This window comes from Anolis sagrei, chromosome 1, assembly GCF_037176765.1.
Source record: "Anolis sagrei isolate rAnoSag1 chromosome 1, rAnoSag1.mat, whole genome shotgun sequence".
NCBI lineage: Eukaryota > Metazoa > Chordata > Lepidosauria > Squamata > Dactyloidae > Anolis > Anolis sagrei.
In genome coordinates this window covers 129,525,897-129,814,254 of record NC_090021.1, presented here as the reverse complement: position 1 = coordinate 129,814,254, position 288,358 = coordinate 129,525,897, and the positions used below count along the sequence as shown (strand labels likewise).

Sequence of the window (288,358 nt, the reverse complement as noted above, 5' to 3'; positions counted from 1 at the left end):
AATTCAGCAAAATAGTATTAGAAAGTCCAAAAATCAGAGGTACTCAACAAAAAACAAGGTACATGAATAGCATCCAAAAACCATGAATACAAGAGCAGAATAAATCTAAAACATGACATTCAGAACAATCCTCAACGCATGGAAACAGGAACAAACAGAAAAACATGAGCCTAGCACTAGAAAATCCCTTGATTTGACAGGAGTTCCAGAGAAAAGTGTGCCTTTTTTCCCTTGGGAAACTGATGCAGACTTCCTTGCTAACAAGAGATTTGACCTTTGGACTTTAAAAAAAAAGACCTTCAGACTTTTTAATGTGAAAGTCTATGTTGACAAAACATAAATCTTCTATCTAACTGCTCATTAGTCTGATCACCTGGACTTTCATTATCATCCTCTTCTGTTGGAATGTGGTCTTCAGCTAGAGAGCGCTCATTTTCAATCTCAAAAATCTCTTGCTACTCCTGCTGATTTTTCTGCAGGAGAATCCCCTGTGTCAACAGGCTGACTAAGAGGCGCAGAATCCCTTGCGTCAACAGATTGACTAACAGGCACAGAAACCCCAGTATCCGCAGAGAGATCAGGTGCAGGCACAATCAAATGCTGAACTACAACAATTGAGGGACTCCGAGGTTTACTCCTCCTCCGCACTGCCAGGGATTGAATGAATGAATGAATGTGGGCCTGGAAAGAAAGGCATTGCGCAAAGGGAGGGAGGCCCTGCAGAGACAGAAGAGACACTTGACCATTTTTCTACTTCAATCCACTTCAATCTGCAGAATTCTGGGGCTTGTAGTTTAGGGAGGGGCATACCTAAATTGCTCATCAATTGAAGCCCTGGGCCTCCCCAAACAGAATTCTGTATCAGGCAGTCACAGCCTTTAAAGTGGATTGAAGTGGGAAAATGCTCAAATGGCTCTTCTGTCTTCTTCTCTCAGTCTCTTTGGCGAGGCCTCCTTCCTGCTAGCAGCTGTTGGGGCAACAGTATTGTCCTCCTGGGGCACAGATCCTTTCTCCCGTGTCCCCTTGCCATATAGAGCTTTTCTCTGCACCTCCTCACCATCCAGACTCTTTCCTCTGTGCCTTCCCTGCTTCCAGTACCTTTTGTTACTCCCACCACTCGGGGATACTTTGTGCTTTTACTAGAGGACGATGGGTTGTCCACCCCTAATGCAAATGAGTATACAGTTGGTCAAGATTCTTCATTAAAGGACCTCAGAAATCCTCTTATTTCATAGTTCTTGAATGTGAAAATGTCTGGTTCCCTAGATACTACCTACATTCTAATCCTATTCCTGTTAGGGTTTTAAAAAAATCTCACAAGAACTGTCAGACATTTTTATAAAGGCAAAAAGGTAGACAGTGGGCCCTGGCACCACAAAAACTGCAAGAAAAGGCTAAAAATATGTGGAACTGTTTCAGAGTCTTTGCAAGTTGCAACAACCACTCAAACCTTGGATATTGTTGCAAGCTGGTACTCTGGTGGGTAAGCTGGAGATTTGCATACTGTTCTTTCCACTTGCATGGAGGCCAGCCTAGCTAAATTGGAGGATCGGTATTCTTGTCTCTTGCCTTGAGATGGCCCATGAAAAATGGAGACTTGGGACCAGGCTCTGACACCTGGCAACCCTAATCATTATAGGATCTCTGTTTGTACATTTAGAGATATGTCAGGAATGGTATGTCTTTCTGGATGGCATGTCTTAACTGGATGGTATGTCTGGATGGTATGTCAGGGATGGTATGTCTTAACTCACACCCTGAGCCAAAATTATTCTACCTACTGCTGCCTCTGCAAGCAATCAAAAGAATATTGCCAGTCATAAGGATTTAGTAAAAACAACACTAAATGTTCCTCCATGTTTTGGCTCATTCATTCATCCATTCATTCATTCATTTAACACAGGTACATCCGAATGCAAAGCAAGGAGCACCAACTGGAAACCAGCCAAGGCCCTATGAGGGGAGTTTGGGCAGGAGGAAGTGTCAATGTAATGGGAAAACTTGCCTTCTGAGAATATTTTATTTTTATCTCTGGTTTGCAGGTTGGCTCTCACTTCCTAGTTACTGTTTCATGTTAATTACTCTGGTTCCCTGGAAATGCTCTTTAATTAAACTGGATGAGGCCTGAGGATTTGTACAGTTCAGAAGAATTCAGAAGGCCCTCTCTAGAATGTAGTTTTTAAAATTGTAATTGAAGTTTCAGAGAGAAAGACTTTGCACAATCTCAAATAAAGCTAAAGCAAGATTAGCGCATGCATACAGATTAGTGTGTGTGTGTGTCAGGAGCAACTTGAGAAATTGCAAGTTGCTTCTGGTGTGAGAGAATTGGCCATCTGCAAGGACATTGCCCAGGGGATGCCTGTATGGGTTACCATCCTGTGGGAGGCTTCTCTCATGTCCCCGCATGGGAAGCTGGAGCTGACAGATGGGATACAAAGAGTGCAGGGGGGAGCAATTGTGGTATGATTTGTGGAGTGCAATTCTCACAGTCCCTCAGAGTGTCAGTTGTCATTTCTTCGACATTCATTTTGTTGAAATATAAACTTCTTTCCAACCCACCAGTGAAGAAATTTGTGGAGTTTCTTAGCTTTACAGCAAACATGAATGAGAGAAGGTTTTGAGCCATCTGCACTAGCCAACCTCACCACATAGGATCTTTAATGGCACTAAAAATGAGAAGTATGCTTGCAAATATAGATTCAAATCTGCCAAAGAAATCCACAAAAGGCATTTTATACTCTTCTACATTTCACATAAGAAAGCCAGGATACATATGGGCAGGCCACATCAGAATGTGATCATGGTGGCAGAAGTAAATAATGAGGGAGGAAAAAGACAAGCTTGGAAATGCTGCAGAGGTTTTTGCCTGAGCCTATTGGGAAGGGCAAGATTTCACCTCTCTTCTCCTTCTCTGCCCCCATTGAGCTAACTGAGTGCAAACTACTCTTGAACTCAGTTTGCCACCATTGAGTTCAAGATGAAGCAGAAGTAAGCTGGAGACAAAGGGGGAAAGTGGAAGGTGGAGACTGAGACTGGGACATTTAAAAAGCAATTGAAATATGTTTACTCGAGCCATGTCTATGTACGCTGGCTAATCCGAGTCTAGTTCAAAGCAGAAATGTGCTAGTCTGGCTCCAGAGGTGGCCTCCTGAACCTGGTGGCAGATCAGAGTCCAGCTGGGCCAATACCGCATTGGCCCAGTTGGATTGTCACTTTGAGCACAAGTATTGCAGTGGAACAGTAGACAGTACACTGGTCTGAAGCTGCAGGACTACTCTGGAGTTTCAGGCAAACTCTAGAACAGTGTTTCTCAACCTGGGGGTTGGGAACCCTGGGCGGGGGGGTCGTGAGGAGTTTCAGAGGGGTCGCCACAGAGCATCAGAAAACACATATTTCTGATTATCTTAGGAAGACTGAAGATCTCTCCTCTGTCCTCTTTTTTTCCAAAACAGACGGTGAATACTCTCACCAAAAGCCCTCCTCCTGCATTGATTGGCTGGACTCTCAGTTGGCCTCTCAGCCAAGGGGACTCCAAGTGGGGAGGGGAAAGCAGCCGTGCCCCTAAATCACTGTCAGTTCCTCCTAAATCCCTCCAGCATTTTTTGTTGGTAATGGGGGTTCAGTGTGGGAAGTTTACCCCAATTCCATCATTGGTGGGGTTCAAGGGGCTCCTTTATTGTAGGTGAACTATAAATCCCAGCAGCTACAACTCTCAAATATCAAGGTCTATTTTCCCGAATTTTCCCGGTATATTGAGTATTCATGCCAAGTTTGGCCAAACTCCATCATTGTTTGAGTCTACAGTACTCTCTGGATGTAAGTGAACTACAACTCCAAAACTCAAGATCAATGCCCACCAAACCCTTCCAGCATTTTCTATTGGTCATGGGGGTTCTGTGTGACAAGATTGGTTCAATTCTATTGTTGATGGAGTTCAGAATGCCCTTTGATTGTAGGTTAACTATAAATCCCAGCAACTACAACTCCCAAATTACAAAACCAATGCAGGTTTTGTTTTTGCATCCATGCATATGTGTGTGTGTTTATATGTGTACTTTATACAATGATACCACAATTCATAGCTAAATATCATTGTAAACAGCTGGCATTTTCAGATGAAATAGCATGTGCTAGTTTATGAAATGTAAGCTATATGTCTTCTGCTTTTTGTTGTTGTTGTTGTTTGGTTTATGGGATTATTTATAGGACCATGGCATAATTAATTATTTGGTTCACAGCATCCCACAAGTGACAGTAATTATCTGGCAGTTTCTGCCTCAGCTTTTTCTTTTATATCTATTATCAAAGCGCAGTAGGGAGTCTCCTGTACGACAAAAATGATGGGTGCGTGGGCACAGTGTGACTTGAAGGTGTTTTGTTTTGTTTTGGGGTCTCTGGTTTATTGGCATTGGAGAGTTTGCAAAGGAAACGGGCGGATGAAAATATATAAACAGAAGGAACTAGAAGCAGCGGCAACAGCAGCTAAAGTATTTAAACTATAAAATGATTTGCATCATGTGACCTAAAGCTAAATTGCTGGACTTGAGGAATCCAGGTTAGAGTATCAAGCGAACCATGTCATTCACTGAGTGATCTTGGGCTTGATCTACCTCATGAGGTTATTGTGGGGATTACGCGGGTAAGAGGGAAGTCATATGTGGTATGTGCTATCCTGAGCTGATCAGAGGAAAGGTGAGATATAAATGTAACTACATGGAGAAGTGGTTTTTTTTTTGTCTTGTCAGGAGCGACTTGAGAAACTGCAAGTCACTTCTGGTGTGAGAGAATTGGCCGTCTGCAAGGACGTTGCCCAGGGGACGCCTGAATGATTTGATGTTTTATCATCCTTGTGGGAGGCTTCTGTCATGTCCCTGCATGAAGAGCTGGAGCTGATAGAGGAAGCTCATCTGCCTCTCCCCGGATTCGAACCTGCGACCTGTCGGTCTTCAGTCCTGCCGGTACAAGGGTTTAATCCACTGCGCCACCGGGGGCTCATGGAGTAGTGGTTTTAGCATTGGATTATTACTCTGGAGACAAGTGTTTAGATTCCTGACTTGGCCATGGAAACCCAGTTGGGCAAGACACACACTCTCAGCCCAGGAAAGCCCCGTGAAAGGTACCCCTTTGGGTGGGGCTATTGATTAGAAATACAGTGATACTTCGACTTAAGAATTTAATTCATTCTGTGACTGTGTTTTTAAGTCAAAACGTTCTTATCTCAAAGTGAATTTTCCCATTGAAATGCACTGAAATGCTACTAACCTGTTCCGGCTCCCTGGAAACCTTCCCAATTTTGTTTGTTATTTGTTTTTAAATAAGAAAATGTACTTTTAAAATCATAAATAATGTAGAAAACGTTCATAAATAGGCAGTGCTTGGTTCTATCTAGCCACTGTATTAAGGAAGCACATTTGAGACAATAAAATGTGTTGGGGCAGTGCACAGCAAGGCAAAACAGAAACATTTTCTTCTTATTGTAATTCCAGCCTCCCTCCCTCTCTCTCTTTTCTGGAAGCGAAACATATAGTACTAAAAAGCACACAACTGAACTAACTCCACACTTTGGACTCTCAGGAACAATGCCCGAAATAAACCACAATCACCTAACAATGCCCCCACACACGTAACAATGGAACAAACTATAAGTTACAGAAGATGTCTAATGCTCTCTTTTGTCTTATTCCTGGGAACCTGCCTCATCTATAGCACATATCTGAACCCCATCTGTGAATCCTTCATTGTATGTAACTGTGTCTTTTCTCCATTGGCCAGCACCTCCATTTTCTAGTTGGCATTGAGCCATCATGATTCCTCAACCACTCCTCCTGCTGTCAGGCTGCGGATCCTTGCCAGCACCCTCCAAGACCAATAGGAAGCAGCACAGCCATTTTCAGTTGTTCTGTACTACTATAAATAACCCATGTGTTCACAGTTATGGTATGTCAGTACTTTGAGCACTAGCTCTGCTGATAACCCCTTTGGTTATTGAGAAATGAAGACTTCTGTTCCGTGCTTCTTTTGACCTTCTGGCTGCTTTCCAGGCTTTTGAATCCATATTTTAGTGGAGCTGAAATCACACAACACTTTGAAGATCAGTGTCATAAAGCTACTGACATTGCCATTTTCCCACTCAGGCATTCAAAACAGCCAGGAAAGGCACTATGTGGGAGGAAATCTGGGATGTCCATGCTTCTTTTAGATGCTCTTGGGACAGACTTGGCTCCTGTGTTTTGCCACTCTACTCAGAACAAGGGAGTTGAACCTTTTTAAATAAGAGTTAACACTGACTCATGGATATGTTGAGTCCGTTTTAGGTGATTATTTCTTAACTAAAAATTCTAGATTTATACATGTATATGTGAAATTTGGTGGGTTTTTAAAAATGAAATTGTATACTAATTGTAACTGTGATTGGTGTTCAATGACATCACCAGGGTCTACTCCCTTTAACATCATTCTTGTAGGATTGGCAGGATCTGTCTCTTGTGACATCAGAAAGGGTCATCTTCATGTCTCAGGGTGAAATTTCAGCAACCGGGATAATTCTGACTTGGAAGCAGTGTTGTTGTTTTTTTCCATGTCAGAAGCGACTGCAGAAACTGCAGGTTGCTTCTGGTGTAAGAGAATTGGCCATCTGTAAGGATGTTGTCCAGGGAACGCCCAAATGTTTAACCATTCTGTGGGAAGCATCTCTCATGTGCCCGCATGAAAAGCTGGAGCTAACAGACGGCAGCTCACCCCGCTCCCTGGATTTCAACTGCCAACCTTCAAGTCAGCAGTTCAGCTGGCACAAGGGTTTAACCCATTGCACCACCGCAGCTCCATTCATATACATGTGAAGTTTTATCTTATTACAGTCCAAGCAGTCCCCAAGTTATTTAACAAGACAGGTTCTTTAGGTTTATTCTTAAGTTAAATTTGTATGTAAGTCAGAACAGGTATAACTCCAACCATATTATATATATATATATATATATATATATATATATATATATGTAATGTTCATTTGTGAGATTAACATAATGGGTGATGATGGATGATTTAACTGCTGACTGTAAAACATTTATTCCTGTTGTTGCTCCCTTAGCTGGTCACGGAAAAACAAGCTTTGTGTTTTAGCAAAACAGGCTTATTAACACACAAAAGCAACAAATAAAACCCATGGGAAAGGATTATGAGTCTCTTATGTGCCCTGCATGAAATAACTTGGAAAGCACTATTAAAAGGGGGGTGGGGGTGGAGATGTGACCTGCGTAAAGAAATAAATTTCGAAAAATGTATGTGGGGCTGCCTTTGAAGATGGTTCAGAAACTTCAACTAGTCCAACAGGCGGCAGCCAGATTACGAACTGGGGTGACATACAGGGAGCATACCACCCCCCTGCTATGCCAGCTCCACTGGCTACCGGTCCATCTCCGAGCCCAATTCAAAGTGCTGGTTTTGACCTATAAAGCTATACATTTCTAGCCCAGCTTACTTGTCCGAACGCATCCACCCCTACGTCCCACCTCGTAATCTAATATCATTCGGGGAGGCCCTGTTCTCGCTCCCGTAAACAGCACAAATGTGTCTGGCGGGGACAAGAGACAAGGCCTTCTTGGATGTGGACCCCCACCTATGGAACACACTCCCAAATGAGGTAAGATCCGCTCCCGCCCTCCTGGCTTTTAGAAAAAAATTAAAATCATGGTTCTGCCTTCAGACAGTAGATGTATGTAGCATTTTAGAGGGACATTGACTGGAATGGCAATTCGAATGACAAGACTATTTTATTGTTTTAATGCTGGTTGATGTATTGTTTTAATTGTGATTTATGTTTAATTGTGGTTTTACTATTGTTTGTATTGGCATTGTATTGGTGCCCATCGTAAGGCTTTGAATCTTGCCATTATTTATGTGTAAACCACTTTGTGTTCCCCCAGGGGAGAGAAAGGCGGCATATAAATACTGTAAATAAATAAATAAATAAATAAATAAATATTCTAAAGCTGATCCTGTTATTATATTGCATCATCACGGCAACTGTCACTTATCACCTGGAGTGGCAGAGTACGAGCTATGAGCTGGGTTTTTTTGTGAGTGTAGACAGTTCCTCTGAAATTTCTCTTTCAGACCCATGTGCATTGGCTTGGTGGAGATCCTCTTTCTCAAGATGGCAATATATTAGATTATGATTATGAGTCTCTAATGTGCCCTGCATGAAATAATTTGAAAAGCACTGTAAAAAGGGGGTTGACCAAAGGGGGTTCCCCTTACCCTAACATTGTAACAAATCCTCTAATAAAATGTCTTCTAATTGTAACTTTTCCCTCTCTAGAGTGATACATTGTGTCCATTTACTGCCTCTAACACTCTCTAGCATGAACTTTCCCTGCCAGCTCAACCGGGATGCTTTTTCGGCATCCCAGGGAGGCTGAAACTGCGTTCCTCTGAACCACAGATACGGAAACCCATTGGGTCTCCGCATCCGCGGGTCAACGGATCACTTCCAAATTGGTGTCATATTCTTCCTAGACTAATGGTGGAGTTTGGAGAAAATAGGCCTTGACATTTAGGAGTTGTAGTTGCTGGGATTTATAGTTCACCTACAATCAAAGAGCATTCTGAAATTGGGCCAAACTTCCTACACAGAAAACCCTTGCCATGAAGGGACTCGCTGGCGTGGGCCTCCCTCCAGCCTCACGCGCTCTCCTTTCACCCTCACATGCGCACCATGCTGCCATGTGCCGAACACGCCTGCTCTCCCCTCCCTGCTTGGAGTCAAAGAAACAGACCTCTCCTTGGCTGAGAGGCCAGCTGAGAGGCCAGCCAATCACTGTGAAGGAGGGCTTTTGGTGGGAGCCTTCATCGTCTGTTTCCAGAAAGGAAGAGAAGGACAGGCGGAGAAATCTTCAGCCTTCTTTGCCAAAGATGTTCCTAAGACCATCAGAAAAATGTTTTTTCTGATGGTCTTTGGCAATCTCTCTGAAACCCCTGTGACCCCCCCCCCCCCCCGTGGTCCCAACCCCCTGTTTGAGAAACACTGCTTTAGCACATTATCTCTGTTGCTTCTTCCCTTGCATTTCACTTTGGATGTTCAGAATGAAGAGGATTTACAGAGAAAAACACACCGAATGTGCTTAGAGATGTATCTGTTATTTCATTCCTCACAACTACTACCAGTGATGCTTTTCCTGCATTTCACCAGAAGAGGGTAGAGTTTGAAAAGCACTTGACGTCACCCTGGAATTCCTATTGTGCTTAAAAACAGCAAGGGGAAAACAAGATCAACTTTCGCCTTGGTATACTAGTATCCCTTGCTTGAAGGAGACAGTGAGGAGTTCAGAAAAAAAGCCCTGCATATCAGAAGAAACCCAACAGATTTCTCCCCTTGTGAAGCCAAAGCACAGCAACTGCTGCCTATGGGACATACATCTCTGTCACAACTGGCTGTGAGTTCACTCTTCTTCTTCTTCAGGTATAAGGCATTTGTTGACAGGCAAGATTCTCTGATGACAGACCAATGCCACTTCAGAAAAAAGGAAAAACCCAAAACACTCTCCAGCACCGGGTGAGTTTCCTTAAGTGTATCTTCTGCTACTATTTGTCTGAATCTTTTGGAGCAAAAGCTGTTTTTCACACAACTGTGGTCTCGAACAGAAGCAGCTGGAGAACTTCTCTTTACTGCAGCTTGTTGCATTCTTTGCAAGGTTTCGTAGGATGCAGATGTGCTGCTGTAACATTTTCTAGCCTTGGTCAAAAACTGTGCTGTTCAGGTTTTGCTTACACACACCTCACTGTCTCAGATTTCTTACAAAGCTACTTTGGTATATATTTGTAGAGAAGACGAGACTGCAATAACATTTAAAATGACAGATGACATCAGTTTTCAAGAGCTGGACAGTGATGGGTCAGAAAGCAGTGAAGAAATGGAAATCATCGTCAATGTTGGCGGAGTGAGGCAGGTGTTGTATGGAGACCATTTGAACCAGTATCCAGATACCAGACTAGCAAAGCTTATAAACTGCTTGCCAGGAGGATATGACACTATTTTCTCCCTTTGCGACGACTATGATCCTGGAAAAAGAGAGTTTTATTTTGACAGAGACCCAGATGCTTTTAAATGCATTATTGATTTCTACTATTTTGGGGAGGTGCACATGAAGAAAGGAATATGTCCCATTTGCTTCAAGAATGAAATGGAATTCTGGAAAGTGGACTTGAAATACCTGGATGACTGCTGCAAAACTCTGCTCAGTGAAAAGAAGGAGGAACTCGAAGAGATCGCTCGTAGGGTCCAGTTGATCTTGGATGATTTGGGCTTGGATTCTACTGAAAGCAGCTGGAAAAAGTGCCAAAAATTTATTTGGAAATTTCTGGAGAAGCCAGAATCTTCCTATCCAGCTAGAGTAGTAGCAGTCGTGTCTTTTCTGCTTATTCTTCTCTCATCGGTAGTGATGTGTGTGGGGACTATCCCAGAACTGCAGGTGTTGGATGAGGAGAGAAAACCGGTGGAGCACCCAGCTCTGGATAAGATTGAGACAGCTTGCATTGTCTGGTTTACCCTTGAATATGTCCTTAGGCTCATCTCCTCTCCAAACAAGTTGAACTTCGCTTTGTCTTTCATGAACATCATTGACATTTTTGCAATACTTCCATTCTACATCAGCCTGATATTGACTCACTTGGGAACCAAATTGATGGAGTTAACCAATGTGCAGCAAGCTATCCAGGCACTGCGGATCATGAGGATCGCAAGGATTTTCAAACTGGCACGTCACTCATCCGGTCTACAGACTCTGACCTATGCTCTTAAGAGGAGCTTCAAGGAACTGGGGCTTCTGCTGATGTATTTGGCTGTGGGGATTTTTGTGTTTTCTGCTCTTGGTTACACAGTGGAGCAAAGTCACCCCGAAACACTCTTTAAGAGCATCCCTCAGTCCTTTTGGTGGGCTATCATAACCATGACCACCGTGGGTTATGGGGACATCTATCCAAAGACAACACTGGGGAAGCTCAATGCTGCCATCAGTTTCCTGTGTGGGGTCATAGCCATTGCATTGCCCATCCATCCCATCATTAATAACTTTGTCAGATATTACAACAAACAAAGGGTTTTGGAAACAGCAGCCAAACATGAGCTGGAATTGATGGAGCTGTATGCAGACGAGAAGAAGAAGGGAAGTCACCAAGATGATGAATTAGGTTGTCACTTGGACAAAGAAAAGGGTGATTCCCAGTGGAGCAGCCGACCCAAATTCTCCTACAGTGATACTTTCCTTCACCTCCTTTTAGATGAACATCGCCACCCAAATAGGCTTCAGAGCTGTAAGTAGACTGTAAGTTGGTTTCCATTCAGCAGATGGACAATCTCACAGAAAAGGAAGCAAAGGAACCTCCTCTTTCCCACTCACAATTCCATCTCAATTTGGTAAGCTAAAACACAAAAAACAGTATGTCCAAATACGACATATCCAATTTCTTTGTAATCATTTCGGAAGGGAGAACAACTGTGGCAATCATGCTTGGTAAACATATCATGTGGTTGTGAAGCCTTTAATTGTAAAGTAATTAAATGGTGTACAATAATAAACAAAGAATAGCAAAAGAGCATGTGGTGTACGCTTTGTCAGTTTCCTCTCCAGTTGACAGGGGCTGTTTGCAAGTAGAAATGCACTCCTAGATCAGGTGCATTTCTAGCAAAATATTTCCAGGTGATCTTTCCCTTTACAGTCCCCACAGCCATTCAATGGTATGTCAGTGGTGCACCAGATCTGATACCATATCACTTTTAACACTCAAATCACTTTGTGATCTTTGTAATAGTTTTGTACCTCTGTTTGGATTGTTTGGCTGAAAGTAGGGTGTTGGACGCTGCCATTTGTGAAGGATTTGGACACATTTGGGATAATTTGGGGGTAAAACATAAACAAAAATTATTTTAAATTTCCCAAAATAAAAATGATTTTTTTTATTGTTCTAGCTACTTGAAAATTGTGCTGGAAAGTGGTGGTGGTGGGGGGTTTCATAGGATGCCAAGATGAGATTCAAGGGCCTCATCTAGATGCCAGGCTGCAATATTCCCACTTCCGATTTAAAGGGATGATGCTCTGAGAGATGAACCAGAAGTTAGTTAGTGTTTGGGCTGTAATGTCTAGCAAGTTCCCATTTTCTTTGAGAAAAATATTGATTGCTCCAGAGAGATCTTCTAAAAGTAAAAGGATGCAACAGAAATATGATGCCAATGAGGAAGGCCATGAACCAAGTGTCATGGGGTTTATTTTCCTAAACGATTAACCTTTCTGATATTAATCAATTTATTAATGCTCCGGCCAATGGATAGGGAAATTACATACAACTAAAAGACCCAAGATTTTTCAAAACCTCCTTCCACATTTTTTAATTTTAGAGAGGATTAAAGGTTGCTGATTTCTATCCAAAACCAATTTATTTAGTGTTTTTGTAAAGTTTGTGCTTCATGTACATAATCTGGGTGATTAATGAAACAAGATGTTTGGATCTAGTCTTTCCATTCTTACAGTCAAATAAAACATCTTATAAAATAAACAGGATTAAACACTGCCAGAACCATCCTGGTTTAGAGCAAGATTATTTTATGCTGCTCAGAATTTGCACCTTTTCAATGAAAATGGATTGTTAACCTTTGTGAATGTGGATGCAAGGTATTTGGTGCCCTGGTAATAAATAGCATAGGCATTTACAAAATCCTTAAAATGTGCTCTTAGTATTTTTATACTAAGCTTCACACACCTACAGTTTATTGTAATTGTACTGATATTAGTAACCCGATAAGCTTTAGCACTCAGCTTTCAAGTTGTAGTGGATCATGGTTTTATTCTTTCCGAGAACGAGCTCAGCATTTGGATATTTTGTTTTCGAAAGAACAGTGGAGAAAACATTTCATTCTTAGTTATTTCCAAAACCATTTATTTACTGACCTCATTTATAGTATTTTCCTTCAAAGAACACAACATGGTATATACATTTTTTCCAGAACAACCCAGTGAGATCTCCTAGGCTGGAGAATGGCCCAAAGTTGCCCAGCAAACTTCATGGCTAAATAAGGAATTGAATCTGGGGGTGCACCTACACTGTAGAATTGATGAAGTTTGACACCACTTTAACTGCCACAGCTCAATGCTCTGGAGTCCTGGGATCTGTAGTTTGGTGGGGCACCAGTTCTCCCTGGCAGACAAGGCTATAGTAGTTCTATAGTTCTATACAGTAGTTATGCAATAGTGTAGTTGTGGTAGTTCAGTGGTTTCCAACCTGTGGTCCATGGACCACCAGTGGTCTCCGAGAACGAAAACATGGTTCATGGCCTCAACATTACTACACCATTGCCTTGAAACTATGCAACAACGAGAGCAACTGGTCTTGTGAAACCCTCTTATAGCGCCAAGGCAATGAGGACACTGGGATGAGGAAGGCTGACTACCCACGAAAGATTACTACTATCACATCAGCTCTAGATTATTAAATATGGTTTTCTGTTGGCGAACAGACGGTGACTACTGCATGGCATATGTTCTGTATCAAAAACTAGAGCAGGTGCGGTCTATCCAATGCAGTTTTCTGAATCGGCACCCCAAATAACCAAACCAAATCTAAAGTTGACTAAAAACTGATTCGTAACCCTTTTGGTACTAATGTTGGAGAGTAGTCCCTGGTCAAAGTGGTCCCTGATCAAGTTGTCCCTGGTCAAGTGGTCCCTGGTTAAAAAAAAGGTTGGGAACCACTGTGGTAGTTTCTTAGTTCTGTCGTTCTGGAGTTGTATAGTTCTTAGTTCCACAAGTCTGTAGTTCCTTAGTCTGTCATTCATTAGCTTTGTGGTGCTGTAGTTATGCAATTGTGTGGTTCTGTAGTTGTCCAGTTCTGTAGTTGCATGATGTGATGCTCGTTTTGATTGGGTATGTGTTGCTGAAAAAAATGCTATTAAAGTAGAAATTGCCCATACCCCCCTCAGGGTGGAGTTGTTTCTCAGTGAGACATTTCCACTCACAAAGGCTTGTAGAATTTGAAAGAACCATGTAATTATTAGGGAAGAAGACCTTGATCTTGTCTACATTTTTTACCCCCACCCCCTAAAAAGCAAAACAGATAGGGGACTGGCTGTCCTCATGATGCACAGTAGCTTCCAGTAGGCATTGTAGAGTTTTTTGCTTTTGCTGAAAGAAACACACACAAACACACACACATTGATAACGAGTAAGAAAATCCCAGTTTGGGTATTTAGAATAAATTTCCAGATTAAGAATTCTTTTGATTCTTCAAATTCTAAGTGTACTCCATTGGCACCAGATCCAGTCGATGGACTTTAATGTTACTATTAAAAAAATCAAAGTAGACATTGCAAACCTGCTTGCCTCCTATAGCAATGTGTGCCTTCAATTCCTTATGGAGATCTCATGGTCCCATAGAATTTTTTTATGCAAAGAATACCCAGAAGTGGATTTGCCAGTCCCTTCCTCTGAAATAGAACCTGGGATTCTGGGCTTGGAAACAGCCTTCTTTTTCATCCCCTGCTTTGCAGAACTGGGAATAGTTTCTTTGTGAACTGCAGTTCCCTCTATTCTCCAAATAGTCATGTTAAAGGGGATGATGGGAGTTGTAGCCCAAAGGAAGGTGCCTAAACATCTATGTTTTCTCCTTTCCAGTAGGGAAAAATTTGGGAGTCCATTTCTCCAGCCCCTCACCCCCATAGTTTTGCACTATCTCTTACCATCCCGCCTTCCCGATGTTTTTCATCCAGCCCCAAAGGAGACACTTACTCTCTCCTTCCCTCCCTCCCTCATATTTCTCTCTCTTTTTGTTGTTGTTGTTGTTGTTGTTGTTGTTGATTGCTACAGCCTGAGTGGCAGTACAGAATGCAGGCAAAAGATAACAAAGCTTTCTATGGGAAATATTTTTTTAAAATTAGAACCTCGGAGAAAACTATGCCTACTTCATAGTCAAAAAGCTATTTGAAAGAAGATGCTGGGCACAGGTGACCTCATATTAATATATTTTCACTTTTTCTCTTTGACAGATCCATTATTTGCTTTTGTGGAACAAAATATATTAATTTTGCCCAGGGCTGTAAAATTAATTTGTACAAGCAGGTGGAAACCTAAGTAGATGGAATTTCAGGGTCTGTGTCCAATATGAATCCATTCAGACCAATGCCAAAGATGTATGGTGCATAATTTTCAGAATCTGGAAAGGGTTTTTATTAATATTATAATTCTCAGAATGCCTCAACTAATATTGCCAATGTCTTTGCTGGTTGGAGGATTTGGGAAGTTTTACAATGGTCAATAAAAGACATGTAATGCTGAGCCAATCTAATTCTGAATTAATGTGGTATATGTATGTTTCAGTATTATCATGGGACTAGTACCTACAGTTTTATTTATCTATGTGTGGCAAAATATATCCTCTTCTGTGTATTTTCTAGGTCCCCCAGTGCAGTACTACAGTATTCTTGGGCTTTTTTTTTTTTTTGTCGTGTCAGGAGTGACTCCTGGTGTGAGAGAATTGGCCGTCTGCAAGGACGTTGCCCAGGGGACGCCTGGATGATTTTGATGTTTTTATCATCCTTGTGGGAGGCTTCTCTCATGTCCCCGCATGAGGAGCTGGAGCTGATAGAGGGAGCTCATCCGCCTCTCCCCGAATTCGAACCTGCGACCTGTCGGTCTTCAGTCTTGCCGGCACAGGGGTTTAACCCACTCTGCCACCGGGGGCTCCATGGGCTGAAAACCCTTTAATTTAATAGCATTTGCTATTATCCATGGTTTTGCTTATGCAAGCAAAGTCCAGGAACGTATCTCCCATGGATCAGGGGTTATATCGTACTAAGATTGTGAGAAACCGAGTTAAAACCTTTCACTTAGCCATAGAAATTCACCAAATGTACAAATTATACTCTCAGTCAACCACAGAGGAAATCAAAGGCAATCCCCCTGAACAAACTTACCAAGAAAACTCTCATAAAGTGAATAGATATTGAATCTGCTGTAGACTTTAATACAAAATTTAAAGGAGTGGAACCCTATCCATCAAAACAGGGTTGCCATGTTTGACAGCTCTTTTAAAACTTGGACTCTATTACTTGTGAAGGGAAAAATGAGATGGCTCCCAAGGAAATTGATGGATGGATGTGAAAAAATATTGTTTATCTATTTATTTTTATTTACAGTATTTTTACCCCACCCTTCTCACTCCAAAGAGCAGCTTTACAGAACACACATATGGCAAACATTTAATGCCGATTATACAATTAACAAGGACAGGCAACACAAACAGAGGTAAAGGTAGCTTTTTCCATCTTATTTCTGGCATCTTGATTTTCTCAAGGGTGCCTTTATTACCTCCCTGCTAAAAATGGTACTGATCTTATCTACTCACATTTCTGATTTTGACCTGCTAGGTAGGCAGGTGAGCTGGGCCTAACGATGGGTGCTCACCCCGATCTGGGCTCAAACTCTTGACCTTCCAATCAGCAGGATTTTTCTACAGTACAGTGATTTAGCCTGCTGTGCTAAGCCAGGCTCCTTAGCAGTGTTTCTCAACCTGTGGGTCCCCATGTATTTTGGCCTCGTGGGCCATCCAGTCCAACCCTCTTTCAAGAAGCAGGAAAATTGCATTCAAAGCACTCTTGACAGATGGCCATCCAGCTTCTGATTAAAAATAACTCAAAGACATACAACAACAGGCTATTCTGAATGCTGGAAAAATCTGTCCATGGAGCAGCCTTGACATTGCACAGGTTGACTGTGTGTCTTTCATCTATCTTTGATAAAGTAGTTCACTTAAAAAAGTGAATTGATTTTTATAAAAGAATAAAAGAAGTTATATGTGGTATTTAATTGCACCACAGGCTTTTTGTACAAGAGGTAAAAGGCTACAAATGATACTTAATTGCATCACTAGAATTGTAGTTTAAGTCTTCCTACCTGAAATGTGACAATGAATGAATACAGAGAGAGAGAGAAATGAGATGGTGCCCATTGTTCCTTGCTACTCGTATATGCTACAAGATACACTTACTACAACCCATTATTCAATTCAAAGCATTGAAGTAACATAAGTAACAACACTACCAGCAAGGCATTGCTTTTGATTTAGCAGTACAGAGAGATAAATGAAAAATACACCTCATGAATGTCGGGAATCCAAGCCAAAGAGATTACCAGACTGATGTGAATAGTTCTAGTTTGGAATCTATTCTATACAAAGTGTTTTCTCAAATTCTGAGGAAACCATACAAAGAGAAAGCTAAACTGACAACAATCATTACTGCTTGAGACATATTTCTGCATTATGTACATTATTTTAAATACAGAAAACTGATTTTCTGCATAGGAAAAAATACTGTCTGCATTTGGTATTATAGTTGTCCATTTGTAGGCTATTGTTATTGCTGCATAACTGCCCTGTATTAAGTAAAACTAAGTAGTGTTACTGGAAACTAAGGCTTCTTAAACCTTTACCACTCATGACCCCTTCTTGCCTGAGAAATGTTTTCACGAGCCTGTGAATATAGGTAAACAAAATAGGTAAAATATCGAACTTCTATGGATAATAAGTCAGCATTTTGAAGTCTTGCTATACAGGCTGATTTTCCTTTTTGTGAAGTACAGTTGAAGCATTTTCTGCAGAGACCACTGCAAACACTACATGTGCGTGTTGTTGTTAACAAATGTATGTAATGTCAAAAACAGTCACTAGGTGGCGTTCAGAAAACTTTTACTGTCTCATTTTTTTGCAACCTGAGCATTGAGCTAAGGCAGTGTTTCTCAACCTGTGGGTCCCCAGATGCTTTGGCCTTCAACTCCCAGAAATTCTAACAGCTGGTAAACTGGCTGGGATTTCTGGGAGTTGTAGGCCAAAACACCTGGGGACCCACAGGCTGAGAACCACTGAGCTAAAGGGATCCCATTTGGGGTCGGGACCCACCGTTTAAGAAGCAGTGCTACAAACTATATACATGTTTCCCTAGTCACCTTAACAGCTAGCAGCTGGATAAGCCTAGTAGATCTATTCAGCAAGTGATAGAGATGCTGGGAGGAGAATGACCTCCCACCAAGAGCAATTAGAACCAGAATATCTGTCACAAGTCCTTGTTGCAGCCTCACAATTTGGTTGATGATAGTTTCAGGCCAGGTGACACTTTGTGACTAAGTTAGACAGTGTACAATATTGGCAAATAAGTTTTGTGCAGAACATGTGCAGTAGAACACATGGTAATTTTGTATACCGTAAATCCCCAACTACAGAATATTCTGCACAGGAAAATATATCCTTTTTTCCAAAAATATATTTCTGTGCAGAAAATTTCAGGTAAAGAAAATGTACAGAAGGGCAAACTTTGTGTAGAAGCCTTCAAAATTTCGATAGATTTGAAACATTTTCTCACAATGGCTACCAGTATTTAAAAAACTCTAAAATTCTAATAGGAAATAAAGAACAAGATTCAAATACAGGGGAACTCCAGAGAAAAAACAATCAGGAACAGCTAATCATCTCTCAACAAAGGATTCCCCCAGGCAGTCACATAGTCACTGGCCAAAGGTCTAAAATTGAGGTCTTTTACAAAACTGCAGGTCTTCAGTGCAATGAAAGCAGCTTCCTTGCCTGCAGAAAAACATAATGGAAAAGCAACAGATTGCTCAAAGGAATTCAGCTTTACATGCAGAGGAGGCCTTATGGATATTTCCCATTTGAGAAAGGAGGAGTGCAATCTGTCTTCTAGTTTCATTAAAGGGCATTGATTATCATATTCATATTACTGTGCGCTGAGTGTGCAATTCACCTCATCCCTTTGATTTGTCTTCTTTCATTAAAAGGAAATCCGATGCCGTACATTGTACTTAAGCAATCAGTGTGACATTTTTATGGAAATGGATTAAAATCTGAGATGAGTTCAGAATTTATGGGGGGAAAAAAGAGTGCTAAATCATGGAGGAACAGTCCGACTATACTAAGATAGAGAAAAGAAAAAGGAAAGAGAAAAACCTACAGCGCAAACCCTGTGTGCGTTTGCTCAGAAGTTGCATCCACCTTATATATATCCAATAAGTGAGTATGCAGTATTGGACTGTTGACCAGTCCAACACTTGTCTTCATTCATTTCAATAAGGTAATGAGAAACCTATGACCCACAAATCTAATATATCACAAAGAGGTCCCATCTCAGGCCCTGCACCTTTTCCCCACTGCTAGAAGATACATGTTGTGCACCACACCACTTGGGACAGCAGTTGGCAATCAATGTGTCAGCATGCAAAAGAACTACCAGCATAGTAATAATAATGTAATATACTTTATTTATGTTCTGGTCTATCTCCCCAAGGGGACTCAGGGCAGATTACAGGACACATATATGGAAAACATTCAATGCCATTATACAATTGACAAGGACAGAGAGTGCATAAACAGAAGTATAGACCTTTCCTATTTTCATCCATCTCTGGAATCTGGAGACTGTGCTTAACTCAGGCCACAGGAGGGGTGGGGGTGCTATCGCTCCATCTTCCATGCCGAGAAGCTTTTTCTTGTCCATAGATGACCTCCAGATCGAACAGTTGGTATGTCCTTATCGGCACCTTTTATTACCTCCCCACTTAAAGCGGTATCTATTTATCTACTCACCTTACTGTTTTCAATCTGCTAGGTGGGCAGAAGCTGAGCTGATGGCTGGGAGCTCACCCTAACCCAAGCTTGAACTGTCAACCTTTTGATTGGCAAGATTTTCTGCAGCTGGCAGTTAACCCGCTATGCTAGAGTCCCTTTCTCCATCTAGAAGAGGACACAGAGCTCTGGCCTTTTGAAAACAGTGTCTATTAGCCATTTATATGGGAGAAAGGAACTCTTTCCAGGAGAATACCACATCAAACCTACAGTTGGAGAAGTGGAGTGCACAACGTTTGAATGAGCTGTGGCTCTAGGTGCCTTCCTGTTCCTTTCTAGACATTCATATACCTCCAGAAAGGGAAATATGGATCATGATAGTCTTGCAAAATGTGTTCAGATAATATCCAACAACAGCAATGGCAGATTCCAGGGAAAACATAATCAGCCTCCAGGTCTTTAAATCTCCTCTTGTACTATGACAGAGATATTCCTGTGACATCCTTAAGACATCTAGCTTCAAACTACTGGGGGGAAAAATCTGATCGAAACATAGGAAAAACCTCCTGACATGAGATATTCAACAATGAAATATGCTGCCTTGGAGTGTGTGGTGTCTTCTCCAGAATTTTTGAAATAGAGGCTAGATGGCCATCTGTTGAGAGTGTTTGCTTGTGTTTTCTTGAATACCAGGAACCTGGACTGCGGCCCCTTCCACACAGCTGAATAAAATCCCACATTATCTGCTTTGAACTGGAATACATGGCAGTGTGGACTCAGATAACCCAGTTCAAAGCAGATATTGTGGGATTTTCTGCCTTGATATTCTGGGATATAAGTCTTAGGTGTCTTTTGTGGTTTCTTCCATTCTATGACAACAAACAGATTTATTTAAGCAAAAACCTTGTGGATTACAATCCACTTTCTCAAATGCATTGATGGCATGCAGTAGGAATCTCATTTCACTCTGGTTCATCTCCTGCCCCCATAACTATGGGCCCTTTCACACTGCAAAAATATCAAGGCAGAAAATCCCACAATATCTGCTTTGAACTGGGTTATCTGAACCCACACTAACATAATGTGGGATTTTCTGCCTTGATATTCTGGGATATAGTGCTGTGTGGAAGGGCCCTATGTGACTACATATATACCTGAGGACTGGATATTGTATATCCTCTATCAGTGTGTCTGAAGATGTGCATTGCGATCCACAAAAGTCATGCCAAAATAAGGATTAGTCTTAAAGGTACCTCAATGCTCCTCCACTTCTATTTCATACAGAAAAAGACTAACCTGGCTTTTACTTTTTTTAAAAGGTCTTTTTTCCCTCCCACCTCTTAATCATTGGGTTATGAAAAGGAATGTGGACAGTGGTCGCACATATAGATTTCCTTGAATTGTCTAAATGTACTGTTCTGCAGCAACCAGCTCTCACTTACCTTGGTATTTCCACCCACTTTCCTATTGTCCGAGGCCTGAGTCACAGGGTGCTGATTTTTCAGGGAGTGAAGTCAGCATATGGTTTCTTTATTATTTCACTTTCATGAAGAAAAGCAATTATGTGGGGGGAAATCCCACCTCAACCATGAAAAGAATTCAGATATGAAACTATGCTGATAAAGTAACTGCTTCTAGACTTTGGCTGGTGTGAAACAATGTAGGTTTTAATAATCTTGCAGGCAGTATAATACATGTATCATTACCCATAGCATACACTTTCATTTCTTTTGTTCTTCTGTCGCTGGAGAAATTACACTGTTTAGCCGGTATTGGACCACCTGACATCCATCGGGAAGTAGCAACCAATAGTGAAAGGACCAAGGCAGTGACATCTACGGCCCATCCCCTGTTTGGATATCAGCCAGTACACCAATGCCTTAAATCAAGAAATAGTTTGCTAAGATCTACAGAGACACTCGCTGGAATACCCCAGCAAGCGAGAGTCCAAAAGTGGCAGGCTCAAACCCAGAACCTCAATCACTGATTGATATCAAATGAGAGACTTCCTCCTGGGCACACAGAAAACTGGGCAATTTGGAAGGTACTGAACAGACTGCGCTTTGGCACCACGAGATGCAGAGCCAACCTTAAGAAATGGGGCTACAAAGTGGTATCCACAACATGTGAGTGTGGAGAAGAGCAAACCACAGACCACCTATTACAATGTAGTTTGAGCCCTGCCACATGCATAATGGAGGACATTCTTATAGCAACACCAGAGGTACTCAAAGTGGCATTTAATAGAATGCCAAGTTTGTAAACTTTGTGTGTGTGTGTTTTAAATACTATACAACTGTTTGGTTTGCTCCTGATACGATAAATAAATAAATGCTAAGACCAAAGACAAAATCAGATTTGATGTTTAAATTGTTTAATCCTTTCTCTAACAAATGTGAAGCTTCCATGCAGTGGGATAATAGGGCCCTTTCACAGCACACAATTATCCCACTATCGTTCTATTTTAGTTGCCATGGTTACATCCTGAGGAATCCTGGGATTTGCCTTTTAGGAAGGGGCACTTTGACTTCTTACCAAGTGTATCTTTTGCCTCTCCAAATTACAAGTCACAGGACGCCATAAGATGCAGTCATGGCAAATAAAGTGGAATCATAGTGCTACAACTTCATCTTGATTTGCCTGGGGCAATCCCAATTAATTTTCTGTCATCCCACATTTTCAGCTACTTTTAAGAATGTCAGTTTCTTTCTTTGCCTCCCACTTCACCTCTTCCCACTTTACATCTTCCTTTCCTCTAGCCTTACTTACATTCCTAATTCTGGATCCAGTCCTATAGAACAGGCCTAAAGCCACATAATGGATTGGACTTCAGCACAGCTGGTTAATCGCCAGCAGCAATAGATCACACCCATCAAAAGGTTGGCAGTTCAAAGCCCAGGTCAGGGTGAGCACCCGTCCTTCTGCCCAGCTCACTGTCCACCTAAGCAGTTCAAAACAGTCTTGAGCTGTGAGTAGGGAAATTAGGCACCCCTTAAATGGGGAGATATTTTATGACACCATAAAAAGGAAACAACAGAAAATGCCAGCAATCAAAGAAAGGAGGAAATCTGTGATCAAGGGCTCTTGGTCATAGAGGATGGAGCGACAGCACCCCCTGTGCTGGAATCGAGCACAATCTCCAGAACGCCAAGGTTGGGGAAAAATCTAACATATACCTCTATCTGTTGTCTGTCCTGTCTAACGGCATCGAATGTTTGCCTGTATGTGTTCTGTGATCTGCCCTGAGTCCCCTTTGGGGCAAGAAGGGCGGAATATAAATGCTGCAAATAAATAAATAAATAAATAAATAAATAAATTCTCCCTTCCCATAATTTCTAAAATGATATTGCATTCATTTCCATGCTCCCCCCTCCCCTTTTATCCCCTTTGTATTATCAACAGTTGCTGACAATATTGACTTGGGAGCTTTAAAAATGCATCAAATGTCTTTGCTATAAACTTTCAAATTCAATGGCTATAATCCTGTTAGGTACTTATGAATGCATACTAAGGTATGTGCTTGTGACTGTTCCATTGCCATAGTCCCTATGTAGCCTCTAGTTTAGGAAATATATACGGACGGTGAAACCCCCCATTCCAACTTACTAGGAAGCAGCCGCTGCAATCAATAGGGGTCTGTTCCCCTGTTATCTAGGATGGTCCCACTCCTCAGCCCCCCATGAGGATATGATTACCAATGTCTACTAATCAGGAAGCTAATACTTTGGACAAAAAAAGGGGGATCTAAAACCCCAGAATTCTAGGGATCACTGTACCAAAAAATTTAATAACAACAATAAAAAACCTCCTATTTCAGAGGTAATTATATGGCAATGTTGCACTTTTCTGGTACAGCCAGAGTAGGAATCATGTGGCTCTGCAGATGATTCAAGACTTTAATTCCCAGCAACCCCAGCCAGCATAGTCAGCAGTGAGAAATGTTTAGAGTTGGGTCTCACAATGTCTGGAGGACCATGTTGTCCACATTATCTTTATGCTAGAAGTTTTCCACGACTTCATATAGTCATGATGCCATAGGTCATGTTGTTGTTACATGATACTAGGTCTGCTGTTGTAAGAATAGAAACCTCAGAAGCACATTTTTAAACCATGGATGCAGGCTTTACAATCAACAATTGCATTAGAAAAGGAGAGAAGCCAGTGGAAGAAGAATGGGTGACTCTGTCCTGTTAATATGCATTGTTTCTGTTTTGGAGTTGAAGCTACTCATCTCTTCCCTGCTGCTGCTGTCTACTTATTTGCAAAGCTTGAAAGCCCCAAATAATTCTGATGCCCAAAGGCCCAATGAGACTTTGCACTGTCTTCAGCTGGGCTTTTTGAGAAGAGCGGTGACTTTGATAGCTCAGGCTCCAGAGGCTAACACAGCAGGTGGCATGTTTAACAAGGCATTTATGATCTCTTTATGAGGAGTTAGCTAGCCCTTTCATCTTGGGTCTCTTCATATTGTAACTGTCTGCCTGGTTTATCATGGTGGCTTAATTTTTATGAATCCAATAGAGCATCAAGCGGGCTCATTTTGCACTTGCGATTTATCCCAGAGCTGAGAGACCAGCCATTTGTTGTGAGCTGAAGAAGGAAGCTCAGCTATTCTCTTGTGAAAGCATCTTGAGAGGTGGCTGGAAGCTCACACCAAGAAAGTGAGGGTTCACCAGGCAAGGACAAATGAATGACGCTTCCAGGAGCAACAATTTACCTTTCAAATAGTTTGGAAATCCTATCAGTTTTGTTTAACTTTAAAACACTACACCAATATTTTGGAAGCAGAGGTGGACTTCTAACCACTTCATTGTATTCATTTTTGATAGTTGAGATTATTTTCGGTTTGTCTTGGGGAATAAAAGTAGCTGCACTCATCCACCTCTATTCTTGGGCAAAAGGCCCTGGTGCTTTGCAGATACTTCTTGGGAATCAGGCCACTTCCAGACAGCACTAAATCCTGGGTTTTCAACAGGGGCAAAAATCCTGGGACTCCAGAAGAGATCCACATAGGATGTCTGCCTCTGTTGTCCAGACATGATTCTTTTTTGCAAGATTTAGATGCTCCCAAGATGGCCACTGCAGGGCTTCCACCGGGAACTTCTGTGGATATGTGGAAATTCGGAGAAACACTGCAGCTAATCACTGCAAAAGTTCCATTCTTTGTCCTGGTCAGGGAAACTGTGCCCTCCAGATGTTTCATGAAGGATCTGCCACACAAAGTGTATGGGGTATTTATTTATTTATTTATTTATTAACTTTATTTGTACCCCGCTAGCATCTCCCGGAGGACTCGATGCGGCTTACACAGGCCGAAGCCTCAAACACAATACAATAGAAAGTATAACATCACAACAACAAGGCAAATCAAACAATAAGCAAAATAACATAACACCACAATACTAAGTAAATCAAACAATAAGCAAAATAACAACAAAGACAGTACATCAGGACATTATTAAAAACTGGTTCGGCCGGCGCACTGGGGTACAAGGGTTAAAAGTGCTGAATGGTAGGAGGCACGTAGGATTAAAAGTGCGATGTGCAGTGACAATTTGTTATGCTAAGGTGCTACTAGGACTTGGGGTGGGGATTCCTAGTCTGGGAAGGCACAACGGAACAGCCAAGTTTTTAGGTTCCTTCTGAAGACGGCTAGAGTGGGGGCTTGTCTGAGCTCTTTTGGGAGGGCGTTCCAAAGTCGGGGGGCCGCCACAGAGAAGGCCCTGTCACGTGTCCCCACCAAGCGCGCTTGCGACGTGGGTGGGATCACGAGCAGGGCCTCCCCAGATGACCGGAGCGAGCGTGTGGGTTCGTAGATGGAGATGCGGTCACGCAGGTAGGGTGGTCCCAAACCGTTCAGGGCTTTGTAGGTGAGCACCTGCACCTTGAATTGGGCTCGGAAAATAAATGGCAGCCAGTGGAGCTCCTTGAACAAGAGGGTTGACCTCTCTTGACAATGAGCTCCAGTTAGCATCCTGGCTGCTGCCCGCTGGACCAATTGTAGTTTCCGAGCCGTCTTCAAGGGCAGCCCCACGTAGAGCGCATTGCAGTAATCCATTCTAGAGGTGACCAAGGCGTGGACCACCCCGGCCAGATCCGCCTTCACGAGGTACGGTCGCAGCTGGCGCACAAGTCTCAGTTGCGCAAAGGCCCTCCCGGATACTGCCGACACCTGGGCCTCAAGTGTAAGCGAAGAATCCAGGAGAACACCCAAACTGCGGACCTGTGGCTTCAGGGGGAGTGTAACCCCATCCAACACAGGTGACCACCCTATACCCCGATCTGGTTTGCGATCGACCAGGAGGACCTCTGTCTTATCGGGATTGATCTTCAGCTTGTTCTTCCTCATCCAGATCGACACAGCGGCCAGGCACTCGTCTAGGACCCGAGAAGCCTCCTTGGAGTTAGGTGGAAAAGAGTAGTAGAGTTGTGTGTCATCCGCGTAGAGATGGCACCCAACTCCAAAACTCCGGATGACCTCTCCCAGCGGTTTCATGTAGATGTTAAAAAGCATGGGCGACAGAATAGAGCCTTGCGGGACCCCACAGGTCAAAGGCCAGGGGTCAGAGCAGGCGTCTCCCAGCTTCACCATCTGAGTTCGTCCCTCCAGGAAGGACTGGAGCCACGACAGAACCGTGCCCCCAAGGCCCATCCCGGAGAGACGACCCAGAAGGATACCATGATCGATGGTATCGAAAGCCGCTGAGATGTCCAAGAGAACCAGCAGAGTCACACTCCCCCTGTCCAGCTCTCTGCGGAGGTCATCCACCAAGGCGACCAAGGCTGTCTCGGTGCCGTGACCAGGCCTGAAACCAGACTGTGACTGATCTAGGTAGTTGGTATCGTCCAGGAAACCCTGAAGCTGAGAGGCGACCACCCTCTCCAGCACCCTACCCAAAAAGGGGAGGTTGGAGATCGGCCAAAAAGGGGAGGTTGGAGATGGGGTAGGACAACTTCTGCCCAAGTCAACACTGCACTATCAAACAGGAACACATATTTTCAAGCCAGGAACAGAACTTTGTCATTATTGACACTTTTTAGACCCTGGCTGCCTGGCCATCTGTCCAGACAGATTTGGTTGTGTACTTGTGGCATCAAACAACAGGGTGCTGTTCCTGGGTTAGACATGGTTGTTCCTGATTGCTCTTCTTGTTTCACATTCAACTCAACTGTCACTTTCCTTTTAGAAACTGACTAATCAGGAACAAATAAGAAAACCCAGGAACAAACCTAGATTTTAAAATCCTGTGATTTCCAATTGCAGAGGCATACAGACATTCGAAGATGTGGATATTCGGCTCAAAATTGCAATATTCCCACATTGCTTCCATGTTTATAGGGAATGGTGTTTGTCCCCCTCCTGTTTGCTGCAGAAGCTCCTGGGATAAAGCTTCTGTCTGGATGGGCCCTTAGAGGAAAAAAAAAACATTCTGAATGTAGTGGAGGCTGTGAAGAAAGGGTGGAGAAAGCCTGACTCTCCAGATATTGATGGACTATAGTTCCCATTGGTCATCACCACTGGTTTATGCTGACTAGAGTTGATGAGATTGCCATTAGAAACCACCTGAAGGGGTGCATATTCCCCCTCCTTGTTATAGAGCTTGGGAGAATAATATTTCCTGGAGCTTCTCAAGTCTCATTTACATCTATGCTATGCTAGCCATTAGCTTTTCCTATTAAAGCATGCTTTTCATTATCTGATTAAATTTGTAATTTAAGAAATAGCACTGGACAGGAGCAAGCAAGAACATTAATATAGAAAGCCCAATAGCAAACAGTGTTCAGCTTTCACTGATGCAGGTAATTTAACTTCAAGTCGCTCAGTCAAGACTTGAGGAAAATTACCTTGAAATCCTTCTTTGTGTAGTGGTCTTAACTTCTACTAACTTTCATTTATTTATACCTTGATGACTCAGCTCAAGGAACAGAAGGAACAGCCTATTGGATCAAGGGCTCAAGCTACGGTTCACTTTAGGTGAAAACAATGGATGAGTAATGAGTTTCATGGTCTTCCTTCAACCAGCTATGATTCATTTTTTGACTTTTGCTATCACTTTAAGAACTATTTCACAGTCTAATCAACAGTAGTGTTTACCATAGCTGATCCCCCAAAACTGAACATCATAAAAACTGAGGACTCATATCAAGAAACGACTATTGGCAGTAATAACTGCAGCATAAAGTGATGAAACAGATATGCATCTGATGGAGTGGATCCTGCATCACTAACATGGTGGACCCTGGCCACAGGCTAGTGCATAAATTGGTGTTGTGGACTGGAAGAATTATTCAGCACTGTAATATGTCCATGAATTTGTAGATGAGAGGGGTTAGGGCCCATGAGGTGATTAGAGGGACCCATCTGAGGGGAAGTTCTCCCAGTATACATATACAATCTGACTTATGTGTAATTATTAGTTTTGTTAGCAATATTGAACTCTGTGAGGCAGATGAGAAATAAGCATGGATACTTATATTTGGGGACGACAACAACACACTTGCTATCTGGGATTCTGAGAGCTGTAATTCCCCCCAAAATAACTTTTATAAGTTCTGGATAAAAGTACACAATGACTCCTGCATCTGCAGGGAATATGTTCCAAGACTCTTCTTGGATACCTGAAACCACGTATAATATGTAGTTAACCTATCAAGGGGAGGCTGACAAGATGGTGAATGATGGAGACAGCTTGTAATGATAACCAACTCCAGTAGCAACTGGTAACGATGTTATCAGTTGCAGTCTGAACTTTTCAAAGGGCTATCCAAGGTGCTGAACCTGAAACAAAGCAAGAAGACAGACAGACAGACAGCAAACAATAACTTTGACCAAAGGATATACCAAACCCCAGCATTGCTTTTAGTCCAGTCCAATTTATTTTAACTGTCAATATGTTAGAGAACTTCAGAGTTGTGGAAACAATGACAATGTGTACATGAGCAATATTTTATGCATATGTGCCATTCCTTATCTGAGATATGTGTGACTAACACAGAATTTATCTAGAAGTTGTTTACTGTTTAAGAGGATATTTTCAAGAGTCTAGAGCTGTATGTAGCCACCATCTTTAGCTGTTGCCCTTGGGCTCATAGTATTGAAGTTACAAATTTCTAGTGTAACGACAGAGCTTAGAAAACAATACAGACCATGGGGAGATGTCAGCTTTGTCAAAATAGAGTTTGTCAGGTTCTCTAAAACAGATCAACATACAGTGAAATCTTTGATCCTTATTTTATGGCAATAGTGCCACATGCATCTCAATTACAAGGGAGTTCTAGATTTGGGCCTAGCCACAGAAAGGCTCTTTTCTGGCAGGTAGATCAACCAGAGAGGGATCTCCAGTGGTGGTTTTGATTGCCAAGCAGTGCCAGAATAAGGCACTGTCCACTCTCTTTCAGTCTGTCCAGGTTTCAGAGACAGCCATATCATTTTGCTGGTTGTGAAAAAAAATCGTTTCCACTTCCCTAGAGAAGCAGACCGTGTTTGGCATTTAAATAGAAGACATAACTTCAAAACAGTCTCCATATCAAAAGGTACATAACTCACTGTTCTTAAAAGCTTTTCACTCTTTCCTCATATTTCCATGTTTACCTTCACAAACATACCTTTAATACCTGCAGAATTTGGCTTATTTTTATCCTGAACGTGGGCAACTCTTCAATCCCAAGAGCTGCAGGTGAAACATCTGTGTACCATTTCAAGAGCGCGAGAGGGAATTTGCACCCAGGAGGTTTCTCTTTCAGAACACCCATACACTAGGGAGCCGACTTGATGCTTACTTATCTCATGGCTCATCTCTGACTACATTGATCTGCTTCAGAACACAGCATGCTGACTGATGGAGAATTAAAACTTAGTTTTGTTTTTTCAAAAAAATAAATAAATTCCAGCCTCAAGTACCAAGCTAATCTACAATGTTTTTAATTACTCTCTTTCACTCCTCCCTGCTGGCAGACTACTCTTGTATCCCAGTGCTTATGTTTGGCTTGTGTTCCTGGAGACGTGCGGCAAATCTACATAAAGCTGCTTATCCCAGTGACTCTGCAGGTCATAAATCAGGTCTGCTAATCATTATATGCTTCCCCCTATCCCCACACCCACAACTTTCTACTGCTGTCAGCAAGTAGCATTTATTTATTTCGGTGTTGCTTAGTGTTATTCTGCCAAGTTCTGCATTCCTTCTCTAAAAAAGCTGGCTTTTACAGGCACACAAACCTTGCTACCCTTTGTAAGTTTATATAAGGAATTGCCTAAATCTCCTCAGGGCATTAGATCTTGTCTGTACTTATCAAATTTTGAAAACTAACAGGGTTAGCCCTGGTGGTTAGGACTTGAATGGGAGACTGCCATAAATGCCAGGTGATGCAGGCTATATTTCAGAGGAAGGATCAGGCAAAATCACCTCTGGGGATTCCTCCTCCTCCTTCTTCCCCATTTTTTATCAGAATTGGGACCCAAAACAAGTAAGAAAATTCTATGAAAGGCACATACAGAGGGATGTGGGCTATTGTGTATTGCTGGGCAAAAGGAGTAGGAAACCAAACACTTAACATGATGGAAGAATAATGGAATGCAATACTCAGTATTTTCCCTAGTCTCATGGGAGGAAGATGCTGCAATGTCCAGGACAGCCAACATTTGTTATGATGTCTGAACAGATGTTCTCTGTACACTTGTTATCTGAAACCCAGAGCCCCAAGTTCGCAAACCAAGGCTCAGAAAAATGACCTCTTGATATCTTGCTGATGCAGGAAATACGTCCTGCTGGACAGCTCTACCTGACTTCTCTTCTTTGCACCACCACATAATAATAGGCACAAGTTATCAGTAATTTCCTTCTCACCAAGTCCTGGGCTCAATATGGAATGTAGATTAGAGAGCCTACCGATCATACAGGGATATCATAGATTCTACCCAGAGGAGATCCAAGCCCATCATCATAGCCCTGTTCCTCATTTTTCTTTCAAGGTAATCTCATTATCCCAGGACCACTGCTTTCAATAGTGATCATTGACCATTATCTCTAGCAACACCCAATTTCCCTTCTGGAAAGCCTCCGTCAGTGGAGTAGGGGGCAGACTCCAACACAGATGGATTCAAACTTCCAATGAAAACTTTATTAAGTTTCCCATCATACACTTAACACCAAATACGGGCTGTCAAACGTTTCAGCAATGAATGTACTTTGACTCAATAAGACAGCCGATTGTAATTTGTACCAACCATAGCAATGTCTATAAAATGTCAATGTCTGTAAGCAGAGAGCATGTCGGATCCAGGATTCTTCCCAACATCCTTCTTTGGTCAATGAAGTAATAAACCTCTGATTCTGCCCTCATCGCTGCACACCTTGATCAGAACTGATCGGAGCTGGCATGTCGGGAATGGACCCCTGTGATTCTGGACCACACGGTCAATTTCTTTCTTCTACATGAAGGTCTCTCTTCAAGCCATTGTGATATACACTAGGAGGTTAGAAGAAGCAGTTGCCCCCATTTCCCTTAGAACAGGAGTTCTTAATCTTTTGTGCCCAGGGAAGCTTATGGACCCGTTTTGAAATAATGTTACTAAGCTCTGAATTATGCTAAATTTCAGCTGGGTAGGGAAGGGAAAATAAAATATACTTTTTTTTGCACAAACATTCAGGGACCCCTTGATATCTATCCATAGTTGTTGTTGTTGTTGTTGTTGTTGTTGTGTGCCTTCAAGATGTTTCCAACTTATGGCAATCCTGCCACAGGATTTTATGGGATGGGAGTGTGTGAGCCACTCAGGGTGAATTGAACTCTGGTCTTGAGTTGTAGACCAACATTCAAACCATTACATCAGGGCCAGGTTAAAAACTCTGTAGAAGATGTTCATGAAAAATGAAGCTAAAGAAGCATCATCATGATGAACCAGTTTGCAATGTTACTTTTCACTGGCTGTCCTCAGATTCTGACTAAGACCCAAGGCAAGACAGAAATATTTAGTCCAGCTGTTTTTCAGGTTGTAGAAACTCTGTGCAAATCCAGGGTATAAACATCCAATTGGAAGAGACAATAAAGCTTTTTTTGGAGGGACATGTAGAGACCCATCATGGTGTAGTACTTTGAGCATTTGATTACTACACCAGGGTTCAACCATGGAAACCACTGTGTGACACTGATTAACAGAGGTTCACAGCCTTTGAGGAAGGCCATTGTACACACACCCCGAACTAATCTTGCATATACATATATATTGAGAGAGAGAGAGAGAGAGAGAGAGACTGATACATCCAATTCTTCTTTTTCAAAGGGGTTTTCTTGCCACATTTCAAGTTTTAAGTTCTTCCTCGAGAACTGTTGTAAAATAAGAAATTAGAAAATATGAAATGCCTCAAAAAACCTTTTTAAACTTCACCCTTCTACCCTAAAAGTTTAAAGGTGAAAATTCTCTCCGTAGTTTAACTTTCACCTATATCTCCTTGGAAAAAAGAAGGCTCGAATACATAAGAAGTGATGGAGAATGTAAGAACAAGTTGGGAAAAATGTTGTGTAAAGAAGTATTAGAAACCTCATTGTGCAATATTGGGGATTATAGCTAAACTTTATGCAACTCCTTAGTGAAACTAACATTAATCAGCAAAAAGATCCAGCCATTAATGGCAATGCATGAGACTACTTGCAATTATATAATGAATTACTTGAAATAACAAAATTACTTCTTTCAAATCTTTGGCATGTTTTGTGGGTGCTGTGTGCAAACAACAAAAGTGCATCTCATGTGATAAATAAATGTATCAGCCAGGCATATAAATCTTTGCCGTGGTTCTTTCCTGCTACAGAACTGTTTGTATAAGTATAATTCACAACTCAAGACCACATTTTGGGTGTGAAATAGTTGACATCTGAAAAAACATTTTGGCTGCTAGAATCCATATTTATGATCACTCCACAGCATGCAGAGAAACAGAAATGGAAAGCAAAACAAATGGTAGGCAGCATTGCAAATAATTCATAAGGGGGGGGGGGGGGGGCTAAACGGAAAGCACTGGCTCCCATCTGTCCTCATGTGAAATATATGAGAAGAAATGCTCTTAACTAAGACCAGCACACACACTGACAGAGTCACTTTTAACCAGACACATTTTTGAAAGTGCTTCAGCTAATTTCAACGTACTCTAAGGGGAGAAAAAAAATATTATTATTATTTGTGGAACTGTGCCATCCTCAGATAGGATATTTTGGAGTGGATAATGGTAAACATTGGTGAAAAGAACGATGTGCCATGCTCTTCATGAATTAGCCTTCAGAGTAGGAAACATTGCTCAGTCTACCAATATTGAAATGTCCCTTCAGTTCTCAAATTTTAGATGTTAAGGAATTTGAGTCATTGATAATCCTTCACATCTAGATCTTTTTCTACTTTCTGTGTTTGCATTCCTTTGGTCATTTTCCATGCCTCCTTTTTAATTTGGATGTCTAAAATGTCTTTCTAATTATCAATTAAGGGTGTATATACACTGTAAAATTAATACAGTTCTTCACCACATTCACTGACATGGTGTAATACTGTGGAGTATTGGAGCATCTGATAGATCTCGTTGGGGGAAAGTCAGCAGGAAAAAAGAGATCATTTTGATCTTTGCAATTAAACTCGAAGACAGCTTTCATTGGCTTCTGCTCTTGGCTGGAAAATTCCCCTGTTGGCACATATTACCGTGACAAAACAACAACCGTGATTGTCCAGCTGACAGGCTGGTTCTGGATGAGTGGTCCATATTGCATTTGTTTGCCAGGCAGGTCATGCTTATTCTGGATATGTATGAACATATGAGTGTTGCATTGTTTACTTATAACCAGCTCCCTTTAAAAAAAAGGCGGCGGCGGGGGGGGGGGGAGGTCCCATGCCAATTTTCAACAGGGGCCTTCCTGATGCTAATCTGCAACAAGGATCAAACAGGAGGAAGTAATTGCAGGTAATTGTATACTTGTGAGTTGATCTAGTTGAGATCAAGGGGCCTTACTTCCAGATAAGTACGGGCAGTTCCCGAGTTACATACATTCAATTTACAAATGATTCACAGATAAGAATGGGAGTGAGATCACAGGAAGGGAAATCCACTCCTGAAAGAGTTATCATGGGGAAAAGTAGTCTCTACTAAAGCTTTCTTATCAATCCTTGTTTCCACAGCAAGCCACATTTTCAAAATCTAATTATCACAGGAACAGAAAGTCAAGTGAAATCTTCTGAACCGGGGCATCAAAAGCAAAACAAATATCACAAGGGTGTTAACTTTTCCCTATGCTGTCCAAAGCGAATATATAAGCCTATGAAACCTATCTTGTTTGTAACTTGGGGACTGCCTGTAGGTAGAGGAACCAAATCTTACAAATCATAAGTTTTATTATGGAGCCTCCACTGGCACAATGGGTTAAACCCTTGTGCCAGCTGAACTGCTGACCAAAAGATCAGTGGTTCGAATCCGGGGAGCGGGGTGAGCTCCAGTCTGTCAGCTCCAACTCCCCATGTGGGGACATAAGAGAAGCCTCCCACAGGATGGTAAAACATCTGTGCATCTCCTGGGCAACGTCCTTGCAGGTGGCCAGTTCTCTCACACCAGAAGCAACTTGCAATTTCTCAAGTTGCTCCTGGCACATTTTTTTTATTATGAGTTAATGTTTGGTGGACATTAGCCCACTTTATCAGATGTGTGAAATGTAGCCAGTGTGACAACTAAATACAAATTAATATTTACTAGATGCATCAATATGCATGTATTATCTTATCCTATCTATCTATCTATCTATCTATCTATCTATCTATCTATCTATCTATCTATCTATCTATCCATCCATCCATCCATCCATCTATCTATCTATCTATCAACTCTTGTTTTTTTTAAAATCCCAAGCTATTAAATCATATTACTTGAATTGCCCCAGCAGGGTTGCTTTTTTTGTTTCACCATTTGTTTTAGTTTTAATATGGTCTTTTGAGATGGGGAAAGCCTTTACCTCTGTTTATGTATCGTCTGTCATTGTTAATTGTTTAACGACATTAAATGTTTGCTGTATATGTGCTCTGTATGTGCAGTGGGTTAAAGCGCTGAGCTGCTCAGTTTGTTGACCGAAAGGTCACAGTTTGAATCCGGGGAGCGGCGTGAGCTTCCGCTGTCAGCCCCAGCTTCTGCCAACCTAGCAGTTCGAAAACATGCAAATGTGAGTAGATCAATAGGTACTGCTCTGGTGGGAAGGTAACGGTGCTCCTTGTAGTCATGCAAACCACATTACCTTGGGGGTGTCTACGGACAACATCAGCTCTTCAGCTTAGAAATGGAGATGAGCACCAACCCTCAGAGTAGGACATGACTGGACTTAATGTCAGGGGAAAACCTTTACCTTTACCTTAATCCACCCTGAGTGCCCTTGAGGATATAGAGTAGAATATAAATAAAGTATATTATTATTATTATTATTATTATTATTATTATTATTATTAATTTTAGTGACTCTGCCCTGCTTAGAATTGATTTTGTATGTACAATAATTCTTCCAAATTCTTTTGAGGGATATGGTTGCAGGAACCCTGTGAAGGTGGAAAAACTGTGAATATAAATAAAGCCACAAACTCTATCTTATTTTACCTGAATGAGCACTTCTCTGGTCATCTGTAGGTCCTCCAAGACATTTTATGGTCAGTGTCCAAGACTCTACAAGTTCAGAGGCAGTGGTTAAATATAGGATTAAATCCAGGAATGCTTAACCTGCCAATGTAGAGGTCTAAATTTTGGAGGAAGACTGGGATCAATGTGTATGAAGTAAAATTACACATTCAGTGAGACAGGTGATAAAAGCATCATCTCCCAAAATGTCTGGATTACGCCAGCAATAAACACATAAAACTGTGGGTTGTTTTTCTTTTATTTAAAAAAAATGAACATCATGCTTACTTATGACTAATCTAGGATCTAGTTTGACAGATGGAGCCCCGCATTACACTACTCTCTTTTTCACTCCTAGAAACATAACAGCTGATAACTATCACTGCTTTTGGCAGAGGTGCTATAAAACAAAGCCATTCTGAAGTGCGTAATTTCCACAAAAGTCTGTTTAAAATGAGAAGAATGCTATAAATGAAATATTCGTCTGGCTGCATTTTAAAACATGAGTTGAGATCTTGCGTCATGGTAATCTAGTCCAGAATTTCTGCATGCTGAACTATACTATGCCTCCCCTCCCATCCCTCCACCCACATTTTAGCAGCTGGAGCCCACCCTCCATGGTTATTCATCTCTGGATGTCCTCCATAAGTTTGCACAGATGACAACATTATTATTCATCTGGCTACAGGGACACTGATAGACAGGCTCGTAGCCAGGATTTCGTTTCAGGGGTGGGCCTAATTTTTTTTCAAGGGGGGGGGGGGTTGGGGGGGCTGAGTTTCGGGGGGGGGGCTGAGTCTGAATGAAAGAGGGTCTACCCTAGCAAACCTTTTGTATCATTACCCCAATACCCCCATGCATATGGGATATATTGAGTATGGTGATCAGATCATGATATGAATAAACATAACAGATTAAATAATGCACCAGTAAGGCCTTTTCGCGAACCACCATGAGAATTTGGGGGGGGGGCTGAAGCCCCCCAAGGCCCCCCCCCCCCCCCGGCTACATGCCTGCTGATAGATGTCTCTCCAATGCCCCTGTTCTTCAAAAGCCAATAAATAATTGTGGAGGTTAAGCAGAGGAGAGGGGGTACAACTAATGGGTGGGTTCTGTATATATTTCAGATTTCAATATTAATGTCAAAAATACGTAGTATGATTTTACATAGGATTTGTGCTACATCAGAACAGTAAAGACAAATATTACTTAAGTAAAACAGACATTAAATATTAAATAACCAGAAAAATAAAATAAGGTGTAAACTCTAAACTAATCTGGGAATCTGCTATTGCAACACATCCAGTGAAGTGGTTTAAAACCAGTATATAAAAAAGATTAGGACTAAGTACATTCCAGTCAGTTTTAAATACACAAAGCTCATTCCAGAAGCGTGTTTAAGAACTGGTCCAAGAGTCCAGAAGAGCCTTGACTCCCAATGTGACCATCACTGCACTTTCTTTGCTAGTTAACTTGTACTAGCAAAAGGAATCATTGTTTGAAATTAATAGATAATTCTGTAATAGTATCTTAAGTTACTATGGAGGTTTCTAAATACTTTGAAATGGCAGATGTTGTTGTTCATTCATTCAGTAGTTTCTGACTCTTCGTGACCTCATGGATCAGCCCACAACAGAGCTCCCTGTCGGCCGTCACCACCCCCAGCTCCTTAAAGGTCAAGCCAGTCACTTCAAGGATACCTTCCATCCATCTTGCCCTTGGTCAGTCCTTGGCAGATGTACTTTTCATTATGTATGCATTGTATGATTCCATCCAAAACTGGACTTGTCCCGGATTGGGGTCCATTCCCAGCATGCCACCTTAATCAAGACAAGCAGAGATGAGGGCAGAATCAGACATTTATTTTTTCGCTTCATTGAATAAGGAAGAATGCCAGAGAAGAGAGAAAATCCTAGATGTAACATCCCTTTTATCTGCAGCTATCAGTATTTTATGGCCTTTCAAATAAAATGGGTTGTTTTAATATGGTCTTTTCTCATTGGTTTTTGTGTACAATCTGTCAGGATTTGTAAGTTACTCAACATTCATCATTGTTTTGTTTTGCAGCTGTGATTGGTGGGTTGTGTGTGGTGGGAGCATTGTTGTTGTTTATTCGTTCAGTCACTTCTGACTCTTCGTGACCTCCTGGACCAGCCCATGCCAGAACTCCCTGTCGGCCGTAGCCACCCTCAGTTCCTTCAAGGTCAAGTCAGTCACTTCAAGGATACCATCCATCCATCTTGTCCTTGGTTGGCCCCTCTTCCATTTTCCTTCCATTTTCCCCATCATCATTGTCTTCTCCAAGTGTTCCTGTCTTCTCATTATGTGGCCAAAGTACTTCATCTTTGCCTCTAATATCCTTCCCTCCAGTGAGCAGTCGGGCTTTATTTCCTGAAGTATTGACTGGTTGGATCTTCTTGTTGTCCAAGGCACTCTCAGAATTTTCCTCCAACACCACAGTTCAAAGGCATCTATCTTCCTTGGCTCAGCCTTCCTTATGGTCCAGCTCTCACATTCATAGGTTGCTACAGGAATACCATTGCTTTAACTATGCGGATCTTCTTTTCCAGTGTGATGTCTCTACTCTTCACTATTTTATTGAGATTGGTCATTGCTCTCCTCCCAAGAAGTAAACATCTTCTGATCTCCTGCCTACTGTCTGCATCTGCAGTAATCTTTGTGCCTAGAAATATAAAGTCTGTCACTGCCTCCATGTTTTCTCCCTCTGTTGTTCAGTTATCAATCAGTCTTGTTGCTATAATGTTTCTTCCAGCAATTTTAACTCCAGCCTTGGATTTGTCAAGCTTTCCTACCCCACTCCCCCACTGGACAATGGGGAACTGATCTATGTTGATGAGCTTTCAGATAATTTTAGATGAGATTTATTATAACCCTGAATAATCGGCTGCTGGTTGACATTTCAATCAAATGTGCTCAGTTCCAATGGAGGAAATGCTCATACCCTACTGGTGACCTGTGCCCATTGTGGTGTTAGTGAAAGGGAGAAAAACCAGGCAATGCTTCCCAGCAGGGTTTTCCTATTTCTGATGTCAGGTGGGAGATCATCCATCTGAACCCCACTTTGAGGAACTCCTATGAGCTATATGAATAGAGTAAGTCATAATGAAAAATGGAATCCTGTAGTTGCTTGTTATTGATGGTTGATTAGGAAGGAACCAACTTCTTTTGGTCCAACTCTTTTGGTCCAGCTAAACCAAACTAGTGAACAGAGCTTGAAAAGTTTGCTCACTAGTTCGTGATGTACATGTTGAATCTGTCAAACTAGGGTTGTTTTTTGGATTGTTTGGATAGTATGCCCATAAATTGTCAGGGAGCCATCTCTGTCCACTATCAGCTCATTAAGTATCCCTATGAAACTTCTCTGGAAATGAATCTCTTTGAATACAGAGAGATTTACTGCTGAGAAAACCTGGAAGGGACAAAGCTTCATACAATGCAAATAAAGCTGTCTTTGAGGCATGAAATGTCTTGATATCATCCATGAGTGTTCTTTAGGAAATAAAACTTCCCCATTACTGTTTTGCTTACAAACCCAGCAGGGAGTCTCTCTACAGCTTTTGAGGCACACAGATAATTATAGTGTGTCGGTCTAAGAAAGAACAGCATGACGTGCAAAGCAACAGCAACTTAACATGTATGAGATGCTACCGCACTTTGATCTCAGTTTACAAAGGTTAAAAAAGAGAGTTTTATACATTTAAAGAACGGATGTTGCCTTCTGACCAACTGAAGAGCACATAAAGGAGGTCATCAAGCATTGCTTCTCCTGAAATATATTTTTAGGATTTCAAAACCTTGGTTTAGGCCCTTATTGGCCATAACGTTCTATGCACTATATAGCTAAGTAACCACTGTAGGTCCACAGCAATGCAGTGAATCCTAAACTCACACTCTCAGTTTCCACTTATTGGTCTGCAGCCTCTGCTATTGACAGATGTCGGTTCCCCGTCACTCTGGAAGCAGCTGGCTGATATTCCCATCTCTGATCAAAAATTATCTCTGTTTTGACAGATAGGGTCTCTGGAACTCACTTTCCAAGGACATCAGACATGCCCCAACTCTGGCAGCCTTTAGGAGGAGCCTGAAAATGTGGTTATTCCAGTGTGCCTTCCCAGAATAAGGAAACCCCTCAGCAATATGCCCTCAAAATGCACTTTACCATTGATTTAGGACTGACTACATTCCTTCATCTCTCCTTGAAAATTCTATCCCAGTTATATCCTACCTTGTTCATGTCCAGCATTATTTTTAATTTTAATCTATTACATTTGGACCGGCCATTGGTTTTAAATGTTTGTATGTTACTGTTGATTTATTGTTATTTTTTGTTTATTTATTTATTTATTTATTTGATGCATTTATTAACCGCCATTCTCAGCCCTTTAGGGCGACTCATGGCGGTGTACACACATATAAAGACAATTTACAAAGAGGCAATTACAACAACCTATAAACTACACAACAATTACAAAACTACACTAAAAATCCGCTTCGTCTCATAGTGGAATCGTAGCCAATCTCATATTCCTTGTTCCATTCCAGTCATCTTTACCACATTGTTATAGCACTTAATTAAATGCCCTCTCGAACAGCCATGTCTTGAGGCTTTTTCGGAAGGACATGAGGGAGGGCGCCTGTCTGATGTCTGCAGGGAGAGTGTTCCACAGCCGGGGGGCCACCACCGAGAAGGCCCTCTCCCTCGTCCCCGCCAGACGTGCCTGTGAGGCAGGCGGGATCGAGAGAAGGGCCTCCCCAGACGATCTCAAGGTCCTCGTGGGCTCGTAGGCCAAGATGCGGTCCGAAAGGTATTTTGGGCCGGAACCGTTTAGGGCTTTGTAGGCCAAAACCAGCACCTTAAATTGGGTCCGGTAGCAAATCGGCAGCCAATGGAGCTGGGACAACAAGGGCGTTGTGTGCTCCCTGCTACCCGCTCCAGTTAGTAGCATGGCTGCCGCACGCTGGACCAGCTGAAGCTTCCGGGCCGTCTTCAAGGGCAGCCCCACGTAGAGAGCGTTGCAGTAGTCAAGGCGGGATGTGACCAGAGCGTGTACCACCGTGGCCAAGTCAGACTTCCCGAGATACGGGCGCAGCTGGCGCACGAGCCTGAGCTGTGCAAATGCTCCCCTGGTCACCGCTGACACCTGGGGATCCAGGCTCAACGATGAGTCCAGGGTCACACCCAAGCTGCGAACCTGCGCCTTCAAGGGGAGTGCGACCCCATCCAGCACAGGCTGTAACCCTATACCTCGTTCGGCCTTGCGACTGACCAGGAGTACCTCTGTCTTGTCTGGATTTAATTTCAGTTTGTTCGCCCTCATCCAGACTGTTACAGCGGCCAGGCACCGGTTCAGGACCTCGACAGCCTCCTTAGTAGCAGGTGGGAAGGAGTGACAGAGTTGGACATCATCTGCGTACAGATGACACCGCACCCCGAAACTCCGGATGATCTCACCCAGCGGCTTCATGTAGATATTAAACAGCATGGGGGACAGTATGGAACCCTGTGGAACCCCACAAGTCAAAGGTTGTGGTGTAGAACAGGAGTCCCCCAATACCACCTTCTGGGTGCGGCCCTCCAGGAATGACTGGAGCCACTGCAAAGCAGTGCCCCCAAGGCCCATTTCCGCAAGGCGCCCCAGAAGGATACCGTGGTCGGCGGTATCGAAGGCCACTGAGAGGTCCAGGAGCACCAATTGGTGTAACCAGGTGAGCGGACCCTCTGGACTGAAGGTGGTGCTGTTGAACGCCAGATCTGTCAACGGAAAAACGACCTGGATCCAGGACCTAATCCTGGACGAGCGGGCAGATCTGGCGTGCATCACGGAGACCTGGCTGGATGAAGCTGGAGGAGTAAATCTGACCCAGCTTTGTCCTCCAGGCTTCTCCGTGCAGCACCAACCGAGATCCGGAGGGCGGGGAGGCGGGGTCGCAGTGGTCTATAGGGATTCCATCCATCTGACCAGGTGCCCCATCCCGCAGACCACAAATTTTGAATGCGTCTACCTGAGGGTGGGTGACCGGGACAGAATAGGGATTCTGCTAGTGTACCGTCCACCTCGCTGCACTACAGTCTCCCTACCTGAGCTAGCGGGAGTGGTCTCGAGCCTGGCGTTGGAGTCTCAACAGCTCCTTGTGCTGGGAGACTTCAATATCCATGCCGAGGCGACCCTCACAGGTGCGGCTCAGGACTTCATGTCTGCCATGGCAACCATGGGGCTGTCCCAACAAATATCTGGCCCCACCCACTGTGCTGGACACACATTGGACTTGGTTTTCTGCCAGGGATGGGAACAGGGTGGCGGTGTGGAGGAGTTGTCCATCTCTCCGTTGCCATGGACCGACCACTTCCTGATCAGATTTAGGCTCACTGCGCCCCCTAACCTCTGCAAAGGTGGAGGACCCATTAAGATGGTCCGCCCCAGGAGACTGATGGATCCGAATGGATTCCTGACGGCTCTTGGGGATTTTCCCGCCACCTCGGTAGGTGACCATGTCGAAGCCTTGGTCGCTCTCTGGAATGGGGAGATGGCCAGGGCTATTGACATGATTGCTCCGGAACGTCCCCTCTCAAGTAGCTGAGCTAAACCAGCCCCTTGGTTTACTGAGTAGCTGGCAGTGATGAAGCGAAGGAAGAGGGAACTAGAGAGCGTGTGGCGCTCGGATCCGAGCGAGTCAAATCGAACACGGTTTGTGTCCTTTCTTAGGGCATATGCCGCGGCAATAAAGGCCGCTAAGAAAACCTTCTTTGCGGCCACTATTGCGTCTGCAAAGAACCGTCCGGCGGAGTTGTTTCGGATTGTCAGAGGTCTTTTAACTCCCGCCACTTCAGGCGGGAGCCCTGACAATTCGGTCACGCGCTGTGAAGCATTTGCTCGGTTCTTTGCAGACAAAGTCGCCTTGATCCGTTCTGAGCTGGACACCATGTTAAATGCAGTCTCCGAGGATGTAACAAGAGCACCTGCTTGTCCTATTTTGATGGATTCTTTTCAGTTTGTGAAACCCGAGGATGTGGACAAGATACTTGGAGGAATGAGGCCCACCACGTCCATCCTAGACCCCTGCCCATCCTGGCTTCTGAGGGAGGCCAGAGGGGGATTGGCTGAGTGGGTAACAGTGGTGGTGAATGCCTCCCTTCGGGAAGGCAAGATTCCAGCGAGCCTAAAACAGGCTATTATAAAGCCGCTGTTGAAGAAACCATCACTGGACCCCACTAAATTGGACAACTTTCGGCCTGTTTCCAATCTCCCCTTCTTGGGCAAAGTCATGGAAAGCGTGGTGGCCTCACAACTCCAGGTATTCTTGAGAGACACGGATTATCTGGATCCGGCACAGTCTGGTTTCAGACCGGGACATGGTACCGAGACGGTCTTGGTCGCCTTAGTGGATGATCTGCGCCGGGAGCTAGACAGGGGGAGTGTGTCCCTGTTGGTGCTCCTGGACCTCTCAGCGGCCTTGTTATGTGATTTATATTAAATGTATTGCTTTGATTGTTTTGTTATTGCTTTTGTTTATTGTGCCTGTGGCGTCTCCTTAGGGTGGGGAGGGGTGGGGGGTGGTGGTGTTTGGATGTGGTGTCTGTTGACCCCAAGATTTTTCTCTACAGAAGCAGTTGCCATTATACTGCTAGCGAAAGACCTCTGGAAAAGCTATGAACTACTTGATGTTTTCCTCTTCTAGTTTTCTTGTTCCTTTCTTTTTTTGTATTGAAACTGTACGATTCTTCAGTTTCTTCACACCAAGAGACCACTATGTTTCTAAAATCATGGCAAAGCAGGGAAGGTAGGGTGCTAATCGGCAGCTTAGTATAAAAAAAACTTCAAAACTGCGAAGCTGTGCTTCTTGTGTCTGCATTTGTTTGAGCATATTGGCATCTGTTTCAAGCTTCACTGTGCACAAAAAGGCAGAAAATCATCTATAGAATATAGCATTTATCTTTCTTTTTTTCTTTTTTCGTTTTGTGAGCTGTTCCATATATGTTGCTCCTTGGAAAACTTGCTAAATGGTCTAGTGCTGTGTGCGTGCGTGTGCATGTGTGTGTGACAGAAGGTGACAAGGAGCAACAGAGGGAAGTATAGAACAGATCGGCTGCCATGTGATGAGTTGAATCACAGTATTTCTGAAAGGTATGGAGAGAACAGAAAAGGGTTTGATGGGCCCATGTTTGCATCCCATATGCATTCAGCTGTCATAAACTATGGGTTGCATACAGAAGTGCAGAAGTACCATTTCATGCTTGGTGAATGATGAAATCTCCTTTCAGCATCCTTGGAAAGACCACTTTTGTTCAATGTAGCTGTCGACTGTAAAGGTGGCCTTGGGGGTTGGACCGAGACTTCTCAGTTATTATAAAATCACTGGGTGACTTTGGGCAAGTCACATGCTCACAACCTCAGAAAAAAGCAATGACAACCCCTCTCTGGGCAAATCTTACCAAGGAAACCTCATGATGGAGGCACCTTAGGGTCATGATAAGTCAAAAATTACTTGCATTCCTAAAATCCCTCATCCATATTTACAAGCTTGCTGGGTGTTGCGGTCAAGATCTGCTCTATCTATATGCACAGAGCAGGCTCAGCAGATATGACCTTATTTCAGATCATCTTGGTGTTTCTAATTCATCCATCATCTGAACATGCCAAAATACACTATACTTTGAAAAGTGACATAAATTCACAAGCTTTGTTACTCCAGGACTTATATGACTAAACCACAAACCAGTATCCTTTAGCCACTTATATCACATAAACTAACATTCTGTGGGTGTAAAATCAGGAGAAAAGAGATGAGGAGTAGGTTTTACATGAATTTTCTGTCCTGGATTTTAATTTTCTAGAGGCTTATTGCCAGCTTTCCAGACTAGAAGGAACTGCTAAAAATGTCAGCAGTTCACACATTTCTGCTGCTGTTGCTACTGCTGCTGCCAAAGGGAATATAACACTTTTTTTTAATAAAAAGGGTTGAAAAACTGTTTGCTGGGATGCAGAATGGAAGTAAACAACCTCATGATATTCACTCTAGCTCCACATCAAATGTGTTTCACTGCAGAGCCATATACATGACAGCTCAAGTTTGAGAAATACATGCTGAAAGTGGCATGTACATGTAAAGGAAGGTGCGAGAAAGCACCCTTTACTATATAACTTTGCTCACTGTAGATTGGATGGCACAGCATTTTCATTAGAAGACAAATTTAACATGTTTTTTCAAGATCTACCAAGATCTATTGCGTGTTTTGTTTGCCAGGGGGAGTCATTTTTGTGCATGCGCTGCAGCTTCTTTTTGCTTTTTGGGCTTTTTAAGTCCCTTCTCTTGTGGTTATCAGTGTTTTCATGAGTGATGTCACTCGTTGGCCTCATAGGTGTCTTGTGTCCAAATTTTGGTATCAATTCATTCAGTGGTTTTTGAGTTATGTTAATCCCACAAACGAACATTATATTTTTATTTATAAAGATAGATTGTCACCTTGTCTTCTTGAGTCTTTCACCCCTTGTTTCAATTGAACTGAACACTTAGGTTAATCAAGGAATCATCTGCATGCCCATGTCATCATTTCCCCCGGTTTGTGCCCTCCTAGTGGGTGTCTCTGCAATGGACTGGACCTTTAAACTATCCAACCACCAGCTTTTCTTCTTCCTAACACAGAGATCACTTTCCTCTGCCTGTGAGATCAGAGAAACCTCTAGCCAATCCCTGTGCAAAACCAAGCCAGTCCTGCTTTTCAACCAATCATGGGAGGGTGCAGAAAGTCTCAATAGTTGTCAAAGCTGCACAAAATGTCATATATTTTCCTGTGAATTTGAAGTGTATTGCTAGTACTTGCATTTTATTTGGCCAAATTATAATAAACCTCTGTAGCTTTGCCTTCAACTGATCTGGTTTGCTGAATCTCATCAGGCGTGGACTTCCTCATCTGCTATCCTAGCTGAAATATCTACATATGATTACATTAAGTGTTGACACTTGACAAATTCATTGCAGTTCTTGATTGTAACACAACAAAATGTGGAAAACTCCAAGAATAAGTGGAAGATCCAAAGGTGTATGAATACTTGTGCAAGGCATTGTACTCTGACCGAGCTTATCATTACAGTTATCCTTTTGGACTCCAAATCCCGGAATTCTGCAACTAGTAGGCATAATGAAGGCAATTTTGAGAGTTGTAGTCCAAAAGGAAAAAAAAAAAAACAGCCCTGAACCAGTATTCTCCAGTGGAGTATTTTTACCAACCCTACTGTGCTACATTCACAGTTTTCTTTCCATCATTGCAAATCTTTATCTTTTTTATTGAATCTTTCTCATCTCTCGCTATCTGTACTACCAATTCAATCTCTGTATCAATCACTGCCAAAAGATCCACCCACCTCCAAACCTCCTTCTCCCATTTAACACAGAATAAGAGCAAATGTATGGTGACAAAAGGAGAATATCTCCTTTGGATATGACATTTCTGATATGAAATAAATGGTTGGTGATTTTCAGAATGGATGATATAAATAAAACTACTCATTTGAGTTCGTCCCCCCCTCCCCCGCTGTTAAATAGACCCATAAGAGACCAATAAAACAAATGATATAATAGGTTAAATTAGATATTATTTAATCAGATTCACATTTCTTAGTGAGGTAATTTGAGCAACCTGCAAACACAGCTAATTAACCATCTGCAAGACCTTACTGGCATCATTTTGGTACCTCTCGCTCATTCTGCTGCTGGATAAAACACAATTAAGCAATCAGGCCATTCATGTTGATTGGAATGGTTACAAATGCTATATTTATTACTAGAGGTATGGGAGCTTCAAATGATTCTAATAGCTACCAAGACAGGCTTGGAGAATCAATTGCTTTATAATTTTAAATGCAATTCACATTATTAGCTGTACAGAGGACTTTTTATATGTACAGTATCAACATTTTTGTTAGATAGTTGCTTGGAAAAGTTAATCCTGTAGTCCAATAATATCTGGATGACCACATCTTCTGCATCTCCAACTTAAGGGAAATGGCCTGTGTGTTGTAGCTCTAACTAGTTCAGTGGCTCTCAACCTTCCTAATGCCACGACTCCTTAATACAGTTCCTCATGTTGTGGTGGCCCCTCAACCATAACATTATTTTTGTTGCTACTTCATAACTGTAGTTTTTCTACTATTATGAATTGTAATATAGATACTTATTTACTTAGGCAATCCCTCATTGGACGAGTAGGATAGTCTTCCAGGATCAGTATTGCTGTGGATCCGTAGGTGACTGTGGAGCCCTATTCTTGCTCTGCATCTTCTCTCACAGTGAGGGCATCGGTTTCCAGGTGGAAGGCGGTCTCGGTCGGGGCTGGCTTGACGCATCTTTCTCTTGGCACGTTTCTCTCTTTTGTCCTCCATTCATACCTCTTCAAATTCTGCAGCACTGCTGGTCGCAGCTGACCTTCAGCTGGAGCACTCAAGGATTAGGGATTTCCAGTTCTCAGTGTCTATGCCAGAGTTTTTAAGGTTGGCTTTGAGCCCATCTTTAAATCTCTTTTCCTGTCCTCCAACATTCCGCTTTCCATTCTTGAGTTCGGAGTAGAGCAACTGCTTTGGAAGACGGTGGTCAGGCATCCGGACAACATGGCCGGTCCAGCAGAGTTGATGGCAGAGGACCATCGCTTCAATGCTGGTGGTCTTTGCTTCTTCCAGCACGCTGACATTTGTCTTCCCAAAAGATTTGCAGGATTTTCCGGAGGCAACGCTGATGGAATCGTTCCAGGAATTGCATATGGCGTCTGTAGACAGTCCACGTTTTGCAGGCATATAGCACAGTTGGGAGGATAATAGCTTTATAAACAAGCACCTTGGTACCCCTAATATAGATAACTGATATGCAGGATGTATTTTTAATCACTGGACCAAATTTGGCACAAATACCTGATACACCCAAATCTGAATACTGGTGGGGTGTGGGGATTGATTTTGTCATTTGGGAGTTGTAGTTGCTGGGATTTATAGTTCACCTACAATCAAAGTGCATTCTGAATGCCACCAACGATAGAACTGGTCCAAACTTCACACATAGAAAACCCATGATCAACAGAAAATACTGTGTTTCCTGATGGCCATTGGTGACCTCTCTGACACCCCCTCAGCACCCCCCAGGGGCCCCAACCCCAGGTTGAGAAATGTTGGTGTAGTGGTTAGCAATATTGTTTGAATAGAGGCGTGCTTTCCCTTTGATATTAGCTTTCTGTTTAAGTAATCCAAAACATTTCAAAACTTTACATTTGGCTAACAGTGTCCAAAACAACAGGGTACGCATCAAAAGGGGCAGAGTATATTATGATGCTGGCAGCCTCACAGGGAAATGGCACAGAAGGAGGCAAGGCATTGAAATGAGCTTTCTTGGATGGAGATCTCAAATGACTTGACGTCATCCCTTTTATGGAATGTATTTGGTTCACTACTTGCCTCCTGAATGCCTGCGGCCAAGCCACTTAAGGTGAAACATTAAGCAGGATGCAGGGAGACTGAATAAAGAGAGTCACAAAAGAGCCTTACATGAGGCATTCCATAGGGCTAAATGTCAGCAAGTAACACATCTCTCACAGTGATTTGCTAGCTGTAGTGGCTGAGGGAGAACATTCGATTTAATCTCTTCAAAGTATATTTATATACCGCAACCAGATGCCCAAAATGAGTGAATTTATAATTATGCCTACATTTTTAATTCTAAAAGTTTGACAGTTAAAATACGTATTTGTGCTTATTTTCAATGTAGACTCTGAAGAAGGCCAAATCGTTTATGTATTTATGTATTTATTTATTTACTTTATTTGTATACCGCTCTTCTCAGCGCTTAGGCGACTCAGAGCGGTTTACAACAATTTAGGTATACACAATACAAAATCATTAAGCATTTAAAAGCAATAGCATCACAAATAATTAAACATCAATATCAATACATCACTACATCAATATAACAAATCCATCAGGTCTCATCAATGAAATCAGAATCCAAACTCGTTATCCGATATTTCGTGTTTCGATAGTTAGTCAATCAGTCACACTGCTTAGTCGAATGCCTGTTCAAACAGCCAGGTCTTTACTTTCCTCCGGAATGCCAGCAAGGAGGGGGTCGATCTAATATCTGCAGGAACGGCGTTCCAGAGCCAAGGGGCCACCACTGAGAAGGCCCTGTCTCTCGTCCCCGCCAGGCGTGCTTGTGAAGCCGGCGGGATCGAGAGCAGGGCCTCCCCAGACGATCTTAATGTCCATTTATTTCCAGTATTTCTACCCCGTCCTTCTCAACCCCCGAAGGGTGACTCAGGATGGCTTACATTTGGCACAATTTGATGCCATTAAATATAACAAAGCAATATAACATTAATTAATGAGCAATAAATAGCACATTAGTTAAAACAATAAAAGCAGTATTAACCACAGTATCACCATTTCAGTCAAATTCCATATCCAACGTGCTATTTATGCCTGCTGTCCAAAAGCCTGGTCCCAAAACTACAACTTCAATTTCTTCCTAAAAGACAGGAGGGATGAAGCCAATCTTACCTCGTTGGGAAGTGAGTTCCACAGGCAGGGTGCTACAGCTGAGAAGGCCCTTTCTCTCATCCCTGCCAGACGTATTTGCAACGCTGGCGGGAGCAAGAGCAGGGTCTCCTAGATGATCTTAAACAGCAAGGTGGGACGTAGAGGGAGATGCATTCAGACAAGTAAGCTGGGCCAAAACAGTATAGAGCTTTATAGGTCAAAACCAGCACTTTGAATTGAGTTCTGAAGTGGATTGGCAGCCAGTGGAGCTGACACAACACGGGAGTGTACAATTTAAGTACAACCTGGAACACTTTTTAAGAAGAAATTCTGCCTTGTGTGAGAAACTCCTGAGTCTGACCCAATTATCCTGCTTCAGATCATCTACAAGCACAAGGAGACCAGTCTCCTTTTTCTACTGATTAATAGGATGTGCTTATCAATATCTACTCTTGATCACAGTTACACATGGTTGCTTTATGCCACCTCCACCCATTTCATCACACTAGAGAAAAAATCCACTTAAAATCCGGTTTCAGCTTCCTGCAGAATTCTGGGGTTTTGTCACGTTGCCAGGGCTCTGCTCAGTTTTGTCAAATAGTTTAATTAAAACAGCACTTACTTGTTGGCTGTTCTTATAGTCCAAAATATAAAACACAAAGATAGCACTGAGCTACAGAATAAACAAAAACTGATAGCAAAAATAACTTTGTAGTCAAAAGAGTCCAATCCAATGGTCAAATGCCGAGAGTTCAATAAACAAAGTCCAGGGATCCAGAGTCTATGCCATAGTCAAAAGCCAGTCCAAAGTTTCAAGGTTCCAGGATTCCAAGATTACAGGAGACAGGTCAAGATATCAAAAAATCCAACAGATCGAGGGGGGGGGGGGGACCAGCAGCATCCACCACCAAAATACAACAGATACGTTTTCTCCCAAAGATCTGTCCCAAGGTTAGCTCCTTAAATTCAGTAACACCCAGCTGCAAGCTATCCCCTGCATGCCTCCACCCTTAATTGCTTTACCTGTAAACTGTTACTTACAAACTACTCAGCCCTTTAGAACCAAGACTTACATTAACTCTTTCATCTCCAACTGCCAGGTCTACCACCACCAACCACCATCAACTATGGAACATATGACAGGTTTGTAGTTTAGTGAGGCTGTTAAAGTCTCCTCCCTAAACTACAAACTCCAGAATTCTTCAGGAGGCAGAAACCAGATTTTAAGTGGATTTTTTCTCTAGTGTGATGTAAACTCTCGTAGAATATCAACCTTGTGCAGCCAATTTCATGTTGAACATTGATTCACAATGCAGAACCATGCAAACAAGCACAATGAAGTGCAATGATGCCACATGTGATTCCAAACGTGGCAGGCTATAACACCGCACCTCAATCTATAACTGATACCAAATGAGAGACTCCTTCTTAGGCACACAGAAGACTGGGTGACTTGGAAGGTGCTGAACAGATTGCGCTGTGGCACCACGAGATGCAGAGCCAACCTTAAGAAATGAGGCCACAAAGTGGAGTCCACAACATGTGAATGTGGAGAGGAGCAAACCACACAGACCACCTGTTACAATGCAGCCTGAGCCCTGCCACGTGCACAATGGAGGATCTTCTTATAGCAACACCAGAGGCACTCCAAGTGGCCAGCTTCTGGTCAAAGGACATTTGAACTGGATTATATGGCAGTGTTGACTCATATAGTCCAGTTCCAAGAAGATAATCTGGATTATATGGCGGTGCAGATCCAACCTGAGATAAAACAGAATATTGGGTTTTTGCCCAGTTCAGGAAGGCTTCTTCTTACTTGTTTTAGCAAGAATAGTGAGTAGGGGTTACAAGGCCAGCCACACACAATATACTGATTGGCAGGGTACAGCAAATAATGTTTATCCAATGGGTCAGTTGTGAGAAGAACCAGAGACCATGCTTACTTTCCTGCCTCCTTCTCTCTCATTTAGAAAGAAAAATAGTTAATGCATCTGGTTTTTATATAGCCCATTTCATACTTGGGCCTGCAGCCAACCTGAGCGCTGAAAGGTCCCTAACTTTGCAGTGAAGGAGAGAGAGTGGTGTGGGCACAAGCACCTAACATTTATAATTCATAGGAGTCGTTGTTCATACCAAATAAAGTATTTAGAGCAGAGAAATGAGACATGGACCTAATAACAATTCATCTAAAAGACAACCGCCTCTCCCTCTGTATACTAATTCTCTTTTTCTTGCAGAGGCTATTTCACGGCAACTGTTGGGAATAAAACATATCTTCCATGGCTTGAAAGGCAAGTGAAAACCTGAATTAGTATGTCAAAAACAACCTAGAAGAAACTGGCAACTTTTTCCAAATTACCTTAACAGAATTCTTTCATTTTTGTTTTTTTGACTTTGAACTCAAACATGCTAACTATTTATGTTCTGAAACTGGCAAAATATTTATTTATTTATTTATTTATTTACTATTCTTGTATACCGCTGTATCTCAAGCCCGAGGGCGACTCACAGCGGTTTCCAGACAGTAAACAACAAAGACAGTAAAAACAGCAGCAATCAATATACCATAACAGTTAAACTACACAATTCCATTACTAGCAATAAACAAACATCAATACACAGCTATCACAAAAACCCATCCCCGATCGCCTCATCATCCAAGCGTGATCCAAATTCGTCGTCCATTGTTCCGTTCCTATGTTCAAATTACCAGAATTGCACTGAATTACTCAAACGCCTGCACAAACATCCAGGAGTCAAAATATGACTCCCTTGCTCCACCAAAGACTGGAAGTTGTTTTCCAGAGACTTGAATATTGTTTAAATGCAGAAATGCTGTTCTTGGTCTATATTTTCAACTTACCTTTGCTTCTGAACATATAGGTTTGTATAGAACAGTGATTCCCAACCTTTTTTTGACCAGGGACCACTTTACCAGGGACCACTCTCCAACATTAGTACCAAAAGGGTTACGAATCAATTTTTGGTCAACTTTAGATTCAGTTTGGTTATTTGAGGTGCTGATTCAGAAAATTGCATTGGATAGACCACATCAGCTCTATTTTCTGATACAGAACATGTCTCATTCAGTAGTCATCATCTGCTCACCCACAGAAAACCATAATCTAGAGCTGATGTGGGAGTCTTTCATGGGTAGTTTGCCTCTCCCCTTCTGACATCCCCATTGGCACTATAAGATGCTTTCGTGAGACCAGTCACTCTCGTTGCCATGTGGTTTCAAGGCAACGGTGTAGTAATGGTGAGGCTGCAGACCATATTTTTTGTTCTTGTGGACCACTGGTGGTCCACACACCACAGGTTCGGAATCACTTGTATAGAAGATGTACCAAACAAGACTAGTGTAGCAGAGTTCAGGTACTATTTGGAACACTATGAGGATGTTTTTCCCAGGCTCCTTCCATCAGTGAGTGAAATTATGAAAATCAAAGCAGGGTCCCTTTCTCAATTCCTTGTGACAACATGTTTGTTGATAGGAGGGGACCAGAGACATCATCCGCCTTGAACCCCAAGGTGGCCAATTGCAACATTCACACTTGCCCCAAACAGACAAGAGTTCTTTCTCCCACCCTGGACATTTCACAGATATATAAACCTCACTTGCCTAGTTTCCAACAGACTTCACAACCTTTGAGGGTGCCTGCCATAGATGTGGGTGAAACATCAGGAGAGAATGCTCCTGAAATATGGCCATACAGCTCGGAAAACTCACAGTAACCCAATGATTCCGGCCATGAAAGCCTTTGATAATTACTGCAGTTTTACATTACTTGCACTGCCGTGCGTTTTACCTTTTGCCTTCTCTGCGAATATGTGCTGGTGCCTCAACAAGCTACAAATCCCAGTATTCCATAGCACTGAGCCATAGTGGCCGAAGTGGTGTCAAACTGCAAGAATTCCACAGTCTAGATTCACTGTAAGTAGATGATGTAGAATACTGGTGAGAGTAGTCTTAAGAGTGAGTGCCCCCTAAGTTATCTAGGGACATAGAAATGCATCTTGTACAAATTATTCTTATCATTTTATCATTCAAGACCATTAGCAAAAAAATGATGGCACTCATTTGTTGATTATAATTAAAAGGCATACCCTGGGTGACCCCGCTGTATTTTTATCTCATTACTTCAAACATATTGCCCAAGATCCCAATCTCCCCTTAAGGGAAAACATACAAATTAATGGAAATAATAGGGAAAGGGGAAGAGATTGAGAGCCTGAATTAAAAATCTATATGTAATGACCCCTAACAAAATGTTAAACATCTTCTGCATTACAAATTGACTATACCAAATCCTTATCCTGTGTGTGTACCTTTTCTATTTGGTTTTGTTTCTTCAACATTTAGATTGAATTAAATAGATGAATATGGTTTATAATCTAGGGATGTTTGTAATGGAGGGTTTTAGTGCTTAAAGTAAATAGCTTATGGGCCAAGGAGATTTATTACCTGAATAAGCCAACAGCCTAGAGAAAGAGATAATTATTTAAAGAGGTGAGAAGACACACTGGAAAAGTAAAGGAACAGCTCCAGTTCTGCCACATCCTATGTTATCCATTCAATAAATTAAAAAATATTTTGTCCCTTCAGTAAATGAGTTTTGTTCTCAGTGTGAAAAGCAAAACAGCTTGGTTTATTAGCATTGCTAATACCACAAAGCTACCATTCAAAGGCAGCCACCCAGTCACAAAGCATAAATCATTAGAAAAATATTCAAAACATCATAAAAGGGTTTCATGGGGTTTTGCTTCTGGCCTGACCAGCACCTGAGTTGAACTCCAGGATGTAAAACTTTGAATGGCAAGGGGTGGGGGTGGTGGTGGTCTACAACTTTCCACAGCCAACATGTCTAATGGAGCTAGAATTGTAGCAGAATAAAGTAGACTTTTTCATTTCAAGGAGTTGTGGGATACAGCCCTGATTCTACAGTGGATATAAAGCACATCTGCTTTAGTTTCCCTTGTTTATAGATTTTCCCAATAGTGTAAATAACTTCCTTTGTATTAGTTTTTGGGTGGAGTATAAAAACCTCCTAGAGGCCAGCCTTAGTTGGTCTAGTCCATTTGCCTGTATAGAGCTCTTTTGCTGGGCTCCTCCCCGTTTTTGCAGCAGAGCTACAGTGAATAGAGGCTTGGGCATTGTCTGGAAATCCTAGGCCCAAGCAATCAAAAAACAGACAGTCTTAACACCTGCATTCAGCAGTATTCTTATACCATCAGTCCCAGAGACAACAGAAGCTTTTGACCAGCTTAAGTTTCACAAGGAAGAAGATTGAGACAGCTTATAAGCAACATCTTGTAATCCATCACTTTGCACCAGAGGCAGAAGACTCCAGAGAGATGACTGTAGCCAGTAATTTCTCCTTTTGTAATGTATTGTTTTAAGTTACCTTATAATAGTTCTGGGTAGACCCTTTATTCATCTTGTTTTCAGTAAACTCATTTGGTTATCTTTCTACCTTGCCTAAAGTGCCTCTGTGTGTAAAGGGTCTTAATCTTAACAGAAGGTATACAAATAGCCCCCGAGTAAAGCCAGACACTATAGTTTTTCCCAAAGACTCAGGCGTGCCATCACAACACCTGAAATAGTACAAAATCCATAGCCACCACAACCTCAAGACTTTTTACACCACTAGTGGGAAAATTTGTAATTGGTGCAGATATTATTTCGTACAAAGTCAAGTCTCCAATATAAGTGGTAGTTCACATTTTAAGATTTTAGGCTGAGACTTTTTTTGTCATCAGAGACAAATTTCCAATCCAAGTAACTCTGGAACTAGGATTGCCAGGTCCGCAGCATCCTATTCCCTGAAATTTTAAGGGAAAACTCTGACATTGGGGTCCTCATGATGTCACAGGGGAAGGTTGTGATGTCATAAAGACAGCCCAAAGGACTGGAACTACATATGTGTCAGATAATTATGGAGATGGACATAAGGATGCTTTAGATCAGAGTTTCTCAAACTGTGCTCCATGGAGCACTTGGTGCTCCATGAAACAATTCCTAATGCTCCGCAAAAAGGTAAGGATTTTTAAAAATCACAATTACTATTATTATTATTGAAATATCAATAATAAAGACAAAATCTCACTATAGTGATCTTTTGTGCCCATGAACGGCATGTAGAAAAATATCAAGTAGAGTGGAAAATATCTTTAACATCTTCCATGTGAAACACAAACTATACACTGGCAAACTATATATAGTTTGCCAGTTAGTTCCTGAAAACCAAGATATTGGTCAGATACACAATGCATATAGACAATAATCCCACTGCCAGGCAGACACAGAGGCTAGACTCATTGTCTTCAATGAGTGCCTTTCTCAGTGAATGTTTCCACTTTTCCACAAATCAGAAACAATTAGAAGATTCAACACCTTTCAAGAATTATCTGAAAAAGGTTTCTGGAAAAAGTTTCATTGCATATGAAACTGCTGTTTGTGACTGAAATAGTGTGAGAACCTCTGCTTTAGATAAACAGATGTATAATTGTTTCTGACATCCTTAACTTAAGGAATTACTATGTAAACATGTCCTGTTTACCCCAGAAGTTCCCAGAAACTTCTGTTCAGCAATTTCCTCAATCAGCATTATTCTTCATCTCCTTGCTTTCCCCTTAATGCAGTTTTCAAGGTTCCAAATTTCTTAAGATGGTATCTTCAGCCTTGGCAAGCCTTGATAGGCCTTCACCAGACCTCAGTCATACAATTTCATGCAATCCACTCACCACACTCAGACATTTGAAACCTGACATGCTAGTGTGATTTATATCCTACTCTTTTAAAACTTAAGCACGTACTACATTTCGTGGGCAGTTCAAGCACTGAGCACTTGCCTGGTATCTTAAGTTTAGGCACTCCCAGACTGATTTTGGACCACATCAGATAAGAGGTTTTCCACCTGTTTCTACACATCATCTCTGCAGCAAATAGAAATGTTTGGATTTGAAAGATGGACAGGAATTGACTCCACTCTTCTCCCTATATGTGAAACCCTTAAAAAATGATATTTTTCCTTGGGATGGGAAGTTGTGGATTTGTCTGTTTACACTCCATTTTGAGATATTTCAGTGTGGATGTTCATGTGGTGTGATGGCACGACTGGCTCCACCTATGTATAGAAATGTTAGTTGCAAGATTTAAACTGTTGTATCATGCTTAATCCTGCCCCTTTTACCCTGCTTATGTATAGTTGTATGGATTGGTTACTTATAGCTGTCAATCAGTACTGTTTGGCTCCACCTCTTCCTGCAGGAGGGGAGTGCTTCCTTCCTTTTCATTCTGCCATCAGAGTTCTTACCATATGGACGTGAGTAAGAGACTTGACTCTAAAAGACCCTGATTTAAGTTACCTCTTAGCACCAGTTCTGAGGTTTTTTACCCTTGATACTTGTGCTTCATGTTCAGACCAACCTGAACAACGTTGGAAGTCTCAAGCACCTTCAAACCGGTTCTTTTGGCACCAAAGGAAGATCCTAAGTCTTCAAAACATAGGCCATCTGAACTGGGGTTGTGGTTTGCTCCGGCATTCACAGCCATTGAGGAAAGAGGAAATTTAGTGAGGCTTCTCAGCTTCAAACACCTTGGACCCAGGACTAATTGAGACTGTAACGTATATTTTCCTTCACCCCTCTGAAGTTTCCAGCTTATTGCTTTAAAGAAATAACTCTTTGTGATCAATAAAACTTATTTTGAGTTATTTACAGCATTTTGGGTTTTTGAGAGTTCCAGTTTCCTATAGGAGGGCAAGAAGCAATCCCCTGGGGGAAAGATGCCACATCCATCCTTCCTTTATCAAGAATAATAGCCCTCAGGCACGATGGCACATATGGGCTATCAGCTAATACTCCTTGATGTTTCTTCTGGAGGCATCAATAATTTAAAAACAGTGTGGGTCCCATTGAGAGAAGCATTTTAAAAGTGTGCCAATCTTGAGAGAAGGGATTCAAAGAAGATGGGCAGATCCCATTGAAAGAAATTGTTCCAAAGTACTCTGCAGTTCAGATTGTTTTAAAAGTGCTGGTCTCCTTGAAATGGGAGGAGACCTCGCCCACCTGTGTGATGGGAAATAAAGTGGATGATTGAGTTAAACAGGTGATCCTGTGTGATGGGTGTGAGTAAATTGCCACTCTCACTATATGATTATATTTATTTCAGCTTCACTCAAATAACCTAAGGAGCAGAATCTTTGCCCCTGTTAGAGAAGGCATCAGATAGAAATTCTTAGCAGCACAGCTGAATATTTACCATGGGCAAAAATCTTTTAATATAGAACTATAATTAATTTAGTTCTTGTCATGTTGTTTTCACTGATTTCTCAGATGTATATCTATAATTTTTTTTACCATTTTAGGAAGAACCAATTGAGACACTATTACTGATAGGTGGCTAATTCACAGGAAAAATGAGTACCATAGCTTCAACTACCCAGAGGCCAAAACAAATGTTATCACTGCAAAGATTTACATATTAAAGATTGCATGAGCATACACAGTTTGTACCAAGCTGATTATTTTGGAGCCCAAATCAAAGCTTGCTTTAAAGCCAAGACAGTCGTTCCAAAGTACTCTGCAGTTCAGATTGGAAGGGAGAGACATTAGGCACTGAGGAAAAATCAATCCCTTTTGGGACCAACAAGATATCCCTTCAAATTTTCTCAAATGGCCACATTACCTTCCCAATGGCATCATGATTTCCCTAAATCTATACAAGTTTCCCTAGTGGCAGGTCATTTAGTTCACTCTGGGGCTTTTTCTGATTCTCTCTCTCTCTTTCTGTGTGTGTGTGTGTATGTATCTAATTCTATATATCTGTATCTCATCTATCTCTAAAATCTTCCCCTTTTAAATCCATATGCTGGAACCCTGATGCAATGGGTTAAACCCTTGTACTGGCAGGACTGTTGAATGAAAGGCTGGCGGTTCAAATCCAGGGAGCGGGATGAGCTCCCATTTGTCAGCTCCAGCTTCTTATGTGGGGACATGGGAGAAACCTCCCTCAGGATAGTAAAACATCCGGGCATCCCCTGGGCAATGTCCTTGCAGACGGCCAATTCTCTCACACCAGAAGCAACTTGTAGTTTCTCAAGTCACTCCTGACACGAAAAAAAATCCATATGCTCCTCAATCTGCCTAATCTTAAAGCTGACCCTGCCCCCCTTCTACACATACACATCGAAAACGGAATAAGAGAGGATTTGAAATAGAAAACAGCCACACTCCTTTCTGAGAGACATCTCTTCATTCATACAATTAAGACTTCCTTGCCAAAGAAATACCAAGAATAAATGTCTGCACATTTTCAGTAATGCAGTCTTGCTGTCAGTCTGTTTATTTTCTCTCGTACACTATCTTGTACACTATCTAATTTGATGACAGCTATTCATAGAGTGGAGGATTTCTCAGGTAATACCAGCATATGGCAGAAGATTACATTGGCATAAATAAGTAATTCTTATATTGTATGGTCATAAAACTGCAGACATTCCTCCTGCAGCTATCAAGATTTATGCTGAGTCTCTCTTTTATTGGGATTTTATTAGGACATCTTTCTTACAGCTAATTTGTCCACCCCTGTTAATACAAGTTCATCCAAACATTTGTTCTCATTTTTCCCCATATGAAATGGAGATGGGAAAAGCCTGAACTGGACTACCGTTTCCATCATCCCTTGTGACTATGTCAGCCAGCTTGTTATCGGGCCTTTATAGCCTGATAGGAGTTGCAGTCCTACAGCACAGAGTGCCACATTTTCCCTATCTATATAAATAAAAATTGTAATGTTTGTTTGTGGGATTAACATAACTCAAAAACCACTGGGCGAATTGATACCAAATTTGGACACAAGACACCTATCAGACCAACGAGTGACCATCACTCATAAAAACACTGAAAAACACAGCAGAAGAGACTTTAAAAGCCAAAAAACAAAAATTACATTACACAAACACACATCTATACATATACACACACAAAACACATATACACAGACTGGGTCACAGCAACGCGTGGCAGGGGACGGCTAGTTTCTATTAAAATTATATACTTTGTGCTTGGAGGGGAAGCCTATAGGTAGCTTTTTTTTTACTGTAAGCAATTAATTTGGGGTCAGTGCATGAAGAGCAAATGCTTATGTGGTTTTTAAAAATCACAATGTCTGCTAGATGGCTGATGTGGGATTATGCGACTAATAATGGTTGGTATTTAGTATTTCAGTTATGGATTCACAACTTAGAATTACTAATTCATAACCAATATATATGAGGAGCCCCCAGTGGCGCAGTGGGTTAAAGTGCTGAACTTGCTGATCGAAAGGTCGCAGGTTTGAATGCAGGGAGCGGTGTGAGCTCTCGCTCTTAGCCCCAGCTTCTGCCAACCTAGCAGTTCGAAAACATGGTGCTCCGTGCAGTCATGCTAGCCACATGACCTTGCAGGTGTCTATAGACAATCCCAGCTTTTCGGCTTAGAAATGGAGATGAGCACCAACTCCCAGAGTCAGACATGACTGGACTTAATGTCAGGGGATAACAAACTGATACACACACACACACACACACAATCAGGACTTTATTGCACGAAGATATTATCTCACAATATACTGTCTTCATGCAATATAGCAGCAATATATTGGGAGGAGCAGCCTTGCTATCACACCATGTTGTATCCATGTGACTGTACCAATTTAGCAATCTGAGGCAGCATAACGGCACAGAAGCTTAATAAGGTAGTTGATGGGAACATGGTGCAATCTGTGGTTATTGACAGGTTCCCCATCAATAGTGGGGGACAATTATGGGGAGCAGGCGGGCTGCTAATGGGAAACACACAGCATCCAATTCTGGCTTGCGTCCTCCATCTTGTGCCATCATAAAAGCCAGTGGCCGGATTGCACAAAGAAGATCTGTCCAGCTTCCAGTCAGATCATAAAAACGATGTTTCTGCTTGTGAAAATCAGTAGACATTTATGCAACAAAAAGTTTGCTTTAGGCTCTTTGAAGTGCAGTACACAATTCTTACCCTTCTGTTGGTCTGTTTTGCTCAAGAAGAGCTGTCTAAACATTAATTTACATTTCAGAAGATAAGATTGTCAGCTCTTTTGATTTGTAAACAGAAAACCGAAGCTTTCAAAAGAACGGGAGCTGGCATCCAACTTTATTAAAACTGTCTATGGGGGCTATTTTCCCTTCTCATGTGCTTTGGTTAGATAAGCCACATTTAAATATAAATCACCTCTACATCAAACAAGTATTTGAAAGGCATTTGCTTTGCTGTGTCTACTTTTCTACACTTTAGTGCAATCAATTAAATAATAAGCCCCACCAAAAGTGAAGGTTAGAACTAAGGGAAGGAGCATGAATGAATGGTTGTTGTTGTTGTTGTTGTTATGTGTCATAAGCTATATCCAACTTTTTGTAGATGAGATTGATCATGTCCATCTGGTAGTGAAGCAGACATGGTGTTGTGGTTTGAGCATTGGACTATGACTGAAGACCATGGGTTTGATTCCTCGCTCAGCCACAGAAACCCTCTGGGTGATCTTGGACAAGCTGCACATTCTCAACTCAAGAACGTTAGGTGTAGCCCTAATCTGTCTCTCAAATCAATCTCACTTTTCTAAAAAGTAAAGGATAATTGTCTTGAAAAGGCAATAAAAGCAGGATTAAAGTTTGCTGCAAGGATACATTCTTTGTAAGAGCTTAGCATTCAAACATTGTGTGCATATAATTTTATTGGCTCACAACATCCCTGAGTTGCATCTTTCATGGTATATTAGTAATTGGCTAAGGATTCAAAATATTACATTTTTATTTCATGTCAGAAGCATTGCATACATAAGTATAAAACTGATAAAAATAGAAGGAGCACAAGTGGCTAAATATTTTTTGACCTAAACAGGGCAACAGCGACTGCATTGTTGGTAGCTTTAAACAATTCTTCCTCTGTACACGAGGCAGGGCATTATGGGCAAGCATACAGGTGCAGAGTTGTTTGTTCTGCTCCACAGTCACACATGGTGGGAGATTCTTCTACATAGTGTCATTTGCCAGGTTGTCTTTTGATCTGCCCACTTCACTTCTGAGTCTGTTCAGGGACTTCTGAGTTGCCCATTCTTGGTTTGCCCCTTGGAAGCAAACTCTCATGGGAGGCCATCTATAAAGAATTAAAGACTTATCGAGGCAGGGTGGACACCACAGATCCCACCTCTACCCTTAGAATTAGCGTGGAACAAAAGGCTGAGCCTGAGTGACCGATGCACTTGATAGTAGTAGCCGCCACCACCTCAGTAATATGGCCTGAGGAACCAAACAGGGTGTGAATATATACGAGGTAAATTTGGCTTGAGTATATTATAACTATGATGAGAGAATTAATTCTAAAAGAGGCGAAAGGATTGAGGTCCACTCTAATTAGCGATGGAACAATTAAGAGTTTATTTTGTATTAAAAATGAACAACTACTCGATGTAATGAGTGGTACAGTATCTTGTAGTAATCATAAAACTTTGGTTGCTGGAATCAAACACTTCACTCTGACATAAAAACTTTTATATCTGAGAATCTCTTTAAACCACTGTTCTACTATTAGACACAGTATTCCCTGGGATACAGACCCAAGACAAAATGGCAATAAGGTATCTGTGAAACCTTTACAAGGCTCACTAAGGCACAGCCTTCCTATACTAGTTCTTCTAACTCAGTAAAGCCCTGGCTTCATGCCTTCCCCTTATTCTAAAACCTTAGAGATTCCCTAAAAGTTCTCTCACTTCTGTCAGCCCCTGCAGTAACTTCCACTTTCTAAAAATCCAACTCTCTCTGTCTAACTCTCAGACTCTTCTCCTCTCTGTCAGATAAGACAGTTCCATTCCCTCCTTTCAGCTGACTCCACCCCTGATTGTTACATCCAATCAGGAGTCAGGCTGACTCCTCCTCCTTCTCTGTTCAACATCAAGGAGGCCAGCCACTGCCATAAAGGCTTCGGCCTAGCCAGCTAAAAGGTAGTTTTATTACACCATCCAATTGGGATTTCCTGGTTTAGCTGCCCAGAGGGATGCTCTTGCTGTTGCTGTGGGAACATTAAGAGGAGTGGTGGTTCTCATGAAACTTTTCCTTGATTTGAGTCTACTGGGAGGAGGCTGATAGCCATGCAGTGAGTAGCTTTCACAGTGTTCAACCTTATTTCTGACTCTTTGAAGAGGCTATTTCTGTGGGGGACACGAAAAGAGCCTCCTTGAAGACCAAGTAAATACAGTTGGGCATCCCCTGGGAAACGTTTCTTGTAAACAGCTAATATTTCCAAACCCAAAGCATTGCTTTTTACATCACTCTTATCACTCTTATGAACACCAGTTCAATTGAGAAAATGACAGTTCATAGCTCCTTGACTTCCTGTACTCTCCTCCCTTATCTTTCCAGATGTCCATTCCCACAAAAATATGCAATTGCCTACTCTAATTTTCATCTACAAGTTTAGCATGGAAAGTGCACGAGTTTATAGTAATACATTGTGGGCCAAAGATACATATCACAATCAAGGTATACAGTTCCAAATGACACATTTAATTATATGGCAAGTCCTATATAAGGATCCAGATGCAGTAAACCCCATGATAGAATGATTCTATGGTTGCCATAAGTCAGATATTGCTTGAAGGTACACAACAAGCTTCATCAAGTGGGGAGTATATTGGAACTAATTTTCCTACCTTTCAGTGCCAAAGGATCAAGGGTGGGTTTATTTTTGTTCAGTCCTAATAGATGCCTGACCTCACAACCTCTGAGGATTCCTGCCATAGATGCAGGAGAAACGTCAGGAGAGAATGCTTCTGGAACATGGCCATACAGCCTGAAAAACTTACAGCATCCCAGATGTCTGTTTTATAACCTCTATTTGTTCTGCTTCTATCTTGTTTTAAATTTGTTTATGATGGCAACATCATTAGTTGGTTTCAAGGTGATGACCTATTAATACTCAGCAAGATCTTTTAAGAAATTTCATTGATTTATCTACTGAGAAAAAAGTATCTTTTTGGGGGGGGGGGTTCGTTTGCATAGTCTTTGTAGCTCAAACTAATAATTGCTCTGGCATACTCATTTTGTCTTCAGGATATATGTCCAAGTCATCATTTTCACATAAATAGAAAGAAACAGCACTAAAATAGCTTTTCTTAAATGTTTTATCAAACATCTGGTCTTGCCAGCCAACACCTGTTTTCAAAATCCTGATGACACATCTTTTTTTTTCGCTCTATGATTTTCTCTGTAGTCCTTCAGAAGAGAAGCCTAAAGGATTGAAAAGAGAAAAACTAAAGTATCAGAAAAGCCCAATGTGTGAATCTCTGGACTCAAGAGCATGTGCCATGAGTGGTGTCAAGTGTCAATACCAGCATCAGTGATCAACATGGTCACTGTTGATCAACCCTGACACCAGCAGAAACCCATAGACAGGGTTGCTTGCACTCTACAGTTTCTCTTTTCTCTTTCAGACTGCTCATTCCCTTATCTCTCATGCTGACCCAACGAACAGTAGAGGTGGGATAGAGGAGCAGTAGATGTTACCACCTGCTTTTTGGGTGGCTCTCTGCAAGTGGGAGGAAGGATGATAACTAGCAGCAGCAGAAACTGGTGGCAGCTAAGGTTCCCAGCTCTCAAGGCCTGGACCTTCTTTCAGAGTGAAAGTACTACTTTCAAAAATATGCATGTTTATGTTTACATCTGGCCCTTCACATTTGCAGATTTGATTTTTGTGGATTTTTAAAAATTTTGTTAATATGTTCTCTCTCTAGGAATCTCTTGGTCCTCCAGTATAATCAGTGTCACTGGAAGTTGACCTACTGGAGGATCTAGCAATTCCTAGAAAAAAAAATACTTATCTAGGAAAGCATAGGTTCTCCAGCATGATTCTATGAGCATGATTCCAGCGGAAACAGTACTTCACTGAACTGACATCCCACAACTGTGAATACAGAACATATATATTAGACAGCTGTTCAAGATACTCACACTTGCTTCTGATTGGTTCAGAAAGTATCCAACTAGGATCTGCTTTGTGATTGGTATGGGATTCTCTCTGATATCATTGCTGGTTGATCTCCACAGGAACCATAAATACATTTTTATTTGATCATTTTGAAGTTTGTGTCAATTTATTGATCTGGCTCCGAGTGGGGTATGATCAGGGAGGAATTCAAAGGGGCAAGTGATAATGGACTAAAATGGGTCTTAATATTCTAGCTCTTATAAATATAATTATATCCATCCAAATAAACTAAAAGGTGCCTGGGAAATTGGTTTGAGGAGAGACGGATCCTGTGTAGACGTCCAGGACCCCACATTTGCAAAACATTATAGTTCTCCATAATGATTTTTTTTGGCTGAAGATCGCTTCTAATTATGTTTTATGTTTCTCTGAAATATTGCTTTCCACCCATATTGCAAAATAGCAAAAAAAAAAGTCACTTTCACATGTGACTTGAAGTGACTAAAATATGTCTGTTGTTTCCTGGGAATTAAAATAGTGAATGCATAAGTAAGTTAATTTTGTGTCACCTATTTAACTAGGAGCCCCCGGTTGCGCAGTGGGTTAAACCCCTGTGCCGGCAGGACTGAAGACCAACAGGTCGCAGGTTCGAATCTGGGGAGAGGCGGATGAGCTCCCTCTATCAACTCCAGCTCCTCATGTAGGGACATGAGAGAAGTCTCCCACAAGGATGATAAAAAAAACCCATCAAATCATCCGGGCGTCCCTGGGCAACATCCTTGCAGACGGCCAATTCTCTCATACCAGAAGCGACTTGCAGTCTCTCAAGTCGCTCCTGACACGATAAAAAAAAACCTATTTAACTATGGAGCCACATTACTTACATAGCTCCCAAACTTATTCCTTTCCCCATCCTTGCTCTACTTGGCATCAGTTAGGAGTCTTTCCCCCTATCAACCAGCAGCTAACTAGTTTTCACTCCTTCCATGAGCCATTTCTCATGGAAGGAGTGACAGGGTCCCTGTTGTAATTCTTTTTCATGGCAGAGATCACTTGCATGTGGATGGGAACATCAGTCATATGCTTCTCAATTAACAGAGAAATAGATCCCTGTTGCTTGCAGCAGCTGCGTCTTGGTAAGTAAAGATTGGAGAGCTTTCTCAGTCACTACATATTCCTTAAAGTAAGGAATATGTAGGATCATGAATACTGATCAGTCATGAATACATAACTTTAGGATACCCATTCGTAACTGCCTTACTGAATTCCAGCTCAGTACTTTGTATTTTTTCTCTCTTTAACCACTACACAGGTGCCATTAGGAAATGTGTTTTGTTCCATGCTGAACAATGTCAGGTATATATTTAAACTGTCAGAAGTTGCCCTCCTACCTCTTGCATACCTTTTAAGGCCACTGTGGAGCAAGCCTGCACAGCAGCAAGAAACAAAGTCATTTGACTTATTTTTGGCACCCATTGTTATCTTCTGTAACGTATTTATGATTTTATTTTATTTTGTTCTGCTTTGTGGGTGCACCAAGACATGGATGAGATTATAACTAATTAATCTTGCCAACATGTCTTTAAAACGTGGGATAGAAAATGTTATACAAGCTTTTATTAGTATTTAGCACAACCTCCAGGGTAGTTATTTCAGGCTCATTAATTTGTGGTCTAATCTGAAATTTCTGGACAATTTGAAAAAGTATCACAGTAACCCTCTGTTTTTTGGAAACAAAGAACCAAGGACAAAGCAAGATGATTAAAACATTAACACTGCAGCGTAGAAGAAAATCCAACTGTGAAACAGATAACATTGCTTTTGACAAAAGCAATTTGAAACAAAAAGAGATTAAGAGCAGGCATTAAATAGTTTACATGAAATCTAGCGGCATTCAAACAATTCTACTGATTCAAGGCACTGGTGCATTAGTTCAATTATTCGTAATTTCTCAAATAGGACTTCAGCAGCATGATTGCAAACAGAACAGAAAGGGTTTTTTTTCAGGGGGTTAAAGGTGATACAGTTCATTTGTTGTTGTCCATATTCTGAATACCGAATATTCTGAAAGCTTCTGCCCCTCCAGAGGAACAGTGGACACGATCTTCACTACAAGACAGCGCCAAGAAAACTGCAGGGAACAAAATCAACCTCTGTACATGGCATTCATTGACCTTGCAAAAGCATTCAACACATTCAATCACAGTGTTCTCTGGATCACCCTCCAGAAAATCAGATGCCCTAACAAATTTGTGAACATCCTGCGGCTCCTCCATAATGACATGATGGCAACAGTCTTGGACAGCAATGGCTCCCAAAGTGACCTGATTGCAAGGTGAAATCAGGTATCAAACAGGAATGTGTTATTGCCCCAACCTTATTTTCCATCTTCATTGCTATGATACTTCATCTTGTTGATGAGAAGCTTCGCACTGGAATGGAAATAATCTATCGGACAGATGGCAAGCTATTTAACCTCAGCAGACTGAAAACCAAAACCAAGGTCACAACAACATCTGTTATAGAATTCCAATATGTTGATGATAATGTAGTCTGTGTGCATTCAGAAGAAGACCTACAAGTCACTCTAAACATCTTTGTAGAAGCATATGAGAAGCTCAGTCTCTCATTGATCATTGAGAAAATCAAAGTGCTCTTCCAGCAGTCACCAGCCAATCCCTCTCCAGTGCTAGAAATACAGCTTAATGGTGTAACATTAGAAAATGTTGACCATTTCCACTACCTTGGCAGCCACCTCTCCACAAAAGTCAACATTGACATCAAAACACAACACCACCTGAGCTCTGCGAGTGGAGCATTTCTCCAAATGAAGCAGAGAGTGCTTGAGGACCGGAACATCCATAGGGATACTAAGGTGCTGGTTTATAAAGCTATTGTCCTCCCAACCCTGCTATACGCCTGCGAAACATGGACTGTCTACAGACGTCACACTCAACTCCTGGAACGATTCCATCAGTGTTGCCTCCGAAAAATCCTGCAAATCTCTTGGGAAGACAGGTGGACAAATGTCAGTGTGCTGGAAGAAGCAAAGACCACCAGCATTGAAGCGATGCTCCTACGCCATCAACTCCGCTGGACTGAATGCAACGTTATCCAAATGCCCAATCACCATCTCCCGAAGCAGTTACTATACTCCCAACTCAAGAATGGAAAACAGAATGTCAGTGGACAAAAAAGAGACTTAAGGATAGGATTAAAGCCAACCTTAAAAGGTGTGGCATAGACACCGAGAACTGTGAAGCCCTGGCCCTTGAGCGCTCTAACTGGAGATCAGCTGTGACTAGCAGTACTGCAGAATTCAAAGAGGCATGCATGGAGGGTGAAACGGAGAAATGTGCCAAGAGGAAGGCACGTTAAGCCAACCCTGACTGGAACCACCTTCAACCTGGAAACCTATGTCTGCACTGTGAAAGAACATGTGGACCAAGAATAGGGTTCCACGGTCACCTATGTATCTACTGCCAAGAAAATACACTTAGAAAGACATCATACTCGGACAACGAGGGATCACATAAGTACTAATCCTGAATGTGTGTGTAGTACCTTCAAGTTGCCTAAATCAGACCAATATTGGAAAGCACATATTGGAATTCACGGGCAAAAGAAGAAATATGGTTATTGATGGTTGCATTTTATTATTTAAAGAGGTTTTTGTCTATCCTATTTTATAAAAAGGCCAACACAGTCAAGTTGAAACCTCTATTTCAGCCTGTGCTAATGGATCCTATCACAACTCTTCATGGTGTGCTGAATCAGTCATACAGCATAATATTGAAATAGAGGAGACGGAGGGATTTTGATGGAACAGAGAATGCCATTTGGACATTTTATCAAGGGAGACTGACAGTCTTTCTGACTCACAAGGAGGAATTGTTTGAACATTAGCTCTGTGACAGGCACCATGGCTGCGTCAAGTGACAAGGAGAAAAGTTAAAAGCTTCTGTTAGAAGAGAAGCTATTGCTGCTGTCAGGACAGAGCAGGGCACGAAGCTCATTCAACTGATAATCCATGTCAACATTCTCTGAAGGCTGAGTGCATACATTTAATACACAAAGATGACATCCTGCAGGTAATGTATGGATGCCAGCGCATACACACAAGTGCAACACATACATATAATTAGCATGTCCATCACTACATTGCTTCAACTGGCTTGTTGGTTTGTTTATCTGCAGTGTTTGATGCAAACTGGGCAGCAGGGGAAAATGGCAAGTCTTCTATCTTTAGGGACTACATAGGTAACTGTTGAAGTCAAAAGGATCCAAGAAATGTGTTGTCGAAGGATTTCATGGCCAGAATCACTGGGTTGCTGTGAGTTCTCTGGCCTGTATAGCCATGTTCCAGAAGCATTCTCTCCTGATGTTTTGTCCATGTCTATGGCAGACCTCACAACCTCTGAGGATGCCTGTTGTAGATGTGGGTAAAATGTCAGGAGAGAATGCTTCTGGAACATGGCCATACAGCCTGGAAAACTCACAGAAACCCAGTGATCCACGAAAGTATAGCTGTAGCTTAAGACTGCACACCGTGTTATATTGATATAGTTCTCACAATTCCTTCCTGTTTAAATGCATGCATAGCTAACATGGGTAAGCAGCCTACTCAAGACTAATGTCCTATCATGCAAAAAAGAAGAAGACGAAGATGAAGACGAGGAAGAAGAAATCGTCTTGTGATAGAAGCAGAACTGGAAGCTAGTGTACTCTCTAGCTTAGCCAATCCCAGCCCTTGGAAGATTGACCAAAATGGTTGCTGGAGAAATGAAAACAAGAGCGGACAGTTTAACATTTAGGGCCCTTCCATACACAGCCATTTATTCCAGAATATCAAGGCAGAAAATCCCACAATATCCACAATATCCACTGGATTATCTGAGTCCACGCTCCAATAATGTGGGATTTTCTGCCTTGATATTCTTGGATATAGGGCTGTGTGGAAGGGCCCATAGAAGCTGTTCTGAAATTTGAACTGGAGGTGTGATGTCTGGAAGAGAGGGAGAGGAAAGGAGGGAGGGGGGTTGAAATTCAAGAAGACTTTGAAATTGATGCAAGGTATTTTAAAATTAATGCAAGGTATAGCACTGACCAAAAGTAGTCTGTTACTTGTTACTAGGCAAATCCTAAACTGTAACAGTGCCTGATGGTATATTCTATTCACATGATGCACACATAACATAAAATGATCAGTAGCCTTTCCTGTGTCATGATACAAATGTCTAAATATATTGAATAATGTTTTAAAATATATTATCATTATTTTGTTGGACCCAATAATGAAGCACAAAATCTGAAAATGTGAGAATATGAAAGATCACTCCATCCAAGTCCATATATTAATACACTCTGTTCACATCCCAAAGACTTGATTTTACACACATCTTCCTTTCTTTCCTTGTGATTCCTCCATGCTTATGATTGCAGCATTGTTGTTTTTTTTTCAGGGGATTCTTAACACATCTTTACTCATTCATTCAGGTTGGCAGCATGATTCTTGAATAGGTAGAGAGTGGAAAGATCAATACAGCTTAAATTCATGATCAAGCTAAGCTTATGGGGGGTGGGGAGATACTACAACCTCACAACCTCTGAGGATGTTTGCCATAAATGCAGGCGAAACGTCAGGAGAGAATGCTTCTAGAACATGGCCATATAACCTGAAAAACCTACAACAACCCAGTGATTCTGGCCATGAAAGCCTTCAACAATACATTGATACTACAACCCTTTGGGCTGCATATCCCAACCACAGAAAATGTGTTGAGTCCATGAGATTTGCAGAAATGTGTTTACTTTGGATGGCTCTAGTAATAAAATTCAGACCTAAGTGAGCTATTGAGGCAGCTTTATTGTTGTGGAAATGGGAATAAGGGATATGCTGCCAAATAAGGAAGGTGAGGGGAGGGGGTCTCGTGTGCAAAAGTTGATTGCAGGGCTTTGTGCAAAAAGTTGAGTGCGGGGTGCAGCCCCTGAAGGGACCACCTGATTTCCTGGAAATCAGGTGATTTAAAGGAAATGAAATACTTTCGTTTTTCCAAACATATATAAAGAGTTCAGCCCAGTAGATGGGGGTCTTCCTAAGAAATGCGCCGTGTTGCGCTGGGAGGGGACCTAAGCAGCTGCTTATTTCAGTAAAATGCTTTCCTGGAAGAGAACACGTTGTCTGTCCCATTGATTCTATCGCGCTCGCATTTTGACCTTGGTTTGGAGTCCCAAATGGGACTGGAGATCTGCTACACTATCTGTGTGTAAAGAGGAATTGCTTCAGTTATATGTGCACAGAATAACTCTGCATGTGTGTTCACTTGCTCCTGCTGAAATCAGAGGGGCATCTTAACTGGATTACGATATATTATGCTAATGGGTACATTTTGTATTTTGCTTTGCAGGCATTACAGGCTAAAATAGAAAAACAAGCCAAAACTTCCCAACTAATTACATTTTACAGGTTCTAAATGTGGACAGCATAAATTAAACACGAAGAGATCTGAAAGTCTTTACCTTTCCTGCAATGATAGATCAGAGACCTCATGAAGTCCAAAAATATCTTATTTGCAATGCTCCTTACAAGCAACACAGTGAAATGCTTCCTTCTTGAACTGTACATCATTTATTTTACGGACCCAATTCAAGGTGCAGGTTCTTACCTACAAAGCCCTGAACAGTTTGGGACCCGCCTACCTTCGTGACCGCATTTCTGTGTACGAATCCACACGATCTCTTCGATCATCTGGAGAGGCCCTGCTCGCACTCCCACTTGCATCGCAAGCGCGATTGGTGGGGATGAGAGAGAGGGCCTTCTTGATAGTGGCCTCTCGACTCTGGAACTCACTCCCTAAGGACATCAGGCAGGCACCAACTCTGGCAGTCTTCAGGAGGAGTTTGAAAACGTGGTTGCTCCAGTGTGCCTTCCCAGAATAATGAATCCTCGGCACTTTGTCCTCTAAAGCACTTTATATCGATCTAGGTCTGTTCGTATGTCTTCACGATGCCCCACTTCCTTATCTCATCCATGACCAGCATCATTTTAAATTTTTAATTACATTTGGCCCAGCCATAGATTTTAAAGTGTTTTGTACTATTGTCAGTGCTTATGTTATTGTCTATGTGATTTATTTTTAAATGCATGTATTGTTATTGTTATTGCTTGTATTGTTGTATTGTGGGCTCGGCCTCATGTAAGCCGTACCTAGTCCCTTGGGGAGATTATTATTTTAAAATATTTGTTTGTTTACTTCTTTGTGTGTGTGTTTATCTCACTCAATCGCCATCACTGTTCATGATGCTTTACCAATAAAGGAACAGCAAAACAGTTCCCTGCCCTCAGGCTAACAACCCTATTAAAACATGCCACAAAAGGAAAAGGAGATGGCAGTGCAGCCGGGAAATAAGTCCAGCAGATTTAAATTATTTTTCTCTCTGAGGTCAGGGCAGTGACAGTTGGGATGGTAAAAGGGTGTTTCATCTGCTTCTGGGCTCAGACATGATGGAGCTCTACCTGCTTCTTCTCCACAGCACGTCATCATGCATTAGAAATATAGAAATGTACTAAATAAATAAATAAAATAAACAATTACCTGTTGCCAGTCCACAACCATAGGGATGGGTTTAGAGTAGGCATGGGCAATCCATGATTCTAAATCAGTGATGGACAACCTTTTGAGCTTGGTGTGTCAAAATTTACCAAAAACCTGAGCATAACTTGGGTGGAGTGTCACTTTGAGAAAAAAAAACCCATAATTTTGCAATATTTATAGTTTAAATAAGAAAAATGTATAATCCATGCTGAGTTATGGAGTGAACAATGCTCAAACGTGCAGATATTAAATTTGTAGAGCCTTTTGCAAATTTAAGGATGGAATTAGACTGGTTCTTATAAGGTGTATTTCTCTGTATGTGGCCGCATGTGTCTGCGTGTCATCAAAAATAGCCATGTGTGTCAGTGCTGACACGCGTGTCATAAGTTCACCATCACGGTTCTAAATGGTTCTAAAGTACTTACAAAACTATAGAGCACTGGTGCTTTCCTTCTAAAGTGTTGCTAAAGTTCTGGTGGTGAACATTTCAGAACTCTAACAAAACTTTCAAAATTTCATTATTAATTCGTTATTGGTGATGTTTATGACAGAACCACTTAAGAACTGCCATTTATAACAAAAGTTTGAAAGTTTCATTACAGTTCTGAATTTTTCACCATCAGAACTTTAGCAACACTTCAGTAGCACCAGCACCAGCACCCTCTAGTTTTGTAAGTACTGTAGAACCATTTTGAACCATGAATTGCCCATGCCTAGAGTTGCTATCCAAAGCTTGTGTGTGTGTGTGTGTGTGTCTGAAATTGCACTTAAACATGTGCCTGTTTCAAATTTCATACGAATTCAACTTAAGAACAAACCTACTGAACCTATCTTGTTCATAACTTGGATACTGCCAAAAAAAATCCTTCTCCATATCTTATTCCATTCTTTTCGCAAAAGATGAGCAAACAGGCCAGAGGATGGGATTGAAGTGGGAATAATGAGAAGGTAATGCTGCTGTAGCTGTTCTGTTCCTCTCAGTGTGGAGAGCTGTAGGCACATCTCCTGAAGCCAGTGGCAGTCCTTCAGAAAATGCATGTTCAAGGAACGAGAGCAGGCAAAACACTGGCTATTATTATCTCTGGGTAACAGTCAATCTAGTTTTGGCCGATTGAGGTAGAGGTCGCCCAAGTGTCAGGGTGGATTATATGGGAGAATGAGAAGTTGTATGTAACCTGAACCCAAATCATGTAGGCTTTGAAAGGGAACAACTCACACTTTGTACTTTGCCAGAATGAGGCCAGAACATCACCCATATCAGAAGGGATCAAAAGTAGTCCATGTTCACAATTCCAGTCAACTCACCCCCTCTAAAGGAGCAACTGCAGTTGAAACTAATCAGAATTTTTGCTATATTCAAAAAGGAAAAGATTTTGATATTTGACCAGGTGCAGTATAGCTAGGAAATTATAATAAAGCAATGGATGTATTTTAATACAAATAAGAGGCAAATGCCATCATCAACTGATATAATAATCTATATAAATAAAAATGTAATGTTTGTTTGTGGGATTAACATAACTCAAAAACCACTGGACCAGTTGACACCAAATTTGGACATAATACACCTCTCAGGCCAACGAGTGACTTTCACTTATAAAAACACTGCAAAACACAGCAGAAGAGACTTAAAAAGCAAAAAAAAAATTACATTACAATGCATGTGCAAAACCACACACACCCATATACGTATATGCAAACACACATATATACACATATACACAAATATATACACACAGAAAACACATCTACACAGACAGCAACACGTGGCAGGGGACAGCTAGTAGTGGTAGTAGTAATAATAGTAGTAATAGTAATAGTAATAATACTTTATTTATACCATGCTATCTCCCCTAGGGGACTCAGGACGGTTACCACAAGCAAACATAAAACACACAGAGTAGTCATTAAAATATAAACAACTTATAAACACAATCTCATGTACTGACACAACCATTCCACATTATTCCATTGTGCAAAGGAGTAACCAATGACCCTACCTGCACGTGGGCTAGACAGTTTGAAGGGCTGGTTGGGGCTCATGTAGTAATAATATAGGCCGGGGAATAGATGAAGTGCAGGAAGTGGACCTATGTAATGGCCAGGATAGAGCCTGGGGCTACTTATTTTCAGGACCTCCTGGCAATTTTGAGGAAAGGTCTGGGCCAGGGCCAATACCACGAAATGGAGGAAGAGCAGGGAACAGGTAAGGTGTTTGGGCCCTAACTGATGGCCAGAGGTCTTGGGCCTAAGACTGATCATTATCAAAGGACTGATGAAACCACCAGGTCTTCAAATCCCTACAAAAAGAGGACAGTGATGGGGCATGCCTTAATTCTCTGGGGAGAGTGTTCCAGAGGCGGAGGGCCACCATTGAAATTTAAACCTTCTGTAACAGTGAGACACACTTGACTTCACCAATCAACATCCATCACTGGAAAGGAACATCAGGTACCCTAGTGACCTTGAGTCATTGCTCTAGGTTTTATACTGCTGAAAACCAAACGGGATTGGACACAGGGTCCAAGACTATTGGAGATAAATGCCAGAAAAGAGAGAGAGAAGGGAGTGCAACCTTCTGTGTCTCTTCCTATTTCTTCCAGTTCCTGAATTCACTGATACAATCAGCACAGACGTTAATTGGGGCTTCTGTCGTTCAGCACAATGCCAGCTGAAATGGAAAGGTTTTTAGTTCAAAATGTCTGAGTTCCCAAAGTCTTTGAAGGTGACCAAGGGTGCATCTACACTGTAGAGTTGTAGTTCTGTAAGGCACCACAACTCTTTGACAAAGGAGGCTAAACATCTTGTAAAAATACAATTTCCACAGTTCCATAGCATTGAATGATGGCAGTTAAAGTGGTGTCAAAGTGTATTCATTCTACAGTGTAGATACTCCCTAAGTCTACAGGAGTATAACTGTTTGACATCACATTAACTGCCATGGCTCTATATTGTGGTATTTTGTGATTTGTAGTTTTGTGAGATATAAAAAGCAGGAGGTCATGAGTGCATCTACACTCTAGAACTAATGCAGCTTGACACCACTTTAACTGTCATGGCTCAATGCTATAAAATCATAAACATCGTGATTTGGTGAGGCACCAGTGCTGTCAAACTACATTCATCCTTAGAGATCATCCACACTGCAGAATTATAATATTTTAATAGCACTTTATCTGCCATAGCTCCATTCTATGGAATCCTGGGATTTGTAGTTTGTTGTAGCACCAGAGCTCTCTAACAAAGAATGGTAAATATACAGACTACACTGTAGAATGAATGCAGTTTGATACTATTTTGGCTGCTGTGGTGCAATACTGTGGAATCCTGGGAGTTGTAGTTTTACAAAGTTTTTGGCATTCTCTGTCAAATAGTTTCGGAGCCATCAAATTGCAGTTCCCCTGATTTCATAGCATTTAGCCATGGCTGTTGAAGTGGTTTCAAGCTGCATTCATTCTATAATTAATGGTCTCCTAAATTTTTTTGGCACAGACAGATTAAACAGTAGAAGGGATAGGAAGTCTGTGTATATTTCTATGCATTCCTCAGACTGATGAGCATCATTGCGTGATTTCCGCACGTCTTTCTGTGTGCATTTTCTAGAAGTTCAGTATCTTCATATATTGCTGGACTTTCCCTCTAATCAGAACAAGCCACCATGGCTAATTCCACAAGATTCAAAGGGACACAGGTGTCACACCTCTGCCCTAGAGAAAGCAAGGAAAGGGTTAGGTACAGACAGATTGAACAGTTAGGGCTAGGGTTAGGGTTAAGTTTAAGGTTAGGGTTAGGGTTAAGTACAGACAGATTGAACAGGGTAAGGGTTAGGTTCGGGTTAGGGTTATGTTTAGGGTTAGGGTTAGGGTTATAGTTAGGGTTAAGTTTAAGGTTAGTGTTAGGGTTAGGGTGAGGTACAGACACATTGAATAGTTAGGGTCAGAGTTGGGGTTAGGGTTAGGGCTAGGGTTAGGGCTAGGGTTAGGGTTAGGGTTAGGGTTAGGGTTAGGTTTACTTTTAGGGTTATGATTAGGGTTAGGTACAGTCAGATTAAATAGGGTTAGAGTTAGGGTTAGGGTTAGTTACAGACAGATTGAACAGTTATGGTTAGGGTTAGGGCTCAGTTTAGGGTTAGGATTAGAGTTAGGATTAGGGTTAACATTAGCGTTAGGTACACACAGATTGAATAGTTAGGGTTAGAGTTCAGGTTAGGGTTAGGCACAGACAGATTAAACAATAGGAGGGATAGGAAGTCTGCGTATATTTGTTTGCATTCCTCAGACTGATCAGCATCATTGCAGGAATTATGTACATCTTTCTATGTGCCTTTTCTAGGAGTGCAAGGAGTGCAATCAGATATTCCTGGACTTTCCCTCTAATCAGCATCAGCCACCATGGCTGATGATCAAGAATGATGGGAATTGTAATTCCACAAGAGTCAAAGGGACGCAGGTGTCACACTTTGACCTAAAAGAAGCAAGGAAAGCAAGGAAATATGGGCATGTATGGATGCCAAATTTTGTCTTTGCAAGAGCTTTTGTAATCTCCAATAATGTGGAATAGCCACTCACACAGTCTGCCACTTTTGTTCTAAGCCTCTATGCCATAAATGAATGAATCAAAATAAAGAATAGCTGTAAGAACCTCCAAATAAAATGTAACATTTCAAATAATCACAAAGAGCCACACTGCTGTGAAGCACATAAGTACCTCTGGCACAAGAAAGGAGCAGAAATGCTTCAAAAATCAATAAAAGAGATGTTGGAAGCCTAAATGGCATTGAAAGAAAATTACTTACAGCACTGAGTTCACAATTATTTTTTTTAAATGAGGGGAATAATTACCTAAACACTTGACTCCTTGGAAGGACAAAAAGAGACATGAGTTAATTCACAGTATAGCTATTCAAGAAGAATTGGGCCCTCCTTCATTCAGGATCATTAGGAAGCTATGAAATGAACAGCTCATGGACAATAAGCATGTATTTGAAGTTGCCAGTGATGCGGAGCATCTTCCCCCCCCCCCCCCAAGTATTTGTAGTTCGCCAAGGGCCAGACAATGGATTCTGTTGCTTCCTGACCCAGCACACATAACTGAGTTCCTGTTTCCTCTTTGTGAATTCTCTGGCTTGTGCACTGGACTATGGACTCTGCTACTACCCAACCCAGATCCCCCTTCAGCTCCAGCTCCTGTTCCTAGAAGGAGCCGATCTTCTGTTGACCAACCCGGACCTTGGGCTGATCTCCACCTCCAAGCCCCTTTCGCCCGGACTTTGGGATTTCCAGTTTTCCTTTTTATGAAATGAATACGATATTTCCCTCCTTTTTATATGAAATAAAATAAACATGTTTTCCTACTGTAATGAACTGGGGTTGGGATAGGGTTGCGGGTTGGGATACTATGAAATGCCTGTATATTGGTGATGCCTGTGGTTTATGAATATGAAATATGTAACCCTTATGAACTCCCCTGTATCTTCTCCTCTTGACCCTTACCCCAAAAACTGGCGTGACCAGGAACTGCCTGGGGAAAGAGCCCAAGCCTCTTTCCCCCAAATCACCCATTGATTGACTCATTTTGCATGGACAATGCTGCTGGCCCCCCAATTTCGTCATCGGAGCAAGGCCTACGAAAGAGGGTCAGCAGAGCCTCGGAAGAAAAGACTGATTAATTCAACCAGATATTGTTGATCCTCCGGGTGGTCCGATATCGATCTAGCCCATTCAAAACACCCGCCAGACCCATCAAGGACAGGAAAGCCTTTGTTTACCAAGTATCACCTTTTTCCCCCCGAGACAAAGCCTGCATTCCAGCAGGCAGGAAATTTAAATCCCATCATCTTTCCCCATTGTCTGCGGCCGTCCCGCCCTCCTCGCTCCTGATTGGTCCAGACTCAGAAGCGAGCAGAGGGCGCCCATTGGTCCTCCCGAGGCTAGGAAACGCTCCCATTGGCTCCTGACGGAGGCGGGCTGCCAAACCCCCTCCCAGCTGTTCCAGCCTCAGCCAATCAGCGTGGAGCTGGCTGCCAGGGGGCGGGCGGGATTTTCAAACTGTTTTTCCTTTGTTCTGACTGTATAAAAATGCCGGAAAATCTTTATGCTGTATGCTTGCAGTGGAACGATTCCTGTAACGCATCCATTCAGCTGAATCGCAAATAAACGCCTCGGTCCTGGTCTCCTTTCGCCTCTGGTGAGCTTATTTGATTTTAAATATTCTTGGCGCTCTTGGATTGGCTTCCGGAAAAATCTCACCAAGGTATCCAGGACCCTTTTTGGTGCGGTCCTTGGGCTTTCCTCCCTGGAGGGGGCCCCCCAAAAGAGCTCGATATCACCAGGACTTTGTGTTGAATAGGACTTACCATAGAAGGATAGTTGTCATCGGAAAGTGTTATGTGATTTCAGCTCCACTAAATCATGGGTTTGGGGCCTGGCATATCTGGCTCCCCAAGAAATTGAATGAAACACGGATGGGTCCAAGGCAACAGTAGAGGGGTTTATTTACCTTGACCAATGTGGATATCGGCAGAGTCTGCTCTTCAAAGACTGACGTAGTCACAATTGTGAACACATGGATTTATTTAACAGCAGTACGAAACAATATGACTTTGCCGTACTGGTCTTCCATAAGCTCCAGTGGTTGCTGGATAGGATCCGTTGTCTCATTGGAGGGGACGCATGTCTGTTGCCACCTCTGGTTGTCTTCCAGGAGATGTGGGAAATGTAACGAACTGTCATTGGTTTATTTGAAGGCATGCGTCGGTTTATTGACCTGCCTAGAGAAAGGATGAGTGCGGGACGGAAAGCAGCTCGGCAAGAGTTAATGGGTAGCACCATAAACATATTATTTCAAGTCTGGAAAAAGTCAATGGTACAAGAACTCCAATGTTTTCCGTTTGGAAAAGATGCGCCTTTAGACTAATTCACACATTTATTTAAGTATTCATGTACCGTAAATAGCTAGTGTGGTGCAGTTCTTTGGATAGTACGCTAATAACCAGAGAAATCAGGGTATGAATTTCTACTTGGTCATGGAAAGACATTGAGTGACCTTGGGCAATTCACACTGTCTCAGCCTCAGAGGAAGCTAATGGCAACTCTTCTCTGACTAAATCTTGCCATAAAGCCTCATGATAAATTCACCTTAGGGCCAGTTTATGTTAGAAACAAGCTGAAGACCTACCACCACAAAAACCATGTACAAATATAGAGGGTGAATAGGATGTAAATGCAGGGTCAGCTTTAGCACAGCAGTTTAAACCCCAGCTGTAGCCAATCTTGTCAATGGTTTGAAAATGTGATTAGATAAATAGGTATTAAAAAGTGGGGGAGATATTCTGAGGCACCCAGAAGGAATGCCGGCGATTCAATCCAAAAGGAAGAAGTTACAAATTAGCTCTGCGACAGGGAGATGGAGCAACAGCTCCTCCTGTGGCCGGAATCAAGTACAACACCTACCAAGATGCCAAAAGATGGGGAAAGCTGATATATATACCTCTTATCTATGTAAAATTGTCTGTCCAGTTATGTATAAAATGGCATTGAATGTTCGCCGCATGTGTGTGTTCTGTGATTCGCCTTGAATTCACTTCGGAGTGAGAAGGGTAGAATATAAATACTGTAAATACTATAATAAATAAATAAATAAATGTCAAGGTACTTTATGAGTACAGCTCCCTAGCTTGGTATAAACATGGGATGCATATCACACAGTAATATGAATGCAGTTTGACACTAGTTTAACTGCCATGGCTCAATGCCATGGAATAATGAGAGATATAGAATATTCACAGAACAGACTGATTTACTGGTGAAGATAAGGTTTTAGTGGACTGCAATGGACTGATTTGGATGACAATTTGAACCAGCCAACTGTTTTAATGTATATTTATAACTGTTTTTAATGTATGCTAATTGTATTTTATGTTATGTTATTATACTGTGTCGGCTTTGAATAGCTGCCTGTTGGAAGCCGTCTTGAGTCCCGCTTTGGAGGTTGAGAAGGACGGGGTATAAATGTTTTAAATAAATAAATAAAAATAAATATAGCACTGAGCCACAGCAGTTCAAGTGCTATCAAACTGAATTCATTCAAGAATATAGATGCACCCTTAGTGGGCAACCAAAGTTTGCATCTGTACATGGTGTTAAATAAGTCTTCCTTTTACTGGTTGCAAAGAGTGCTCCAGGCACATCATTTTGTTACTATTTCAGAGGTGTTTTCATCAAGAAAATGGATGTGGGCATTAGAAGGGCTCAATTTGAATATCGCTTCCCTTTCATTCTTCACAAGGGTGGCATTTTGAAGGACAGCTTGGCAAACACCAATTAGGCAGCTCAGCATTTGTGAGTACATGATAAGATTCAGAAATCGCCATTCTTTCCTAACTTATTGTAATTTTGTGTGCATTTCCTCTTAGACAGTGACAGGCTAACAGTAGTTTCTCCCTGCCTCTTGCAAATAAATGGATCCTCTTATCTTAAAAAGGGCAATAAATTCTCAAGCCTGGGAGGCATGCAGAGAGAAATATTAGATTTTTGGAAACTCTTCGTGCTCTTAGTCAGTGGGGTGGAATAAGCCGCAATTTATTTACTGAAGAAGAAAATGCTTGCTTCGAACACCTGATCAAAATGCTTTAGGGGGTAACCAATGTTGGGATGATCTGGAGAGGGGCCAATTTGGACAAAAGGCAGTTTTGGGTAAAATCTTGCTATCTCTATGGTGGTCCAACGTTTTTCCATGACAAAAAAAACCAAAACAAAACAAAACAAAACAATGCAACAGGCAAGTTGGATATTTCTTTGCTTAGATAAAAATGGTTCTGCTTTTTAAAAGATTCTGTTATGAAGCTTTCAAAAATCTCATTTGAATCCAAAACATCTATGGGCCCTTCCAGACAGGCCTTATATCCCAGGATCTGATCCCAGGTTTTCTGTTTATCAAAGATTATTTATTTATTTACTGTATTTATATTCCGCCCTTCTCACCCCGCAGGGGACTCAGGGTGGATTACAATGTACACATATATGGCAAACATTCAATGCCAAAGACACACAACACATATAGACAGACACAGTCAGAGGCTATTTAACTTTTCTGGTCACCAGGGGAGCTGTCGCTTTCATCGTCCATTTCCGACACTGATAAATTACTTCCGCATTCCCTGCATGCTTTGCTGGAGTCTTTTTTTTTAATGGCCTCGTAAATCAGTTAAATTAGCCTCCCCACACATAGGTGGTACCTAATTTTCCTACTTGACAGATGCAACTGTCTTTCGAGTTGCAAAGGTCAACAACAAGCTACACAATTGGTCGGAAGCTCACTCTGACCTGGCTTCGAACTTATGACCTTTCGGTCAGAAGTGATCTTAATGCAGCTGACACTCAGCTAGCTGCGCCACAGTCCTGGTGCACATTATCTGGTTGTGCAAACTCATAACCCAGTTTAAAGGAGAAAACCTGTGATCATATCCTGGGATATAGGGCCTGTCTGACTGATCTGCTGCTACCCATATTTTCTATTCCTTGAACTCTGATCCTGAACTCTGCAGTCTGAGACCCCTTCCACATGGCTGTATAAAATCCTCATTGAACTGGATTATATGGCAACGTGGACTCAGATAATCCAGTTCAAAGCAGACATTGTGGATTATCTGCCTTGATATTCTGGGTTATATGACTGTGTGGAAGGACCCTGGGGGTACATCTACATGTGGAATTGATATAGATTGAAACAAATATGACGGTTATGGTATCATAGGGATTGCAATTTTGCAAAGTCTTTAGCCTTCTCTGTCAAAGAGTACTGGTGCCTCACTAAACTACAAACACCCTGATCACATAGCATTGAACCATGGAAATTAAAATGGTGTCAAACTGCATTAATTCTACAGTGTAGATGTGCCCCGAAAATCTTTTGGATAAACATTTGTTTTATTTTTCTCTTGCCACATAGTTCTTTGTACCTTGAAACTTGCCATTCTGAATTTATTAGGGCTCTTCCACACAGCCCCATATCCCAGAATATCAAGGCAGAAAATCCCACATTATCTGAGTGTGGACTCAGATAACCCAGTTCAAAGCAGACATTGTGGGACTTTCTGCCTTGATATTCTGGGATATAGGGCTGTGTGGAAGGGCCCTTAGAATATCAAGGCAGAAAATCCCACAATATATACTTTGAGCTGGGTTATCTGAGTCCACACTGCTATATATTCCAGTTCAAAGCAGATGATGTTGGATTTTATTCAGCCGTGTGGAAGGGGCCTTAGATGTGTTCATGTATGGCTTCAGGGCTTCCTTAACCTTGAATTCACAAAGTGTTTTCTTAAACTACTGCTTGAAAAATTCAGCAGAAGCTGCTGTGCATAGCAACAGCATATTGTGTTTTGTTTTCACTCCCTAGAATGTCTGCAATGTAAATGGAAACAATGGGCTTTCCAGATGGGAAGAGTGTGATTGTGATGTTATGTCTTCAAATTATCATATGACATAAGAGCTACAAGGATAAATCTGGAACAGGGTTGGTTACATATTCAGAATTGATTGCTATTTCCTGTTGTCACATACATGGGGTAGAAGGCCAGGGATTAATTCACACCTTACAATTATAGCACAATGATCTCACTTTAACAGCCATGGCAAGATCCCATGGGAGGAGCATTTAAGATTCTCAAGCAGATAATAAAAAATATTATTGTTGTTGTAGTTGTTATTATTATTTACACAACCAGATTGGTTCACAACAAATAAGATCGCTATGCTGGCTTTTGTATTCAATCACATGTTGATGCGGAGCATCTTCCCCCCCCCCCCCAAAGTATTTGTAGTTCGCCAAGAGCCGGACAATGGATTCTGCTGCTTCCTGACCCAGCACACATAACTGGGTTCCTGTCTCCTCTTTGTGAACTCTCTGACTTATGCACTGGACTATGGACTCCGCTACTACCCAACCCAGCGCCCATCACTGGGCTCCTGCCTTTTTATTGACTCTCTGCTTCTTGAAATGAACTGTTTGCCACATCCCTGGCTTAGGAACTTCCTTCTGGTGCTTGCCTTGAAATGCAAGCAGCCTCAGTTTCACCTTTGCCAAAGGGCTATGAGATCTCCAGTTTGCGTTATGATAAAGATCCAATATTGTAATAAACTTTCGCTGGGGATAGGGTTGTGATATATGAAATGCCTGTACATTGGTGATGCCTGTGGTTTATGAATATGAAATATGTAACCCTTATGAACTCCCCTGCATCTTCTCCTCTTGACCCTTACCCCAAACAAACTGGCGTGGCCAGGAACTGCCTGGGGAAAGAGCCCGAGCCTCTTTTCCCCAAATCACCCATTGATTAACTCATTTTGCATGGACAATGCTGCTGGCCCCCCAATTTCGTCATCGGAGCAAGGCCAACGAAAGAGGAAGGGTCAACAGAGCCCCGGAAAGAAAGAACTGATTGAATCAACCAGATGCTGTCGATCCCTCGGGCGGTCCGGCATCGATCCAGCTATTCAAATTCCCTGCCAGACTCATCAAGGACAGGGAAGTCCTTTGTTTGCCAAACATCACCCTCTTCCCGCCCTGGACAATAGCCCGCATTCCAGCGGGCAGGAAAGCCCAAAATCCCATCACCTTTCCCCCATTGTCCGCGGCCGTCATGCCTCCTCGCTCCTGATTGGCCAGGACCCAGGAAGCGAGCGGAGGGCGCCCATTGGTCCTCCCAAGGCGAGGAAACGCTCCCATTGGCTCCTGACGGAGGCGGGCGGCCAGACCTCCTCCCAGCTGTTCCAGCCTCAGCCAATCAGCGTGAAGCCGGCTGCCAGGGGGCGGGCGGGATTTTCAAACTGTTTTTCCTTTGTTCTGACTGTATAAAAATGCCGGAAAATCTTTACGCTGCATGCTTGCAGTGGAACGATTCCTGTAACGCATCCATTCAGCTGAATCGCAAATAAACGCCTTGATCGCTGGACTCCTTTCGCCTCTGGTGAGCTTATTTGATTTTAAATGTTTTTGGCGCTCTTGGATTGGCTTCCGGAAAAATCTCACCAAGGTAACCAGGACCCTTTTTGGTGCAGTCCTTGGGCTCTCCTCCCAGGAGGGGCCCCCTAAAAGAGCTCGATATCATTGTCGGACACTTCCCAAGTGTCTAGGACTATGTGATGTATTGGCAAATAATGCCTGCAGATCCTAGTAGGGTGGTCTTTTGTAGCTAACATAAGGCGATTTTGTCAATGCCAACTGTTTTTAAGTGCAGGCCAAGGTCTTTGGGCACCCAGTGTGCCAGTCACTCTGGGACCACTTGACTGGTTTGTGCCAGAGTCTTTGCAGTTCAATCTTTAAATCCTCATATCCTCTCAGCTTTTCCAGTTGTTTTTCTTCAATCCTGATGTCGCCTGGGATTGCAACAACGACAGTCCACACTCTGTTTTTTAACACGATCGTGAGGTCAGGAGTATTGTGCTCCAAAATTTTGTCAGTCTGAATTCTGAAGTCCCAGAGTAATTTGACCTGTTCATTTTCTGTAACTTTTTCAGGCTTGTAATCCCACCAGTTATTTTGTTGCAGGCAGATTGTATTTGTGTCACAAGTTCCAGTGGATGATCTGAGCAACAGTATTATTCCTCTGCTTGTAGTCCATCTGTATGATCTTCTTGAAGCAGCTTAGTATGTGATCCATTGTTTTGTCTGTTTCCTTGCAGAGTCTACACTTGGAATCTGTAGTCAACATTTCAATTCTGGCTTTGAAGACATCTGTTCTAATTGCTTGTTCTTGGGCTGCAAGAACCAGGCCCTCCATCTCCTTTATTATTATTATTACATTATTTATTTAGTATTTATATTCCACCCTTCTTACCCCGCAGGGGACTCAGGGCGCATTACAATGCACATTGACATAGCAAACATTCAATGTCATTTAGACATACAACATATATAGACAGACATAGAGGCAATTTAACATTCCAGCTTTTCCAGCTTCATGAGGGTATGCTTGGTACTGGCCACAGGGGGAGCTGCTGCTTCACCATCCACTTGTGACCTCGGGTCCTTTGGTGGAGTACTTCCTCGTTCTTCTGCACACTGCTGGAAGGTTTTATGGTGTCGTAAATTAGTTAATAATATGGCAGAAGGGAATTTTGAAGTGCTACCTATCCTTTGGAGCCCCTGGTGGTGCAGTGGTTTAAAGCACTGAGCTGCTGAGCTTGTTGATCGAAAGGTCGCAGGTTTGATTCCGGGGAGCGGCTTGAGCTTCCGCTGTCAGCCCTAGCTTCTGCCAACCTAGCAGTTCGAAAACATGCAAATGTAAGTAGATCAATAGGTACCGCTTCGGCGGGAAGGTAAGGGCGCTCCATGCAGTCATGCCGGCCACATCCTTTCCTTTTTTTTCACCTTAATGTGATTTAAACTGTTCTTAACCACATGCTTTTTAAAAAGAATTATTCGCTCATTTTTTTAAAAACTCTTGCACAAGAAGATGTTGGGCCCTGTGGTTGGAGGAAAATAGAAGGAAAACAAGAAAGAAATGAAGATGACAGGAATGAATATATGATTTTAAATGTGTGTAAACATGCTTTCTGCCTTCTTTGGCTGCTGATAAAAAGAGGAAATGCATTCAAGTTAGCAGTTTTAAATACTCTGTTGTCAATATGCTTAAATGGAGGATGGTGTTAGTATTATCTTTTTGGTTAAGACCTTGCAGTGTTAAGGTCTCAAGTCTGGGATCCAGGAATTCTTCTTTAAATCCCAAATGCTTGAAAGACATGGCATCCTCAGTTCCAACACAGATAAGGCAGAGCAGCATTTTGAGTTAAGCTGTTGCTCATGCTTTTGAGTCAGAATTGCAAACTTGTGATTCCTGAAGCATGTGCCCAGTTTGGTGACTGTCTTCACTTTGTACCAAAATTGGAATTCTTCATTCAATCACCGCAATAAGACTGTAGGATCAGTAGGTGAACTTTTCTTAAATATAGAAGAATTTGCCAATTACTGTGCTTGTCCAAGATACACACTGTCTTCCTGAAATTACTTTCCTAAGATACAGGCACAGACACGGATTGTATTCATATCTATGAATATGTATTGCAATATCCAATATTACTTTTGTTACCCTAGCATCAATCTCTTGTTTTGGTGGCTTGATAGCAGGCCAACAATTGAATATAAATCGGAAAATTCCGGGCTTAAGAGAAAGTTGTTTTTTTTCTCATTTGCCTAAACTTTCCTCCCTTCCTTTCTCTACAGTTGGCTCCACTCCTAGCATGTATAGCAAGCGAGACTCCATTTGAATCCAAAACTGTAAAGCCGTGTTATCTATGTGTGGGTGTGTAACACATTGCTTTCAGTCAGAAATGAAATTATTGTTCAAAATCCTGTGAGTTACGGGCATGATGCAATTATAGAACTGTGTTCCACTTTAACTTTTATGGCAACACCCACTACAATCATGAGATTGGCAGTTTGGCCAGAGGCTTTGGAGCTCTCTGGAGAATTAAATACCCATCCCTAAACTCCATATCCCATGATTCAGTAGGACCAAACTGTGGCAGTTAAAGTGGAATCAGAACAGTATAATTGCACTATGAATGGAGCCATCTTATCTCAGCAATACAGGGTTGAGATAAGGAGACATGCCTAGACAAAGACAATGATGTTACTTGAGAGATTTATTGTATTTCCAGTCGGGAGGTACAAGGCGGTCATCAAACAATATGACTCATTTCTTTTTCTCCCCTGATAGTTACAACCTATCTATTTTCTGTAGCTTTTTTCTCCTTTTCAGAAGGAACTTGCATAGGTAGGAGATGTAGCGATGCATAATATGGATGATTTGAGATGGTTTTAAACAGTTCATTTTAATGTGAAAATAACTGATTTTAGTGTTTACTAGCTGTATCCACCATGCGTTGTTGTGGCCAACCTTCCCTCCCTCTTTCTCTCCTTCTTTCTTTCTCTACTTCCTTCCCTCCATCTTTCCTTCCTTCCCCCTTTTCTTTTCTCCTCTCCTTCCTTCCTTCCTTCTCTTCCTCATCCTTTCCTTCTCCCCTTTCCTTTCCCTTCCTCTTTCTCCCCTTTCTTCCTTCTCTACCTTTTCTTGGACTGCAACTCCCAGCAGTCCTCCTGATAGATCTCTCTACCTACCTACCTACCTACTTACCTATCTCTATCTAATCTATCTAACTTATCTATCTGGAGGGTTGCTGGAAGTTGCAGTCCAGGAATAGGAAATTGTAAATATGCAGAAACTGGGATGCTCTCAAAGAAATACAAGGAGAAGAAAGCTTGCAGCTTGGAAGCAGAGCATTTGGATCATTCTTCTCTCCTAAAGGGCCTGGTCTAGGGTTGGGCTGGTAGCACAACTGATTAATCAATAAATCACTGCCGACCGAAAGGTGGCAAGTTCAAAGCCCAAGTCGGGGTTGAGCGCCCGACTGTTAATAGCTGTTTTAAAAAAATTCCCAGCTCACTGTCGACCCAAGCAGTTAAAAAACAGCCGTGAGTAGAGGAATTAGGGACCACTTAAAGTGGGGAGGCTAATTTATGACACCATAAAAATGACGGAGAGCAAGAAAGAAATACTACGATCTAAAAGACTCGACGTCATAGTGGATGAATCGAGCAACCTCCAGGATCTGAAATGGAAGAACTGCTGAATGGCGTCTATCTGTCTGTATGTCTTGTATGTCAAAAATGGCATTTCATGTTTGCATGTATATGTACATTGTGATCTGCCCTGCGTCCCCTTCGGGGTGAAAAGGGTGGAATATAAATACTGTAAAATAAATAAATAAATAAAATGCTGGGAACTGTAGTCTGGAAGAGAGTGTGGATATGCTATTGTGGATATGCTATTTGTTTGCCAGGGGGAGTTGTTTTGCGCATGCACTGTAGCGTTTTTCCTTTTTTGGCTTTTTAACTCCCTTCTGCTGTGTTTTTTGGGTCTTTAATAAATAATGTTCACTCATTGGTCTAATAAGTGTATTGTGTCCAAATTTGGTGTCAATTCATCCCGTGGTTTTTGAGTTATGTTAATCCCACAAATGAACATTACGTTTTTATTTATATAGATATATGTTTATAGTTTGTTTTTGTGCTGGCATTCAATGTTTGTCATTTATATGTTGTACTCTGCCCTTAGAAGGGAAGAATATACATGTTTTAAATAAATAAATAAGTGATAGGAGATGTAGCAATTCCTCAAATCAAGGAAAATTTCCATGAGAACCACCACTCCTCTTAACGTTCCCCCAGCAAACTCAGCAACAGAAAGAGTAAAGTATGAAATCCCAATTGGATGACCCCCCCCCCCCATGAGGGTATGTTTCCAAGGGGCAAACCAAGAATGGGCAACTTGGAAGTCCCTGAACAGACTCAGAAGTGGAGTGGGCAGATCAACAGACAACCTGGCAAAATTGCACTACCTAAAAGAATCCTCCACCTTGTGTGACTGTGGAGCAGACTACTCTGCATCTGTATGCTTGTCCGCAATGTCCTGCCTCATGTAAAGAGGAAGAATTATTTGAGGCTACCGACAATGCGGTCGCTGTTGCCCGTTTTTGGTCAAAAGATATTTTGCCGCTTGTGCTCCTTCTATTTTTATCAGTTTTGCAATGCTTTTGATACAAAATATATAAAATAAGAAGATGTAGCTGGATGAGAAGAAATGAAGTGGAGGAAAAATAAAATCTCCCTACTAAGGTCAGAAAAGCAATGGCCCTTGCATTTTTGCTCCACTCAGCTTTTCCTTTAGATAATGGAGATAGGGTTTATGGATAATTGGAAACATGATTAAATAATGACTTCATCCTCCGCCGAGATCCTGAGGCTAATCAAATGCATTTATATTCGTATGGGGCACAGCTACTGATTCCTTACTGATGTCTGCCTGCTGATGGCTCTACTCACTGCAATGCTCCTATTTCACCCTGAGTTTTTAACATTTTATCTTCTACACGTGGCCCACCCATTGTCATTGTGATTTGAATTATTTTGTTGTATTATTTTATATTGTCTATTGTATTTCTGTGTTTTATTTACTTTATTGTGTTGTTGTCTTGTGCTTTGGTTAATCCATGGTGTCTTTTCGTATATTGAAAGCATGTGAGATCAACTTCTGGGTAAAAACACTTGAAATTGGACAGCTGATCACAGGATCTAGATGGGCAAGTGGCAGGCTTTGACTTCTATCAGCTGGGTCTCACCCACCTTCTCAGTAGAGCATCAGTATAGATGTAACCTTTGCCTGAAATGGTTAGGGAGCAATGATTCAGAGGTGTGTGGGAATGTGATATCCCTGTTGCACATATGCTAAATACACACACAGATGAACACTCTATCTATCTTGTACATAAATACATTTTTATGATGAGGTAAATAGGGCTGCAGGATAGATCCTGTTTCAAAAATGAGATTTAGAGACTTGAACAAATCAGTGGTTGGTCGTTAGTACAAGTTGAATATCCCTTATCCAAAATGCTCAGGGCCAGAAGTGTTTTGGATTTGGGATTTTTTTTTCAAATTTTAGAATACCTGTATTTGTATGTCCATACACAAATCTCCATGATCTTTCTCTCTCTGAGATGGGACCTAAGTCTAACTTCAAAATTTATGTATGTTTCATACACAACTAATAAACATAGCCTGAAGGTGATTTCATACAATTTTGTGCATGAAACCAAATTTGTATCCCAGTATCCCAGCCATCCATGTGGGCAATTTGGAATTTTGGAGTATTTCAGATTTCAAAATTTTGGATAAGGGATGCTCAGTCTGTATCCAAAGATACCTAGAATTTTGGAACAAATATATAGTGGTCGATTACCAACCATAAATGTATAAGAACTGGACTGCCAAAGAGAAGATGAACATTTGAATTTCTGTAAGTATTTGCAGTGCCTTCGCTGTCATCTCCTTTGACTCTTCCACATTTTGATGTGCTACAACCTGAAAGTGAAAGAGATGTAATGGGTATTGTGACACTGTGCTTATAACAATGTACTTAAGATGTCTAGTATGACTAATCTAGCTATCATCTATTTATCTATATAATACAAAATTTCACAGACACAAACGGGCATTCATTAGTTGCATAAGTATTCTCCCCCTTGGCTGTGATTTGTGTCAATAAACTCTGCTTCTAGACATTGCAGAAGCAATGTTACTAAGAAAGGATAATCATAAGTCAGAAACAACATATAGGTTGTTGTAGGTTTTTCAGGCTGTATGGCCATGTTCTAGAAGCATTCTCTCCTGACATTTCACCTGCATCTATGGCAGGCATCCTCAGAGATTGTGAAGTCCCACCCTGGACATTCCACAGATATATAAACCTCATCTTCCTAGTTTCCAACAGACCTCAAAGCCTCTGAGGATGCCTGCCATAGATGCAGGTGAAACGTCAGGAGAGGATGCCTCTGGAACATGGCCATACAGCCCACAACAACCCAGTGATTCCGGCCATGAAAGCCTTCAACAATACTTTCATAGCTTTTTCTTATTTCTTACTTATTTAGAACATTTATACCGCATCCTTTTCAACCTCTGAGGAGGGACTCAGGACGGCTTCTACAGGCAACAGGCAACTATTAGATGCTGACACAATATAATAATATAACATAAAATACAATTCGCATACATTAAAAACAGTTATACTGTAAATATATATTAAAACAGTTTGCCAGTTCAAATTGTCATCCAAATCAGTCCATTGCAGTCCACTAAAACCTTATCTTCACCATAAATCAGTCTATTCTGCAAACTCAAATCCTGATCCTGCACAGCCAGGATTTGAGTTTCTTCTGGAAGGTCAGGAGGGATGGGGCAGATCTTATCTCATTAGGGAGGGCGATCCACAGCCAAAGGGCCAGTACAGAGAAGGCCCTGTCATTGTCCCCACCAAAAGCGATTGCGATGGTGGTGGGACTGAGAGCAGGGTCTCACCAGATGATCTTAAGGTCCTTTGTGGTTTGTAGAGGGACATATGTTTGGACAGGTAAACTGAACAAGCCATATAGCCCGAAAAATCTACAGCAACCCAACATTTTTGGCTCCTTGCTGGGGAATTCTGGGAGTTATAGCCCAAAGAATAACCTTTCTCGTTTCTACTCATTCTCCTTTCCTACAGTTGAAATCATGTGAGGCTCTGAGTGCTTATATAATGTCTTTTTCTGAGACTTATGATATCCTGCTTGGAAAGAGCCCCCAGAGAATATCCCTGTCTGGCACCAAATAACACAGCCATATCTCCTCCCAACCTCAAGACAATCCGCTTGCTATCTTTGAGGTGATAGCTTGCTCCCATTGCTTTGAAACGAAAGAGCATTGGCTTCTAGAAAAAGGTGATCACTGACTTCCCAGATGGGTTCTTAAAATGCTAGCAGTGAAAGCCATTTTAACTACATACTGCCAAATTTAAAAACTCAACAGAGCAAAGCATGATTCCCATTAAGTTGTTTTAATCAAATATGATACACCATCCTGCTTTTTATTGCCATTTCACTATGAGAGAGAAGTAGGATGCACTCATCTTGATAGCTAGAGTGTGGGTGAAAAGGTAAATTGGCATTTGAGATAATTGCTGTGCAATCCTGCTAAAACAAATTTCATGTCTATTGCTTTCACCTTAGGTTCTTGCTTTATAGTTCAGCTGCAATTTGCAGTATTTTTCCTGTTAGTGCCACACCAACTCCAGTTGTATGGATAGCCATACATTCAAACCCAAATTCAAATCATTACAAAAGACCTGTGTCTTTTTATTCTCCCCAGCATGTATAAATAGGTTTTACAAGTTCTTTAGCGCCTACTTCAAAAGAGTGTTGGCGCCTCACCAAGCTACTTCTCTCATTTTTTTTATCGTGTCAGAAGCAAATTGAGACAAGTCACTTCTGGTGTGAGAGAATTGGCCGCATGTAAGGACGTTGCCCAAGGGACACCGGATGCATTATCATCCTGTGGGAGGCTTCTCTCATGTTCCTGCATGGGAAGCTGGGGCTGACAGACAGGAGCTCACCCTGCTCCCCGGATTTGAACCACTGGCCTTCAAGTCTTCAGGTGAACAATTCAGCCAGCACAAGGGTTTAATCAATTGCATCACCGCAGCTCCTACTTCTCTTATGACTCCACAGCATTGAGCTAAGTTAGTTAGTAGTATCACACTATATTAATTCTGCAGCATAGATGGGCCCTCAGTTCTAGGTGGGAATTAATTATCTTATCTCATTCCTGCAAGGCAAAGAATTTTGAAAGCCGAAGAAAAAAAAGTATTAAGCATAGAAGGAATGTTATTAAGTTAACAAATCCCTGGACCCTTATTCCCAATGTGGGGGAAATCGAAAATGAGTTATTAATAGTGAATATTTTGCATTTCTTATGGTTCTAGGGACCTCATATATGGTATATAAATATATATTGTGACCTATACATTTTAAAAATTAAAATCAGAAAGCACACGGTGGTCAGTTGGTGACAACAGATGGGGAGAAAGCCTGCTAGTAGAGAGGTGTGGTGAAAATATTGGCCTTTGATTTGAAAGAAAGATTTTCCATTTTTTTTTAAAAAAAAAATCATTTTCCAATATGGGTGATGTAGCCAATACCTGGTGCATCTGCCTGATGTTTCAATGCAGTACCAGAATAACTCTCAGAAATACAAAATGACAAGTCAGTTAAAATTTTATTAAATATAAAAGGAGTGGTGACGTGGCTTTGTGATGAGACAGAAATGCGAGGACTTGAGATTGCAACTGGCTAAATTGGTGCGTAGCATAAAAGCTCTCTGCAGCAGGCATGAAGGTAAACTCAAATAGTATTTTGCTTTTGTTAGGTACCTTTATTTTATTTTATTTTATTTTATTTTATAGTATTTGAAATTATCAAAGTATTAAAGAAAAAGCTTCCATTAAAATTATTCTATATTTATGCATTTCAGTTCTCTATTATGTTTTGCAAAACTCTTGGGAAGACAGGCGCATAAATGTCAGCTTGCTGGAAGAAGCAAAGACCACCAGCATTAAAGCGATGCTCTTGTGCCATCAACTCCACTGGACTGGCCACACTGTATTTTGAGCCACCATGGGCACCCAGTTCTCAGATTAACCCTACTGTAATTAATCTGAGAGTTGGAGTCACAGCTATTGGATGCAGTATAACTTTGACTGGAAGCTCAGTCTGGACTCAGGACCAATATGTTAAGAATTAGCTAATAAAAATAAATATAATACTATGTTAGAAATTGTCTCAAGAAAAGAGGCAAAAGAATCAAATGTTTGATTTGTGGTGTGCTTTTATAATAAATAAATAAATAAATAAATAAATAAATAAATAAATCTTAATTTGTATACCACTCTATCTCCCCGAGGGGGAGTCAGGGCAGTTTCCAAGTAACATCACCGAAACATACGAAGTAAACAACATAACATAAAATTAAAAAAACAACATAAGCATAAAATTATCACAATAACACATGTATATTAAAAATAATCCTGCCAATTCAGAGCAATTAAAAAGCCGGGCCAAGGCTAGTGCAAACTCAAAATATGAGGGGGCTGGGAATTAAGTACAGTGCTTTAAGCATCAACATAACTGCAGTTGTTAAGTAATTAAATGAATAAGAAGTCAATACCTTTCCCAGTTGATTCTTTAATGCAAATACATATAGTGATCCTTGTGGGGTTTTCTCCAAGGATTAGAATTTGATAGTAAATTCCAAGCAGTAGTCTTTTTTCCTATATACAACATCAAGCTTTGTCCAGAATCCTATTGCTTGGTTATGAATGTATGATCTCCACTGTTATGCAGCAATGCAGTGAATTCTGGTCTACCTCTCCTTCCCATCCCCACGTACCCGGAAGTAGCTGCTGTGATAAATGATGGTCTGTTCCCCTATTACTTGGAAAGCAAGTGATTGACTTTTCCATCCCATCTTGTGGGTGATCTTTGTTGTGACAAGTAGAAGCAGGGTCTCTGTCATGACACCTCCTCATGCCAGAGATTACTTATGTGAGAAGAATGGGAACATCTGCTAACTGCAATAGGGTAACAAATCCCATCAATTGCATTGGCTGCTTCCTGGTAACTGGGGATTGGGAGACTCCTACAGCCCCTGAGTGACCCTAAACTAGGGCGAAGTGAGAGTCACTGTGGTGTAGTGGTCTGAATGCTGGATCACAGGTCTGGGGATTAAGGATCAATTTCCCACTCAGTTATGGGAACTTACTGTGTGACCTTTAGCAAGTCAAACACACTCAGCTCCAGGAAAACCCATTACAGAGTCTCCATAAGTTGGAAATTATTTAAAGGCACACATCATCATCATCATCATCATCATCATCAAGAACAACAACCGAGATCATGAATACTACTCATTTCTCACTTCCCAACTGTATTCTAGCTAGAGTCTTCTTATCCATCCTGAAAACCTTAATTTTGAAGTTCTTAATTATGGCAATTCACTGAGCTCCAACTAGGAACTGGTAAATCTAAAAATGGAGAGGAAAAAGAGATAAGATTATAGAGAAAAGTGAGGAGAGAGAGAGCAAGGAAATGGTCTTTGGTGCATTGGATTGAAAGTGGTATTTAAAATTTTTATGTAGCTGTTACTTTCTTCCCAAAGCTCAAAAGAGGGATGGAAACATAAATTATGGATCGTTTTTTGGAGTTTCAGTCTGGTAAAAGTTTTAACACAACCATCTACCTTAAATTTAAGCAGAAATTTGTAATTGCCTTAATAATTCCATATGCACATTAACATCAATGTGTTCATATTATATTTTTAGTTTTTAAGCCAGACAGCAAGCATGCTGTACCGACTGCAGTACCAGAGCAAGACACTGAGGAACCAGGGTTTGAATCTACAATTGGTCATGGAAACCCACTGGGGGATCTCAGGCAAATAACACTCACTCAACATTGTAGGAAAACAAAGCAAAAAAACCCTGAACTAATTCTTCCAAGAAAACCTTGTGATTCAGTTGCTTTTGCAGTGGTTCCCAACCTTTGGGCCTCCAGGTGTTTTGGACTTCAGCTCCCACAATTTCTAACAGCTGGTAAGCTGGCTGGGATTTCTGGGAGTTGAAGTCCAAAACACCTGGAGGCCCAAAGGTTGGGAACCACTGCGAGAGGCACCAAAAGTCAGAAATGACTTTTAGGCACACAACAACAAACCCACAAACCCTTTTGTACCAATGCTCTTATTGTTATCCAGGACTGACTATTTTGGCATGCCCGAACCTTTGGGGAAACTATAGTGTCTGGCTTTACTCGGGGGCTAGATGTATACCTTCTGTTAATATTAAGACCCTTAGCAGACAGAGGCACTTTAGGCAAGGTGAAAAGATAACCAAATGAGTTTAGATCAAACAAGATGAATACAGGGTTAATTCCACCCAGGATTATCATAAGGTAACTTAAAACAATACATTACAAAAGGAGACTTTGCTGGTCGCAGCCATCTCTCTGGAGTCTCTGCCTCTGGTTCAAAGCGATGGTTATAAACTGTTGCTTATAAGCTGTCTCAATCTTCTTTCTTGCGAAGCTTAAGCTGGTCAAAAGCTTCTGTTGTCCTTTGACTGATGGTATATGAATACTGCTGAATGCAGGTGCTAAGAATGTCTGTTTTTAGATTTCTTCAGCCTAGGATTTCCAGACAATGTCCCAAAACTCTAGTAACTATAGAAAAAGGAGGAGTCCAGCAAGAGAGCTCTATACAGGGAAATGGAATAGACCAACTAAGGTTGGCCTCTCGGGGGTGTTATGTTCCACCCAAAAACTAATACAAAGGAAAGTATCAACACTATTGGGAAAACCTATAAACAGGGGGAACTAAAGCAAAAAAGAGGAAAAGCTTAGAGCCAAGACTTCACACTGATCATCATCCAATCAGCTATCCCCAACTACTCCCCCCTGCCTCCACGGCAGTTGGGGAGATAGATCTGGAAACCATCCTGGGGCAAATCCAGCACTTAGATAAGGAATCAGTGTAGATCTGTCAACTGTCTTGGTTTCCTTACATTTCTTTCATATAAGTGTATAAGGAATCTAGAAGTCTGAAAAGGTATTTTAATAGATTCTCAGGCTGAGGAGCCATATGGAGGCATATGTGTGTGAAGGGTTTTGATGAGCTGGTGCTGAAAATACCAAACACTGTTTGCTATTTTGTCCTGTGCTTATGATAACAAATAAAATATTCACAGATTTTGCTTAGTGCAGTGCTGGTGGAGAACAAAATCTCATTGCATTTTTTTTCGTGTGTGACAAATAATGTTTTCTCTTTGGTTTTTTAATCTGGCAGAAATTAAACTTGCCTCTGAACTAATTACTAACAGAAATGTAATTATCAAAAACAAATGAATTGTGAAATGTCTCCTCAAATTGCACTGAGTATTTTTAAAAACTCCAACTGGTGTATAAAGGCAGGTCTGGTTGTTAATTTGAACCATGCCAACATGCCTGGAATAATAATAATGAATGTTTGATTGGTGTATGTATGCTGGATTCTTCCTCTCATTAATTTAGAGTTGCTATAAAACAAACACCACATTTCCCATAATGGAACAACTACTTGAGTAGATGTTTGTAGATAAGTGAAAGTTTGGCATTAGGTTGGGGTATGGCATTAATAATGAACTGCCTTTTAAACTGATACTACTGTGGCTGGGAACTGTAATACGCTCCCCTGGTCTTTGCCCAAGAGGACAGGAGATGAGAAGTGGTAGTAAGTAGAAGCAAGGGAGTCAGATGCCTGCAAGAATTATTCAGCTACTAATAAGTCATACCAGTGATTAAGCAGAGTCCATTGAAAGAGCAAACAAGATACTTTTAGCCTAAATTTCAGAAGAGGAGGAGGAGGTCTTTTGAACTACACCTCAGGATAGCTACAACTAATAGTGGTTTCAACACATTGGCTGTAAAGCAATGCTCCCAGTAGACTCAAATCAAGGAAAAGCTTCATGGGAACCACCACTCCTCTTAATGTTTCCCCAGCAACAGCAAGAGCATCCCTCTGGGCAGCTAAACCAGGAAATCCCAACTGGATGGCCCTCCATGAGGGTCTTCCTCCAAGGGCAAACCAAGAATGTGCAACTTGGAAGTCCCTGAACAGACTCAGAAGTGGAGTTGACAGATCAAAAGACAACCTGGCAAAATGGCCCTACCGAGAAGAATCTTCCATGTATGACTGTAGAGCAGAACAAACAACTCTGCATCTTTATGCTTGCCCACAGTGCTCTGCCTCATTCACAAAGGAAGAATTGCTTAAAGCTACAGACAATGCGGTTGCTGTTGCCTGTTTTTGGTCTGGGGTCGTTTAGCCACTTGTGCTCCCTCTATTTTACCAGTTTTATACTTGTTTTATCTGTGCAATGCTTTTGACATGAAATAAAATAGAAATAAACACATTGGCTTTCCAGATGTTTTAGATTTCAGTTCCCAGAAATCCTGCCTGTTGGCCAAAGTAGCTCTGGAAGACAAACATTTGGGAATCATTGAACTAAAAGGTGATAATATCTGCTCCCCTTAGCCCTGGAAGTGAAGTGGGGAGATTGCGTAATAGCCTTGTAATCCATTATAAAACGAATGGCTGTATTTTTCCTCCTTTCACTGTATCATCATTGGTAGCAACAAGGAAGAAGAGGAATTGCATTTCAATTCGAGGTAATGAATTGAATTTAAGAGAGATACAAGCCTTGATGGTGCCCTCTACTGCTATCAAGCAACATTTATTTTCATGGACTGAACAAAATATAAATAATGGTTTAAATTAGGCTTACCACTGCACTTTGGCTCAGCCAACTTTAGAAGAACATCTTTCTGTTTAAAAGGCAGCAATAACCCACATCAAAGAATGCTGGATTTGGAAGGGATTCACAATGCTGAAAAAGTATGGTGCACTTTTGGCTGTAGGCATTTAAAGGACATAAATAGAAACACTCTATGTCCAGAAGTAGCTGGTGGGTTCCATGTCAGTGAATCTGTTCTGGGTTTTAGTTTGAATGTCAAGGGAGCTGTCCAACATGCTGCTCAAGGAGAGGGTTTAGGATCTTGAATAGCCAACTCAATGTTTCGATTTCCTCAGAGCAGACTTGTAGCCAGCCCGACAGATGTGGAAGCCACTAGCACAACTGACTGGATCTAGTCACCACATTGGCTAGTGGTAATACCAGAAAAAGGGAATCTGGAAGTTGTTGTCCAAAAATACCATCTTTTCTCATCTCTGCTGACATTCTAGCCACTATATTGTGGTACGAGGGTTATCCAGAAAGTAAGGTTACAATTTTTTTAAATACAAAGAATGAATATATTTTAATAAAACTTGCATGGATTGTAGCATAGGTATTACATTATGTTTCCACATAATCATTATTCAGTTCAATACATGTTGTCATCTGTGGGATGAGTTTTTGATGCCTGTGAGATAGAAGTTTCCCTCTGCCTTTTTCAGTCAGTTTATCACTGTGATTTTCACCTTGTTGTCATCAGAAAAGTGTTTTTCACACAGGCGTTCCTTCCGTTTAGTGAACAGATGATAGTCACTGGGTGCGAGATCAGGGCTGTGAGAGGGGTGGCTTAAAACATCCCAACCAAATGAAGTCAACAACTCTTGGGTTGCATGGGTGGTGTGCAGATGCACATTGTCATGAAGGAGACAGACTCCTGCCATCAGCATCCCACATTTGTTCTGGATGGCTCTGCAAAGCCATCCAGAACATTATATTCTGTACCCATTTTTTCACATGCTGTCTTGACATTACGTCCTCTCCATGAACTGAAATGATTTCATGATGAATCGCAGCAGCTTTCATGCCCTTAGCATATAGGTGGCATATTACAGCAAGAACTTCACATTTGGAGGGGAGCGGAATGAGGACGCTCATCTCTAACCTTCACCACAACACCAGTTGATGAGCTACTGACAACTGGACTGCTCATTAGCTTCTGCTGGCTTCCCTCTATACAGTAATGATACCAACTCCCCCTGAGAAAATTCCCCACGAGAGCTACATGCCTTGTAACCTTACTTTCCGGATAATCCTTGTAATTCCATATATGCTACCCTGAGGTTCTTGGAGGTATGGCAAAGCATAAGTATTTCAAGTAAGTGCATCAGTTTAGGCAGAAATGAAGAAAATTGGCTGACATATCACATTTTTCCAAATATTTGGGCTACTTCTGAAATCAGGGGGGAAAGAATAGAATAAGTGCCAAAACATCTACTAATATGCGAATATATGACTGGCTTTATTTTACATTAAATGGTTGGCATCAACAGTCATTCATTACCATAAAAGGTACTACTGTAAAGCCATAGCACAGTTCATTCTTTCCCATTGTTTCCTTTTCCAGATTTTATCACTTTGAGATTTTATTACTTTAATGGTCTGAATGTACTCATATTCTGATGATGCCTCAGTGCATCTAGTTCTTGCAGAATATGAATACTAATGGCTTCCACCCACAAGGATGGTCTACTGAAGCCCACACAGATCACGTAGCTTAGTGTAGAGCCAGCATGAATGATGCTGTCCTCATCGTATTAGGAAAGGAAGAACTTTTTGACAAATTATGCTTTACTCACACAAAGATCATATTTCTAAGGGTATAAATAGAGCACTGAAAAGTTACTTTTTTGAATGAAAACCTGCCAGCAATGCTGGGTTTGGAGTTGGAGGAAGGAAGAAAACACCCCCTCTGCATTGACCAAGATGAGGCATACACAACCATATGTTGGACTTAAACTTACCTCTGAGCCCCCTAAATTTGGACATCCTCTCAAGATCAATGCCAAAGTTTTCAGCATTTTACAGCTCACCCTTGTGTCTCATTGCACTGCCCAAAACTATTTGGTTAAGAGATCAAATTGTGGTTTCAACTTAATATGCAAAATCCAGGATTGTCCTTTTTGAGTCTTTTCCTCCCTTGGTTGACAGAATAGCTCAGCAGCCATTGGGTATTGCACGCCTTGTCCTGGGTTAATATTATTTGCTGTTCTGCCCCAGGAAGAAAAATGTCTTCACCTACTCTGCCAATGGCACTCAGGTAAGGAGTCTTTGTTTGCTCTTCCTCCCACTGTTTCCCCAGTTTAAATCTGACACGGCAAGAGAAAACATGCAGACAATCAGAAACACAACCCTGAACTGTCTCCTTTCTGCATGATATTGCCAGCTGGTAGCAAAACTCTTCTGTGAAAAGAGAGATACTTCCTTGAAAAACATGTATACAACCATTTGTTCTTAGAGCAATTTTAAAAAGCTCCTTGTGAAGCTTGAGCATGTCCTTCCTCCAATGGTCATGTGTTTGAACTGCAAACAGAAGCCGGAGTTGCCATGGTGTAGCCTTTTGTCAACAGGCCCATTTGATTTTGCTGGGAAAACAACACATATGGTAGCTCACGCTGCAAAGTCCAAAACAGAAGAGCAAAAGGGCTGCATGCATCCAGATGGCTTTTCAAAGTCCTTTTTCCAAGACCAAAGGCTTGGACCTCCAAGCTCAACAAAGGAGGTACGTTCAATGGTGGATTCAGCTCAGCTGATGATGGCTTTTCCATGAAATGTTATGGGGTGCCATTTCGGGGCATAACGTAAAGTTCTTACTCCACTGAAGTGTTTTTAAGTTATGCAAATGTGATTGAAGGAAGATAACACTGAAAACTTTGAAGGACTCAAATGGCTGACCACTGAAATTCCGCTTGCGAAACAGAACACAGAGAAGTTACTGCTTCTCACAAACTAGTTTTCAAAAGGGGAACTCTCTCCCAAGGGCAATTCATAGAAATCTTATTGCAAGGGATCTTTGCTGTCTTCTGAGATGGCTTCATTTCCACATTGATGTTCTTGGTGGTTATTAGAAAGGATATGGAGATTCTCCATAGTAAAAAGGCTTATCTTTCCATTTGTCCAGCATATGAAGATGCCATAATTTCATTTTCTCTTATATAGTATAACCTCCATATTTGCAGGAACAATATTTGCAGATTCATTTATCTGTGTCCAAGAAAATGTGTCCTCTCTAGGCACTTTCCAGGTTCTCCAGCACCACTCGATGTGTTCTTGGGCCAAAGGTCTTTCATTTCAATAGGGTTCTCTATTACACTATGTAACACGAATTTTGTTCCTGGGTTATAAATATCATTTCCTAATTGGGTCTATCAGAAAAACATGGACAAAGTTTATTAAACTGCAAAAACTTTGTTTTTGCGGGACATCCCACATCACATTTTGTTATAATTTTTCAGTGTGTATCTCATAGAGCAGGGATCCTCAAACTTTTGAAGCCAAGGGCCAGTTCACGGTCCCACGGAATATTGGGGGACCGGACTGAAAAAAAAAAAGAACAAATCCATATGCATTCTGTGCATATCTTATTTGTAGTGCAAAAAATTTGAAAGAACAATACAATATTTAAAACAAAGAACAATTTTCCCAACATAAACTTGCCAGTTTTTTTTATTAGGAAGCGTGGGTCTGCTTTTGGCAGATGAGATAGTCAAGTTAATTAGGACTGTTATTGCTGTGTGCTTTAAAATCATTTCAGACTCAGAGCAACCCTAAGTCTTGGGAAGGGGTCAGGTAAATGACCTTGGAGGGCCACATCTGGCCCCCAGGCCTTAGTTTGAGGACCCTTGTCATAGAGACTCAGTCAATTCGACATAGTTTGTGGCAGCCACAAAAATGAAGTTTTTGGAGTATAGCAACTACTTTAAAAGTAAGTACCGCATAATTAAACAGGAAATAACACTTTGAAACCAGAAACAGATTGGGGGTTTTTTTCCCCAAATTTTGTTGCATGGTGAATTATCCATGGTTTTACAAATCTACATGAAGTCCAGGAACATGTCCCCCATGGATAAAGAGGTCAGGTTGTGTACTAAATTCCCTGTTTTCGGTTTTCACACAAAATAATGTCCACATAAACTAAATATTATGGAACGCTCTGGGTGAGGGGTCCTGAAGGCAATAAAGCAAACGCAGCTGAGCTCATTGAAGGTGATCCAGGCTGATATGAAGTAATGGGGTTTTTTTTCTTGAAGTGAATGAGCAAACAGGTTTTTACTTAAGATCTGCTCAGCAGACTTTGGAATGAAAAAAGAAATTTGTGTAAGCCTTCCAATATTAAAGCTCTGTCTTCTGAGCCTCCAAGCATATCTGTTTGCCTCTCCAGCTTCAAAGATCAAATCTTTTCCATATGAGAGAAACCATTTCTCTCTTAATTTTTTTTCCATTTTGATACAACTTCCTGCTGATGCCATTTTCCTTGTATGGCGTGTGGTTTTAGCAGTGTTTACATGCTGCCAAGTTCTCCAGTGACTAACAATAACAATTTTAAAAAAAATTAAAATACCGTTGTAAACCAGAAGAACAGGAATATATAATGAGGCACAATGAATTTCAGCAACGGAAAATAAAAGCAGTGTTAAAACTTCCGATTAAAAAAAAACATTTAAGGTTAGGGTAAAGGTTTCCTCTGACATTAAGCCTAGTCATATCTGACTCTTGGGGGTGGTGCTAATCTCCATTTCTAAGCCGAAGAGCCAGCGTTGTCTGTAGACTCCTCCAAGGTCATGTGGCCGGCATGACAGCATGGACCACCATTACCTCCCCTCTGGAGCAGTACCCATTGATCTACTCACATTTGCATGTTGTTGAACTGCTAGGTTGGCAGAAGCTGGGGCCAAAACAGGGAGCTCACCCCGCTCCCCAGATTCAAACCGCCAGCCTTTCGGTCAGCAAATTCAGCAGCTCAGCAATTTAACTCGCTGTGCCACCAGGGGGCTCTAAAATAACATTTATTTTAAATGTTCTTCTAAAACCAATAATATTTTAAAATCCCACTTCACCTGATATTAAAGAAATCGCAAAGAAGATTCCCTGATGTGTTTTCTGAGAAAACTATTCCAAAAAAGGATGCCAATAATGAAAATACAGTCTTCCCCAGTAACTATTCACCACTTTGTGGTGTCATCCATAGACACAGGAAAAGAACAGTGTCCCCCCCTAAAAGAATCAAAAGGATAATCCGATTTCCACATGATGTATCAGAAGGACAGTTTCCATAACACCTTTTAAAGGCATGAAATAGTTTAAGACGGCACGCTCAAGTGATGCTATGATCTTGTGAGGTAAACGGCACAGCTGATTGCTCTAATCAAGGATAGGGAAGGTATGGCCTCCGGATATAGCTGTACTCCAATCCCATTGTCCATTACTATTGGCTATACTGGATAGGGCCGATGGGAACTGCACTGTAGTAACATATGGAGGGCCATGTACTCCCCAATCCTACTTTTATTTTGCTTTAGACATACTTTATTCACATGCAATTTGATAATAATGCCTATTAAGGGCATTAAATATTTATACAATAATATATATGGGTTCCTGAGTGAAATGTATATAACAAAAATACCACTTGTATAACATAAACAATGATATAATTCAACAACAGTATATAAACATGCTGCACTGTTAACCTCACAGTGACAACAAACAGTATGGTGCAAACTTTTAGTACAGTCGTATTTTCTTATAAGTAGCTTGAGTAACAGCCTACCACAATTCAACAACAATATATATACATGCTGCACTGTTAACCCCACAGCTACAACAAACAATGTGGTGCAAACTTTTAGTACAGTCGTGTCGTCTTATAAGTAGCTTGTGGGACAGCCGACCACGACCGGTTTCGGCCTACCTCAGGCCTTCCTCTGGTGGAAAAATTTTGCACATGAAAGTATGTTCTCCACGGGAGATACAAATCTTTTTGGGTTGGTATGAGATACTCTGCTTTGAGTTTAGTTCTGGCTGCGAGTATGCCAGAACTAAACTCAAAGCAGAGTATCTCAGTCTACTGGGAGGAGGCTGATAGCCATACAGTGGGTAGCTTTCACAATGTTTAACCTTATTTCTCTTGCAATTGGCAGCAACTTCCCATTGTACATGGGGGTGGGGGGGGGGATGCCAGCTAGATTATAGAGTCTATCAATAGGTGTAATCCTGTGATTATTCTACATGTTTCATAACAGTGACAAATGTAAGATACAACCATGACAAATACAAGATACTCCACTTAGGCAGAAAAAACAAAATGCAAAGATACAGAATGGGGGACGCGTGGATCGGGAGCAGTACACGTGAAAAAGATCTTGGAGTCCTTGTGGACAACAAGTTAAACATGAGCCAACAATGTAACACTGCAGCTAAAAAAGCCAATGGGATTTTGGCCTGCATAAATAGGAGTATAGTGTCTAGAGCAGGGGTCCTCAAACTAAGGCCCGGAGGCCGGATGCAGCCCTCCAAGGTCATTTACCCGGCCCTTGCTCAGGGTCAATCTAAGTCTGAAACAACTTGAAAGAACATAACAACAACAACAATCCTATCTCATCAGCCAAAAGCAGGCCCACATTTCCCATTGAAATACTAATAAGTTTATATTTATTAACATTGATCCTCATTTTAATTATTGTATTGTTTTAAAGTGTTTATTACACTACAAATAAGATATGTGCAGCGTGCACAGGAATTCATGTTTTATTTTTCAAATTATAATCCGGCCCTCCAACAGTTTGAGGCACTGTGACCTGGCCCTCTGCTTAAAAAGTTTGTGGACCCCTGGTCTAGATCCAGGGAAGTCATGCTACCCCTCTATTTTGCCATGGTCAGACCACACCTGAAATACTGTGTCCAATTATGGGCACCACAATTGAAGAGAGATATTGACAAGCTGGAATGTGTCCAGAGGAGGGTGACTAAAATGATCAAGCGTCTGGAGAACAAGCCTTATTAGGAGCAGTTTAAAGAGCTGGGCATGTTTAGCTTGCAGAAGAGAAGACTGAGAGGAGATATGATAGCCATGTATAAATATGTGAGAGGAAGTCATAGGGAGGAGGGAGCAAGCCTGTTTTCTGCTGCTCTGGAGAATAGGACGAGGAACAATGGCTTCAAACTACAAGAAAGGAGGTTTCACCTGAACCTCCTGACTGAGAGGTGTTCAGCAGTGGAACTCTCTACCCCGGAGTTTGGTGGAGACTTTTAAACAGAGGCTGGATGGCAATTTTCCTGCTTCTTGGTAGAAGGTTGGACTGGATGGCTCACGGGGTCTCTTCCAACTCTATGATTCTATGTTCTGTGAATAATTCAGTGCTATATTCACCTGCTTTGCGTTGGCAGATTCATACCAGACGGGGCAGGCATACTCAGCAATTGAGTAAGACAAGGCCAGGGCTGATGTTCCTATTAATTTTGGGTCTGCACCCCATGCGCTATCAGTAAGTTTCCTCAGGATGTTATTGTGTGCAGCTACTTTGTGTTCTCATAATGTGTCTTGAATGTTAGTGTTCCAACTAAGTAGACACCAAGATATTTAGGGTGGGAATGAGGGTGAGACAACAGAAAGAGAGAAATCTACCCTCGGAAGGAAAATTCACTCCTGAAGGACTTATTATGGGGGAAAAGGTTTCTCCACTGAAGCTTTAGCATAAATAATTGTTTCTACAACATGCCAAATTTTTCAAAATCCAATTTTCACAGGGAAAGAAAGTGAGGCAAAATCCTCTGAAGAGGAGCATAGATAGCAAAACTAACACCATAGGGGTGCTAACCCTTCCTTAAGCTATCTAGAGCTAAAAGACATATATATTTGGCTGGAGTTACACTTAAAATGTACCTGTTCCAACTTACATACAAATACAACTTATGTAGAAACCTACAGAACCAATCTTGTTCTTAACTTGGGGACTGCCTGTATCTTTGAATTGCATACTTTGCCTTATAGTACCCCCTCGTGGCTAAGATCTGCTTAGTGGGTAAAATAAAAGAAACCAACATTTACCGATATTTCCATTTTGCTTAGGTGTTCCTTTTCATTGATCTTCTGAGAAACGGAGCATGTACTACAAGTGTTTCCATTTTATATGGTAGTTCACTGTATTGAGTGAAAAGGTTTTAACTGTTTACTTAAAGTAATTGCAAACAAACTCCAAAAACATTTTCTGATTCTGCTATTCATCACCGTTCATGTACCATTTTATGCATTAGACACATGTCATGTGTTCTCTTTCTAACAAACTTAACTACAAAATTGTTGTCATTATTTGGTTAACTTGACTTCGAATTATGGTGACATTATGATTGAGAGATATTTAAGACATCCTGTCATGTGCTCAGGTCTTGCAAATTTAGGGATGTGGCTTCCTTGATTGATTGAATGAATGAATGAATCTATCAGTAATGTTGTCTTCTTGTTTCCTACCCCTTTCCACTTTATGGAACATAATTGTCCTTTTAAAAAAATCGACATAGATGAGATCCAATAAATTTTTGACCTGCTTTGTTTCAGTGCCTTTGGCAAGTACTGGTCAAATAAATTTAGTAAAGTGAGCCTTAAAAAGAACATATTATAAAAATCAGAATACAAAACTAATGTGCTATAATCTCCCTTCTATATTATAAAATGAAGATGAAAGTACAGCTCTGTTTCAAGCCTCCGGTCCAAAATAGGCAACACAAAGTCTGAAGGCTGCCCCGACCTGATTAGCAATCGTCGCCGCCTTTTCTACTGCCAAATATTTATTTATTTATTTATTTCCAACATTTGTACCTCGTCCTTCTCAAGACCCGAAGGGGGACTCAGGGTGGCTTACAACGGCAAAAATTCGATGCCCACACATACAGAATACATACACAATATATCACAACATTACACATTAAATACAACCATTAAGTTAAAATCAATTTAAAAACATTATTAACAACTATGTAGCCAAATCCAAGCCAATTCAGCGTCCCAAGACTTTGTCAGAGCCTGTCCATTGTCAGTTCACATAAACATTGCAATCGCTATCAAGCCTGCTCCACAAATGCCTGGCCCCAGAACCATGATTTAAGCTTCTTCCTGAAGGAGAGGAGGGATGGAGCTGACCTGATCTCCCTGGGGAAGGTGTTCCAGAGGTGGGAGGGCCACCACTGAGAAGGCTCTGTCTCTCGTCTCACCAAACACATTTGCGAAGAAGGTGGGACCGAGAGCAGAGCTTCCCTGGACGATCTTGAAGTCTGAGGCAGGGCGTAGAGGGAGATTCGTTCAGACAAGTAAGCTGAGCCAGAACCATATAGGGCTTTATAGGTCAAGACCAGCACTTTGAATTGTGTTCGGAAATGGACCGGCAGCCAGTGGAGCTGACACAACAGGGGGGGTGGTATGCTCCTTGTATGTCACTCCAGTTAGTAATCTGGCTGCCGCCTGTTGGACTAGTTGGAGTTTCTGAACAGTCTTTAAAGGCAACCCCACATAGAAAGGGCCAAGGCAGTGACATCTCCGGCCTATCCCTGTTCGGATATCAGCCAGCACACCAATGCCTTAAATTAAGAAATACCTTTCTAAGATCTCAGGAAATACTCGCAGGAATACTCAGCAAGCGAGAGCCCAAAAGTGGCAGGCTAAAACCCAGAACCTCAATCCATGGCTGATACGAAATGGGAAAGCCCTCCTGGACAAACAGAAGACTGGGTGACTTGGAAGGTTGTGAACAGATTGTGCTCTGGCACCACAAGATGCAGAACCAACCTTAAGAAATGGAGCCACAAAGTGGAGTCCACAACATGCAAGACCACCTGTTACAATGCAGCCTGAGCCCTGCCACGTGCACAATGGAGAACTTCTTATAGCAACACCAGAGGCACTCCAAGTGGCCAGCTACTGGTCAAAGGATATTTAATATGCCAAGTTTTTTAAAAACTCTGTGGTTTTTGAAATACATTACAACTGTACCCTTAGTTCGCTCCTGATAGGATAAATAAATAGTTCAAATCCCCACAGGGTCACGGAAGCCCATAGATGACCTTGGCCAATTCACACTCAACTTCAGAGGGAAGCAAAGACAAACTCCTTCGGATAAATTTTACCAAGAAATTTTGTAATATGTTAGCCTTAGGGTCTCCATAAGTTGGAAACTATGTGAATTCACACAACAAAAACAACATCTATTTTTAAAAATCCCAACACACTCAAAGCCTAGCCTCCAGCAGCTGTGTTTCTCGGGTACATCCTACCTTCTGTCTGTGATGAATATTCATGACAAAGCCTGTCTGGTTTCCAATGGAGACAGTAAACACACACCAGGAAAGCCTGAACTCTCTTGAGTGTTTTGTTTCAGCTCCGCAAGCAGAAGGAAAGCCGGCTGTAGTACTACCTACAACAACAGACTCTTGTTACACTTGCAGTGGGTAGACTGGGAACTCCTATAGCGATGTTGCCATTAGAAAGCACACATCTTTGTAGCATGTCTTTCAGAGACTGAAGTGCAAAACACAATAAAAAAACTGCTAACTTAAGCCTTTCAAAATAACTTTCTGGCTTAAATAGACACATACTCAATTTACTACCCTATAACTTACCTCCATGCATTGTACAAACTCATTCACCTAACAAAATAATGTTGGGCTAACCAATTTTGCATGTGACCCAAACTTATGCAAGAAATTGCTAGATCTTATCATGTGGTTGGTAGAAATATTGCTTATTGGATACTGGGGCTTTCTTTATACTTCTTGAACAAGATTTCTGTATGTAATCAACAACCTTAGAGAAAATGTTGGGCAAGACCACTGTGAATTTTTAGAGTCTTGCTAGCTCCTAATAGTGGAGAAAACACATAGAAGATGGGGAGTAGAGCAAATGGACTCAGGAGAAGTACATCAGCAGGGCACCGATCTCCAGCTACCAGCCCTGGGAGGGTTTTAACGTCATCTTCATCTCCTTCACTGAACAGCAACCAGTCTGGAAATACTCTTCTTGCCACCACACAGAGCTCGGGGAAACCATCCAGCAAAAGCCAGGGAGAAGAGAAAGGTCCTCTGGATCAGGTTCGACAAGACAAGGTTTGGAGAGAGTTTGTGGAGGCTGAAAGAAGGACAACCAAATATTGGTGAGTAACTCAGCACTATTTTTAAATTCTGCATTTTAGCACAAGAGTATTTCAATAACTGATTTAGTCACACATGTGCCGTGGTAATCTACAAGCTGTGACATCTATTTGTCGTCTTAATTCATAGACATTTCTCTTATGTTATCTTGTTCCTATGTTAACACTATCTCCATGTAGAAGGGGGCAATGATCTTACACAGATGGAGACAGAAGATAGATCTGAATTGTGTGCCAGGAGATCATTTGCAGATTAACAGTGATTTCGGATTCCCACTTATCCAACAACAACAAAAAATCATCTCCCTGTCCATACAATAAAACCTCTGTATCAACAGGGAATACATTCCCAGACTTTGTGTGGATATGTATGAGACAATGGATAATGGTGAATCGAATTGAAATGAAGGACCACCAGCCCAAGATCACAGAGGAAACAGAAAATGTCTAGAGATGACATATTTTGTCAGATGTGCATAAAGGAAATTGAGAATACTGAGAATACTGTGAGATCATATTATATATCATATTATGGAGGTCATACTGTATATCAGATTAGGCTGTGCAAAACATTGTTGTATTATTGTAAATGCATACTTCAAGTGCCAGTCAGCTCATGTAATAATAATAATAATAATAATAATAATAATAATAATAATAATAAGGCGGCTCTGGCATAAGCCAGTACAGGTGGTCCCAGTGGTGATCGGCACACTGGGTGCTGTGCCAAAAGACCTCAGCTGGCATTTGGAAACAATAAACATTGAGAAAATCGCGATCTGTCAACTGCAAAAGGCCACCTTACTTGGATCTGGCCACATCATTCGAAAATACTTCACACAGTCCTAGACACTTGGGAAGTGTTCGACTTGTGATTTTGTGATACGAAATCCAGCATATAGATCTCATTTGCTGTGACATGCTGTGGTTTTGTGTCAGTAAAATAATAATAATAATAATAATAATAATAATAATAATAATAATAATACTTTATTTATATTCCATCCTATCTCCCCAAGGGGAGTCAGGGTGGATTCCAATGACAAAAAGGCAAAACATTCAACAATAAATACAAAACAATACCGGCTATCCAGGAACCAGCATGGACAAACCCACATGTGCCAAATTAAACTCACATATAGACCAAATTATAGCATACAGTCTAAACTTAATTAAATTATATCTAGCATATGGCTTATGGGTTGTAGTAAGTAAATTACTCTACCGACTTCTGATTCCTCTCCCAGCTACCACATTGACCCTATTGTTTTGTACCTGGCTTTGGTCAGCAGATGTTGGAAACATGATAGAATCATAGAATCATAGAATCAAAGAGTTGGAAGAGACCTCATGGGCCATCCAGTCCAACCCCCTGCCAAGAAGCAGGAATATTGCATTCAAATCACCCCTGACAGGTGGCCATCCAGCCTCTGTTTAAAAGCTTCCAAAGAAGGAGCCTCCATCACACTCTGGGGCAGAGAGTTCCACTGCTGAACGGCTCTCACAGTCAGGAAGTTCTTCCTCTTGTTCAGATGGAATCTCCTCTCTTGTAGTTTGAAGCCATTGTTCCGCGTCCTAGTCTCCAAGGAAGCAGAAAACAAGCTTGCTCCCTCCTCCCTGTGGCTTCGCCTCACATATTTATACATGGGTATCATATCTCCTCTCAGCCTTCTCTTCTTCAGGCTAAACATGCCCAGCTCCTTAAGCCGCTCCTCATAGGGCTTGTTCTCCAGACCTTTGACCATTTTAGTCGCCCTTCTCTGGACACATTCCAGCTTGTCAATATCTCTCTTGAATTGTGGTGCCCAGAATTGGACACAATATTCCAGGTGTGGCCTAACCAAAGTGGAATAGAGGGGTAGCATTACTTCCCTAGATCTAGACACTATGCTCTCGGTGCAGAACATAGTCTTGATTCTTGCAGGGCAATAGTGAAGTCTTGCTGTGACCTCTGGAAACAAGTGTTGGAAAATACTTCAGTGTCTTTTGTCACTATTAAACACATTGATGGCAAATGCCCTGCGCTATACTCCCTTCTCAGTTATGATGTGAGAGCACCTATGCCAGGCATATAGCCTTCATCTGCAGGAGACTCTCTACATTCATGAAGAACTGCACTCTCTATCAAATTAGATGGAAAATCATTTGTGGGTGTGAATTATTTCCACACCTGCTGGGTCACCAAGGCATTTCTACATTGCATTCAGTGGGACTTACTCTCAAATAAGGGTAAACAGTATTTGTAGTCTCCGTTGCTCATTCTGTGGTGTATGGTAATGACAGCAGAAGTTGACTTTAAACATACGTATTTATTTGTTTTGGATACTTTAAAGGCCACTTTAATTTCTGCATGTTTCATACCAACTTAAGATGCTTTTTTTTATCCTGAAGGTATCAGAACTGGAGTTTTCTAAAGGATTATGATCCAATGGTAAGTTATAGATTTGCTTGTTAGAAAACACTGATTGAACATCTCCAATCTGGAATTCCAAAACACTCCAAAATCTGAAATTGTCCAACTAAGTGGCTGAGACAGGGACACTTTTATTTTCTGATAATTCTATGCACACAAACTTTGTTTCATGCACAGAATTATTCAAATATTGTGTATACCTTCAAGCTATGTGTGTCAGGTGCACATGAAACATCAATAATTTTCTATTTAATCCCATTTCCAAGATATCTCATAATATACAGGGTTAGTCAAAATGCATAGGCCAATAAGCCATTCAATTGAATGGCTTATTGGCCTATGCATTTTGACTAACCCTGTATATACATATATTTGGCCTACCCCCTGGAAATCAATTTTTCTAGATCTTCTCTTCTTTCTTTTATGCTTTCACCGCCACCTTACAGTTATTCATTGCCCCAAAATGCACCTGTGGCCATTACCATGCCACCCCGATCGCTGCAGTGCCCAACAGCAGGCGGTAACGCCCACTTTGGGAATCACTGTTCTATTTTATTATTTAAAGATACTGTTTTCCTAATTGCTAGTTGCCTGAAGCAAACAACAGCACATAATTGCCACCATTTGTGTGAATTTCTAAGGGTTCACCTACACTGTTGAATGAATGCAGTTTGACACTACTTTAATTGCAGAGATTTAATGCTGAGGCTAAAGAATGCTGTGCCTCATCAAACCACAAATCCCACTCTACAGTGTAGGTGCCTCCATCTGGTCACTGCTAAATACGAAATCCTGTTGAATTCCTCAAGGTTTGAGAATGTTACTAGCCATGTTGACTGAAACGTTCTAGGAATACTGCCATATAAAATCCAGATTATCTGCTTTGAACTGGATTATATGGCTGTGTAGACTTATATAATCTAGTTCAAAGCAGATAATATGGATTATTTTCTTGATAATCTGGATTATATAGCAGTGTAGAAGGGATCATAATTTCCACCCCCACCCCAATTAGTTCTAGAGCTAGATATCTAGATAACTTGTCATTTCTCTTTTTTTCCAGGGCAGGAAAAAGGAGCCTGAACCACTCCCTGAATATGTGTCAGTATTTTCAGACAAAATTCCTAACACCACCAGCCATATGGTTGGCAGCAGAATGAATACTGATCTTGGTAAAACATTGGTTAAAATGGATTTCTTCCTCAGCTATGGAAGAAGGAAAAAGAAACTTGAACAGGAACTCCAGGCTTCCTAGAATTAAAAAGCAACATTTTTGTTTTGAAAAGAATATACTGCTCACTTTGCAAATGATAAAATATGACAATATTGGCAAAATTACATTGTTTTCCTTCAAATGCCAAATTTATTGACACTGGCCAATAAAAGTACAAGGTTTCTAGTAATCAAAAACTTACTCCAAACTTAGCTAATATGATCCTGGGAAGACGAGTATGAGAGCCCGTCCAGACAGTACCTTTATCCCAGGAGCTTCCGCAGCAAACAGGAGGGCAGCCGGATGTGGTTCCCTATAAACACTGAAGCAATCACTACAAAAGGCAAAAAACGCGAGATTTCCCGGTGCAGGAGTATTGTGGTTTTGAGCCAAATATGCAGATTTTCTCATGTCTGTATGTCCTTGCATTCAGTAATTCCAGGATTTTTTATATGGGTTTGTTCCCAGGTTTTAGATGTTTGTTTCTGATTGGTCAGTTCCTAAAAAAGAAGACTCTTGAGTAGAAGGCAAAAACTTTGTTTGTGTGACAGATACTTCACGAAATGTCTGGAGGGCCCAGTTTCTCTGGCCAGGACAAAGGGCAGAACTTTTGCAGTGATTTCCTCCTGTGATTCTCCGCATATCCGCATCCATATCCGCATTTAAAGAAAAAATGCTGAAGTTTCTGGTGAAAGTCCTATGGCAGCCTCTCACAATGAAGCATCAAGTCTGGATAATGGAGACAGAAATCCCGGGACCAACTGGTCTGTATGTGGACCTTTTCTGAAGTCTCGGGATCTTTTGCCCCTGTTTAAAAGCCATGATTTAGGGCTGTCTGGAAGTGCTGTGAGTCAGATCTTAAACAGAAGTTCTGATGTGTAGATGCAAATGTAGAATTACCTACCTTGGTTTATATAGAAACTTAATAGATCTCATCTATAAGGGGAAAGACTGTGTTTGGGCGATTTGTTTATGGCTAACTTTCCCATTTAGGTGCTAGTAATGGTCAAGAAGAAATCCTTGCTCATGCTCCATTTTTGTGGTTTTGATCTTTAAACCAGATTCAGGACTTTTATCACACAAGACTGATAAAATTGAAATTACACGTGATAATGTATGTTTGCCTTGTATTTATCAAACAAAATTTTGTCTAAGCATGTCTTTTCATTGATGGGGGAAAACAAATTGATGGCTTCCGTTATTGATGGGGAGAGAAGGAAAGAATAGAGGAAAAAGAGGAAAAATGCTGTTGTCTTCTTTATCACATGTTCCCATTAAGCTCCACACATTGGTCTATTGATAATTGATCATTGGGGTTACAGCTAATTTGACCCGAACACTCCCCCCCCCCCCCCCATGTATCTATTATTCACATTTGTTTTGCTTTGTGTGAACATGATGATGGCCTTTGTTTCCTATCTTTTGCTTCCTGTCTGCTTTGAGGGTACTATTCAGGACAACTTGTACCTTTCTGGTCTTGTGCAATAAATTAATTGATTTGGTTGGAGAGTAAACACGTTCCTTTTATTGGGAGGTGTTAGCTGCCCCTGATTGATTCATGTCTGGAATTCCCCTGCTTTTTGAGTGGTGCTCTTTATTTACTCTCCTGATTTTAGTTTTTTAAAATACTGGTTGCCAGATTTTGTTCATTTTCATTGTTTCCTCCTTTCTGTTGAAATTGTCCACATGCTTATGGATTCAATAGCTTCTCTGTGTAGTCTGACATGGTAGTTGTCAGCATTTTTGTGTTCTCAAATAATATGCTGTGTCCAAGTTGGTTCATCAGGTGCTCTGCTATGGTTGACTTCTCAGGTAAATTTACGGCAGACAATATGACTGGCGAGACTGTTTTTATTATTTATTGTTTTAATGATTGCTTATGAACTGTCTAATTATGATTTATGCTTAATTGTCGTTTTATTATTGTGGTTGTTATGGATTGGCATTGTGTCAGTGTCCAATGTATGGCATTGAAGTTTTTCCAGTTATGTGTAAACCGCTTTGAGTCCCCTTAGGAGTGAGAAAAGCGGTATAGAAATACTGTAAATAAATAAATAAATAAATTTATCTGCAGTGCCTTTCATATTCCTTGATTTGTGTTTGGGCAAGGCTGCTTTTGGGGGTCCCTATGTAGACTTGTCCACAGCTGCATGGTATCTGGTAGACTCCTGCAGAGGTGAGAGGATCCCTCCTGTCCTTTGCTGAACGTAGCATTTGTTAGATTTTCTTAGTGGGTCTGTAGAGATAGTTTATAGGTTGTGTTCTCAGATCACTTTTCCAAGCTTCAAGAGGACCAAATGCTACCAAATCAAGTTATATTGTGCAGTAGATGTCAATTTAGTTGATTAATGATTTTTAAAATATCTGATCAACCTGGAATATAAAACGTGTTTTGCACTAAAGAAGTATAAATTCTCTCCCATGCATACCACAGATATATTAATCTCTTCTTTCCAATTTTTGGACTTCCTCCTATGGTCAAAGAAGCCACTAATGTTTGCTGCACTGATCTTGAAGATATATAGAAGCCTCTGAAGCAGACAGGCTCTCTGGAGGGAGCTCTGGATCGCACAATTTCAAAGTTGCATTGAATCCATAATAAACAAATGTATTCTGAACAGCTCAATGCTTCCAACAACATCACTCTATCTGACTGTACAACACTATTTAGGGGACAAAGCATCTTTCTTTAAGGACATTTATTTTTTTTAAAAAACAAACAAACAAAACAATGACGGTAAAGTAAATAGTAATCCCCTCCCCATGGTCCCCAATATATACAGTGTTCACTCCATTTATTGTAATGGAATGATGGCATCATAGAGTCTTTGTGCTGCTAACTCCACCATTTCCCGAAGAGTTTCATCGTCATCTTCACATCCTGGTTCATGATCAACAGTCTAACAAAAGAGAAAAAGAAAGAAAGACAGACAGAGAGTGTTTTAATTTCTCACATTCATGCTGCTTAAAAACAGAAAGCTTAAAACTCATTTAAAATTGGATGGGAAACCAACCATTTCCCTGGATCTGCCCCCCATTTTATTGTTATGTGCCTTCAAGTTGTATATTGGCCCCATGAATTTCCTGAGGTACAGAATAAGAGATGTTTTTCTAGTTCTATCCTTTGAAATTTAGCTTACGGCACCTGGTAGTTGTTTGCAGTCACCCATCTGAATACTAACCAGGGCTGATCGTGCTTAACTTCCAAGATCAAACTGCATTTCATACTTTGAAGGCATTTAGCTCTTTAAGAAAATACACAAAAAACAGTGAGGATGTCACTTTTGCCATGTTTTTGGTTGCCTGCAGGCCATTAAGCTCAAGAAGTATAGTTACATCTTGGTATAAGTAAGGCCTAAAGCCGGCCAGAATGGAAAACATAGCAAAAGTGTCACTTTCCCAAATCTCCATATTGGGCAGAGAGACATTTTGAGTGAAGAAATCCCCCATCCAAGAAGTTGCTATCACAAGTCCTATGAGTCCTACCCCTCTCCCACCCCTTTGATGCAATTTTGAAGTTAAAGCAGTTTGCAAAATTACATGACAATTGTGTTTTTCGGGCTATATGGCCATGTTCTAGAAGAATTCTCTCCTAGGAGGAGAGAATGCTTCTAGAACATGGCCATACAGCCCGAAAAACCTACAACAACCCAGTGACTCCAACCATGAAAGCCTTCAACAACAAATTGTGTTTTGTTTAACAAAATAACCTCTGTGATGCTCAAGGCTTTTTGCACAAACATACAGTCCTTTCTGGCACATTTGTGGTGCTGCAGTCTGATATTTTGAGATTATAATATAACACAGGACCATCCTGGTCGCCAATTAATCATGGTTGTTACTTTGGATAGGGAATTGCAGCTGGGTTCCATACCATGATACAATTTCAGTGATGGAGCCCTATTCAATAATGCAATCCTCTGCAACAGAAGGATTTCTAAATACACAACAGTGACCATCAGCTACTACTAGACTTCAGGGAGAGGGTTGGAGACATCATCATTCTGCTCTGTGTTGCTGAAAAGGGTGGGTTTTTTTGGGGGGGGGGGTTTGCCATGGGCACTTTCACAATTGCTACAAGGTTGTAATGTCTATAGATATGAAATCCTAAACTCGTTTTTGTTGTTGTGAGCCTTCAAGTTGTTCTACACGTATGGCAACCCTAAGGCAAACAGATCATGGGGGTTTCTTGGTGAAATTTCTTGAGTGTGACTTGCTCAAGTTCATCCAGCGGGTTTTCATGCCCAAGTGAGAATCTGAATCCTGGTCTCATCATAATCCCAACACTGAAACCACTCTGGCTCTCTTGTGATGTGACAAACACTAAAGCAAATACCAATCTAGATTTCTTTGTATTTTTTTCATAAGCAAATGATCAGATTCATCCTTTTTTTTTTGTTCAAGTTTTGCCTTTCATGTAAACATCCAGATTGTGAGGTCCATTAGAAGCTTTGAGTAACATAAACAATGCTAAACCAATTGAATTATTCTTGGATGAGCATGTCAGAGCTATATGAGACTGCTAAAAAAAACCCAAGTCAAACCAGTATCAAATTTAGCTGGAAATACCCGTGTATCCAATGAAAGATTGGCTGTTTTTCCATCCACAGTGATGCTCAGTATGTTATCCTTCTTTGCGCTTACACAGTCTTCTCCAAATATGTCCCTGCAAATAAATGAAGAATAGCAAGATACAGATTCATATACTTACAGCATTTTCTGTTTAGGTAACCTAATATTACATGGAGCCCCCAGTGGCACAATGGGTTAAACCCTTATGCTGGCAGGATTGCTGACCGAGAGGTCAGCCGTTCGAATCTGGAAAGAGAGGGTTGAGCTCCCTCTGTCAGCTCCCGCCCCCCATGCAGGGACATGAGAGAAGTCAAAACCACAAATGTGGAGGGACAACTGTATCACAATACAATCAATCAATCAAAACTTTATTACAGTTCAAAGACTCAATTTCCTCAGCTTTATTAAGTATTTTAAAATACTCAAAAAGATGGCATAATGCTGGTTAGTCCCAATTAGAGTAGACCGCTCATTCTATTGGCCAGTAGCGAGTTAACACAGAGATAAATCTCATGGATATAATGAATCTCCAATACAAAAAAAATGAAAAGAAAATTTAATTCAAAAAGTGTTGATTGTTAGTGCAATCTCATATCTGCAGGTGAAGCTTGTGGCAAGGTTTGCTGTGCTTCTACAGAAAAAAGTGATTTCATATCCTGGATGGCTTTAAAGAACGAAGTGAAAAGGGTAAACCTAGGAAAAGGGATGCAGTTAAGTATTTTAGGACTCATGATTTAATAGGAAAGGGCCAAATGTATTGGCTCCTCTTCACTCAGCAAAATGTGAGTTGGGAATACTAGCACAATGTGTGTCATTATTCTGAAAGGAAGTCTTATTAGACATTGCTAGAAAATCCATACTGAAAATAATACTCCTCCGCCTTCTGCTGCCACTTTGTTTCTGTGTGGCAATGATTTCTGCAAAGAGTTTTCCGGGATGCATGGCCCTGTTCCAGAAGCATTATCTCCTGATGTTTTGCCCACATCTATGGCAGGCAACCTCAGAGGTTGAGGGATCTGTTGGAAACTAGGAAAGTGTGTTTTATATATCTCTGGAATGTCTAGGGTGTGGAAAGAACTCTTGTATGATGGAGGCAAATGTGAATGTTGCAATTGGCCATCTTGATTAGCATTTAATGGCCTTGCAGCTTCAAAGCCTAGCTGATTCCTGCCTGGGGGAATCCTTTGTTGGGAAGTGATTAGCTGGGCTTGATGGCTTCTTGTCTGGAATGTGGACAATTTCAACAGAAAGAAGGAAACCATGAAAATGAACAAAATCTGGCTACCAGGATTAAAAAAGCACTTAAATCAAGATAACACTCAAAAAACAGGAGAATTCTAGACAAGAATCAATCAGGCCGATCTAACACCTCCGAACAAAGGATTCCCCTGGGCAGCAATCAGCCAGGCTTTGAAGATGCAAGGCCATTCAATGGTAGTCAAGCTGGCCAACTGCAACATTCACACTTGCCTCAGCAGACAAGAGTACTTTCTCCAGTCCTGGACATTATTCCACAGATATATCAACCTCTCTTGCCTAGTTTCCAACAGACCTCACAACCTCTGAGGATCCCTGCCACAAATGTGGGCGAGCGTCAAGAGAGAATGCTTCTAGAACATGGCCATGCAGCCCAGAAAACTCACAGCAACCCAGTGATTCCGGCCATGAAAGCCTTCAACAACACATCGATTTCTGCAACTCTGTCCCTTTCTTCAAAAGGCAACAGAATCCCACTGTTTTGCTTCTTCTGTACACCATTCAGAGAAGCCAAGACCACAGACTTTTTTGTATTGGTTTTGTGGGTTGTGAGATGGATCACTTAAGCTACACATTCATATCGACAGCCTTTTCACTCAGATAATATAGTACCAAAACTTACTGAAGCATGATCTCCATTTTCTTGTGATAAGCTTCTGTTTCTTCTTTTTTAGGAATTTTGTGTATCACAGCTGAAAATACACATTTAACATTTTTATTCCACGGTTATTTGGGAGTATGCAGCTGGTATCAGATCTTAAATATCAAGAAAAATAAGGGTGTATTTCCCAGAGTTCCTGTAAATCTTCCCATATGTGATTGAATGAAGTAAATATCAGTAGCAGTAAATTGTCAGTTCAGACTTATGCTTTAATTCATTAATTTTTTTTAAAGTAGGTTGATTTTAAGATCACCGTAGTTTTGGCAAGACACAGAGTGAGCTGCTAGCACTGTAGAGCTCTCTAATTTTAAAGAAAAAGTGAATTTACTTTAAATGGGAGTTTAAAAGCAGAACAATTAAAACTGTAGCAATCACTAATACTTCATTAGGTATTAAGCATATGTATACAAACTTCCACCTTCTTTTCTGTTATGAAGATTAAGTTCTTGGAATTTTACACCCTGAACAATTCCGATATATACAGAATCTGGATTAATAACATTTTCTTAGACTGAAATGATCTAAAATCAGTGAACGTTCAAGTGTATCAACTAATATGCAAGCCTTGCAAAACTTGACATTTGTATCACTGTGCCTCAGGATTCAGATTTCTGAGCAACACAATATTACATATAGTTCTGGGCCCCATAGTTTCACAACACTGCACACACAAACTGTATTCCCTATAAACAAAAAGGCAAATACCTTTATGAATTTTGGGATTTGATTGTATTTCCAGTATCACTGTGGTTACGGTGTCTGCATACATATCGTTAGCAGGATTTGCTACCCACTGAAAGGGTTAAAATTCAAGGACAAAAAAGTGTTAAATTCTGGATTACAGGGAAATCCTCATTTAAAACTGCCTCTGAACTAGTGGACACTGCTCCACTGAAAAGCTTCCTTTGTTCTTTTTGGCCTTTCCACAAAAAGTGAGCACATGTCCCTCTTGAATAGTTTATTCTAATTATATCCTATCATTCTGGTCTTGCATTCTGTCCCTCTCATTCTTCAGTCCTGTTACTCATCATATTTTATAATGTTTCTATCATATGTGATGGAGCCTGTGGTGGTGCAGCGGGTTAACACGTTGAGCTACTGAACTTGCTGACCGAAAGGTCACCGGTTCGAATCTGGGGAGCAGGATGAGCTCCCACTGGTAGCCCCATCTTCTGCCAACCTAGCAGCTCAAAAACATGCAAATATGAGTGGATCAATAGGTACTGCTTCTGGGGGAAGGCAACGGCACTCCATGCAGTCATGCTGGCCACATGACCTTAGAGGTGTCTATGGACTTTGGCTTAGACATGAAGATGAGCACCACCACGAGAGTCGGGCACAACTGGACTTAATTTCAAGGGGAAACCATTACCTTTTTATTATATGTGACTTGCTGTCACATATTTTATGGGCTGGTTCTTAAAGGCCCTGTATAATTGTTTTGAAATAATAATAATAATAATAATAATAATAATTTAATACAATTTTATTTATATTTCTCCTTATCTCCCCAGAAGGACTCGGGGTGGATTCCAAACATAAAAGGCAAACATTCAATGCCTGAACACAACAACAATACACCCATAATAATGAAAATTGACAACCCAACATGTAAAAACAAATTATGTCTTAACAAATAAAATTAAATAAAAATGCAACCTGTTATATAAAATAAATAAATAGCTCCGGCTGTGTGTCTTCCAAATGAAAGTGATCCCAAGGTAAACCAACCATGGGGTTTTCTTGGCAAGATTTGTCCAGAAGGGGGCTGCCTTTGCCTTCTTCTGAGGCTAAGAAAGTGTTACTTGCCCAAGGGCCACTAAGTTGCATTTCTCTAACACAGATTTTTGAACATCACAGCCCTATTCCAACGCTCAAACCACAACACACACTGGCTCTCTATAGATAACTAACCATTCCTAATTTAATTCTCTATCAAAGCCACTCCCAAGATATTTGAATCATGAAAAAGGAACTGTTATTCCATCCTCACCTCAAGCACCACCATGCCAGGCTCCTGGATGACAGTGATGTTTTTAAAAACTTTCAGGGCTGACTTTTCCTGAACTTCTATTTCTTTTATGTCACCTTAAAATAGCAAAATATTATCAAGTCAAATGTAAAGAATACTTTGTGTTCAAAAACATTTTTAAAGTAAATATCACTCTAAAACTTTTTTATGCCTGAAAGTATATGTTCTGGAACTGTATAAGTCCCAAGTCCTTTTGTCACCCACAGTTTTAGAGTAGTCACTTTTATGTTAATTTATGAGGGTGGAGTTTAAGGAAACCCTTTCGGGTCTGCATCAGTAAAGTTTGCCCACCCCTTTGCCATAGGAAAGGGAGCCATTTAGATCAGAGTTATTACCACCAGGGAATCCTGAATGCAAGACATGTCTACAGTTGCTCCCTGCGAGATCCAGGCTTGGATAAGCTATTTCAAATCAATTTCAACCAATAATTAGTTAACCAATAACTAATTAACATCTTGGGCATTGTGTGCTCCAGAGGCCCCTATACCAGAGACAGTGAGCAAGGAAAACTTCTCAGTAATCATCCACGACTGGCAGCTTCAGTTACGCTTCAAATTTTAAGTATGGACTTTGCTGTGGGGAAATCAAGTTAGTGCTTGGGTGGAGATAGGCCCAAGACCAGTTAATAAATTGTTACCATTTCATGAAAGCAATAGCGTGGACATTGATTCTGTGGGGTTCTTTGCTCAAACACGAAGGGAATCAAGTATCCCCCAAGCTGACAGAAAGTTAGGACGCATTAATGCTAAAGAGGCATTTAAAGTAGTTTGGGTGCGACTGCACAGTGCACAATGCCATTGTATCATGCCTAAAACAGCCCATTTTCCTAGAATTTGAAAGCTATGTTGCATCTAAGCTGGTTAGTACTTCAATGGAAGACTACTAGCAGATACAATGAGTTTCCAGAGAAGAATAGGACATCCTGGAAAGATGCTGCTGACAGAGTCAATAATATTGGCCTATACAGACCTATGAATGCCCTGACTCTGTATAAAGCATATTTCAATGACCTTGCTACAACTTCCTAGAACAGATCCAGAACATCTCTGAGTCACCGAGTGGTTGAGAAAGGCGGTATACAAATACAGTACATAAATAAATAATAATAATATATCTATGTATTGTCGAAGGCTTTCATGGCCGGAATCACTCAGTTCTTGTGGGTTTTTTCGGGCTATATGGCCATGTTCTAGAGGCATTTCTCCTGACGTTTCGCCTGCATCTATGGCAAGCAGGGAAATCCTCATGCAAATATGAGTGGATCAATATGACCACTGAGGTCAAATATGACCTCTGAGGATGCTTGCCATAGATGCAGGCGAAACGTCAGGAGAAATGCCTCTAGAACATGGCCATATAGCCCGAAAAAACCCACAAGAACTGAATAATATATCTTCCTTTAGTTGTTTTGATACGAAAGGCAAAACCATGCTATTATGTTATAACTTGATGAGTGAGGAAGGTGGAAACACTTCAAGGAATTTCAAGTATTTCTTTTCAGGTACATACCTGTTAATTTTTGTAGGTGGTAATAAAGAAGACTGAATGAGCCTGTATATGGGACAGCTTGCGTCTGTGTCACAGTGCTCATGGCAAGATCTGTGTAACCTGCGGACAATGAGAAACAAAATGCAGAATCTGGTGCAGAAATGTGGCTAATTATGAATTTATTTTCCGTACCTTTCATTTTTTAAATATGTGTGTGTGTGTGTATTCATTCATTATTTTATTTATGTATTGTTCCAAGGACACCATCGATACTAATTGTAGAATTCTCTCTCAAAATGGGATGGAATATTAATTAATTTGTTTTTAAAAATCATTTTTTAAAAATTTCATGCTAGTATGAGCCATCCCCCCTTGTCTCTGCAAGAAGTATGTTTTGCAAAATTCAAAATGGAATAAAAAAACCCTCAACTTTCAAATGGCCGATCCAGCCTTCCCTTTGTAATGTTTCCCTGTTTTCCCCTAAATATTGCAAGCTCAGTACAGAGTATTTTGTGTACCTTATATTTCTGTACTATTTAAGAAAGGGGGCCTGAAGACAAGGGCTTTACACTGTCTGCGGCCATGTTGCCATTCCATATATTCTTTATATATATACCAATTATCAATTTATAAATTACTTTATCAGGGATATTTTTAATAAAGCAAAAGTTCCATAGGAAGACAATAATAATAATAATAATAATACACTTTGTTTATATTCTGCTTTATCTCCCTGAAGGAACTCAAGAGCGGATTACAGAACACATACAAGGCAAACATTCAATGTCTTTTTACATGAACAATGACATACAATACACAGATAAGGTAATGGCCTTCCCCTTTTTCCATCTCTGGCATCTGGAGGTGATGCTCAACTTCCAGTTACGGGAAGGTGCTCGTTTCATTTTCCATGCCAAAGGAGTCTGCTGTCCATAGACATATCCAATCTTTTTGCCGGCATGTCTGCATGGGGCGCCATTTTACTTTCCCATTGAGGCAGTACCTATTGAACTACTCGCTTTGCATGCTTTCGAACTGCTAGGTTGGCAGAAGCTAGGACTGACAGTTGGGAGCTCACCTCAACTCGCGGCTTTGAACTGTTGACCCTCCAGTCAGCAGATAGCAGCTTTAACCGCTGTGCTACTGCAGCCCCTTTTAGACTATATTAAACCAGCTTTGGAGGGTCACAGAACATTGAGTCCCCCTTGCGGGGGAGAAGGGCGGGGGAGAAATGCATGAAATAAATAAATAAATAAATAAATTCAACTGATCAAAAAATCTGAGCATTCAGATCTGGCCAGAACACCGATCCTTAACAATTCTTATAATACTCTTAGGGTTTTTTTTTACTTACTGGAAAGATCACACGGAGAAAGTATGTGATAGTTAAAATTTCTTTTAACTAGTATTCCTGAAACTCTCTCCCCTTGTTCTGGTTTCTTATCTGCTAGAGAACCCATAACCTGCGAAAAAGAAAAACCAAAACACAAGTGAAAAGATTTCAGGAAGGCAGAAGGAATAAAAATGAAACTGTAGAAGTCAAATGATTCAATGATTCAAGCATCTCAACTAGGTAAACACACTAACTTTTTCCAAGTGAAGGCACACAGTAACCTGAAAAGATGACATACATGTACTTGTGAACTACCCAGCACTATTTGAAAGTGCATTCCATTTTCCTTTCTCACTCAAAATCACAATTTTTAAAGTGGATGTTTCACTGTCAACCTCAGGTGATAATATTTTACTAGTGGTCCCTCTATTCTCCTTAACATTTTCAAAATCGCTAATTCCCATTCCCTCCCTATTATGGCTAAGAGCACTCACAGGAAGGCATATACTTTGTTGACTGAGTTATAACGGCACTGTAAATGTTTGTTGTGATTTTTTATGCATAAAAAGCAATGCTTTGGGGTTGGAAAGATTAGCCATTTACAAGAAACGTTGCCCAGGGGATGCCCAATTGTATATACTCAGTCTTCGTGCAGGCTCTTTCTTTGTGGATGTATATATGCTTATGTATTTTTAGGTATTTGTTATGTACATATGCATGTATACATGAGGGTGGAAGTTCATTTTAAAAAGAAGATTAAAACAGTTGTTCCTCTGCCCTATCTAAAGGGACACTCTGAAACATTTTGAGACCTGTCTCTTAGCTATACTATTTTTCCTAGCCACAAGATGATTGCATTGTATTAATTGCACAATAGTTTTTCTATTTCCCATTGACAAAAGGTTTATAAAATTGTTTTAATGATATATTTTGTGGGCAAAAGAAGATTGTGCCATGAGGCAAATGTGGTATACTTTCCATAGTAGGGAAAAAGTTTGTTTTTACCTTGGCCAGCTTTTCTCCTCTGAAGTTTAATGTCACAGCCTCAGTATTTCTAGGATTATGGACCTCTATATGAACTTCATCATTATCCTCATATTCACGTATCAGTGCAGCTTTCAACCTGGCCATTTCGTTCTGCTCACCATGCACCAAAATCTAAAAAAAATGATACAGGTTGAGCATCCTGAATCCAAAATATTCCAAAAATTGTCTGCATGTGTCACTGAGATAAAGTCATCTTTGCTTTAGGATAGTTCTATTTACACAAACTCTGTTTCATACACAAAATTATTTAAAATGTTACCCAAAATTATGTTCAGGCTGTGTGTATAAGGAGTATATGAAATATAGGTTCATTTTCTTTTTAGACTTGGGTCCTAGCTCCAAGATATCCCATGCTGAATGAATACGCAAAAGACAAGTATCCCAAAAATCCTAAATCCAAAACCTCTCTAGTCCTAAACATTTGGGATAAGAGATATTAAATCTGTACTGATTATGAGGACAGCAAAGATGGGATATGAAGAAGAAAGGAAACAGAAGAAAGGGGTCTTTTTGCTCTCCACAGCATTAAATATATTATTTCCTGCTGTAGACTGTGTCCTCATCTGCCACTAGTTTTCTACTCTTTTAGCTACTCATTTCCCTTTTCAAGTTTTAATAATCAGTAATATTCAGGCACTCCTCCAACCTCATGTTTTACATTTATTATTCTGAGTGCAATACTTCTTAGGGGGTGAAACCCAGACATACACACCACATGTGGAGGTTTCAATGCCCGAATAAACTCGCTGGTTTGCTGGTAATCTGTATGAGCAGAGAAAGAAATGTAGTCCACGGACATCTTCAGTGGGAGCTTCTGCCCAGACATAGTGGTAATTTCTTCTGGTTCAGACATAATGTGCTGCAACATTGCCACAAAAACACCAATTTCAATAATACATCATTATTGGGTGGGGGAATACAAAAATGAGGGAATGCACACACAAATATGACATACCAATCCTTTCTCATTTGATGGCAACCCAACCTATAAGCCAAATCTTAATAACTGAGTGAAAGGATATGGGAAATGCTTATATTTTGTATTCTGTTAGCAACTAGGAAAGTCTAGCTACTTTCTATGTCTGATATATATGAAAACAATATTTGAATAACTGATAAGCATATAGAAAAAACATTCGAAGCTGTTTAACAGGAGAACAGATTGATCCAGATTATGGTCAAGTCTCATAAAATCACCAATTAACTCAGTACTGTATATACTCGAGTATAAGTCGAGTTTTAAATATTCAAAAACATTTAATCTACTGATGCCTCAATGTAATTTTATGGGTATCTATTTTTATTTTGAAATTTACCAGTAACTGCTGCATTTCCCACCTTTGGCTTATACTCGAGTCAATACATTTTCCCAATTTTGTGTGATAAAATTAGGTGTCTCTGCTTATATTTGGATCGGCTTATACTTGATATACCGGTATCTGAAGCAGCCCGTCTTTTACCTTAAAATCTCAGAGCAGTAAAAGAAGACCTCACCTTGGCAAGTGTTCCTTCCACACAATATCCAGCTATGATGACCCCATTTCTCTTGTCAGTGCACCAGCTTTCAAACAGTTCCCTGGACAAACCGCTCTGCATCATCCCAGGGGAAGCCATTACAACACTGGGGCCAATGTCATCAAAATGATCCATACTCTAGAAAGCAGAGAGCACAAATATTTATAATGTCAGCATTAAAGTCAAATGCTTCTGCATGGATCATTATGCCAGCTCTGATAGACCAAAAGGCTGCAGCCATCTTTGTTTATAAAAGACTTATAAAAGACATAGTCCCAAATATTTCTGCAGGGTTCTGACATCAAGACGGAAGGTCAGATGGGAACATTGAAAGGATGCTTAGGGCTATTCTCTGGAAAACAGAGGATGGGCTGCTGGAAAATCAGTAAATTGCTGATGTCAATAAACTCAAAATTAGAGGGAATTTGACTGACAGCCAATAGATTGATTTTGTAATACCCCTCATCCATATGAAACAACAACAACAACCAGGCCTATTACTCTGTGTAAAGTGATTGAAAGGCAGTTAATACATATGCTTTTGAGATGGAACAGCCTCAGCTGAAAATGGGACTGCCTTGAGACATGTGTGATCTTACAGCAAAGGCAGTGTTTGCATTTCTTTCTCATGTACCATGCTTACTGCAAATTGATTGTGAAATAAAATAGCACCCCTTTTTTCTCTTGGGTGGTGCTTGCTGGAAAGGATACAATTCAGAATTCCTTAAAAGTGGCAGCTATCACCCCAACACAATCTCAACACTCCTCAGTTGTGAGGAAGGGGTTATACACACACACACACTTTCTGCCACCTCCAGTTCTCTTTCAGCAAAAGAAAGTAACCTTCAAGCACTGTGGTGCTTATGAATAAACGGATAAGGGCAGAATTCAAAGACAATTTTTGTCTGTTGCTTCTAGTATAATGAATAAGAAAGAAGAGATATTCTGAGAATGGATGTGCATTATCACGTACAGTCTAATTTCATTAGAAACTGAATGTTGCTGAAAAAGTTAAATGTCTAGTTTTAAAATTAGAATGTATTATCGTCTTAAACAGCATGATATTAACATATCCTTTATTTACACACACCTTCAGATTACTAATGTGCTTGAATACAAATGGGTTGTTGATGTTGATTTGTTTGCGGATTTTATCATTCATGGCATTGACATATGTCTGGTAAACGGCCATACATTTCTTTGCCAGAGAGGAGGCGTAGTAGATTGGTATTTCGTGTAGCTCAGGGTGATTTTGCCAGTATTCATCTAGATAAGAAATGTTTAAAAACGAGAATTAATATGTGCAAGCTTGTAGGTAAACAGTATAAAGAAACAAATAACCTTAGTTCTGAAAAGTATTCTGTAGGAAACATCAATGTTTTATAATATAGGAAGTCACAGCTCAAGACGGGGCACAACAAAGTTGAAACACATAATCAGAAATACATACAATAAAAAGCATATATTAAAACACATTTCTATAAATATACAAATAGTGACAACATGTCTACAAAAAGTATAACTATCATGTTAATTTAAAAAGCAGTGTTGGACAACATACCTAATATCAAAAGCAATTCTTGAGCTCTTCCCAAGGCAAATACAGGAATAAGACCTCTGCCTCCTCTGTTTACAATATCATGCACAGTGTTACAGAATCGTGCCTCTCTCTCTTCCCGTTTCTCATGGATGTGTGTCCCATAGGTGGATTCCTAAGGAAACAATTCACACAATTAAAAGAAGTGAGGGACGAAGAAGGTTGTGCTCTTTTGATTCTACTACAGAGCAGTATTACACGGTAAGTATGATTATTTCTTTAAGATTAAACATGATCTACCAGTATGAAAGCAAATCCTGCCCCACAAGTTTCAAAGAATCATAGAATCATAGAATCAAAGAGTTGGAAGAGACCTCAAGGGCCATCCAGTCCAACCCCCTGCCAAGAAGCAGGAATATTGCATTCAAATCACCCCTGACAAATGGCCATCCAGCCTCTGCTTAAAAGCTTCCAAAGAAGGAGCCTCCACCACACTCCGGGGCAGAGAGTTCCACTGCTGAACGGCTCTCACAGTCAGGAAGTTCTTCCTAATGTTCAGATGGAATCTCCTCTCTTGTAGTTTGAAGCCATTGCTCCGCGTCCTAGTCTCCAAGGAAGCAGAAAACAAGCTTGCTCCCTCCTCCCTGTGGCTTCCTCTCACATATTTATACATGGCTATCATATCTCCTCTCAGCCTTCTCTTCTTCAGGCTAAACATGCCCAGTTCCCTAAGCCGCTCCTCATAGGGCTTGTTCTCCAGACCCTTGATCATTTTAGTTGCCCTCCTCTGGACACATTCCAGCTTGTCAATATCTCTCTTGAATTGTGGTGCCCAGAATTGGACACAATATTCCAGATGTGGTCTAACCAAAGCAGAATAGAGGGGTAGCATTACTTCCTTAGATCTAGACACTATGCTCCTATTGATGCAGGCCAAAATCCCATTGGCTTTTTTTGCCGCCACATCACATTGTTGGCTCATGTTTAACTTGTTGTCCACGAGGACTCCAAGATCTTTTTCACACATACTGCTCTCGAGCCAGGCGTCCCCCATTCTGTATCTTTGCATTTCATTTTTTCTGCCAAAGTGGAGTATCTTGCATTTGTCACTGTTGAACTTCATTTTGTTAGTTTTGGCCCATCTCTCTAATCTGTCAAGATCGTTTTGAATTCTGCTCCTGTCCTCTGGACTATTGGCTATCCCTCCCAATTTGGTGTCGTCTGCAAACTTGATGATCATGCCTTCTAGCCCTTCATCTAAGTCTTTAATAAAGATGTTGAACAGGACCGGGCCCAGGAGGGAACCCTGCTTGTGGCACTCCGCTTGTCACTTCTTTCCAAGATGAAGAGGAAGCATTAGTGAGCACTCTCTGTGTTCGTCCACTTAACCAATTACAGATCCACCTCACCGTAGTTTTGCCTAGCCAGAAGGTCATGGGGGACCTTGTCGAAGGCCTTACTGAAATCCAGGTACGCTACATCCACAGCATTCCCCGCATCTACCCAGCTTGTAGCTCTATCGAAGAAAGAGATCAGATTAGTCTGGCATGACTTGTTTTTGATAAATCCATGTTGACTATTAGCGATGACTGCATTTGTTTCTAAGTGTTTGCAGACCGCTTCCTTAACAATCTTTTCCAGAATCTTGCCCGGTATCGACGTGAGGCTGACCAGACGGTAGTTGTTTGGGTCGTCCTTTTTTCCCTTCTTGAAGATTGGGACCACATTGGCCCTCCTCCAATCTGCTGGAACTTCTCCCGTTCTCCAAGAACTCTCAAAGATGGTTGCCAATGGTTCCGAAATGACTTCCGCTAGTTCCTTCAATACTCTTGGGTGTAGTTGATCTGGCCGTGGGGACTTGAACTCATTAAGAGCGGCCAGGTATTCCTGGACGACTTCTTTCCCAATTTGGGGTTGGATGTCCTCCAATCCCTCATCCACTCCATCTTGCTGAGGTTGAAGACTCTCTTTTTGTGAGAAGACCGAGGCAAAGAAGGCATTAAGTAGTTCTGCCTTTTCCCTATCCCCTGTCAGCATTGCCCCATCTTCTCCTCGAAGAGGTCCTATCGCCTCCTTGTTTTTCCTTTTTCTACTGACATAAGAATAGAAGCCCTTTTTATTGTTTTTAATGTCTCTGGCAAGTCTGAGCTCGTTTTTTGCTTTAGCCTTGCGGACCTTTTCCCTACAGGTGTTGGCTATTTGTTTGAATTCTTCTTTGGTGATTTCTCCCTTTTTCCACTTCTTGTGCATGTCCCTTTTGTGTCTTAGCACAGTTAGAAGTTCTTTGGACATCCATTCTGGCTTCTTTGCACTTGTCCTATTTTTTCTCTTTGTTGGCACGGTTTGCAATTGCGCCTTGAATATTTCACTCTTGAGAAATTCCCATCCATCCGTAGCTCCCTTGTCTTTTAGTATCTGTGTCCACGGAATGCTGCTCAGCGTTTCCTTCATTTTTTGGAAATCAGCTCTCCTAAAGTCCAAAATGCGGGTTTGACTTGTCTTAGTTTCGGCCTTCCTTTGTACCTCAAATTGCAGGAGCACATGGTCACTTGCCCCTAAGGATCCTACCACTTCGACCGCATCGATCAGGTCCTCCGCATTTGTTAGGATGAGATCAAGAGTAGCCAATCCCCTTGTTGCCTCTTCTACCTTCTGGACCATGAAATTGTCTGCAAGGCAAGCGAGGAATTTGTTGGACCTTGTACTCTTGGCCGAGTTTGTTTTCCAGCAAATATCGGGATAGTTGAAATCGCCCATGACTACTACATCTCTTTTCTGTGCCTGTTTGGTCAACTGTTGGCAGAAGACTTCATCAAGATCTTCCTCCTGGCTTGGGGATCTGTAGTAGACGCCTACAACGACATCTTTTTGAGTCCCAGTTCCCTTGATTCTTATCCAGATGATTTCAAGCTGGTTTCTCAGATTGCTGTCTTGAATTTCTTCTGCAGCATAAGAGTTTTTGACATATAAGGCTACTCCGCCTCCTCTCCCCTTTGTTCGGTTTCTGTGAAAGAGGTTATACCCCTCGATATCTACATTCCAGCGATAGGAGTCATCCCACCAGGTTTCAGTGATGGCTATGATATCATATTTGTGGTGTTGTGCTAGAAGTTGGAGTTCGTCTTGTTTATTTCCCATGCTCTGTGCATTAGTGTAAAGACACTAGGAAAATTTTCCCTAGGAAAATTCTTGTAATTTGTTTTCACCACATAGCATTTCATTCTGATGATAACCATGACATTTCTGCATACAATATGTGTAATATCTATCATAAAGCAAGAAAAGATTGTGAATGGGGTAGTATGGCACATGCTGTTGTTCAGGCAAACTTTAGAAAATTGTGAAGTTTACATTCGACTGAAGTATAACAGACATTAAACAGCATTCACCTGACAACTATAAATATATGGTATATGCCCTGTTTATTTATTTTATTTATTTACCCTATTTATACGCTGGCTTTCTCAACCCTGAAGGGGGCTCAAGGCAGGTTACATATAGGAAATTATTCAATGCCTTAGAGCAACATACAATTCCAATAAACATTCAATTAAAATTAAAATTAATACATATTAAACATTTAAAAGTAGCCCTCTTTTTGCTGATTTTTAGGAGGATTTATTTATTTTCATTTATTCTAGCCAAGATTTGATAATTTTGGTATACTTTAACACTCTTTACATAAATTATGTATATTAGGCCCTTGGCATCTGCTGGGACTTGGTTTCGGAACCATCTGCAGATACAAAATTCTATAGGTGCTCAAATTCCATCATATACAACGAAGTAATAAAATGGTGTCTTTTATATAAACTGGCAAAATCAAGTGTTGCTTTTGGGAATAAAAAAATCAAGCACTGGATGGTTAAATTGGTGAATGCTGTATCTGTGACTATGGAGAACTATCTGGGTCTATTATTTATTTGATTATTTAATAGTCTGAATTTTTTTTTCTTGTAATCTACTTTAAGCCATTCAAAAGAGGGATATACATGAACATTATAACAATACATTTTACAGTATGTAAAAGAGATGATTGAAGTGACAAGGAATGCACATAATTTATGCATTATATTAATTTCAAATTATAGCAAGAAAAGAAACTTACAATGATAAGAATGTCAGGTTTAATATTAGGAATCTCAGCTGCCATCAAATGCCTGTCTTCTTGTCGTGAGAAATCACCTGTGTATAAAAGCTTTGACAAAGAAAACAAAGAATTCACACTGTAATTTGACAGAAAAAGCAAATTAGAAAATGGCAGATTACTAATTTTTTGTTGGTATCTCTTGGTTCATACAAAGATCTTGTCAGATCAATAAATAAGTGCTGAATATGAAACCTACATCACAAAACACAACAGCAAGCTGTCATTTCAAACAAGTGACTCCAGTACTGGAGGTAATGCCCACTACCTTTCACAGCCAATGACAATAACATATGCCATCTCGATGGGATGATGCAGTACAAATTAGGATAGAAATGAATTGTCCTTATTTTTTCCATAGAAGTGGCAGATTAATACCAAAAACTTCTTGAAAATAAGTTTATTTGAGCTTCTTTACTGTATTAATGCAAGTACCTTCACTCCAGCGATTTCAATCATAAACATAGCTGCTCCCAAAACATGTCCTGCGTGGTAACACCAGAACTTGATTCCTGCCACTTCTTTTACTTCATGGAAGTTGATCGTCTCAATTTTGTCCATGCTTTCTTCCAAATCTGTCTCTGTATACAGCATGTCATCCGCAGAGATGTTGCTATACAAAACAGTAAAAAGCACGTTATCCTCCTGCTCACCAGTTTCTCACATCACTTGGAAGACAGTGCAAAACATGGAAGACTATTGCACAAATTGTGCTTGAGATGATAGTATAACAATGCAAGTGATGAAACTTTAAAGGTTCAGCATTCTAATTACCACTCCCAAATCGTTTTTTCCCCAAATTTAAGAAGGCCGGCTTACCTAACTTTGACATAATCTGATAGAAGCCATCTATAAATTGCTTTTGTAGCATGGGTCATAAACGTTCTTCCTTTGAAACTTGTCTTTTGTAGAAACCAAGGCAATGCTCCACAGTGATCTAAGTGGAAACTAAAAAGAACAGATATTAGATTTTAGACACATATCACAACATATAGTTAGAACATTTGACATCTTCATAAACGTTAATGTAAATGCATTCAACCACCTAACATCTCTGCAAATTTAGAGCTGTTGCACATCCTGAAATTTTTAAAGTGCAAACATTACCAATGAACAATCTGCTGCAGCATTAAAAATAATCCCATAATGTTTACTAGTCCACAGGAAGATTCCTAGTCTTCAGGATGGCAAAGGAGGGCTTCCTTCATCCTCCAGTTTTCCACTGTATTGCTATGCTTTATTGAAAAAAGCAATTTCATTCTCTGCCAGTCCATTTGCTTTAAATGTTTATAGCAAAGGAGGAAAGATACACTTCTCTGCCAGCTCACTTTTTTGTGTGTCAGGAGCGATTTGAGAAACTGTCAAGTTGCTTCCAGTGTGAGAGAACTGGCCATCTGCAAGGACGTTGCCCAGGGGACTCCCAGATATTTTGATGTTTTACCATCCTTGTGGGAGGATTCTCTCATGTCCCCGCATGAGGAGCTGGAGCTGACAGAGGGAGATCATCCACGCTCTCCCCGGATTCAAACCTCCAACCTGTTGGTCTTTAGTCCTGCAAGCACAAGGGTTTAACCCATTGTGCCACCGGTGGCTCCGTCAGTTCACTCACTTTCCACCATACAACTCCATGCTAACTATGGCTGCTAGGCAAATAAATGCTTACAAATAGTTGGCTACTTCATGTGGGAAGGCATGTTACTTACTGGCTAATCAAGAGGAGATCGATCTCAGCAGGATCTATCAGATCAATGTAAGGAAGTGCATCCATTCCTTCGAGGCCAGGGTGGATTCCACAATCGAGCTGAAAAATGCATCAAGCAATCAAAATATGTGTCAATTATTATATTTTGTATAATTATGAGAGGGTAACATGCAGTTATTGTACTCTATTTTGATTACTATCAAACCAGGAAAGTGTAAGTCATATATTTATCACTTTATAGGTATGTACGTTATACCTCAATTTAGAGGATTTGTGTAGAGTACACAAGGCACATCACTTTGGAAATATCTTCATTATATGCTGAGCGGCACCAAAACTTTCCATGCTAACTCTGACCAACACTTAAAGCACTGAAATAGATGCCTTCTATGAAATTGGGGAAATTCAAGAAGAAAATGGCTGTACAATGCTAAAAAGGCTGCTGTTCTTTTCATATTATTCAGATAGATGAGCATGTTTACTATAACATCGCAACTCCATCCAACGTATTATGCTCTTTCCAAAATCAACTCCTATAATCTCAACTGTTTTAATATTAATACCGTAGTATTGATCATGTAGAAAAACAAAAACACAATATAGTTATATAGCACACATGCCAAAACTAATACAGTTCATAAATAATGTAGTACAGTGCTTACCATTATCTTCCTTCCTTTGAATTCCAGGATAATGCATGATCTCCCTACTTCTTGCCCAGCACCTCTGTTAAGGCAAGTGACATGAGTTAGAGAAACAATCACTAACCATTGAATATAGAACTGAGTTAAGATAAATCTTTAATTGAACTCTACGGCCTCATTTGAATATAATACAGCATTATACAAATGAATCTCTGCAAGCCTTGGATATGCATCCTCTTCCCCACACCAGGTTAACAAGGAGATTAGATTTCATTTTAACCGTTCAGTGTTGCTTCTAAACCTAGTGTTGAAGGGTACATCTGAAGCTTTCCATTCTAAGCACAGATTGCATTATGGAACAAACACAGTTCAGGGCTTAGATTCCAATCCCCTCCTCTTCACATACTAAAGAGTGGACTGGAAAGCCCAAGGCTCATTGGCTTAACAGGAGTTCATTGACACATATGAAAAGTGCCTGTGGTCTGAAATGGATCAGAAGGGTATGCACTGAATAGGGCTGTTAAGTTCAACTGGTCTCCATATCCACAGATTCTGCATCCAGTGATTCAACCATCCATGACTTAAAAACATTTTTGAAAATCCAAAAAGCAGAGCTTAATGTTAACATTTCATATAAGGAACACCATTCTACTATGCTATTGTAAATAGTGGGACTTGAGCCTCCAGGGATTTTGGTACCCACAGGGGATACCAAACCCCAGTGGATACCAAGGTACCTGTACCACTGTAGAGTACAGTGCCTCTGTTCACTTTCTGTCCTGTGATAATTTGAAAAATTGGCTTGTTATGGAAGAAAGGATTGGAGGGTCCTTCCAAACAGCCATATATTCCAGTTCAAAGCAGAAAATGTGAGATTTTATCCAGCTGTGTGGAAGGGGCTGGAGATAACTCATCAGTGGAGACCCCTTTTCCCCTTAAGAAGTCTTTCAGGAGTAAATTTCCCTTTCTCTTGCTTCTCATGTCTCACTTCTGTTCTTAACTATGAGTTCTTTGTAAGATGAATGTTTCCAACTTGGGAACTGCATGTACTGCTAAAAATAATTTAAAATCAACTCAACACACCATCAACAAGCAGCTATAGATTAAAACCAGCTTGGGGGAGGGGAAGTTCTGGATGTCACGGTCTTTAGACCAAAACAGACTTGAGACATACAATATGAAATGGAGTCCTTCATTTCAAATAAACCACACAGTCATCAACATCCACAGGTAAACGTATGTCAGCCATTTTCTCTTATTTTTACAGCCTAAACAAAAACAAGCAAGGCCCCTTCCACACAGCTGAATAAAATCCAACATTGGATTGTTGTAGGTTTTTTCAGGCTATATGGCCATGTTCTAGAGGCATTTCTCCTGACGTTTCGCCTGCATCTATGGCAAGCATCCTCAGAGGTAGTGAGGTCAGGTACCTCTGAGAATGCTTGCCATAGATGCAGGCAAAATGTCAGGAGAAATGCCTCTAGAACATGGCCATATAGCCCGAAAAAACCTACAACAACCCAGTGATTCCGGCCATGAAACCCTTTGACAATACAAAATCCAACATTATTTGCTTTGAACTGGAATATATGGCAGTGTGGACTGAGATATCCCAGTTCAAAGGAGATATGGTGGGTTTTTCTGCCTTGATATTCTGGGTTATATGGCTGTATGGAAGGGCCCTAAGGTCCCTTTGGTCCCTTCCACACAGCCCTATATCCCAGAATATCAAGGCAGAAAAACCCACCATATTTGCTTTCAATTGGTTATCCGAGTCCACACTCAGATAATGTGGGATTTTCTGCCTTGATATTTTGGGATATAGGGCTGTGTGGAAGGGCTCTTCCATGCAGCTGAATAAAATCCCACATTTTCTGCTTTGAACTGGGATATATCATCATCATCATCATCATCACTTTATTTCTTAATTAGTCGCTCTCCACCAAGGTGCTCCGAGCGACTTACAATTTAAAACAGTTTATACACAATATAAAACATATATATATGGCAACGTGGACTCAGATATCCCAATTCAAAGCAGATATTCTGTGTTATATGACTGTGTGGAAGGGCCCTAAGTCTCCTTCTACACTGCCATATAATACAGATTATTAAATCAGATCATTCATATTATCTGCTTTGAAGTGGATTATGTGAGTCTACACTGCCCTATAACCCAGATCAAAGCAGATAACGTGGATTTTATATGGTAGTGTGGAAGAGACCGAAGTCTTTCTATTTATTATTTTCTGCTGACAGTAATTGACTCATGATCTTCAGTCTTTTGAGGCAATAGGTATTCATGAGCTGGAGGTTTAAAACAAAACAAAAAAGATGTATTTCTGTTATACTGCAGCAGTAATAGACATTTTGGACCCTTCCACACAGCCATATAATAACAAGGCAGATCATTCACAATATCTGGTTTGAACTGTTTGATCTGAGTCCACACTGCTATATAACCCAGTTCAGTGTGGATTTCCCTTCCACACAGCCATATAATAACAAGGCAAATGATTCACAATATCTGGTTTGAACTGTTTGATCTGAGTCCACACTGCCATATAACCCAGTTCAGTGTGAATTTCATTCAGCTGTGTGGAAGGGGCCTAGGAAGCAGAGGATCAGGGCGGCATTGGAGGTGAACGGTTCTGTTTGAGCAAGGTCTGTTTGCCCTGTGGAGGTTTCTTGCAGGAAAGGGATGACAGGGGAAACACGAAGCCTGGCCTCTCCCCCTCGAAGCCACTCACAGGGGACGGATCAGGAGCTGGTCGCTCTCCTCCGCCGGTACGAAGGCCTCCGCACGCCGCCTCACCGCCATCCCTGCTGCGGGGAAGCAGTACAACTGCGCACACGGCTACGAATGTCCTTCCTCGGCACCCGTACTGCGTGCCCTCCCGCGAGGAAGAACCGGAAAGCGGCCTCTCCTGCCTTCACTTCCGCCTTGGGCTGAGAGGGAAGAAGGAGCGGAAGTGGGAGGCGGGAGTAGGGCACGAAGCCGGCGGAGTAACACTGTGTGGTTTCCGTGCCTTCCCATTTCTGGGGAACTTCGAGGAGCGGCCTGCGAGGGAGGAAACAAGGTGCTTGGGCTTACCTGAAGGGTTTGCGGCCTTTTTTGCTCTGGAGTTTGACCAGGCCTTTAGCCTTCTCTGCCAAATAAGGTTGGTGCCTCGCAAACTTCAACACTCAAAGGCATTCCAAGGCAGTTACAATGATGTCAAACAGCATCATTCCTACAGTGTAGAGCAGGCCTGGGCAAACTTGGGCCCTCCAGGTGTTTTGGACTCCAACTCCCACCATTCCTAACAGCCTCAGGCCCTTTCCTTTTCCCCCTCAGCCGCTTAAGGAAGGGGCCTGAGGCTGTTAGGAATTGTGGGAGTTGGAGTCCAAAACACCTGGAGGGCCCAAGTTTGCCCAGGCCTGATGTAGAGGCACCCATAATGTTATCTTTCTGTTCTTCCTGCTGCCCAGCCCTAGTGCTGACATATAAGTAAGCATTTCTTTGGCTCCTTCCACACAGCTGAATAAAATCCCACATTATCTGCTTTGGACTGGAATATATGGCAGTATGGACTCAGATGACCCAGTTCAAAGCAGATATTGTGGGATGTTCTGCCTTGATATTCAGGGTCATATGGCTGTGTGGAAGGACCCTTTGTTTCTACGTTCAAGACCCAGAGGCTAAACACTGAAACACTTTTAGGCTCTTTCTACACTGCCAAGTAAAATCCAGATTATCTGCTTTGCACAGGATTATATGGCAGTGTAGAAGCTTTGGATCCAACCCGTCTTTGGGACCACATCTCTTTCTATGAACCGGAGCAGGCTCTGAGATGGACAGGGAGGCCCTTCTCTCAGTCCCACCACCGTCTCAAGCATGGTTATTGGGGACAAGAATAATAGAATCAAAGAGTTGGAAGAGATCTCATGGGCCATCCAGTCCAACCCCCTGCCAAGAAGCAGGAATATTGCATTCAAATCACCCCTGACAGATGGCCATCCAGCCTCTGTTTAAAAGCTTCCAAAGAAGGAGCCTCCACTACACTCCAGGGCAGAGAGTTCCACTGGTGAACAGCTCTCACAGTCAGGAAGTTCTTCCTCGTGTTCAGATGGAATCTCCTTTCTTGTAGTTTGAAGCCATTGTTCCTTGTCCTAATCTCCATGGAAGCAGCAAACTAGCTTGCTCCCTCCTCCCTGTGGCTTCCTCTCACATATTTATACATGGCTATCATATCTCCTCTCATCCTTCTCTTCTTCAGGCTAAATAGAGAGAGGGCCTTCTCTGTGGTGCCCCCCCGCCCCCCCCCCCCCCAGACTCTGGAATACCCTCCCAAAAGAGATTAGATTAGCCCCCACCCTTCAATCTTTCTGTTCCAACCTGAAAACATGGATGTTCACGCAGGCCTTTGACCCTGAGTAGGCTGAATGGGCCCATATGAAGCTGACACTTGGCACCTTGTGAATTGATGGCAGTTAGTTTTATCTACTGTTTTAAAATTGTATTATTTTGATTTCATGCTACATGTGTGAACAGGTGTTGCTGTTATAATTTTTTGTGACTTTTTTATACTTTTGTAGTGTTTTAACATGTGGTATTTTATATATACACCCTGGAGTGTCTTGTAAACCACCCTAAGTCCCTTTGGGGAGATGGTGGCAGGATATAAATAAAGTTTATTATCATTATTAGTAGTTTTCAGTTAGGAATAGATTTTGAGTAGGATATTTGAGTCTCCATCTTAAACATATTGGTACTGTTATTTTATTTTGTGGGTTTATGTGCATTTTTAAGGCGTTCTGTTGCCATAACGTGGTAAACAATACTTGTTCTCTCTTTACAGGATTCACTTTGCTCTTCTCTCTTGACAGAAGATGTTCAGGAAAGGGAAGAAGCGGCACAGCAGTAGTAGCTCCCAGAGCAGCGAGATCAGCACTAAAAGCAAAGTAAGGCCAACGTGGTATTGGGCTGATGTATACAATAATAATGCTTTCATATTACAGGTGATCCTCTGTTTCCATGGGTTCTGCATTCACAGATTCAGCTGTGACTTGAAAATATTTTGAAAAATTCCCTAAAACCAACTTTTGTTGGTTGACCAATTGATTTGAGTAAGTTACATTCCTTTGAGTGGCACCATCACTGGTGGATCTGTTTGTAATTCACTGAAACTGAATAATAAATAATGAGTGATACTCTGAGTGGTACTGTTCCATTATCTGGGTGGAGCCCAAAAGGACACTTAGAGAAATATAGACCATTTTATGGGGTGGAGGGTGAGTTGAAGGAGTTAAATCATTTTCCTCTGGTTTCCTGTTATCCCCCCCCCACCCACCCACCCATGTTGCCACCATTGAAACGACTGTGGTTTGTGACTGGGGGGTGGAGGGAGGGGGGGGGGAATAACCAGCGAAAACAGGGGGGAAATGGTTTAACTCCTTCAACTCCCCCTCTCCCTGATAAAATGGATAAAATTCTCTGTCTAGGCCCCTTTTGGAGTTTGCTCAGATAATGAAACAGTACCCACTGATGATTTGATGAAATACTGTGCTCATTTTTCAAAATACCAGCATGATTTTGTGCCCATTTTCCCTTCAAGACACAATGTGCATTTACATTGTAAAATCAATGCAATTTGATGCCACTTTAACTGTATATTCTCTGGGATCTTGTGGTTGTGAAATGGAAACTCCCATAAATCCATAGCACTGAGGCACAGCAGTTAAAGTGGTGTCACTCTGCTTTAATTTTACAGTGTAGCTGTACCAACACAGAAAGAGTTACAAAGAAATGAATTTTTGAGACTGCATGTATTCTTTTCAATTGGAAATCCCAGTGGGTGCAAAGTGTGGGTTCACACTTTCATATAGAAGTGTCCAATACCCAAAAAATGTCTTTACTGTTTAGAACTATTAAAATGTGAATTATTTAGCATGTTGAAGAAAAAAATGTATTTCTTTGTTGGGTTGTTGTAGGTTTTTTCGGGCTATTTCTTTGTTATCCATTTATGTAAAAAATTGAATACAAGTCCAAAGATCTGTTAAACCTGCATAGATTTAGTGCATCTTTTATTTAAACTTCAGAAAACTGAGAAAATAAATCATAGGGAAGCAAAAACTTCATAACTTTGTTCTATTTGTCTTACCTAGTCAGTGGACTCCAGTCTTGGAGGACTTTCAAGATCTAGCACTGTTGCCAGTCTAGATACAGACTCCACAAAAAGTTCAGGTATGAATCTGATGTACTGAACGGACTATAATTGGTAAATTGTGTAGATGAGAGCTAAAAATGTTAGCCGCTTTGAGTCTCCTTATAGAGGGAAAAAACTGGATATAAATAAACATAAGAAGAAGAAATCTGAATTTTGTCCAGTGCTGTCATTAACAGGAATAGAATTGTCTTAAACAGACAATAACTCAGAAGTTTGTGCTCTCTATAAACCTGTGAAGGAAAGTATGCATGCTTCTGCATAAAAAATTCTTTATATGTAGATTCTTGTGTGATAACTTTCCTCTCTAGTTTTTGCAATATTGACTGTTTTTAGTGGTTTACATTCAGTAATCTTGGGCGGGGAAGAGGCAAAGCCTTAGACTGGAGACTGCATAATCTAAACAGACATGTTAGTTCATACCATTAATGTGAATTTCAGAAAATGTTACAGATATTTGCACCTCTTTCCATGTTTTCATCCTATTATCACACCCCACCAAATAGCTTCTAAGTGAAACATTAGATGGTAAAGTTAATGCAGCCAACTGGAAACAAATCATCCAGGCCCCAAGATACATAAAACAGTGCTCATTCAGCTCCTTTGGCTCTATCCTTCAGCTTTTGCATTAATGTTAGTTGTGTGCTATCAAAGGATTCTTCTGTCATGTGGATCCTTCTAGAACAGGCATGGGCAAACTTTGACCCTCCAGGTGTTTTGGACTTAAACAGCTGGTAGGCTGTTAGGAATTGTGGGAGTTGGTTCAAAACACCTGTAGGGCTGAAGATTGCCCATGCCTGTTCTAGAATGAAGCAGTTCTGAAATCTTGGGAGGATAATGTGGGGTGCAATCCAATAATAGATGCTTTCACTACTCTTGGTGTTCATGCTGCTAAAGCTGAGCCCAGATGCGTGGGATGGATCTTGAGGGGTGTGAGTTAACTTTCATGGTTGGATTCTTGTTTGAATATGTGCTTCTCTATAGGTCAGAGCAATAGCAATTCAGATACTTGTGCAGAATTTAGAGTGAAATATGTTGGTGCCATTGAGAAGTTGAAGCTCGATGAAAGCAAGACTTTGGAAGGGCCGCTGGACTTGATCAACTACATAGATGTGGCACAGGTAAAGACAATGGCCAGTGTCGTATATATTTTAGTATAGCATGGATATGCACCAGTGTAGTTACTCAGGACAATTATTCTGTACTTTCATCAAACATATTAGTTCTAAATTAAGTAGAAATATCTCACCCTAGGTATTTTTATAGGGCAACTATGACACCGGAGTCCCTGGTGGCACAGTGGGTTACTCCACTGAGTTGCTGAACTTGCTGACTGAAAAGTTGGCAGTTCAAATTTGAAGAACGGGGTGAGCTCCCACTGTTAGCCCCAGCTTCTGCCAACCTAGCAGTTTGAAAACATGCAAATGTGAGTAGATCAATAGGTACCGCTCCAGCAGGAAGGTAATGGCACTCCATGCAGTCATGCTGGCCACATAACCTTGGAGTAGTCTGTGGATATTGCCGGCTCTTCGGCTTAGAAATAGAGATGAGCACCACCCTCCAGAGTCAAACAGAACTAGATTTAATCTCAAGGGTAAACCTTTGCCTTTTATGACACCCAACTATTTCTGTTTTTATGTATTGGCTTGCAGCTCTACTGAAGTTCTGATTTACCCCATTTCACCAGTACTGGAATCAGGTTGGGAGGTTGGAGCTACTTGTTTAAATAAACATTAATGCACAAAGTGTATCTGCTGTAGCTTCCAAACAGTTCTGGTTGACCTCAGGTTGTCAGCTTTGGCCAAATAGGTCTCCTGTGTCTTCGTTAAATGGTAGAAATGTATGATGAAGATTGGTCACAATACAACATACATTTAAATATAAATCTGATCAACATATTTGAAGAAGAAATGACATTTCTCATTTTTAATCATGAAACACATTTCTTTCTATTGTTGAAGGCTTCCATTGCTGGAATCACTGGATTGCTGGGAGTTTTCCTGGCTGTATGGCCATGTTCCAGAAGCATTCTCTCCTAACTTTTCACCTGCATCTAAGGCAGGCATCTCACAACCTCTGAGACACAGCCTGGAAAACTCACAGAAACACATTTCTTTCTCACTGTTGTGTTTATGGATTGTTCAACAAAATAGAAATAGCAAAGTTCTTTCCATGACCTGTTTTGATTAAAGCCTAGCCTTTAGTAAATAGTGTCTTAAATGTAGACATTCTAGCAAAACTCAACTTAATTTGAAAAAAAACCCCTATAGTAATCTGTTCATAGTTCACATACTGCTATAATTGCCACCAAACTTTTATTGAGCTTTGATGCTTGTGTATCTTTAATAAGGTTTGCAAGTTACTTGTCTCTTCCAATACTTCTTTCAGGAGTGAATGCTGAGTAACATAACAGTAGTACTGACATGTAAATACAATATTTCTTTCTGTTTTTTTCCAAAGCAAGATGGAAAACTACCCTTTGTTCCAGGGGATGAAGAATTTGTTATGGGAGTGTCCAAGTATGGCATTAAAGTCACAACTTTGGACCAGTATGTAAGTGATAGTTCTGAAATATATTAGTTGTTAACGTTTCTTAGATGTATTTCAAAATAGGGTTAATGCAACTAAGTCCTTGAATCTGACACCTCACACATATAAAGAGGTTGAGATAGGGAAATATTTATGCAACTCCCATTCCAATTTGCAATTACTTAAATGCCTTTCTTTCAAAATGAGTCAAGGAATTGAAATAGTGAGAGGTGGCTCCCACTGAAAGATTGTACTACATGGTTATTCTATTTATGGAATAGCAATCACATATTTTATGGAATACTATGAATATAATTATCCTCTAATTTTGGCCTTCATGCCACTTAAAAGAAAGGCCAATGGAGGTCTCTCATAACAGGTTCCAAACCGTTAGTTTCAGGTAATAGTTTAAGCCCCTGCTACACTGCCATATAATCCAGATTATCAAAGCAGATAATCCACATCTGCTTTGAACTGGATTATATAAGTCTACACTGCCATATAATTCAGTTCAAAGCAGGTAGTCTGGATTTTATATGGCAGTGTAGAAGGGACACAAGCTAATAGTACTCAGAAATATCAGCCTTCCCAGATAAAATAATATTGCCTTGTTCACAGTTTCTCACTTCAGTGCAATGTGTAATCTGTGCCAAAGGGATGAAACAAAAGTGGTGTAAAAGCTTTCTGCAATAAATCCCAGGTTTTTTTTAATCTAGTCCCCAAATGAAGAACTGTAAGGAGTTTGTGCTAAGCTCTTTGAACTTTGATTGACCTTATATGGTATTACAAAAGGTAGCAAGTTTTTACCAAGTTGGAGCCAGTCCTATTAACAGCCTGTTTGTGAGGCTTATGGGACAAAGTAGATTTGAGAAATGAACTCACAAAAGAGAAACTTTGCACAGAATTCTTGAGACAGTTAAGATTTTTTTTTGTGCCCTGACAAATGTAAAGTTTAATCCTTATCTTATTAGTAAAGGAGATAATAATTTCTCTAACTCACAAATAGGATTTCTGCAAGGTATTTTTTTTTGTAAATAAACCATAGATCACTCATTCCCAAATACATAAGGCAACATCTTAGAAGTTTTGTACTTATGAAGTGAACTAGTATCTATTTTACTCCTGTACTAAATTAACTTGGACAACTTTCAGGATGTTCTGCATAGACATGCGCTCTACCTAATTGTTCGCATGGTCTGCTATGATGATGGCCTTGGCGCAGGCAAGAGTTTGCTGGCTTTGAAAACAACCGATATGAACTATGAAGAATACAGCCTTTGGATATACCAGTGTAATAGTTTGGTGAGGTGATTTTTTTTATTTTTAAAGGCCACATATACAATGGGATCTAAAGATTGACAGAAATTTAATGTGTACCATACTAATAGTATGCATTCCCAGTACCTTTACTTAGCCAAAACTGTGATGAAGGGTTTTAACAGGAGGAGGAGCAGAAGCTTGGGACACACTTGGAAGAACAGTGTGGTCGCCAAACCTCTTACTATCTAAGTAACATTTATATAATATATTTTAACAAACTTCGCTGGATTGCTGTGAGTTTTCCGGACTGTATGGCCATGTTCTAGAAGCATTTTCTCCTGACATTCTGGCCACATTTATGGCAAGCATCCTCAGAGGTTGTGAGGTCTTTTGGAAACTAGGCACGGGAGGTTTATATATCTGTGGAATGTCCAGCGTGGGAGAAAGAACTCGTCTGCTTGAGGCAGGTGAGAATTTTGCATTTTGCCAATTTGATATTTAATGGCCTTGTAGCTTCAAAGCCTGGCTGATTGCTGCCTGGGAAAAACCTTTGTTGGGAGGTGTGTATCTGGCCCTGATTGTTTCTTGTCTGGAATTCCTGTTTTCTGAGTGTTGCTTTTTATTTACTGTCCTGATTTTAGAATTTTGTAATACTGGTAAACTTTACTGGCTCACTTATATTGCAATGTAAGAGCAGACCTTTACTGGATATGAGCATTAGAGAACTGCAAAATCCCAATTCCTGCAGATGAAAGTCCATTCATGAAGACATATGTCCCCAACGGGGTTCAGGGCATTATGCTATGAACACAAACATAGATGTTGTGCATTTTTCAGCTGGATTTATCAGTTTTAGTGATCAGTGAACAATCATGAGATACTTCATTCAAATCATTAAATTGGTGCTTGCTCTTGGTGATAAAAAGCAATTTTTGGTATTGAGCACCTGTTCAGTCTTATTTTATTTCACACCCTTCTTTCAATGTGGTTGGAGAGTCCTGGTGGAATTAATGTTTAAGTACTCCATACTATAATAGTCAGTGACAAAACATCATTCCCTTTTTCTCCTCTAGTTTCTGTTTTTCTTATATGAGGGCCCTTGTAGAAATGTATTACAGGCATACTAGCTATGACCTTCCAAACTGAAATGGCTAGGAAGTCTTTATAAATATTCATATTTGTCTGCTTCAGAGGCATGACACTTCATTCTCCCAAATCTGTCTGAGTTTCTCCTAATTTGGTCTTGTATTTGAAATTCATCTGAACCTGAAGCACGTCTATCATGTCATAGAGCAGGAATAGAGAACATGTGGCTTTCTAGATATTGAACTATAATTCTTATGAGGCTCCTTTATTGGCTAGAACAGATATGGATTAAAACTGTTTTGGACTTCAACTCCCATAATTCGTAACGGCCTACTGTTAGGAATTGTGGGAATTGAAGTCCAAAATACCTGGAGTGCCCAAGTTTGCTCATGCCTAGGCTAGAAGGTAGTTATAATTCAACGAAGTCTGGAAGACCACACATTTCCGTACCATGTCATCAGAGAAACAAGGCATGCCTTGAGATGAGTTCTGCAAGATTGAATTGTACTGTAAACTAGTGGAAATGATTTTTTTAATGACTTCTTATTTCCTAAACTTATAGGAACAAGCACAAGCCATTTGTAAGATGCTCTCCACGGCCTTTGACTCAGTTTTAACATCTGAGAAGCCCTGAATTTCAGTAGCTCCACTTCATACCGAGAGGAAGTACTACTTGCTGCAGCTGCAGGAATTGTAGGCCAAACAAGCACTTTGGTACAGATGAACTGGATTTTTATTTGTAAAGAACTGCTTCACCTCTTCAAAGGAAAAGCGGCTGTTTTTTGTAAATGTTTGTTTTTAAACTATATGACCAAGAGCCTAATCAAGACTGAATAATATAAGCTAGCTTATGTGAAGGAACTTGTAGAGCAGGAGTGGGCACAGTGCAGCCTACAAGCCACATTGTGGCCCCCGGGACCCCCCTCAAGGATCAACCATTTTTGTTGTTTTGGTTTTTTTGCAAAAATCAAAATCAAATACTTCTCCAAAAGGTTCAAAGGTTTGCTCTAGAAGTTGTTGAAGGTATTTCCACATGGTATCAAAGTGGTATTTTGCAAAACATCCCCCTCCCTAAATGTCTTCTGTTCCACAGAAGGCATTTGGTGGCAAAAATAAATCCCTCTAAGGCAGAGCTTTCCAAACTGTGTGTCGCGGCACGTTAAGTGTGTTGGCTACAGTGTGTCGCATTAATGTAATGAGAACCCCTGGGTCTATGTAAAATAAACAACAAATCCTATATTTAAATGAAAGGTTTTCATGGGATATGTTGTATCCCCCATACATTCCATCGTCATAATTCATGCAGGTTTCTGTACCTTTTATCAGGGGCTAGTTTACCCTCATTTACTAGTAAAACACCCTGAGTCCCCCCTGGGAGAGAGGGCAGGATTATTATTATTATTATTATTATTATTATTATTATTATGTCAGGAAATCAAGAATGTGTAAAAAGCGAGTCCCCAACATGAAATGTCTGAAAGGCTCTGCTCTAAGATCTCTTGGAGGGCAGATGTGGCCTCTTAGTCTTTCCTGCTATAGACTGATATTTTCATATGAATTCAAAATAAACTTTGCTTCTCTGAGCTCCTTTTTTTTACAACTTGAATAAAAAAAGTTAATTGAAAACCTACCTTGGTAAGAATTGTTAGATTACTTCGACCACAGCTTTGTAAACTTTTTCCATTTGTGCCCCCCCCCCCTTCCATCTGAGAAAAAAAATGGCACCCCTTTCTGCTTGAAATATTTTACATGATCTTGGGTATATAGATATATAAAATAGGTATAAAAACCAAACATTTACTGATAACAAATCAACGTGTGCAAAGATTGCTAAACAGGATGATTTTCCTTTTTTGTGGAGTACAGCTGAAGCATTTTCTTCTGAGTCTATTATAAACACTGCACGCAGTTGCTAACAGATTTGGGTAAATGTCTAGATGACATTCAGAAACCATTTATTGTTGTCAATTTTTTGGGACCCCGACATTGAGCTCGGGAAAACTCCCATTTGGGATTGGAGCCCACTTAACTACAGCCTTTGCTGTCTGCAGAAATTTGGTTTCAGGACCCCCATGGATACAAAACCCATGAATGCTGTAGTTCCACAATGTTGTAGTAAAACTGTGTCTTTTATAAAATAGTGTCCTTTGGAACCCCCAATGCCACAGCAGGTTAAACTGCTGAGCTACTGAAGTTGCCGACCGAAAGGTTGGCAGTTTGAATCCAAGGAGTAGATCAATAGGTACCCCTCCGTCGGAACGGTAATGGCGCTCCCTGCAGTCATGCTGACCACATGACATTGGAGGTGTCTACGGGCTTAGAAATGGAGATGAGCACCACCCCCAGAATCAAACTCGACTAGACTTAATGTCAGAGGAAACCTTTACCTTATATAAAACAGCAAAATCAAGGTTTGCTTTCATTAAAAAAAATTTCAAGCCATGAATAGATAGAGGCAATTATACTTAACACCCACAAATATTCAAGCACATACACCAGGGTATGCTTTACTTCACCATTTGTCTCTAAAGAATGAAAGAGGGATTCGGTTTTAAAATTAAAATTAAGACAATCTGCTCATAATATACAGTGATACATGTGGACATGGTTGGATTTATAGTTATTCTTGTAACAATGCCACACAGTTCGTAACAAAGTCAATAAGAGGCTTAAAAGTAGTTTATTTTTCCAGTTAAGTGACTGGTTTAACAAAAGTAAAATTAATCATGCTCGAATTATAAATCAATGTATCCAGACACAAAAAAAAATTGATTTCGGTTATACAATGTATACAGTTGCTCTGCAACTAAACAATCAAAACCATCACACTTAAAATTATACATCTCAAGTAGCATTCTGAGCTGCGTCGTAAGTGTCATATGCTCCTTTTAAAAATAGTCAAACACAGTAATTGTGTGCTCACTAACAGTTTGCTGAATATCATCTGTTTTTGTGAAGGATCACATGACCTGATTGACTTGGAAAAAAATATTCAAATACTTGACGGATAGTTATGAAGTGTGTCAAACAGTGCCAAAAACCCAAAGTGAACTTTTAAAATAGACGCCTTTATTCCAAGCCCAGAGTCATCACATTGTAGTTTGAGAAACACTTTTAAACTGAACCTGATTTAAGTATTTGCAGGACACCTGAAAAGAGTGTAAACAAAGGTTGGCTCCATGCATTTACTTCAGCTGAGCTCAGACCATTCCAGGCATATTCAGTGACATTTGACTTCTCCCTCCTTTGATTGACATATTATTATTCTCTTTTGAGAGTTTCCTGGGTTTCAAAAGAGGCTTGTGAGGAGACAGCAGAGGTGTTCATGTGAAAACCTTTTCAGGATCCTAGTTGATGTGATATTTAAGGGCTAAAAAAAAACCACTTCCCAATGCTGCTTTGCACATATTATTTGTAAGCTTCTGTGTTAAAAATACTGTACATAAGTGAATCGTGCAAAATAATGTGCCAATTTATTTTCTAGCATTTATCAGGCATAGAAGCATAAAAAATAGTGTTAAAAGCCGAATGGAACCGACCAGGCTCTGAATGAATGTGTAGTGGCAAACTATTATTCTAATATACATATATGTTTTAGCAGGAACTTTGAATATGCAGACTTGGCTTTAAAAACCCGCAACAAAACTATCCTGAAACATTCCAGTTTTCCCCCCATAAACACTGCAACAGCCTGTATCAAAGTGGTTTTTTCTTTTTTTATATATATATAAGCCAATGGATTTGCAGCCAAACATTGGACAAGTTGTCTTAAATGTACCATTTTAAGCAAGGCAGCAATAAAAGGGTGAGACTGGGCATCCCCTCTCCAAATATAAATATACCAATTGGCCTTTCTCCCCATCTGTTCCAATCTATTCTAGCTGATATATACATAATTTCTGAGTCAGAAATTCAAAGTTCTCTTGATAAATCTAGAGATACAATAGTCACAAAACTTGTGATCAAAGCCAATGTGACCTGGACATTTGATATTCTAATCCTATGCTACCGCTGCACCTTTCGGGTAGCATATATGCAAAATAAAAACCTGTTACGATATCACAATATACAAACATTAAAAGGACATTGCTATGTTCTGTAATAGATTATTATTATTCATTTGGAATTATGAAATCTATTCACAATTATTAACAGTGTTAACTACCATGTTTCAGAGTACATTTGAAGTATACAGTGTGAATCTGCAAATAGACATTGAACCAATCGCAGGGCAGTGACCTATGCCATAATACATGGAGCACTGCTTCACCACAATGTGCTTTCAAAACAAAAAGGTTAGATGCTATAAATTATGTTGTGTGTATATAAAAAGTGAGTAAATTAATCCACAGCTATGTTTATTTGCCAATCGTTGGTATCTGACATGGGTTTATTCATATTACCTTAAAGATGGCTGAAGAATGAAATAAGGTTTAAGCCATATTTAGTATAGAAAAGTATGACCTCATGTCTATAAAGTATGAGGTGATCAGATTCAGCGTCAAAACCAAATATCTACATCAAATTATTAAAATATTTCTTTTGCAAAACCGGTCTTTCTAGCACAATTTTTAATAAATAAATATGCAGTTACTTTTTTATTTCTTGTAGATCCCATACAAGTATATGTTTCCAGCATTCATACACTGTGGGGGGGAAGAAAAGATATTCCCAGCTAGAGGTTATGGCCACACATCTCAGGTGGCAGAAATGTTCCCCTTTTCACCAGCTTTGGGGGGAAAGTATTGGCTGGTTATGTGGCAAGTTTTACTTAGAAACATTCCTTGATGTTAGAAGGCTGTGGTTTTGCACCCCAGTCTTAAGGCTTCTTCTTTGCATTATGGGAGAGATAGGCAGGGTTTTGCAAAGCCACCTTCCTGTCCGGTCCCTATAATAAAGCAACAGGGATGGGGAATTTTTGGCTTTTCCACTGTTTTGAGCTACAACTCCCAGGAGCCTCAGCAAGCACATCCAATAATAGTGGATGATGATGAGAGCTGTGGACTACAATATCTAGGCTAGGGGAGCCTCCCATCCCGGCTGTAAATACATCTCATCCCTTCCTCTGTATTACAAGGTGGACAGGACATTAGAGCTTTTCAGCAGCTCATTCGGTGTTAGATCCCTATTTAATGGTAGTATAACAATAGCAGGAAAAATACAAGTGGTTTAATCACTGGTTTGTTAAGGTTATGTTAGATGTGAAACAACTTGTTCCTTGTGTAACAAAAGTTTGCCCCTTGGACTCAATTTTGCAAGATGGCAGAGATCTATCACACTTAAGGGGTGGAGACAGTCTATTCAGTGCATCATGTAATCATTGCAAATTTTCAGATTTCAGGCTTCTGTGATCATTTTGCTGATTGTCCTGCAAGAGCCTGATGCTATGTGGATATGTATCCTCCTATTCATACATACCTTTTTTTCCTCTGTTTTTTTTTTTTACTATACAATATGTCTATGAGAAACACATACCATGTTTAAGGTACTCACATACACCATATGTATTGGTTTGGGTGTGTTATTGGGGCTTAGACACATTTTTAACTCTCAGTCCTCTCTACCCACACATTGGCATAGATTTCTAATGAGTATTGTGGATTTATCAATTCCAAGCGCACCTGAGTGGAGAAGAATATCTCCATTTGTAATTGCTTTTCAATAAATGGAAGCACTAGGACCTTGGTGGGACATCTGTGTGTTTCTACAAAGGAGTCCAGTCCCCAGGAAACTTCACCTGAACCCACTTGTGTCAAACTCAGGGTTCACAGGCCGACATGTCATTTCATGTGGCACTCCAGATGCTGACTACAACTGTATTTCTCCTCATTTAAGGGCATGACTAGGGCTGATGGGAGTTGGGATACAGTAACATCTGGTAGGCTGCAGTTCTGTTCAGTCAGGATAGCTGGGTTTCAATTTAGACACAAGGCTTGTAGACAGGTTGTCTGACATTAAAATGTCCTTTAACTTTTCCCCAAACTTATGAGTCACAAGTGCTATTGGGCTGCAATTCCCATTCTCCCAGTCCGCATGGCAGATCATCAGAAGTGATAAGAGTTGTCAATATCATCTGGGCTCCCAAATTGGGTAACAACTTAAAGAGCACCAACCATGATGTAAAAAAATATAGTTGGCTCTCTGTATCCATGTTTTCTCCATGTATGGATTCAGTGGCCCTCTGAAGGCAGCCATAAGAGCCTCGATGAAAATGAGCTTGACACCCCTGAACCAATGGATGAAAGCAAAGGTAATAAGAAATTGGATACCAGCTATCGTTTGTCGCTCGATTTGTGTACTATATAAAAGCAGAAGAAACTGCCACTCTTAAAACTGAAGTTTTCAGTGCAGCTGCACTGTCCTGAGATAAGTCTCAAGACACTGAGTGCAAAGATGAGATTTGCATGACAGGCACTGAAATGTCATACAGTAACGCAGTCAAGTCATTAATCTCTTGGCTCAGACTGTCGGTCCATTTCCACACTTCATGAACCACAGAGTCAGGAATGTTTTTGCTCACTGAAGTGAGAAAGGAGAGTGCCTAGTGCACTAAAATGTATGAAAATAGATGTTTTTCATGGAATAGGTATAGGTATCTTGTGTTCTTGGGGCTTTCCAATGAAAACATTTGGTTTATAGTATAAAGTAAACCCTCCCATGTGTAAATAATAATAATAAAAAAACTTAAGTTACATCATGAGGATGTCCATAATGTTGGTGTATAGGTCATAAAATATCCTGGTGAAACATCTGAATACGAGGCAGGGAGCCGCCGTGAAATCTAGAAATGAAATGTCTCTCCATCTATTCAATCAACAATAAAGTGCACAAACGATACAGGAAAAGCGCCTTTCCGGGTGGGATCGCCATCAATATGTCCAATCTGGAAAAGACAAAACACTTTTTAAAGTAACAAAAGTTGAGGTGCCTCTAGAAAGGAGTCTTCCATTATTTAAGTTGTTATAACCATGTATAATTGCTCAAAAAGAATGAACCCCCAGCTATCAAACACAGATATCTACACAAAAAACAACACTACTTGGTTTTCATTTCTTACTAGTTGCCTGCCGGCTAAAGCAAAGTTATTAAGAGAATAGTCCTATTTTTTTTAAAAAAAAAAGAGGTTGAAGGAGGGACATTTAGTTCCTCTCAAAACAGTTTTATTAATTTTTAAGATCCTAATTTTCCACCCAAATTCCCAAACTGACTCATAAAATGTCTGTTCTGTACCTAAAAATGATTTAGGTAAATAAAAAATAAAAATTTTCTAAGATCTACAGAGACACTCGCTGGAACACCTCAGCAAGTGAGAGTCCAAAAGTGGCAGGCTCAAACCCAGAACCTCAACCAATGGCTGATACCAAATGAGAGACTCCCCCCTGGGCACACAGAGGACTGGGCGACTTGGAAGGCGCTGAACAGACTGCGCTCTGGCACCACGAGATGCAGGGGCAACTTCAAGAAATGGGGCTACAAAGTGGAATCCTCAACATGCGAGTGCGGAGAAGAGCAAACCACTGACCACCTGCTGCAATGCAACCTGAGCCCAGCCACATGCACAAGGGAGGACCTTCTTGCAGCAACACTAGAAGCACTCCAAGTGGCCAGCTACTGGTCAAAGGACATTTAATCAACTACCAAATTCACACATTTTGTATTTTCTCTGTTTGTTTGCTTTGTTCTGTTAGAAATGTAATATAATTGACTGGCTGCACTGACACGAGAAATAAATAACCTAAAAGTGAAAAATCAATATTCCTTTAAGAGCAAAAATGATTTTTTTTTCCTTCAAATTTTCATTCATACTATCCAAAATCTGCTCATTTTTTTTCAATGGGCTGCTCCACTAATACACAGAAGAAGAAAATACATGTGTGCAGGCATATTCCTCTTCTCATGTGGATAGTTTCCTCAATAGCTGAGGGAGGCCAAGATTGAAAATGAAAGTATTCAATCTGTCCTTCCCATAATTCCACAATGGAGTTAATGCAGAACACATGGATTCACTCTGCCTTACTAGCTGGCTATATTTGGCTGATGAACAGACTTCTAGGTTGGTTAACAAAGCTGGGGCAAGGGCACTTTATTTCACATATAGCTGACTAAGGTGGTGAACTGGTTTCCTACTTAGCTGTTTCCTGAAGTGGAAGAGGGGGATTGTGGGAGAAAGTGCTCTTAATCCCACCCTTATCCCCCCCCCCCATCTTATAAAGATATTGTCAGAAATATAAAAAAATTAACTAGGTATTTTTAATTACAAAGTGTGAGTCAAGCACCAAAATGGTTAAATGGATGCAGTTCAATATAAGTAGGTGTTCCTGTAGCTTAGTACTCAGTGTTAGTTGCCCTCCGTATGAAGAGGCTTCAGTCTGAGAGAGGCCTCAGTGTAAGGTAGGCCTCAGAGTTAAGAGAGGCCTGGCGTGAGAAGGCTTCAGTAAGAGAAGCCCCAGGTTGAAGGCCACGTGTATCAAGCTCCAGTGGGAAGGCCGCTGTGTGTAAAAGGCTACTGTGTAAAGCTCCTGTGTAACTTCGGTATGAGAAGAGGCTCTGTGAGAGTGTTTATCTGCATGAGAAAGAAGCAAAGAAGAAAGTATAAAGAACTTTGTGTTATGGAAACCTTGTTCTTAAAAATAGTACAGCCATATTATTTAGATATAAAGAAAAGCTTCCTATGGAAGAGATAACATTGGTCTGTGTGTTTTTGTTCTTTTTATCACTTTGGGCTATTGGCGATGGGTCGCACACTGCTGCTGATAAGTTACTCTGTTGTACATGTATGAGAAGGGTCTTTTGTTAATAAGCCCACTCACCCAACAGATATAAGCTACAGTAAAGCAAGAGATTTTTTCTTAGAAATCTCTGGCTTAAGGCCCTCAAGTAGCTGAAAGGCCAGGCTTCCTTTTACCTTTCCATTTTTCCTCATATTACTTCTTGAAAAGTAATACGAAAGTTTGTCATACCTTTTGGTTTATAGAATATACACCAACATGCCCTAAAGCCTTCGACATACTTACCCACCACTCCTGATCTTCCTCGCCATCAACTATGATGATATCACCCTCTGAAAAGGTTAGTTCATCTGGATTATCTGCCACACAGTTATAAATTGCTTTTACTCTCTTGGGTTTTGTTTTTGACTGAAAGAGAAGCAAAAACAAGATCAGATGAATAATATGCAGAAAACAGAAGCATGGTTGAGAGAAGTAGAGCACTTCGCATTCACGTTGTTGGAGCAGGAGTTGCCTTCACTTAGTTATATCATTATGGTCCCTCATAACAAATAGTGAGCTGTAGTTCCACATCTAGATGGCTGATTGATGCCCACTCTTGGCCTATAATGACTGGTAGCAAAGGGTTACTCCTGTGCAAAAAAGAGTGGGAACTGGGAAGGAATTAATACCTTCTTCACCAATTACAGATACCACATTTAATAAATACAACAATTTCACTTTTATCCTGCTTTTTTTTAATTACCTTACCTCTGAAACAGGAGAGGGGTGATCCAGGCACAAACAAACCAATCTCTTTCTGTTTGCTTTTTTAAAAAATTGCTTTGCTTCTGAGAAAGGAAAGAGGAGGGAAGATTCCTCCTTCCTTTCTTCCTTCTTCTCCAAAGGTAAAGCAGTCTATAAAATCTGAAATGGAGCTCACTGGAGAAAAGAGGAAGGAGGGACAATCTGAGTTCTAGAGTCACCCATTTCAGCTTTCTTAAACTGCCTTGGAAGGAAGGGAGGGGTGAATCAGTCCCAAACAGCAGTACAACTATTATGCGAAGAACACAAAAATACCAATTTTGCCACCCCCAAATGGGCATGCGAATATTGCACGGTGACGACTACTGTGTGAAATACAGTATATAAAAATTATTGTGCCAATGCAAATTAGTTCCCAAAATTTAGAGACCGTCTACACCAACCACTCTTAATTTCAATTTTCAAGCTGCTGGCTGCCAGAAATTCTTTAGCAGGCCACATGTTGTGCAGGTCTAATACAAAACAACATAAGGTAAAGGTAAAGGCTTCCCCTGACATTAAGTCTAGTATCTGACTCTGGGGGGTGGTGTCTCCATTTCTAAGCCGAAGAGCCGGTGTTGTTCATAGACAACTCCTAGGTCATGAGGCCAGCATGACTGCATGGAGCACCTTACCTTCCCGCAAAAGTGGTAACTATTGATCTGCTCACACTTGCATGTTTTCAAACTGCTAGGTTGGCAGAAGTGGGGCTAACAGTGGGAGCTCAACCCGCTCCCTGGATTCAAACCGCCAACTTTTCGGTCAGCAAGTTCAGCAGCTCAGTGGTTTAACCTGCTGCACCACCGGTTGAACACAATTGAACACAATTTCTTCTAATACATTAATTCCAAGCTTTGTTTCTATACTTTGTTAGACACCTTTCCAGACTGTTAAAAATTCTACAGTACAGATCTACAGAACAAAATGCTAGATATTTATAGTTATGACCGAAAGGTTCATTCACCCCTCCTATAAAAAAAATCTAATTGAATAACCAATTTCCATCCCCAGATCTGCCATCTTTAATCTAAACTGGAGACACTGCTTCAGTATCAAGACCACCTTGTGAAAGGAACGGAAACAGTGGAGTTGCTCAGCTGACACTTCATTTAGCTAATGTCCTCTCAATCCAAAGCTTCTAAGATGATTTACTTAGAACCTTTTACTAAACGTAAGCTATTTAGCTTGCTGTATATTTTGTTTCCCTGCCCACCCCATTCATACTATTAACTAGATTACTGAAACGGGTCCAACATTCAAGTAGCTAAAAGCAATTGCGTAGGCTAGATTTTCACAGCTTTTCTAACAAACACTGGCTGTGATTTATAGCTACAAAACACCCACAATCACTCAACACGGTTTTCTGGAAATTGTCCCAGATATACATGTGATTTCTGTGAAAATGAGCAATGCCATAAGGCCCATCCTATTTTCATTTTAGTTTTATTTTTTCATTTCTTTGTTATAATCCAACCTCATATTCAACAGCAGGCAATGAAGACCAAAAGTGGACCAAGAGAATCAGAGTCCCCCTCATCCTTAGTTCAGAATCATCATACTTTACATGATTGGGAAAGGGAAGAGCTGCCAAATACAACTTTATAAAAAACTGGTGTCAATTATTTCACTACTTACTATCTGAGACTTCCTTGGCATTGGAGCTGGAGGTTGGACGGCTCCTGACAAGTTTGCAGAAGGGCCAATTTGTGATCCGGCAATTTCAGATGCTGATGAAGATTCCCCTGATATTGAAAATAAAACAATGTCTGACAAAACTGAAAATGAAAGAAATTGCATCTATTTTAGGAAACACTCTCTTGCACTCCAAGACACTTTCTGTATCTCTCCCAAAGCAATTACAGTCATCCCTCTATATCAGCAGATTTGACTTTTGCGGATTTGATTAATCACAGATTGGATAAAAATATCTAGATCAGCGGTTCTCAACCTGTGGGTCTCCAGATGTTTTGGCCTTTAACTCCCAGAAATCCTAACAAGCTGGTAAACTGGTAAGTTGTAGGTCAAAACACCTGGAGACCCACAGGTTGAGAACCACTGGTCTAGATCCTCCAGTGAGAAACTATAGACAATTTTCACCAGAAGTTCACCATAATATCATACTGGAAGACCTAGACATTTCTAGCTAGGTGTTCTTTTAAGTAAAAGAAAGTAGGAACTTCTTCATTTAGCTTTTCACTTCATGCGGGTCATGTGCCCCTAACTCCAGCGAATGCAAAGGGTTGACTCTACTAGCTTCTCCTAGTTCCTGGAATGAATGGGGCTTACACTTTATACTCTTCTGTCTTAAGGAATTAGACCATCTTTTTATGTCTGTCTGTGTTTTTTATGTTCCATTACAGCCCAGAACATTTTAAAATAATTGGTTACTCCCCCCCGCACCCCCGACAAACAATTTCTTCAGGGGGTTAAAATAGTCAACTACCGTATATACTCGACTATAAGCCAGCCCAAATATAAGCCAAGGCACCTAATTTTACCATAAAAAACAAGGAAAATTTATTGACTCAAGTATAAGCCGAGGGTGGGAAATGCAGCAGCTACTGGTAAATTTCCAAATAAAAATAGATACCTATACAATTACAAAAGGGCTGAAAAACTTTGCTTATACCCAAGTATATACAGTATTTCCTAAAGTGTATCTGGTACAAACCCAACAATGTATGCAGGCTTTACTGTGGATGCAAACGCATGCAAATTTTATGATACAGGTCCACAAGAAAAATGTCAATTGGCTCCAATTTGCTGTTTAAAAACTAAGAAACTAAATTTATCATGAGAAAATGGTTACCGCTGGATTGCTGCAGAGACCCAGGGCCCTTGTTCTTGTTAGTTAAAGTGGATGATTTGTCGGTCCTGTTCAGGAGAGAAACAGCCATTACAACAAGTCTGTCTCTTCTGTAGTTTGCCACTTACTTTTCCACCCATGAATTTTGAGCTCACAAAACTACCCTACCTGCATTGAGTAATGTTCAATTAAAGGCCTTCTATTTCTCCTTTAGATCAGAGTATTTCAGCATTGTTGGTGTTTTAAGTGTGTATCTCTATTGACAGTTATAGGGATTCTTGCTAAACTTGGGGAGTTCGCTCTCTGTCCCCAGATCCTGCAGGCTCCGCTCTTAAGCTTTTATATCCAAATATGGCACCAGGTAGCTTCTATCATTTTTCTATATTTTCCTATCATTTAAAGGTGGAGTATCCATGCAGCCAGTCAAAGGAATCAGTCAACTAACAGTCTCTCCTCTCCAACGTAACCTCATTTCCATTTTAGAAGTAGAACATACTAGAAACTTTGGACAAAGAAAAATGTATTTGGGGACCCCCTTATATTGAAACATGTCACATTAACCTAAAGAATAAAGGTCCTTCAGTGGATACTAGCCATTACAACACCACACAACCTGGAGAGCCGAAGTTTGTACATCCCTGCTCTATAACCATATTGCGTATGGATACAAATATAACTGCTATATCCTATAAGATCACACATTCAGTAAAAATGTCTGCAACATGTGATGTGTGCTAGCTTCCTGGAATCTTTTTCAGCTTTTATCATAGTCACTGACAGTGTGCAAACAATAAATAGGACGACCCATCGTTGTTGAAAATTGTTTGCAATTCCACAAATTGCTGCTGTCATTTTTAAATCGCATTCATTATAATAAGTGGGAGCAGGTAATAGTCTTTTCCTAAAAGAGTCATTTGATAACAATTGCTGGCATTCATAACTACAGTTACTGATTTGCAACCTATAGTCATGGTTCCTCAACGGCCCTATATGCCTGAATACCAAGCAAAAGGTGGGTGCCAGAAACAATATCACACGAAAGCTGACTGGCACAACCTGGGGATCACAACCAGATATAGTGAAGACGTCTGCCCTTGCGCTTTGCTACTCTGCTGCCCAGTGTGGAACACATCTCACCATGCCAAAACAATGGATGTGGCTCTTAATGAGACAAGTCACAGTATCAGAGGATGTCTACGCCCTACACCACTAGAGAAATTACACTGTTTAGCTGGTATTGCACCACCTGACATCTGTCAGGAAGTAGCAGCTAATAGTAAAAGGACCACGGTAGTGACATCTCCAGCCCACCTCCTGTTTGGATATCAGCCAGCACACCAAGAAATGGTTTTCTAATATCGACAGAGATACTCAGCAAGCAGGAGTCCAAAAGTGGTAGGCTAAAACCTGTAACCTCAATCCATGGCTGACACCAAATGAGAGACTCCCTCTTGGGCACACAGAAGACTGGGCAACTTGGAAGGCACTGAACAGGCTGCTCTGGCACCATGAGATGCAGAGCCAACCTTAAGAAATGGGGCCACAAAGTGGAATCCACGAGATGCGAGTGTGGAGAAGAGCAAACCACAGACCACCTGTTACAAATCACAGACAACCTGAGCCCTGCCACATGCACAATGGAGGACCTTCTTATAGCAACACCAGAGACACTCCAAGTGGCCAGCTCCTGGTCAAAGGACATTTAATATAATGCCAATTTTTTTTAAACTTTGTGCCTTTTAACACAAAGTTTAAAAATGTGTACCCTTTGTTCACTCCTGATATGATAGATAAATAAATAAATAAATAAATGGCTCTATGGTCCATAAAACTATATAAATGCTACTCCAGCCCACCTGAAGAGCCAGAGCTTGGATCAGCTTCCAAATGGGGCACAAAGAAAAGGATGTTTCTACCTGCTCCCACCAGTGAACTAGATTGCAACAATCAGAAGTATGGCCCCTGTTGCATATCTGTATAATAGCCTTGCTCATTGGCAAGAGAGAGATGGAAACACCTGCATTCCTGAATGGGAAGATGATGGGACCTCCTTCATCCCATCTGGTGGTTGGCTGTTAAGGTTGGCTTCAGATGGGGAGTTCTGGCTAGGAGACGCTACTGAATTACTTATATGTAATGAATCAATTGGTGTAGAATACTAGTGAATCTGTGGGAAAACATGCATCAACTACCTGATGATGTTCCTAGAAGGTCTGCCCCACGTCTCATCTTCCGCTTGAGAAAATGAAACACATATCCAGCGAAAGAAGTAATTCATGTGTGTGCAGAGTATGAAGGAATAAATGCTGTAAATTACCCAGGCACAGGCTTCTTCTGAGAAATTCTACTTGGAGGTTGTGGAGGAAGTGGTGGCGGCGTAGGTTTCGACTGTGGCACAGCTGGCTGTTTCGGCTGCTGGTTCAAAGCTTCAAGGATGCTGGATGCCTTTCCAACTGGAGGTGGGGCTGAAGAGAGTATATCTATAGATGTTACCATAGAATAACGTATCAGTGACAAATGCTGGAATGCTTGGAATCACTCCAAATAATAACTGGCAGGACTGCAACCTCGAGTTATGCATTCATCATGGGTTCATATTCATGATACCTTTGCATTCACAGTTTAAGGGACTGAGAAGGTCCACCAATCCCCACTGACAGACCAGCAGCTGCTGCGAGAGACAGAAATCTATTCTCCTGTCAATTGAGAAGGAGCTGAGTGATACCCCCATCTCTCTTTATGTGGGCATTCTCCCGTTTGAGGGGGGATTGTAACATGGCCCCTACTTTTGCCTGTCATAATGGAGATCACACACAAGAAAGGTTGAGAATGTCGGTCATCTGCTTCCTGATTGACAAGAGACAGATATCCATCACCCATAGAAGCTTCTACCTGGTATGGGAGGATGAGTGGAGGGTAAGGTCAGGAGATGCCACATAGTTTCAAAACTGATAGAGAATTCCAGCTATTTATGTTCACATATACTTTTTTTCTCTGGGGAAAAGGAAATACTGAAATATAAATCATTTTTACTGTGTATTAAAAACTAAGGACAAGACACCATTGTACAAGCTTTTTTAAAAATCGTGTTAGAAGCGACTTGAATAGCTTCTGGTGTGAGAGAATTGGCTGTCTGCAGAGACGTTGCCCAGGGGATGACCGGATGTGTTACCATCCTGTGGGAGGCTTCTGTCATGTCCCTGCATGGGAAGCTGGAGCTGACAAGAGGGGGTTCACCGCGTCTCGTGGATTCAAATCGCCAACCTTCAGGTCTGCAGTTCAGCTGGCACAAGGGTTTAAGCCATTTTGCCATTGCGGCTGCATCGTACAAACTACAATCCTATAATACTTTTATATGTGTCAACACCACTAAACTTAGAGAGAATACTTTCTGCATACACACATACAGAACTGCACTGCACGTGCTTGTCCATAAATGGCCCTGGCATAGAGATGATGCCTCCAAGCTGTCATCCTCTATCAAGAGAAATATTTGCTATCTCTCTTAGAATAAATTCATCCCTTATTTATTTAAGGCTTATTTATACATTCTAGTCATTACAAAAAGGGAATGGATCGTATTGTTATGGGTGATCACACAAAGCCTATTCCTGAATGTAGAGTGTACATGTCAGGACTATGCGTAAATTCCACCTTCATTTTCCTAGAAACAGGAAATTAATTTTCTAAGTGTGTCAAGCTTTAAGCCTGGTTTTCAGATATTCTCATTTCCTCTTCCTGCCGATCTAGGGAATGCAATCCCATTTATAGAAATAACTAAATATTTTGAAACCTGTAATCCTTAGATTTCAGTAATATTTATTCCATTAATATCTTGCTTTTCTTCTCTGATGGAACTTCTACCCAGACACTGAATAGACGTATCCTTGTTCAGCTTCAACAACCTTGTTGCATCATGTCCTTTCAGATCTCAGACATTAAGTAAAAGCTTACTCAAATTCAAAAGGCTCTTTTAGAACAATAACTTTCTAGTTCTTTCGCTATTTCTGGCTAATGAGAGCAAATACTGATCATTTTATACTTTTATATTTTTTATTGAGGTTTCAGTAAATAATCAGTGTGAATATTGACATAATTTTCAGATGTGTACCATAGCATTTGCTGCTTAAAACGTATTTATAGTTCGTCTCTTGTTAACCTTGCATATTTTGTACACTTATGGAGCAATAAAGGCCTTTGGTCCATAATAAAACAGTTGTTTGTTTGTTTGTTTGTTTAGTTCATCTCAATCCAATGAAATAAGAACAATTCAGAAGCGAAATATTTTCTCTACAAAGATTCTTACAACCCATTTTTTTTTCTAATATCCACCTACAAAATCCACCAAGTGAGCATATGGACTCTTTCAGGAAGACGTCTGAGTTAACCTACTGATTTTATTACTGCAAGAGAAACCCTGCCAAAAAGCAAGATTATTCTGGGGAGGAAAAATCAACGGTTAATTGAGACATCATCCTGAACAATGGACCAATGGTGCTAGATAAATATTTGGTGTTAACTCTATTCAGAACACGGGCCTTCATGAAGGGTGGCTTAATACCACCACTTACTGTTTTAGGGAGGAGGGAGCAGGCTTGTTTTCTGCTGCCCTGGAGACTAGGAAGCGGCACAATGGCTTCAAATTACAGAAAAGGAGATTCCATCTGAACATTAGGAAGAACTTCCTAACTGACAGAGCTGTTCAGCAGTGGAACTCTCTGCCCCAGAGTGTGGTGGAGGCTCCTTCTTTGGAGGCTTTTAAACAGAGGCTGAATGGCCATCTGTCAGGGGTGCTTTAGATGCAATTTTCCTGCTTCTTGGCAGGGGGTTGGACTGGATGGCCCATGAGGTCTCTTCCAACTCTATGATCCTTATCATGTGTTTTCATGAAGAAGAAAAAAAAGAATTAGCCATAGTATAAAAGCAGAAGTATCCCAGTATCCATACAAGAATAGTCAGGAACTCTAACTGACCATAATTTCATATGATTAAAAACAACTTTCTAAAATGATGGGGCAATCTGAGTCCCTGCTAAGTGGCCTTGAGATGCCCATTTCCCAGAACTGTGCTGGAATAAGCCATTTATACTCAAATAGCAAGATGGTAAAGCAGCAGGTTCAAAACTACATCCACCAGAAAAAGAAGAATCATGAATTGTGGAATGGAAAGTTGAGGCCAACCACAGGTAGATGCCGAGAAATAAAAAGAAAGGAAAGGAAAGAAAAAAAAGAAAGCCAGCAGTGGAAAAGTGCAAACATACTTGTAGATGTTACACGCAATGGTGGAACAGGGGGATGGACAGTTGGTGGATCAGATGAAGACCTTTGCCTGCTTATGCTTTCCATTCCTAAAGAATTTGTCTTCCACAGTGTGTTCGATGAAGGAGTTGTCTGAACAGCACTGCCAAGAAATGAAGACTGAACTAAAAAGAAAGGAAAACACTTGCATTATTATTATAATTACTGCCGGCTGTGAAATGAGGACAAAGCAGCACTTTTCCTTTGGCGGATCGGCTGTGATTTAGAGGCACATATATGACAAATCTGCTCAAGAACTAGGTTATTTTAATGTCTCTAGTTCATTTGCACCTCTTTATGCTCACTGTATGAAGGCTGCAGAGCATGAAGTCATCAAGAGAGAAGCGCATATGAATGGGCCACCACAGGTCATGCAGTGGATTGCACAGCTTTCCAAATCACATTCCCCAGAAAAAAAAAAACTTGATGCCACTTCAAAACAATATTGTTCGGTGGAACACAACATCAAACATGGCATTCATCAAGGGCTTTCCTTTGACAATGATTTGCTACTGCCATGTACAGCACATATATCCATAGATTCTGTATCCACAGATTCAACCATCCAAAAATAGAAAAGGAAAAACTTGTTTTACCACTTCATATAAAGGATACCATTTCACCATGCCACCTGTATACAATGGGATTTGTCCATAAAAATAAATTGGTACCCAGCTTACCTGTCTGAACGTATCTCCCTCTATGACCCACCTTGGAAGTTAAGATCATCTGGAGAAGCCCTGCTCTTGATCCCACCATTTTCACAAGCGCGATTGGTGGGGACGTGAGACAGAGCCTTCTCTGTGGTGGCCCCTTGTCTATAGAAATCCCTCCCCAATGAAATCAGGTCAGCTCCCTCCCTCCTGTCTCTCAGGAAGAAGCTTAAGACCTGGCTGTGGGGTCAAGCATTCAACCAGTAAATAGTACAATACGGATAATGAACTAATGGAATTGACAATTGGACAGGCCTTGGACTATGTTCTGGATTACATGATTTTAATTGATGTTTTAATAATTAATGTTTAATTGTATGGTTTTAATTGTTTTTCTATTTATATGGCACTGAATCACTGCCTGCTGTAAGGCCGCCCTGAGTCCCCTTTTAGGGTGAGAAGGGCAGGATACAAATACAGTAGAGTCTCGCTTATCCAAAATAAACGGATTGGCAGAATGCTGGAAAAGCGAAAATGTTGGATAAGAAGGAGGAATTAAGGAAAATCTTATCAAACATCAAATTACGTTATGATTTTACAAATTAATCACCAAAACATCATGTTTTATAACAAATAGACAGAAAAAGCAGTTCAATACACAGTAATGTTATGTAGTAATTACTGCATTTACAAATTTAGCACCAAAACAGAAAACGGTTCTTTTTTCCCCCACCCTGGACATTATTCCAGGCAGGAGGCAGATTGTGTTGGATAATTCAGAACGTTGGATAAGAAAGACTCTACCGTATGTGAAATAAATATATAAATAATATCCATGAGGGGTCCTGAAAGCAAACTTCAGTGGATATCAAGGGCCTACTAAAACTCTAAGCCACATATGTAATTATAATTTGTTTACTTGCAAAAGTTGAGCAAACAGGATAATTGTGTGAGATAGAAATTACAAATGGCTTCCTCCTAAGCAAGCCAGTTGGCTGAGACTGGATCAATACTGCCCTATCTCCCAGGATCTGATCCCAGATTATCTGCCAATATAGACTCATAGAATCCAGTTCAAAGCAGATAATATGGAATCAGATCCTGGGATATAGAGTACTGTAGGTCCAGCCCAAAGCCATATAATCCAGTTCAAAGTAAATAACCTGGATTTTATATGGCTGTGTAGATGGTGCTGGAGACCTTTATCTCTCTGATTACAATGCCAGCTTTGGCACATACAAAGTTCACGTCTATTTCTGCTTGTTCACCTTCTCCCTTCTTCCACTGGCCCTTCAATTTTCCTTGTTGTATCAAATACGGTGTACAACAAAGTAGGCCAGGAAAGAGATAAATGGCAGAAAGATAGGTAAATACCATTCAAGTGCCTATTAATGTAATATTTTCTGACAACTGAACAATGTTCTACCATGATTCAAGGGATGAACGGAAGTGAAATAACAGTTTATAAAAAGATGTAACAGCAGCAAGAAAGACTGGACCGTTTGTTATTGAATGAAGAGGCAAGAATAAAGTTTCGCTCAGAAGAACGTTAAGTAAGAGCACAATCTATGCAAATTGCAGAGTTAAATAAAATATTAATCTTAACAATAACATCTTTCACTGGGTATTTGGTTCTTTCCAATATAATTATTTCAACTTTTAGTTACTTGCCCCCAACGGAATATTTAATATGGATTTTTGTTCCTGCACATCTTTTTCTGTGACTTGCAAACCTTCTCTCACAGAGCCACATGTTCTGCCCTGCCAAGTTCTCACCAATGGTGGCATAACACTTTACAGAAACAGGGAGAAAACAAAAAATTAAGTGAGGTGTGTTTTTCTATTTTGAAATTCCATCTGTGAAAGGAAATTTGTTGTCTCGTGATGGGTGAAACAATTATCTACCCACGTTACGCAGAAGATGGAGGAGACATGCTCTGCAAGACCAGAATAGTTGTCCCAAAACATCAGATCAGCACTGGCTCTTCAGGCATTTCAGACTATTATTTGCCCCTTTGATCTCATTGGGAGGAAGGGAGGAAGGAAATACCAATCTCCACAGACATACAAAGTAGCAAGGTTACATCTATACATGTCACTAAAAGGATGCCAGCCAATGTCTGTGTCACTTCCCTGAAAGCATGAAAGCCAGTACACTCACAGTGACAGGATCAAACACCCCTTTGCATCACAACACATTCAATATAAAGAATATGCCTCATTGCTACTTACTATTGGTTTAGTGGCACAGGGATTAACAATTACACTATAGAAGAAAATGCCAAGACGCACAGCATTATAGCACTGTAGACTCTGCTAGCTTAGAGCAGGATCTGAACTAGGTCTCAGCAAGGTCCTGAAAGGCCCCTTCTACACTGCCATATAAAATCCAGATTTTATGCTTTGAACTGGATTATATTGCAGCGTAGATGCTAATAATCCAGTTCAAATCAGATAATGTGGATTATCTGATTTGATAACCTGGATTATATGACAATGCAGAAGGGGCCAAAGATGCTCTGAATACTATACTGGCACCCACAATTGTCACCTTGCAGCCTCAGAAAACTAATAGGAGAAGGAGGACAAGTTTTCAGAAATATTTAAAATTAACTAGATATTTTTCATTACAAAAATGTGAGTCAAGGACTGAAAGGGTTAAATGGATACAATGACTCAGCAAAAGCTATAGTTCTATATAAGCAGGTGTGCCTGTAGCTTAGTAGGCTTCAGTGTTAGTTCGTCTCTGTCTGAGAGAGCCCTCAGTGTGAGAAGACCCCAGTGTGTGAAGGCTGCTATGTAAAAAGTTACTTTGTGAGGCCCCTGTGTAAGTTCAGTGTGAGAAGAACCTCTGTGAGAGTGAAGTTGCTTATTTGCATGAGAAAGAAGCCCAGCGTGGAAGCAAAGAAGGAAGCATAAAAGCTTGTGTTATGTAAACCTTGTTCTTGTAAATAGTGCAACCGTATTATTTTAGTACAAAGAAAAGCCTCCTATGGAAGATAGATGTTTTTGTTCTTTTTATCACTTTTAGCTACTGGTGCTGGATCACGCTAATAAGTTATACATTCTATACATTCAAGGGGAAGGTCTTTTGTTAATAAGCCCACTCGTCCAACACAAGCCAATACTGCCGGCCACTGAAATCATATCTAAGCTCCTGGGGAAGGGATGGCACTTGGAGAAAGTCATGGTGGAGAAGGAAAAGGGAACCTTGTGGCACCTTTAATATTTTTGCATAGATTTATGTTGACCACAGCCACATATCTTCAGATGCATGGTGTACACAAACATTTTTGAAGGCTCCAACACAACTTTATAGGTTTATAGTCTTTTTCTGAAACATTGGGCCAAGGAAAGGCAGCAGCCATAATCTTTCCTCCAAATTTCAAACCACATTCTTGGCCGTTGAGGGCTCCATGGGATGAGGGTCTGGCAATCTTCCTTTAGTTCTGAGCCCTCAAAATTCATTTTTAAAAAACAATGAAGCCATACCATTAGTAGTCATGGTGTGCTTCCTGAAGGCTAGGTAGATCCCAGATTATTAGCTTTAAAATGGATTATGAGTCTCCACTACCACATAATCTGGGATAAGGAGACAATCTGGGATCAGATCCTGGGTTATAGAGCAGTGTAGATCCAGCCCTTGTTTCCCATCAGACAGATCTCCCTTCTGCTGTGCACCGAGCTCTGAATGTGTAGATCTAAACTTCATGCAAAGTGTCTTATTATCCAAACAATGCATCCTACATTTCATTGCAGTGGTTGGGCTGTTGGTGCAGGGAGGTCATTTTTAATCCCCACCCCTAGTTCCTTTCTAATGAGGGAGGAAACTTCCCCCAATTACTTCTAAGACTGAAAATATAAAATTACACAATGGATAGGCAAGCTTAGTGTTGACTTGCAGGAGTGTAGAATAAAACACTGCTCGCTCACTCTCTGTGCTGCTCACATCCTCCTTATGACTCCACACTGTTTCAGTCATTCTAACACATTGGGTGTCTGCCAGTCTGACTGTCATGACGGTGGTGCATGACAGACATTGCACGACTGACAGTACAGCTTTTGACAAATCCCATCATCACAATACCGGTAATTCCAGTGCAAGATTAGACCTTGATGCAAGGTACTTTAAATAGTTTCTCAGGAAATCAGTCTATCAAATGATCACGTTTGGCAATAGAAAAGCCCTTCCAGTTTATATTTGGTATATCATGTAGTATTTCTGTTAAAATTTAGTGTCTTTTAAAAATCATAGGTAGCCGTGTGGTCTGATCAACATTGCTGTATGTTAGGTTGAAATCACAACTTAACCTTGGACTTTCAGAATAGCCTTGACCAAATAAATATACCCGTATATACTTCAGTATAAGCTGAGTTTTTCAGCCCTTTCTTTAAACTGAAAAAGCCCCCCTCGGCTTATACTCCAGTCAAAGTTATTCATTATTTTACTCCGTTATTATCATTTTTATTACATTTATTATTTTACTCTTTATTATTATTATTACATTTCCATTATTTTACTCTATTATTTTATTACATTTATTATTTTACTATTTATTATTATTATTACATGTATTGTTTTACTCTATTATTATTTAATTATTTTACTCTATAATTACTGTTATTATTACATTTCCATTATTTTACTCTATTAATTTTTTTACATTTATGATTTTACTCTTTTCATTATTATTGAAAGGATACCTAAGCACATTGACCATGAAGAAGGCTAGAAAAATGTTTAATTAGCGTTAGACAGTCTTATCCTAAATTTTAGTTTAATGTAAATATCCAAAAACATTAAACCTACTGATGCCTCAATTAATGTAATTTTATTGGCATCTATTTTTATTTTGGAATTTACCAATATTTGCTGTATTTCCCACCCTCGGCTTATACGTGGGTCAGCTTATACTCGAATATATGCAGTAACTCCAGGTGCATATTTGCGAATGACAGGAATAATTCCTCATAAGAAGTTGTGAAAATAAAAAGGAGCTAAAATGATAACACCCATGAAAATCATGTGCATTCATTTAATTTTAGCTCAAGAGTGCCAGTATACTTTGTAATCAATGAAGTGGGGCTTTGTTGATTACAGCCATGGAAGCCTAATTTTCACATTGGATTGCTAATGAAGTTTAGATCTGCTTGATTTATGTGTATTTGGTAGTTCAGGTTATAGTCTTACCACATCAGAAACCATTGGAAGGAGGGATCTCCAATCTCTATTGCCTTCAGCAAAAGCTCCAACCTCAGAGAGGGAGACCAAATAATGGCTGCAGTTGGACTTTTCGCCTCAATGCAGAATGAGGTGAAATTTCGACCCCAAAGAAGGCAAAAAAGGCATTTGAGAACTGGAGCTTTGCTGTTGGTGAGGAATGTGAGGACCCACATTTGATGGTTTCATAGCCTTCTCAGCCACCAGTCATGTCCCTCACATAAAGATAAGCATCCAATCCCCTCCTAGTGCTTATAAAGTAAGGTCTCTTAGTATAGGACAGAAAGAAACAAGCAACAAAAGAGGATGGGAGAAAGAGCTAGAAAATAGCCCATATTTTGCCATTTTTGGAGTATTTTTTATTCTTGTTAAATCAAACTATACCATTCTGAACACAAGGTGGCAGGAAAGGTATAACAAATGCATATACAATGACTCCACTAAGGCAGAAAAATCCAGTAGTTCGAAGACCACTGTGAAGTTATTGCATGAATTACAATAGAGTTTTTACTGGGACCAATAGTTAAGGCCATTTTTCTTTTTTTTTTCTAATTGTTACAAGGAAACTGTAGCCCTTTTTGAAGCTTCATCCCTGCCAAAGAAATGGTGGGAATGTGTCAGGGCCACCAAGACTGAGTTCTTTGTGCTTACAAAACTAATTATATGAAGTGCTTAACTATTCAGTTTTGATGCTAAGCATAGCACCTTTTTTCCAAAACGACTTCCTGTGTGTCACATTCGGCATTTAATTCCTACTCAGATTGTTTCCCTTCATTTATCCTTTCAAAAACACAACTGCAGATTCTGTCTAAGCTAATGAAAACTCTAGTGCAACAGGCATGTTCTAACAGCTACTGGGAGACACTAAATAGCATTACCGAAACAAATGTGCCACATTTCAATTCCATTTCCCAGTGTCATTAAGTACCTTTTCCGATATTCCTGGGGGGTAACGGAGGTGCATTTGTCACTGGTGCTGCAGGCTGGGTGGGAGGTGGGCTGCTGCTGAGTATGGCTCCATAGGTCTCGTTCTGTAACAGGCTTGGCATAAAGCCTCGTTGCTTGTCCTTGGCTATATTGGCAGCATCCCTTGCCAAGGATGCCACGTTAGGCTGGAGCTGACTGGATCCTAGCTGATAAAAACTCACAGGCCTGTCCTCCCTTCGATTGGGGCTTGGTTGCTTTAAGAAAAACACAAGGAAAGTAGCCGGATTAGCAAGTATTTCAAGTCCTGAAAGAAATATATGAATATAAACTGAAAAGCAACAGAGATCTTGTTGGAAATAGCAACCTTCTCAAGTCTCCACTAGTTATTTGTTGTCTATATAGTTCATATTGCTTACTGTATTGTATATGTGTGTATTGGTATGTAATTTCACTTTTTGTTGTGGGAAGGGCTGCAGACTATGTGATCAGAACTGGGCATGTTCAGGACTCAGACTCCATTTTAGAATTATTATGCCTTTAGAAGACTGCAGGAACAGTATGCTTTAGATTTCAGTAGGAACTGTATGCTTAGAGACTAGACAGAGACTCTATTAGACTCTCAGAACAGAGAGATGCATTGGGTTATGGACTATTGATTCTAAGAAAGATGCCCTGTGTTACCTACACAGAGAAACTATTTCAAACCCTATCATAACTGGATTCATATGCAAAGTGCCTGTATGCTGAATACACAAAGTTTGCAAGTAAACTAACTATGTTACTTTTAAAGAAGTCTGTTTATTTGTTGTCTCTTAAGAGCATGATTTAAAGACAAATATATTTCAAGGGAGAGTTGATGTTTTGGGGCAACTAAAAGGAACACTTCTGAAACTCTGCTGTATATATTATATATGAATACTGGTGAATGCCATTTTCCCAAAAGGTTATGACTCTAACAGGTCATACTTTTACCAAGAGGTTATGGCATCATTTATTAAAAGGTTGCAACTTCTAACATGGTCATGCCTTTCCAAAGATCATACAATCTCCAAAAACGTTCTGGGGTGTTCCATTTTCCAAAAGGTCATGTGACCAGTGGTTTTCCAAAAGATCTACCATCTGTTTGTCAAGCTACAAGGAGAGACAGGTAAAAAAAATAACATTTGCTGGTCCTCCAGTATGAATCTATGGTCAAAGTCTACTAGAAAATTATCAAGAATCACACTGGAGGACTAGAGAAAACATTTCTATATGCAACTTTAAGTCCTCCAGCATGACGGTATAGTTAAGTTCCATAAAGTTGCACTGGAGGACCTAGATAGTTCTATAGAGAACATTTTAACCAAATGTGCAAATAATCATGGCCCATGTGGTCACGAAGAGTTGGAAACGACTGAATGAATGAACAACAACAAAAGCAAATAATCAAATCCTCAAAAATAAAGCCTGCAAATGTAGACGGTGACTGTATAATTAATTATTACTCCAGGACTAAAGAATCAATCTTCACAGCCACTCCTGATTTACAGCTCCCATGCTGTCTGGGATTAAGAGGTGTTTGAATCTACCAACATCTAAATCAAGGCAAAGTGTTTGTGGCTTCTTAATATCATTCCCATGTTTTGTAGGTAAATTTGTTTCTTCTTTTTTAAAAAAAGAAAGACAAATTTACTCAGTATAATATCAGGACGCAAGCCAAATGCACATGCAGCAGTGAGGTACAAATATGCTTTCACCATAATGAATACATTAGTTGTATCATTAATAGCTATTAAATCTTCTTTTCATAAGTCCCTGTAGCCTCAAAGCCTATTAATAGTGGCGGAGTAATGAAATGCCTTTTAATTCTTTGCTTCACTATTTGAGTTAGATAGCAATAGAGATCAGCTCAAGTTATATGCGTACAATCCCTGTCAAAGAGATCATGAGGTTTTACGTACTAGGGTATTTCTTCTTCAACCAGGAACTGTTTATTATTTTTCTGCTCTAGGAAGCTGTGGCATATGTATGATGATGATAATGATAAAAGAGGTGATGATGATGATGATGATGATGATGATGAACGCATAAATAAAGTGAAAGCCAGTGATGCTGAACCTATCCCTTCCAACTATGTCATAAATCAATCATTCTGACTCTATCTAGAACACACTGCTGAATGTGTTTCATTTATAAATGTCATGTCATTACACTGGTATCAAATCAGCACACACATCTGTGAACTAAAGGCAATTTAAGTCCCAACTAGGGAAGGGACACTGAAATACATGGGATTTATTATTAGTCACCTTTTGCATTTACTTCCATGGGGTATACTCTTGTTGACACTAAAGCCAAAATTAGGCTTTGGAATCTGTATCTAGCCATTCAATTAGCATTCTCTTGTTATTTTGGAAGAATGTCCCTAGCTCTAGATTTGTGTGTGTGTGTGTGTGTGTCAGGAGCAACTTGAGAAACTGCAAGTCGCGTCTGGTGTGAGAGAATTGACTGTCTGAAAGGACATTCCCCAGGGGACGCCCAAATGTTTTACCATCCTATGAGAGGCTTCTCTCATGTCCCCGCATGGGAAGCTGGAGCTGACAGATGGGAGCTCATGCTGCTCCAGGAGTCGAACTGCCGTCCTTTCAGTCAGCAGTCCTGCTGGAACAAGGGTTTCACCCATTGCGCTACCAGGGGCTTCCAGCTCTTGGATACACAAAAAACACTTGCATCTTTTCTGTTTTGTGTAGCTCTAGGATACACAAAACAGAAAAGATGCAAGTGTTTTTTGGGTCTGCCTATGCAAAGCCATGCTAGCTTTCCTTTTACAAAAGGGAAGTATTCTTTGTCTTTTCAACTGTTTGCCTGCTTATTTGCCGTCTCTGTTCAAATTGGTCTTTTTATATTAACTCGTACCTGCAACTTTTCATCTACATCGTCATCACTTTCATCCAGATCTTCATGAAGTAATCGCCATTCATATTCTACGTGGACATGGGAATTGAGCCTTCCAGCCAAGGCCTGGGTGAGCTAAAGAAGGAAAATAATACACCATAAAGCATGAGCAGTATCAACAGTTTGAATTCAGGTTGATTTCTATTCTGTCTCTTCTTTTAAAGTGAAAAATTATTGTAAAGCAAAAGGTGCCAATGGAATTCTGTCTCCAAAACAAATAAAGGGCGAGTCCTGAGTAATAAACATCTCACTTCAATTATGAATTGAGTTCCTGAACAGAATACAAAGATATCCATAATATGATAAAAAAAAAGAACATATGAATATTAGAGGTGGATTCCATCCCATTTATGGGTTCACTAAATGGCCATGGAGAGTCAGATATGCTAACTATCCATTTAAATACACTAAAAAGGCTTTTGTATTGATAAGATTCACTGAATATAAACTACTATATTTCTTAGATTCTAAGACATACTTTCTTGCATGTAAATATCTCTAAAAATAGAATGGCTCTTAGAATCATAGATGAATCTTATGTAGTTTTTTTCTTAGTTACTGTGAGTTTTCCAGGCTGTATGGCCACATTCCAGAAGCATTCTCTCCTGACTTTTCATCTGCATCTATGGTTTATATATATGTAGAATGTCCAGGGTGGGAGAATGAACTCTTGTCTGCTTGAAGCAAGGTGGCAACTGGCCACCTTGATAAGCACTGAATAGCCTTGCAGCTTCATAGCCTACCTGCCTTCTGCCAGGGGGAATTCTCTGTTGGGAGATGTTAGCGGATTGATTCTTGACCGGAATTCCCCTGTTTTTTAAGTGTTCCTCTTTATCTACTGTCCTGATTTTAGAGTTTTTTAATACCAGTAGCCAGATTTTGTCCGTTTTCATGGTTTTCTCCTTTCTGTTGAAATTGTTCACATGAAAACAAATAAAATCTGGCTACCAGCATTAAACTCTAAAATCAGGACAGTAAATAAAGAGGAAGACTAAAAAAAAAAACCAGGGAATTCCTGTCATGAAACAATCAGGGCCAGCTAACACCTCTCAAAAAAAGGATTCTCTCTGGCAGGAAGTAGCCAGGCCATTACATGCTAATCAAGATGGCCAATTGCAGTATTCACACTTGACTCAAATAGACAAGAGGCCTTTCTCCCAACCTGGCCCTTCCACAGATATATAAACCTCCTTTGCCTAGTTTCCAACAGACCTCACAACCTTTAAGAATGCCAGCCATTGATGTGGACGAAACGTCAGGAGAGAATGCTTCTGGAACATGGCCATACAGCCTGGAAAATTCACAGCAACCCAATAGCTAGGAGCTCTCTAGAGTTCAATGGCTGCCATTATAAAAACACAGATGTCATTCCATTTTCCACATGCTATTTTCCCCAATTTTCCCCATATGAACATAGGGCAGGTTCTGAATCAGAACCAACCCAATTGTTTACACACATCCCCTTCCTTAAATTTGTGGCTGCTTCCAAGCATTAACGGTGGCCTTATGCATCATGTAAACACCATGTAGCAAATTCTCCGTTCCTTCAGAGTAAAATGCCCATGTAGATGGGCCCTAAGAGTAGACCTAACTCAATGGTGCTATCATTCTAATATTTCTAGCAAAACAGTATTATTTTGATTTGTGAGATTTTTGGGTCTAAACAGAATAAATATTCATGCATCAATTCAACATCTGGTGCATTCAGGCATCTGCAACAGGATGCAAAATGCAAGAAAGCACTCTAAAGAGAGCAAGTAAACAAATACTTATCCACTTTCTTCCAGAACTATTAACAAAATAGTGCAGAATAAGCTATAAATAAGGAAGCATAGTTCTACGTTGAAAAACACTTTTAGAAAACCCTTAAATCATACCAATTCTTCACAGCGTGTATGTTTTAGGCGTTTCGCGATATCCATCGGCGTCTCTCCAGCTTCATTGGCTATAAATCAAGGAGAAGAAATATTATATTATTGTTTGCTGAAGACAGATTACTAATAAAAAGGGGAGGGGACAACACTCAAATCTGAAGTGAACACTATGGACAAAATGGACAAATATCTGCATTTTTAGGATTTCAGCAGTAAACAAGCAAACCAGTGCTTATCCGGTTGGGAATACTTTAAAATGATTAATTCAAGTTGGATTGATCAATATTATGGGGTGGCGCAATTAAATTTAAGTAAGTGGCACAATAAACAAAGTTCTAATCATTGAATTAAAAATTCTTCTGATAATCTTCTTTTTTTATATCTTTTTAAGATTTTTGTGGAATGAGAAAGAAATTGCAACATTACTGCTAGTCTGTGCATGTCCTTATGACACATGTACAGCACAAAGAGAAGATCTGAAGGACACTCTTTACCCTTTTACCTATTTCGATGGAAGCCTTCCCTCTCAGAAGCAGTTTGAGGCATTCGACATTATCTGTCAAGCAGCAATAATGCAAAGCTGTGCTGCCTTTACACGTCTGCTTATCAAGGTTGCCACTATAGAGAAGGAAAAAGACAGAAGCTTAGTTAATACTAATAATCCGATTCTTTAGAATCTGATTGTAGAATTGTGCAATAAGGATTCTTACTGAAAAGGAACTTTCCTCAATTTGAATCCTGGAAGCGAATTGCACAGAAAATGTGCTAATCATTTGGGATGATCCACTTACCTATTCTGCACCAAGAAGTCAACTATGTGAAGCGAAGTCCGATCCACTGACCTCACAGCAAGATGAAGTGCAGTTTCATCTTGTTCCTTAAATTAAAAACACCCAAAAGTGAGTCTTTTGATAGATTCCTTTATTTGTTTATTTATTTGGGATGGCCTCAGTATCCAGGATCTTCACGGTCGAATTAGACTGGTGGTAAAGGTAAAGGTTTCCCTTGACATTAAGTCTAGTCGTGTACGACTCTGGGGGTGGTGCTCATTTCCAGTTCTAAGTCAAAGAGCCAGCGTTGTCCATAGACACCTCCAAGGTCATGACTGCATGGAGTGCCATTATCTTTACGCAGAAGTGGTACCTATTGATCTACTCACATTTGCATGTTTTTGAATTGCTAGGTTGGCAGAAGCTGGGCCTAACAGTGGGAGCTCACCCTGCTTCCCGGATTCAAACCACCAACCTTTCAGTCAGCAAGTTTAGCAGCTCAGCGGTTTAACCCACTGTGCCACCAGACTGGTGGTAGAGTCCAGCAAAGTACAATATAGTTCAAATAATTTATTCTCAATGTCCTTGATATTTCATTTTATAGAAATGCACTACGGCCTACATGCTTGCAGTTAAAGTACTTACCACAGATATGTAAAACCATGGGTAATAGTCAACCCTATTTTTGCAATTCTGAGAGATGAGAATATTCCTTTTTTATTAAGTCAATTTTTGCTGACTTTCTAATGTAAATTATCATTACAATAACTAGACTGATAGTGACATAAACATGTAAACATTAGAAATTACATGCATGTACATCGAACAGTTCATAAAATGTTTCCACACTTACATGCCCGTTTGCTAGTGGGATTTTCTCTGTTAAATCCACACCTTCTGCATACACTTGAACCAGTCCAAAAATGTCTCTTGTTCTGACTGCGTCACACAGGCTTTGTAGCTTAGCTGCATTGTCAGGATACTTTTTACGTGCGTATTTCTTTTCAATATATTTGGCATTAATGTAATCTTTTCTTGCATTCCTGAAACAAGGCATGGTTTACTTTATGTTCAAATATCCATCTAACAGGAAGAAATTTTAGTAAATGACATCTAGTTTCTAAAAAAGGCAGAATGTCACCCAATAGACGGTACTAATTTCCCTCCTTTGAAGACGATGTACCCATGATCACAAGTAATGTCTTTGCTTGTAAAAAGAATGAAGTGATGAATGAGACAAAATGCATAAACTCTGGTCCTTAGCCTTCAGGAATTTTTAATACAGATTTTGCAAGCTAAATTAAATGAACTATAGGTCATTTAACTAATAAACTCCTTCAGCGATACAAGTGAAATCCCTGCGTAAGTTTAAAAGTCACAGTGTTATGTTACTTCTCTTCATTACTTAGCTTAGAGTCAATTGTTGAACTCTGCTGTCATGAATGATTTAAAAAAGGCTCTGTTACACATGAGATCAGTGGTTCTCAACCTATGGGTCCCCAGGTGTTTTGGCCAGAAATCCTAAACTGACTGGGATTTCTGGGCGTTGTAGGCCAAAACACCTGGGGACCCACAGGTTGAGAACCACTGCATTAAAGGATAACAGGATAAAGGATACTGTACTGAAATGCCAGTTTTTCAGATTATAGTTTTCATTTGTCTCAAAGACTGGAAAATGTTATAATGTTATGACCTCCTTTCCTGGTGTTGTGGGGAACCATGAAAGTAGGTTATGCCTTGGCAGGTAGCACACCTGAAGTAAAAGAGAGCTGACCAGGATGAAGGGTCTCCATGGAAACGGGGTAGGTATGGTGAAGGGGAAGGCCCGGGTGAGGGATATGAGGAGGTTAGCGGGAAAGCAGAAACCTCTGGTGACGCAGTGGGTTAAACCCTTGTGCCGGTAGGACTGAAGACCCACAGGTCGGAGATTCAAATCCAGGGAGAGCAAGGATGAGATACCGATATCAGCTCCAGCTCCCCATGCGGGGACATGAGAGAAGACTCCCACAAGGATGGCAAAGCATCAAAACATCTGGGCGTCCCCTGGCCAACGTCCTTGCGGACGGCCAATTCTCTCACACCAGAAGCAACTTGCAATTTCTCAAGTTGCTCCTGACACACACAAAAAGGCAGGAAAGCAACTTTCAAATGGAACTTTACTTGTAAGCATACTGTGTGCTTTGAAAAATAAAAGCCTTCCAGTCTGCCTGTGAGGTAATTCCTTCTCTAGAGAGCTGCAAAACAAAACAAAACAAACATTTATCTCTACTTTTGCCATATGTGTATGTACATGTATGTGCTTGTTCTTCCTTTGTTGCATAATTTTATGTTTCAAACTGTTTACTAAATTATTTTCAGTGCAAGTGAAATATTGTGTTTTATGAAAACAGAGGTATACCGTCAAGTTCTCAGCTCCACAGACTATGACACTTCTCAGTTTTTCCTTATGAACTCATGAGCTAATTCATGCATTCGGAAAACGAGATTGGAATATGGGTTCAAGACCAGGGGTGTCGAACTAATTTTCATCAAAAGCCACACCAGCCTTCTGGTTGCCTTCAAAGGACCACGGAATCTACGGATGTAGAAACCGTGGATACAAGGGGGCCAACGATAACTTTTTTCACACAGTGCTCGGTGCTCTTTGGTTTTTACCCAATTTGGATTCCCAGATGTTGCTGAATGAAATCTCCCATCCCTTCTTATGCTCAAAAATGTGGATGGGGATAATGGGAATTGCAACCCAACAGCACTTGTGGTTCTGAAGTTGAAGACACATTAAAGGACATTTTAACACCAGGCATCCTATGCACAAGCCTTATATCTAAATCCAAACTCCAGTCACCTTTTTTTTCCATGTCAGGAGCAACTTGAGAAACTGCAAGTTGCTTCTGGTGTGAGAGAATTGGACGGCTGCAAGGACATTGCCCAATGGACGCCTGGTTGTTTTGATGTTTTATCATCCTTGTGAGAGGCTTCTCTCATGCCCCCACAATGGGGAGCTGGAGCTGATAGAGGGAGCTCATCCACGCTCTCCGTGGATTCAAACCTGTGATCTGTCGGTCTTCAGTCCTGCCGGCACAAGGGTTTAACCCATTGCACCACCGGGGGCTCCTCCTGACTGAACAGAACAAACTGCAGCCTTCAGGATGCTACTGTATCACAACTCCCATCAGTTCTAGTCATAATGTCTAAGGATGAGGAATACAGAGGTTGTAGTTCAGCATCTGGAAGGGCACATGAAATGGCACGATGGGCCAGAATTGGCTCGCGGGCCTTGAGTTTGATACGTGTTCAAGTTGTATGCCATTTCTTTTGCTTTCTTTAGATTCAATGAAGGAATTTTGAAAGAAAATTTTAGAAATCCATTAAATATCTATAAGAATACATTATTTGTAAACGTATGAACACACACACTCTTCCTATTTATTTCCTAAGCATAGCAGTTTAACTGGCTTGTGTTACGGATTAATCAAGGGCTCATTAACCTTGTCCACAGCTGCATTACTGTGTATCCGCTCTCTAGATTTCATACTTACATGTCACTGCTTGGATTGGGTTTGACTACTTCATCTACAGGTAAACAAAACTCCATAATCTCGTTGAATCCTGCATTTCCAATATTCTTGGCAAGCTAAAATAAATATAAACATCCAGTAATGAGTTAATTTATCCATTTTGCTGGATGATAGGAGCCCAAGGTGGCAACTGAACATAAACGAGTGTCAAATTCTGCACTTATCATGTCTGATTGACGTTCAACATTCTCCAGCACATCTTAATTTAAAAAGCTTCATTAATCAAATCTTGAATGCCATAGCTGTAGCTTCTTTAGATTTGTTATGTTGTGTCTTCAAGAAATTTCTGATTTATGGTGATCCTATGGTGACCCATCAAGCTATGCATAAATTAAGCAAAAAATTGCCTCAGCATCTAAGATGATTCATCGTGTAAATAAAGCTGCACACCATCTGCTTTTTTGCTAAATTTTAAAAGCTGGCTAAGAAAAATTACCAGATATCTATGACTATATGCTAGCATTAGATTCCTTAAAATTATGCACTTGGTGATACACAGGAAAGTCAGTAGAAAAAGCATAGACTGCCAATCTTAAAATATCCTGACCATAAGGTTTGAGCAGCACTCCTTAACTTGGTACATGCCAAACAATTTGGGCTACAATCCCATCATCACTCCTGACCATTAGCCATATTAACTGGGGCTGATGGTTCCAATCCAAATCATCAGATGAGTGATTGCCTCATGACAGCTGTCTTAAAGATTTCGGGAATTGCCAAGGGCTCATGCACAACATTTTCCTTTTTGGTGTGCCATCCTTATTTTATTTCTGGTTTGTTCTAATTACAGTTTGTTGTGACATCCCAATTGGAATACACCTGCTAGTTGTTACTGTATGCCATTCAATTGTTTTTGACTTACGGGAATCCTAAAGCAAAACTATCACAGTGTTTTCTTGCCAAGATGTGTTCAGAGGATTTGCTACTCACTTCCTCTGAGGCCAAAAGTGTGTGACTTGGCAAAGGTTGCCCATTGAGTTTCCATAGTCTGAGTGGTGACTTGAATCCTAGTCTTTCAGGGTGTTGTAGTCTAGTGACCACACTACAACACCACACTAGCCCCTACTTCTTTAAATACATTGGTCTAAATCAGTGGTGTCAAACTTGGCCCTCCAGGTATTTTGGATGTCAGTTTCCAGAATTCCTGGCCATTGGACAAACTGGCAAGGGCTTCTGGGAGGTGGAGACCCAAACATCTGAAAGGCCAGAAGTTCGACACCTCTGGTCTAAATTCAGCATCAGTCCTTCTTAGAGTAGATCTGTCGCACTAAATGGGGTGTGGCAGTAAAACTACCTTAAGTCACTCTTATTTTACCCTGTTTTTTCTCAAATTAAGACAGTGTCTTCTATTAATTTTTGCTCCCAAAGATGTGCTAGGTCTTATTTTCAGGGGATGTCTTATTTTTTCATGAAGAAGAATTCACATTTATTGTTGAACAAAACCCCCGAACATTTATTATATACTATACAGTAGTTGTCAGTACATAATAAATATATTGGCCCTCACACACAGGGCCACAAAAAATAAGGACTGTAAAGGGCTCCCACACACTGCCTGGAGACTGTCATTATCTCCCACAGCAGTTCCTGGACCACTTGTACAGCAGGGACGGTATTGCAGCTTCTGGCCACCAGGGGGAGCATGCCTCCAAACAAAAACTTTGCTAGGTCTTACTTTCGGGGCAGGCCTTATATTTAGCAATTCAGCAAAACCTCTACTAGGTCTTATTTTCAGGAGATGTCTTATTTTCGGGGAAACAGGGTAGCAGATCTACTCTAAGAAGAACTACTGTTGAATTTACTCCAATGTTCCCTTAATGTGATAAACGAATTTCTTACTTGCATAAAGTATAGCCAATAAAGTTTACACTGATATGAAATATGCACTGATGATTAGACAGTCATTCAGCTTTGGAAGGATCGGAATATTCTTAATTTACCAGCAATTCGGATGTTCCCAGCACATCCAAAGTGAGTGATTGCATTCTGGAATAGTGAACACCAAGTTCTCGATGGATTCCCGAACATTCGATGCAAGTTAAAATGCCCAGATTGGTTGACAGCCATGTAGGATCTGAAAATGAAATAATAAAATATGAAACTAAGCTGTGAACAATTACATTTGCACAGAATAATTTTAATAGCTGTTTAGAATTTGTTGCTTAGCATTAAGTATTCTCTTTTATATATACAGGCAGTCACCAAGTTACGAACAAGATGAGTTCTGTAGGTTTGTTCTTAAGTTGAATTTGTATGACAGTCAGAAGAAGTACATTTTTAAGTGTAACTCCAGCTATATATATCTTTGGATAGCAAAGGGGTGAGTGAACACTCCTGTAGCGTTTGTTTTTTCTGTCTATGCCCTTGTTCAGATTTCCCCTCACTTTCTGTCTCCCCTCATTCAATTGTTCTCTCTGCTTTTTGTCCTTTCCCATCCTCAATCAGCAATAACACCTTCTCTCTCTTCTATCTTTTGAAAAGATCAGGAGTCTTTGAAAAAAAAGACCTATGCCCACCACGTTCTTCGCCCACTAGCGCATGTGGAGCTGACCAGAAGAAACAAATATACTAGGCTGATAATTAGGAAGTCACCTAGTGACTAAAAAAGGAAATGTATGCTACATATTTCAACTAATTAAATTAATTAATTAGTTAGTTCAAAAATATAACCTTGAGGTACATACACATCCCTAGGGTCCCCTTACTATGCATGCTAAGATTCAAGTGTCTAATTTTACTATTTTGGAACTATGGTGGAAAGAAACACAAACATATATATTCTCTTCTTTATGAGTATAAATTGTGTATTTTATTACATTGCCCAGAACGATAGAAAGAGAAAGAATGTTGCAGGTAAAATATGCGACTTCAGCATCATAAAGTCACCTTGTGCGCCACAATCACAACACGTGTCATTTCCAGGCATCCTCTGAACATCAGATATTATTTCTTTGGTCAGTTCTTGGACAATATTGTTTTCTCCTGTGTTGTCATCCCCTTTGAACGCATTATTTAAAGCTTCCTCTTTACTGTTCTGTAGCACTGATATCCAGCTTCAGAAATAAAAACAAAAGTATACATTTCTCTAAATGCATTGGTAATAATGCTACCATCCTTCAAATAAAGGAAGATTAAGCTACTGTTCTATTATCTGGGCGGAGGTCACAAGGGGGCGCTAGAGAGCAAAGGAGAGACCATTTTATGGGGGTGGAGGGTGGGTTGAAAGAGTTTAAAAATTCCCTGTTTTCCTGTTATTCCTCCCACCCATGTCCCTGTTGTGGAAGCAACCCTCGTTAATGAAATGGGAAGTGGAAGAGGGAATAACCAGTGAAAATGGGGAAAATTGTTTTCTCCTTCAACTCCCTCCTGGTAAAATGAACTATCCTTCTCTCTCTCTCTAGCGTCCCCTAGTGGCCTCTGCCCAGATAATGGAACAGAACCAAGATATGGGTTGGGGTTTGCCCTCAAAAATATTAACTGCTGTCACACCATTATTTTGAAAAGATTGGAAAAAGGGCTAGTAGGAGGCAGGAATCCCCAATTGACACAAATTGTTGCTTTCTAAATGTGAGAAAGACGAAAATTTACATTTATATCCTAGGTTATACTGACTGTGGTGAAGATAATCCAATAGAACAAAGCCCAATGGGATGGGAAGGAGCATTTGTTTCTTTAATATTTGGGTTTTTTGAGGTCACATTCTGACCATTCCAGCCAAAGATGAACATTTACACTTATTAGCTTGTCTACACCATGATGATTAGACTTAACAAACCTCTCCCACACCAAGTAAGAAACCAACGTCATTATCACAATCAAGTCAAAACACCTAATACTGCTTACATCTGGCAGTCCTGTTCATCTTCTGCTTGAAAATGATACGTTCGGTCATCTATAGAAAGATAAAATAATGTTAACCCAAATAAATGTGTTGCTTTTTTGAACACTTATGTATTTCATTAACTCATACCTGAATGATAAACCTTGATTTCATTACATGTTCCAATATTCAAGCAAGGTGAAGTAGTTGAAAAGTACAGGGATACATCAGTTAACTAAGTTGATACTGAGGAAACCAGATCTTTGGCTTGGTCTAACAGGAATGTTTTAGGTAAAGGTTTTCCCCTGACATTAAGTCCAGTCGTGTCCGACTCTGGTGAGTAGTGCTCATCTCCATTTCTAAGCTGAAGAGTCGGAGTTGTCTGTAGACACCTCCAAGGTCAATTGGCCGGCTGACTGCATGGAGCGCCGTAACCTTCCTACCGGAGTGGTACCTATTGATCTACTCACATTTGCATGTTTTCGAACTGCTAGGTTGGCAGAAGCTAGGGCTGACAGCAGAAGCTCACGCCGCTCCAAGGGTTCAAATCTGCGACCTTTTGGTCAACAAGCTCGACAGCTCAGCGTTTTAATCCACTGCGCCACCGGGGGCTCCCTGGGATGTTTTATGCATTCTCAAAGCATGATTTCCACTACAAATGTTCCCTCTAATGGAAATGACTAGCAGATGGCACCTTCCCACCTTCCAATCACCTTCCAAGAGGTGTACCTGCTAGGTGACTCTCTAACCTCTGATATATAGGAGGCTTGGATCTTATGGTTTACTTGGTCAGTTCCTGCCTTTTCCTCCATTACTTGTTCTTTGTAACATTCTTCTCTCTCTTCATTTTCCAAGTGACATTGGAAAACCTTTCTTGTAAATACTGCAAGATAACATAGGCAGTGATTCTTCAAGAATGACCTATACCAGTGGTTCTCAACCGGTGGGTCCCCAGATGTTTTGGCCGTCAGTTCTCAGAAATCCTAACAGCTGGTAAACTGGCTGGGATTTCTGGGAATTGTAGGCCAAAACACCTGGGGACCCACAGGTTGAGAACCACTGACCTATACCAAGCCCACACTAGTTTAAGTGGCAATTCTACAATGTTCCCCGCTTTTAAAGTGAAACAGCTCTTCCAAGGGTATCACAGCAGACCTGCCTGCAAACAGCTAGATCTCACAGGACTGCATCCAAGGATATTCCTCACGTTTTCTACTGGGGCTGAGACACATGTAGAGTTATCTACAGCAGTGCTCGTCAATGTGCTGCTCAGCAGACAGGTGCTGGTTTTGGCTTACTGGATGTCAGCTTGCAGCAAGTTTCTGGGCAATAATATTGCTACAAATGAGCACAAGTATGGCACTTGTTGCTGGCACACTGGGACACCCCACCCCCAACCCATTGCATATTATGAAGTGCAAATCTACTAATGTAGTTGTTGTGGTGTGCCTACATATGGTGAAAATATCACAGAAAATATCTTGGTAAGATTTGCTCAAAGGAGATTTGCCTGCATTCCCTCTGAGTCTAAGCAGAGTGTAATTTGCCCCAAACAAGCAGGGATTCAAACACTGTATTGTTGAAGGCTTTCATGGCCAGAATCACTGGGCTGTTGTGAGTTTCCTGGGCTGTATGGCTATGTTCCAGAAGCATTCTTTCCTGGCGTTTCATTTGCATCTATGGCAGGCATCCATTTGCATCTATGGCAGGTTGTGAGGTCTGTTGGAAACTAGGAAAATTGGGTTTATATATCTGTGGAATGTCCAGGGTGGAAGAAAGAACGCTTGTCTGTTGGAGCTAGGTGTGATTGTTTCAATTGGCCACCTTGATTAGCATTTGATGGCCTAGCAGTTTCAAGATCTGGCTTCTTACTGCCTGGGGGAATCCTTTGTAGATTCAAACTCTAGTCTCCAACCAATCCTTGAACCACCACATCTTACTGGCTATTCTACTGATGTATTGGTTAAAAATGTTGGCATCTACTAGAAGCAAGTAACTGTATGTTCCCCTTTCTTGAAAAGCTTTAGCTTCACACAATGAGGTGATGGACTGCTGCCAGTGTTTGCTGTGGAACAGAAACATAATTCAAACATTACATGCACAACAAGGAAACCACTCTGTTATATGCACCTTCCTTGTTTAGTAACATTTGGGGAAATGTGATCCCATGGGCAAGCTTATGGGTATGAGTCTTTTCTTTCAAATGTTACCAGAATGGGGCAATAAAATGGAAATTCATATAGCCAGCACAGTTAAATTGTCAAATTACAGCAACAAGAAGGTTTGCCATGTTAAAAAAAAAGTGTTCATTTCCAAATCCTTTTACACTTATTCCTGCATGGCAAAGAAAGTCAATACAGATAGATGCATTTAACTATGTTGTGCCCCTCATCAAGCTGAAAGGAGAAGCGGGTAATAAATTAAAAAAATATTATCATCACCATTCATAATAATAATAATAATAATAATATAGATGCCTGCTGCCAATCCTTCCCTCTCCATCCAGTAGGGCTTTGAAAACAAACTGAAAGATGTCATGGCATTCTCTGGAGCAGTAAAACACAATGGTGATATGTGAGGGCTGCAGCTAGGAGGAGGAATATTAGTGACCTCTGATGGATGAGTGGAAATGCCTTCTCAGGAGGGCCTTCGTATCCCAGCCTCTGTTATGAATTACACTATTTGACAGATAAACACAGTGAGAGCATCCAACTGTAAAATTATGCAAAGAAAACGTGAAAGGAGGTACAAGGTGCATAAAGGTTGTTTGTAACATAGGAATGAAATAAGACTGGTTGAAATCACAAAATGTGATGATCAGGCAAGCAGGAATAAAATCCTAGTACTAAATTAGAAGAAAAGATGAATGGTGTGGGAAGCGAGGGCCGACAACTATCTTGCACTTGACCATATTCAAAAAGAGTTTTAAACAAACGAAAAAATGAATAAATTTTGATCTGAATAACAAAATCTAAAAGAAAAAGAAAGTATAGCACCTGGTAGGTATTCTTAGCTACATGGCAAAGAGTGAGGTTCACAATGTATATTTAATTAGTGTGGTAGATGTGAGAGATGAACAGAAAATTGGCTAACAAAGATCAGGAGAATGGGTTTAGGAAAGTGAAGGGGATTTTTTTTTTAATCGAGTCAGAAGTGAATTGAGAATATACTGCAAGTCGCTTCTGGAGTGAGAGATTTGGCCATCTGCAAGGATGTTGCCCAGGGGACGCCCGGATGTGTTACCATCCTGTGGGAGGCTTCTCTCATGTCCCCGGAAGAAAAGGTGGGGCTGACAGAAGGGAGCTCACCCTGTCTCGCGGATTCAAACCATTGACCTTCAGGTCAGCAGTTCAGCCGGTACAAGGGTTTAACCCATTGCGCCACCGCAATGAAGGAGATAAGAGACCATATCAAAAGAATGGTACTTGTTCAGCAAAAAGAAAATGGGGGGGGGTATTTCTCTGAGAGGTATCATGACAATGAATGTAGCAAGGATATTACGTTGGATGCATATTTCAAACAAATGGGGAAGACGGAGAGGATAACAGATATGTTGGACAGTAAGGTATTTCATAAACTAAAGCATGAGAAAGAAACTAAATTATGGTCAAGTTATTTGATGTCATTGTACTAAGACTGCATTATTCTTCATTATTTTTATAGTTTTTTTAACAAAAAGAGGAAGGAAAGAAAGAAAGAAAGAAGAAAGCAAGAAAGGATTAGGAAAAAAATGCAGTTCTCCTGATCAGAAATTTTATCATGGCAAATTATCTTAACTGCCACTCACACAGCACATAAAGCAGCTGTGTGACTGACAGGTATAGTAATTTTCCACATACTACTCTGCACTGGAAGCCAGTACAAGATTGGCAAAGAAAATAAATAACACATGTAGTAAAGGAAGAGGAAGATAGACCACAGATATAAACTCAGAGGTAACACGCCTTCCTTTCTTGCTGTTGTGTTAGAAAGCATATATGACCCACAATAACACAGTGTCAAAATACAAAAGAGGCTAAGATATCGGCAAAACAACAATTTATGGCTGCATTCATATTTAACAATATTCAGAATCTTGTTCGCGAGCTTCCTGATCACTGCTATTTAGTAATTCCTTTCAGCAGCAATGGTTAAATAAAGAATAAAATCGATAAAGAAGCAAAAGATTTCTCCTTGGCTAAAACTAGATCCTGGCTGTTGCGCTTCCAATACATCAAGAACAGAAAACCAACACTGATCCTCATGTACCAGAATTTTAAAAATCCCTTAACACAGATTTTTATGCAAATATACTCAGGATTTGCATCATGGTCAGTATTTTGTGTAAACTCCTTGTATTTCATGACTGCAATAAGAAAGCGAGACTACTTGCACACCCAAATTGAACCCACTGGCAGCCAGAACATATCACTTCTGATTCACTGCCTCATGCTTTTGCATAGCATGATGTCTCTGTCCCAATATATTACACTAGGAAGATTTTAAAAAGTACCATATAGCAATAATACCATAATTAAATCAGTTGCGGCTTTTTTCGGGGGTGGGGGTCCCTTCTTTTTTTAGTTTGCTAAAAAAATGACTTAATGGCAAGTTGCTGGGATTTGGGATATTGCTTATAACTTTTCAAGCGCTAGTGTGACTGGACATTTGTATTGTAAGTTTAGTTATGTGTGTACTCTTCAACAAAATGTGATTCTCCGTGACTATAATGTCCTATCCTGTCTGTTTGGGTTATTTAAGTCTTTTTTTTTTTTGTTAATTCCTATGTGGTGTTAATGTTAGAATTAGGCTGTTCTATGTTGTTTGATGTGTTTTGTTTTGATGTAATTTGTTCATATGTTTTTTGTTAGCATTGAATTTTTGCCATATATGCTGTGAAGTCAGCAACAAAGACTGAGACAAACAATTTTGCTGACAAACACATACAATGATATTTGAATTGGATGGAAGCATGTATGTTGCTTAACCAAAGCAAGAAGCCATAAGAATACATACAAACTATACATGATTTAACTATTTTGCCATTCTTTGGTTGTCTGAAACAATACAGTTTAGAATGAACATAGAGAACCAATGGGACTGAGCAACAAACCTACGTGATATGAGGTCAAAACATTTTTTCTCTTCTGGGTTTGTTTTCACTTGGCAAGTTAACAGATTAAGCTTTGCAGGAGGTCGGTTTGCCTAATTTAAAAAGAAGAAGAAAAAAGGAATATCCCTTAGTAAGAATGCATTAAGAACAATAACATTTTCTGTTAACATTAAAAGGAACAACCCTCCTCCAAAGAACCAAGATAATTTGGATGAGCTCAATATTTTTTTTAACCAAAATAGGTATTCAGTTCAAGTGATCTACGGCAATTTTTGGGAATGCTAAACTGTAAGGACAGGGTTATGTAGTTGTTTTTTATGATACAAATATTAAAATAAAGGTCTACTATACAGCATCCTGTGGTCTCTATGTGAGGGGAGAGCTCAAACCAACATTTCAGGGCGAGGTTACGCTTGGACTATGTTACTCCTAAATGTTATAGCAAATGTGCATATTGAGAGAGAAATATTTATAGTCACCATTAAAACATTTAAAAATCACACATACAATCTTACCAGGAAGAACACAGAACAGAGTAATTCCAAAAAGTTGAATTATGACCAAAAAAAAAAAAAACCCATCCAGATCACAGTTGTATGGCAGACATGAACATCCACACCTTTCATCAATAGTTATATATTTTCATGTGTTCAACTGGTTTTGCTTCTAAGTCTATTGAGGGACTTCTACGTTGCCCATTCTTGGTTTGCCCCTGCAGGAAGACCTTCATAGGGGGCCATCCATTTGGGATTTCCTGGCTTAACTGCCCAGAGGGATTCTCTTGCTGTTGCTGGGGGAATATTAAGAAGAGTGGTGGTTCTCGTGAAACTTTCCCTTGATTTGAGTCTATTGGGAGGACGCTAATATGGTATAAAATTATATGATATGGAAATTTCAACTGGATGCCCACCCTCCAACGAGAGTCTGCTTCCAGGGGCAAAACAAGAATGAGCAACTTGGAAGTCCCTGAACAGACTCAGAAGTGAAGTGGGCAGATCAAAAGACAACCTGGCAAAATGGCAGTACCCAGAAGAATCCTCCACCTTGTGCAACTGTGGAGAAGAACAGACAACTCAGCATCTGTATGCTTGTCCACAATGGCCTGCCTCATGCACAGAGAAAGAACTGTTTAAAGCTACAGACAATGGGGTCACTCATGCCCGTTTTTGGTCTAAAATTATTTAGCCACTTGTGTTCCCTCTATTTTATCAGTTTTATACTAATTTATTTATGCAATGCTTTTGACACGAAATTAAAAAAAAAAGTGTTTCACTCAACGGCTACAAAATGGGAAGCATTTTTATCACAACACCATTTTGTAATTTTTTAACCACATGCCAGATATGGTTAAATAATGCAAAAGCACAGCCCTGATGTTTATATTATTTGTACCAGTTTTTCTTTATGCACTCTAACATGATACTCAGTGGTCTAAAATTAATTGTCAGGCTCAACTAGAGGAGCTGCACTAAATCAGTGGAATTTTTGCAAGTTTTGACAAGCCATTCAGCCATTGTTTCAATGGATCTATCCATCAAATTTCAAGTTGCATTAATTAAGCTGTGATTCTGCACAATTCTAAGCCCTTGATTAATTAGTTTAGTAAGGCTTTTCGGGTTAACTTTCTAATTAAAAGCTAACCTTGACTCATTGGCTTTAAATGCATCTTTTTTTTAAAAAAAAATCTAAAGATAAAACTGTAGATTCATTGATCTATTTTGTTTCCTCTGTACGAAAAGTTTCCTTTACATTTCTAGTTTGATTCGTTTTTTAAGAGAACCATTAATTTTCCTGTCTAGTCAAGGCCAAACACTATTTTCAACTGTGTTCCATGGTGTAGAGCTGAATATATAGTCACATAGACCATGCTGCAAATAGTATCTTTAGCAGCTGTATGTAGTATTTCAGTGTAAATCAACCCACAATGTAATCATGAAAATATATAGCTTTAGAACAGAGCAAATCTTTTCTTGATATTTGGGTACCCTACACATGAAAAAGTGTGCCCTTAGAACAGATGGATACAGCAGAGATTGTTTTGGTATTAATTTCATTTCATTCACTTGTACAATTCTGTGAAGACAAGATGCTTAAAAAGGGGAGAAAAAAGGCAGAACCGAGATGAGAGTGGCATAAATAACCACACCTTACAGAGCAACCTAATCCTGCCATGCAAACAGCAAGATCTAATGTTTGAGTTAAGGAAGAATAAAGCAACCATTTTCCTTACAAGGGAAATTGGAAATGGATTAGCACTCTACAAGGAACTGACTGAGAAAGGTCAAAAAGGAGGAGCCTCACATCAGACAAACTTCAAGATCCAGATACACGACTTTTGAAATTAATTTGGCCTAGGCCTTCACACTTGAACAATAATAAACATGTTTGCTTTGATTGGTTGTGTGCCCTGAACACAGTAGTCATGGCAATGAGAATACATCTGGTATTAAAGGTGTTATGAACATCCAAGAGGTGTGAACCCTAGCACAGCTCTATAAATAGTCATGATTGCAAACACCTTGCTAGAAAAGCAAGATGTGGTTCTACTACTACCACCTATGGTGGTATTTATTTATCGTATCAGAAGCAAACCGAGGGTACAGTTGTAATATATTTTAAAAACACAAAGTTTAAAAAACTTGGCATTATACTAAATGTCCTTTGACCAGTAGCTGCCACTTGGAGTGTCTCTGGAGTTGCTATAAGGTCCTCCATTGTGCATGGGGCACCACCTATGGTGGTGAATGACTGCAACAAGGTGCCAAAAATAAAGGAGCATGTGTAATTCCAAGACTCAAATCAAAAAGAGGCTGAAGCGTGAAAATATAACCCCTATAAGAGCCACTCAAGTCTGTCTGGCTGAGGTCTAGCCAGAAAGTGCCAGCAGCCAGAGGTAACTAATCTAAGAAAGTGATTCTGGGCAACGTGCCACCATGATCATTGCTCAATGCTCAGTACACGTTAGAGAAAGAGAGAATGCTTGAAAAGCAACTTCTGGTACCTGAAGTATGAACAGAACTTGCAGCTGCAGGAAATTCCAGTGTTTGATAAGCACACTTAATTGGGAAGTAGGAAAACAGGAACTAAAATTGAAAACTATATAGCTATTAACTTCAGATGAAAATCCTGACTGTCAAACGTGTCTAGAAAAACTGTAAAGAGGAAAGGGAGTGGAATGGTTACCAACAAACACTGATATAAAGTTATCATTTTGTACACCCATCATTTTAAATGGTGTACTTTAAGAGGTGATTGAGGGGTTTTTGTTATATCCCACCTTAAAGAAAAAGAACAAATTCCAGCGGTGTCCTTTCAGGCCCCTTCTACATTGCCCCCTATATCCTAGGATCTGATTGCAGATTATCTTTTTATCCCGGATTATATGGCAGTGGAGACTCATATAATCCAGTTCAAAGCACATAATCTGGGATCAGATCCTGGGATACAGGGCAGTGTAGATCCAGCCTTGTGATGCTTCAAGCATGGCTAAAATAATTGAGCTTGAACTTTCAGATTCTTCTCACCCTCAGGCAATTTAGAAAAGTACGAGAAAAAAGAACTGCATGACCTAAAGAGAAAGTCAGGCCGAACACCCTAAAATGCAGCCGTATTAACAGCACATGCTAGATAGGAATTCTTCCTATTCCTGCCTTAAAGATGGCAACCCCAGAAATGTTTGGAAAGCACACATCTAATGTATTTACACAAAACCCAACAGCAAAGACTAGATTTGCCCCAAGTATGAGCACTGTTTTCCTTTTTAGAGAAGGCTGCAGCAAAGAAGGTGATGAATAGTTCTGCCTTTTTTCTGACTCCTGTAAGGATTTTGCCATCCTCTCCACCTAGTGGCCCTACCATTTCATTGTCCTTTGTTCTTCCTTAACCCAAAAAACCCTTTTCATTGACTTTAACCTCTTTAGTAAACCTGATTTCTGTGCTTCATCTTTTTTTTACTTTCTTCTATACCAGTAGTTCTCAACCTGTGGGTCCCCAGATGTTTTGACCTTCAACTCCCAGAAATCCTAACAGCTGGTAAACCGACTGGGATTTCTGTGAGTTGTAGGCCAAAACATCTGGGGACCCACAGGTTGAGAACCACTATTCTATACTGATGCACCTAGGAGTATATTTCATGGAATATGTTGAGTATATTTGAATGGCATTGAAAGCCAGGGTTAGATGGTCCACAGTATATTTGTCATGGAGTTCCAATACAACAACAGCTTGCATTCGGGCTTGTTTTTGTCCCGTCAAGCAGGAGAAATAATTTTGCATGGGGCTATATAAAAGTTTGTTTATCTGGATTCTTGGGGGGGGGGGGGGGGAGCCCAGAGTGTCATATGGCTTCATGTTGGGATGTTAAAAGAAAAATCACAGACTCAAGTCAGTGATTTGTTTAGCTGGAGCAATCAGAAAACAGAAGTTAACTCACTGGCTTGTTTGCAACAAGTCTGCGTAAATTTATTCTTTGCAAAATTCACACATCTTTTTTTTCACAAAACCCAGATTTTTTTGCACAGGCAATAGCATTTTCTTTTCCCTGTTTCCTCAACAGAAAATACATATGCAAAGCTTGCACTAAAAAGTCACAAACTGTGAAGATTCCCATCAACTTAAGTTTCTCATTACAGTCTCTTAACACTCAAGAGACACATTTTTCTACCATTTGAATATTCTTTCTATCCCTAGTTCATATGGAGGAGGAGAAGATAGGAGACAGAATGTACACACTTGCAGTTTGTTCACAATCAAGCAAAAATTGAGCCAGAATGAACTACAGGCAAAGGGAAATTAAAGAAAACTGCCTTGAAAATGAAAATAAGATCAATACCTTTTTATTCCAATATGAAATTCAAGCACAAATAAACAGGAAAGGTAGAGAACCTGGATGTCGTTAACTAAACCAAGCCTTAAGATCCTTCTGCTATGTTTAGTATCACTGCAAAAGAAGGCATTTCTCTGCTTGATATTTCCATCTTTGTTGTCATGCATAGTAAGAAAAATCTAGACCTAAATTCAATGACACATTCCATCTAGCGTGAGTCGATGAAATGAAATGCGGAACGTTAAGCCAAAATCCATATTAAATCCCATCTATTCAATGGATCTGTTCTAGAGCAGAGTATCATATAGATTTAAGGTCATTTAAAATGAAACATTTCAAATTGGATTAGAAATCACACACACTACAGCCTTTTAGTATAATCATTTCCCTGAATTAGTTACGCAAGCAGTTTTTAAATAAAATGGTTTAAAATCATAACTGAATGTAACGTTAGAACATATTAAAATCTACGTTCCGTGATCTCATATCACACAGCTTGTTGTGTGTTTTTCTTGGCCAGTATCCCACAGTGTGGCCCACTTCCAAAACCCCTTCTTTAGCAGACTCCCCAATTCTCTAAAAAAAAAAATAGCTTCTTAGCATTTTCCACTTGCGACCCCTTTCCGTCTGAGAAATTTTTATGTTGCCTCTGGTACAGAAGTATATGAAATAAGTATAAAAATCAACCATTTATTGAAAATAAATCTGCATTTCCAAGGCTTGCTAAACAGTCTGATTTTCCTTTTTGTGGAATATAGCTGAAGCATTTTCTGCAGAGTCCACTGTAAACGCTGCATGTTGTTGCCAAAGGATTTGTATAAATGGGTGGCATTCAGAAACCTTTTACTGTTGTCAAATGTTTCATGACCTTAACATTGAGCTAAGGAAACCCCAAATGGGGTCGGGACCCACCGTTTAAGAAGCAATGCTATAAAAGCCAAAAGGAGAGAGAAAAGTTACTAGTTCTTGTAAAACAGTAAGAACGAGTGGAAATATATTTGAGAGGAGACATGATGAGGGCCATATATAAATATGTGAGGGAAAGTCATCATGAGGAGGAGGAAGGCGTCTTTTCTGCTGCCCTGGAGACTAGGAGGTGGAACAATGGCTTCAAACTACAGGAAAGGAGATTCGACCTGAACATTTAGAAGAACTTCCTGAGTGTGAGAGCTGTTCAGCAGTGGAACTCTCTGCCCTGGAGTGTGGTGGAGCCTCCTTCTTTGGAGGCTTTTAAGCAGAGGCTGGATAACCATCTGTCAGGGATGCTTTGAAGGAGATTTTCCTGATTCTTGGCAGAATGGGGTTGGACTGGAGGTGACTTCCAACTCTATGACTTTATGATTCTATATGACTAAATGCTGGATTTAGCCTTATCTTCTATGGAAGCATAGAAATGGGTAATGAGAGTATAGACATAGCAACCTAGATATGGTAATACATTATATATTTATAACTGTAACTTATGAACATCGAGACTCTGAAATGGCAGAGGTATTCATTTTCCATGTCATTGAGAAAGATGGTCTGGACAATACCAGGTTTTGCTTGAAGGCAATTAATTTACAAGTAAATGATCGTTTCATTGTCCTTATAAGTATACAGGAAGAACCAGAGATGAATTTTCACAGCTATTATCCTAACACACCAAACATTCAGTTGGAGAAGTGGCATATGGGGAGGTGGAGGGATTTTGGATATAAAGGTTTTGTTTAGCAGCATGTATTTTTCAGTCAGTGAGACACATAATTTTAAATCAGTTCCCATTCATTTAATTGAGTATATGGTCCAATATCCAAGAGAGATTTTGTTTTATTTCATTAACAAAAATATAGCACTGATAACTTCATGGTTGGACTTCTGCAATGCAGTTTACATTGGGCTACGTTTGTACTAAGTTCAGAAACTCAAATTAGTTCAAAACATGGCAGCCAGACAAATTATAGGAACATCTAGGTACAATTAAAGACTGATCTCTTACGGCAGGTCTACCCAGTCAATTTTAATCTGTATTTCATCAGTGAATTTTAACTTGTATTTTAACTCTATGTATTTTTTGCATGTGTTTTAATAGTGTTTCATCTCCTGTTTTAATGAGGGAGATGTGGGTAAGAGTGTGGTATTATTATTATTATTATTATTATTATTATTATTAGATACATAACAAGATTAGTACAGAGCAAACAAGATCACTATGCTGGCTGTTGTTTTGTATCACACTTCGGACACTTCCCAAGTGTCTAGGACTGTGTGATGTATTGGCAAATAATGTCTGCAGATCCAATGGGTGGCCTTTTGCAGCTGACAGATGGTAATTTTGTCAGCACCGATTGTTTTTAAGTACAGGCCAAGGTCTTTAGGCACTCCACCCTGTGTGCCAATCACCACTGAGACCACTCTTAGTGGCTTGTGCCGGAGTCTTTGCGGTTCTATTTTAAAATCCTCATTTAAATAATAATAATAATAATAATAATAATAATAATAATAATAATTTATTATTATTATTATTATTATTATTACTACTACTACAGTGTTACTGTTATATAGAAACTTCCCTTCTCTTGCTCAGAAAGTTTAAATTCCCAGCTTTTATTCCAGTTGCTATTAAATATTTGTAAAAGAAATACAATACTGAAAGTTATCCTTCTAATCATGAGGCTACCATTTCTAAAAATACACGTGTCTTCACAGCATGTTACTCACAGTCTCCTCAGTTATCTGCACAGAAAAAGGATTCAATATTTTTATCAGCATAAGTCAAATATTTGCTTGTTTTCATAATTCACCATCAGACACAAGAGCAGTTGAGTGGGCAGGCAGATCAAGATTATTTCATTCTCTGCCAAGGTTTTTTTTTTCTTCTTCTTCTCAGTTGCAGTCATTTCAACAAATATGTTTTATAAAAGATTCAGTCAGTTCCACAGCTATAAATACAACTGTATCCCAATTTGGCTTTTGGTATTAGTAACAAGCTGTGTGCATAGGCTACTATAAACAAATACTTACTGTACCATGGGAAATTGTAAGGAAACCATTTTTAACGGTGCACTTCCTCTTCTGCCACACTTTTCTGATCCTGGGATTTTTGTTTTCATAAAAAGACAACAAAATAAGATAAATGTGATGTAACTTGTATTGTTACAGAAGAAACTAATACCTTTCCCCTCTCACATAACAGTATTATACATACCCATCGCTTTTCTTATAGAGGCTGCCATCTCTTTCAGTGCCATGCTCCTTATTTCCCTGAGGTTGATGTAAACTATAGGTTGTACTCTGGCGGAGCTGAGAATCCTACAAACATTGAGAATTAGGTTTGATTATAGAAGACTGTGACCTGTGTCATGTGAACTCATCCACCTTCTTCTGGTCCCACTAATCATAACCATAGAGTTACATCTACAGCACATAAAATCAAGCTATTAAAAACCATGTTCTTCTAATATTCTATGGACAAATTCTTATGTCTCTTAAAATCCAATATATCTCCCTTGTAAAGGTCTTCTTCACACACGATTCAGGACTCTATGGGCGCTTCCAGACATGGGGAAAACCCACGCTGAAGCGGGTTTTAAAAAACCCGCTTCGGTGTGGATTTTTGTCATCAGACCTCCCCCCCAAAAACCTGTGCTTTCCTGGGAGGAGGGTTTCCCCATACCATCACAGTAACTACCAGAATGGCATGGGGCCACCCCAACTCCCCCCCCCCCAAAAGTCCTTAAAAGAAGTAAAAACCTACCAGACCACCATGACGCTCTTCCAGCAAACCTCCTGGCACGTAGAAATAACTCGCCAGGAGAAGGCAGCAGGTGGGACGCACACAGGAACAATTTTGCTTCTCCGCCTCCACCCCTCCCCATAGCGCATCATTTCTACATGCCAGGAGGCCTGCCAGAGGAGTGCCATGGCAGCCCGGTAAGTTTTAACTTCTTTTAAGGGCTTATTTGGGGGCAGGGGTTGGGGAAAGAGGTGGGTGCACTCTTGGTTTTCTGGACTCATGGCTTCTAAAATACCCAGGGCGCAGTGAAAAATATTATTCTACCTTGCTGCTTTCGGACTCTAACACTACAATAACTTACAGTGTTGCTAAGTTCTGTGCTGCTGCATTTAAAATTTGACAGATGATGATTGACCCCACAAGGCAACACCCTTTTGAGAATATAGTTAGAGCAACATGTAACAGCTGAAATGCTACTAGACACGCAATGTGCCCCTCCCTCCCCTGCCCTCCCCAGTGTTTTTGACCCCTCCTATCAATCTCCCCCCCCCCCACACCTTTGGTTCCATACCTGTTACAATATCCTGTGTATTAAAATGTGATTCTAAACTGTTTTCTAATCTACTTTTAAATAACTGCTTTACTGGGGAGTTGTCCTTCCCCTCCCAGGGTGCTTGTGCCCCGCTTTGTGCTGGTCAGTGACCGTAATAAAGTCTTTTTAATTATGTCTGTTTAATTCATTTCAATGTAACACAACAAAACCTGATGGAAATCAAAAGCGGGTGAATACTTTTGAAAGGTACTGTATGGGAATATTTTTGTGCTTAAGACTTTAAATGATAAATATGGAGCAGAGGAAACATATATTGCAGACACTCTACAAATGAACAGATCCCTCACGCATTTGTATAGAATACAAAACACAATGAAAGACCATGGGAGTCCTAATGTGACAAAAACAAGCAACTGGATTTCAGCAAAGAATTGGTTTTTGAAGAAGTGTCACAGAATACTCTAGTTGGGATTCCAGATACTCCAATCCATTTTCCTTTCCCTCCTTTTTTCTGTAAAGTTTTATTTTGCTGTGTTTTGGGGGGGGGGGGCTAAGAGGTCCAATTTTCAAGGGTCCCTGCCCTTTTTTGAAGGGGGGATGGGTACTTATGGAAACCTTGGGGTGTCATAACCCCTCCCCCCAGTTCGCTAATGCTTTCCTCTTGTGATTATTGGGTATATAAGCACCAGCACAAAGAAGAATCTAAACTGCAATCTCTTCCAAGAGTAGTTTGGTTTGCATTTAGTTCATCCAATAAAATGGGTAATATATATCCTTGTGATTTGCCAATTACAATTGGAAGAGATAATTTAGCAAACTGTTTCTTTAAGAAGAGAACTCCAGTTACTGAAAAGCACATGATAACATTGCAAGACACTGTTTACAAAAATATTCAAAAGACTTACTCTCCTAGACTTCGGTCACAAAAGGCAAGCGCATTTTAGGAAGAAGAGAAAATCAGTTGCAGTGCAGAAAAGACCCATATCAGAGAGCATCTCAGAGACATATAGCAACAAGTTATTTATATATTAGCGTCCCAAAAGTATGTTTCTCTGTGCATACTTGAATGGTACTCAAGGTACCGCAGAATAGATTATGGACTCAAATACTACATAATTCATTTCACACTAGGCACCACTACATTTCTACCACCACAAAGGCCCACTCTTTGTCTCCCTACCCTCTTCTTCCCCGCTTTGGTAAACACTAAGGGTTTACATTTAAGCAAGGGCATTTGAAAACCACTTTGATGTGTCCCTTAAACGGACTCTTACATACTGAAAAAGCTCCTCAAAGAGGTGTAATAGTGACCATTGCAACATAGTTGCACCCTTTTTTCACAAAAAAGGGGGGGAAATGCAACTGTTAAGCGATGAAATATGTTAGATACAGAGTTCAAAATGCTTTGCTTTTTGCTTGTGAACACCAAGTTGTTCCTCCAATTAGAAAAGAAAACAAGGGCCAGTTCCACCATTATGATTTATATGACGTATTGCATAGACTTTTAAATAATAGTTCTTTGATTTTTATTTGTCTGTATGTGCAATTTGTCTAATTGTCCAAAACAGATACAGGATCTACCACAGAGCATTTGTCCTTGAAAAACCAGTATGAATTAAAACATCATCCTGCAAAAAACTGTTTTTCACTTGTTCCATTTTCTGGGAAACTTTCCAAAACCTATCACATATATGCAAAATGTGGTAGTTTGACTCTCCCTTGATAATTTAAAAACCAGCAGTTGCAGAATCTGTACTAAAATGTTTCAGTGAGACACACACACAGAAATCTTTGAGGAGGAAAAGGGTGAGAAAGACAGAAAGTCTTGCAGAAAATCTGTTTTGTAATATAATTTCACCAAACACTCATTCCTATAAAAGCACTATTTCATGCAGTCAGTAAAATTGTAAACATTTCCACAGAATCAGAAAAGTATGTTAAACCACCTTACATGCTCACCTCTTTCTGATCAACCTGAAGAGCAGATTTTAAAATATCCCTAAGTTGAATTAATTGCTTTCTTTCTTCGTCCTGCACTTGCTTTATCTGGAGTGGAGATATAACAAAATGTATGAGTCAGTACGTAGTTTGGACAGATGCAGAGGTAACACTGTTATTCACTTTCAGACATCATGGTTTCCTTACCAAGGGAAACAGAAAATCCCTATCAAATACAGAGAAAATCCAAGCATGTCTACATGGCCATATAATCCAGTTCAGGGCAGATAATCTGCATTTTATATGGCAGTGTAGAAGGGGCCTTAGACGAGAAAAATTACTTTAAGACTCTTTTTAATCAGCTCAGAGTTTCCTCTTTTATAGGCCCCTTCTTCCTTTTCAGAAGAACGAAATGTTCTCTTAATTCTGTTTCTCAGAAAGGGAAGACATGCACAGAATAAATAGGTAATACAACAGACATATGGCAACTCACTGTGTGTAGGTCTGTAGAGAGCTTCTCTATTGAAGGTTTGAGGCTTTCAACTGCTTTCAGACCATCCTGAAAGAAGCTTTGGAAGAATAAAAAACTTATAGAAAAAAAGCAAATGGTGCAAATTAATTTACAGTAACTGAACTTTCTAAATATTCAAGACATGAAAATGTTGCTCAGCAGTACATGGATGATCCAACGTTGCAATGTCAAAGTCTATTTTAAAAATGATCACAAATACATTTTCTAAACCACCTCCACAATGTAAAATCTCTCTTTTTTTTTTTGTTAAGACAGGTAATATTCAACAGTTTTGATGTGAAGACAACTGTCAAAAATTCCTCTCTTTTGAGATTCCATAGATTGAACTTGAGGTGCATCTACACCATAGTACGCAGTTGGACACAACTTTAAGTGTCACAGCTCAATATTATGGAATACTAGGAGTTGTAGTGAGGTATGAGCACTCTTTGGCAGAGAAGGCCAAAGGTACTGTGGAACTACAACACCCATAAGTATACGGCATTGAAGCATGGTAGTTGACAGGGTATCAAACTGCATTCATTCTACACTGTGGATGCACCCTCAGACTTTGGTGATTACCAAATAATGTGTTCACACTGTTAGAGAAACAGTTAATCCAACCTTTGCTTCCATCTTATCACATGACATCGTGGATCTCCTAGTGTACTGTAGGGTCACTGGGAATTTGAGAAGGAGAATAACCCATGAATGACACCTTTGCAGCTAGGTGTCAATAATGAGCTTAAGTGCAAATGCCTTAGTTTGTTTCATTGTCAGGATGACTGGATACTGGGCAAGGTGTGGTCTGTTTGGCTTTTTCTTCGGACCTCCAAGGAAATCTCCAGCAGGATAACCTCAAAACTCTTCCAATGCTTGGAGGAAGAGAAGGAGGAGACTTCCCAGGAGAATAGTTGTGTTTCCTGACCCTTACGCTCATGAAACCCTTTTTTAGATGTTTAACTTAAAGCTAAAATGTGATTAGTGTGAAATACATCATTATCTGTTATATAGGGGAAGGGTACGGTTGCATTTTTTTTAACAGGACAAGCTGAAACAATTGTCTAGTGTGATAACCATATTTGTTTTTCATAGGAAAATGTATAAAAAGCAGTAGTGGGTGGCAGGATCTGTTTTTTTTTTTATGCTTTGTCTCCCACAATGCAAAATCTGGGCAGTGGTAGGCAAGTTATAATGATGTCATGATGCAATTGCATTATCACAGCTTTATATATAGAGAGGGGGGGGGGGGGGAGAGGGAGAGGGAGAGAGAGAGTTTAACTAGGAAACCAAACAGGACAATGATAATGGCATTAGTGCAGATGAAAAATCTGTGGAAGCTCCACCATTAAAGTGCATATGCCTGAGGGCAGAGGATTGTTTTTCCTCGTTCCTTTTCTTGTAAACCTCCATGTAAAGTGGTGGTGCTGTATAAATAAATGATGATGACAATACGGTGAGGATGCAATAAAATAGCATCGAGAATCAGCTATGGTCATGTGTGCACGTGAGGCATATTTTGAACAGAATAACATGCTATAGCAGTGTGGGGTGGCAGGGACTCAAAGACTGCCAAGAGCAGAACCAATGAAACCAGCGGTAAAAGCCTGTAAGGACTAACTTGCATTCACAGGTCTCTCATAAGTATGACTGAATTGGGATTTCCTATGAAGAGATTTTCATGACAACAATGTTCAAAATGAGAAGAGAAGTACAACTCTAATTCCAGAACTACATCCTTAAATCCCTAAGAATCTGAGAAAAAGATATAATCATATTTTGCTGAAATATTTGTTCTTAATCAGTAGTTTCCAACCATTTTTGACCAGGGACCTCATCGACCAGGGACTACTCTCCTAAATTAGTACCAAAAGGGTTATGAATCAGTTTTTGGTCAACTTTAGATTCGGTTTGGTTATTTGGAGTGTTGATTCAGAAAAGTGCACTGGATAGACCACATCAGCTCTAGTTTCTGATACAGAACATATGCCACCCAGTAGTCGCCATCTGCTTGTCTAAAGAAAACTATATTTAATAATCTAGAGCTGATGTGGTAGTAGTAATCTTTTGTGAGTATTCAGCTTCTCCCCTCCTGATTTCCCTGTTGCCTTGGCACTATAAGAGGGTTTCGGGAGACCAGTCATGCTTGTTGCTCCGTAATTTCAAGGCAACGTTGTAATAATGGTGAGGCCGTGGACCATATTGTCGTCTTTGCTGACCACTGCTGGTCCATGGACCACAGCTTTTATGTTTTATGTTGTCTACCTCAGAAGTTTTATACTTCACTGGTTTTAATTCATTTTATATGCTTTTTAGTTATGTGGCGAATTGCATACTTTGTGAGGCATTGAATTTTGCCAATTGCTTTGTTGTGAACTGCTTTGAGTCCCCCCCCCCCTCCCCAGGGGTTGAGAAAAGCAGTATATAAACAAAATAAATAAATAAATAAATAATTAAATAAACCAATGTTCTAAAACTATTCTGCATCCACTTTTCATTTGGACAGGGGGATCAAAAATGGAAAGATTAACCAATTCCCAAAGCTTAATGAAGAGCAAAAGAGATTGGTATAGCTTGCAGCACAGCTTATATGTGAAGAGAGGAGTATTCAGTCCTACATAAAATAAAAAATATAGTTCATGACAACATGATGCAGTTGTTGGCTGAGATTCAAACAGTCATTTTCACTACTGCAGTCCCTCATGCAACAAAACAAAGCTGCCAGAACGAGCTACAACAATCAGTGGTATATGGGCATCTCTCTATACACAGGGATATAATTTTGGAAGTGTATTTATACTGTCTTGGATCACAGTCATACTGAGTATATCCACTCTCTTTCCTTCTTACAATCTCGGGCGAACAAAAATTAACTTCAAACACTGCATTTTACTGTCAACTCTGTTATTCTGGTTCATTTACATGAAAGTCACTATTGATCCAAGCTCTGTAAGAACAGCCAAAACTGGCTCATGCTACATGCGTTGCATATTGTAGGAATCAAAGGGAATCAAAAGAATCCGTGTTTCAGCTTGAACACAGAGCAGCTCTGATTCAGCAGTTCCTTCGACAGTCAAGAGCTCTCAATTTAGGCAGAATTAAGCAAGGGCTTTCCATTCACTTCTGTGCTGAGGCCAACTCCATTTGGCAAACCCTCTGAGGGTGAATTAAAGGGAAGCCCGTATTTATTTCATAGCTCCAAGTGTACAAACACATCTCCAGGGAGTCCTGAGTGGTCAGGTTATTTTATCTTACATGTGCAGGCTTGCCGCAGTAGAATCAAAACACAGAGACATCACCAGCACATCAGCCCTAGAGAACAATATTTATAGTCCTTGATCCTGCATGAGGTACAGATAGTTTATAACATTATGGACAAAATATGGTTCAAGGACTCCATGTGGTTTCAAGGCTGTTTACACAACAGATCTTTCCTCAATCTTAACTTTTTTCTGGTTTCAAAAAGTGAATGCATTGCCTTTTCTGGTAGCCTTCAACAACAGAAATCCACTTTTCAAACTGGCTGCAGCTTCACACACCTTCCATTGTATAAAATGTTTAAAATACCTGTTTTCTCAAACTAAGGGACCTTCCACACTGTCCCTATATCCCAGGATCTGATCCCAGATTATCTGTTTATCCCAGGTTACCTGGCAGTGGGGACTCATATATTGCAGTTTAAAGTAGATCATTTGGGATCAGATCCTGGGATAAAGGGCAGAGTGGAAGGGCCCTAAGAGTGGACTTCTTCCTACTCCTGGCTTTTATGGTTTGTATACACACTGTTGCATCTAGAGCAGGCTGTAGCACAGTTGGCTTGGAGTCAGCTGTATTAAATCACCAGTGACCAAAAGGTCATGAGTTCGAAGACAGTCAGAATAAGCTTCCAACCATTTGTCTAGCTTGCTGCCGACTTTTGCAGCCCGAAAGACAGTCAAGTAGGAAATGTAGGTACTGCTTACGCGGGGAGGCCAATTTAACTAATTTACAGCACCATAAAAATCTCCAGCAGCAGGTGAAAGAATGAGGAAAATTCCATCAAGGACTTGGTGTCACAAGTGGACCGTGAAGTGACAGCTTCACCGCTGGCCGGAATTCGAGAATACCCTCATGAAGCTTCAATTGCTTCTGTGTTTGTCTGTATATGTTGTGTGTCTATGGCACTGAATGTTTGCCATGTTTATGTGCACTGTAATCCACCCTGAGTCCTCTGCAGGGTGAGAAGTGCGGAATATAAATACTGTAAATAAATAAAAAGGCAACGACCATTTTTGTGCCCACCAGGAATTCATTTTAGAGTTTGAGAACATTTTCAACATGCTTTGCTCTGTCCATCTTCCAGTCCATTTTAGCCTGAGAAGTCTTTTTTTAAAGGAATTGACGATAAAAATTAAGTGAAACTTGCTGGGATTAGGAAGCAGGAGCATTGGGCTCATCAGCACATGGAGCAGTGCAAATATTGGCGCACTGCTCCATGACAAGATTTCCAGTTACTTCCAGCTATTTAAAAAAATCTTGTCCTAGGCCTACAACAGCCAAAGGGAAATGACAAACATACAACCCATAGAGAGCATTTGGCAGCGTTCAAAAAGAAAACAAAAGAGCACAATGTGGGGCTCTGATTTTCCAAGACCTCCTGGGGATCTAATATAGCCCCTTAGCCTCCGCAACTGACCACCTCTCTTCTAGATCTAGACCAGTGGTTCTCAACCTGTGGGTTCCCAGATGTTTTGGCCTTCAACTTCCAGAAATCCTAACAGCTGGTAAAGTTGCTGGGATTTCTAAGAGTTGTAGGCCAAAATACCTGGGGACCCACAGGTTGAGAACCACTGATTTAGAGGGTCTCTGGGGAAGAAAAGTGGGACTGCTGCAATGGCCCATCCCTGCTATATACCTTCTTTGAGAATCTCAGCTTTCATTGATAAAGGAAAGATTCAAGCACTGGTAGATCGTCTTTGCAACTCCAGACAACCGGGAACCAACACAATGCTCAGTACTCAGAAGGGGTTCTTAGCAATGCCATGCATCATCATCATCATCACCATCATCATCAAATACCTTTGGGATTTCAAGACTTCTTAGATTTTAAAAACAGCAATACAGTTAAAAGCATATTAAGTGCAACCAGACCATACACATCATTAAATTTAAACTTACACTTAAAGGATAAAATGCAATTAAAATATGAAAATATTTTTAGAAATCCACATATATAGACATTACTCTGGCAGCTCAGCAGGAGTTCAACAACCAGAAATCTCTTATGGAACAAAAAAAGTATGCTTTGAGCTGTACTGAATGTTATTAGCTGTATTGGAAAGAGACATTCTGGTGTGATCTTGAATTCAGCAAAATAAATGGCCAATTTTCTGAATACTGGTAAATGAATGCAAGAGGGGAGTATTACAAAATTAAACTATCTGCTGTGCTTTTCTATGCAGAAGCACTGAGAGAGCTGGCAGGTGAGGTGTTTTTTGTTTTGTTTTATGTCTGAGTAAATGTATCCTGAAGTATTCATAACAGCAATCACTTTGGGAAATAAGTTTCTTCTTCCCACTCCAGACTGTGGAAGCCACTAATGATTATTAACATGTTATATGGAATAAATGTATTTCCACAATGTGACAGACATAACTACATTACCTGGCTACACAAGTAAAAACTAGGTACAGTAAAAGGTTAGAAATTTCAGTTAATAATTCATCCAAAAAATTGGTTGACTTATCCATGGATAAATGTAAATACTGTACTTTAATTCTTATCTTGTTAAAAAAAACTTATTGCAAAATTAAGATATCTGTTTCTATTGCTTTCTAAGCTCAACAGTCTGGTTTTTTCTTTTCTGTCAATCCTAACTATGTATTTCTTTTTCGGGGGGAGGGGGGGAGAACTCATGTCTGTCACGCGCCACATTCTGCAAAATATGAAAGCAGCTTGTAGTTCATCCTTTTCGCAATGCAATTACTAATCATGCCAAATGGCCATGTGGAAATTATGAATGATAATGCCTTGTATTATCTCAGTCTGACACTTCATTTCATCTGAAATAATACATTAACAAGACAATGACTGACGTTTAAACTATTCAGCCCTGCGGAAAAACAGCAATGAAATGGACATGTGGATAATGCAGATTTGTATACATTTTTTTAAAAAAAACCAAAAACATTAATAGCACACATTTTACCATATTGCAAAACGTACTTGCATTGTGCGTGGAAATACTTGATCAGGTTTTGAAGCAAGTCAACTCCCTTTTTAATCTTGATTTCATTCACTTTTAACAGGTACTGCCAAGATAATAAAACAAACACGAAAATAATATTAACTGTTGTATTAGAATAGAACTTGCTTAGTGACAGTTAAATGACTCTATACACAGTGCTAATAGTCTGAGTAATGTCATCAAGTGGAGTGATGTTGCCCATCGTGAAATACGTGCTGAGGAAGTTTCTTCACTCATCCAACAAAACCAAATTAAACAATATGCTGTGATCCAAGGGACTTATCCTGCATACTCATAGCTATATTAAACAAGGCCTCCTTTCCTACACATTGAAAACACTCTAGAATGCACAAAGTGTTTCCAAAAGGAGTTTCTTGTAGCTATAATTTCCAACAGTACTAAAAATATTTTCCAAGACTGAACAAAAAGAGAGCCTGAGATCTAACCATACTGAGAGTATAAGGCTTGCATCTAAGGGCCCTTCCACACAGCTATATAACCCAGAATATCAAGGCAGAAAATCCCACAATCATAGAATCATAGAGTTGGAAGAGACCTCGTGGGCCATCCAGTCCAACACCATGCCAAGAATGAATATCTGCTTTAATCTGGGTTAACTGAGTCCACACTACCATATATTCCAGTTCAAAGCAGATAATGTGAGATTTTATTTAGCTGTGTGGTAGAATTCTAAGTGAATGGGTTTAAGGTTGGCATTCCCCTCCACTGAGGACATGGATGTTTAAACATAATTAAGCATGGAATTACATTGGTGCTACTGTTCAGTCCTAGTTTAAATAGCAAAATATTGATTACAGCTCCGCAAAACTTTCTTAATGTCCTAGAGACAACATCCTCGGTAGAGGAGGAACAAGTTAACTGACTCAGGAAACAAATCTTCATGAGTCAGCTATGAATACATTAAGCAGAAATTGCCTAAGCACTTGATATGATTCATGTTTGTTCGTGTAAATAAAGCTGTGCACCATCTGCTTTTTCCTAAATTTTAAAATTTGGATTAAAAAAAAGATGACTACCAACTATCTATGACTACCCACTATCTATGGCTACAGATAACTTATAATGAACTTCCCCAATAAACACACATGCGACAACAAATTTTCTTTCTTTTCTATCACAGTGTTGAAGGCACTGTCTTTCCACAGAGTAGTTGAAGACTGAATAGTTATTTATCCTTTCATTATTTTAATAAATAAGACACTAGACTATGACTTTGGATGTGAATTTGGATTCGTTAACTTTTAAATGAATGTTTTTAATGTATTGTTTAGTTAATGTTTTAATTGTGATTTTATTGCTTTTGTTTGTGTGGCTTATCCAACCTTCGCTCACCAAACATTCTGTATTATCCAACGAAATCTGCCTTCTGCCCAGGTCGCAGCTGTTTCAATTCATTGCAATGTTTTGGTACAAAATTTGTAAATACAGTAATTACTATGTAACGTTACCATATACAGAAATGCTTTTTTTCTGTCGATTTGTTGTAAAACATGATGCTTTGATGCTTAATTTGTAAAATCATAATGTAATTTGACATTTAATAGGCTTTTCCTAAATTCTTCCTTATTATCCAACGTTTTCGCTTATCCAAAGTTCTGTTTGGCCCATTTAGGTTGGATAAGCGAGACTCTACTATATTATAAAACTCTCTGTTGTAGAATGTTAAGCCTCAGTTCGCTTTCATGGAAAATCAAATGCAATGGTCTGAGCATTTTTCAACCCTCCTAAGGCAGCAGGGCAGTTCAGAGGGCCAAAATGGATAGGCTGTGTAGCAGACAATGCTTTGTTCTTAAACAATAGCAAATCATCCAGAAGTACAGAAGGTACATCTGGAAAACTCTCATCTAGCCAGCATCTGTGGCCTATGGCAGTCACTCTTTGTCTCTCATTATACGGCAGTATCTGCCCAAACTAATTTCGAAACATGGCACCAAACATCAGCTTGCCTGATTCAGACATTGAAGCAAACCACGATTAGAGCTGTTCAGAAATGAGTGGCAAAACTTGTGTCTCATATATGAGTACAGAATGGAGTACAATAATGTTTGCTTAAAACTGAAATTAATGCACTAAAATGGTTATGAAGAAAACCAGTAGGCAGCATGCTAGTTATCGTGCTACAGGGCACCAGCAATCTCTCTCCAACAGCTGGCAAATGTTCTTACTTAACCAAGTAAATTGAGATTTTCATCTCTTAGTCCTGTGGCAGATGGTAACTTGAATGGGCACAGGAGACAATCTTTTAAGCTGACGATGGGATGGCTGCATAAAGGCTCTGCCTTTGTTTGTTTATAATCTGCACGTAATAGGCTATATGGTCAGTCTGCCAATTTATCACTGACAAACATATCAAGCAATTGTGTCTTTTCTGAAATTGGAACAAACGGATCAGTCCTTTGACGAAGACTTTCACAGAAAGCTCACATTGCAATATAAAGTGTTAGAACAGAATTAACTGAGCAACACGTTCACTCTTACCTCGCACATTTGTAGCTGAAAGAACCTTCGCTCTTTTTCCATCTCTTCAGCTATTTCAGCACCACTTATTTCTGTCCGGATCATTCCGTGTAATTTTGCATGTTCTTTTTTCTCTTTCTCTATTTTTGTCCTGTGTGAAAGAAAACCAACAAAACTATGATGCCATCCTAAATATTTTCCTCCAACAGTTTTTGCATGTTTAAGAGTTGTACTAAACATTTTTGTTCAAACTACCACCCATCAGCCAATTCATCTGACTAATTTCACTGAGTTTAAAAAAGGGAGAAAGAGGACTAAATCTTCAATTAAATCAGTCCTAATTCATTCTCTTCTAGTAGAGGCAAAAGCCCTACATTTTAGGCTCCTCTAAAATGCAAAAGCACATTGGCCTGTACCTCATGGGTGGTCCTGCTCTACCATAATAACATCAGCATCACCTAACAGATTTCCACACATACACCTTTTACAATATTAATTCACTCACTGGATCGGAGCCAAGGAATACATTATCTGAACAAAGGGCATTGTAAATGGACATTTTCTTCCAAGCACACACTCTAGCAACACAAGAACAATATACACAACCTACACAAAGAATGCCTTTCCTAATATTTTTTCATTCTCACTTGACTAATATGGAGTTACTGGAATACATACTCCTTTTCCTGTATTCCAGTAATTTCGTATCAGTCAAGTGCAGAATGTCTTCACTAAGTCGTTTCACAGTCCTAAAGAAGTAATGGAAGGTTTCTCGTGGCAAACAATGCAATGAGAAACATTCCATTATTTCATCTGTTCATCATGTCTTATCCTTTTTTGAAAATCAAACTTGAGAACTCAGGCAGCTCAGAAATGGCAAATGGGGAGATGAGGCCTTTCAGATACTCTGGACTGATATGAGATGACTTCAGATATATTCCTTCATCATACAATGCATCCAGAATGGACTAGTGAAAACCAAGTTCAAGTAGCTATTATATGAATTGACTTCAAAAGATGTATTTCTAAAGGAAGCAAAGTGAGAGTTTTAATGAATGGAAAAATATTTAATTATTTTAACTTATCTTTTTAGGATCAAAATTGGTGTCTGAGGACTAACAAGACATTTGTAGGCATCTAAATATTGTAAAGCTGGTGAGTATAGCACTAAATGAGACATGTAGAATAATCACAGGATGTCTTAAACCTACACGTGTTGATAGACTCTATAAGCTAGCTGGCACACACCCCCCCCCCCCCCGGATGTGTGACAAGAAATTGCTGCCAATTGCGAGACAAATAAGGTTGAACATTGTGAAAGCCACCCACTATATGGCTATCAACCTCCTCTCAGTAGACTTAAATCAAGGAAAAGTTTCATGAGAACCACCACTCCTCTATATGTTCCTGCAGCAACAGCAAAAATATCCCTGTAGGCAGCAAAACCAGGCAATTTCAACTGAATGACCCCCCCACCCCCCCACCCCCCGAGGGTCTTTCTCCAGGGGCAAACTAAGAATGGGCAACCTGGAAGTCCCTGAACAGACTCAGAAGCAGAATTGGCAGATCAAAAAACAACCTGGCAAAATGGCACTATGTAAAAGAATCTTCCACCTTGTGGGACTGTGGAGCAGAACAAACAACTCTGCACCTGTATGCTTGTCCGCAATGCCCTGCCTCATGCACAGAGGAAGGATTGTTTAAAGCTACAGATCAATGCAATCGCTGTTGCCTGTTTTTGGTCTTAAACTATCTAGCAGCTTGTGATCTCTTTATTTAATCAGTTTTAGATAAACTATTTAATCAGTTTTAGATAAGCTATTTTATGCAATGCTTTTGACACAAAATAAATCTAAATATTACTCTCACACAATTTTGCCTTCCTATAGTAACTATGCCAATCCTGCCACTAATGAAATGAATGGCCTACAGGCAAATTCCTTCCACCTCTCCCCTCTCTTAAATGGGAGAAGTAATTCCTACTTACTTTGTTGGTAGAAGCCAGAAGGGAAAAAAATCACAAAATATTGTAATTCAATTCACAGATCATGTCAGCACAGGAGCTTCCTGTGGTTCTGGTTGAACACTACAAAAATCTATGGCTAGGATCCATCTCCTCCTCCCCTTCAAATATTTGCATTGAAGAAAGATTTCATTAGCTTCACTTTATGCAAGGCGTTCATTGTAGCACATCAAAAGAATGAAGTTGAAGGAAAAATTCATACAGAGACGATACTATTGTTCTCTGTGCCACAGTCTGTGCCGCCCTCACTAGGCTGGCCAGTGGAGCCACTGTGAGTCTTTTCTAGATTCTGTTGCTGTTCCTCCTGCAGCTGCTCTAAGATGAGTAGGATCTCTGTGCATGCCAGTAAGAGCCCAGCAGCACCACTTGAGCTCCCTTTCAACTCTGAGTAGCTGTGAGATGAGATGTGGTAGAATTCAATGTGCATTTAACATCCTTGCTACCCTGAGTGTCCCAGGAGACATGCAAGTCCACATAGACCAACTATATGAAGTCAATAATAAGCTTGGAAAGTACACATGAAATCCTCAAAACCTGGTTTATGTAGCCTGCAAGTTGTTGCTGAATGCCATCAAGTTGTTCTTATGGTAACCCTAAGATGAACCGTCAACAAGTTTTTCTCAGTAAGATTTCTTCAGAGGCATTTTGCCTTTGCCTTCCTATGAGGCAGAGATTGTGACTTGCCCATGGTCACCAGTGGATTTCTACGATCAGGCAGAAATTTGAACCTTTTTCTCCCAGAATCCTAGTCTAACATTGGCTCTCATACCTATCATGCACTCAAAGGCCTAATTTGTAAGTCCAAAGTAGAACAGGATAATTAATTCCATGGAACATTGGTGAATCAATATTTAGTAAGTTCCATTGATTCAGCAAGCCTACTCTGGTTGGGATTAAGGATTCTGCATGTTCATCTGGTGTCAATCCGGAGCATTGCTGTACTGGAGCCGTTACAGGTTCAACAGATCTGCTTACATTTATTTATTTATTTATTTACTATATTTATTTACTATATTTATAGTCCCACTCTAGCAAGGGACTCAAGACAGTTTGCAACATATTAATGGCAAACATTCAATGCCCAATACATATACAAATGAAAATCGTATTAACTGAATAATAACATATAACTATCAATTAAAATAGATAGTTATATGTTATTGTTCAGTTATTATGATTTTCCTTTGTATATGTATATACATATAACTATCAATTAAAATAGGAGCCCCCAGTGGCGCAGTGGGTTAAAACCGTGTCGCCAGGACTGAAGACCGACAGGTTGCAGGTTCGAATCCAGGGAGAGCGCGGATGAGCTCCCTCTATCAGCTCCAGTTCCTCATGTGGGGACATGAGAGAAGCCTCCCACAGGGATGATAAAACATCAAAACATCCAGGCGTCCCCTGGGCAACGTCCTTGCAGACGGCCAATTCTCTCACACCAGAAGCAACCAGAAGCAATTTCTCAAGTCGCTCCTGACATGACAAAAAAAAAATGTAATATGAATACATCTTGCTAGACTGGAGTTTCTCAAGTCGCTCCTGACATGGAAAAAAAAAATCATTACATGCTCTGTCTCTGAGCTGAGACAGTGATGAGAATGAAGTTCAGACTGACCAGTCAGGTTGAATACAGTGTGGTCCTGTTGGACAGTCACCTTTACCTGGACTGTTCTCCCTATCACTGCACCACAGAGTTCCCAGCAAAGATGCCCATATGATGAGGGAGGAGGGGAGGCAACAGGGATTATGTGAATCCAATCCACTTGTGGAGTGCAGGGAGAAGGGAACAGCAGCACCTGGCTGTGTGGACAGTAGATCAGTTCTAATTTGCTCAAATTACCCTAATTCAGTTTTATCCTGTGTTCATAATTGGAAGTCCCTGGACATCATCTGGATGTCCAGGAGCAACGTCTAATCAAAACCAGGGTATAGATAAGTCCTAAATGTTGATTCACGAAGTTCCCATTGATTCAGTAGACCTACTGTAGCTGGGAAAAACAACATAATTTAACTCTACATTTCCACTTGCATAATTATTGTACCAGCTTTACACAGCATTCTCTGCCAGAGCCTGCTTTCCTTGAATGAAACCTATCCCCTCCCCCAGCAATCCAGAGCACAGCTGTCATCCCTTCCTCTTCCTGAGCCAACTGGCAGGGTGAATGGAAGGCAGAAGGCTGTGTTGGGCTGACGGCTTCCAAGCCTTACTAAACAAACTGCCCTGGCTACCCAAAGGTCACTGTCAACACTGTAGACTGTCTGTGTTTCAACACGGGTGACAGCACACCAGGGCACAAAGCAGGCTGAAACCGACAGGGTGTAATTAGGTTATTGGGAAGGTATTTTAATTTTGCATATTGATTCTTGAACACTATTGTCAAATACAATTCATAAACAAGGTAGTGAAGCGCTAAAAATATTGCATTTTGGATCTTAAATTGTTTGTATATGGCAACGTAATATGCATAGAAGATTCTCAGCGAAGTACAAAAGCTAATCGCATGTCTGCACATGAAAGAAAAATGAGAGTGAGCAATGCTTTTGCTTGACACCCTAGTTCTGTGCCTGGTGCAATTTTCACAAGGTAAAGGTAAAGGTTTCCCCTTAAGTCTAGTCGTGTCCAACTTAGGGATTGATGCTCATCTCCATTTCTAAGCCAAAGAGCCGGTGTTGTCCATAGACATCTCCCTGATCATGAGGCCAGCATGACTGCATTACCTTCCCACAGAAGTAGTATCTATTGATCTTTTATTTATTTATTGAAAACATTTATATTCCGCCCTTCTCACCCCAAAGGGGACTCAGGGCGGAGCACAGCACATATACGGCAAACATTCTATGCCAGGACACAAATTCTTATATACATACATAAACATTAAAAACATTTATCAAAATATTAAAATGCACCATTTAAAACCATGCTAGTCACATTTGCATGTTTTCGAACTGCTAGGTTGCAGAAGTTGGAGCTAACAGCAGGAGCTCACCCCACTCCCCGGATTCGAATTGCCAACCTTTCAGTCAGCAAGTTCAGCAGCTCAGTGGCAGCGGGTTAAGCCACTGTAGATATCTACAATTTCAGGTTTATGCAAAAACCATACTGCACAGACTAAAGAAAAGAATACTGAGAAAGTTTTCTTTTTCAGGGAGTGTCGACTACACAAATTCCTTTCCTTGACTCTCTTATAAACTTCTACAGGGACAGACATAACGGGTATGATTAATTTTGCATCCTGCTTGTTATCACCTCCAGAACAGGCGCTCATTTTGGAAACTTCAGACAGTTTCAATAGGACAAGGCATAAGGGAAGAACACGGTTCTCCATATCTTAGTTCTGATACAGCAATGCAATGGAAAACACAGTACAAGACCAACTTGTTTCCTCTACTTTTGCATTTTAGTAACCATAGATAATGCCAAGCTAGTTTGTAAACAGAGTTATAATTAGTTTTGCAAATCTGGTTACAGCTTGGGTTTTCCATCAGATGTAACACCAACCCCAATTAGCTCTGAAACAGAAACAGAGTGAAGAATGTCGATGGAGGGAGTGGGGAAATGCACAAGCCAGCAATGTGCAACTGAGCATGAAAGCCTTGGAAACTAAGGGACATTTGTAGAAGGATAAATAACCTGTTTCCTGAAAATGAAATGCCAAAAGAGCCTTGGAAGCTAGAGGGCATCTGTTATAGGATAAACAACTTCTTTCCTGAAAACAAGATGCTAACAGTGACAAAAGTGCTGAAACTTGGTGGAGGTTTCCTCCTGTGGAAAAGGGCACAGAATTTTTGTCTCTCTGTATGTACCGTTTTGTCACCTATTGACAGAAGCCCCGGTGGCGCAATGAGTTAAACCTTTGTGCCGGCAGGACTGATGACTGTCAGAGGTTGAAATCCAGGAAGAGCAGGTGAGCTCCCTCTGTCAGCTCCAGCTCCCCATGCAGGGACATGAGAGAATCCTCCCACAAGGAAGGTAAACATCAAACATCCTGGGCAACATCCTTGCAGATGGCCAATTCTCTCACATCAGAAGCGACTTGCAGTTTCTCAAGTCACTCCTAACATGAAAGAAAAAACCTATTGACTAATGACGCAATGAGATCCATAGAGTTTTTAAAGGCAAAAATGCTTAGCAGTGGTTGGTCATTGCTTTTCTCTGACATATAGCCCATTTTGCTACTGATATGAATCATAATGTATATATCTGATTTGCAGGGTGTATTTTCATTCACTGGACCAAATTCGGCACTAATACCCAATATGCCCAAATCTGAATACTGGTGGGGTTAGGTGGGATTGATTTTGTCATTTAGGAGTTGTAGTTGCTGGGAATGAGTAGTCAACCCCAGGGGTGAGAAAGGTGGTATATAAATGGTGGAAATAAATAAATAAAATCCCATTCAAAGAGTATTCTGAACTCCACCAACAATGCAATTGAACCAAACTTGGCAAACAGGACTCCCATAATGAACAGGAAATACTGGAAGAGTTTGGTGGGCATTGACCCTGAGTTGTAGTTCACTTACATCCAGAGAGCACAGTGGACTCAGTGATGGATTTGGACCAAATTTGGCATGCATACTCAATATGCCCAAATGTGAACACTGGTAGAGTTTAGGGAAAATAGACCATGACATTTGGGAGTTGTAGTTGCTGGGATTTATAGTTCACCTACAATCAAGGCATTGAATATTTGCCTCATATGCATATTGTTATCTGCTCTGAGTCCCTCCGGGGAGATAAAACAGAATATAACTAAAGTCTATTATTATTATTTTACTGACACAAGAACACAGTATGTCACAGCAAACGAGATAGTATATATGCTGGATTTAGTATCACAAAATCACAAATCGAACACTTCCCAAGCGTCTAGGACTGTGTGATGTATTTTCGAATGATGCGTGCAGATCCAAGTAAGGTGACCTTTTTGCAGTTGACAGGTCATGATTTTGTCAATATTTATTTTTTTTCCAAATGCTGGCTGAGATCGTTTGGCATGGCACCCAGTGTGCCAATGACCACAGGGAACACCTGTACTGTTTTATGCCAGAGGCTTTGCAGTTCGATTTTGAGGTCCTGGTAACAGCTGAATTTTTCCTGATGTTTTTTGTCAATGCAACTGTCACCTGGTATGGCAACATCAATAATCCAAATGTTTTTCTTTTCCACAATCGTGATGTCTGGCGTATTGTGTTCCAAAACTTTGTCAGTCTGGATTCAAAAGTCCAATAATAATAATAATAATAATAATAATAATAATAATAATAATATGCACAGCCTGGTTCTGCCACTGAACAGGTAACATACAAAATAAATATGACAGGCCTTCCATATCCACGGACTCATGATCCATGGATTCAACGCACAGTAGAGTCCAATGTACACAATAATGTGTGTTTGAATTTGTGGCGGGGATCTTGCCAGCTGCCCCTTTTTGCCTCCAAGGTGGCATGGTTTCCTCGCAAGGCAGAAACAGAAGAATGCCCGGATGCAGGGGAACCTGAAGATTGTGTGCCTTGTAGTTTGACTAGCTCCCAGGGCTTGTCCCTACCTCACGGTTAGCCAGGCTGCATACACAGGACTACCCTGTCTGCTACAAGTAAGGAGGTTTCTGTTCCTGCCAATGGCATTCCTTTTATATATTTCTTTTCTGCGTGTCATGCTGTTAATGTTTAAGTATATAAAGAGGGGAGGGGGCATAAATGAGCAAAAGCCAAGTAAGAGCCAAACCCAACCACAGGCACAGAATCAACTACAGACTTATTTACTAGGAAGTATTAATAGTTTGGCTGACATAATTAATTTGAGGCCATGCCAGAACTAGCGTTTCCTTTAATGTCATACTTGTGCTGCCAGCTTTCCAGCAGCAACAGCATTATGTTTCAACCCATGTAATAGAAAACAGAGGCAAACTTACTGCAGAAAGTTGTTTTTCCTTTGTTTTAACAGCACTGGAACATTAAAACAACACAACACAACAGTTCCACAAATATGGTGAGAGCATTGCCATGGGGGAAAGGACTTTGTCCTTTACAGACCTTGAACAGGAAATGAGAAACGCGAGCTCTGGTCCAGAAAGGGGATAAATTAAAAACCAGTTTCAAGTCTGCCTGAAAAACATTTCTAATTAGGACTTCAGATTTACAGCACACAGAGAAAAGTAACATAGAAGCTGCTTAAAAGTATGGAATAGAAAACGGGTCAGAGGTTTCGTGAGGATTCAATGCTTTTGGTCTGCATTGTTCAACAGAAGGAGACAGGTAAAGAGTACTTAATATTTGAGGAATTTCCAGCTCTATACTGATGAAAAGGGAGAAAAACATCTTTCATGGCTAAGAGGCAAATTTGTCAATGTATATCTAAAGTATGAAAAGGGCTCAGAAATGGAAGGAAGGCTAATAATGATGTTCTAGTGGAGTGTTTCTCAACCTTCCTAATGCGACCCTTTAATACAGTTCCTCGTGTTACGGTGACCCACAACCACTAAATTTATTTATTTATTTATCTACAGCATTTATATACCGCTTTTCTCACCCCTAGGGGGACTCAAAGCAGTTTTTTGTTGCTACTTCATAACTGTAATTTTGATATTGATATGAATTGTAATGTAAATATCTGATATGCAGGATGTATCTTCATTCACTGGACCAAATTTGGCACAAATACCCAATATGCCCAAATTTTTTCACCAACTATACTTTAGAAACACTTTAGTAAGGAAATGCCAGCGCCCCACAGTTTTGTAATGACTTTTGAACCTTTTTTTAATGGATCGCACATTCCTAGTAAATATCAAAAGGTTAATGCAGTTAAGACATTCACAGGGGATTGTTCTGGTCCACTAGAATTTCAGGTGGGATGCCTCACATCTCCTTGATGGAAGGAATCTTCCCATGTAGCGTCTGCACCACCAGCTACTAGATCCCTACACCTTTTGAGTCAGTATTTGTCAATGCCAAAGTATATGGCAGAAACACATCACAATTTATGTTGCTGTTTGGAAACTTGTCATTTTAACAGAGTCATTTTGACAAATTTTACTGCTCTTATGCCACAGGTTGTGTCATATTACACTTCTGTCCTATGTGACAAACTGTGTTGAAAATCAATGCAACACAGGTTGGAGTTCCAAAAGAAGGCATGCATTTGTAAATGTTTGTATATGACATTTTTGTTTCGGAGTTTCCATTGAAGCTGCATTGAGATGCACTACATGAACAAACTGATTCCTGTGTACCTTAATGTGCCGGTTCCCAACTCTATTTTCTTAACTTCTACACTGGCCTAGATTAGATTAAAATCATCATACTAATCTGTTTCCTAAAATGAATTTTAGGCCTCTGCAGATGGGGGCCTAACTCTCTAAAACAGTAGTTCTAGTACTTGACACTGATGGCTTTGCATGTGGAGAATAGTCACCATCACTCAAGCAATGTAACAGAATTTTCATTGTCAAACCACCACAGTGCCCTTTTCAAACAGTTTATGTATTCAATGGCAAGATATTGTTCTTATTATATCCTACATTTCTTCCAAAATTAGAACTTTTACACATATAGACACTACTCAAGGAGCTGAACTGCATAAATCCCTCAGGGAACAAAAATGTAGTTTGTCATCACATGAAATCTTGAATTCAGCAAACCAAGTGGCCATTGGGTTGTTGTAAGTTTTTTCGGGCTATATGGCCATGTTCTAGAGGCATTCTCTCCTGACGTTTCGCCTGCATCTATGGCAAGCATCCTCAGAGGTAGTGAGGTCTGTTGGAACTAGGAAAGTGGCTATTCTTTTGATTAAATGGATACAAGAAAAGGATATCACAAAATCAAGGGACTTGCTAAGAAGCCATGGTGGCACAATGAGTTAAACCCTTGTGCTGGCTTAACTGCTGACCTGAAGGTCGGTGGTTCAAATCCAGGAGTGGGGTGAGCTTCTATCTGCCCAGCTTCCCATGCAGGGACAAAAGGGAAGCCTCCCCAAGGATGGTAACACATTCAGGCACCCCCTGGGCAAAGTCTTTGTAGATGGCCAATTCTCTCACACCAGAAGCAACTTGCAGTTTCTCAAGTCACTTCTGACACGATAAATAAAAGTGATTTGTTGCGCAACAGAAAAGAAATACATACACTTTTGTTTCATAGTCCTTCCATGCTTTATCAAAAGGTTTCTTCAGATCCTGAAAGAAAGAAATGTTAAATAGTTAAGTAACCATCCGCTTTGAGATAAGCTAAATTTCTAATATTTCAGACAAGATACTGGTATGATATTTTTGTATTCTTTCCCTATCATCCTTTAAACCAGGCATGGGAAAACTGTGGTCTTCCAGGTATTGCTGGATTATTTATTTATTTATTTGCGATATTTCTATCCCACCTTTCTCGAGCTCGAAGGCAACTCAAGGTGGCTTATAACCCAGCCACTATTTATATAATTGTATAATTGGCTAGATTGGCAAGGTCTGATGAAACTTGCAATACGAAAACTTTTGGCCGCCTCTGCTTTGAATACAGATTAATTTAGATTTGCTTCTAGCTTTTATGATCTGCTTCAGTAGAATTCAAAACACTTAGAAATCCAACCTTCCATATATTGGCCCAAACTTCAGGTACTTCAGACCACTCCTGACCTAACAAGAGACATGTTCATACATCAGAGCCATTTATAGTTTATTCGGTATGGAATGGGATTGAAATAGACTAGATATGCACAAAACTGACAACAAATTATGGACAGCACCTCTTCTTCTTTATGATCAAATCAACCCCAATACAAGGCTGGTAGACCACATTTCACACTGAACTATCAGAGAGAGCCTTCACAAGAACCAGATTATTCAAGGATTCATATAAGGAGACCAGCAACTGCTACCATGGTGGCCATTGGCCGGAACACAACACTCTGTTCACACTGATGTTTCCCCAAACAAATAAGGATAAGGGACAGAAATACCCTGTTGGTTTATATATAAACCAAATAAAAATTCTAAGCACATGGAATATTTAGGATAAAACATTCTTGTATTATTATCCATTAAGAGAAAAAACAAGTTCAACCCATGAACTATTTTTACATGCTGGAAAAGATTCAATATCTCAGAACAGGTCAGTTTGTGAAACATTAAGCTAAAGAGCAAAGTCATACAGGGTGACAGGCCAAGGACTATGAAAAAAAAACTCAGAAAGTTCAGAAAATATTTGAACTTTTGTTCTTATTCCTTCACTGAATATTTATACAAAGAAATTTCCAGAAACAGAGCATTTCCAACTTTTCAACATTGAAAAGTTGATGCGCTTGTTAAACAATCCTGTTGATGCGCTTGTTAAACAATCTCTCATTCATAGAAATTACTGGACATGCAGGAATTATCATTTTGCATTTGCCTTACTTGTTAACATATTTTCTGATAGCGGTAAGAAGAAATAGCTTCACGTTAACATTATATTTTCTGATAGTAGTAAGGAGAAATGGCTTCACGTAGCCTCTTGTTTAAAAGAGCTAAGATGGCTTCATTCTAGAACAGTGGTACCCAACCTATGGTCCATGGACCCCAGTGGTCCCCAAGAACAAAAATATGGTCCATGGCCTCATAATTACTACACTGTTGCCTCGAAACCAAAACAACAAGAGCAACTGGTCTCGTGAAACCCTCTTATAGTGCTTAGGCAATGGGGATGTCGGGAGGAGAGAGGCTGACTGCCCACGAAAGATTGCTACTACCACATCAGCTCTAGATTGTTAAATATGGTTTTCTGTGGACAAGCAGATGGCAACTACTGGATGGCATATGTTCTGTATCAGAAACTAGAGCTAATGTAGTCTATCCAATGCAATTTTCTGAATGAGCACCCCAATTAACCAAACCGAATCTAAAATTAACCAAAAACTGATTGGTAACCCTTTTGGTTGGGAACCACTGTTCTAGAAGCACACTCTCAGGCTGTGTCTACATGGCCAAAATAAATAGAGTAACTATTCAGCATAGTAAATCCAGGAACCTAATCTTCATTGATATGGGGGGGGGGGGGTCATACTATATCATTACAGCTATGTAACCCTTCTGCACAGGAGTCAAGTTTTTCAGCAGTTTTGCAAAAGTGAACGTGAGACTTCTGCCTCTACATCAGGAAGTGATGAAATCATAATACAAAGCAATACATTTTTGAAAAGGTATGTCAGCACTCCAACATGCCAACAATCTCATCATCATCACAAAAGAACTTAAAAGAGTTATTGTACTAAATAGACGATGAGAACACTTACATGCATTTTTAATGCATCTATGTTAAGAAGAAATACTAGCAATAAGAAACATTTTAAATATATTCATGTCTAAACACATACAACATACCCCTTTTACACCTTTTAGATCCCCCTTCAGCAAGCTGTCCAGTGGGAAAGTGATTATATTGTTCATGTTCTGGATCTGCAAGAAGAAATTCAATTCTGTTAAAACATGTACAGTAAAGCTTGTCTATTGCACTATGTAACACAATTCTTGTTCCTGGGTCATATATGTCATTTCCTAATTGGATCTCTCATAAAAACATAGAAGAGGTTTATTAAATGGCAAAAACATTCTTGTGGGACATTCTGCATCACATTTTGCTGTCGTTTTTCAATGAATATCTCATTGAGTCAACTAATTCAACATAGTTTGCGGCAGCCACAAAAACAAAGTTTCTGGAGTATAACAACTACTTTCAAAGTAAGTACTGCACAATTAAACAGGAAACAGCATTTTCAACAGGAACTGATTTTTCCCCAAATTTTGTTACATAGACTTATACAAGCTCAATGAACATGGTTTCAGTTATATTTAAAGAGCTTTGAATGCCATAAAATTGGGCAGTAGGATCAAGTGATGACTAGAAAAACATGCTATAAATTTTAAGGTCAATTTCAGCCAGAAGTGAGGTTTTAATGGAAGTTCACTATGGAATTGTGCTATAAGTCTAGAGAGAATACTTCTCTGGGAATCTATAGGCGCTCCAATATAATTCTATGATATGCTTTGGCCGGAAGCCCAGAAAGTTGATTACTTCAGGTAAGAAAAACAAGTTTCTGGATAATATACAAACAGTGTAGTATATTATATGTAGTATGTATGTAGTCCTGGAACAGATCCCTTGCATAACATGTGGTCCTACAGTATTGCTTTAGGTCATAGGGCAACAATTAATTTCTCCCACTGTATTTGGGGGCCAATTGTTTCTCCAGGAGCCTCTGGAAGTATGAAAATGATCCCTATATACAAGATGGCTGGAAATCCACATATAGTTTTGAGTTGTTGTTTTTTTTCAATTATGGAAGCCCTCAACATATTGAAAAGGTGAAATTTTATACACACACACACACACACCTAGGTAATGCGAAATGATGTACTGAATGATGACTATTATTAAATGCACAGTGTTCAAGGTGTGGCTGTGCTATTTTACCAGCAGGTTAAATTTTAACATAGTGCAAATATAGTAACAGGTATACCGGCAACAGATAGATAAATATATAATATATATACCATCCATATCACAGATTCTTGCCTTGATCCTAGCCCGGTTAACATCTTTGGCAATAATCAACTTCTATACCCCCAAGGAATTTTGTCAGCTCTGGGAAATTGACACTTCTGTTTGATGCTTTATTCTGTGTTGATATAATTTATTTGATTGGTTATATTTTATATTAATTCTAAATGTTTAAATTATAATTTGTTTTTATATGTTGGTTTATTATTTTTTGCTATTATGAATGTTTTCAGGCATTGGATGTTTGCCTTTTTGTGATTGGAATCCACTCTGAGTCCCTTCGGGAAGATAGGGAGTAAATAAAGTATTATTATTATTATTATTATTATTATTATTATTAATGATGAAAAAATAATTCATATTAAACAGCAAGAACTTTCAGTGTTTGAATTTGCTGCTTTTTCTTTATCAAAAGTGGATTCCAAGATTTTTATAGTGCTCTTAGAGGAGTTTTTAAAAATGATTTTAGTGTGTTTTAAAATGTTTTTATCTTTCTATTGTTTTAATTGGTTTTTACTTGTTTCACCGCCTCTGGAGCCTTCACAGCCTCAGAAGCTATTCAGAAATGCCTTAAGTAACTATAACGAACGCATAAATAAAATTAGGAAAGCCTACTGAATGTAGAATGAATCACTCAACTGCAAAGCTCTTTGAGCAATAATAATGTCAAGAGGATTTTCAGGAAATCCAAGCCCAATTGTCTCAGTGAGAGCTATCACTGCACAGCTTTTCTCAGGGGGATGTATTAAAACAGCCAAAGGATTAGACAGTAGAGAACGACAATTACGAGGCTTTCATCTGTCTCTCACGATTCAACTACTCTCCCCAGTTGCCAGGCTCAAAACTAAAACTTAAGCAGTGTGGTAAGTGATAATCCACTGTGGATGGCACAAGGACTCCTTTTTTCGTGTCAGGAACGACTTGAGAAGCTGCAAGTCGCTTCTGGTGTGAGAGAATTGGCCGTCTACAAAGACGTAGCCCAGGGGATGCATGGATGTTTGATATTTTACCATCTTTGTGGGAGGCTTCTCTCATGTCCCCGCATGAGGAGCTGGAGCTGACAGAGGGAGCTCAACCTGCTCTCCCTGGATTCGAACCATTAACCTATCGGTCAGCTGTCCTGCTGGCACAAGAGTTTAACCCACTGCACCACCAAGGGATACTGGCACAAGGACTAAAAAGTGCCTTTCCATGTCCTCCTCAGATCAGTCTAGTGGCCAGAGACAGGTCACAAAAGGAATTAATCGTGATCACAGAGGAAGAGGAATAACAGCCCAGCACATCTGCATCATATCTGGGTCCAGCTGCCATGGAGATGACTCATTTCCATGTTCCAAATGCCATAGACAACAAAGGGAAGAAAACACTGGAGGTGCATCTACATTGCAGAATTAATGCAGTTTGACAACACGTTAACTGCCGTGGCTCCATGCTATGGAATCATGGGAATTCTAGTTTTGCGTGTCCTTTATTTAGCCTTTTCTGCCAAAGACTGCTGGTGTACATCACCAAAGAGAACAACCAACAACAGAGGAAAATACGGCTTGCATTTCATCCCTTGGCGACCAACTAACAACAGCTATTCCAGGAAACTGCCTTAACTATTCTATCCAACTGAATCCACGCTCTAAAATTTATAAGCAGTACTGCAATTACATTATTATTACATTGCTAGAATTACATCTAGTAATGTGTACAGTGAAAGCACTAGGTTCCCCACCGTTGCTACCACCACAGATGCATTAGATGATGAGCCTGAGGGCATGGACTGTCATGCTACCTATCTTGTGAGCCACTTTGTTGAGTGCATTTTTGGCTGTAGTGTGAGATGGAAGCGATTTCAGAAATGAATAATTTCAAAGTCTATCCCTTTTTCATATCTAATGATGTCTTGAAGGGGTATTATGTCTCAAACCAGGTTAAAAGACCAGTCATTCAATAAAAGAAATTAAGAGCTGAGGATTACAGTTCACCCACTTCTTTTTATGGATTCTACATCCATGTTTTCAACTAAATATGTCTCAAAAATAAGCGGGATTTTTAAAAAGTATTTATTTTGCTGCACATTGAGCACTATGCTGCTGTGCAGATGTCCATAGCCACTTACCATTTTTCCCTAGAAAACACAAACAAGAATTATTGAAGGCTTTTGTGGCTGTAATCGCTGGGTTGTTGTGAGTTTTCTGGGCTGCATGGCCATGTTCCAGGAATTCTAAAAAAAAATCATTACATTCAAAAACAGAGGAATTTCAGATAAGAAACAATCAGGGCCATCTAATCACCTCCCAACAAAGGATTCCCTCAGGCAGTAAGAAGCCAGACCTTGAAGCTGCAAAGCCATTCAATGCTAATCAAGGTGGCCAAGTGCAACATTCACACCTACCTCAAACAGACAAGAGTTCTTTCTCCTACCCTGGATTTTCCAGAGATATATAAACCCAATTTTCCTAGTTTCCAACAGACCTCACAATCTCTGAGGATGCTTGCCATAGATGCAAGCAAAACGTCAGGAGAGAATGCTTCTGGAACACGGCCATGTTGTTGTTGTGTTATTGTTCATTCGTTCAGTCATTTCTGAATGTTCGTGACCTCATGGACCAGCCCACGCCAGAGCTCCCTGTCGGTCATCACCACCCCCAGCTCCTTCAAGGTCAATCCAGTCATTTCAAGGATGCCATCCGTCCATCTTGCCCTTGGTCAGCCCCTCTTCCTTTTTCCTTCCATTTTCCCCAGCATCATTGTCTTCTCTAAGCTTTCCTTTCTTCTCATGATGTGGCCAAAGTACTTCATCTTGGCCTCTACTATTCTTCCCTCCAATAAGCAGTCGGGCTTTATTTCCTGAAGTATGGACTGGTTGGATCTTCTCGCAGTCCAAGGCACTCTCAGAACTTCCCTCCAACACCACAGTCCAAAAGCATCTATCTTTCTTTGATCAGCCTTCCCTATCATACAGCTCTCACATCCATAGGTGACTACGGGGAATACCATTGCTTTAATTATGCGAATCTTCATTGTCAGTGTGATGTCTCTATTCTTCACTATTTTATCGAGATTGGTCATTGCTCTCCTCCCAAGAAGTAAGCGTCTCCTGATTTCCTGGCTGCAGTCTGTGTCTGCAGTAATCTTTGCATCGAGAAATACAAAGTTTGTCACGGCCTCCACGTTTTCTCCCTCTATTTCCCAGTTGCCAATCATTCTTGTTGCCAGAATCTTGGTTTCTTTGATGTTTACCTGCAACCCAGCTTTTGCACTTTCTTCTTTCACCTTGATTAGAAGGCTCCTCAGCTCCTCTTCACGTTCGGCCATCAAAGTGGTATCATCTGCATATCTACGGTTGTTTCTTCCAGCAATTTTCACCCCAGCCTTGCATTCCTTGAGCCCTGCACATTGCATGATGTGTTCTGCATACAAGTTGAATAGATAGGGTGAGAGTTTGCAACCCTGTCATATGCCTTTCCCAATCTTGAACCAGTCTGTTGTTCCATGGTCAGTTCTTACCGTTGCTACTTGGTCCTTATACAGATTCTTCAGGAAAGAGAAACGGTGATTTGGTATGCCCATACCACCAAGAACTTGCCACAATTTATTATGATCCACACAGTCAAAGGCTTTAGAATAGTCAATAAAACAGAAATAGGTGTTTTTCTTAAATTCTCCGCCTTCCTCCATTATCCAGCGGATATTGGCAATTTGGTCTCTCATTCCTCTGCTTTTTCTAAACCCAGCTTGTATATCTGGCAACTCTCGCTCCATGTATTTCTTGAGTCTTCCTTGCAGGATCTTGAGCATTACCTTACTGGCATGAGAAATAAGGGCCACTGTACATGGCCATACAGCCCAGAAAACTCACAACAACAAACAAGAATTCCCTAATACATAGGACTGGTCCTGTTGCGATGATATGTTTTAAAAGAAAGCCAGAATACCAAGGCAGAAAATCCCACAATATATGCTTTTATCTTGGTTATCTGAGTCCACACTTTCATATACTCCAGTTCAAAGCAGATGTGGGATTTTATTATAACAGAAAGAGAAAAAAAATATTTCCCGGCCGACATGTGATTCTGTTGAGAATCATATTTGACAACATGTCCTTCTGTGGCTTTCTGCACATTTAAAAGGAAATGCCATTTAGATCTTTTCTAGCAAGCAGTTTTCCTCTGGCAGCTTCCAACAAGGTAAGTAGGGAAAGGAAGGCAGGAAGGAAGCCATACTAGTAGTAGGCATTTCCAAAGGAAGCTCGACTCTGAACAGCTTTAAACCAAACCTGACAAAACACCAAATCACCATATTTGGTCAGCTCCATTGTTGCAGGATCCTTTTTAGCAGTCATCAGGAACTGGAAAATGAATGTTGGCAATAACAGCCCCACTTCCTCTTTGTTTGCCTCTACAAAACAAATGTTACTACTTTATATAAGTAGTAAACAGGTGAGCTGATGCATGCTGCTTATCCAGCATCACCATAGCCTGTTTAGCCCAACTTCAATATAGGTACTGTTAAGGTGTACGCATCATATTATAAGGTAACGAAGAGTCCAAAGCCACTGAACGAATAAACAATATCACATACTAGGTCTAAAGTAGCATTAAAAACAACTCTGAAAAAGTGTGAATGTTTAAAATGTTCTGGCTCCTGACATAGGTAGACACTTGTCTTTGCTCACCATTTACACTAGGAGGATTTTACTAATTCTGCAAACTAAGGTGGTTGTGACATCACCAAAAAAAATAAGAACTCGAGCACTTTCCTTGCAAGCCCTCAAATTCAAGTTCTCCTCTCTCTTTTTAGAGGAGAGGCTGCTGATGTCACCCTGCATCAAGATGAAGGCATACCTCTGGCTGAGCTCTAAATCTGTTCTGGAGTGCACCAATTTAGACAAAAGTAGAAGGTGACTCTTTCCTTTAACTTGCTAATTTTCCATCTGAATTGGTTTTTATATGAAGAGGCATTCAAGGCTTTTGAACAGATTTACCATTTTAGCAAAACCAAGCTCATTCTTTCATGTAGTAAAATTATCTAATGATCTCTAGACAGTTTCATTCAGAAAATTTCTAAAGACTTGGTGTAACATAACTGCAATTGGTTAAAACCGGGGGTTTTTTATGCTGATGAGATCTGATATTACTCTTAAGTACCTGTCTTTGCTGTAAGTTTTCAAGCTTGACAGAAACAAAGATTTTGAAAAAGGGGAGTCTACTCTGTAGAACGAATGCAGTTTGACACCACTTTAATTGCCATGGCTCAATGTAAAGGGAACCACAGTGGCGCAATGGGTTAAACCCTTGTGCCAGCTGAACTGCTAATCTGAAGACCTGAAAGTCAGCAGTTTGAATCCGCGAGACAGGGTGAGCTTCTGTCTTTCAGCCCCAGCTTCCCATGCTGGGACACGAGAGAAGCCTCCCACAGGATGCTAACACATCTGGGTGTCTCTGGGTAATTTCCTTGCAGACCGCCAATTCTCTCACACCAGAAGTGACTTGCAGTATATTCTCAAATTGCTTCTAACATGATAAAAAAAAATGCTACGGAATCCTGGAAACTGAAATTTGGTGAGGAACCAGCACTCTGTGACAGATAAGGTGACAGACCTTGTAAAACAACTCCTCCCTGGGTCCCATAGCACTAAGCCAGAGCAGTTAAGCGTGGTATCAAACTGCATTTTGGGAACTGAAGTTTGTTGAGGAACCAGCACTCTTTGACAGATGAGATGACAGACCTTGTAAAACTACAACTGCCAAGGTCCCATAGCATTGAGTCAGGGCAGTTAGAGTGGTGTCAAATTGCATTAGTTTTACAGTGTAGAGAGGCACCCTAAGTCACACAGGCTAGGATAGCTCAAAGTCATTTGTAAGTGATAAAAATCAATCCTGCCTACATTTTGTGACAAGAAGGGGAAGCAAACTTCAAAAACTTGCTGTAAGTACAGTAGAGTCTCGTTTATCCAACATAAACAAGTCAGCAGAATATTGGATAAGCGAAAATGCTGGATAATAAGGAGGGATTAAGGAAAAGCCTATTAAACATCAAATTACGTTATGATTTTACAAATTAAGCACCAAAACATCATGTTTTACAGTAAATCGACAGACAAAGCAGTTCAATACATGGTAATGTTATGTAGTAATTACTGTATTTATGAATTTAGCACCAAAACATTGCAATGTATTGAAACAGGTGTGGATCAGGGCGGGAGGCAGACTGCATTGGATAATACAGAACGTTGGATGAGCGAAGGTTGAAAAAGTGAGTCTACTGTAAATGTTTAAGATGTAGTAGTATTATTTTAGAAAAATAATATTTCATCTTTTGTTGTTGCTGATGTTGTTTTGCTTTTTGTATGTTTGTATGTAGGTTTTGTTTTAATCTGTCTTAATTATAATGCCTAGATGGGAGACCATCTAGGAACTCAACATATGCCACTTTAGGGTCTATGATGACATAAAGTATTCAAATAAATTTGTGAACTGAGAAAGTTAATTGTGTTCAGGGCAAGAGATTCAAAATTCATTGTTTTCCTATTGATCTCAATGGAATTTTCAGTGCAACTAACTTTTTCTGGGTTGGAGGCATAGCTTGTCTAGCCAGTGGTGGTTTTGCACTAGCAAAAAGCACTTCCGTTTGTAGAACTGTAGAACTGTGAATCAACAATAATGCAGCAGTAACACCTCCTTTTCTTTTTTCCTTGGCTTTTTGTCTCTCAACCATTCTGCGGTCTACTTCTCAGTGAAGTAGTTCAAACTTGCCATGAACAGCTTCCCCACTTTCCTGAACTATGTTGTGGTTTCCTTTGAAAATACAAGGAAGGTGTTGAAATTGCAATGATTACTGAGGACTCCAGTGTCACTGTAAGCATTTACTGAAGAGAAAAAAGGAAATACATATCTTTATACAGTATGTCCTACTGTTTCATGCTCACTCTCTCACACAGAGACATTGAGGGGCTATGATGGCACAATGGGTTAAACCATTGAGCTGCTGAACTTGTGACCTGAAGGTTGGCAGTTCAAATCTGAGGGACAGGGTGAGGTCCCGCTGTTAGCCCCACCTCCTGCCAACCTAGCAGTTTAAAAACATATAAATGTGAGTAGATCAATAGCTACTGTCTTGGAAGGAAGGTCAACCGGCACTCCATGCAGTCATGCTGGCCACACGACCAAGAGATATCTACAGAAAACGCAGGCTCCTCAGCTTGGAAATGGAGACGAGCCCCTCCCCCAGAGCTGGAGATGAGCACCGCCTCCAGAACCGGAGATGAAAGAGGAAGCCTTTGTCTTGGTCTGTGTATTTGTGTTTCATTGTATCAAGGCATTGGATGTCTTCCTGTGTCTGTTTATATCAGGGGTCCACAAACTTTTTAAACAGAGGGCTAGGTCACAGTCCCTCAAACTGTTGGAGGGCCAGATTATAATTGGAAAAACAGAACATGAATGAATTCCTATGCACACTGCACATATCTTTATATGAAAAACACTTTAAAACAATACAATAATTAAAATGAAGAACAATTTTAACAAATACAAACTTATTAGTATTTCAATGGGAAGTGTGGGCCTGCTTTTGGCTGATGAGATAGAATTGTTGTTGTTGTTGTTGTGTGCTTTCAAGTCATTTCAGACTTAGGTCGACCCTGAGTGAGGGCCGGGTAAATGACCTTGGAGGGCCGCATCCGGTCCCGGGCCTTAGTTTGAGGACCCCTGGTTTATATGCTGGAATCCACTCTGAGTCCCCTCGGGGAGATAAGGCAGAATATAAATAAAGTGTTATTATTATTTGTACATTGCACCACATGTAGATGCTATAATGACGTAAGCATATCATAATTGTGCAATGTGCCTATGTGCTACAGATGTATGAAGGATCAGATGGAAAAGAGCATGTGATCGGCTCCATCCACTAAACTTTTGTATTGTCCAGAGCTTGGGAAAAGTAGATTTCCAAGTTCTTGTTTTATTCCATGTGGCTCATGTGTAGCATAGTGTGCATATGGTTACACGTGCAGGCATATTGTTATATATAGTGTGCATAAGCTTGCTTGGCCAGTGAGCTTGATGGAATGACTGAAGGATAACTATATCAGTGCTAAATGAATGTGACTTGTACATCTATACAGAAACAGAATACTCTTAAATTACCTGAGGCTGTTATAATACACTTGTCCTAAATAAAACTGGAGGTAAATGAAACGACTGTGTTCAAAGATCAGTCCTAAATAGCCTAACAGAAACCTTGGCACAGAACACTGCTGTCCATTGCCAAGGAACGTGCTTAATTACTTTTTCTGGAAAGTGCCCCCTGTATCAATATCAAAGCAAACAATGAAATGGGTATTGCAAAGGCCTTTTCTTATCCAAGAAATGGTTAGGAAATGTTATAGCCTAATACAAAGGCCGCAGAAATTATAGCTCAGCAAAGCAGAGGGAGAAAGGAAGGAAAACACAAGGTATCTGTTTTCAAATTGATAACATACAAACAGGACGCAGGACTGTATTTAAAACTCCACTTTCATTCATGCAAACAAAAAAGAGGACAAGATTTGGAAGGGAAAAGAGAGGCAATATTTTAACAAGAAGATCCTCCATCAGAAATTGCAAAATTTAGGAACTCTCGTTATTTTTAAATCAGTAAATTTTGAAAAAAAAATTAGGGTTTATAATTTAGCAATGTAATCCCATGTTCTGTGCTGTTTGTTTGCAGGTAGGACAGTCCTCTCCGTATTACAAAACAAAACAACAACGAAATAAATCAATTGCAGAAGTCAAAAACAGGAAAAGGAAGAAGAAAAAACGCAACTGGATAAAATAACCATAAGGAAAAACTAGAAATCGTCACATGTTCTTATTTTAATCCCTATGATATATTTAATTCTGTAATGTGCTTCAAAAACTTTTTATTATTTTGTTACTCAATCCTTCTCCTGAACCTAAAATGGTCCTCCCACTTGCAAAATGGCTAAAATAAATCTTGGGGGGGGGGGGGGGATGAGTTTTCTGAGAAGATAATATGGACCTCTAGTCTCCTATAGTTGCCCATTTCTACCTTACAGTTTCTACAAAGACCAAACCAGCCGATCCATACTTTGAACTCATTGCCACATGGCTGCAGGTAACTTGATAATGCACCCAGTACATTGATTAATTCGGTTGATATGAAGTGCAGTAAGGCCAATATTAACTTTGTGACTGGCGTTTGGTCTACTGTGGCCTTTCCAATCAATAACTTCATATAGGCAGCAACATTAGGCTGGTCTCCCATGAGCAATTACAGTGTCAAATATCCAAACATGGGGTGTTGATGGGGAAACATTTAATTTTGAGCTGCTGAAGAATTTGGACAATTACATATCCACAATGGGAGAAATGTCACCCTGCCCATGAGGCCCTAAATGTTATGTACAGGTGAGTTACAAACGACTCATAGTTAAGAATGAGTCAACTGGAAGTGAGAGAAATCTACCCCTTCGAAGGGAAATTCAGTCCTGGAATAGGGTTATCATGGGTAAAAAGGTGTCTCTGCTGGAGCTTTATCACCAATCCTTGTTTCCACAAAAAGCCAACATTTTCAAAATCCAGTTATCACAGGGACAGAAAGTGATGAGAAATCTTCTGAACAGGGGCAGAGACAGCAAAACAAACTCCATGGGGGTGTTGACCCTTCCCTATGCGATTCAAAACTTTTATATCTATCTATCTATCTTTGGCTGGGCTTACACTTTAAAAAGTACCTGTTACAACTTCCATAAAAATTCAACTTAAGAACAAACCTACAGAACCTACCTTGTTTGTAACTTGGGAACTGGCTGTAATTGGTAGGAATATTGGGATTTTTTAGGGCTGCTGAAGGGCATTACTAATGCCATTTTGCTGCTCTCTTTCCCACCTTCAGTATAAACATGACCGGCCTGTGGCGCAGCTAGTTAGTCGCCAGCTGCATTAAATCACTACTGACCAAGAGGTCATGAGTTTGAAGTTGGAGTGAGCTCCTGTCCATTAATAGTCTAGCTTGCTGCTAACCTATGCAGCCCGAAAGACAGTTGCATCTGTCAAGTGGGAAATGTAGATACCGCTTTATGAGGGGAGGCTAATTTAACTAATTTATGACACCATAAAACCTTCCAGTAGCGTGCGTAAGAATGAGGTAGTACTCCATCAAGGACTCAGTGTCACAAGTGGACAGTGAAGCGGCAGCTCCTCCTGTGGCTGGAATTAAGCATACCTTCATGAAGCCGGAAAAGCTGGAATGTTAAATTGCCTCTGTGGAGGAATGCAAAAGCAGATTGCCACCAGCCTCCAAACCTCTGGGTAGGAGCTTAGAAAGGCAGGATTACTTTTAATATATATGTACTATTGGGTCAATTTTATGCTTATATTGTTTTGTTAATTTTATGCCTATGTTGTTTACTCTGTATGTATTGATGCTATTTGGAAACCACTCTGAGCCCCCTTGGGGAGATAGAGTGGTATATAAATAAAGTTTTGTTGTTGTTGTGTCTGTTTATATATGTTGTATGTCTAAATGGCATTGAATGTTTGTCATGCATATGTGCATTGTAATCCACCCTAAGTACCCTGCGGGATGAGAAGGGTGGAATATAAATAAGTAAAAGATGACCACTGTTTAGTTTGGATCCTGGTCAAATTGGCTTGTCCTCTCCCACATTTTTGTTCCCAAACCCCATGAGAGGTATTGGTCCGAGGACAGAAATTAATATTACACAATGTTTAGAAAGAACTCAATTATAAGCAGATGGAAGCCTCTCCTTGAGAAACATAAATGACCAAGTTGTCTTTACAAGCATTTACAGTATATAACACATACACACATGAAACATTTCCCCACTGTAATCCGGTTTCAATGGCAAGCATTCACATTTCTGACTTAAAGCTTAGCTAGCAAAGCTTCAGAAGCAACTATTCATTTTTTAACGCACACTTAGCCAAAATGTATTCTAATGCACTTCCTTAAATGTCACTAGAGGGTTACTGTGAAAATTAATAGGACAGCCAAGCTTAGCATCTCTCAAAGTCCTGGACTTTGTGGGATATTAAAAATGGTTTTATTTCAGCCGAACGCTCAAGCTACATCATTCAGTTTCAAATATGTATAATATACTTTAAGGGAGGACTAAATTATTTCCTACCAAGTTTTTGAAGAGTGCCGTCAACTCCTTTGTAAATACAGAAAATTTTAAAAACGCGGTTCCTAAATCGGGATCATCCCTACAGACGCAGTTTCCTCCAAATTTCTCCAAAGCTTGAGTGTATTGTTCTTCATTTTCCACATGAGCTTCAAAGAGAACAAATACTATGTTAATTCCAGTAGCTGGCAATAGGGAGGGTCTCTGCTCAAGGAAAAGGAGGATTCTCCTTACAATTGTGTTAGCTGTGCATTTGAACACATTTGATTTTTTTTAATTTGCATTTTAATCATTTCAAACATTCAGAGTTATATACCAGACAGTAACAACGCGTAACAGATAAAAAGACAGTAAGCTGAAACAAATGTGAGCATTAAGATATCATTAACATGCATGGCAAATATGAAAAGGTTCCAATTAGCAACTTGCAATATAAAATAAGAAAACCAGCCAACCATTGATTCACAGCACCTTTCAAGCCAGAGAGTGAGCTTAATTTTAAAAGATAACATCTTTCGTTTCTTTGCTTTTCCTTTGTTTGTTGATGTGTGTCCCCTTTCCTTGTACATAAATGCCTTGTACATAAATATCGAATGTAGTGTACTATTACCACAATAAGCATATACAGCCCTTTGGTGAGCACTCTGTAGAAGATACAGGATGGGCCATGTAAGGACAGGTTGCATACCTTCAAGTGATTATCTATGAACTCACACAAATGGGTTACTATATATACTCAAGTATAAGCCGATCCAAATATAAGTCGAGGCACCTAATTATTTTACCACTAAGAAAAAAACATGGGAAAGCATATTGACTCGAGTATAAGCCAAGGATGGGAAATGAAGCAGCTACCGGAAAGTTTCAAAATAAAAATAAATACCAATAAAATAACATTAATTGAGGCATCAGTAGGTTAAAGGTTTTTGAATATTTACATAAAACTGTAATTTAATATAAAACTATCCAATTCTGATTAAACCATTATTCTAAGCTTCTTCAATACAAAATGTGCTTACGTATCCTCCCAATAATAATAGAGTAAAATAATAAATCTAATAAAATAATAAAAAGGAGTAAAATAATGTAAATGGAATAATAAGAGTAATAAGAGTAAAATAATAAATGTAATAATAATAATAAAGTAAAAAATAAATGTAATAAAAAGAGAGAAATAATGTAAATGTAATAACAATAATAACAATAATAATAGAGTAAAATACTAAATGTAATAATAAAAATAGAATAAAATAATAAATGAAATAATAATAAAGAGTAAAATAATAAATGCAATCCTAATAAAGTAAAAAATAAATGTAATAATAATGAGTAAAATAATAAATGTAATAAAAATAATAAGAGAGTAAATAATGTAAATGTAATAAAAAGAGAAAATAATGTAAATGTAATAACAATAATAGAGTAAAATAATAAATGTAATAATAAAAATAGAGTAAAATAATAAATGTAATAATAACAATAATAAATAGAGAAAAATAATAAATGAAATAATAATAATGAGGAGTAAAATAAATGCAATAATAATAATAATAATAGAGTAAAATAATGTAAAAATAATATTAATAGTAAATAGGGTAAAATAATAAATGTAATAAAATAATAATAATAACCCAGTAAAATAATAAACAACTTTGACTCGAACATAAGCCTAAAGAAAGGGCTGAAAAACTCGGCTTATATTCAGGTATATATGGTATATCTATCTGTGCAGTGCACTGTTCAGATCCCCCTAGAGATACTGCACATGGTTTTCTTGGCACCATATACTCTTCCTTCCTACCTAAAACACATTTTGCAGGGATGCCAAAGAGCAGCATCCAAGGATCTAAGAAGAAATAGGACATGAGAAGATGAGTTGTGTAAGTTTACAGATGACCATATGAATATAAACAACCTTCTTCCTACTTTGTGGTCTCAGTAACTCACACAAATGGGTTACTAGCAAGTTACTACCTGAAGGAAGCAGTAGTGTCAGGCTAGGCAGGAAAACAACACTGTTCTCCCAAAGGGGCATTAGCACTGGACCACACATCTAGTCTGCAGTGGGATATGAAGTTCAAAGGCTGTGACCAGAAGATACAATCATAGAATCATAAGGTTGAAAGAGACCTTGTGGGCCATCCAGTCCAACCCCCTGCCAATCATTCTTTAGTCTCAAAGATTAAAAAAATGCAGAAGCAGCTGAGAACTTTGGTATCTCAATTTGCAGTTTCTTCATATGTTGTGACAATATTCTGTCACAACAAACCAAATTGGCTTTGGCACAGTGACAGCAAGCCTTGGAAAATGGGGAACATCCCAACAAGATTCTTATGTATTGTCTTAAACATCAACAGCAGTGAAAGGGTATTTCAGCTATCATTTAAAGCAATATGTTATCTGCATCTTCTACCGACTGAAATCTACAATTTTTGAAATTGTATTCCAATTTTTTATAATTTCAGTAATTAAATTCACCAACAGGATATGGAGATGTTTTCTTCTCACATTGAACCGCAGTGACCATTTTTTAGAACCTTTATACTTAGATGAAATTTTCGACATTATAGTGAATGTGAGAAATGGGAAATGTTCTGGCCCTGAGGGATTTATAATTGAATGGTACACTTTTCCCACTCTGCTAGCACCAACTTTACAAACACATCTCAGATTCTGACTTTCTGTTTATAATTAAATGATGTCTATACGACCCGATGACCTAAACATGATATGGATCATATCTGCTGTACTTAATAATTGCTACATTAATGACTGCCCTACATCCTGATTTAATGCTAATATCCAACAGCGACAGTTTTTTTTTAGCTAATTGATTGCAAAAAATCATTTCATGTTTGTTATGTCCCAACCAGGCAGGATTTATCCAAAAATAAACAGGGAGATAATAATATTTAATCTTTTCTCAGGCAGGCCTATCTGTGGATGTAGAACCTGTCTTAAGAGAGTGAGGAAGATTTAAAATAGCCCAAGGAAAAGCAAGAATCAACAGGTATGGAGCAGATAAGGATCCTTCTCTTGACTTCTTGACATCTCCCTCCCACAGGATACAGCTATATTCACAAATCCACATTAGGATTACATAACAAATCTCATGTTTTTCTCATAATATAGTGTTTTATTGGCCCTCCAAATTTAACCCACACTTCTCTCTGACCATCACCCTCTGAATTCACCAGTGGCCAACTTTTAAACTGGTAAGGTTTAGAGTAAAAGTTTTCCCCCAACATTAAGTCTAGTCGTGTCCGACTCTGGGGGTTGGTGCTCATCTCCATTTCTAAGCCGAAGAGCCGGCGTTGTCCATTGATACCTCCAAGGTCATGTGTCCGGAATGACTGCATGGAGCACCGTTATCTTCCCACTGGAGCGGTACCTATTGATCTACTTACACTTGCACAACTGCTAGGTTGGCAGAAGTTGGGGCTGACAGCGGGAGCTCACGTCGCTCCCCGGATTCAAACCTGCAGCCTTTCGGTCAACACGTTCAGCAGCTCAGCAGTTTAACCCACTGCGCCACTGGGGGCTCCTTCAACTGGTAAACACACATAAAATTTATATTCAGCTGCATGTAAGAAGCATGCTGCTGTGTATATAGGGCACCAGTGTGGATTGGACTTCAGAACTTAGAAATTTACTTTTTTGGACTCAGATTGCAGAATCTCCTATCCAGCATGATTACTGGCCATGCAGGCTAGAGAATTCCAGGAGGTGATGCTCTGCTTGATACTTATATATCAGTAGCGTTAGAAAAAGATTGGTACAATACCAGTCAATGGCTCAAAGAAGTCACCTCGGACAAAATCTCCCACAACAGGCATAACATTTTGAGGAACTGGAATGAGAGCTGGGATTTTTCAGACACCCTACTGCTTCTCCTAACAAATGTACACCATGATTTAAGAAATGCTGCAAAAGACTGTACCTAGGATCTTCTGGATGCAAAGGAAATGCTCTCTGGCTGAGCTATAGAGCTACGATCCCCACTTAACATCAGTTTAAGATCAACTACAATCTGTCTCGAGTTTGGTCTTAATGCTAAATGACAATCTGCTAGTAGGATACGCTTGCAATCTCCTTCATTCAGCCACCTCGAAAAAAGAAAAGGGTCAGATGATGATCTTGAGGCTCAACGCTAATCCAGTTTAATGCTCTGTCTGCATGAGGCTACTCTTTCCTGTCTCTCTTCCTTTCCTGATGTTACCCATGGTTTGAGATTATACGGGCACCAAGGCCAAAAACACTGGCCTAAATCCAACTGCTAGCCACAGCTAGAATAAGCCAATTGAATCAGTTACTGAGTAGTAAACCAATACTGTTGTAAACCTTACTGAGGGCGTTATCACACCATGGCATTAGAGAATTATAGCAAAGCATTAGTCTCACTGGTTCTTAGTCTTTGGTCCTCCAGGCGTTTGGACTTCAGCTCCCACAGTTCCTTATGGCTCGTAACTTGGCTGAGATTTCTGGGAGTTGAAGTTCAAAACACCTAGAGGACAAAAGACTGCTCTAATGGATCATTCATGCAAGCATGTGCTATGGAGTATCTGTACCCAATTAGAATACCATTTTTTAGCTTCCAATGTGAAAAAAATGATTTTCGATGATCCTGCAACACCACAACATCACATGAAAATCAACCAAGCACACTGCATTAGAGGATGCAGTGTGCGTGTGCCCACATTTTCCCCATGAGGATTCCCAAGGAAATTTCCAGCAGAAAACCCAACATTCAGATAGAGTTGAAGAGACTTTTCTCGTTTAAACCTTTCTTTACCTCCTCTTTTTTTTTGCTTTGAGTTTTAATTGTTTGTTATTTGTTTAATTATAAACTGTTATAATGCTATCGCATGATATCACTATAATAGCACAAGATTTTGGGAATACCAGCAGAACGTTGTATATTTTTTTTCCTAAATAGTGTGCTGGTGGGAGAATGCAACAGTATTTGTGCTAGTCATTTCATCTTGCAGCAGGTTTGTTTGAGAGTGTTTTTTTTTTAAAAAAAAAACAACTTTCAATCATTAGGCAGTCATTCCAAGTCACCAGTTGGAGTGATGCAAGGAACCTTCCTGACAACCACGTTTTCAATCCCGTTTCCCTGCTCCAAGGCAGCCACTCGCAATTTAATATATAAATAATCCATTGTGGTGAAAGAGTGGGCAGTTCCTTGCCAACACCTTTAATTTTTGTCTTTCCACAGGCCATTTCTTCTCTGTGTGTGGTGTGGTATTACCCTTTTTATTTATTTTGTGTGTGTTTATATACTTTGGACCACAGAACATCTACCAATTAGATGAGAACATGAAACCGGGGGGTGGAGTTCAGGAGTTGGCAACGATGCCATTAATGTAGAGGGGGGAAAACATGCAAAGGACAGTAAAGGTAAAGGTTTTCCCTTGACATTAAGTGTAGTCGAGTCCAACTCTGGAGGGTGGTGCTCATCTCCACTTCTAAGCCGAAGAGCCAATGTTGTGTGTAGACACCTCCAAGTTCATGTGGCCAGCATGACTGCATGGAGAGCCATTACCTTCCTGCCGGAGCGGTACCTATTGATACCTACTCACATTTGCATGTTTTCAAACTGCTAGGTTGGCAGAAGCTGGTGCTGACAGCAGGAGATCACCCCACTCCCCGGATTTGAACCACCGACCTATCGGTCAGCAAGTTCAGCAGCTCAGCGGTTTAACCCACTGCGCCACCAACAGCACTACAAATGGGGCAAGGATGCAATGGACGGCATCAACAATAAGCTACTCTTACATAAGAATAGCTAGAATGAATTTCAAACAAAATCATGCAGGAATGGTGTGATAAGGCCCTCACAGTCAATCTAATCTTTCTGAAACTAGATTTTCAATTTAGGCCACTGTTAGCCAACAAATGGCAAATGACATTTGCAATTTCTAGGTTATGATGGAAACATGGATTCCAAATCCACCTTATTTAGTACATAAGTAACAAGCTTCCAGTTAGCTCAAAGATGGGAATTATACAGTCCTCTAGATGTTAGACCAAAATTCTCCATAGCATTAGTCAGAAAAGGAATGATGGCGTTTCAGTGCAGTAGCACCTGGAGGACAGCTTGATTTCTACCCTGACCTTTTAATAGAAATCTTCATTTTACACAGAACTTGGAAAGGTTATTTTACCATATTATTATGCCAGATGAGAAACTCCCCCCTGGGCACAGAGAAGAGTGGGCGACTTGGAAGGCGCTGAACAGACTGTGCTCTGGCACCACGAGATGGAGAGCCAACCTTAAGAAATGGGGCCACAAAGAAGAGGAAACCACAGACCACCTATTACAATGCAGCCTGAGCCCTGCCACATGCACAATGGAGGACCTCCTTACAACAACACCACAGGCACTCCAAGTGGCCAGCTTCTGGTCAAAGGACGTTTATAGAAAAACTTGTGGTTTTTTCTGTAAATTATAACTGTATTCTCAATTCACTTCTGACATAATAAATAAACACACCACATTATTTATCTAAACCCAATTAACCAATGTTAAAGAATATAAAGCAGTAAGAAGTAAATTCAATAATCAAAGAGTAAGCACAGGAATTTTGGACAGTCCAAAAAAATAACTTGTACAAATTCTGGATCCATATTAGCATACTTTTCATACTTCTTTCTGAAATATTTTCAAGGACACATCTACATTGACCACTTAGTCCAGTGTGAAAACAGCAGGAAAAGAAGAGATTTCAGTAGGTAGATAACTATAAGTAAAGTCTTTGAACAGGTTCGAGGCCTGGATGGTGTTTACACTCACTACACAGGCTGGCCTCGAACTACTTCCAGGATTTGCAGTATTCATGGCTTCATGGGCTTGGGGGAATTCCAATGTTGCCAAAGTTTCCATCCCTCAATGGTTTTGCTATGCAATGTACTTTATACTTAGGCACAATGATGGGCTCTATTTTGGTGTATAACTCAACTTCGCTTATCCCAGTTTATAGCTCTGAATGTGTGTTGCTTTGAATGTTTGTGGCATGCATCATATAAACACCGCACTGCCTAATTGCCTTTAAACTGCATTAAGTGGTCAATGTAGATGTGTCCCAAGAGATGGTACTTGAAAGGCCTTTGTCTTCAAATACATGGTTGGCTGGTTGGTTGGTTGGTTAGTTTCATTATCTGAGCAATATAGGCCAGCAGTAAGTAGACTATACATACCTAAACCAGAAATATTTATTGCTTTTACGGATTTCTTCATTTTATAAAGGACTGTTCGATCAACATCCAGTGCCTATAAATGTAAAAAAGAAAGAAAGAAAGACTCAGGTCAAATTTAATATTTATAAGTGTTCAATAAGGACAGGTCAGGTAAACATTAAAATGAAAACATGGAAAACAAATGAATATACTAGGTAACATCTCACGTACATCTTCCCCCTTTAAATTGAGGGAACTCCCTGACCTTTTTCATACTCGCAATTAGAATCAAACACACAGCAGAGTATCATGTAAGTACACTCTTGTTTTGTAAAATACGTTGATATTTTGACGAAACATTCATTTTTAGTATACATTACTTTCAAATGTTTACAGCCACACTTTGTTTCTTTGGTTTAGATCCCATTAAGTAAAAAGCCTGTATCTCTAAGGAGAAGAAGTATCAAGTTTATAACTCTGTAAGTACCTTCAAATGAGTTTTAGCACATGATGTTCAATTGATATATTTGCAGCATATGTTGATGTGTATAGTAAGTGTTAAGTTCATAACTTTGCAAGTATCTTTAAATGTATTTCAGTATATGATGTTCAATATATATATTTGCAGCAAATCTTAATGTATAATTTTAGACCACCAGAGAAAGGCCTGGAGTAAGGCCGAAACCGGTCGTGGGCGGCTGATTCATATTCAACTCGGCATAAGAAGACACGGCGTTGATACCATTTCAGAGTGATTGTACAAAAACTCGTATAATATTGTTTGTGATTACTGTGAAATAGTATAGTATAACAAGTTTATACAATTATATGCTGAATTCTATTATTTTCTATTTTCTGTATAAGTGGGATATTTGTTGAGCTTATGATTTCCCACACCCAACCCGAATATATAGATTTCTCATTGTGTTAGCAGAGTCTACCTCTGTGTCTTTTTTCTTTAAGAGAGGGGAAAGAATCCAAAGTAACCCAACAGTTGTCAGCTCCACAAAGCTGATTTCTTTTTTATTGCTAGCATCAGCTTAATAGCCCAATGCCAAGAGGATCATTAGTATTAAAGTGACACTGAAATTTCTAATAAAACCTGGATTTACACACAACTGAAGGAGCAAGCAAATCAGATCACCAATTTAAAACCAGCATTTACACGCTTTCATCTGATTTTTATAGTTATTTACTCTTTTTTGTTGGCACATCTGACCAAGAAGAAGTCACAGCTCGCTGTGGTCCAACTAAGCAAATGCAGCGTTCAACAGCGCATTCTTTTTCGCCAAGACTGCATCACCATTATATTCCCAAGTTACCAGAGCTTCATCAATAGCCTCTCAAGGAAATTAAAAGGCACTGCAATGATCTTACTTCTAAGCGTGAATAGTAAAACAAGCCAAGCCTGCAACAGTTAGAGAGGAACTGTGCCAAATAAAACACAGTGCCATTCTAAGGCGCAAAGCAGCGGTTTAATTATTAAAGCAGTGGCAAATACTAATCTGGTCATGAAGAGAGTGAAAAGATGTATTGCCAGTGTACCATCAACTGTGGCGGCTATTTTGTACATGTCAGGGAAGTCCCTTAAAGTTAGGTTGGAATACCTTTTAAGTATTAAACAGATAGAGTCAATGTGTGTTGGAAATAGCAACCTTCTCAAGCCTCCGCTAGTTATTTGTTACGTATATAATTGCTTACTGTATTGTATGTGTGTATTGTTTTGCAATTTTACCTAATCTCTTTGTTGTGGGAGGGGCTGGAGACCATGTTATCAGAACAAGGCATATTCAGACTCAGACTCCATTTCAGTTAGTAAAAGCCATGATGAGAGAGTAGAAGCTATCTGTACACTTTTAGAAATTAGTGTGTGTATGTGCGCATCAGAAGCAGTGAGTACAGTTTAGATTTCAATGCAGGAACAGTATTTTTAGAAACTTATTAGACCAGCGGTTCTCAACCTGGGAGTTGCGACCCCCAGGGGGGTCGTTGGGCCATTTTCGGGTGGTCACGAAGCTGCCTTGGTTGGCCCCGCCCTCGCCAAAATGGCTGCCGACCCCCTGTGCCAGGCAAAAAGCTAGCACTCCTGGTCAGCTCCTCCTCCAGCTCGTCCCACAAGGCTGTGGAGTGGCAAGAGGAGGAGCTTTCAGGAAAAGGCGTGCGTGGGAAGAAGGCACACCGTTCTACCCAGCCCACATGCTTTTCTGAGCTCGGACGAGCGCGGGGCCCCAGGCGGAGGGCTGCCCACACAGCCTTGCCTTGAGGGCAGCCTTTCTGCCCGGCCACTGCACCTTTCCGAGTTCGGAAGGGCACAGAGACCAGGCGGAGGGTTGCCCTCATGGCCTTGCCTTTTGCCAGAGGAGTGCGGCATGGGCGCCTGAGGGAGGGAGGGAGCAGAAAGAGGAGAGGAAAGAGAAGGTGAAGTGAGAGATGGGGGGGGGGAAGCGAGGAGTAGGGACGCGCAGGGAAAACCGTGAAACAGCAAGTCCGTGGTAAGCGAACCACGAAGGAGAGAGGGAACACTGTATCTTTGTCCCTAGCAGTTCAAAGGCATACCTAAGTACACCTGTTTAACAGCTGAGAGACCTAGTTGCCTTGCATGAATGCTGGTGGACATTTTTCAAAAGGTTGTGACTTCTAACAAGGTCATGCTTTCCAAAAAAGCCAGGCAGAAAGGCTGCCCTCAAGGCAATAAATCCCATTTCCCAAATTGTTATGAGATTCACATTTTCCAAACATGTGGTGATTTGAGTGTTGCATAAAGGATACATCTATATTATGGAATTACTACTGTTTGAAATCACTTTTACTGCCAGGGCATCTCTGTCGATAGCAAATCCCTAGATTCAATAGCATTGAGCCATGGCAGCTGAATCCTGCCAGTGTAGATGCACCCTAGGATTCAAGGAGACCAAGGTTTGAATCCCTGCTCAATCATAGAAACCCACTGACACTGAATAAGTCACACACTCTCAGCCTCACAAAAAGGCAGCGGCAGACTATTTCTGAACAAATCAGTCAAGAAGACCCTGCTACAGTTGCACTATAGGGCAGAGATTCCAAATATTATGTTGCGACACATTAATGTGTCAGCTGCAGTATATAGGTGTGTTGCACAAATGTAACAAGAAAACTCTGAGTCTATGTGATATAAATAAATAAATCATGTATTTAAAATATATAAATAAAAACTTTATATGAGATTTTATAAAAAGGAAAAGGTTTCCCCTTAATATTAAATCTAGACATGTCTGATTCGGTGGGGTGGTGCTCATCACCATTTCTAAGTCAAAGAGCCAGCGTTATCCATAGATGCCTCCTAGGTCATGTGGCCAGCATGAATGCATGGAGCTCCGTTACCTTCCCGCAGAAGAGGTACCTTTTGATCTACTCACATTTGAATGTTTTCGAACTGCTAGGTTGGCAGAAGCTGGGGCTAACAGAAGGAGCTCACCCGCTTCCTGGATTCAAACTGCCGACCTCTCAGTCAACAGCTCAGTGGTTTAACCCACTGTTCCACTGGGGGCTTTTATATTTCCCCATAATTTTATTATTACAATTTATATCTACGTATGACTGTATCTCTTATAAACAGTTGGTTTAATCTCCCAATTGTTGGCAAAACTGAACTACTATGTTGCAAAATGATGTAAATCTAAATAGGTGTGTCACCAATATGCTTTGCTTTAGGGATACTACAAATGAGAAACAATTTGAAGACAACAACAAACAATATATACCAGCCCAGTCTTGGAAGGAATGTATAGCAAGGAGCTATCGTGCATACCTTGTTATTTGCCTTCAAGTCGCTTCCAAGATGAAGAAACCTAGGCAAATCTATCACATGGTTTTCTTGGCAAGATTTATTGAGAGGAGGCTTGTAGTTGCATCCACTGGGGCTGAGAGGGTGTGACCTGTCCAAGGTCATGCACTGGGTCTCCATGGCTGAGCAGGGATTTGAACACTGGTCTTCAATCACAATCCAACACTCAAACCAGTACACCATGCTGGCTCTTGTATATTTTGTGCCTTTCAAATACAAATTAGAAACCTCCGCTGAAAAATGGAAACCTTTCCAAGAATATGACAGCTTTAATTGCATACCAAACAAAACAAAATCCACGCTCATACTACTGTCACAAAACTCAAAATATATGAGAAATGATATAGCTTTCCGTGTGTTCAGCTGTTTAAGATTCATAGAAAAACAACCGAGCAATGACATTTTACAACATTTACAACATGGAATATCCTTGAGACTAACAAAATTCTTGTCAAGCTGTCATGGGTGACAATGGTACACATGCTTTGTTTTATCCCTCCCCAGATGCCTTTAGCATTTAAATCATACCGAACCCCTGCTGGTTATGTATGTCTGTACACTGAATAATTAACTCATTACCAAACAAAATGGAGAGGAAAGGCTGGAGTTTTTCCACAAAGCTAATAAGCGCAGTGGTGTAAAACATGGCTTTCCATTTCCCCTCTATCTGTAGTTTTTCCTAAAATTCTACAATAATAATAACAACAAAGCAAAACATGAGCATTTCCTCCAGTGATTTCAGTGGAGTGCTTCCTTTGTGGCACTGAGGTAATTGAGCGCTGAGCAAGTAAGGCTTTTAAATGCCTTAATGGGGCTCGCCTTTTGTGTTTCTTTGTCCTTTTATACGGAGAGCATTCCCCTTTAGTGCTTTCTTGGCTTGTCTCTCCCCTTTCAGCACCTGCAAATAAAAAAGGCTCATGTATTTCAGCCTCAGGTTGATTTTTGAAAGCTATGGGTGCTTTATTTTTAGTCTCAGCATTTTACTATGCCCTCATGCATTGCTTTCATTGTCTTCTTTCCTCCTTTCACTGCCAAAAACATAAACCAGATCTGTCCTATTTTCTAGTCATACTGAAAATGCCGCACTTTCATTCTTTGGGCATTTCCTTGGCCTTCCTTTTCTAACACGAACCAACCCATTTATATTGATTTTATCTACTAATTTAAAGAAGACACTAATAAAGTAATCCAGTTGAAGCTGCAATCCTATACCAAAACACAGCAGTAAAAACTATTTTTGGTGTGTGTCAGGAGCGACTTGAGAAACTGCAAGTCACTTCTGGTGTAAGAGAATTGGCTGTCTGCAAGGATGTTGCCCAGGGGGACACCCGGATGTTTTGATGTTTTACCATCCTTGTGGGAGGCTTCTCTCATATCCCCGCCACATGGGGAGCTGGAGCTGACAGAAGGAGCTCATCCACACTCTCCCCGGGTTCAAACCTCTGACCTGTGGGTCTTCAGTCCTGCCAGCACAAGGGTTTAACCCATTGCACCACCGGGGGGTCCTAAAAACTCTATTAAACACATGTGATTTGACTTGAAGACACGTACACACAAGCCCCACTATGTTCTGTGGCACTCATTTTAAGTAGATATGTAAATGTTGCTCTAATATAAACCAGATCGTATTTAATGATAAGTACACATTTAAAAAAAATCAATGGAAAGGCTGTGTTTCTTTAAGAAGACAAATTACTTATCACAGCACAGCAAGGGATTAACAGAGACAAGACATTCTTAAACCAGCAATTTTGAAATGTTATGTGAAGACCAGCTTAATGATGGATGATCAGCCAACTTCTTGTGTATTTCACATCTGAAGAAGGGAATTAAAATTCACAAGCTCATACTAACATATACCCCTATATCATTGGATTCACCCCCAACAAAAATACTCTTCCGTTGGGTACTCCCACCTCCTCTACTCAGCAATCAGAAAAAGTTGCTTTTTTTCAAAATCCAATATCAAATTTTAATTCTAATTCTAATTCTAATAATAATAATAATAATTGTTACCCGCCTCTCCTCATGGCTTGAGGTGGGGCACAGCACAGTTAAAACACATCACCATAAAATACATACATTAAAACACACCACTACAAAAATGCGTACATTAAAATATATAGTGGCTGAATTAAAATACAATACAAACGCATCTATTAAAATGCAAATGGAATGTATATTTAAAATTCATAGTTAAAAATTGACTGGGTAGGCCTGACAGAAGAGATAGATGTGCAGTTGTGTCTTAAATTCTGACAACTGATTTAGCTGCGGGAGCTCTACCAGCAGGTCATTCCACAGTTGTGGGGCTGCCGATGAAAAGGTCCTCTGCATGACAGTCGCCATACAGGTTCTGACTGGTTGGAGTAGCTGCACCTCAGAGGGCCTCAGTATCCCAAGGGGCAGATTGTGCAGAAGAAGGCGATCCTAGAAGTAATTTGGACACAAACCATGTGGGTTTTAAAGGTCAAAACCAACACTTGGCGGCGGGCGGTCTGTGGCAGAGGAGTGGCTCGGCAGCGGCGCCCCGTCGCGGACAAGGAGCGAGGCGGAAAAAGATATTGATTGGCAGCCTGAAACTACTTTTAGACCCAGTTATATTCCTAATAGCATTAATGGAAACATAACAATCTCATGTCAGCCATTGCAGATGTTCTCACACACTTGCACACACTCTTGTTGTCGGACCACGTTACCACCCCCGCTCCTCTGATGGAAAATCCCTCCTTGCCCCCCTCCTGCGTCTCCTGGCGCATCATTTCCTCACGCTAGGAGAGCATGAGGAGGGATTTAATGGCATCCTGGTAAGTTTTATTTTGGTTCTAGGGTTTATTTTGAGGTTTGGGGGTAGGGATGGGTGCCATCCCTCACCTTTGGGCTTAAGGAGCCCAAAAGGTGTGAGACGGCAATGGGGACTCACCCCTGGCTAGTTCTAGGACTATCTGGAAGTGAGTCCCCACAGGCCCAATATCCCATTAGACCCGGGCCTTTCAGGAAGGCTCAGATCTAATGTGGTATCTAATTAATCTTGATTTGATCTGAATTAATTCAGTTTTACCGGAGGCGTTGTGTGGACAGGTCTCAGTTTTAAGGCCTGTCTGGATGGGTCCTGAGTTCTTTGTCCTAGCTCTTCTGTTTTTAACATATGATCGCCAGGCATGGATCCTCTTATCTGCGGCTCTAGCAAACCCACTTCACTTTTATGCACATACCCTGCATCGCTATCCACCTCTGTTTCCATTTAACTAGGGATGTGGTAGGTAACAGGGAGATTTTGCTTGAAATCTCCCCGAGAACCCTGACTGCAGCATTCCAGAAGTCTAGACAGAAAGGCTTTCAAGTTCCTTAGAGTGCAATGAAACTTATAGGGAAAATGTACCAGTAATTTCAAAAACAATACTAAAAAATATTCCTGTTTTTAGCTAGTAAATTTGAAAGGCAGCAATATCTCTATTTAAAATGATCGTAAATAATGAAAACACCGAAAAGGTTATTAGGTCAAATCGGCATGCTTAGTGGTGGATTAATATGAAAGTCAAAATATATTTTGGGTTCTTTCCAAGGGAAGAACAAGGAAATACATCTAAACTATTGATGTGTCTTAATTAATACCTATCACACTGCCACACTATCTGGTTTATCAGACTTAGCTACTGATCACTAATTACCAATAAGAGTTTCTGTCTTCGGGCCCGTCAAGACAGTACTTTTATCCCAAGAGCTTTCACAGCAAACAGGAGGGTTCCCTGCAAACACGGAAGCAATCGCTACAAAAGGCAAAAAACTTGAGATTTCCAGGTGTGGGAATATCACGGTTTTGAGCTGAATATCTGCATTTCGAATGTCTGTATGTCCCTGTAATCAGAAATCATGGGATTTTTTAATCTAGGTTTGTTCCTGGGTTTTAGATGTCTGTTCCTGATTGGTCGGTTCCTAAAAAGAAGATGACAGTCGAGTATAACACAAAAACTTTGTGTGCCAGAAACTTCATGAAACATATTGAGTTCACAGTTTATCTGGCCAAGACAGAGAATTGAACTTTTGCAATAGTCCTTAGATCCGGATCTCCGCGTATCTGCATATCCACATCTCAGGGTTTTGTTTTTTTTAAAAACCTGTCAAGGTTTCCAGTGGAAGTCCCGCGGTGGCCATCTTGGGAGCCTCTAAATCTCGCAGCAAAGCATCTAGTCTGGACAATGGAAGCAGATATCCCGGGACCAACAGGGCTGTATGTAGACCTCTTCTGAAGTCCCGGGATTTTTTTGCCCATGTTTCAAACCTGTGATTTGGGTCTGTCTGGAGGTGCCCTTGGTTTATATCTTTGAACAGTGATTCACAAACTCTAGATTGTTTACATGGCTTGGAATTAGATCTGAATTGAGAACTGCAACTTATTTTCTCCATTTGATTAAAACAAGAGTTCGCAAAAGCAATAGGACAGAAATGAAGAAAATTCAATTCAGTATTTCATGAAACAAACCATGGCTAAATCTTCAAACCTTGGCTAACAGAAACCACACAAAGACCCCTAATCAAAATTGCTCCCATGACTCTCTCTCTCCTTTGCTGACATACAATTTATATTCAGACTTGCCTCTACACATAAATTATACAGCATAAAAAAGGCCACTGCACTGAATCACAGTACCAGAACACTTTTGAAAACTTTTGAAAATGATTAATTTATATAATGACTATTACCCGTACTTCCAAATATATTCAGAATATTCTGGTCTTTACATCTGTATGGAATTTTTAGAGCAAAAAATAATACAGCAGAGCCAGCATTACAGATTGGCACACTCAGGTGTAACAATGTATTTTTAGATGCCAATTAACTGACGAGATTTCAGGTTGAAGGTGTTCCTGCCAGCACTTCTCGTTAATTAGCCATAATAAGGAGTTATAATTTCCACAGTGAATTCAGCTCTAACACATGCTTGCAAATGTGTTTTAAGTTACAGATTGAAAAGGTATTCCAAATGTCAAGCTGGAAACCCAAACTCCAAAACAGCAGGAGAGCACAACTTAAGAACTATTGACATCCTTTTAGAAAGCGATTTAGGCTGCAATCCAACTACTGGATTTAGTTTATTTCTGAGCGAGTGCATGGTAAATCTGTTTTGAATAAGACAACTTGAGAAGTAATTTCACTGCTTCCTAGAGCAAGTCTAGACTGAGCACTTGAACTAGGCCCAGTCTGGAGCGTCACAAAGCTATCGAGATGGCCTTGAAACCCAAGGATAATCCAGAGGTTTCTGATCTGTTAGGAACAGAGATTATGCCAATGCCCAAAATATAGCAGTTCTTCAGAAGTGTTCTTTTCAGTGCCCGAAAACATCTACTCTCCTATAAAACATCTTGTTTCTATATCATGCTCTCAAGAGACAAAAATAAAGTAGACTATGTTAAAAGTAACATATCTGGTTTATTCACAACCTTCATGTATTCAGCATAAAGGTACGTAACTTGTCAATCCAATTACAGATAGTTTTTAAGTGGTTTCTCTGCAGATAACACAGAGCATCTTTCTTATAATCAACAGCAACATGAGTTTGCTCTTAATAGTCCGAAATCTCATGGCTTCTCATGGAGCCTGTGCTCTAATGGAGTCCCAGATCTGATCATGTGGTTTGCAGCCCCTTCCACAACGTCAATAAACATAGAGTAAAGGGAAAGCTGAATATCAAAACACACACATACACACACACACACACACCCAATACAGTAAGCAAACAGAATCATATATAAGCAAACTTCTAGTGGAGGCTTGAAGAAGGTTCCTATTTCCAACAGACTCTCCCCTAAACCAGTGTACTTCTATTTACTTCTAGCCCATCCATACCTCTTGGATCTATGCAGTGTATTTTCAGCGTTCAATGTTCTCCTAGACTTGCGTGGGTGTGTGTGCCCCCAATACATCTGTAGATGTATGGTGACCCCATGAAGTTCATAGGGTTTTCTTAAGCAAGGAATATTCAGAAGTCGTTGTGTCAGTTCCCTCCTCTGAAATATAGCCTACAGTACCTGGTCTTCATTGGTGGCCTCCCATCCCAATCCTAACCAAGGTCAGATCAAATCTGGACCCTTCAGGGTATTTAGGCAGCTTAAACCCACTGAAATATAGATTAATCCCTATCTCCAGAATACATGCGATTCTCATAGCAGCTGCAACAGGTATTAAAAGTCTAAGGAATGATTTATATGAGCCATTATAATGTGGGCTGCATTTCAACATGGTCAGGCCACATGCTACAACGGTAACATCTGTATCCAGAATTATGTTGAAGGAGGCAATTACTTCATATGCCGCCACCGCTGGCATCTGGAGATTTACAAACCTGGGAACTTAAAAAAATAGGGAACTGAAACACTGCTTGACCCACAATATTTCAAGTTAAATTACTGCTAACTATAGTGCAGGGATGTGACATACAGAAGTGAAAACCACATCAGAGCACTTCTTACTGTCTTATCAGTCCTTTGACTAACCTTCTCTACATCAGCCATTTGAAAGCAGTGTAGCATCTTTCCAGCTCAACTAGCAAGGAGCAAAGACACACATTGTAAAGAAGCTTGCAGGCATAGTTTTTAAAATATCTAATCTTAACAATACCTCTATAGAGCTCTGCACAATCAAGTATTCATGAAGTGACCCAAAAATATTTTGAAGAAATTGCCTATCTTCTTTCTTCTGCTTTTACCCCTGCAGCCATCTCTATGACTACTTAACTACTAGGCCTGTTTGATCAAGAAAAAATTTGTTTCTAAATTCGATTCTTAATTGGGGTGTTTTTTTGTTTCGATATTTAAAATATTTACAAAACTTTCCAAAAAAATGTTTTGTTATTTACAAATTTTCGTTATTATTTACAAAACATTTTAGAAAAAAAATTTTTCTTGATCAAACAGGCTAAGTGTGAATGTTGCAGTAATGGTCACCTTGATTAGCATTGAATGGCTTTCTCCCACCCTGGACATTCCATAGATAATATTAGATGATATATAACTCACCATTTGCCTAGTTTCCAACAGACCTCTGAGGATGCCTGCCATAGATGTGGGCAAAATGTCAGGAGAGAATGCTTCTGGAACATGGTCATATACAGCCCTGAAAAGTCACACAAGCGGCCTCCGCGCACCGCGGACGCCGCTTGTGAGCGCGCGCACGCCATCCGATCGGCTCGGCTCCTGCGCCCTCCCCCTCCTCCTCCTCCTCCCACCAGCTGTGTTGCAGGAAGTGTCAGGAGGAGGAGGAGGAGGAGGAGGGGGGCGCAGGAGCCGAGCCGATCGGATGGCGCGCGCGCTCCTGCGCCCTCCTCCTCCTCCTCCTCCTGACACTTCCTGCAACACAGCTGGGAGGAGGAGGAGGAGGAGGGGGAGGGCGCAGGAGCGCGCACGCCATCCGATCGGCTCGGCTCCTGCGCCCTCCCCCTCCTCCTCCTCCTCCCACCAGCTGTGTTGCAGGAAGTGTCAGGAGGAGGAGGAGGAGGAGGAGGGGGGCGCAGGAGCCGAGCCGATCGGATGGCGCGCACGCTCCTGCGCCCTCCTCCTCCTCGCGCCGCCCCTTCGCCCCGCCCGCCCCATTTACTGCTGGGGTGCTTGGGAGCGCCGGATTGGCTCCCAGGCACCAGCACTGCAGCACAGCAGCCTCCATCCCATTAACGAGCGGAGCTTCCGCTCGTAAAAAAAATGGGGCTGCTGCTTCGATATTTTCAAACCCTTCCGGGTTTGAAAATATGTTTTGATATCGCTTCGGATATGCAAAAAATAACGATTTTAATACGAAATAACGAATCAACGAAACGAAACCGACAGGCCTATTAACTACATCACAAATAATAAGGAGTAGTCTAAGACCCATTCCACACTGCCCCTATATCCCAGAATCTGATCCCAGATTATCTGCTTTAAACTGGTTTTTCTGCATCTACGCTGCCAGATAATCTGGAATAAAAAAACCTGGGATCAGATCCTGGGATATAGGGGCAGTGTGGAACCAGCCTAAGTTAGCTTTGAATGAACAGCAAATTGGTAATTGTGATATTTTGTACTGTGCGCATATGCACATAGATTCATATGGAGTCTGGGGCCCCTTCCACACAACTGAATAAAATCCCACATTTTCTGCTTTGAGCTGGAATATATAGCAGTGTGGATGCAGATAACCCAGTTCAAGGCAGATATTGTGGGGTTTTCTGCCTTGATATTCTGGGTTCTATGGCTGTGTGGATGGACCCTGGGATGGTTTGACAATATGGATTCCAAGTGGTTAGACGGATACTTGTAAACTAAGCAAATGTATCTCTATGTTCATAGGACTGTTTACTTGTGCATCTATAAGAACGACAGAGACAGATTCTGCCTTAAGATTTAGCAAATAAAAAGCTTATTGTGGAAGAGAAATGTTATAACATCCATAGCTTTGTAAAACCATTTGCTATATTCAGACAGATCAATTCCTACTAGTACCATATACATACAAAAACCAAGATTGTGGCAACCAGACTAATTAATAACTGGCAAATAGAGGGAGAAAACATGGAGGCAGTGATAGACTTTGTATTTTTAGGTGCAAAGATTACTGCAGATGTAGACTGCAGCCAGGAAATTAGAAGATGTTTACTTCTTGGGAAGAGAGCAATGACCAAATAGTGAAGAGTAGAGATATCACACTGGCAACCAAGATCCGCATAGTTAAAGCAATAGTATTCCCTGTAGTAACCAACGGATGTGAGAACTGGACCTTAGGGAAGGCTGAGCAAAGGAAGATAGATGCCTTTGAACTGTGGTGTTGGAGGAAAATCCTGAGAGTGCCTTGGACCACTAGAAGATCCAACCAGTCCATCCTCCAGGAAATAAAGCCCGACTGCTCATTGGAGGGAAGGATAGTAGAGGCAAAGATGAAGTACTTTGGCCACATCATGAGAAGACAGGAAAGCTTAGAGAAGACAATTATGCTAGGGAAAATGGAAAGAAAAGGGAAGAGATGTGACCAAGGGCAAGATGGATGGATGGCATCCTTGAAGTGACTGGATTGACCTTGAAGAAGCTGGGGGTGGCTCTAGCGTGGGATGGTCCAGGAGATCACAGTGTCAGAACTGACTAAACGAATAGACAACAACCACCATATATCTGGGGGGGGGGGGGTGTCAAACAATTGACTACAAAAAACCTAGATTAATTTATACAAGAGTCAATGCATACCTTTATCTAAGGTATCATTGCTTATGGCGGTCTGTAATGCCTGCTTGAAAAAATGGTGGTGGCAACAGCTATTTGGGGGGGGGGGGTTCACTGATAGAGTAGAAGGTGCTTATTTCAGGATTTCTCTGCATGAAGTATATTATTGAGGTCGAATTATACATGAATATATACAGTTCACGTCCACCTACTGTGTTATCATACCCTTTCACTACACAAACAAACTTCTGAAAAATGGGGGGGGGGGGGATTTAATCATAACAGAAACAGATTAGCAAATAGAAAGCTTAAAAAAATAATAGTTTCTCCATGAAGCCATTATTTTGTCCTTCCAACCTACTCTACAAGAAGTACTGTCAAAAACACACTACAATTATATCTCCTTTCAAAAAGCACATAGACTCATTTGAAATTATTGCTTTTATGTTTTAGTCAATACCAATATCAAGTTAATCTCTTTATAACCTTAAGGGACAAGCTTGATACGGCTTGGAAAACGTGCCTTTTTAATCTACTTTCCAATGGAAATCTGATCTTTGCTAGATGGAGTATTACAGCAATAAAGTTTACCCCGCTTCCCTCCAATTCCACACATATGGCATGCAATTTAAGAATGCATCACCTGCATCATATAAGACATCATTACTTTATGCAAAAGTCTGTGCTCTCTCCCTCAGAAACTTTCAAGACTTTGGAGAATTGCAACAAAGGGTTTTTGTGTCTGATGCCTGTCACTTTACTAAACTGTATTGTAAAACCTCCCTCTGTCGCTATTCTACCAATGAAAATACCCCTTGAGACACGATGATCAATGATATTAACATATTCCAAGAAATATACCGTACTCAGGAAGACGTTGAACTCATTGTTTCTTCCTTAATGGTCTTGTCCTTTGCCCTACAAACCCTGTTTGCTAACTACCAGAAACCTGTCAGCTGGGAAGGTCGATCTCACACACACCTATGAGTCATTTCAGCAAAGTGCCTATCCATGACTGTTGTCTAGCCACACAGGAGAAATGACAGCAGTTAAAAGGAATGAATAAGAAAGTAAGGCACCAAAATACCTGCCCAGGCTTGACAGACTGCAATGGAAAAGGAAAATAAAACTACATTACACTACATACACAAAAAAGCCAGATCTTCACCAGATAAAATATTATGTATGTGTAGGTAAAGGTAAACGTTTCCCCTTTGACATTAAGTCTAGTTGAGGGGTGGTGCTCATCTCAATTTCTAAGTCGAGGAGCCGGCATTGTCCGTAGAAGCCACCAAGGTCATGTGGCCAGCATGACTGCATGGAGCACCATTACCTTCCTGCTGAAGCAGTATCAATTGATCTACTCCCATTTGCATGTTGTCAAACTGCTAGGTTGGCAGAAGCTGGGGCTAAAAACTCACCCAGCTTCCGTGGATTCGAACTGCCAACTTTCTGGTCAGTAAGTTCTTCAGCTTAGCGATTTAACCCGCTGCGCCACTGCAGTCTTTTATATATGTGTATGTGCCTTCAAATCACCTACTGACTGATGGCAACCTCATGAATTTCAAAAACCAGACAGGATCTGGTACCATTACGGCCACTAAATAAATGTGTCCATCATGCCTAGAAATTGTTAACATGCTAGGTTCCAAGGAAAGAGAAACGAGGCCAGCAAGGTCCTTTTTTTTTTAAAGAAACAATGCACTACATGGGGACGCAATGGTGTGATTCCTCTTCTTTGGAACTTATCATGCTAACAGTGGCTTAGGCATGATGGACACACATCCAACCATCCTGTTTGGATGAGATGCTAATCCTCTGTAAGCCTCTTTCATTCTATAAGGCTGCTGCAAAGCACTCTGCAGGGAGTATCTGGTCAGTGGGCAGTGATTCATTTGGATATCTGTCAACATTTTATAAAGAAACTATTTAAGATGTTGCACTCTTATCTCCCAAAATAAGGCCAGCATATTTTAAAGTTGGAGGTAGGACCCAAAGTTGATTTGCTATCCCACTGGCATGGAAGTTAACAGCCACAAGCCACCACCGAGATTTAGAAGTCCTTTGGAAAAAAATTACCTGGCTCCTTGAGTCATGAGAGAATTCATGTGGCCTTTGAAGTATTGTTGGGCTGCAATTCCCATCAGCCCTAGAAAGCATAACCAAAAGTGGGGGATGTTGGAGATGCAGACTATCAAATTCCCCTCTCTGTTTAAAGTGGTTATCAGTAGAGAAACGAAGGGTGGAAGCAAGTGGCGTGATTACATTCATTGCAACTGCCAAGTATTTGAGGTATATTCCATGTCCCATTCCCACTCTTGTCTCCTTGTATGTGTGCTCAGCTTAGCATAGTGCTTGAGTGTTGTAGTATAGCTCTGGACACCAGGGTTCAAATCACCACTCAGCCATAAAAACCCAGTGAGTCACCCTGGACAAATCACACACTTTCAGCTTTAGAAAGTCTTTGACAGGTTCCACTCCTTCAGGTTCTTTGTCCAAAACTCAAGGCCAATGTTGATGGCATTGGCAAAATTCCTGAAAGCATGAATATAATAGCAGGGTTGCATTGAAGAGATGGTACAAAGCATTTTGTTGCTTCAGACCAGTGGTTCTCAACCTGTGGTCCCCAGATGTGTTGGCCTTCAACTCCCAGGAATCCTAACAGCCGGTAAACTGGCAGGATTTCTGAGAGTTGTAGGGCAAAACACCTGGGGACCCACAGGTTGAGAACCACTGATATATAACATTATAATCCATTTACTTGCAAACGTTGAGGAAACAGGTTAATTGTGTGAGATAGAGATTACAAATGGCTTCCTCCTAAGCAAGCCAGTTGGCTGAGATTGGATCTACACTGCTCTTTATCCGAAGATCTGATCTCAGATTATATGTTTCTCCTAGATCAGTAGTTCTCAACCTGTGGGTCTCCAGATGTTTTGGCCTTCAACTCCCAGAAATCCTAACAACTGGTAAACTGGCTGGGATTTCTGGGAGTTGTAGGCCAAACACCTGGGGACCCACAGATTGAGAACCACTGCTTTAGACAAAGGGTATGCTGGTACCTCTAAGATTCCACAAACATATGTTAGTCTAGCATTTTTCATCATATCTGAAGGGAATAAATTAGTTTAGGGGTGTGGGAGGCGAACTAAGAAGCAACTACAGATATATTCTTTCAAGACATAAATGCTGTTCTTTGCTTTCCTAAGACGACTGTCCCACTGTGCCTAATGGCAGACCTGGCCCTGTTGCAATGCACGCTGGCACCCAGAACACCAATTTTACTTTGCAAATTTATGTAAAGCTGGATCCTAGTTATTTCAGAATCAAATAGGAACCAGGGATGTAGATGCATTTTCTCAATTATAATAGAAGGCTTAATTTAAAACAAATGGAAACAAATTTACAGCTTATACTAATTCAGCAGAAAGATCATACTTTATCTTGGCAGGCTCTTCAAATTAGATCATTAAGAGAATGAAAATTCTCGGAAAAGCTGTATATTAAGGACAAATACATTCCAGAGCTGCTCATTCATAGTCCTTAGATTCATTATTAAATTAATTTGGTTCTCCATTTAAAACAGAAATGCATGTTCAGTTTCCACAACTTATGTCCAAGAGATCAAAACATTATGGATCACTAGGTGCACTACATGGTTGATATCTGCAAATTTTATAGCGCTGAAGTTGAAAAAACAAGAGACCTTACAGAGTTACATCACTCATTTAGTGATTCACTACATCAGTGGTTTACTACACATTCACTTTCTTGACTCCACTGTGCAACTACACAATAGATGTCTAAACATATTTTATTACAAACCTACTGATCACTACACAAGCTTTCATGTCTCCAGTTTCTACTCAGAATACACAACCAAATATATTGTTTTATAGGGCCCTTCCACACAGCCCTATATCTCAGAATATCAAGGCAGAAAATTCCACAATATCTGCTTTGAACTGGGTTATCTGGCACTCAGATAATGTGGGATTTTTCTGCCTTGATATTCTGAGATATAGGGCTGTATGGAAGTACCCATAGACAAGCTCTCTAATAAAGCTAAGACCCACAAGATAGAGGCATCTGTCAAACTACTCTAGCCATCTCAGAGGGTTGAAAAAACCCAGATCAACGAGGCTAGAAAGAATCTACTACAAGATGCACCAAAACCACAAAATTACAGTACACTCTTTGTGGTCTCTTCCAGTCCCCAGCTGAAAACACTCAAATGCATCATCAACAAGTTACAACCAAGTCTAGAGAATAATATGGTCTCCACAAACAGTGAGAGGCAAAACTCCAACTCTTAAACAGCTAGTCATCTCTTCAAATTTCTGAGGTTAAGTGAACAGGACACCCATAAACATGGAAAGCCACAAATTAAAAAATTGCTACTATTTTACCTGAAATAACGTATTTTAGGAATGTCTTAACCTTCCACCATGAGACTATGGTCAACTTCTGCTGGAAAAAGACCATAATACTGGAAGATTTCAAGAGAGGTGTTCTCTCTAGCACAGTGGTTCTCAACCTGTGGGTCTCCAGATGTTTTGGCCTTCAGTTCCCTGAAATCCTAACAGCTGGTAAACTAGATGGGATTTCTGAGAGTTGTACACCAAAAAGCCTGGGGACCCACAGGTTGAGAACCACTGCTCTAGAAATTTCTACGTTCTTCAGAATGATGGGAAGAACTTGACCACCAAGTCATACTGGAAACTAGATATTCCTACAGAGCATTTTTTAATAAATCCATGAATAATCAAATCTGTAAAAGTCAAAACCAGAAATGTGGAGGGACAACAGTACCCATTTACAGGAAAACAGGCAATATGGATGTCAATACAGTGACAAGACCCTTCCATGAACCCAGGTGCACCTTCTGTTCCAACATTGAGAGCAATATTACTGGGGCCAATAACATCATTCACAACTTTAAAGGTACATTTATTTGCTCTTTATCCAAATTTGGACACAATACACCTATCAGATCAACAAGTGACCATCACTCATAAAAACACTGAAAAACACAGCGGAAGAGACTTAAAAAGCCAAAAAATACATTACTATGTATGCGCGAAACCACATATATACACATATACACATGCAAAACATATATACGCAGACTGGGCCACAGCAACGCGGGGCAGGGGATGGCTAGCTGAACTATAATTGGAAATTCCAGTCAATTCGCAGATATATATATGAAGAAATATAATGGAGCGATGATTATCCCAGACAGACTAGGGACCCTCCTCGAAGCCAAGCATTCAAGACATACAGTAGTTGGTTTTACATTATACACCAAGTAGACAAACATCCTGAGAACAGCCAGAAATGACTTCTGGTTTAGTCCAGGTTTCCTGTAGAGATTTGCCCAGAGTCTTTGGTTCCAAACTATTTCTATCATTTGAAATCCTAATAAACTATTAATGACAAGAAAGATATTTAAACAAACTTTTTATAGCATGCTTGAAATTCTTTACTATCTTACTAGAAAAGAAGTTAATCTGAAAGTCTATATTCATATGAAGTGTTAGTTTGGATTTAAAAATGTGGCCTCTTTTCTCATATACACTTCTTGAGTGGAGAAGTAGGCTCCCCATCCAATCGCAACAATAAAATGCACTGTTCCCTTTCATAGGGAAAACTTGAGAAAATATTTCTGTGCCCAAGGGGAATGAGAAGAGCACAGGAGTAAGGCGCACCCTTACTCTTCCATGGTGGATCCAAACAGTCTTTCTTCTGTTCCCTGAGCAGCATTTGCCTCAGGGTTGTAAGCACACAGAAAAACAAAAACTCTGTTTCGGTCCAGGACTGGTTTTGAATAATTCATTACAAGCTCCTTTGCTGACACAGACCTGCATAGAGGAGAATTTACTTCTAAAATGTTGTGTTTATATGTTGCCTTTCTACAAAAATCAACCTAGATAATGCATAACACAACAACAACAAAACCAAATATAGAAAAAATAAATCCCAACAGGAAGAAAATTGCTATAGGTGTTGCTTCCTTCATAGAATCATTAAGTTGGAAGACACCTCATGGGCCATCCAGTCCAACCTCCTGCCAAGAAGCCCAAAAGCACCCCTGACAGATGGCCATCCAGCCTCTGTTTAAAAGCCTCCAAAGAATGAGTCTTCACCATACTCCTGGGCAGAGAGTTCCACTGCTGAACAGCTCTCACAGTTAGGAAGTTGTTCCTCATGTTCAGGTGGAATCTCCTTTCCTGTAGTTTGAAGCCATTGTTCCATGTCCTAGTCTCCAGGGCACCAGAAACAAGCCTGCTCCCTCCTCACTATGACTTTCCCTCACATATTTATACATGGTCATCATGTCTCCCCTCAGCCGTCTCTTCTGCAGGCTAAACATAAGTCAAAAACGTAGTGAAGAACTGCATCCCTAGTGAAACACATATCAGGGCCTCCATGGATGATCTTAAGATTTTGTACAGACACACGTGGGAGAAAGAAATCTTTCAGAGTCTCTGGAACTAACCCATTTTCTATGAGCAGAACTGTACAACAATATGACCACCACTATAAATTTCCATTAGAGACAGCAACATTTAGCCACTTAAAGTGGAGACCAGAGATGTAGATACATCTGAGTCATAAGCACAACGGTGGTCTTATAATGTTTGGGGTGGGGGAGATAGAGCCCAACCACAATCCAATTGAAAATGGCTAAGGCTACCAAGTAGAGGGACGAAAATACACCAAGGACTTACATCAGTAATCTTCACCTACTCTCCCACCAATTAGTGTTGACATTCTATCCACAAACAAATATAAATCAACCACAGCATGCTACTGACTGCACACTGCTGGCTTTGTAAGCAAAGTTTTAATGGAAACAGTCTTAAGCACCTGGGACAAATTCATCAATAGCTTGTCCACATAGATCCCTGCAAGCCATCAATCCACAGCCTTCATGTTTCACTGGCTTCCTGAGCTGATTTCTGCCTGTTAACAATAACCTCTAAACCCAGGATGGCCCAAGATTAAGAAGTGAACGTCCATCCTTTCACTGCTATTTTTGAGATAAAGGGTAAGTGTGGTTAATAGATATATCCTCCTTGACTGCTTAGAGATCTTCGTTGCTTCGCAATGCACTCAGCAAGAAGAAAACAGGAAAGGGAATGCCACACACTTGCAAGACTCTTCTCTTACTTAACATATGACTCACTGTTTGGGTTTGTTGCGACTGCTGACTGATTACACAGCAACAGCAACATCAGCAGTAGGCAGTTCCAAAGTCACGAATGCTGAACTTGGAGGGCTTTCTTAGTGTCAAAAATTAATTCATCACTCCCAAATAAAAACTTACCATAGAACAAAATGTTGGAAAAGTTTTTGTTTCTAATTTGTGTCCATCCACATTCTCTATTTATGCAATAAAATCTAAAGAAGTTAATTGATTGATTAATTGATATCTCCATTTCACCCAATAATAGAGCTCAAGGTGCCTCACTAAACACAGGAGACTTCCCACATTTTGTGTAGTGATATTAAGAACCGAGAAAGATCCACATGCAGCGAAATACGAGTTCTGAAATATTCCACATAGTGAGAGGCACCGTGATGAGTTCATTTTGATGGGTGTAAAGGTCAGTTTGATTTGTGCTGATGTTATCTTTGAATACAAGCAAAGTCCACAGAGGCAGTGCAATGTGATGGTACTATTTTTTCCTCTTTAGCTACACTACCAGTGAACACTCTCTTTTTGAGTTAAGCTAACAATAAGAAACAATTATCCACACCATGCATGTTGTGCTAGGCTTTAAATATAAGACCCCAGGTCTTCTAGTGATATGGTGCACATCTACACTGGCTAAGTAATGTAGGATGTGCCCTCCTCTGGACACATTCCAGCTTGTCAATATCTCTCTTGAATTGTGGTGCCCAGAATTGGACACAATATTACAGGTGTGGTCTAATCAAAGCAGAATAGAGAGCGAAAACTTCATCCTTCATATGTTTAATGACGTTTTCAACACATAAACAAAGGTTTTGCCATGTAATCAACTGTCCTCAAGTTTTATGATAAAAGCAATGAGGAACAGACATGTATAACCCAGGAACAAATACACAGGCAAAGTTGTATGCACAGGTGGCCATACAGCTTCTGTAACCCAAGAATGGAACTTATACAATGATTCGTATAATCATATCTTAAGTTTTATTTTTTAATCCTGAAACATCTTGTGGCGGCCATCCTGGAGACTACAAAGCAGCAAGTGTGGACACCAGAGCAGAAATCCCGGGACCAACAGGTCTGTATGTGGACCTCTTCTCAGATCCCAGGATTTTTTGCCCCTAACTCTTGTATCTTCCCTCCATGCTTTGCATAATCTGGAAAGCAAGGCTGGTGAAGTTCAACCTGAGACCCAAGCTTCCAGGGTCTCAAAATGAATAATAATAGAAACATTAAAGATAGGCCTGTACAACAGGTGGCCCTCCAGATTTTTGAGGTCCCAACCCCCAGAGGCCCTAGTCAGCTTATCCAATGGTCAGGAATTCTGTGAGCTGAAGTCCAAAACACCTGGAGGGCCACAGGTTATGCAGGGCTGACTAAAAAAACACACAAAATACCTCCACAAACTGCCATATTCACAAACATCCTCAAAGAACTGAAACAGCAACAAAATCAATAGAAAACAACACTGAAAATGATGTCATGCCATTCCTGTTTTCATTCTGACACCGCAGTGCAACTTGCAGTGGGTGAATCCCAAGCCTCTGACACAGTTGCCCTCATTTACTGTAGAGATATTCCAGGAGAATAATAATAATAATAATAATAATAATAATAATAATAATAATAATACTTTATTTATAGGCTGCCCTATCTTCCCAGGGGAACTCAGGAAGACATTCTTCCATCAGTGATCACCACAGACACTAAATGCAGGAGAGTCGAGGAATACTCTTGCTTTCTGTTTCTTCTCCAAGTTTAAAAAAAAACAGTTAGGAACCGGCACTTCACACAACTTCATCTTCTACTGCAGAACACATCAAAAGTAGTCCTGTATATATTTTGGAAATAGTTGTCTTCATTTTTTCAAGGACCAATATGCACCACATACCATATCAACTACAGCACTGAAAGCAGGCCTTGAGATTTCAAAAACTTTATCAGCGCAAACAGGATCTTTCAAATTGTCCTTCTAAGAAAAACACATTCCACTAATTTTACAGCATTTTATTTCCTCGAAGTGCTATCAGATTATGTAAACTATTACTGGATCCGTATGAACATTCATATAATAAAATGTCAGCTTCTGCCATATCCTGTAATATCAAAGACTGCAATAGGTCTACAAGTGTTGGTAACTATCCTATATTATAGAAATGTGAGTCAAAAAATCCAACCCAAAAAACTGGGTCGATTTATCCAAGGCTAAATGTAAGCATTGTAACTTAAGGGTCCTTCCAGACAGGCCCTATATTCCAGGATCTGATCTCAGGTTTTGTTTATCCCAGATTATCTGGCAGTGGGGACTCATATAATCCACTTTAATGCAGAAAACCTGGGATCAGATCCTGGGATATAGGGCCTGTCTGGAAAGGCCCTAACTCTTTTATCAAAAAGGAAATCTACTCCACTGGATAGAGCAGTGGTCCCAACCTGTGGTCTGTGGATCACCAGGGGTCTGCAAGAACAAAAATATGGTCCGCGTCCTTACCATTACTACACTTGACTCAAAACCAACTAGAGCGACTGGTATCATGAAACCCTCTTATAGTGCTGAGGCAACTGGGATGTCGGGAGGGGAGAGGCTGACCATCCATGAAAAATTACTACTACCACATCAGCTCTAGATTATTAAATATGGGAGAGTGGATGGCGAATACTGGGTGGCATATGTCCTGTATCAGAAATAGAGCTGATGTTGTCTATCCAATGCAATTTTCTGAATCAGCACCCAAAATAACCAAATCAAATCTGAAATTGACCAAAAACTTATTCGTAACCCTTTTGATACTAAAGTTGGAGAATGGTTCTTGTTCACGTAGTCCCTTGTGAAAAAAAAGGTTGGGAACATTGGGTTAGAGAATAAAAAGCAAGAGCTTATTGCCTCCTGGGATAATCTATAAGAAGCACCAACCCCCCTTCACTGTGGCACCACTTCTGACCTTTCTGAATGCCTGGGTAAGAAAACAGAAGTGGAAACCAAGGACAGCTGGCCCCTTGAAGCAGCACTGGTGCTTTCCCTTCTCCGCAGAATGACCACAGACTTATCCAAGTGTCATATTAAAATCAATACTTTTGGCCCCTAAACCTGCCCTCCACTTATACATGAGGTTGACTTTCACATGAGTACTTGCAATATGTTAAAGTGATATCATCTTTATCAACAAAAAAACCCTGCCTTATACAGAGTCATCTAGATGGAGTGGACATGGAGTGGCAGTGGCCCTCCTGGGTTTCAGATAGTACTCTTTCCGGGTCTTACTTGAAGATGTCAGGGAATGAGCTTGAGTACATTTTGCACATCAGGCATGTGTTCCTGACCCCAAGGATAAATGTACGGAGTTCATTCAAGTTTTGTATAACATCTTTGCATATATTTAGCTGTGTTTTTAACCAACCAATTTGTAAACCATACATTTACAAATGTATTATTTCAGGAAATAAATGTACTGAAATTAGTGCCTTTCCATCTAACCATCTTATCCACACTAGACAAAGCTGACATGAAGGGATAGACTGCAAGCAAGTAAATCAGATGTGGAAAAGCATTTACTCATTTATGCACCCTTTCTTCCTGAAGATCAGCCCTCCTCTCCAGCCACCTACACAATTTACACATGTTTATGGAGGGGTTAATCAGTATTTAAATACTCATGTGATGTGAACCTTGTTCAGAAGCTATGTACAGAAAAAAAAATGAGGAGTTACTTCTCTGCAAGTGTGTTTTAACAATGGAATACAGAGAGCGGCATCCTACAGATGTGACCCCAATGTTCAGTTAGCTGTACACGATCCTTCAAGGGATTTTGCAAAAAACAAAAACAAAAAATTAAATTAAAAATTGGAAAACAGATGGAGGATTAACAGCAGACATAACAAATAAGTAATGAAAAGAGGTTGGGGATTGTATTAAACTGATTAAAACAAATTAATCTTGCTAGATAGGAAACATTATCTGACTATCTTTGTTATCAGGTCATTCCCATTCCCCCATTTTTAAGGAGGTCAGCCTGAATCAAATGGAAGAGATACAATCTGTAGTTCCACCAACGCACGTAACACTATTTGCAGAACAACATCAAATAAAGTTAGAATTTGATAATATTTTATAATGTGATTCGGGAAACGGTGACCAAAACAAAGCTCCATTGATATATGCATGATAAAGAAATTTCCACTATTCTGCCTTTGTTCAAATAATAATCCAGTTTGATTGATAGGGATTAACATTTATGTGGCTTTCCTCAAAATAGATTTCACTAGGAATATATATATATAGAGAGAGAGCGAGAGAGAGAGAGAGAGCGCAGAAACCAAGTTTTCACTGAAAATGAATTACAGCAAATAATGCCTGTTAGACATTCACTTTGCTTTCATGCTCCCTGATTTCCTTGAAAATATATAACAAAAGCTATTCAGGAAGCCACAACTAACGTGTTCCACTATAATCTCCTTGACTGTTTTGAGTGAGTTGCATACATACTTAACATAATGCCTAGACAAAATTATAGACATCCCATTGAAAAGAAGAAGAAGAAAACCTTACAGTGATAATCTACTCTTTACCCTGGTGTAAAAAAAAGGGGGTGGGGGGCGGGAGGTCTCCACACAGCAGGTGGTTTATACACTGCAATTCCAAGACCAAGACAAAGCCCAGGATTAGTGAGCCAAGTCACAGCCTATGCTCTAATTTCTGGTTTTTGTTGACTTAAAGTCAAATGCTAACAACGAGGGTGCAGCTGTAGGATCAGACATTAAAGAAACATGGCTGCAAAGAGGAACATCTGGAGTGTCTTGCACTAGCATGCTATATTCCGCTACCAATTTGTAGGAAAACTTTGTTTCTTAAATTGGTAGCCAATCATTAAAAACATTTTTAAAAGAACTCACCAGTCGACTAAGCCTACAAAATCAGTAAAGAATATTCTCCTATGGCCTTGAATCCATATTGCAAATCAGGACTTTCCCAAGACGATTCCTATCCACAGCTTATGAATTCTTTACACAGCATACCAGACAAATAAAGGAACTCTTTAACAATGACATCACACTCAATAAATAGATGCACATCCTTCAGTCCATATTGCCTTGCTGTCATTCAAAAGCCATTCTACTGAATTCCCCCCCCCCCGCCCCCCGGATTAGCTCTTGGGTCATTGTCAGCAAACAGAGCTTCATCAGAACAATGTGTTTTGCTTGGGTATTCATTTCAAGCACCCCCATAGTAGTGGCTAAGGAATTATCTTATATCCATGTGGTATAGCATATTTTGAACCAAATTTCTTACCAAAACATGAGAGGTGGCTATACTTCCATTTACCAAAAGGAGAATAGAAGGAGAAAATGTGGAGGCGATGACAGACTTTGTATTTCCAGATGCAAAAATTACTGCAGATGCAGACTGCAGCCAGGAAATCAGAAGACATTTACTTCTTGGGAGGAGAGCAATGATCAATCTTGATAAAATAGTGAAAAGTAGAGACATCACATTGGCAACAAAGTTAAAGCAGTGGTATTTCCCATAATCACCTATGGATGCGAGAGCTGGACCATAAGGAAGGGTGACCGAAGGAAGATAAACACTTTTGAACTGCGGCGTTAGAGGAAATTTCTGGACCGCGAGAAGATCCAACCAGTCCACTCTCCAGGAAATAATGCCCAACTGCTCGCTGGAGGGAAGGATATTAGAGGCAAAGATGGAATGCTTTGGCCACATAATGAGAAGACAGGAAAGCTTGGAGAAGATAATGATGATGGGGAAAATGGAAGCATAAAGGAAGAGGGGGCATCCAAGGACAAGGTAGATGGATGTTATCTTTGAAGTTACTGGAATGACCTTGAAGGAGCTGGGAGCTCTGCCCTGAGCTGGTCCATGAGGTCACGAAGAGTCAGAAGCAACTGAAAGAATAAACAACAACAAAACCAAAAGGAGGCTGGCATCCTGCTACTGACTTTTGAAGCTCTAAATCAAATTTATAACTGTCTCTTCCAGGGCACCATCCAGGGCTGTTTTGGCAGTCAGAAGCAGCTCCAACCAACTTCTTAGCAGAGCCGTGCTTCTGGGAACCTTTTTGTGATCTCACCAGAAGCGATGTCGCCAACAAAACGCTGCCAGGAAGCTGCTTGGGACGGTTTCTGGAGGTCAAAGTAACAGTGGCTCTTTTTGAAATGTAAACACTTGATCACGCCAGATCCATCCCAATCCAGCTGTCCCTGTGTCAAAAACACCAGTCACTTTGGAATTTCCTGGAGGATCTGAAGTAATGAGATTCTTCTTGAACCAGATTAAGGGCTGGAGACAATGCTTCTGCTGCCGAAGGAGCATACATCCTATTAACTACTTGCAGCATGTTCAAGGTGAGCATGTTTGATTTGACATGAGGCAAGTCAATCATTTTGTTGTGGTAGAAGACTAGAGGTCAAAATCTTCAACAGGAAACATCTTTAGACAATGACCAAACTTTCCCCCAAACCAACATTTTAACCAATTTATTGTCTAGTGGATATTAGGAGTGAAACAGGGACTCATTCAGCTATGTTCCTATTGCCCACACATGTCAAACACAAGGCCTGTGGGCCAAATCTGGGCCACCACATCATTGTATGTGGCCTGTGTGGATTTCAATGCCAGGGCAACATAGTTGCATTGATACAGCCTCACGATTACAAATGACCCTTTGAAGGCAACCCTAAGACTAATATGGCCCTCAGTGAAAATAAGTTTGACATCTTTGCTAGATACACAAGACTGAACATCATTCTCCAAGCCCCTTTTGCCATTCCCCCAATCTCTACCTGCACACAAAAATATGGAATTACATATGAGGGAGAAAACATTTTGTAGTCCCAGCTATAAAGAACTTCCCATAAGTTTCTGAATCCAGAATTTTGATTATAGATGGTAATGAGGAATGCATCCTTAGAGAAACTGGATATCTAAATCTACAGAAACATCTTCATTTCTCAGTTTTAGCTCAGTAGTAAAGCAGAAACCTTATTAAAATAAGAACACTGGCCACCTATCTATCTTTGAAAGCTGGTTGCTTTTCATCACACAAGGTATTTAAAAATATTTATGAATATAATAACGGTATCTAAAGGCAGCTTACAATTAGAAGTCAGTGCCTTGTTCTCTTTGTTAGATAGTATATTGTGCTTTCTCTGCATTGCTTACTTTATGTAACTCCATATACACTTTGTAGTTATTAAAGCAACTGGCACTTTCAACAGAGTTATGCAACTCCAATTCAACTAATCTCAAAGACTATACAGGCTACAGCTGAACCTGGACCTAATACTACGATCACACGGAAAAATTGAGAAGGGCTCTTTGTTGTCCCTGTTATGCATTACTGAGGTCTGTTAAAAATAATCTTTTTATGACTATATTATTGCATAAGCCAATGTAGTGGTTTGAGTGTTGGACCTCAACCCTGAAGAACAGAATTCAAATCTCCACTTGGCCATGAAACCTCCTCTATGAGCCCAAAAGGATCTGGTTGATTAGTTATTTGCACTTGTATTTATGAATGTACTATGGAATTGAATGTTTGCCATTTTTGTTGGAATCCGCCCAGAGTCCCCTCGGGGAGATAGGGCAGAATATAAATAAAGTTTATTGTTGTTGTCGTCGTTTTTAAGTGGAAAGCAGGGACAAATCCCTTCTGAAGGCACAGAACAACAACACTATTGCATTCTCAACAGGACCCCCCTCTCCCTGAATGGTGATTCCGAATGGTGAGAAGCTTATTAAGATCAGACTCAGGGCCCATCAAGACAGACCCTTAGAAGCGCAACCTCCTGCTTCTTTACATGGGACGTCCAAATGACACCCCACGTAAAAATGACTGTATTCGGCACAAAGCAGGATAAACCTGCTTTGTCAAGCTGGAAAGATCCGGGACTTTTCAGCTGTGGGCGGGGTCTGGATTGCATTTTTAAAGGGGTTTTGGGGAGGGGGTAAGTGTCTCCCTGTCATCTTGGGAGGCATGTGGACAATCCCCCTCCAAGAAAAGCATGAGTTTTCTGGGGGTTGAATTTAACCCGGTAGCAATCGCATTTAACAAACACGATTGTTCCTGGGTTAAAGGGCTGTCTGGAACCACCCTCAGAGAGGCCAGGAGCATTAATTTCAATTGCCTTCGGTGACCAATTTGTTAGGCACTATTGAGTATTGAGTCACACATATTTGCTCACAAATTGATATCATTCTTATTGCAAAGGGATGTCCAGATATCCATTGGGTCACTTTTCCTGGAAGCAGTTTCAGATGCTACAGATGCTTGAATCAGTTCAGTCAACCTCATTTAACCCTGATTCTTGCCCACCCTGGATGATAGGACTGGCAAAACCAGATTGGTTATGTTCCAAGACTTAAAGACTCTTGAAGGCCTGACTGGTGTCAATATTACTGTCATTCAGGTCTCAAGTGAAAATATGGTTGCTCATGAAAGCTTTGGGTGTCTAACTGGTTTTACAGAAACTCTCATGCGTATGTGGTTTTAAATCATTTAAAACTATTTTAACTATCTTAACCTGTCTTTTTAACTTGTTAAAATGTCTACTGTTTTTTAGCCTTTTAAAATCACTTTCATTATTTACAGTGTTTTAAACCTGTCAGAAGGCTTTTATTTTATGTCGTGCGAAGGTGGCTGGAAAAAAGATGGGATATAAAAATTTTAAGTAACAGAAAAATACACGGGGACATGTTTCTGGATGTTGCATGGAAGCACAAAAGAATTGTACTGGAGAACCTAAAGAAATATCTAAAGTAAAGGTAAAGCTTTCCATTGACATTATTTTTAGTTGTGTCCAACTCTGGGAAATAGTACTCACCCCCATTTCTAAGCTGAAGAGCTGGCATTGTCCGCAGACACCTCCAAGGTCATGTGGCCAGCATGGCTGCATGGCGTGCCGTTACATTCCCACTGAAGCGGTACCTATTGATCTACTCACATTTGAATGTTTTTGAACTGCTAAATTGGCAGAAGCTGGGGCTAACAACAGGAGCTCACCCTGTCGCACGGATTCAAACTGCTGACCTGCGTCAGGAAATCCTGCAACTCTCTAAAGTGGATTTGGTAATAAGAAATAATCCATTGTGCCAGTGATGTGCAGTTCGTTGGCAAATGAAAATTGATAAATGCAGCCCCCACACGAGTCCGTAGCATTTATCATGGATTCTTTCACAACTTTTTTATTTTTCTGCACATAATATGAGATAAAACCCTTGTTATCACTTGACTGGGACCTCAACTACACTGCCATTACAATGCAGTTTGATATGCATTATATGGCAATATAATCCAGTTCAATGCAGTTGCTAAGCTGTGGGGAAGGCAATACTCCAGCAGCACCCCTGTTCCGTCTCTCTCACAGTACAGTGGGCTAACCACTATGTGGAACAGCATGATGGACTAGGCAAGGTTTGTTTTGTAACTTCCTTGTTTCACAGCTTCGGGGAAGAAGTTGACCTTGTTCTGGATTCCAGATGTTTCAACTTGTGCCAAGCTGGCCGTGTATCTACATAATGCCATTTCTTGGATTCATACCTGTGTAGTTCTGCATAAACCACTCTAAATGTGAGCTAACTCTGTGCCAAAATCCAAATATAGCAATATAGGCAGCTTATACACCATGGTTCTGTCCAAGTACAAAGGTCCAGGGAAAAAAAACATGGATTTTTTTTAATTGGAGAAATTGACCCTTTTCCCCATTTTTCCCCCCAATAAGCTTTGCACTTATCCCATTCCCAGTTCGACCATTTACACCCTCACCACATTTATAGTAGCCTTCAGCTATTGGTCAATGAGCGGTGTTTTTAATTGAGTATTAGTTGTTTTTTATATGCCTATATGCTTTATTTAATTGTATTTTAATTTTTTTCCATTTTATGTTCTGTTTTTTAGGCACCTTGTGTCATGTGTAAGCTCCAAGTCCCTTTGGGGTGATGGTGGCAGGATACAAGAATAGTTATTATATTAATGAGCATAAACAAGAAAACAATACTAAATGGAATTGACTGCTTTTTTAAAATATGTAAATTTCTTGATGCCAACACTACACCCAGATGGTGAAAAATATAGTGATAAACCAATCTAACTGCTCTAAATTTGTATATATCTCAACACACAGAATGGGAAAACGTAATGCTATAAATGGCCCCAGGATGTCTAGTAGAGTTGACCAATGCTGAGAATCACTCTCTTCAAGAAACCTGACAAACTGGTTTTTCCTTTGTGCTTAGTCTTAACCGATCAGCACATCTAGGATCAGGAATGACTCTCCTCCAGATCAAATGTACTTGCCTGAACCAAGTAACAAAGAAACGTGATTTTTTGAACTGAATGGATGATGCACCTCCATTCTCCATGCTACTATGCAGCATAATATGGTGTGTTGTTGTTGTTAGTTTACTGACACAAAACCACAGTATGTCATAGCAAACAAGATTTATATGCTGGATTTAATAATAATAATACTTTGGCCACATCATGAGGAGACAGCAAAGCCTAGAGAAGACAATTATGCTGGGGAAAGTGGAAGGAAAAAGGAAGAGGGGCCGACCAAGGGCAAGATGGATGGATGGCATCCTTGAAGTGACTGGTCTGACCTTGAAGGAGCTGGGGGTGGTGACGGCCGACAGGTAGCTCTGGCGTGGGCTGGTCCATGAGGTCACGAAGAGTCGGAGATGACTGAACGAATGAACAACAACAACAACAACAAGTTACTTATTAATTATTATTATTATATTGATTGAATTATTATTATTATTATTATATCTGCAAGGAATGTTCAGTAAGGAGGAACTTATTTTGGTGCAGCAAATTGAATCAAATGCATCAAGATCCCTATTCAGTTTATGTGTATCCAATACCATACATTCTGTAACTACACTTAATGATTCATCAGCTAGAGCACAATTTAGGAAAGTTATACACAATTGCAAAGCACTAGGATTTGTCCTGCCTCACAGATGGATTCTGTCTTTCTAGGTTTTGCTAGAATCTTATTGAAAGGAATCTGTAAATATCACAAGTTTACAAGTGTGAATCTTTCTAAGAATCTACATGACCAGTATAGAACATACATTATCAGTGATATCTCACACGAAAGATCACCATGCTAACCCATGGCTTATTTTAGCCATAATTTATTGCTTGAGTCACAAACTGTTCTGCAGTCGATCAAAGAATCCTACTTGATCTTCCTGTTACCTGTCTGTTTTCCACCCACAGTTTGTGACTAGTCCTTTGCTTGTGGCTGTGCTTTGTCAAACCCAAAATTCAACAATGTACAACCTAGGTTATTATTATATACAAATTCAGCTTGCGTGTGCATTAGTCAACTCTCCCCTCTGTTATACACCTGCAATGTGGTGTGGGTCCAAAGTGGTACTTTACAAAAGTGCTGGCATTAACACTTCATAATGATGTCCACAACAGAATATTTTCACAAAAATTATGATTATCAGTCCTATTGTTAACTGATGCTAGTAATAGGTTTTCACTAATTCATAAATCACAACTATATTTTTCCTAAAAGTTTCCACAAAATACAAAGCATAGCAAAGTACTGGCATAACTATCTAATATCGATAAGTTTTGTTTGGGTTTTTTGTTTGTTTTCTTTCAGTAATTAGGTAACTGGATGGTCCACACCATCCTATTTGTGGTAGAGAAAGCCGGACAACCAAGCAAGCAGACAGGAAGAAAAATCAATTCAGTTGAGTTGTGGTTCTGGGAAAATATTCTGTGGATACTGCTAAAAACACAAATAAATGGGTCTGAGAGCAAATCAGGCCTGAATAATGAGGTTATCATACACTGACCATACCATGAGAAGACATGTCTCACTAAAAATGCCTGACAATATTGTGGGCAGTGGGAAAAGAAGAAGGCCCACAGTCCTTACGGATGAACCCAGGGCCCATTTACACAGGTCACAGACCCCTAAGGGCGCATGAAGTCGCTTTGTGGTATCTACATCAGGGGTCCTCAAACTTTTTAAACAGAGGGCCAGGTCACAGTCCCTCAAACTGTTGGAGGGCCAGATTATAATTTGGAAAAAAAAAAAAGAATGAATTCCTGTGCACATTGCACATATCTTATTTGTAGTGCAAAAAAAACCCCACTTAAAAACAATACAATAATTAAAATGAAGAACAATTTTAGCAAATATAAACTTATTAGTATTTCAATGGGAAGTGTGGACCTGCTTTTGGCTGATGAGATAGGATTGTTGTTATTACTGTGTGATTTCAAGTCGTTTCAGATTTAGGTTGACCCTGAGCGAGAGCCGGGTAAATGACCTTAGAGGGCCGTATCCAGCCCTTGGGCCTTAGTTTGAGGACCCCTGGTCTACATAATATATGGGACCTTTTTGCCCTCAAATGGTAAGTCATTTAACACAGTTTTGCCTAGCATTAGGTAAAGGCAGAGAATGCTATAAGTATGAAAAACAACAAAAGTGACTGTACAATGGGACTGAGCCAGATTCAGCCCAATTGGACAGTGAGACATGCAAACACCATAGCAAAATCCAGAAATGATTCAAAGCAGCAATGCTTCAGACCAGCTGCAAATTTTGTGGGCCAAGGAGATGGGCTCTGAATAGGGAAGCCATGGCCCAAGTCGGCAAGACCTAAGCAGAGAGGTTGAGAATAGGGAGACTTGAAAATTTCTCATCCATAGGTTCGAAATCAACTTGAAGGAAGCTAGTGACAATAAATTACGTCACCGCTGTCTTATTTGTGGTTGCAGCATCACCTAATGACTTTTTAAACTAGGCAGCCTATTGAACATAGTTAGCATTAACAATAATATAACCCATACTGCTAAAAGACAAAAATGTATACTCTAATCTCAACCCAATTGTTAATGAACACTAGAGAAAATTCAATGGAATTATACAATTGTTGATTTATAAAGTTTTCACATATTTTAATGGGTCTTCTTTAGTTGGTATTAATGTTTGGATTTAGTCATAGAATCAAAGAGTTGGAAGAGACCTTGTGGACCATCCAGTCCAACCCCCTGCCAAGAAGCTGGAAAATTGCATTCCCTATGACTTCCTCTCACATACCTATACATGGCTATCATTTCTCCTCTCAACCTTCTCTTCTTCAGGCTAATCATGCCCAGCTCTTTAAGCTGCTCCTCATAGGGCTTGTTCTCCAGACCCTTGATTATTTTAGTTGCCCTCGTCTGGACACATTCCAGCTTGTCAACATTTCCCTTCAATTGTAGTCTTTTGGAAGCAAAAAAGGACTCTTGTTCAAGTCATTTCACAATCTCAGAATGAACAATTCAGAACTGTTAAGGGTTTGCTAACTTTGCTAAGAAATTCACACTAGTAGATTAACAGGAATAATACCAAGACAGGCTTAATTAATGCAGATCTGTATAATGTTATGCTCCCTTAGTGAATAATCTTTGGCAAAACATTAATTTTTATTAGCATCACCCCCTACTTCACAGCATAATGTAACAGATTGTCTAGACCAGTGGTTTTCAACCTGGGGTCCCCAGATGTTTTTGGCCTACAACTCCCAGAAATCCTAACAGCTGGTAAACTGGCTTGGATTTCTGGGAGTTATAGGCCCAAAACATCTGGGGACCCCAGGTTGAGAACCACTGGTCTAGGGCAATGGTTCTCAACCTGTGGGTCCCCAGGTGTTTTGGCCTACAACTCCCATAAATCCCATCTAGTTTACCAGCTGTTAGGATTTCTGGGAGTTGGAGACCAAAACATATGGGGATCCACAGATTGAGAATTACTGGTCTAGAATAAAGGACATCTTGGACAACCTAACAAAAATGTTATTAAGCATTTAAAAATCTAGGGTAATTGTTGGAGTAAAGCATACTGGTTGTGGTGCCTTGGAACCACACTGCAACCCTTAGTAGTAGTAATTTGGAACAGACAGATAAGTGAAGCAGGAATCCAGCATGCTTTGTCTGAACAGCCTGTTCTCCCAACTATACAGCAACAAGCTTCAAGCATCCTTTCAAGAGCAATCCCTCCACGCTTGAAAATTCTAATTTATCACCACACCAGAACTGTGAATGATGTTCATTCACAAATCAGGATGTTCTGGTGTCTGACTCATGAGATTTAAAAAAAAGAAATCTCATGATGCTAAGCTGCAAAGTGGCAATTTGAATGCACTCTTTCTTTGCCTCTTGTCCTTAACAGACTTTACAACTCAAGCCACAAAGGAAGAGCCTTCAGCAAAACAGGTATCCGTGTTACGACGACAGTAATAGGACCAGCAGGACAACAGAGCAGAGCTTTCCAAACATTTCAGGTTCATGACACGCATTTTAGACATGCATCATTGTGTGACACAATAACTTGGCTTTACAGGACACATACGTAAATTGTAATAACAAAGTAAACGGGGGAAAAAACATATCTACTGAAAACCTTTCATTTATATTTTTTTTAATATATGATAATTGCATACATTTCCAAGATTTATATCATTTCTCACTATGCTCGCAATACAGTTTGGAAAACTCTACAATAGAGGATTATGTTTTAATTTTGGACATTGCTCTGAAATACGCTTTAGGTCCAACCTATCTTCGAGATTGTATCTCCTTCTATGAAACGGCACAGGCCCTAACATCTCCGTCTCAAGCGCGGTTGGTGTAGATGAAAGAGGGTCTTCTCGGTGATGGCCCCCAGCTTTGGAACGCCCTTCTTAGAGAGATTAGATTAGCCCCTACTCTCCAAGTTTTCCGAACAAATCTGAAAACATGGCTCTTTAAACAGGCCTTTGACCATGTCCAGTATCTAAACCGATTAATCCAAGGACTGGCCTATTCGTTTTCCTCTGCACTTTATGGTTTATTCAATTATTTTATATTCACAGTTATTACTGTGTTTTACTCAGTCTTAATTAGTATGATTTTATATGATGTTTTATGTATTTTGGTTTCAAATTTATTTTGTAATTGTCTTATTGCTACGTTGTTGTTGTTCATTCATTCAGTCGTTTCCGACTCTTCGTGACCTCATGGACCAGCCCACGCTAGAGCTCCATCACCTCCCCTAGCTATGTACTTGTTGTATATTGCTATGTACTTGTTGTATATTATGTATGTTGCACCATTGAGTGCTTTTGTGAGCTGCCCTGAATCTCTTCGGGGAGATAGTGGTAGGACATAAATTAAGATTATTATTATTTGAAACAAAATATGAGTCCACAGCAAATAAGATCACTCTGCTGGCTGTTGTATTGGATCACACGTCAGACACTTAAGATTATTATTATTATCATCATTATTATTTATTCAAATGTTCTCCCTGAATTCTGAATTAGATATATGTGTATGCAAGAGAAAGAGACAAAAGAATGATTTCTCCAAAATCATAACCAACACTGATTCAATTTTTTTTAAAAAAATTAACAGTAGTTCAGTCAGTTTCAAAATGTGTCAAGATAAAAAAATTAATATTGATAAGCCACTTAAGAGAAGTATTTTTAGGGCTTGCATAAGAAGTAATCTGTTTGAAGTGAACCACCTAAAGTTCCTTTCGGGTTTGAGAAGGGTGGTATACAAATACTGCAAATAAATAAATAAGTTTGGGGGAAAAATCTTTGTATTTCCTGGAGGTGTGCTGCTTCAATATCACAAAAAACACAGCTTCAAAATTATAATCTTCTCTGTGTAAAACTGAGATGAGGCAAAAAGGCCTGGTCATAGGTCACGCTGCCCCCCTCCAAGGTTTCCTCTTCATATGGCAATTCGCTTCCACGTCAGTTAACCTTGGGAAAAGAGAAGGGGGAGATGGGGTCTGGAAGAAGGAAGGCGTCCTGAAAAATCCCATCCTGTTAATCCACTGTAACAGCAGCTGTTGAGTAAACAGCATGTTTACTCCAATGTAAATCTCACAATTTCAACAGCGCATGCTCTCGGCAGCTGACCCTACTTTTTCAAATACAAGGTTTTCTTTTCTTTCTTTTTTTAAACTACACAACAGGTTTCATTTTCAAACAACTTCTTTGTCTTTAAATATATATACACACTGATTTATTTTTTCGAAGGCTAATTAGAACAGAGCAGCCCAAGAGCTAATTTGTGTGCAGGAGAGAAACTACATCTAACAGCAAAACAGTCATTCTGCAAATCTGGACAAGCTAGTTTGAGCTCAACAACTCTTGGTGGTGGTTGATCTGTATTTTTGTTAAGTGGCAAACAAGACTGAAACATCTGAATCCACCATAACAAAGCACCCTGGAAAACACCACTTTACAATAATAACTGGGCACTTGCTATGAAGCCTCCAGAATGTTAACAACATAAAATTATATGTTTGACAGCATAAATGGACTCTGTTATGAGGGAGACTCCCAGATGTTGTTCTTCACATTTTTAAAAATGCAAAGCAACATTATTATTGGCATATAAGAGAGATACAATCAAACCATATTTGAGCACATCTCAGCATGTGTTCTATTGTTGGTGGAGTTTCTTGAAGTTTCTGGCACACAAAAGTTTTTGCCTTCAACTGAACTGTCACCTTTTTACGAACTGACCTATCAGGAAAAGCTATCTAAAACCCGGGAACAAACCCAAATAAAAAATCCTGTGATTTCCAAGTACAAACAGACATTTGAAAATGCAGATTTTCGGCTCTGAACAAGGAAATTCCCATACCTGAAAATCTCACGTTTCTTTCTTTTTGCCATTCATAGCAATTGCTTCTGCATTTACAAGGAACAGCATTTGGCCACCCGCCTGTCTGCTGAGGGAGCTCCTGGGATAAAGGTAATGTCTGGACGGGGCCTAGGAATTTCTTGGTTCTCCAGAGTAACTCTTTAGTCAATTCCCACTGGAAGGTGCCCACTATAAATTGCACTGGAGAATCTAGAGATTCCCAGAGAGGTGTTCTTTCTAGGAATACTCATGTGCTCCAGTTTATCTTGACAGGCAACTCCAATACAGTGACACTGAAGGACCTAAAGATCCCTAGAGAGAACATTGTTATCAAATCTGCAAAGGTGAATCCCACAAATGTGGAAGGCTAATTGTAGTTCAATTATCATTTATTCTTTACTTTTGCAGCTGTAAATACTAGTGAAGGCACATGAAGAATCCTAAGGTAGTGTTTAATAACGATTCAACAGCAAGGATGGTGTATATGGGGGGGGGGGGGGAAGGGGTCTAATCTTCCTTGAGAAAATGCTGCGAAATTCATAGGGTCACCATAAATCAACAGGTAACTTGAAGGCGCATACATACAAAATCTAGCGCTACATCTTTTCACTGTTGCAAGTATTGTGTATACAGGCAGCCCCCAAGTTACAAACATCTGACTTATAAACAACTCATAGATACAAACAGGAAGAAAGAGAAATCCACCCCTCAGGTTGGAAATTCACTCCTCTAAGAGGTATCATGGGGAAAAGGTATTCCAACAGAAGCTTTATCACTAGTTCTTGTTTCCACAACACACCACATTTCTGAAAATCCAATTATCACAGGGACAGAAGTGAGTGAAATCTTCTGAACAGAGGCACAGACAGCAAAACAAACATGACAGGGGTGTTAACTCTTCCCTATGCGATCCAAAGCTAAAAGAGAGATATATATTTGGCTGGAGTTACACTTTAAAATGTATCTGTTCTGACTTACAAACAAATTCAACTTCAAAACAAACCTACATAACCTATCTGTAGAGGACAGTTTAACTAGGTTTCATATAACAAACGTTTTTGTATCTGTGGGGCAACAGAGGTAGAGGATATTACACATGTACTGTTTAGTTGTATTTTGTACAAGAAAGAAAGAGAGAAATCAATACCTCGGACAATTCATCACACAGAAGACTCACTGGGATCCTCATATCAAAACTACATTTTTAATGGCTGGCCAGAATGCTAAGATATCACACCAAACAGTGCTTTTTCTACATAAAGCAACACAGCTGAGAACTGCGTATTTGGAGGCGATTGGGGTAAAATGTAGGAGTAATGCAGATATCTGAACTGGATAGCTGGTCTATTTAACCTTTGTTTTAACCTTCGTCCTTAACTTCGGTGGTATGGAGTTTTACCTTGGCACTGATGATATTTTTAATTATCTTTAACTTTTAACTTAATCAAGTTTTAATTGTGTTTTAATGTATGTTCACTATTACAGGAGTTTTAGGGCAATGATTAGTATCTATTTGTGTATTTTCTTGTTTTTTTGTCTTTTACTGTTGATATGGCCAGTGGACTAATCAATAAATTTCACTACTATCTGTAGAGGTTCTACAATACTGGGAAATCTGCACCTTTCACTTGTTTTGTCTGAAATGAAAATTTAAAACACTTGCAAGCCAGGAGTCTGCCATACATCTTATGGTATTATGGACATGGAGAAAAAATTATATGACATCAACACAAGACAAACCACACAGAACAGATTCCCAAAACAGTGGTCAGGGATGTAAGTCCTTTGCTTTGGAAAGAGATGCTTTCTGGTTCCTGGAAAGAGCAGTGAACACCATCCTTCTCCAAGATAAGGGAGTCAAGATAAGGATGGCAAGAAACACCTCTTAATAGATAAAACACAAACATAATCTGATCTGGAGTTATCCACCTTGTTGTGTGCCCTAAATCTAGGAAGCACGTTTTTTTCAGATAAGATAGCCAGCTTCCCATGTACTGTATACTTACTTGGGAGTAAGGTTTTGCTGGTCCATTCAACGAAGTAGCACTTATTTCCAAGTTGGACTGCTTACATTTGGACTGTACAGGGACTAAAATATAATCCCATATCTGTGATTTAATTTGTCCACGTCTGAAATATCCACTTAGATATTTTCTAAGTTGTCCAATACAACTTTGTGGTATCCTTGGGCCACTAATTCTTCATTTCAAGAGGGTTCATTATTATGAGTGGTTATGAATGTCTGGTAACCTATCCCCTACAGAAACAGGTGTCATACTGAAGTAAACTCCCAGCATCATGCTGTACCTAATGGGCAAAATGTTGAGGACAAGTCAAATATTAACTACCCCATATATTCATGTACAAGACTGGAAATTGTAGGCAAAAAAACCAACCCAAAAAACCTGGGTCAACTTATCAATGAGTTAGTGAAAGTAGAGTACAGTGGAAACTTCTACAAATAATGGAACCATCCTCTTCTCTGTGTAGAGTGGCAAAAGGTGAAAGCATAGTCCATCCCAGGACAACCTAAAAAAAGCACCAACACCTTTTACTTTCTCCACCATGGTGATGCCTCTTGCTTTTTTGAAAGTCTGGGTAGAGTCCAGGTCAGACTGAGCTCCTGACATTAATAGTCTGGCTTGCTGTTGTCCTATGCAGCCCAAAAGACAGTCGTGTCTGTCAAGTAGGAAATTTAGGTACCGTTTGATCCGTGGAGACTAATTTAACTAATTTACGACACCATAAAACCTTCCATCAGCTTGCATAAAAATGAGGAAGTACTCCATCAAGGACTCGGTGTCACAAGTGGACAGTGAAGTGACATCTCCCCCGGTGGCCGGAATCAAGCATACCCTCATGAAGCCAGAAAGCTGGCTTAAATTGCCTCTGTGTATGTCTATATATGTTGTATGTCTAAACGGCATTGAATGTTTACCATGTATATGTGCATTGTAATCCACCCTGAGTCCCCTGTTGGGTGAGAAGGGAAGAATATAAATACTGTAAATAAATAAATAATAGAGAAATTGTGGCAATTAGGGGTGACTGGCTGCTCAAGTCTGTGCTTGCACTTTCCCCTCTCCATGCAATGACTCTCGACATATCGAAATCTATAATTCTGTCCCCAAAACCTTTCATTGACTGATACATGAGGACAACTTATACATGAGTATATATATCAGGATTGGGCAAACTTGGGCCCTCCGGGTGTTTTGGGCTTCAACTCCCACAATTCCTAACAGCTTATCAAAGTACAAAACACCTGGAGGGCCAAGTTGCACATGCCTGGTATACGTATATGGTAACTACTCATTATGCAATAGAGTTAACCGAAACCCAAGCAACCAGAACTTTCAAGTAACCAACAAAAAAAAAATCAAAAATTACCAATACTGCATCCACAAAGCTGTTTCTCAAATACAGTAAAAGGATGTTACATTAAGTTAAATTTGTCTTAATTTCCTTCAATTGCTGTATTTCAATACTGATACCAAGCCAATGCAGAGTTTGCAGTATGATATAGTATGGGAGATACAGTATTATGTCTATTCTATTTCAATATCACTATCAATGAAGTTTATAATATATATAGTATGGGATATATAGTATTAGGCCTATTGTATTTCAATATAACCATCAAGTAAATACAGAGTATATATAGCATTACACAGTATGAGATATACAGTATTAGACCTACTGTATTTCAATATTAATATCAAGTCAATACAGAGTTTATAATATGAAGGAATGTGGAATATATAGTATTAGACCTACAGTATTTTAATATTAATACCAAGTCAATACAGACTTCATTTTTAAAATGATATAGTATAGCAAATATAGTAGGTTTACTGTATTTCAATATTAGTGTCAAGTCAATACAGAGTATATAGCAAAATATAGTATGAGAGATATATATATAGTATTTGGCATACTGTATATCAATATTAATATCAAGTAAATACAGAGTTTCTAGTATGATACAGGATGAGATATATAGTAGGCTTACTGTATTTCAATATTAGTGTCAAGTTATTTCAGAGTCTCTGGTATAATATAGTATGAGATGCAGGTAAAGGTTTCCCCTTGACATTGAATCTAGTCGTGTCCGACTCAGGGAGGTGGTGCTCATCTCCATTTCTAAGCCAAAGAGCAGGCATTGTCTGTAGACACCTTCAAGGTCATGCGGCCAAAATGACTACTCACATTTGCATGTTTTCGAACCGCTAGGTTGGCAGAAGCGGGCCTAACACCAGGAGCTCACCCAATCCCGCGGATTCGAACCACTGACCTTCCGATCCTCAAGTTCTGCCACTTAGCAGTTTAACCTGCTGCGCCACCGCGACCCCATAAAGTATGCTTACTGTATTTCAATATGACTGTCAAGTCAATACAGAGTTTCTGGTATGATATAGTATGAGATATATAGTATTAGGCCTACTGTATTTCAATATTAATATCATGTCAGTACAGAGTTTCTAGTATGATATACACTATGGGTTATATAGTAGGCTCACTGTATGGCAATATTAGTGTCAACACAGAGTTTATGATATAGTATGGGGATATATCATATTAGGTGTACTGTATTTCAATATTAATATCATATCAGTACAGAGTTTCTAGTGTTATATAGTATGAGATATATAGTAGGCTTACTGTATTTCAATCCATATAAATAAAAATGTAATGTTCGTTTGTGTGACTAGTATAACTAAAAAACCACTAGGCGAATTGACACCAAATTTGGACACAGTACATCTATCAGGCCAACAAGTGACCGTCCTCATAAAAACACTGAAAAACACAGCGGAAGAGACTTAAAAAGCAAAAAAAATAATAAAAATACACTACAATGCATGCACATAACCACATTGTTCCCCTTGACATTAAGTCCAGTCGCATCTGACTCGGGGGTGTGAGTGGGCTGTTGGTGCTCATCTCCATTTCTAAGCCCAAGAGCCGGCGTTGATTATAGACACCTCCAAAGTCATGTGGCCAGCATGAATGCATGGAGCACCATTACCTTCCCGCTGGAGAGGTACCTATTGATCTACTCACATTTGCATGTTTTCGAATTGCTAGGTTGGCAGAAGCTGGGGCTAACAGCGGGAGCTCATGCTGCTCCCTGGATTCAAACCTGTGATCTTTCGGTTAGCAAGTTTAACAGCTCAGCAGTTTAACCCACTGCGCCACTGGGGGCTTCGGCATAACCACATGTGTATTTATGCATAAACACATATACACAAATATATACACACACAAAACACATATACGCAGAAAGGGCCACAGCAACGCATGGCAGGGGATGGCTAGTATGAAATATATAGAGTATATAGCATGATAAAATATGAGATATATACTATTAGGCCTAATATATATACATATTAATATCAAGTCAATACAGATTTTCTAGTATGATATAGGATGGGATATATCTGTATTACTGTATTTCAATATTAGTGTCAAGTTATTTCAGAGTTTATGGTATGATATAGTATGGATATACAATATTAGGCCTACTGTATTTCAATATTAGTATCAAGTCAATACAGAGTTTATAGTATGATAGAATGTGGAATATATAGTATTAAGCTTACTGAATTTGAATATTAATATCAAGTCAATACAGAGTTTATAATATGATATAGTATGGTATATATAGTAGGCTTACTGTACGTCAATATCAGTGTCAAACCAATACAGAGTTTATAATATGATATAGTATGGTATATATAGTAGGCTTACTGTACGTCAATATCAGTGTCAAACCAATACAGAGTTTATAATATGATATTGTATGGTATATACAGTAGGCTTACTGTACGTCAATCTCAGAGTTTATAGTATGATAGAATGTGGAATATATAGTATTAAGGTTAGTGAATTTGAATATTAATATCAAGTCAATACAGAGTTTATAACATGATATAATATGGTATATATAGTGGGCTTACTGTAAGTCAATATCATTGTCAAGCTAATACAGAGTTTATAATATGGTACAGTATGGTATATATAGTAGGCTTACCGTATGTCAATATCAGTGTCAAGCCAATAGAGTTTATAATATGATATAGTATGGCATATATCGTAGGCTTACTGTACGTCAATATCAGTGTCAAGTCAATACAGAGTTTATAATATGATATAGTATGGTATATATAGTAGGCGTACTTTACGTCATTATCAGTGTCAAGCCAATACAGAGTTTCTAATACGATACAGTATGGGGTATAAGGTTAGGCCTATTTTTAAGAGGAACTCTCATGCAACCAGAAACTACAATTGTCTGGTAACTATAAATCTACCAATTAACAGCTGTATGTATATATATATGTATATATATGTATATATATGTATATATATGTATATGTGTGTGTGTGTGTGTGTGTGTATATATATATAATGAAGGAAACACAACCAAGTGTTGAGCCAGCCTTCCAAACCCCACAAACCAAAATACATCATAGCTCTAAAACAGGCATGGGTAAACTTGGGCCCTCCGGGTATTTTGGACTCCAACTCCCACCATTCCTAACAGCCTGTGGCTGTTAAGAATGGTGGGAGTTGGAGTCCAAAACACCTGGAAAAGGAAGGGGCCTGAGGCTGTGAGGAATGGTGGGAGCTGGAGTCCAAAACACCTGGAGGGCCAAAGTTTGCCCAGGCCTGCTCTAAAACTAAAGGAAGCTAAACTAGGAAAACACTATCAGTTTAGAGAGAGAGAGAGAAGGAGGGCACTGAAATGGCCAGGGAGTGATGTGCCCAATACAGGTGGATACATGTTGAAGTGCAATTTTGGGAGGGGGGGGGGTGGGCAGGCAAAAGGGGCTGGGCTCAAGCCTTTGTGGCAGAATATTGGTATTCTTATTCCTTGCCAAATAAAGGCACCCCAAAAAAACAAACCAAGCAAGAAAAGGCGGGCAAAGGGGAAAGGAGGCGAAGAGGAAGGAGGGAAGGAGGCTGTGCCAAAGAGGGGCACCTTCCCCTCTCTCTTCTCTCTCAATCTCTCTTTCTGTCTCTCCAAGAGGGATTTGCATGTAGAAAGGTGCCTGAGATCTGGGCACGGGGGTCCTCTTTTGTGCCCAATTTGGGGGGGGGGGGGAGAAAGGGCAAGGAGGGAAAGCGAGGGACACCTTTCCCGCTCCACTTCCCGGGAATGCGCCAAGAGGCACACTCCCACTTTGGAGAGAAGGGAAGGAAACCCAGGGACACACTCTATCTTTCCCTCTCCAAAGGGATACATTATACACAGCTTTAGACAAGACATGAGACTGCACAAGAGGAGAGCCGGGCCGCCTCCTGCTTCCCCCAGGCCGGGCGAGGCTGGCTTTATCCCGCTCCGATCCCGCGTTTCCCTTCTCCCTCCTCTCACCTCCTCGATGGCGGCGACGGTGTTCCGGCACTGCGCCATCCGGGTGGTGAAGTTGGAGGCAGTGGGCGCCTTGTAATCCTCATTGGTCTCGGAGACGAATTCCGACACGGAGATCTGGTCCGGCATGGCGGGGCTGGGAAGGAAAGAGAGAGAGAGAGACAGAGAGAGAGAGAAAGAGGGAGGGAAGGAAGGAAAAGAAGGGAAGGGAGAGCGGGGCGGCTCCAGCAGAGGAGGAGGAGGAGGGGAAAACAACGAGAAGAAGAGGCTGGGAAGGAGGAGGAGGAGGAAAACTCACATCGCTCAGCAACCCAAGCGCAAAGGGGTTTAGGATGGTAGTAGTGATAGTGATGGTGAGGATGAGAGGCACACACACACACCAGGAAATGCCCTACTTTCGGGAGGAAAAGGGGGAGAAGAAGGAGGGCGATCCAGACACACAGCCCTCCCTTCTCATCCTTATGATCACCACCAGGAGGGAAAAAGAGAGAGAGAGAGAGAAAGAGATTGCCGAGCAGACAAACACTCCGCCTCCTGGAAGGCGCCCAAAGAGACCCACACTCTGCACACACACACACACACTCTACTACACACACGCCCACCCCACGAGGCGGGGAAAGAGGACACACCTCCCTGGGGAAGGGGAAAAGGAAGGGAAGGGGAAGATGGGGAAAGGAGAGGGGCTTCTTAGCACAAGGCAAGATGGGGGAGATGCGCCTAGAAAGAGAGATGGGAAAGGATCTCTCTGTGTGTGTGCCTGGCTGTGTATAATAGTGTGTGCGCGCTTCTTGTGTGTGGTGCTGGGGAGGAGCTGGTGTTTCCTCTTGCACCCACCTCCATTTTATTCTGGCTGCAGGAAGGGAGGGAGGGAGAAGGAAGGAAGGAAGGAAGGAAGGAAGGAAGGAAGGAAGGAAGGAAGGAAGGAAGGAAGGAAGGAGGCAAGAAGAGGCGCACTGGCTCTTAGAAAAGGACACCTCTGGGGCTCCCTCAGTCCCTCTCTTCTTTCTCTCTGTGGCCAGGTAATGCAGGGCTGATACTATGGTTCTCAACCTGTGGGTCTCCAGGTGTTTTGGCCTACAACTCCCAGAAATCCCAGCCAGCTTGTAGGATTTCTGGGAGTTGAAGACCCACAGGTTGAGAACCACAAGGTAAAGTCCAGTTGAGTGGTGATTGGTGCTCATCTCCATTTCTAAGGCGAAGAGCCGGCATTGTCCATAGACACCCCCAAGGTCATGTGGCTAGCATGATTGCATGGAGCGCCAATACCTTCCTGCCAGAGTGGTACCTATTCAGCTATTCACATTTGCATGTTATCAAACTGCTAGGTTGGCAAAAGCTGGGGCTAACATCAGGAGCTCGCTCCGCACCCCAGATTTGAACCTGCGACCTTTTGGTCAACAAGTTCAGCAGCTCAGCGAGTAAACCCTCTACGCCACTGGCAGGTCCCACTGGTAGACCATATAGTGTAGTTCAAACAGCATTGTATGGGCCTGACCACATTGTTGTTTTTTTGTTCAATTGCTTCTGACTCTTCCTGACCTCCTGGACCAGCCCACACCAGAGCTAACTGTTGGCCATCGCCACTCCCAGCTCCTTCAAGGTCAAGCCAGTCACTTCAATGCTACCATCCATTCATCTAGCCCTTGGTCGGCCCCTCTTCCTTTTTCCTTCCATTTTCCCCAGCATCATTATCTTCTCCTGTCTTCTCATTATGGAGCCCCTGGTGGTACAATGGATTAAACCCTTGCACCGGCAGGACTGAAGACTGACAGGTCGGAGGTTCAAATCCGGGGAGAGCGCGGATGAGCTCCCTCTATCACAGTGGTTCTCAACCTTCCTAATGGCGTGACCCCTTAATACAGTCCCCCATGTTGTGGTGACCCCCAACCATAATATTGTTTTCATTGCTACATCCTAACAGTCATTTCACTACTGTTATAAATCATAATGTAAATATCTGATATACAGGATGCATTTTCATTCACTGGACCAAACTGGCACAAATACCCAATACACCCAAATGTGAATGCTAGTGGGGGTGGGCGAGGATTGATTTTGTAATTTGGGAGTTGTAGTTGCTAGGATTTATAGTTCACTTATAATCAAAGAGCATTCCAAACTCCACCAGTGATGGATTTGAACCAAACTTGGCTCCCATGACCAATGGAAAACATTGGAAGGGTTTGATGGGAGTTGGGAGTTGTAGTTCACCTATATCCAGAGAGCACTGTGGACTCATGCAATGGTGAATCTGGACCAAACTTGGCATGAATACTCAATATGCCCAAATGTGAACACTGGTGGAGTCCGGGGAAAATAGATCTTGACATTTGGGAGTTGTAGTTGCTGGGATTTATAGTTCACTACAATCAAAGAACATTCTGAACTCCACCAACCATAGAATTGGCTCAAACTTCCCACATGGAATCACCATGACCATCAGAAAATACTGTGTTTTCTTATGGTCTTTGGCGACCCCTCTGACACCCCCTCGCAACCCCCTCAGGGGTCCCGACCCCCAGGTTGAGAAACACTGCTCTATCAGCTCCATGAGAAGCCTCCCATAAGGATGGTAAAACATCAAAACATCCGTGTGTCCCCTGGGCAACATCATTGCAGATGGCCAATTCTCTCACACCAAAAGTGACTTGCAGTTTCTCAAGTCATTCCTGGCACACACAAAAATGTGACCAAAGTACTTCATCTTTGTCTCTAGTATCCTTCCCTCCAGTGAGCAGTTGGGCTTTATTTCCTGGAGGATGGACTGGTTGGGTCTTCTTGAAGTCCAAGGCACTCTCAGGATTTTTCTCCAACATCACAGTTCAAAAGTGTATCTTCAGTTTCCTTATAGTCCAGCTCTCGCATCCATAGGTTACTACGGGAATACCATTGCTTTAACTATGTGGGCCTTTGTTGCCAATGTGATGTCTCTGCTCTTTGCTATTTTATCAAAATTGGTCATTGATCTCCTCCCAAGAACCATATAATGCAGTTCAAGCTGTATTACTTGGCAGTGTAGATCCAACTTGTCTCCCTCTCTCACACAGTCCATTCCCCAAACTCTCTTTTGCACACAAACACACCCCTGGCATGCTTGAGGAGACTCCAATGGGTTCTTCTCCTCTGAAGCTCGCTCTCAATGACCTTGGCGGCTTCCAACTGCAGACACTGCCCCACTCTTGGCTAGCCAGCACCCATAGGCATTGCCAGATTTGCTGTTGTGCTGAGGTGTGCTTAAGCACAGGGCACCATTGGCCAGGGGAAACTATCTTCAGTGAGAGGGGACTGGATACAAATAAAGCTGCTGCTGCTGCCACCACCTCTTCTTCCTCCTCCTCCTCCTCCTCTTCTTCTTCTTCTTCTTCTTCTTCTCCTCTTCCTGCCCCCCAAAAATATTTACAGTGGCTTTTGCTTATGTGGTGCAATTCTAAATTTGAAGGTGTTCTGTTTTGACGCGATTCCAGACTTGGGAACTCCTCACATTGAGGTCCTTGGTGTGGGGGACAGTGGGGGACCCATTGGACAGAGGGGCAAATCTGTCACCCAGCACCCCACATCACCCACACCATCTGCTTGCCCATCACATGCTGGAAAGCAAATTGGGTCTTTGGACTGTAATAAGGATTGATTGATTGATTGATTCCTTTCTGGTGTGCTCCCACATTGTCCCCATGATTCCCAATGTGACCACGAGTAGTCTCGTGTGTTCAGATTTCTCCCTTCTACCACACTTCACCAGTGCAGCCAGCATGGAGCCCCAGTGGAAGTAGATGTGCCTCATTTGACTAGATCCGGGGAGCTCCATGCCGGTTGCATCGGTGAACTGTGGTAGGATGGCAAATTTTAGTAATGTGATGTTTTTGGGAAATGCCATCCATAAACTTTTGGAAAAACCAGGAATCTCACTTCTTTCAACGAATCCAGGTGAATGGATTTTCATCTACCGTACTTTTACAGCACCGCCCTTGCTGCTTTCATATGGTTGCCGCATACGGCAGGGATGCAGCCGCAGCCATTTTTTAATTCCCCTCGCCATATGTGGCGACCGCAGGTTCTCCAGTCCGGCTTGGAAGTTTCAGCACCCTCCCTATAAGACAACACCAGGCCTATAAGATGACCCCCGACTTTTGAGAAGATTTTTCTGGGTTAAAAAGTAATCTTATATGCCAGAAAATACAGTAATTTAAATTCACATCTCCGCTAAAAACAATTTTATTTTAATTTTTATTTAAAGTCTCATTTCTTCCGTTGTTTTGGCCAGTTATTTGACTTCTTGTTAATTGAGGGTCTACTGTACAGACAAAAACTGGACATATGGCAAAGGGTTTCTTTATTAACTCCAAGCAGCTGGGTTTCCCTCCCCACCATCAAAAAGCCCAGATTGGTGTTGTCCATTTTCTACTTTCTCACACACGCCCTTACAAAAAACGAAGGGGCATATTCACAGTGCCATTGTTTTGCTTTCCACCAGAACCAGATTTGTGAAGCTGGCAGAATGTGATTGCACATTCGAGACCAGAACATCCCCACCCCTCTTTTCAAGGAAATTGCATTACAGCATACAGTAGACTCCAAGTTAACCGGCACTTCTGGGGATTATTAGATGGCGAATAAACAGTTTTTGGTTGCT

At 40.4% G+C, this 288,358-nt stretch overlaps 5 protein-coding genes across 8 annotated transcripts; 3 read left to right on the top strand and 2 right to left on the bottom strand.

The window, feature by feature from the left end:
- The first annotated feature begins 9,148 nt into the window (after positions 1 to 9,148).
- KCNF1 (potassium voltage-gated channel modifier subfamily F member 1) lies at positions 9,149 to 11,589 on the top strand. Its single transcript, XM_060787784.2, has one exon. The coding sequence runs from the start codon at positions 9,849 to 9,851 to the stop codon at positions 11,313 to 11,315; it is 1,467 nt and encodes a 488-aa protein (XP_060643767.2). The 5' UTR covers positions 9,149 to 9,848; the 3' UTR covers positions 11,316 to 11,589.
- A 96,039-nt stretch (positions 11,590 to 107,628) lies between these two features.
- C1H2orf50 (chromosome 1 C2orf50 homolog) lies at positions 107,629 to 112,562 on the top strand. Its single transcript, XM_060755034.2, has 3 exons — positions 107,629 to 108,243; positions 110,632 to 110,671; positions 111,717 to 112,562. Exons 1-3 carry the CDS (start codon positions 107,978 to 107,980, stop codon positions 111,906 to 111,908), a joined length of 498 nt encoding a protein of 165 aa, XP_060611017.2. The 5' UTR covers positions 107,629 to 107,977; the 3' UTR covers positions 111,909 to 112,562.
- Positions 112,563 to 114,550: 1,988 nt separating this feature from the next.
- CPSF3 (cleavage and polyadenylation specific factor 3) lies at positions 114,551 to 136,723 on the bottom strand. Its single transcript, XM_060787792.2, has 18 exons — positions 136,552 to 136,723; positions 133,820 to 133,883; positions 133,159 to 133,256; positions 132,275 to 132,403; positions 131,891 to 132,068; positions 131,417 to 131,506; positions 127,333 to 127,483; positions 126,862 to 127,037; positions 125,751 to 125,909; positions 124,969 to 125,115; positions 124,215 to 124,367; positions 123,231 to 123,339; positions 121,898 to 121,996; positions 120,350 to 120,444; positions 119,062 to 119,149; positions 118,318 to 118,387; positions 116,436 to 116,532; positions 114,551 to 114,766 (listed from the first exon to the last, which is right to left on the bottom strand). The coding sequence occupies exons 1-18, from the start codon at positions 136,620 to 136,622 to the stop codon at positions 114,662 to 114,664; spliced, it is 2,079 nt and encodes a 692-aa protein (XP_060643775.1). The 5' UTR covers positions 136,623 to 136,723; the 3' UTR covers positions 114,551 to 114,661.
- Positions 136,724 to 136,759: 36 nt separating this feature from the next.
- On the top strand, positions 136,760 to 146,512 carry ITGB1BP1 (integrin subunit beta 1 binding protein 1). Of its 2 annotated transcripts, none has more exons than XM_060787817.2 (7): positions 136,760 to 136,962; positions 138,671 to 138,745; positions 139,949 to 140,027; positions 140,992 to 141,128; positions 142,468 to 142,560; positions 143,689 to 143,838; positions 145,445 to 146,512. In XM_060787817.2, exons 2-7 carry the CDS (start codon positions 138,674 to 138,676, stop codon positions 145,514 to 145,516), a joined length of 603 nt encoding a protein of 200 aa, XP_060643800.1. In that variant the 5' UTR covers positions 136,760 to 136,962; positions 138,671 to 138,673; the 3' UTR covers positions 145,517 to 146,512. The 2 variants fall into 2 exon arrangements, with proteins under 2 accessions (XP_060643800.1, XP_060643791.1); XM_060787808.2 differs by having other exon boundaries at positions 138,643 to 138,745.
- Positions 146,513 to 147,543: 1,031 nt separating this feature from the next.
- Positions 147,544 to 284,307, bottom strand: ASAP2 (ArfGAP with SH3 domain, ankyrin repeat and PH domain 2). Of its 3 annotated transcripts, XM_060787840.2 has the most exons (28): positions 283,732 to 284,307; positions 239,498 to 239,570; positions 232,301 to 232,446; positions 219,984 to 220,058; positions 217,762 to 217,811; positions 207,634 to 207,763; positions 205,113 to 205,198; positions 198,891 to 198,966; positions 198,419 to 198,505; positions 195,379 to 195,482; positions 195,195 to 195,264; positions 187,371 to 187,458; positions 182,298 to 182,346; positions 181,341 to 181,507; positions 180,395 to 180,528; positions 178,416 to 178,510; positions 175,730 to 175,919; positions 174,898 to 174,983; positions 174,609 to 174,724; positions 174,110 to 174,177; positions 172,194 to 172,307; positions 169,300 to 169,552; positions 162,461 to 162,622; positions 159,518 to 159,680; positions 157,204 to 157,268; positions 156,030 to 156,136; positions 153,897 to 154,019; positions 147,544 to 151,765 (listed from the first exon to the last, which is right to left on the bottom strand). In XM_060787840.2, the coding sequence occupies exons 1-28, from the start codon at positions 283,855 to 283,857 to the stop codon at positions 151,691 to 151,693; spliced, it is 3,078 nt and encodes a 1,025-aa protein (XP_060643823.1). In that variant the 5' UTR covers positions 283,858 to 284,307; the 3' UTR covers positions 147,544 to 151,690. The 3 variants fall into 3 exon arrangements, with proteins under 3 accessions (XP_060643823.1, XP_060643836.1, XP_067324647.1); XM_060787853.2 differs by lacking the exon at positions 162,461 to 162,622; XM_067468546.1 differs by lacking the exon at positions 162,461 to 162,622 and having other exon boundaries at positions 159,518 to 159,665.
- Between the last annotated feature and the right edge of the window lie 4,051 nt (positions 284,308 to 288,358).

What these genes read in the sequence shown, in the direction of transcription:
- CPSF3 (XM_060787792.2), bottom strand. Translation starts at nt 136,622, where the DNA reads ATGGCGGTGAGGCGGCGTGCGGAGGCCTTCGTACCGGCGGAGGAGAGC. An exon ending in AGAATTGCTTTTGATATTAG is followed by an intron (nt 127,038 to 127,332) that starts GTATGTTGTCCA and finishes TTTCTTATCTAG; the next exon opens with ATGAATACTGGCAAAATCAC. An exon ending in TTCTCCGTGTGATCTTTCCA is followed by an intron (nt 121,997 to 123,230) that starts GTAAGTAAAAAA and finishes CATTGTCCGCAG; the next exon opens with GTTACACAGATCTTGCCATG.
- ASAP2 (XM_060787840.2), bottom strand. Translation starts at nt 283,857, where the DNA reads ATGCCGGACCAGATCTCCGTGTCGGAATTCGTCTCCGAGACCAATGAG. An exon ending in TTCAGGTTGATCAGAAAGAG is followed by an intron (nt 195,483 to 198,418) that starts GTGAGCATGTAA and finishes CAATGTTTGTAG; the next exon opens with GATTCTCAGCTCCGCCAGAG. An exon ending in GATGAACAGGACTGCCAGAT is followed by an intron (nt 181,508 to 182,297) that starts GTAAGCAGTATT and finishes TTATTTCTGAAG; the next exon opens with CTGGATATCAGTGCTACAGA.
- C1H2orf50 (XM_060755034.2), top strand. Translation starts at nt 107,978, where the DNA reads ATGGGGAGTAGAGCAAATGGACTCAGGAGAAGTACATCAGCAGGGCAC. An exon ending in AGAAGGACAACCAAATATTG is followed by an intron (nt 108,244 to 110,631) that starts GTGAGTAACTCA and finishes TTTATCCTGAAG; the next exon opens with GTATCAGAACTGGAGTTTTC. An exon ending in TAAAGGATTATGATCCAATG is followed by an intron (nt 110,672 to 111,716) that starts GTAAGTTATAGA and finishes CTTTTTTTCCAG; the next exon opens with GGCAGGAAAAAGGAGCCTGA.
- ITGB1BP1 (XM_060787817.2), top strand. Translation starts at nt 138,674, where the DNA reads ATGTTCAGGAAAGGGAAGAAGCGGCACAGCAGTAGTAGCTCCCAGAGC. An exon ending in AGATCAGCACTAAAAGCAAA is followed by an intron (nt 138,746 to 139,948) that starts GTAAGGCCAACG and finishes TGTCTTACCTAG; the next exon opens with TCAGTGGACTCCAGTCTTGG. An exon ending in ACTACATAGATGTGGCACAG is followed by an intron (nt 141,129 to 142,467) that starts GTAAAGACAATG and finishes TTTTTTCCAAAG; the next exon opens with CAAGATGGAAAACTACCCTT.
- KCNF1 (XM_060787784.2), top strand. Translation starts at nt 9,849, where the DNA reads ATGACAGATGACATCAGTTTTCAAGAGCTGGACAGTGATGGGTCAGAA.